The following is a 260,030-nucleotide window of genomic DNA, read 5'->3' as shown; positions in this document are numbered from 1 at the left end:
ATACCATTTTTATGTCTTTGGTATGATTCTGCCGGGGTTTAAATCAGCGACCTCCCACACCCGAGGTGGACGCTCTAACCACTAGGGCACCGGAGCGGACTTGTATATAATGAAATGAAATACCATACGACTATCTTGCATCGGCACTTTTGTAGTGATATAACCTTTTAAAAGAGGCAGCTAATTCAACTTTGGTGTAAAAATTTTTTTAAATGGTTTATTTTATTATGAAACACTAAAATCACTAACACTGACAAAAATCGTGAAATCAGGGTTCATTTACTAATTCTTTTTGTCTATACATATTGGTATGAGTACGGAAGTCCGTTAGCGTCAGGTGAGAAAAATAAAATGTACGTTTTTACGAAATAATATTGCACTATTACAAAATAGTATTGAAATATTACGAGATATAATTTAGTTATTACATTACGTTATTACTAGATAGTATTGCGTTTTTACGAAACAGCATTGCGTTATAAAACGATAGTATTGCGTTTTTACGAAACAGCATTGCGTATTAAAACGATAGTATTGCGTTTTACGGGATAGCATTGCTCTATTACGACATTACATTGCCTTACGATGTAATATTACGCTATTACGAGATAACATTGCGTTATTACATGATAATATTGCGTTATTACGAGATATTACGAGATAACATTGCGTTATTACATGATAATATTGCGTTATTACGAGATAACATTGCTTTATTCCCTGATAATATTGCGTTATTACGAGAAAGTATTGCGTTATCACTATATAGGGATAGCGTCATTGGTTTGGTACATAGGATTTACGTTTAGACTGATTAACAGAACATGGCGGATATACTGGACATGTACACTTTGATAAGATTCTATTGTAGCTTAAATTTTTACAAAAATATATGTTACAATTTTTAGCATGCAATTACGAAATCGTAATAAGCAGACGCTAGTTGCAAAGATAACTGAGGACTTTTCGACTCTACAGGAAGAAGACAGAGCTCATTCACGTGACCGTATTTCTTCAGAAGAAGCTAGAGTTACACAAAATATTTTATTGAGGGTTCCGTTGTTGATCGTGAAAGTGTCAGAGTTCTGTTGCAAATTCTTGATCCCGAGTGGGTAGAATTGCGGAAAACGAAACGGATTATTCATTAATGGATGCGTTAATGGATTTCGCGACATATAGTTTGAAAACAGGCTAGCGGTGGAGGAATGGCACGTAGTACTGCTATTATTTCATATAAACGGTTAGGTGTCTGAATAACACGCGGTTATGTGTCGGAATCCAATTATGTTTGCAAATTCGGTCTGTTTATTACGATTTTATGATTATATGCCAACAATTTAAATATATATTTTGTAAAACATTTAATCTAAAATAGAATTTTATCAAAGTATCTATGTCCAATATAGCTGTCATTTTGTATTAATCGGTCTAAACGTAAATTCTCTGTATCCGAACTGAGTCTCTATCCATATATAGTAAGAACGCAATGTTTTCTCGTAATAACACAATATTATCGCGTAATAACGCAATATAATCTCGTGATAACGCAATAATATCTAATAATATCGAAATACTATCTCGTTATAACGCAGTACTATTAAGTAATAACGCAATGTTTTCTCGTAAAAAGAATACTATCTCATTAGTCTCATTATAGCGCAATGTTATATGGTAGTAACGCAATAGTGTCTTAATTTTGTTGTTGTAGGGTTTAACGCCCTTTTTCAGCACAAGAACCCGGCAAAACCCCGGAAAGAACAACTGGCCCATGAGAAGCTACTGGCAAGCTTTCTCCCGTACCCACATTGGCCGAACCCGAGACTCGAACCCACGCAGACAGAGGTGAGATGGCAATGATCCGTAACGGTGAGCGCTTTAGACCACTCTGCCACTCGGGGTCCCAATATTATCTTGTAATAACGCAAAGTTCTCTGGTAATAACGCAATATGATCTCGTTATAACGCAATACTATCTAGTAATAACGCAATGTTATCCCGTAATAAAGCAATATTATCTCGAAATAATGCATTGTTTTCTCGTAAAAACGCACGTTTTATTTTTCTTACCTGGTGCTATGGGGCGCTCACCAGTTATCATGTAGTTTTAAGAGAGTGACGTATGTAAGGTGAAATTGTTTTGCACCATTCACAGTGCAGAGAATGTTGGCATACCTCTAAGCTACTTTGATATAATGTGGCTGACATTTCTTTGGATATTGTACTTTTTGGAAACTGTAAATGATCTAAGCAAAAAGCTATCTAAAATGACTGCACCCTTGTTCTAAATAAATCAGCCTGAATTAGTTTAAAGTACACAATGTACAGCAGTTATTACAATAGGGAAAATAAATTTTGCCAGACTAGACAATACCAGCTGTTGAAAGTGCAATGAATAAATCACCAAATATATAAAATGTAAACAAAAAAATTATCGGCTATCTTTTTTTAACAATTTACCTTTGATGTTCAGGAATGGGAAATGGCCAAGTGGAGCTAACAGTTTTATTTAAAAAGTAAGGCCAGGCTGTATACTCTTTAACCCGTAGGTCTATTACACCCATCAATCATACACCAAAAAATAAAGGGAATTAAAGGTTCTTTGAACAACGTCTGATATATGCAAGGTCTTTTTGAAATAGCCACTATAAGTAGTGAGGAAACCCCGGGGAAATTCTTTTTCTTTAAAATTCTAACCGATGCAAAATACTAAACTATAGAGCGCCACCTAACGGTTTGTTCAGTGCGTCCTAAATTAATTGAACTGCAAACACAAATAGTGGGATCGTCTGTCCGTGATACTGGCAAAACGCCGCTAAAATTAAAGCGCGTTTGATATAACTTTCCGATTTACAGAATTTAATACCGTTCAAGTAAACAAAATATAAAGCTGACTTGAAATAACTTATGTGATCACTGACTTGAAATAACTTATGTGATCACTGGCTACATGGAAGTTTTATCATATTATATATGTACTAATATAAAAAATATGTATTAAGAAATAAATATTTGATGGATTTAATATGTGCTTTAAATATCTTCAAATGTCTCAAGGTTTAAAAGGAAAATAAGTTGATTTACTGGTTCAAGATATTACTCAAAAGACGACTCAGTGATAACAGTAGATACAAATTTAATTACCAGAGCGATGTGCGTTATACTATCGTTTTCTTCATCAGTACTCTTTATACAGTCTTTTTTGGTAAACATTATGTGAAGAAAGCACGATTTGCATGAGAAATCAATAAATACATTGGGTCAATTTATATTCATTACTGTTTGATACTGTTGATACTGGCATGATTTATGAAAAGTTAACTTTGTATTTTCTTCATTGAAACACTGGAAAGTTAGTATGGTTACAAAATTATTAATGATATAACTTATACATTTGACTCTGTGTGTGTGTGTGTGTGTGTGTGTGATTTGGATTTTGAACGTATCTTTTTTTAAAATTCAGTCATATCGCTACGATGTCTGCAGTTTGACAGTTTGTAGTGATGTCTAGCGCTGGGACATCATGCCGCAGACATGTGGCATGATGTCCCACCCAGTCACATTATCCTGACACCGGGCCGACCAGTCCTAACACTAACCTCTTAATGGTGAGCGCCAAGCGAGGCAGCTGTTTAGTACCATTTTTGTGAGTCTTTGGTATGACTCGGCCGGGTTATCGAACCCACGACCTCTCGCATCTGAGGCGGACGCTCTAACCACTAAGCCACCGGAGCGGTTCATTTGATTCTGATTTCTGCTATAAATGTGCAAAAATATATCTGATGTAAATTAATAGCTACTAAAATTAATCAGGCATATGTGTGCCATTATTCGAATCATCCCGTAATTTGGACCGAATCTACCACGGTCTGAATCGGCCACGGTCTGAATCAGCCATGGCCGGAATCAGCCAGCATTCTATGTTATATAATGATTTCGCGGAGATTTAAAAAAAATAGTGCGTCAAGTTTCAAAGGTTTTACTTTGCTTTCGTTTTTTCTTTCTTTCTGTTAGATTCGATATGTCAAAAGTTGTTGAAAGTAAGCTTATGTTTGATCTAAAAAGCTGAAAATCACATTTGAAGACGATCAAATTTCGATGTACGATATACTTCGAGCTTGCCTTGTCTAAAATGGTCACGTGAAAGTGAGAATGATATTCTAAGACGCAAACGGCATGGGAGTGAATGTTTTACGCTTTCACATTAATTGTTCTGATAATAAAAGATTACATTCTGCTATCGCCGAAGAGGTAAGAAATTTTTAATACGTCATAAAGTATTCAACAGGACGTAAAATAGTTTTTATAAGTAGCTGTGGATCAGATCTCTCTCTCTCTCTCTCTCTCTCTCTCGTGGAATAAAATAATAAAAGGACGAGCCCTCTATCTGTTTATCTGTATGGTTAACACATACTAATTCTAAGTTCAATCACAATAAATGTTTAATAATAACAAGTCAAGCTGTATAGGAGTTTCAGCATGAACACGGAAGAAAGATGGACAAATCAAATAACCCACGTGGTACATAGATAGACAAAGCAAATAACACACATGGCACATAGATGGACAAAGCAAATAACCCACATGGCACATAGATGGACAAAAGCAAATAACCCACATGGCACATAGACGAAGCAAATAACCCGCGTGGCACATAGATGGACAAAAGCAAATAACCCACATGACACATAGATGGACAAAAGCAAATAACCCACATGGCACATAGATAGACAAAGCAAATAACCCGCGTGGCACATAGATGGACAAAGCAAATAACCCACATCGCACATAGAAAAAGCAAATAAAGCACATGGTACATAGATAGTCAAAGCAAATAACCCACATGGCACATAGACAAATCAAATAATCCACATGGCACATAGATAGACAAAGCAAATAACACACATGGCACATAGATGGACAAAGCAAATAACCCACGTTCCACATAGATGAACAAAGCAAATAACCCACATGGCACATAGATGGACAAAGCAAATAACCCACATGGCACATAGATGGGCAAAGCAAATAACTCACATTGCACATAGATGGACAAAGCAAATAACCCATGCACATAGATGGAAAAAGCAAATCCCATATAATGCCAGCTTACTGGTTTTGGAAGTATATAAGGAAATATTTTGAACATTTCGCAACTCTTGACTACTTTTCAAGAAATGAAATTACATTTATTAGGATTAATGAAACATACTTTAAAAGAAGCAAGTATGGCTTACTTGGCTAACATTGAAAGAATCAAGTATGGCTTACTCATTCAGATTTATGCCGTAACTGGCCCTGCACTGTACACATTCAGATTTATGCCGTAACTGGCCATGCACTGGTCTCATTTAGATTTATGCCGTAACTAGCCCTGCACTGTCCACATTCAGATGTATTCCTTAATTGGCCATGCACTGTACACATTCAGATTTACGCGGTAACTGTCTCTGTACTGTACACATTCATATTTATGCCGTAACTGGCCTTGCACTGTACTCATTCAGATTTATGCCGTAACTGTCCCTGCAATGTACACATTCATAGTTATGCCGTAACTGGCCCTGCACGGTACACATTCAGATTTATGCGGTAACTGTCTCTGCACTGTACACATTCATAGTATGCCGTAACTGTCCCTGCACTGTACACATTCAGATTTATGCCGTAACTGTCCCTGCACTGTACACATTCATAGTATGCCGTAACTGGCCCTGCACTGTACACATTCAGATTTATGCCGTAACTGGCCATGCACTGGTCTCATTCAGATTTAGTAATGAAACAAATGCGCATGGGAAGCGTACACTTTATTGGAAATGTCCGACAGGATGCTTGTTAGAGCTGTCTAGATAAATCTGGGTAGCAAATTACATGTTGTATCATCGCACTGTATTGTAGGCGGCGGGAAGTTTTAAGACAATGCTATCCTGGAACTGCCAGAAAATATTTAGATGTCTACAAAACCCTCAGTAAAGTACGCAAGAAGTTAATAATAGCCTGGTATGAGGGATGATATTCAAGAATATATTGTGCGACTTGATTCACCTGAGTTAAGCAAAAGAGCCCCAACTAGAAGCATTAACATGAGTGTGTGTGTGTGTGTGTGTGTGTGTGTGTGTGTGTGAGTGATTTGGATTTTTAACGTAACTTTAACAATTGTTCAGTCATATCGCTACAATGTCTGCAGTGTGTCAGTTTATAGTGATGTCTAGCACTGGGACATCATGCCACAGACATGTAGCATGATGTCCCACCCAGTCACATAACCCTGACACCAGGCCGACCAGTCCTGACACTAACCTCTTAATGCTGAGCGCCAAGCGAGGCAGCTGTCAGTACCATATATATAAATTCTTTGGTATGACTCGGCCGGGGATCGGACCCACGTCCTCCCGCATCCGAGGTGGACGCTCTAACCACTAGGTGACAGTAGTGGTCCCTAATATTTTGGGACTTCTTACTAAGGTAAAGGAGGGAAATGCGAATCTTATTGTCATTGGGGATCATTTCATTAAGTGGAACTGAGGTGGTGCCTTTGCCTAATAATACTGAGGTCACCACAGTTGTAAGAGCGTTGCGTTAAAATATTATTTTTAGCTTTTCTCTAATCAAGGCCAACAATTGAAAGCGCTGAATTTAGAGAACTTTGTCATGCTAGGAGTTTTCATTCTACGTGCAATGGGTTGATGGAACAAAACAGCCAAACTGTGCCAAGCAATTGGTTGGACGTCATTTTGTTTGTGGCTTTGAGCAAGATTATGTAAATTAGAATAGATATGTGCACTTAGAGAAGCTGTTCTAAATAATGTTATGGACGTTTTTTAAAGTATGATTTTGTGTAAAAAAATTACCTTTAGGTCAGTTGAAGAGCAAAATATTACTTTCTAAATTGTGATTTATGAGATGCTAGTGAACAGTTTTCTTACAATCTAGTACTTGTGTATTAGCTATTGATGTGAGGATGCAGTGTTGTAAAGCCTGGTCTGATGGCAACAATGGATTCGGCCTGGCGTAGTGAAGTGTGCTGCAGATCCTGAATTTGGCCTGCTTTTTGAGAAATTGATAATTGTTGGGTACCTGCAGAATCAGAATAGCACAGTCTACTAAGGTTTTCATCATGTGCAGATTAAAAGTAGTATAGTGGGATACCCTAGGGACAATGGGACTTTAATGTAAACTGGGGGTGGGTTGTACCCTGGGGACGATGGGAATTTAACATGGGTGGGACTATAGAGGAATAAAACAGTATTGGGACTGTCTAGGGACAATAGGAATGGAAAAGGTGAGTTGACGTCACGGTACTGACTATTAGAAACAATGTAGCAAAGGGAAAAAAACGTAGAATGCTTGGTGGTACATATACATATATAACAAACACAAAATATATCATACAAACACAAACAACTATACAACCAACTAAAACATTTTTTAGGCAAGAAAGCAAATCCTTTTGAAACTTTGAGGTAGCCTTCTCAAGGAGGTATTATTATTCAATTCATTCTAAAAGTGGGATCCTAATACCCCCAAATTCGTCCCAAAGAAAAAAGAAACTCCCAAAAAGCCAAAAGAGCCCCAAAGAAGAAAAAGAGCAAATGTGTCAAGAGTAGGTCACAGCCCCAGAAAAAGAAAAGCCCACAGAAAAAGAAAAACAAAAGAACCCAGAAAAGAACTCAGAAAATAGATACTACCCACAAGAGAGGTACTTCGACCAGGACGCAACCTTACATTCGCAAATCACGAACTGCACCGACGGTGACCGCGTCTCCAGTGACCTCAGGTTCTTCCACTTCACCGTTGATGGTGATGCCTGCGAAACCCAGTTTCACACCCGTTCTTCCTCAGTTGATGAACAAGGAAAGGACTACATCCTCGTATAGTCAAACATGGGGACATGTTGTCCGTCCTGTCCAAAGCTTCCCCACCCATGCGGAAAAAAACCTCATTCAAACAGCCTCCAAAGACGTCATCGATACAGTGTGCGAAGTGTTTGAATGTCTTGAAAGCCACGATACATTTGTCTAAACACCAGAAAACATCGTCACATTCTTTGTCAAGTGGTTCAAAAGAAAATCCCCATCCGTCAAAAGAAGAAGATGTTGGTACAAGGCGGAGGAATTTTGCCTCTGTTGTTTGGAACCTTGCTGAAAGACGTATTGGGAACAATGCTGGGAGGACTCATGGAAGCAAGATAAAAAGGGACCAAGCACATAAAAGGGACCTCTAGAGTCTAAAAATCTCAGATGTGACCATTGCAATCCGATGGAAGGACGAAAACTGGCTTTAGTACCTTACAAACGATGGATGAAATACCATCGTTGACAAGAACAACGGACCCCGCATTTGCCTCCCAATCCGAATTTGACCGAGATGTCCCATTTACAACATGAATTGCAGTCGTTGATGGATCGCAACGATTTGTCTGAAATAGAAAAATCGCTAAAGTACGGTCAACTCTTGCAACGACTGCAACTCTTTCACTGGAAAGCTTTTGACGAAACAGCTCTGCCCACTCTGAAAGATTTTAAGACCCTGATAAAGTCAATCAACAGCACCACCAACACCCCCTGCGGTCAAGACAAACGCAGCGCTACAAATGCCTGAGGAAGATGAGGTACAATAAGTCTTTCAAACACCTTCAGCAGCTTCCATTCCTAGTAAGATTGCAGCGTCCTTGTTGACCCCGTCCCCCACTCCCTTTGTTGACTCCTTCCCCCACTCCCCAACGAGACAAACTAAAAGCTTGGGTTAAAAAGATGATGTTCACTCTTCATTTGAGATGAATGAAAAAGAAAGAAGGTAAACCAGACGTGAAAAAGGAAAAAAAAAGGGAAACCAGAGGTGAAAAAAGAAACGAACACCATAGCCATTCCATTACCACCTCCACCGTCGCCACTACCTTCGACTTCTACACCCTTGGCACATCGGGCACGTAAAGCTGATTCCAAACCACCATCTGTCCCCGTCCAAAGTAGCATCAGCGAAGAGTGGGTGATTTATTAAAAAACGGAGAAAGTGTTGGCCAGCATTTACTACGATTCATCGCATCCTGCAGGTTACGGAGGAATTCAGAAATTGTATCGTGCTGCCATACCCTGTCTGAAAAGTCTCCGTTTACCCCAAGTGCAACGATGACTACAAGAACAAACCACGTAAACTTTACACAAACACATTCGACGAAACTTTTCCAGAAGTCGCACCCGAGTGGAGGGCATCAATCATCAATGGCAAGCCGATTTAGCCGATGTCTCTCATTTGGCCACCTGCAATCGTGGCTACAGATATTTGTTTTGTGTCATCGACGTTCTTTCTAAATTTGCCTGGGTCGTGCCATTGACGTCTAAATCGAGCTGTGAGTTAGTGCGACCCCTCAAACTGGTGTTGAAACAAAGCGGTCGTCACCCTCTTTGATGGCAAACTGACAAAAGCACCGAATATCTGAACCAAGCTTTCCAGAAGAAATTAAAGAAACGTGACATTCATATTTTCACCACCGAGAATCCCGAAACTAAAACCAGCATCGTGGAACGTTTTCAACGCACCTTGAAAAAACGCATATGGAAAAATTTGACGCATCACCGCACTCTCAAGTACATCGGCGTCTTACCGTACTTGGTTTAATCGTATAACCAATCTTACTATCGAAGCATCGGACGTGTCCCCCAAGAAGTGACTCCCGACAAGGAAGTAATCGTTTTTGAGCGCCTGTTTGGTACGTCTCCCACAGTGGCTGTCCCCAAGAAAGGTGAAGTGTTTTCAGCAGAAGATTGGGTGCGCATTGGCAAAACCAAAAGCACTTTCGACAAAGGTTACTTACCCAACTAGACCACCGAATTGTTTGGTGTAACTTGACGATTGCGTGGCTGTCATCCTACCGTCTATAAATTGGAAGACACGAACGGGAAAGTGTTAAAAGGAACGTTTTCCTTGCCCGAGTTACAACAGGCAAAGACATTTTGGGTCGGCGAGAAACTCCTATAAATGCCCTGGGCACTGCCGAGTCATGCATTCCCGCTTCCCGACGCCACAGCAAGGACAAGACAGAAATAGACGACGTAAACACAGCTTCAGAGGACTTCACACTCATAAAGCTAGAAAGACTAAGAAAAGAAGAACTGGTCGAGACTTAGAGGTTTTTGATAATTAAAAAATCACAGTGAGAAAGAAAGGAAATAATGCACCGAGAGACTTACGCAGGTTCCAAGTCGGAACTAGATCTGTTTGCCATGCCACCCACCATGATGACGATGCAAGAATCCCAATGGGACGAATTTAATCCAGTCTCCTCTGTCAAGGACTCGGGATCATCTCCCATCGAGTTTGAAATCAAATGGACAGCCCGAAGATTATACTGATCTGAAGAGCAGTTACTTGTACTTGAAAGTGAAAGTGATAGACACGTTGACGAACGGTCCCGATATAAAAGAAGAAGATAAAGTAGCCCCCGTGAACAATTTTATGCATTCTTTGTTCATTGGAGTGGATTTGTACTTGAATAACAAACTGGTCAATAGCAGCATGGACACTTACCCTTACCGAGCGTACCTGGCAAATCTCTTGACGTACGGAAAAGAAGCCAAGAACACCCGTCTGGATGCTTGCGTGATATGGAAATCTAACATGGCCGGCAAGTTTGACGATACCGATTTGATTACAGATAAAGAACCAGCCACAATATGGGATTCAACACCCGACGAAACAAAATCAAAGGCCCCAACAAAAAACTGATAGATTGTTTGCATTTAGACATGTGGTTGCAAGAGAAGTATTTGCTGAACTGAGTGCATGTCCGCCTGAGACTGAATCGTAGCAGTGCCGCTTTCCATTTGATAAGTGATGCTGTCTATTACATAAACCATCGTCCAAGAAGCTATGTTCTACGTGTGGAAGTGTTACATAAAGTGGGAAACGACATCAATCACACTTTGAGAAGAACAACCGCCAAGTATCTGATACGACGAGTGGAAGTGAAAACGTTTACCATTCCCGCTGGACATCAATCCATGATCGAAGATCAGCTGTTCCAAGGGCAGTTACCCAAATATTTGGTCATTAGTATCGTCAAAAATACAGCCTTCAATGGAGCCTGCGAGGAAAATCAGTTTGAGTTTCAGCACTACAATGCGTCCGAAATCGAAGTCAGTCGAGATGGAAAAACTTTGTTTACCAGACCTTTCGAGCCTGACTTTAGTGACAAGAAGATTTACTTGAGATCGTACTTGTCCCTGGTCGAAGCCACGGGACATTTAAGAACCAACACCAGTCACGGCATTACGTACGAGGATTATGCAGAAGGTTACACTTTGTGGGCCTTTGATTTCACCCCAGACCAAGGCAGCGACGTTGCACATTTCCACCCGTTAAAATCCGTCCAGATTCGTGTGGAACTTCAGTTTGCAAAGCCAATACCCGTAAACAACACGGTGAACGTCATCGTGTGTGCCGAATTCAATAATACCAGAGAAATCAACAGTTTGAGAGAAGTCATTCGAGACTATTAGAAACTACGGAAGTCGTAGTCATTCTTTGAATAGTGGAGAATCTATGGAAATTAAATTGGAGGATATCGTGGAAGAAGAACCCCAAGACAAAGAAGAGGACATAGTCATGAAGACCAGAACAAGAACAACATTTAGTCTCCTGTTCTGCCAAACGTTTGGCAGAATAAATTACGGAATTGATCAAGAAAGATTGCTATGGATGTCAAAACGATCGTCCCAGTAAACTTCAACACGATAAATGTCTGATACTGAGTCAAGAAGAAAAAGACTTGCGTGATCATTCCTCTCATCCACTGACGGAGAGCCATCACTTCGAAGCTTTCTTGGCTCAGGGTGGGGAGACGAGGTGAAGAAACGGTTACTTGACATACATTTTCAAACAAAAAGTCATGATTGAATTGATGACTTATCAATACATGTGAAGAAAAACAATTGGAAAAAACACACAAAACAACGCAAAAAATGGATACCTGGGAACTTTATTACCTTTTGAACCACAGTTCGTACACTGCTTCTTGGAATCCTTTCGTGTGTGGTAAAGATGAGCTGCCTCATTGCAGACCTCAAGACCATCAACTTATGTCACCAACACGGACGAGAATCATCTCCAGGAGCCCACTGGGTAGCCGTCTACTTTCCTAAAGAAGGTTGTGTGGTGTATTTTGATTCGTATGTTTAGCCACCTTTGGAAGAAGACATCATCAACTTTACGAGAAGAAATGCCCAGACGACACGATTCAATAATGTGAAATTACAAGGCACAGATTCCATGGTGTGTGGACAATATTGTGTGTATTTTCTACATCAACGCAGTCTTTGATATACTTTAGAACAGTTAGTAACTTATTTTGATCGTCACTCTTCTAGAAACGATGACAAAGTAGATTGATGGTTTTGTGAGAATTATGGTTATCTTTCGTCTTTAGCTAGGAAACGTAGTGTAAATCTATGGCCTCATGACCTACATCAGTGGAAGTCTAGCTTGACTTCAAAGCGTTGTTAACCTTGTCAAAAATAGTTTGTTATTTGAAGAAAAAAATGTTTCTTTTATTGTTGATTGTTAATTGTTAGTTATTTGAAGAGAAATGTTGTGTTTCGAAAAACTTGTGTCTGTCGTTTGTTTTCAATTTGTATGATGATACATGCTCTTTGACTTCTCTCTATCCCTCTCCCTCAAACTATCCTAGCGTTCCGACTCTAAACATTGTAGAGATGTTTTCTATCGCGTCCGAGTTTGAACCATATAAAGTTGGGTAGTCTCCAGTCTGCCATCCATTGTCAACTCATCCTCCTATGAAGATGTGCTCAAGACTTTGCCAAGCTGAACGGAGCTTACATGGATTTGCATCGTGTCAGGCAAAGCATGATACCCAAAGCTGAAGAGATAGAGAATGTTAATAGTGACCGAAGACTTGATAGAAGAGCTCTTCAGAGAGGAAATCAAGAAGAAGAAAGAAGAATGGACAGAGAAGCACAGACTTCAAAAGCAGAGCAGAGCAGAGAGAGAGAGAGAGAGAGAGAGAGAGAGAGAGAGAGAGAGAGAGAGAGAGAGAGAGAGAGCAACAGCAGCAACCAGACAGAGGTTTTGTCGACTGCCGTGTACACACAAAAGATTTCTCCTCTTTCCGAAGAATCAGACTCTATCCTGTGGGAAAGCAAACTGCCAGACGAGGACGCAATCTTAGACGATAAAAGATTGCTATAACTCCCTGTCCACAAAATAACAGCCCTTTTCAGGGCTACCCGATACTCTAGAAAAGAGATACTAATTCAATTGCCAATTATATGTTAGTAAGTGTCTATAAGCACTTAGTTTGACTTTGTTAGAAGTGTGTCTATAAGCACTTTGTTTGTTTGACTTTGTTAGAAGTGTGTCTTTAAGCACTTAGTTTCCGTAGCTTCTCAAATAGTGAGTTTTTGATAGTAGTTAGGGTTTATAAGAAAAAAAGTGTTTCGTTTAGGTCCGCGCGTTCCATGTTTCTTTGGGTAATGATATTAAATCTGGTTAATTGTACATGTGGCTTACACATTATTGGTAGTTTTATTGTCCATTAGAATAACTTGACTGAATTTAAATTAAGTACGAGCTGACGTTTTGGGGAGCACATGACGTCCATGGCCGCCTTGCCGAGTCCCTTGCTTCCTTGCCTCTCTCGGACAACGTACACAGACGGAGATGTGGAACCATTTCCACCGTCTAAAAGCTAGATGTCCTGATGTTACGTCGTCGCTGATACCAATCTCAGCGGGCGTTACATACTGATTAGGTTGACATCTAGTACAGTCGACAGCTGACTAAAATGCAACTCTTTGATACCATGAGTGTGTGTTGGATCCATTCCCACTCATGATAGCCCTTCATTCGGGTCGTTAGGGACACCTAGTCCCACAACCTGATGGCTCAATTAGCAGTGCTCCATGAGCACATAAATACCTGGGGGATGTGGCTCTAATCCCTTTCCCTAGGCAAAATTATCAGTCCGCCATGTGAACATAAACCAGAGGGACATGCACTCTTTAATCCAAGAAATCAATCAATCAGTGCAATGAAAGATTTGGTGGCGGGAACTTTTCCTTCACGTCCGTGCTGGACACATAAAGGGAAACACTCGTCAGTCTGGCTACCCATCATTGACGCATCAACTAAAGTAGATGCGCATCAGAATTGCTAAATTGCTTCAACTCCAAATGCACCTGGAGTATGCCACGTGCATCCGGGATGAACTGGCTATGGAGGCCATAGCCAAAGAGGCCAGGATAGAGAAGAAGGAGGAGGAGAGATAAAACAAAGAAAAGGAAAGGAAAAAACCTATCCTATCTCACCTAATGCTAAGACCTGTGTGTGAGGTGAAGCCAATGGCCAGTACACCTCCGCAGGCAATAGCAGCACCACAGTCACTACTATTACCTCAGCCTCTACCAGCACCACAGCCAGTACAAGTACAGCTGCATGTGCAGTATATAAAGAGGCCACAACATCTTAGAGTGTGGAATAGGAGAAGACAGAGGGAAGTCTTTACTATCCCTGAAAGTGAAGACCGGGAGATTGAAGCCAGTCAACCCCCCTCCGCACTCCTAACCACAATGGTGAATTGGGATAATGATTGGAGTCATGGTTGTATCTGTGGTGCCAGGCCTGGGAGATGTCACTATTAGCCAGGTGCATCTGCAGTTTAAAAAAAACAGCCCTTCTCAGGGCTAACCAAATCTCTTGAAGAGAGACTATTCAAGTTGCCAATTGGTGTAAATGTGTAGTGTGATTATAAACACTCATTCCTTTAGTGATGTGATATTGTGTGTGTATGTATGAGCTTGCATAAGTTTGTGTGGATAGTACTTTTTTCCCTTCCTTAAGTGTGGATAGTAGAGTGGTTTTATGCGTTTGCATACGTTTGTGTTTATAGTACATATTGTGGTTTGTTTTTCTCCTTCCCTTGTGTGGATAGCATATTTGTGGTTTGTTTTTTTCTGTCCCGTGTGTGGATAGTATATTTGTGGCTTGTTTTTCTCCTTCCCATGTGTGGATAGTATATTTGTGGTTTGTTTTTCTCCATCCTGTGTGTGGATCATATATTTGGGTTTGATTTTGCTCCTCACCTCTGTGTTGATAGTTTATTTGTGGTTTGTTTTTTACTCCCATGTGTGGATGGTATATGTGCGATTTGTTTTTGCTCCTCACCTGTGTGGATAGTATATTTGTGGTTTGTGTTTTCTTTTTCCCATGTGTGGATGGTATAAGTGCAATTTGTTTTTGCTTCTCACCTCTGTGTTGATAGTATATTTGTGGTTTGTTTTTTCTTCTTCATGTGTGTGGATGATATATTTGTGGTTTGCTTTTGCTCCTCACCTCTGTGTTGATAGTATATTTGTGGTTTGTTTTTCTTCTTCCCGTGTGTGGATAGTAGATAATATGTGAAGTGAGTGTAATCGATATTTTCCTTCACATCCGTGCTTGACACATATAAAGTCAAAGCTTTCATCATTCGCGCCATTCAACACTGAATAAATGAAAATGGCAATAGATTTGTTTAACAATTTGAAACACAGTTGGTACTGGGTGATGGATGTAGCCTATGTGGTAGAAAGGCTTGAGAAAGAATTGAAGTATCAAGGTAGTCTAGACTTTGTGACCAGTTTGAAATTGGTGAGATCTGGTAGACGGTATGATAGAGGAGTAAGTGAAGAAATTAAGATTAATTACACCAAAATATACGAGTGGGAAGCTTGAAGGAGGCACTTGATAATGTGATCAAAGTCAGGTGCTTTCTAGAAGACACATTGCATTGGACAGAGTGGTCATCTGTGAAGTGGTGGCTGGGCCAACTAAAGAAACGAGAAGAAATAATGAGAAAGGTGCTGGAAGAAGAGGTGAAGAAGATTAAAGATAACTGGGCTAAAGAAAGAAAGGACAAAGAAAACAGAAGAAGAAAAAAGAGGAGTTTGAAAAACTGAATGAAAAATGGATCAAGATACAGGAAAAATTTAGATTGATGGGACATCCCGACTGGATTCCAGAGACAGAAACGAAGAAAAGAGTTATTGAGAAAGTGAGGAGATGGTGGAAGAAGTGGAGAAAATAGAAGAACCCAAAGAAAATAGAAGAACCCAAAGGCCCTTTTTAGGGTCACTCATTTGCCTTTAAAAGATTTGCTTTCCTGACTAACATTTTTTTTAGTTGGTTGTATAGATGTTTGTGTTTGAATGATGTATGTTGTATGTGTTATATACGTCTATGTCCTGCCAAGCATTCTTGCTACATTGCTGTTAATAGTCAGTACTGTGATGTCACCTCACCTGTTCCATTCCTATTGTCCCTAGCCAGTCCCAATACTTTTTTGTCCCTCTATAGTCCCACCTATGTGAAAATTCCCCATGTAAAATTCCCGTCCCCAGGGTACAACCCTCCTAGTTTAACATTAAAGTCCCATTGTCCCAAGGGTATCCCACTATACTACTATAAAAGAATCAGAATTGCACAGTCTACTAAGGTTTTCATCCTGTGTAGATTAAAGAATCAGTGACACTCTACTAAGGTTTTCATCCTGTGTAGATTAAAGAATCAGTGAGTCTACTAAGGTTTCCATCCTGTGTAGATTAAAGAATCAGTGACAGTCTACCAAGGTTTTCATCCTGTGTAGATTAAAGAATCAGTGAGTCTACTAAGGTTTTCATCCTGTGTAGATTAAAGAATCAGAACAGCACAGTCATCTAAGGTTTTCATCCTGTGTAGATTAAAGAATCAGTGACACTCTACTAAGGTTTTCATCATGTGTAGATTAAAGAATCAGAACAGCACAGTCTACTAGGGTTTTCATCCTGTGTAGATTAAATAATCAGTGACACTCTACTAAGGTTTTCATCCTGTGTAGGTTAAAAATTCATTGACAGTCTACTGTTTTCATCCTGTGTAGATTAAAGAATCAGTGACAGTCTACTAAGTTTTTTCATCCTGTGTAGGTTAAAAAATCAGTGACAGTGTAGTAAGTTTTTCATCCTGTGTAGATTAAAGAATCAGTGACAATCTACTAAGGTTTTCATCATGTGTAGATTAAAGAATTAGAATAGCCAGATCAGTGTTCATTGGGGAAATTGCTGAAAGACTGCACTTAGTATCATCAAACTGGCTGTTGGTTCATTCTGGTAATTAATCGTGTTTCATGATCACAAGTATGATGGTTGTGATGTGTATTTGTGTCTGTGTGTGTGTGTCTGTGTGTGTGTGTGTCTGTGTGTGTGTGTCTGTGTGTGTGTGTCTGTGTGTGTGTGTGTCCTTACACATACCATGTGCTGTTGAATACTGTAAACTTGCGACAGACAATCAACATGAAAGTAAGTTATCATTAACAATACAGCATCCCAAAATAACTGAAAGAAAGCAACCAATGAATCTCAATAGTAATGTCACAATAAAAGTAGGTCACTGTGATCTCAGTTCTAATACTGTAATGACTATAGCATCATGGACCTTTCGGATATGATTGTTTGTAAAGTTATAAAATTTGCTAAGAATATGAAAATATGCTTAAGAAGAGTAGGTCACTTTGACCAATACTTTATGATTCAACAACCATGGCTATAGCTGAAATGCATTTGTAAAGAAATAATTATGATAAACACAAAGAAATCTAACTGAATGAGCACAGAGTGAAATTGATTGTTTCTAGGAGTTAAAAGAACTGACCTTGATTTTAATCTTGATGTTGGTAAAATACTAAATGGTGCCAGTTAAGAGTAAAGATCTAAAAATGTAGATGTAAAAATTTGCACACAAGAGTAAAGAAATCCCTAAAAAAAAGACGTAAAAAGGTATTAGTACAAGATTAAAGATTTTAAAAATTCACATTTAAAGAGGAAATGTCAACAAAAAGCTTCATTGGCTATCAAGAGAGTGAGAGTGGGTGAGTTGGAAAGGGAGATAATTTCAAGCACATAATTCTTGACAAACACTTTCCCTCACTGTATGACCAACTTCTTCACTTTTAAAGAATAGACATTAGAGGTACCTAACATTGAATCCACATTATTTTCAAAAGGATCAATAGATAAAAAAATAAATTAAAAGAACCCAAAAAAACAAATAATAGAATGATAAGATATTCATGGTTTATTGTAGACATGGTACAATGCCATCTTTCAAATGAAAATGACCGTCGGTTATCATAATAGGTATCATGTAATATATTACAAATGACAATGATTCGGATCTAAGTTCATCAATATGACAATGTAATTTATACAAATCAAAATGGCTAAACTATCACCTACTAGATTTCTGTGTTCATCTTGGGCACCACATCTGATCCCTATTTTTCAAGAAAGCTGCCTTATTTGTGCCCATAGGGACAAATGAAAAAGACCTCAGAAAATAAAAAGAGATTTTATGGCTGATTTAGACTGAATGAATTGTGCACATTTAAATAAGTGGACACCTTGATAATGAAACACAAGATGATCCATTTCTTTGGCTGACAAAAATAGTTTATTAATTTGGATTATCCTGGGTAGCTATCATAAGCACATTACTGATGATGATCATAGTTAGAAAACACAATGAAGAGAAGATGAAATCTTCAACTAGAAACCTGCTGCATGTTATCAGAGGGAGGAAAACGTGTAGATTCAAGTGTCAAAATAAAATTCATGAGTGGGGTCTTTAATTAAGCATGAGGAAATCTACAGAGAGGAAGGCTAACGTCAAGGGAGGTAATCCTGAATACATCTTTATAGCATCAACTGGAAAGAATATTTGACATCCCACCAAGATGCAACTTTTTCACTTTGTTGGGACCTTTCGGCTACATTCATTCCATTTATGGAATGATCACTGAGATCAAGAGCATAATATGAACATTAGTACAAACAAAACCTGGTAGCATAGAGTTTCCGACAGGTAAGGATTTCCATTACTTGTCAGAATCAGTAATCTGACAGATAAGGGCTTAGATTACTTGTTAAAATCAGCAATCTGACAGATAAGAGCTTAGATTACTTGTCAAAATCAGTAATCTGACAGATAAGAGCTTAAATTACTTGTCAGAATCAGTGATCTGATAGATAAGGGCTTAGATTACTTGTCAGAATCAGTAATGTGACAGAGAAGGGCTTAGATTGCTTGCCAAAATCAGTAATCTGACAGATAAGGGCTTAGATTACTTGTCAGAATCAGTAATCTGACAGATAAGGGCTTTGATTGCTTGTCAAAATCAGTAGTCTGACAGATAGGGGCTTATATTACTTGTCAGAATCAGTAATCTGACATATAAGGGCTTATATTACTTGTCAGAATCAGTAATCTGACAGATAATGGCTTGTATTACTTGTCAAAATCAGTAATCTGACAGATAAGGGCTTAGATTGCTTGTCAAAATCAGTAATCTGACAGATAAGGGCTTAGATTGCTTGTCAAAATCAGTAATCTGACAGATAAGGGCTTAGATTGCTTGTCAAAATCAGTAATCCAGATCAGGTCATAATATGAAGCAGGTTGGATAAAAATTAAAAAATTCCCATTACACATGATTAATATTAATATTTAAGTCTATCATCAATATGGTTCCAATCTTTTTCCTCTCTCTCTTATCTGGTTCATTTACAAAGACTACATTATTATACATTAGCAAATATTTCTTACATGTTAAACAAAGTATGAATGAACTGCCATACACAGATAGAATGGCAAAGATTTTTAAAAGAATTTCCCAGTTTTGAAAGAGGTCTTGAATCTACATTAGCAAAAATAAAAAAGTATGGGTTTATTTAGCCATGTAGGCCGCTCAAATCTGCATGTATAAATAGGAATATTAAATTTTTCTAGTAAAAAAATGTCAGTTTTTAGTTTTAATATGCACCGCCTCCCAATTTTAGACTTGAGATTCGACATAAGAATGCTAAAGTTAGCTTTGGGTTTCTGTAATGGTATATTTAAACTTCAGGTTTCTGTATGAAAATGCTCAATTTGAACTCCACTGTACTGTTAAAAAAAAAACCACAAATAAAAATAAAAAAACATATTTAGTTTACAAATCATAAAAATAAGTCTCTAACTGCTGTTAGAAAACTGTAATGCCAGTTGGCTGTACTTTCAGTGACTTTATGCCAGTAGGCTGTACTTTCAGTGACTTTATGCCAGTAGGCTATACTTTCAGTGACTTTATGCCAGTAGGCTGTACTTTCAGTGACTTTTACATATCATTAGCATGCAGGTAGGCATTGATCTAAATTTAAGTTTCACATTCATTTTAAATGATCAATCTTTGACATTAAGCACTACTGTGCAGGTTACTCTCAATAAACTATTAAATGTTTTAATACATCAGTTATCTCTCCCTAGATCAGTTATGTCCCCCAAGATCTTCACATTGGATAGTTCAGCATGACATCTTGTTTGGCTAACTCTAACAACATAGGGTCATCGAAGAATTTGTTGATGCTAACATCTTCACTCAAGCCCTGAAAACAAAATAAATAATAATAATAATAATAATAATAATAATAATAATAATAATATTAACAATAATAATAATTATATAATAATAATGTGTTTGTGGAACTCGTTTATCAACCACCTCGATTTTCTTGTCAGTATAATCCCATATCCAGCTTTCATACACTCACACAAGTCTTTACTGACCATAATGTCTAAGTGGTGAGACCTACAAGATAGGAACTCTGAACACGTCAGTCTATGAACTTCAGACCTGTAAGATAGAAACTCCGAACATGTCAGTCTATGAACTTCAGACCTATCCTTAGTTTTAGTTGAAGTGATGATAAATATATGTGACTTTTAAACTTGTAACACAAAACTTTAACACTGGGTTTTTGTCCCAGTTGAAATTCGCCTAAACATGTAAATATGTTTCAATAACCTACATAATGGCAGATATATTTCCTAAATAGGAAAAGAAAATAGTAAAACCTGTCTACATCAGCCAACCATGGAAAAGGCCAAAGTGGCCTTTGTAGACAGGTGACCTCTGTAGGCAGGTTCAGCTCTCAAACTTGATTCATGACGAATGCAGTGAAAAACATTAGCATTACTAGCATAAACAATATTATTATCATTATTTTGCATGCATTACTATCAGTAGTATTATTCTAGCAGGATACATGTATTTAGCGCAGGTATTTAGCAAAAACAAACAAATCAAAATAACAAAATATTTCACACAAAATTTCTGTATCCTCACTGTAATTCCTTCCATACATTACATCAGCACAGATTCTCCCTTCAGTGTCACATGTGCTGAAGTCTGATCAATTTTGTGCAAATACTTTAATTTGCACCCAAACTTTACCCAGGGTTAGGAAACACAGGGCTGACTTCTTGTAGGCCAGCTGGTGTAGTTAGGCATAAAAACAGGTGTTCACACTTGAAAGATTTGATGGATTAAGCAATTGCTCACACTCGGTGATCAAAAGGCAGTTAGCATTTATGAGAGACGTTTGAAGATTCCAGAATTCAAAGAAGCTTCCTGAGGTAAGTGATTCATGTAATATACCTTTATATATATATATACTATGCCTTGCTCATCAAACAAAAGAAGTTTAATCTGCATACTTGGAGTGGTCACTGCTGATATATTTCAGTGACTCCAGAGGGAAGTGTGAAACCCGTGCACGGTCGAGAAAATCATGGCTGCCAACTGCTGAAGACAGGGTGAAACCACTTCTCAGTTAATGCATGCATGCACATTGACTAGAGAAGGCAGGATGAAACTACTACTCAGTTAATAAACACATGCATGCTGACTACAGAAGCCTGTTCCCACCTTGTTCTTGGTTAAGAAATACATGGCCACTGACTGTAGAAGACAGGTGATAGATGATTACATGACATTTGTATAGGAAATTTGCCAGGAGGAAATTAGAATGGTCGTTCTGACCAGGCGACCGCTGAACTCATGTGGCCATTAGGACAGGTTTGACTATCGACAATGTGGCAATAAAAGTGGTACTGCTACTGAGATGATAATAATTTTCTTCCACTGATACATTTTAATATCACATTATGAAATATATCATGAAATGTATTTATACAAACCTTTCTTCTGCGTGTCTTAATCATAAACTCCCTTGCCAAATGAGTTGCTGGCTGGGGCTCAAGTGGTCGAATAATGATGCTTTTGTCGAGAGGATCTCCTGGTACGATCTGCCAGTGGTGGAATACCGAAAGACAAAATGCCTGGCCCTGCGTATGTGTCCTCAGATCTGTCTCAAAACCGAAGGAGTCGATAGTGGGGATAAAGGCCTTAATAGTGTACAGTGGTGAACCTGCAACCGGGGCATCCTGTGTCACGTGACCTCTGTAAAAAAGGAAGTAAAATATATATGCAAAATTCCTTCTTTAATTCTTCTCTGAATAACTAAATAAATAAATAAATAAAAGTTATAAGAATTCATTACAGCTAATATTTCAAGACCTGAAAAATACATGTTTCTAACTGATAAGATAGCCTTCTTACAATATTTTAAAGTCAAATAGATATTTTCATTTAGATCATGCTAAATTATCTGTGCAATTAAGTTGATTGTTCCAGAAAAGATAACTATTTGCAGAAAAGATTTTTTTTATCTCCATTCTCTCAATAAATGTAAAGAACATTTGGTAAAGATATTATGTATTAGCATTTGGTAAACCAACCCTGACCATGACAATTTTTATCTCTACCATCAATGGAAATCTTTCACATCTCAAAGTCAAACTTTTAACAAAGTTTGATGACATTAGTTCCACCATTGCAAATGAGATATTAGCCATCTCACACATCATGATTAAGTTCCATGACATTAGCCACCACTGCAAATGAGATATTAGCCATCTCACAGATCATGATTAATCATCTCACAGATCATGATTAGCCATCTCACAATTTTTTCTCTACCATCAATGGAAATCTTCCACATCTCAAAGTCAAACTTTTAACAAAGTTTGATGACATTAGTTCCACTATTGCAAATGAGATATTAGCCATCTCACAGATCATGATTAAGTTCCATGACATTAGCCACCATTGCAAATGAGATATTAGCCATCTCACAGATCATGATTAATCATCTCACAGATCATGATCAATCATCTCACAGATCATGATTAATCCCTGTGACTTTAGCTTTAGACCTTGTGCTATAGTGACTCCAAGAAGGGTTCCATGTACTCTTGTCTATTGGACTTTGTGGTATAGTGACTCCAAGATATGTATAATGACCCCTAGAAGTATTCCATGGACCTTGTAGTATAATGACCCCCAGAAGTATTCCACGGATTTTGTGGAATAATGACCCCTAGAAGTATTCCATGGACCTTGTAGTATAATGACCGCTAGAAGTATTCCACGGATTTTGTGGAATAATGACCCCTAGAAGTATTCCATGGACCTTGTAGTATAATGACCCCTAGAAGTATTCCATGGACCTTGTGGAATAATGACCCCTAGAAGTATTCCATGGACCTTGTGGAATAATGACCCCTAGAAGTATTCCATGGACCTTGTAGTATAAAGACCCCTAGAAGTGTTCCATGGACCTTATGGTATAATGACCTGTATAAGTGTTACATGCACCTTGTGATATAATGACCCCTAGATGTGTTACATGTACCTTGTAGTATAATGTCCACTAGAAGTGTTCCTTATACCTTGTAGTATAATGTCCACTAGAAGTATTCCATGGACCTTGTGGTATAATGACCCCTAGAAGTGTTCCTTATACCTTGTGGTATAATGACCCCTAGAAGTATTCCTTATACCTTGTGGTACAATGACCCCTAGAAGTGTTCCATGGACCTTGTGGTATAATGATTGTTTGATTTGGATTTTTTACATAGTTTAAAAAAAAAAAAAATTCAGTCATATCTTTACAATGTATGCAGTGTGGCAGTTTATAATGATGTTGAGCACTGTGGCATCATGCTGCAGACATGTAGCATCATGTCCCACCCAGTCACATTATCCTGACACCAGGTCAGCCAGTCTTAACACTAACCTCTTAATGCTGAGTGCCTAGCAAGGTAGCTGTTAGTACCATTTTTATGTCTTTGGAATGACTTGGCCAGGGTTTGAACTCACAACCTTCTGCATCCAAGGCAGACAATCTAACCACTTAGGCCATCAGAAGTGGTCTTCTATTTCTGTTAGTTTTCTATGTATAATGTACAACAAAGTGTAAATAGCACAGACTTATATTTACCATCAGATAATACACTGACAGATTAGAGTCTACTCTGTTGATTCTATTTATATTTTAAAAAAGAGAAGTGAAAACCCAGATCAGGGTCTACTCTGTCAATTATATTTGTATTTTAAATACAAAAGTGAAGACCCAGATTGGGGTCTACTCTGTTTGTATTTTAAATAGAAAAGTGAAAACCCAGATCAGGGTTTACTCTTTCCATTCTATTTGCATTTGAAATAGAAAAGTGAAGAATTCTATTTGTATTTTAAATAGAAAAGTGAAGACCCAAATCAGGGTCGACTGTGTCAATTTACCTTAAAAGGACAAAAATGAAGACCCAGATCAGGGTCTATTTGGTCAATTCTATTTATGTATTCAAAAGAAATGTGCAAGCCTAGATCCATCTTCACTAGCCAATGGTTACCAATTCATTTGTTTTGCATGGACTCTTGGCACATGTGGCTAGTCAAAATGTTTGGACAAATGCCCTCTTGTGGATGAAAGAACTGTTAAATCAACTAAGGACAAAGTTTACTACACATGCAGAATATTCAATATGACAACTTCCATGATGCTCACATGCATTGACTTGGAAGAAAAAAACCAGTGTGAACGGTCTGAATTGCAGACACTGGTATCTGACATGTCATTGTTTATGTAGGATGAGATTTATTTCCAACTGTGTTCCTAGGTAAACAGAACGTGCAATGGATCAATTTTTCTCAGCTGCATCCAATAGGACATGTGAGCATTTGATAAAGCTTCAAACAGCTACTGTTATGGGTTCATGCAGATTGATGGGGATCGATGACACTTGGCAAGCGAAGATGGCCAAGATCAGGGATGGCTCTATCGATTCTATTTTAGTATTTTAAAAAGAAAAGCGTACATAGATACTACTCTGTCTATTCTATTTGCATTTTAAAGAGAAAAGAATACACATATACTGCTGTCCATTCTATTTGTATTTTAAAGAGAAAAGCGTACATAGATACTACTCTGTCCATTCTATATGCATTTTAAAGAGAAAAGTGTACTCAGATACTGCTGTCCATCCTATTTGTATTTTAAAGAGAAAAGCATACACAGATACTGCTGTCCATCCTATTTGTATTTTAAAGAGAAAAGTATACACAGATACCACTCTTTTCATTCTATTTGTATTTTAAAGAGAAAAGCGTACACAGATACTGCTGTCCATTCTATTTATTTTAAAGAGAAAAGTATACAGATACTGCTGTCGATTCTATTTGTATGTTAAAGAGAAAAGCGTACACAGATACTGCTGTCCATCCTATTTGTATTTTAAAGAGAAAAGCGTACACAGATACTGCTGTCCATTCTACTTGTATTTTAAAGAGAAAAGTATACACATAAACCATTCTCTTCATTCTATTTGTATTTTAAAGAGAAAAGCGTACACAGATACTGCTGTCCATTCTATTTGTATTTTAAAGAGAAAAGCGTACACAGATACTGCTGTCCATTCTATTTGTATTTTAAAGAGAAAAGCGTACACAGATACTGCTGTCAATTCTATTTGTATTTTAAAGAGAAAAGCGTACACAGATACTGCTGTCCATTCTATTTGTATTTTAAAGAGAAATGCGTACACAGATACTGCTGTCCATTCTATTTGTATTTTAAAGAGAAAAGCATACACAGATACTGCTGTCAATTCTATTTGTATTTTAAAGAGAAAAGCGTACACAGATACTGCTGTCCATTCTATTTGTATTTTAAAGAGAAAAGCATACACAGATACTGCTGTCCATTCTTTTTGTATTTTAAAGAGAAAAGCGTACTCAGATACTGCTGTCCATCCTATTTGTATTTTAAAGAGAAAAGCATACACAGATACTGCTGTCCATTCTATTTGTATTTTAAAGAGAAAAGCATACACAGATACCACTCTCTTCATTCTATTTGTATTTTAAAGAGAAAAGCGTATACAGATACTGCTGTCCATTCTATTTGTATTTTAAAGAGAAGGGCATACACAGATACTGCTGTCCATTCTATTTGTATTTTAAAGAGAAAAGCGTACACATATACTGCTGTCCATTCTATTTTTATTTTAAAGAGAAAAGTGTACACAGATACTTCTCTCTCCATTCTAATTTTGTTTTAAAGAGAAAAGGGTACACACAACTGCTCTCTCCATTCTAATTGTATTTTAAAGAAAAAAGCATACACAGATACTTCTCTCTCGATTCTATTTGTATTTTAATGTGAAAAACGTACACAGATACTTCTCTCTCCCTTCTCTTTCCATTCTATTTGTATTTTAAAAGATCAGGTCAAAATACTCAGGGCCACTGTAGCTCAGTTGTTAGAAGGTTGGACTTATAATCCAACGTTTTCAGAAAGACACTTAACTCTCATTCCTTTGGCATAAAATAGCCAATATGTGTTAAAAGTGCAGTTAATACCAAGAAAGAAACAACAAGAGAATACTCTGTCCATTCTATTTATATTTTAGAAAGAAAATGACAACATAGCAGGGTCTACTCTACTCTATATTTTAAGAAGACAAGTGAGGCAGATTGGGATCTACTCTGACCGTTCTATTTAAATTTCAAGCAAAATTGTGCAGATAGATCAGGGTTTAATCTGTCCATTCTATTATATTTTAAGGAGAAACATGTAGACACAGATCTAGGTGGAAGCTGTCCATTATGTTTTTATTTTAAAGAGAAAGATGTAGCCAGATCAAGGCAGACTGTCCGCTCTATACATATTTTAAGGCAAAGAGTGTATACAGATCAGATTCAACTCTATTTTAGGAAGAAATGTATAGGCAGATCGGAGTCAACTATGCCCTCTTTATTTATATGTGTGTGTGCATGATTTGGATTTTTAATGTAGTTTTAACAATATTCCAGTCATATCACTACGATGTCTGCAGTGTGGCAGTTTATAGTGATGTCTAGCACTGGGGCATTATACCCCAGACATGTAGCATGATGTCCCACCATGTCACATTATCCTGACACCAGGCCAACATATCCTAACACTAACCTCTTAATGCTAAGGGCCTTTTATAAGTCTTTGGTATGTATCAGCCAAGGCAGACACTCTAAACACTAGACCACAGGGGTGGTTTACACTATTTACATTTTGAAAACAAAAGTGTAGACATATTAGAATCAACTCTATCCATCTATTTATGTTTCAAGATGAAATCGGGAAACAAAATCAGGCTTCAATCACGTCTCATCTATTGAAATTTTAAGAGAAATGTCTAGAAAGATTGGGCTTTACTCTGTCCAATCTATTTATATATTAAAAAGAAGTGAAGACAGATCAGTCCTTACTCTGTCCAATCTATTTATATATTAAAAAGAAGTGAAGACAGATCAGTCCTTACTCTGTCCAATCTATTTATATATTAAAAAGAAGTGAAGACAGATCAGTCCTTACTCTGTCCAATCTATTTATATATTAAAAAGAAGTGAAGACAGATCAGTCCTTACTCTGTCCAATCTATTTATATTGTACAAAGTGAAGAACTGGAGAAATATCATTTCTAAAAGCTGTAAAAAAATACAACCCAAAATAAAGTAATTTGACAGCATATATAAGACAGAATGATGACTTCCACATTGTAACGTTTGTGGCATGGATCACAAATGAAACTGGAATCATATTTGTGAACTTTCCTACACATAAACCAGTATAATAATAGCTATTCAATAAAGCATATACCTTCTCCTTGCCAGGACTGTATATACAGCTGAAACACAGTCTGCCGGTGCCATAACCTCCACAAAGTAGTATGGTTCCATCATACGTGGAGTAGCCTGAAACAGATTGGTCATTCCGATTGAAGTCTAACCATCAATTACAATAAATTTCATGGAATTATATCTCAAACTTGCTCTCCTGCCTGACAGATACATATTTGCTTTCACTTTAAAATGATCCTGACCTTGACGGAAGGTCAAAGGGACTGTAGGAAAGAATGAATAGCATGGTAATACTTACAGAATCTACAGTATAACTGTGATAGCGATCCCTTCCAGGCTGTGTTTTCATGATCATACAACAAAAAAACTTTAACCAAAAATGTAACTGAGAGGTTAAAAAAATGACCCTGACGTTGCCTGAATGTCAGAACAATATTTGGGGTATACTGATATATGAAAGAGCCAAACTCCATAAATTAACAGTACAAGATTCTAATCTCTCTGAGTTTGGGACCTTAGACCATACAGATAATCTTTAACTACAAATTTAACCCCGATTTTCAAATGACCCTGATTTTGCCTGGTGGTCAGAGAAGGTAGGGGTTATATGAATATGAAAGGGCAGAACTTCCTGAATATACAGTCCGAGTATGACAGTAAACCTTCCTGAATATACAGAGTATGACAGTAATCCTTCCTGAATCTACAGTCTGAGTATGACAGTAATCCTTCCTCAATATACCGAGTATGTATAAGTCTTGGGTCTAATTCAAAAGTATTTCAATTTGAATATTATTTCGTTTAATGGCTTCTTTTCAAGTATTTTTTTAATTTCTAACTCTTAATCCATAACAAAAAAGGCCAAGACAAGTCACAGTCAAGGCCAGTCTGCAAAGACACTTTAATTTTAAGTGTCTAAAATTTGCAATTATCTTTTGTCAAGCTAGATGAGCATGTGTATTGCAGAACACAATATATATATATATATATATATATATATATATATATATATATATATATATATATATATATATATATATATATAATTACTCCAAAGTAAAACTGTATAAATAAAACATTGTCACAGCAAAATGATATACAGTGCAGAGAGTATAAGCATAACAAGTTGAGGGAGACAACTCTTCTCACATTCTTGCAGCAATAATGACTGAAAAGGATCATTTAGAACTCATCTCATGCATGCGGATGAACACCCCAAAAATGAACTCCACAATGATGAATCCCTAATTAAGACCACAATTTGATAGCCAAGATGATTTTGCACTGATTTATATTTAATTAAAAATTCCATATTGGAATCAATCCCGAATTCAGAATTACAACTGTGACTTCGAGTCCTTAATGCCTGGAGCACTGCAATGTTTTGCAGACAGTGCATAATAAATAACAGGGATACAACAAGCCGTAATACTTTCTTAATTCCTAAATGTGTAGTCACTTTTTGAAAGGCATATACAATGTATATTTATGATAGGCCAAGTAAAGATATGGATTAATGCAATTGTCATTCAATATTTCCTTTCAAAAATCTATAGTCTCTTTTTCTATGTACTAATTAGTGATAGAAAAACAGTTTTAACTGGTAAACAGACAAGAGGCCAGTCATCTGAATTAAAATCATTCCTGAACAAAAACCACTTCTACTCAGCCTGATTGGTGAACATGATGGGAAAGTGTTATTACTAAAACAAAAAATATTGAAAAGGCTGCCATCATTAGATACCTTCAGTACACATCTATAGTACTTTCCTACTAGAGTGAAAAACATGTTACTTCAATACACATGTACAATACTTTTCTACTAGAGTAAACAGCATGTTACTTCAATACACATGTACAGCACTTTCCTACAAGAGTGTAAAACATGTCGCTTCAATACATATGTATAGCACTTTCCTACTGGAGTGAAAAACTGTTGCTTCAATAAACATGCATACATGCCAACCCCTAGTGAGGAAAAAGTGTAATCCAAGTGGACAAAAAAAGAGTAATCCGAGCTGAAAAAGAGTGATCCACATAAAACACAATAAAATTCAATGAACATATGTACAAAATGATTTATTTACCCCTTCTGGTCTTTTAACATCAATTACTACCTCTAAATTTCATATACAGCACTTCGAGCTTTAAAAAGCAATAGTCTCTTATACTGCATTTCAAAATACTTTGTACCAGCTGAGATTATGATGAATGTTTTGCACACCAGTAGAGAACCAAGTGCTGGGTTACAGAGCCTGGGTCTGAATTCAATTTTTTGGGGTTAACAGTACTGAACAATCTCTCACAGTCAGCATTAGAATGGTAAAGAACCAATATTCCTTTCATAACCTGACAAAGAAGAGGAAATATATATCTTCCAGTTATTGGATCTTTTACTGGGAAATAAGGTGCCATTGCACATCAATTCCGTCCACATGAAGTACACTGTCAGGTAGAATGCCAACTTAATACTTCTTATTTATCAGCAGCCTTTCTTGCAGCAAGTTGCCTCTTATGACAGGGAAAACCTGATATGTACACTGATGGGAGACATTTTTCAAAACAGAATGCAACTCCTTTATGAATTCAAGTCATCACTGATGCATTATCAGCTGAAAACCCCATGCACTTCTGCCAACTTATGTTTTATCAAAGCATTATCAGTTTGATGTGATTTGGATATTTAATGTAGCTTTAACAATTTTTCAGACATATCGTTACAATGTCTGCAATGTGGTAGTTTATAGTGATGTCTAGCACTGAGACATCATGCCGCAGACATGTAGCATGATGTCCCACCCAGTCACATTATCCTGACACCAGGCCAACCAGTCCTAACACTAACCTCTTAATGCTGAGCGCCAAGCGATGCAGCTGTTAGTACCATTTCTGTGAGTCTCTGGTATGACTCGGCAAAAGCATTATCAAGTAAATAAAAAATGTTTTCTCCAGTGGAATCTGCTGTTGATTCTGGTAATAAAAAGAAGAGCACTCTAACTTTGCCGTTTTCGTTGTCAAAGTTTGTCAAAGTTTCTTACACAGACTGGGTACAACTTTTTGTCATTATAATCCCTGCTCCTGTCTGTTGCAATACTAAACTGCCCAATTTGCATGGCTGCTGCAATTTCAAGCTAATTATCTTCTGCTAACACCTAACAACATTAGACGATTTTGTTCTTGCACATGCATATTTTCTGCTATTTCGGAATCAGGAAACATTTGTTTGAACAAAGGACCAATGTAGTCTTCTACTGCTAGGGGTAGTCCATGTTCTGTCAAGAACTCGGTAAATAACTCCTCTGCATGTATTAATTCTGGTATAAGAAAGAATTTACAAGTTACCTTAGTATTGGAGTTTGTAAAACAAGCTAATTCAAAGGTTTCTTTGTTTTACCATCATGACCAATATTAAAATCCTTTCCACACAGCCTGCAGTGGGCATAAAGCTGCCCTAGAATTGAATGCTGTATTGTGTAATTCATGTATTCATCTTTGAATTGTTTTTTTGTCTTTTTCTAATCGATCTGTGAAATTTTTTGAGAAACATTTTTGCTCTAACACACGCTTCTATTAGAATAAATCTGACTTGACTTTTAGCGCCAAATACCTACAGACTGGTTCTGTATCAGATACGAATTAAAACAAAGGATCTGCAAAGATTACAAATTAGAAAACCAGTCTGTTCTCTCCTAACTAAGCCATGTAGCTGCTATAAATAAAAACCGAGGTCAAAAGTTTGAAAGGAAAAACCAGCATGTTTCTTGGAAATAGGGCAGCTGCTATAAATAGAACATAATACTGTTAGGGAAGTGCATACAAGGCAACCAATAAGCGTACTCTAATGTCATAGTTACACAGAAGCCGTCTTTTCTAGAATATGGTCTGAAAGATTAATGGAATGTTAATAAAAATGAGACAACAAATTATTAATTTTTGGGGAGGGGGATATATCGAAAATGCGTAATCCAAATATGTTTACACATACTGCATAATTTAATTTTAGAAAAAGAATAATGATTATGACAAAAGATTAACAGTTGGCATGTATGAACATGTATAGCACTTTCATACTAAGAGTGAAAAACTGTTGCTTCAATAAACATGTATAGCACTTTCACACTGGGCTGAAAAACTGTTGCTTCAATAAAAATGTATAACACTTTCATACTGGTGTGAAAAACTGTTGCTTCAATAAACATATATAGCACTTTCATACTAAAGTGAAAAACTGTTGCTTCAATAAACATATATAGCACTTTCATACTAAGAGTGAAAAACTGTTGCTTCAATGAACATGTATAACACTTTTGTACTGGACTGAAAAACTGTTGCTTCAATAAACATGTATAACACTTTCATACTAAGAGTGAAAAACTGTTGCTTCAATAAACATGTATAGCACTTTCACACTGGACTGAAAAACTGTTGCTTCAATAAAAATGTATAACACTTTCATACTGGACTGAAAAACTGTTGCTTCAATAAATATGTATATAGCACTTTCATACTAAGAGTGAAAAACTGTTACTTCAATAAAAATGTATAACACTTTCATACTGGAGTGAAAAACTGTTGTTTCAATAAACATATATAGCACTTTCACACTGGACTGAAAAACTTACTTCAATAAAAATGTATAACACTATCATACTGGAGGTTAAAACTGTTGCTTCAATAAACATATATAGCACTTTCATACTAAGAGTGAAAAACTGTTGCTTCAATAAACATATATAGCACTTTCACACTGGACTGAAAAACTGTTACTTCAATAAAAATGTATAACACTTTCATACTGGAGTGAAAAACTGTTGCTTCAATAAACATATATAGCACTTTATACTAAGACTGAAAAACTGTTGCTTCAATAAACATGTATAACACTTTCATACTGGACTGAAAAACTGTTGCTTCAATAAACATGTATATAGCACTTTCATACTAAGAGTGAAAAACTGTTACTTCAATAAAAATGTATAACACTTTCATACTGGAGTGAAAAACTGTTGCTTCAATAAACATATATAGCACTTTCACACTGGACTGAAAAACTGTTACTTCAATAAAAATGTATAACACTATCATACTGGAGTGAAAAACTGTTGCTTCAATAAACATATATAGCACTTTCATACTAAGAGTGAAAAACTGTTGCTTCAATAAACATGTATAACACTTTCATACTGGACTGAAAAACTGTTGCTTCAATAAACATGTATAACACTTTCATACTAAGAGTGAAAAACTGTTGCTTCAATAAACATGTATAGCACTTTCACACTGGACTGAAAAACTGTTGCTTCAATAAACATGTATATAGCACTTTCATACTAAGAGTGAAAAACTGTTGCTTCAATAAACATGTATAACACTTTCATACTAAGAGTGAAAAACTTGCTTCAATAAACATGTATAGCACTTTCACCCTGGACTGAAAAACTGTTGCTTCAATAAAAATGTATAACACTTTCATACTGGAGTGAAAAACTGTTGCTTCAATAAACATGTATAACACTTTCATACTAAGAGTAAAAAACTGTTGCTTCAATAAACATGTATAACACTTTCATACTGGAGTGAAAAACTGTTGCTTCAATAAACATGTATAGGACTTTCATAATAGAGAGAAAAACAAGTTACTATAAAACAAATGGAAGGAAATATGAAACATTAATATAAAAACCCGATTTCACAACTACCAACTATGGCATCTTTAATTGTATCTGAAGTAGGGGGCAAAAAACTGAAGTTTGTGGAACCCGGAGTGTCAACTGCACACTGATTTTGTTTGAACCATATATCTGACTTGTAAACAGAATGTCGACAATACCATCCAAGCCAGAAAAATGATAATTACATCTCTACTTACCAGTGCTGGTGAGGAACAAAACAAGTCATGTTGTAACACAGCACTGCTAGGATATTTCAAACAGCTTCACATGCTTAAACCATTATTCTACCCTATCTGCAAACATACCATTATTTTACCCTATCTGCAAACATACCATTATTTTACCCTATCTGCAAACATACCATCAAGAAAGCTGAATAAGCAACTCTTCTGGCTGTTGGAATTATCTGACCACCTCCCCTGTGAATCGGCTCTTGGGCAATAACTGCATCCAGGATTTTGAATTTCACATTTCGAATTGCTGAAAGAAAAGTTTTACAATTCTGATTAACAAAAGTAAAGTTAACAAAGCTCACTTATTATGTGCCATTACTGTACACAGTAAAATACATCCAGTCCAGAAATGCATGGTAAAATGCCATTAAGTTACACAACACTTTCTAGGGTGTACAAGTCAATGTTATGATGCTGCAGTAAAGGAAGGGAGGAAGGAAGGTAGGTAAGAAGGAAAAAGAAGGACACAAGAAACACATGAGAATATATATCCTTCCCAGAAGACAATATCAATCAATCGATTGGGTAAATTTAAATCTTTTCTGATGTACTTTGGATAGCCTACACTGATCTAAAAGCAACATTCGACTCAACTGGGCAAGCAACCTCTAGATTCTACTCAAGAGCATAGGACTCCTGACAAGGTCGTAAATGTAATGAACGCCCTCTTATGACTCCTGACAAGGTCTTAAACGTAATAAACACCCTCTTATGACTCCTGACTAGGTCTTAAACATAATAAACACCCTCTTATGACTCCTGACAAGGTCGTAAACATAATGAACACTCTCTTACAACTCCTGACAAGGTCTTAAACGTAATAAACACCCTCTTATGACTCCTGACAAGGTCGTAAATGTAATGAATGCCCTTTTATGACTCCTGACAAGGTCCTAAACTGAATTAACACCTTCTTATGACTACTGACAAGGTCGTAAACCTAATGAATGCCCTCTTATGACTTCTGACAAGGTCGTAAATGTAATAAACACCCTCTTATGACTCCTGACAAGGTCGTAAACCTAATGAACACCCTCTTATAACCCCTGACAAGGTCGTAAACCTAATGAACGCCCTCTTATGACTCCTGACAAGGTCCTAAACCTAATGAACGCCCTCTTATGACTCCTGACAAGGTCCTAAACCTAATGAACGCCCTCTTATGACTCCTGACAAGGTCCTAAACCTAATGAATGCCCTCTTATGACTCCTGACAAGGTCCTAAACCTAATGAACGCCCTCTTATGACTCCTGACAAGGTCCTAAACCTAATGAACACCCTCTTATGACTCCCGACAAGGTCCTAAACCTAATGAATGCCCTCTTATGACTCCTCACAGGTCGTAAACCTAATAAATGCCCTCTTATGACTCCTGACAAGGTCAAAAACCGAATGAACGCCTTCTTATGACTACTGACAAGGTCATAAACCTAATGAAAGCCCTCTTATGACTCCTGACAAGGTCATAAACCTAATGAACACCCTCTTATGACTCCTGACAAGGTTGTAAACCTAATGAATGCCCTCTTATGACTCCTGACAAGGTCGTAAACCTAATGAATGCCCTCTTATGACTCCTGACAAGGTCCTAAACCTAATGAACACCCTCTTATGACTCCTGACAAGGTCATAAACCTAATGAACACCCTCTTATAACCCCTGACAAGGTCCTAAACCTAATGAATGCCCTCTTATGACTCCTGACAAAGTCGCAAACCTAATGAACCTATTCTTACGACTCCTGACAAGGTTGTAAACCTGATGAACCTCTTCTTATGACTCCTGACAATGCCAGCAACCTAATGAACATCCTCTTATGACTCCTGACAAGGTCCTAAACCTAATGAATGCCCTCTTATGACTCCTGACAAGGTCCTAAACTTAATGAATGCCCTCTTATGACTCCTGACAAGGTCGTAAACCTAATGAACACCCTCTTATGACTCCTGACAAAGTCATAAACCTAATGAACCTATTTTTACGACTCCTGACAAGGTTGTAAACCTAATGAACACCCTCTTATGACTCCTGACAAGGTTGTAAACCTAATGAACCTCCTCTTATGACTCCTGACAAGGTTGTAAACCTAATGAACACCCTCTTATGACTCCTGACAATGCCAGAAACCTAATGAAAGCCCTCTTATGACTCCTGACAAGGTCGTAAACCTAATGAACACCCTCTTATGACTCCTGACAAAGTCACAAACCTAATGAACCTATTCTTACGACTCCTGACAAGGTTGTAAACCTGATGAACCTCTTCTGTCTCTTGACAATGTCAGCAACCTAATGAAGGCCCTTTTATGACTCCTGACAAGGTCGTAAACTTAATGAACCCATTCTTATCACTCCTGACAAGGTCCTAAACCTAATGAACCTCCACTTATGACTCCTGACAAGGTTGTAAACCTAATGAAAGCCCTCTTATGACTCCTGACAAGGTCGTAAACCTAATGAAAGCCCTCTTATGACTCCTGACAAGGTTGTAAACCTAATGAAAGCCCTCTTATGACTCCTGACAAGGTCGCAAACCTAATGAAAGCCCTCTTATGACTCCTGACAAGGTCGTAAACCTAATGAAAGCCCTCTTATGACTCCTGACAAGGTTGTAAACCTAATGAAAGCCCTCTTATGACTCCTGACAAGGTTGTAAACCTAATGAAAGCCCTCTTATGTCTTTTGACAAGGTCGTAAACCTAATGAAAGCCCTCTTATGACTCCTGACAAGGTCGTAAACCTAATGAAAGCCCTGTTATGACTCCTGGCAAGGTCATAAATCTAATGAACGGACTCATGACTCCTGACAAGGTCATAAACCTAATGAAAGCCCTCTTATGTCCTCTGACAAGGTCGTAAACCTAATGAAAGCACTCTATACTAACAATGTATGAGGTGCAACTGCACATCAAGTGGAAGAGGGAAGTAGTCAGAACACTGTGCAATCTAATGTACATGTTTATATTTGGGGATTTAAAGTTTTTAATGCAAACACATACATCAGAAACTGCATTATGTATTCAGTACTTGGTACTTTTGCCTTTCATCAGCACTGCATCACACTGTAGCATGATGTAGCTAGACCACACATTGTTCATTTATATTTTATGGATCAGACAACTGCTTATGGTTTCTCCTTGCAAATTTGGCATAAATTTTGTTTTTATCCACATGCTGGATCAGAAAAGACTCAACCACAATTGTCTACAGCCATGTAACACTCATATCTGCAATGCCATCTGTTGCAGTCTGCAATGAGCATCACAAAGATGCTCGGGATCGACCACACAAGGCACTTCATCATTTTCTAATACTTTAATAACTGCACTGGTTTTTGTTCCGACAACTTTATTTCTTAGCAACAGCCGAAACTGGAAACATCATGTGAAACATAGACCTGGCTATGGCAGCAATGGCAATCAGCAGATTATTTCAGCAAGAAAATTTGTCAAAACTGTTTCTGCATTTATAACTGACAGATCATTTCCATCCCCTGCCAAACACTTTCAAGCAGCTATGATTCTTCTGAATATATAACTCTAGAGCTCTGAAGTCTCTCTAAATCTATTTATCCACCACAAGCTATCTTATAGCTGGTCCCACTATAAGTGCAAAATGCAAACTGATCCACAAGTCTTGAATTAGTGATGCCTGGAAATTCTTTGTTATACTTGTCACTAAATTTCTGCTTGTGCTTTCTCTTTTTTTTGGTTGCAGATCCAACTCAGGAGACCAGCAGATGATTACTCCACTCAATCAAAGAAGTGAACAATTTTTAAAAAAAAACCCAGACTAAAAGCAAGATTCAAATCTGACCAATGAAAATGCAGGAATTAATTAATATTCCACAAATAGAATTCAGCTCTTTCTGTTTGCTCTTTGACTGTGACGTTTTCCTAACTGACGAATACATTATGAAGAAAAGACATTTCATCATACAAAAAAAATCCAAACCATTTCACACATTTCTGAAATGCAGAAATATCAAATTGAAGCTCAGATTTTTCTCAGAAAGACAGCTTAATTCTCAGAGATGCTGTGACCAAGTTGGAGGAACTGTCTTCATTGCACATGAGTACAACCACTGGTGACCAAGTTTTTATTGCTAAAATAAGGCAAAAGACGTGTCTACAGTCATTTTATTCCTCAGCAGGTTTGATCAGGGAGGTAGTTGTTGTTCTCTAAATGTATTATGATCAGGTAAGGTATTTGAAAAGAAAAACTTTTTCATATTTTGAAATTATGTTGATAAAATCTGAATGGCGAAATCACTCCATTTAACACAAGAACAAAAATTATATTTGTCGATGTAAAAAAAAATATGACATACGTTCATCACAGAGCGGTCCTTCCCTTGTGGCCCACTGAAAGCCTTGCACAATACTGTCCTTGACAGCACCCAGGAGACTTTTGTCCACCTAAAAAACAAAAACACGGTAAAAAATTAGTTCCAGGATGACCCAACAGTGCCTGTCATGACCTAAATGTAAAAATTAACTAAGGTGGGATGGATGGATGGACAGGGAAAACACTATATGCCTCTACCAGTCATGAAAGGGTAGCAAGCTCTTTAAATCTGGAGCCTTGCCTCAAGGAATCAAGCTCTTTACATCTACAAACTTGCACCAACCAAAGTTGTGATGGAGGTATCAAGCTGCTTACACATTCATTTCACTAATGAATCATGTATTGCATTCTAAAAACAAAACAAATGTACATCTTAACAATTTTGTTTTTTACATGTATGCCCAAAAAAATTCAGTTACAATTCCAAAGATAGGACATTTCTATGGGCAATGTACTGAATAACATGTCAACTCTTCTTGGATATTTGCCCCATCAGGAACAGCTGTAGTCAATCTGAAATATCATCCAATACAAAATATTCCATCAACTTGCCTTAGAATTATAACTCCTACATGGGGCCCCGAGTGGCTGAGTGGTTTAAAGCGCTCTCCATTACGGATCACTGCCATCTCACCTCTGTCTGCGTGGGTTCGAGTCTCAGATTCGGCCAATAAACAATTCAACATTGTTGTGTTTTTGCTAAATGTACAATAAAACTGTTTCATCTTTTTCTGCCCTATAATTCTACTATTATTGATACTTACAACAAATTTATAATTGCAGGTAGAAAAGTTACGATAAAGTAAATCTCCCCTCCCTTTCAAGTATAGCCAGTTAAGTCCAATCTGTAAAATCAAGAGATGAAATACTAAAGCTTGTAACAAAAGGTTAAAACTCTAAAAGATTAGCTAAAAACACACACACACACACATGCACACATACACACACACATATACATACACACACACATGCACACACACACACACGTGTACATGCTGAAACAAATTAATCAATTACCTCAGATGGGAGAGTATCATCAACTAAGATGTTTGGTCCTGTGACGTCTGGCCCAAAAGCCCAGATGGACCTGGCAGCCAACAAATCCCAATCATATTTGGTCTGGAAGAACTCTCCAAGCCTTTTCCTGGGCCACGTGATCTGAACTACTTCATTCTCAATGTCCTCTGCCAGACCCTTCTCCAATGGTTCTGCAATCATTGTTAATTTGTTCCTGACAAATAAAAATGGGATATTTCTAAATGTTACAGAGGAGAAGCATATATGGGCAAATGTGGCATTGTGTTATAGTAAGAGATCAAAATCATTTGTACAGACTTTAAATCCACTTATATCAAGAGTTCTTACTCTCCAACTTGGTCAAATTCTGTTGAGCATTTCTGAGAAGAAACTGTCTGAAAGTGTTATACAGATAATAACAGTTGCCATGCTTGATGGCAGATTTGCTAGGATGATTTCTGTCATATCTGTTACGTAGTTTTTTTCAAATAAGTAATCGCTAAAGGGTTGTTTTGCTTTTAGGGAAGGCAGATTAGCATTATGCGTACAAAAATGAAGGGCCTTCACGGCAGAATGTTTTCTGTTAATCTGGTCAACTTCTATTTTAAGAAACCATTTACAAGTGTTTCTATTTTTAAAAATGCTGTAATTGATGCAGGAACAAGATCATTTGAAAGGTAGGATGCATTGTCTGATTTCCCATAAGAAGTTAATTTTAGTTGTATAAGCCATATTTGACAACTAATCAATATCATTTTTAAAAGGTCTTTTTGCCACCAAGTCATCTGCCAAACTTAGTAAAATTGGTGCTGTGTTTTTTAGAAGTTGAATGGATGGACACATAGCAGACAATTCAAGATGACAGATGGGTCATACCATAAGCTTACTTGGCCTTTTTGCTAAATTTTGTGATGCAGTATTTTTATAAAACATTTTGTAATAGCTTTTTCCCTCTATTTTTAATTGATGGTAGATCAACATCATTTAGACAAATGTGACATATCTTCATGCCAGAATGTCTGTCAAGTTTGGTCTAATAATATTTAGGAATATGTGAGAAAAATCACTGAATGGCTTTTTATTTTCAGTAATCTTAAGTCATATTTGATGGCAAATTAACATCATTTGTTGGAAACCCAAGTGGCCGAGTGGTCTAAAGTGCTCATCATTACGGATCACTGCCATCTCACCTCTGTCTGCGTGGGTTTAAGTCTTGGATTTGGCCAATGTGGGTATGTAAGAAAGCTTGCCAGTAGCTTCTCGTGGGTTGTTGGTTCTTTCCTGGGGTTCTTCTTCCACCATTTATACTGGCCGCCATGTATAGCCTATCTTGTGCTGAATAACGGCGTTAAACCCTACAGCAACAACATTTGTACAATCTTGAAAGAGCTTTATGCCACAATATTTTGTCAAATTTGATCTGCTGTTGTTGATGTTGTTTTGGGTTTGATGCCATTTTTCACTGCATGATACGCTAAACATGGCAGCCAGTATATTTGGTGGACAAAGAACCCAGAAAAACCATGTTAAGAACCACCGATCCATGGGAAGCTACTGGCAAGCTTTCTTAAATAAACACTTTGGCTGAGCTCACGACTTAAACTCACATGGACTGAGGTGAGATGGTATTAATCGGTAAAGGTGAGTGCTTGGACACCAAGAGACCCTAAATCTTTTCATTGTTTTTTTTTATACAGAAGAAGTCAATTTAAGTTCATCACATTTTTATTAACAGCAGCCATACTGGAAGGTGGATTGGCATCATTTATACAATGTGAAAAGGTTTTCAAGCCAGTATGCTTTCTGTCAAGTTGATCACATTTTGTGATGCAAGTTAGTTTTAAGATTTTTAAGGCACACTGGCATCACAGATTTGATCCTGAAAGGCCTTCATGCAAAGATGCTTTCAGTCCAATTCGGAAGAATTTTGAGAAAATTTTTAAACATATTTCAAGTTTTAGTTAATATTTTTATAAATCTGCATGTCCTACAAGCCACAATGCTCTCAGCCAAATTTGTATAAATCTTAAAAGGTCAACATGCCACAATGCTCTCTGCCAAATTTGTATAAATCTTAAAGGTCAACATGCCACAATGCACTCTGCCAAATTTGTATAAATCTTAAAGGTCAACATGCCACAATGCTCTCTGCCAAATTTGTATAAATCTTAAAAGGTCAACATGCCACAATGCTCTCTGCCAAATATGTATAAATCTTAAAGGTTAACATGCCACAATGCACTCTGCCAAATTTGTATAAATCTTAAAGGTCAACATGCCACAATGCACTCTGCCAAATTTGTATAAATCTTAAAGGTCAACATGCCACAATGCTCTGTGCCAAATATGTATAAATCTTAAAGGTTAACATGCCACAATGCTCTCTGCCAAATTTGTATAAATCTTAAAGGTCAACATGCCACAATGCTCTTTGCCAAATTTGTATAAATCTTAAAGGTTAACATGCCACAATGCACTCTGCCAAATTTGTATAAATCTTAAAGGTCAACATGCCACAATGCACTCAGCCAAATATGTATAAATCTTAAAGGTTAACATGCCACAATGCTCTCTGCCAAATTTGTATAAATCTTAAAGGTTAACATGCCACAATGCACTCTGCCAAATTTGTATAAATCTTAAAGGTCAACATGCCACAATGCACTCTGCCAAATATGTATAAATCTTAAAGGTCAACATGCCACAATGCTCTCTGCCAAATTTGTATAAATCTTAAAGGTCAACATGCCACAATGCTCTCTGCCAAATTTGTATAAATCTTAAAGGTCAACATGCCACAATGCTCTCTGCCAAATTTGTATAAATCTTAAAGGTTAACATGCCACAATGCACTCAGCCAAATTTGTATAAATCTTAAAGGTCAACATGCCACAATGCACTCTGCCAAATTTGTATAAATCTTAAAGGTCAACATGCCACAATGCTCTTTGCCAAATATGTATAAATCTTAAAGGTTAACATGCCACAATGCACTCTGCCAAATATGTATAAATCTTAAAGGTCAACATGCCACAATGCACTCAGCCAAATTTGTATAAATCTTAAAGGTCAACATGCCACAATGCTCTTTGCCAAATATGTATAAATCTTAAAGGTTAACATGCCACAATGCACTCTGCCAAATTTGTATAAATCTTAAAGGTCAACATGCCACAATGCACTCTGCCAAATTTGTATAAATCTTAAAGGTCAACATGCCACAATGCTCTTTGCCAAATATGTATAAATCTTAAAGGTCAACATGCCACAATGCTCTTTGCCAAATATGTATAAATCTTAAAGGTCAACATGCCACAATGCTCTTTGCCAAATATGTATAAATCTTAAAGGTTAACATGCCACAATGCACTCTGCCAAATATGTATAAATCTTAAAGGTCAACATGCCACAATGCACTCAGCCAAATTTGTATAAATCTTCAAGGTTAACATGCCACAATGCACTCTGCCAAATATGTATAAATCTTAAAGGTCAACATGCCACAATGCACTCTGCCAAATTTGTATAAATCTTAAAGGTCAACATGCCACAATGCACTCTGCCAAATTTGTATAAATCTTAAAGGTCAACATGCCACAATGCACTCTGCCAAATTTGTATAAATCTTAAAGGTCAACATGCCACAATGCTCTCTGCCAAATTTGTATAAATCTTAAAGGTCAACATGCCACAATGCTCTTTGCCAAATTTGTATAAATCTTAAAGGTCAACATGCCACAATGCTCTCTGCCAAATCTGTATAAATATTAAAGGTCAACATGCCACAATGCTCTCTGCCAAATATGTATAAATCTTAAAGGTCAACATGCCACAATGCACTCTGCCAAATTTGTATAAATCTTAAAGGTCAACATGCCACAATGCTCTTTGCCAAATATGTATAAATCTTAAAGGTTAACATGCCACAATGCACTCTGCCAAATTTGTATAAATCTTAAAGGTCAACATGCCACAATGCTCTCTGCCAAATATGTATAAATCTTAAAGGTTAACATGCCACAATGCACTCTGCCAAATTTGTATAAATCTTAAAGGTCAACATGCCACAATGCACTCTGCCAAATTTGTATAAATCTTAAAGGTCAACATGCCACAATGCTCTGTGCCAAATATGTATAAATCTTAAAGGTTAACATGCCACAATGCTCTCTGCCAAATTTGTATAAATCTTAAAGGTCAACATGCCACAATGCTCTTTGCCAAATTTGTATAAATCTTAAAGGTTAACATGCCACAATGCACTCTGCCAAATTTGTATAAATCTTAAAGGTCAACATGCCACAATGCACTCAGCCAAATATGTATAAATCTTAAAGGTTAACATGCCACAATGCTCTCTGCCAAATTTGTATAAATCTTAAAGGTCAACATGCCACAATGCTCTCTGCCAAATTTGTATAAATCTTAAAGGTCAACATGCCACAATGCTCTCTGCCAAATTTGTATAAATCTTAAAGGTTAACATGCCACAATGCACTCAGCCAAATTTGTATAAATCTTAAAGGTCAACATGCCACAATGCACTCTGCCAAATTTGTATAAATCTTAAAGGTCAACATGCCACAATGCTCTTTGCCAAATATGTATAAATTTTAAAGGTTAACATGCCACAATGCACTCTGCCAAATATGTATAAATCTTAAAGGTCAACATGCCACAATGCACTCAGCCAAATTTGTATAAATCTTAAAGGTCAACATGCCACAATGCTCTTTGCCAAATATGTATAAATCTTAAAGGTTAACATGCCACAATGCACTCTGCCAAATTTGTATAAATCTTAAAGGTCAACATGCCACAATGCACTCTGCCAAATTTGTATAAATCTTAAAGGTCAACATGCCACAATGCTCTTTGCCAAATATGTATAAATCTTAAAGGTCAACATGCCACAATGCTCTTTGCCAAATATGTATAAATCTTAAAGGTCAACATGCCACAATGCTCTTTGCCAAATATGTATAAATCTTAAAGGTTAACATGCCACAATGCACTCTGCCAAATATGTATAAATCTTAAAGGTCAACATGCCACAATGCACTCAGCCAAATTTGTATAAATCTTAAAGGTTAACATGCCACAATGCACTCTGCCAAATATGTATAAATCTTAAAGGTCAACATGCCACAATGCACTCTGCCAAATATGTATAAATCTTAAAGGTCAACATGCCACAATGCACTCTGCCAAATTTGTATAAATCTTAAAGGTCAACATGCCACAATGCACTCTGCCAAATTTGTATAAATCTTAAAGGTCAACATGCCACAATGCTCTCTGCCAAATTTGTATAAATCTTAAAGGTCAACATGCCACAATGCTCTTTGCCAAATTTGTATAAATCTTAAAGGTCAACATGCCACAATGCTCTCTGCCAAATCTGTATAAATATTAAAGGTCAACATGCCACAATGCTCTCTGCCAAATATGTATAAATCTTAAAGGTCAACATGATACAATGCACTCTGCCAAATTTGTATAAATCTTAAAGGTCAACATGCCACAATGCTCTTTGCCAAATATGTATAAATCTTAAAGGTTAACATGCCACAATGCACTCTGCCAAATTTGTATAAATCTTAAAGGTCAACATGCCACAATGCTCTCTGCCAAATATGTATAAATCTTAAAGGTTAACATGCCACAATGCACTCTGCCAAATTTGTATAAATCTTAAAGGTCAACATGCCACAATGCACTCTGCCAAATATGTATAAATCTTAAAGGTCAACATGCCACAATGCTCTTTGCCAAATATGTATAAATCTTAAAGGTTAACATGCCACAATGCACTCAGCCAAATTTGTATAAATCTTAAAGGTCAACATGCCACAATGCACTCTGCCAAATTTGTATAAATCTTAAAGGTCAACATGCCACAATGCTCTTTGCCAAATATGTATAAATCTTAAAGGTCAACATGCCACAATGCTCTTTGCCAAATATGTATAAATCTTAAAGGTTAACATGCCACAATGCTCTTTGCCAAATATGTATAAATCTTAAAGGTTAACATGCCACAATGCACTCTGCCAAATTTGTATAAATCTTAAAGGTCAACATGCCACAATGCTCTTTGCCAAATTTGTATAAATCTTAAAGGTCAACATGCCACAATGCTCTTTGCCAAATATGTATAAATCTTAAAGGTCAACATGCCACAATGCTCTTTGCCAAATATGTATAAATCTTAAAGGTTAACATGCCACAATGCACTCTGCCAAATTTGTATAAATCTTAAAGGTCAACATGCCACAATGCTCTCTGCCAAATTTGTATAAATCTTAAAGGTCAACATGCCACAATGCACTCTGCCAAATTTGTATAAATCTTAAAGGTCAACATGCCACAATGCTCTTTGCCAAATATGTATAAATCTTAAAGGTCAACATGCCACAATGCTCTTTGCCAAATATGTATAAATCTTAAAGGTCAACATGCCACAATGCTCTTTGCCAAATATGTATAAATCTTAAAGGTTAACATGCCACAATGCACTCTGCCAAATATGTATAAATCTTAAAGGTCAACATGCCACAATGCACTCAGCCAAATTTGTATAAATCTTAAAGGTTAACATGCCACAATGCACTCTGCCAAATATGTATAAATCTTAAAGGTCAACATGCCACAATGCACTCTGCCAAATATGTATAAATCTTAAAGGTCAACATGCCACAATGCTCTTTGCCAAATATGTATAAATCTTAAAGGTTAACATGCCACAATGCACTCAGCCAAATTTGTATAAATCTTAAAGGTCAACATGCCACAATGCACTCTGCCAAATTTGTATAAATCTTAAAGGTCAACATGCCACAATGCTCTTTGCCAAATATGTATAAATCTTAAAGGTCAACATGCCACAATGCTCTTTGCCAAATATGTATAAATCTTAAAGGTTAACATGCCACAATGCTCTTTGCCAAATATGTATAAATCTTAAAGGTTAACATGCCACAATGCACTCTGCCAAATTTGTATAAATCTTAAAGGTCAACATGCCACAATGCTCTTTGCCAAATTTGTATAAATCTTAAAGGTCAACATGCCACAATGCTCTTTGCCAAATATGTATAAATCTTAAAGGTTAACATGCCACAATGCACTCTGCCAAATTTGTATAAATCTTAAAGGTCAACATGCCACAATGCTCTCTGCCAAATTTGTATAAATCTTAAAGGTCAACATGCCACAATGCACTCTGCCAAATTTGTATAAATCTTAAAGGTCAACATGCCACAATGCTCTTTGCCAAATATGTATAAATCTTAAAGGTCAACATGCCACAATGCTCTTTGCCAAATATGTATAAATCTTAAAGGTCAACATGCCACAATGCTCTTTGCCAAATTTGTATAAATCTTAAAGGTTAACATGCCACAATGCACTCTGCCAAATATGTATAAATCTTAAAGGTCAACATGCCACAATGCACTCAGCCAAATTTGTATAAATCTTAAAGGTTAACATGCCACAATGCACTCTGCCAAATATGTATAAATCTTAAAGGTCAACATGCCACAATGCACTCTGCCAAATTTGTATAAATCTTAAAGGTCAACATGCCACAATGCACTCTGCCAAATTTGTATAAATCTTAAAGGTCAACATGCCACAATGCACTCTGCCAAATTTGTATAAATCTTAAAGGTCAACATGCCACAATGCTCTCTGCCAAATTTGTATAAATCTTAAAGGTCAACATGCCACAATGCTCTTTGCCAAATTTGTATAAATCTTAAAGGTCAACATGCCACAATGCTCTCTGCCAAATCTGTATAAATATTAAAGGTCAACATGCCACAATGCTCTCTGCCAAATATGTATAAATCTTAAAGGTCAACATGCCACAATGCACTCTGCCAAATTTGTATAAATCTTAAAGGTCAACATGCCACAATGCTCTTTGCCAAATATGTATAAATCTTAAAGGTTAACATGCCACAATGCACTCTGCCAAATTTGTATAAATCTTAAAGGTCAACATGCCACAATGCTCTCTGCCAAATATGTATAAATCTTAAAGGTTAACATGCCACAATGCACTCTGCCAAATTTGTATAAATCTTAAAGGTCAACATGCCACAATGCACTCTGCCAAATATGTATAAATCTTAAAGGTCAACATGCCACAATGCTCTTTGCCAAATATGTATAAATCTTAAAGGTTAACATGCCACAATGCACTCAGCCAAATTTGTATAAATCTTAAAGGTCAACATGCCACAATGCACTCTGCCAAATTTGTATAAATCTTAAAGGTCAACATGCCACAATGCTCTTTGCCAAATATGTATAAATCTTAAAGGTCAACATGCCACAATGCTCTTTGCCAAATATGTATAAATCTTAAAGGTTAACATGCCACAATGCTCTTTGCCAAATATGTATAAATCTTAAAGGTTAACATGCCACAATGCACTCTGCCAAATTTGTATAAATCTTAAAGGTCAACATGCCACAATGCTCTTTGCCAAATTTGTATAAATCTTAAAGGTCAACATGCCACAATGCTCTTTGCCAAATATGTATAAATCTTAAAGGTCAACATGCCACAATGCTCTTTGCCAAATATGTATAAATCTTAAAGGTTAACATGCCACAATGCACTCTGCCAAATTTGTATAAATCTTAAAGGTCAACATGCCACAATGCTCTCTGCCAAATTTGTATAAATCTTAAAGGTCAACATGCCACAATGCACTCTGCCAAATTTGTATAAATCTTAAAGGTCAACATGCCACAATGCTCTTTGCCAAATATGTATAAATCTTAAAGGTCAACATGCCACAATGCTCTTTGCCAAATATGTATAAATCTTAAAGGTCAACATGCCACAATGCTCTTTGCCAAATATGTATAAATCTTAAAGGTTAACATGCCACAATGCACTCTGCCAAATATGTATAAATCTTAAAGGTCAACATGCCACAATGCACTCAGCCAAATTTGTATAAATCTTAAAGGTTAACATGCCACAATGCACTCTGCCAAATATGTATAAATCTTAAAGGTCAACATGCCACAATGCACTCTGCCAAATTTGTATAAATCTTAAAGGTCAACATGCCACAATGCACTCTGCCAAATTTGTATAAATCTTAAAGGTCAACATGCCACAATGCACTCTGCCAAATTTGTATAAATCTTAAAGGTCAACATGCCACAATGCTCTCTGCCAAATTTGTATAAATCTTAAAGGTCAACATGCCACAATGCTCTTTGCCAAATTTGTATAAATCTTAAAGGTCAACATGCCACAATGCTCTCTGCCAAATCTGTATAAATATTAAAGGTCAACATGCCACAATGCTCTCTGCCAAATATGTATAAATCTTAAAGGTCAACATGCCACAATGCACTCTGCCAAATTTGTATAAATCTTAAAGGTCAACATGCCACAATGCTCTTTGCCAAATATGTATAAATCTTAAAGGTTAACATGCCACAATGCACTCTGCCAAATTTGTATAAATCTTAAAGGTCAACATGCCACAATGCACTCTGCCAAATATGTATAAATCTTAAAGGTTAACATGCCACAATGCACTCAGCCAAATTTGTATAAATCTTAAAGGTCAACATGCCACAATGCTCTTTGCCAAATATGTATAAATCTTAAAGGTTAACATGCCACAATGCTCTTTGCCAAATATGTATAAATCTTAAAGGTTAACATGCCACAATGCACTCTGCCAAATTTGTATAAATCTTAAAGGTCAACATGCCACAATGCTCTTTGCCAAATTTGTATAAATCTTAAAGGTCAACATGCCACAATGCTCTTTGCCAAATATGTATAAATCTTAAAGGTCAACATGCCACAATGCTCTTTGCCAAATATGTATAAATCTTAAAGGTTAACATGCCACAATGCACTCTGCCAAATTTGTATAAATCTTAAAGGTCAACATGCCACAATGCTCTCTGCCAAATTTGTATAAATCTTAAAGGTCAAGATGCCACAATGCTCTTTGCCAAATATGTATAAATCTTAAAGGTCAACTTGCCACAATGCACTCTGCCAAATATGTATAAATCTTAAAGGTTAACATGCCACAATGCACTCTGCCAAATATGTATAAATCTTAAAGGTCAACATGCCACAATGCACTCTGCCAAATTTGTATAAATCTTAAAGGTTAACATGCCACAATGCACTCTGCCAAATATGTATAAATCTTAAAGGTTAACATGCCACAATGCACTCTGCCAAATTTGTATAAATCTTAAAGGTCAACATGCCACAATGCACTCTGCCAAATATGTATAAATCTTAAAGGTTAACATGCCACAATGCACTCAGCCAAATTTGTATAAATCTTAAAGGTCAACATGCCACAATGCTCTCTGCCAAATATGTATAAATCTTAAAGGTCAACATGCCACAATGCTCTCTGCCAAATATGTATAAATCTTAAAGGTCAACATGCCACAATGCTCTCTGCCAAATTTGTATAAATCTTAAAGGTCAACATGCCACAATGCTCTCTGCCAAATATGTATAAATCTTAAAGGTTAACATGCCACAATGCTCTCTGCCAAATATGTATAAATCTTAAAGGTCAACATGCCACAATGCACTCTGCCAAATTTGTATAAATCTTAAAGGTCAACATGCCACAATGCTCTCTGCCAAATTTGTATAAATCTTAAAGGTCAACATGCCACAATGCTCTCTGCCAAATTTGTATAAATCTTAAAGGTCAACTTGCCACAATGCACTCTGCCAAATTTGTATAAATCTTAAAGGTCAACATGCCACAATGCTCTCTGCCAAATTTGTATAAATCTTAAAGGTCAACATGCCACAATGCTCTCTGCCAAATTTGTATAAATCTTAAAGGTCAACATGCCACAATGCACTCTGCCAAATATGTATAAATCTTAAAGGTCAACATGCCACAATGCTCTCTGCCAAATTTGTATAAATCTTAAAGGTCAACATGCCACAATGCTCTCTGCCAAATTTGCCTGCAGTTTTGGAGATGTGAAGACAAACAAATGTTGACAGACAGATGATGGTCACACAGTCATACCATAAGCACACTTGACCCTAATGCCAGGTGAACTAAAACTAACAGGTACCCTAAACAAGACTATTTACCTTTCTGATTCTATCCCATGTAGGATTTTATAATAACAGTGATCCGATATGGATTTTCATTTGAGATTACTTATCCTAAACATATTAAGAATAGCTAAATGGAATCTCTATAACAACAATACAAGTTTACAAACAATTCTTACCTCTTATTGGGTGTTTCAGCAAAACACTTTAGGGAAGAAGTCTCAACAACTGTTTCACAGAATGATACAACTGGATCAGCTACCTTGATATCTGAAATAAATTAAATTGATTTCCTCTGAAGATCAAATATTCATGAGCAAAAGTTTTACAAAGCTTTGTTATTGTGATGATTATTGAAATTGTGCGTGAAAGAGTGAATATAGAGTAAATGAGTTTCGGTGTCGGGTGTCAGTGTATTGTACATTTGGATCTTTCATGTTTAATTCAACTGTGCCTACATTGGAATGTGCATACATGCCAACCCCATACAAGGAAAAAGTGTAATCCAAGTGGACAAAAAGAGGAATCCACATATAACATGCTAAAAAATTCAATAAACAATCATTTATTTGCCCCTCTCGTCTTTTACCATTCTTTACCGCTTCAAGTTTTCATATGTAGCACTTTTAGCTTTAGAAAGCAACAGATTTTCATGCTGCATTTTAAAACAATTTGTACCAGCTGAGACCATGAATGTTTTGCACACCAGCAGAGCACTAGGTGCTGGGTTACTGAGCCTGGATCTGAATTCAGTTTTATTTTTGTTAACAATACTGAACAATCTCTCACAGTCAGCATTAGAATGGTAAAGAACCAATATTTCTTTCATAACCTGACAAAGAAGAGGAAATTTATATCTTCCAGTGATTGTGTCTTTTAGCTGGGAAATAAGGTGCCATTGTTGTTGTTGTTGTAGTGTTTAACGCCATTTTTCACGATAGGCTATACATGGCGGCCAATATTATTGGTGGAGGAACAAGCCGGGAAAACCCCGGAAAGAACCACCGACCCACAAGGAACTACTGGCAAGCTTTCTCACATACCCACATTAGCCAAATCTGAGACTTGAACCCACGCAGACAGAGGTGAGATGGCAGTGATCCGTAACAGAGACTGCTTTAGACCACTCGGCCACTCAAGGCCCCCAAGGTGCCATTGCATATCAACTCTATCTTCATTAAGTATACTGTCAGGTAGAATCCCAACTTTATACTTCAGGAATTCTCCTTCCAGACGAGGTTGGTGGTTCTTCCCTGGGTTTTCTAGGGTTCTTCCTCCACCAGTTATACTGGCCGCCATGTGTAGCCTATCTTGTGCTGAAAAATGGCATTAAACCCTAGAACAACAACAACAACCTTCCAGATGATCCAAGGTAGACAAGGATGGTAATAGAAAAGGATATCTCTTGACAAAGAATCTAACACTTCTGAAGTTTTTTGACTCTCTCATTTACATCAGCAAATGAAGCATTTTAAATCACTTCATCTCCATTGGGGAATTTCTGGAGCATGTAATCACAGGCTGTAGCATAATAATCTCTAACATTATCATAAAACACCTTCACAGCTAGAGTAGAATTGTGTTCAATGAATTCTCTTGCTTCTGCACCAATAGCAAGATCTTCATTATCTTTCTATTAAGAACTCAGTAAATAACACCTCTGCATTTATAACATTCATGTCTGCACTTTAGTTCTGCTGCAGTTAAGAAGTTACCTTAGTACTGGAGTTCGTAAGACGAGCTAATTTGATGTGTTTCTTTGTTTTCAAGTGTTTCTCCATATAAAATTTACCAACATGCCCAATATTAAAATCGTTTCCGTACAGACTGCAAAGAGCATGATGCTGCCCTAGAATACAGGGACTCGTATCGTTGCTTAAAAGTGACCGAACATACATGTACTATACAGTACATGAATGACAGGTCAATTTTAAGCAACGATATGAGCCCCTGTGCCCGAGAATGGAACGCTGTATTATGCCATTCATGTATTCATCTTTGAAGGATTCGTTTTTTTGTGGTCTTTTACTAATCCACCTGTGAAATTCTTTGAAAAAATATATGTGCTCTAACACAAACATCGACTAGAATACATCTGAAGACTTTTAGTGCCAAATAATAAAATTATTTCCCATCGGCCTGCAATATACATCACGTGATGCTGCTCTTGTGTCCTCATCTTTGGAAGATTGTTATTTTTTGTTTCGTTTATTTTTGGCCATTCTCTAATCCACCTGTGAAATTATTTGAAGGGAGATATTTTTGCTCTCATACACGCATCAACTAAAACAAATTATACCTTTTAGCACCAAATACCTACAGACTGGTTCTGTACTAAATATAAATTAGAAAAAAGAATCTGCGAGTAAAGATTAAAAATTAGAAAACCAGTCTGTTCTCTCCTCACTAAGCCAATACAGCTGCTATAAATAGAATAAGAGGTCAAAACTTTGAAAGTAGAACCAGCATGTTTCTGGATAATAGGATAGTTGCTATAAATAGAACATAATACTGTTAGGAAAGTGCACAGACTCTTATACTGAAGTTACTTAGATGCCATCTTTTCTAAAATACGGTCTGTGGGATTAATGGGATGTTAATAAAAACGAGAAAATAAACAATTTATTTTTTTGGAACGTGGATATACCGAAAAAGCGTAATCCATATATGTTTAAACGTAAGGCACAATTAAGTGAAAAAAAGCGTAATGATTATGCCAAAAGTGTAATGGTTGGCATGTATGGATGTGTGTGTGTGTGTTTAGGTGCAAATATAATATTTATCTTTTTGGACAAATATCCTACACAATATAGGGCCTTGAGACTGATTAGTCTTTAGAACCAAATGAGTAACCCTCTTAAAACAAACATGCTATTATTAGTATTATTAGTATTATGATTAAAACGATAATGCAAAACAGGAATCAAAAGCCTCACTTTACTGTACAAATGAAATCATGAACAATGGGTTACTGTAAACTGGAACAATTAATCAGGGGTTACCACAAACTTGGAATCATGAATTATGGGTTACTGCATACTGGAATCATGAGTTACTGCAAACACAGAATCATAAGTCATGAATCATGGGTTAATGCAAACTAGAATCACGAATTACTGCAAACTGGATTCATGATTCATGGGTTACTGCAAACTGGAATCATGAATTGTGGGTTACTGCAAACTGGAATCATGACTCGTGTGTTACTGCAAACTGGAATCATGACTCGTGGGTTACTGCAAACTGGAATCATGACTCATGGGTTACTGCAAACTGGAATCATGACTCATGGGTTAATGCAAATTGGAATCATGACTCGTGGGTTACTGAAACCTGGAATCATGATCAACTCCTTATCTGAGCAGTAGCTTCAATAATTTTATAGCGGGCTATGCAATACCTGCACAATGAATTATAAAATTATGCTGCATCAAGGATTAAGAAGTGCAAGCAACAGACACAGAACTGGACAAAAATTAAACAGAAAGAGACAGCAACATCAAGAGTCTATCCAGCTGTGTAATACTGAAATACAAACTGACAGTGTAACATGAATAAAAACTGACAGTGTAACATGAATACAAACTGACAGTGTAATATGAATACAAAATGACTGTAACATGATAGAAAATGACAGTGTAACATGAATACAAACTAACAGTGTAACATGAATACAAACTGACAGTGTAACATGAATATACAACTGTACAGAATACTTACCTATTTCTGAATACATTTTGCGCAGGTCATGCATCACACAGTCCAGGTAAAGCTCACCTGTTCCAAGGACCACGTGTTCACCTGACTCCTCTACCTGTAATGACATACCCCAAAGTCATATGCAGAAAATTTTAACTAAAGGGAGGCAAATCAATTCAGCAATAATACCAACAAGTGCTACCTCAATCATTACCCAAATAAAATCAAGAGTTATCTTGAATAACCATTTTGGCAAGCTGTACATCGTCATTCTCAACACTTTCCTAAGAGGAAACTTTGAACTCCTGAATCAATTTTGCAATACTGAAAGCAGTAAACAAGTTATTATCCAACTCTGTGGAGGAAGGCCATTTCTTATCTAGTTTCTGGTTTGTTGTTATTATCCAACTACATCTAGTTAATAACTTGCTATTTTCCAACAATGTGGAACGAGATAATTTCTTTTGTTGTTGTTGTTGTTGTTGTAGGGTTTAATGCCACCCCTCAGCACACAATAGGCTATACATGGTGGCCAGTATTAATGGTGGAGGAAGAACCCGGGAAAACCCCGGGAAGAACCATTGACCCACAAGAAGCTACTGGCAAGCTTTCTCACATACCCCCACTGGCTGAATCCGAGTTGCAAACCCATGCAGACAGAGGTGAGATGGCAGTAATGTGTAACAGATAGCGCTTTAGTCCACTCGGGGCCCCCTCTTTTCTTGCAAAAACTTGTTATTATCCAACTACATCAAAAAAAGGCATTTCTTATCTAGTTAATAGCTTGTGTTCTTATTCAACTATGCAGGACTTCATTTCTTATTTAGAAAACAGCTTGTTATTAACTAGAGCAAAAAATGGCATTTCTTATCTGACTGAATACACTTTAAACTTTCCAACTCACTCAAATCTCTAAAGACAAATGTACTCTTTAAACTGGTTACTTTATGAACACTGTTTAATACTGTAATAAGATCTGGAAGACCTATACAATCGATGCTAAACTGGTCTATGACTACCAGATATTTTTGGCAACCAACTACAGACAATGATAATTTATCATGTATTTTGATACCATGCACAGTGAAAAAGCTGATTCTCGATAAAAAATAATAAACATCTTCCAAGTTTCTAACAGAGGCAGTTTCTCAACAGATGACTGAAGAACTGTCCCTATTTCATAAATGTACCAATATAAATTTAACAAATTTGCATAAAACTCAAGTTAAGGAACTGTTACATAAAGAAGTCATTCTACCTTTGTTGTAATGAGGGGATAACTCTTGTTAACTTTTCTCAAGCCATCCAACATTTTGGGTAGTTCAGATGGATTAACAGGCTCTACCGCTATTTTGATGACTGAGCTGGTGTTGAACTTGAGTGGGCGGAAGATAAAAACCTGAAACGACAAGAGGGTGAGCTAAATACAGCAAAAACTAAACTAAAAACTATTCTTAGTAACAGGTCAAAAATCCTGCCAAGCTGGAAAAAAACGGTTATGTGAGGATTCGTTATTTGACAAGTTAATGTTGGTGTAAGTAGTGAACAGGAGCCAATAAAGGGTGGGCAAATTAATATAAATCTTTAGTCATTTTGTTAAGTGAAATCTTTTTGTTTACTATCTCATGATATTTGTGAAAACTCAATTATTTCTGGATTATCAAGGCAAGTTTTATAGTAAATGTACACTTTGGTCTCCAATTTTCATTTCTGGTCATGGAATGTGGAGTTTTGGATGAAGGAAGCAATTTAAAGTTTTGGAATTCCATTCCCCCTAAAATATGTCTGGATATCAAGGTTTCCGGAGGTTTATATATATATATATATATATATATATATATATATATATATATATATATATATATATTTTCAATTTGATTGGAAAATAGACCTACATAAAATATAACTTCCAAGGCATAAACTTAGGAGAAATATTTCTGACAATTTGTTTGGATTTCATGCCAAAACAAGGTTTCAATGAATGCAGCATCTTTTCAGTGAACAATGCAGTTGTGTACCTCACTGTATATGATTCACAAAAGCAATAAAACTTTAACATGAAACTCTGATACTCAATTTTATCATTACCTATGGTGCAGTTACCATCATAAAAGTGATTGGAGTCACATGATTTTTTTTACCTACAGTGATACAGTAAGTAAAATTTGGGATACAAGATCAACAATAACTATGTAAAAAAATGATTGTGCTCCCATTTTTTTCTTTACATTTTCAAGTACAGACATTACTTTGTTTACATTTTTGAACATCTGAGACCAATTAATCTGACTAATTTAGCATGCTGTGTAATATTTACACACACAGAAGGCTGCAAAAACAATGGGGAGAAAAGTGTCAAGAAAATGAAGGAATTTCGTAAGAATAATTCTTAATATCAATGCAATAATTGTACTGAAAATAAATATTTGTTTGAAGCATTACAAAATGGTAAATTTAGCACGATTTTATTTTTTTTGAAAACATACTATTCACAAAAAAGCCTTTACGGAAGATGTCATAAATAATCCAACTGTTACTTTGTATTTTGCCACATATATGAAAAATTGAAATTATTCTGTAATATTGGGATTGACTGTAAATATAGATAAGATTGTGTGTAAATAATGTACCGAATATACTCATGTACAAGTTATGTCCAACTGCATAAAACACATAACCTGATCTGCTGTTGCATAATGTGCCAGCAGGTCAGTGTCTATGTTGTTTGTTTTACTGATTAGTCCTAAAGTACTGCACAGACCCAGACCTGTCACACTGCATTATGTAAAGGCAGATTGGGGTGCATTCAATTTACATTTTGATCCGACTTGTAAGCAAGTATAAATAGCATATGTGCATGTATGCATTTGTGTGTAGTGGAATGCACACAACATACAGAGATATGATCACGTAAATGGAAGTATTTTTAAAATTTATTATTAACAGTGAATTGATGTTGTACTGACAAATATTATCCTACCTCCTCAGTATTGGATGCATCAGTGATGGTAGAGGTCTTGACAATAGACTGGTCGATGCCCTCCATTAGGATCCAGTTCCCAGCTGACACTCTATTCACCTCAACCTTGTATCTAATGACAGACAGAAAAAGTCTGAAAACTTTAGCATTTTATCAAATAACTATTCACTCATCCATTGAGTATTCTCAATATGATGTCTGTAATATCATGACGTGTGTAATATCATGATGTGTGAAAAATCATGTGTGTAGTATTGTGACATGTATATCAAGACGTGTGTAATATCATGACATGTATAATATCAAGACGTGTGTAATATCATGATGTGTAATGTCATGACATGTGTAATATCATGGCCTGTGTAATATCATGACATGTGTAATATCATGATGTGTGTAATATCATGACATGAGTAATATCATGACATGTGTAATATCATGATGTGTGTAATATCATGGTGTGTGCAATATCATGACATGTGTAATATCATGGTGTGTGTAATATCATGACGTGTGTAATATCAAGATGTGTGTAATATCATGACGTGTGTAATATCATGGCGTGTGTAATATTGTGCTCTTAAGTCACACTAAATACAAGAGATTTCCTGGCAAGTAACAATAACATTCTCATTCTACTCTCATAAAAACTGATGACAGTATATCTAGTCAAGTCAGACCTCAAAGCATAATAAATACAAATCTAGTCAAGTCAGACCTCAAAGCATAGTAAATACAAATCTAGTCAAGTCAGACCTCGAAGCATAGTAAATACAAATCTAGTCAAGTCAGTCCTCGAAGCATAGTAAATACAAATCTAGTCAAGTCAGACTTCAAAGCATAGTAAATACAAACTAGAAACACAGACAAAGCATAGTAAATATATAACTAGAAATATGGTCAAAGCATAGTAAATACAAATCTAGAAACACAAAGCATAGTAAATACAAAACTAGAAACACAGACAAAACATAGTAAATACAAAACTAGAAACACAGACAAAGCATAGTAAATACAAATCTAGAAACACCGACAAAGCATAGTAAATACAAACTAAAAACACAGACAAAGCATAGTAAATACAAATCTAGAAACACTGACAAAGCATGGTAAATACAAACTAGAAACACAGACAAAGCATAGTAAATACAAACTAGAAACACAAATAAAGCAAAGTAAATACAAAACTAGAGCAAAGTTCAAGCACAGCCTGCAGTAACAAACTTCAATATGGTTATGTATAGAATAAAAAGAACAATGGTATGGTCATATACTAAATTCAAGTAAATACAAATCTAGAAACACTGACAAAGCATGGTAAATACAAACTAGAAACACAGACAAAGCATAGTAAATACAAATCTAGAAACACTGACAAAGCATGGTAAATACAAACTAGAAACACAGACAAAGCATAGTAAATACAAACTAGAAACACAGACAAAGCATAGTAAATATAAAACTAGAAATACAGTCAAAGCATAGTAAATACAAATCTAGAAACACAAAGCATAGTAAATACAAAACTAGAAACACAGACAAAACATGGCAAATACAAAACTAGAAACACAGACAAAGCATAGTAAATACAAATCTAGAAACACAGACAAAGCATAGTAAATACAAACTAGAAACACAAATAAAGCAAAGTAAATACAAAACTAGAGCAAAGTTCAAGCACAGCCTGCAGTAACAAACTTCAATATGGTTATGTATAGAATAAAAAGAACAATGGTATGGTCATATACTAAATTCAAGAAAGTGAAAGAAAGAAAAAAGTTTCAAAAAAGAAAAAAAAAGAAAAATCACGCCAGAATTGCTATTAGAATAGTGCTGAACAATAAACTAATATTGACTTTGTCAGCACATGGCAGTTTTTCAGTCAAGCCTGACAAAAAAGTGGCCAACTGGTACTCTACAGGACTGACAAAAATTGATAAACCTTTGTGAACCTCACAAGAAAATGAAATCAAATTTACGTAGTCTATTTTACATGTTACTTGCATGAAAAATCAAATAAATAACCATCCTAACTTTAGGATTTTCATTTTTATGCCTCTGACCATACTCAACATCATGGGAAAAATCAAACTATCATTTTATGCACCTCTAATATTATAGTCATATCCTTGTGAAATTTCAGGATTCAGTTGATTTCTTGTGGATGTGACAATGTTTTTTTGTTGTATGTTCCGCCACTGTGGAATGCATTTCTTCATCAGAAGTTCAACTTTTTTTCAACTTCCCTCTCGTTTTTTTATGGTCTTCATCAGCTGGATCACTAGTCATCAGACTTCCCAACTAAGAAGACCTCAGGAAGACAATCAACTTTTTGTTCTGTTTTCAGAAAGGTGTAATAAAATATCATGTACTGCTACTGTCAAGTTGGAGAGGGCCACTCACAGCCCATCAAAATGAACTCTGGGGCCCAGAGTGGCAGAGTAGTCTAAAGTGCTCACTGTTATGGATCATTGCCATTTCACCTGTCTGAGTGGGCTCGAGTCTCGGGTTCAGCCAATGTGTGTATGTGAGAAAGCTTGCCAATAGCTTCTCGTGGGTTGGTGGTTCTTTCTGGGGTTTTACCAGGTTCTTCCTCCACCATTTATACTGGCCGCCATGTATAGCCTATCTTGGGCTGAAAAATGGCATTAAACCCTACAACAACAAAAACAACAAGTTGGAGAGCATGTGTTTATAAATTTTAGAAGTGTTTTTCAAGACTAGCAAAGCAATGGTAAACATTATGTTCAACTAAAAAGTCTGTTATGTGAAGATAAAACTTATCTCCAGTCAAGTTTGACAAGCTGCATTTCCAAATATTGTGGAGTTTAATGGCTTCTTGCTAATTCTGAACTTGATGTAATTCTTAGATTTATTTATATCACATGATGACAGCAATCATATCTTCTGCTAAGAGACATACTCAAGTCAGCACATGATATCCAACAAATGCAACTGTTACTCCCACCCCCGAATCTGAAAATTCTTTTTATACCTCTGTATTGATATTAAAACTTTTTAAGTTTTATTGTCCCTTTTAATTTGCATATGTATCAATCTATAAGCAGCAAGTTCATCTTGCACACTTTCTGCATGACAAAATATGTGCAGTTTAAAGTGTCTGAGGTACTTCAGTAAATGTAGCCTGGTTCCTGACCAACTCCACTGAATCTAACGTAAGACCTGGATCTGAATCAACCATGGACAAGCATGTATCTGGATTTTACTGCAACAATCATCTTTCCATAACATTTGCTTTTATTTTCCAGGTCTGTATTTTAAAGATCATTGCCATAAGACTTACAGTCAAATCGTAAAGGGTTGCAGGTATGCATCATATATGTTGTCAATTATTTGTATCCGTATCATAATTTGAGTGTGATACAGGGATAAAGAAATCAGTTATTCGTCATTCCAATGAATTTACAAATGATCACTGTTGCTATATCAAGGCCATATCATGTGACTACAATTTGGTTTGCTTAGTTAACAGTGTTAGCAAAATTGGAGTTTGAAGTTACCTCAATATGTTATGTGAATTTGTTTTGCATTTTTCATCTCAACTATTAAGATCTAATCACATAATGAGCTTACTTGTAACCTCTCAAACAAGAAATAGTATGGGATATACTTAGCATATGATTATTTCTGTACAATCCTGAGCTGTGCCATATATGGGATATACTTTGTATTTGATTATTTCTGTACAATCCTGAGCTGTGCTATATATGGGATATACTTAGCATTTGATTATTTCTGTACAATCCTGAGCTGTGCCATATATGGGATATACTTAGCATTTGATTATTTCTGTACAATCCTGAGCTGTGCCATATATGGGATATACTTTGCATTTGATTATTTCTGTACAATCCTGAGCTATGCCATATATGGGATATACTTAGCATTTGATTATTTCTGTATTTCTGTGCAATCCTGAGCTGTGCGATATATGGGATATACTTTGCATTTGATTATTTCTGTACAATCCTAAGCTGTGCCATATATGGGATATACTTAGCATTTGATTATTTCTGTACAATCCTGAGCTGTGCCATATATGGGATAAAGGAGGATGCAGTTAAATAGTTAGACCAAACATGGCAACCACTGCAACTTTAAAAACAACTTAGCAATTCATAAAAGAGCATGCCTTCTTCATTTATTTTGTGGTCACTTTTGGCACAATTAATCAAAGTTTTCTTTGCATGATATGGTGTCTATATGATAAAAATCTCACATAGTTAAGTCCTGGCTGAAAAAAAGAAATTGCTACAATTTAGTAAGAAATACAGCATATTTCAAGAAGACACAGATAAGATATAACCCAAACCTGCCAACCCTGATGAGCCTGTCTCAGTAAGGCAGTTGATTATTCTCCGTAAGATTGACCAGATTTCAGTAAGGTGTAACAAAATATCAATAACTGCTGTTTTACCACTGGAAAATGTAATTAAAAGTTCAACACAGAGATGATAAACTTCATGTTCAACTGAAAAGTTTGTAAAGTATGCACAGACTTTATTTACCACAAGTACAGTTGCACAAACTTTAGTTCCAAACCCTATACAACTTATGGCTTGTTGCTACCTCTCAAGTTGACATAATTCTTGGAAATTATTTATTCATTTCACATGATGATGGCAAACATATCTCCTGCTGGAAGACATACTCAAATTGACACGTGATGTCCAATAAACGTAATTGTGTCCTTTCCAGCTTTTATTCACAAGAATCTGAATACTTCTTTTTATTCTTCTGTGCTGATTATTAACACTTTTTTAGAAGCTTATTTTTCCTTTCATCTTAAACATGCTTTGCTTTCTGGACGCCATTAATTTTTTTATATATAATGAACAGTTTGATCATGCAGATGCTTTGCATGAACAAATAGGTGCAGTTTAAAGCATCTGGGGTGCTGCTGTAAAGTTAGTCTGGTTCCCTGACTTATTTCACTAATTCTAATAAGAAACCTGGATCCATATCAAACACGGATGAATCGTTTATCCAGATGTTTCGGCAACTATCATTTTTCTGTAGTTTCTGCTTGCATGCTGTAAGTCCATACTTTCAGGGTAATTTTCGCAAGACTTACATCAAAATCGTAAGAGTTGGCAGGTCTGTATGACCTATCGAGAATGAAGGCTTGTCCTGATAAACATCTGGTATTCAGGTAGTCATCTTGCATGGGAAGTAATTTTATTGCATGGGAAGTAATTTTACGGTACCCTAGAGGAGATTTTTGCACAGGTACTATTTATATCGTAAACAGACAGCAAAGACAATTTTTTACCTTTCTGGACGAACATGATTCAGGAGATACTGAAAGTTAATATCCCAAGGTAAATGTGATCATGTAACACATCAGACAGAGAACCTAGGTCTCAGATATCTGCATGTTGTCTGCACAGCAGACACTTTTATTCATACCTGGCCTCTGACACCCATAGTCGCCCCACTTGTCCAAATCTAGAGTCTTCCTCATCCTGTAGTGTGTAGTTTTCTCCAAGGATCCGAACTTCCTGATTTGCGTAAAGAGTGCCGCTCATCACACGGCCAAAAACATGGAAACATGTGGCATCCTCAGTTGGGTACAGCTTAGTTGTGTGAATCATCAGAGGGCCCTGGAGAAATATAATTAAAGATTCAATTGATCCATGTGGGGATTTTTCCTCATTTTTTTTATTCAACTGTGGCAACTTCATCATCATTTCAAAATTTAACCATGACTACAAAAATGTGTCAACATAACACAATCTCTCCACCAAACTGATGCAACTTAAGGCCAAAGTTTTAAGGAAAACAAATTGTTGGAAAATACTGAAAACTGAACCAGTACTATGTCATACCAAATATAGTTTCAGTTCATAATGTCAATGAAAAGTTACTGTATGGGACCAAAATATAATGCAATTAAAGCGCTTTGTCAAACAGGGGCCATAACTCCATTGAATTTATTGCAAATGAGTGAAAAATTTTCTTTGATTTGTAAAGCCTCATACCAAATTGTTTTGAATCAATGTAGTCTTCACAATGTATTAAACAAAAACAAAATTTAATGGGACAGACATGGATAAGACACAGTAATGGCCTCCACAGTAGAATGAAAAAATTCCTAAATTATTCCTTACAAAAATAATTCCATAATTAACAAACAGTGAAACGGCAACAATGCAACTTTTTCAAACTGCAAATGTGCAGGAATTGAACAATATGAAAACTTCTCAAGCTATGGTATTTTACTTGAATATAAGACTGGAAAGCATACATAAAGGCTATTTGACTCAAAAATAAAAGATTGGAATATCACATAGGAAAGCCTACATAAAGCCTTTTTGACTCTATAATAATAAATGATTGGAATATCACATAGCAAAGCCTACATGAAGGCTATTTCGACTCTATAATAAAAGATTGGAATATCACATTGGAAAGCCTACATTAAGGTTATTTCACTCTATAATAAATGATTGGAATATCACACTGGAAAGCCTACATAAAGCCTTTTTGACTCTATAATAATAAATGATTGGAATATCACAGTGGAAAGCCTACATAAAGCCTTTTTGACTCTATAATAATAAAAGATTGGAATATCACAGTGGAAAGCCTACATAAAGGCTATTTCGACTCTATAATAAATGATTGGAATGTCACACTGGAAAGCCTACATAAAGGTTATTTGATTCTATAATAATAAATGATTGGAATATCACACTGGAAAGCCTACATAAAGGCTATTAGACTCTATAATAAATGATTGGAATATCACACTGGAAAGCCTACATAAAGGCTATTAGACTCTATAATAAATGATTGGAATATCACACTGGAAAGCCTACATAAAGGCTATTTAACTCTATAATAATAAATGATTGGAATGTCACACTGGAAAGCCTACATAAAGGTTATTTGACTCTATAATAATAAATGATTGGAATATCACAGTGGAAAGCCTACATAAAGCCTTTTTGACTCTATAATAATAAATGATTGGAATATCACAGTGGAAAGCCTACATAAAGCCTTTTTGACTCTATAATAATAAAAGATTGGAATATCACAGTGGAAAGCCTACATAAAGGCTATTTCGACTCTATAATAAATGATTGGAATGTCACACTGGAAAGCCTACATAAAGGTTATTTGATTCTATAATAATAAATGATTGGAATATCACACTGGAAAGCCTACATAAAGGCTATTAGACTCTATAATAAATGATTGGAATATCACACTGGAAAGCCTACATAAAGGCTATTAGACTCTATAATAAATGATTGGAATATCACACTGGAAAGCCTACATAAAGGCTATTTGACTCTATAATAATAAATGATTGGAATATCACACTGGAAAGCCTACATAAAGGCTATTTAACTCTATAATAATAAATGATTGGAATATCACACTGGAAAGCCTACATAAAGGCTATTAGACTCTATAATAAATGATTGGAATGTCACACTGGAAAGCCTACATAAAGGTTATTTGACTCTATAATAATAAATGATTGGAATATCACAGTGGAAAGCCTACATAAAGCCTTTTTGACTCTATAATAATAAATGATTGGAATATCACACTGGAAAGCCTACATAAAGGTTATTTGACTCTATAATAATAAAAGATTGGAATATCACAGTGGAAAGCCTACATAAAGGCTATTTCGACTCTATAATAAATGATTGGAATGTCACACTGGAAAGCCTACATAAAGGTTATTTGACTCTATAATAAAAAATGATTGGAATATCACACTGGAAAGCCTACATAAAGGCTATTTGACTCTATAATAATAAATGATTGGAATATCACAGTTTGATTATATTTATCATACAGAGGTTTCTCTTAGTAGCAGATAAAGGTGGAGGGTTTGGGACTGATACATCAAGATGGCATATAATGCAGAGGTGATCTGATGCAAGGTCATGGGATACCAGAGAGGACCGTAGAATGTTATCATCAGGTCTATGAAGAATCCAGTTTAAAATGTGACCATGTTTATGGGTGGGTTGGTTAACTGACTGTTTGAGGTTGAAGACATTAATGGAATTTATGAGTTTTGATGTGTTTGAGTTTCCGGGACAGTCAAAGTGAAAGTTGAAATCTCCAAGAATAATCAGGTTGCCACCTATCCAATTTCCATAGTCCAGGAGATTCGGAAACTGCTCCAGAAAGAGAGATTCAGTCAGCTTGTTTTTTTTTCTAGGAGGAGGGTGGTATAGGTAGAAAAAATGGACTGATTGGAATATCACATAGGAAAGCCTACATAAAGGCTATTTCATTTGGCTCCATCTTAACAATTTGCGATACCATTAAAATATTTTTCCATCTGCAAGATAGTAAACCTACAGAACCCATTAAAAGGATAATATATCTTTGCAGTGGCAGTTGATACCCCATAATAAACTTGATGAATGGTGAGCAATTTGCACACATAAATACACCCCTGCTCAATTCTGCATCCTACCCCAACCGCATAAAGAATAAAAATGGGCAATAACTCTATAAAATTGCAAGAGCATAGTGGTTCACTGACATGTGCAACTTCAAGAGATGAAAATAATAACCAAGTTTATTGGTAATCCATCAACAATATTATCTTGAATGGCACATTATACACTTGCCCCATGCTGGAATGTGGATGTATGTGAAATTTGAATTTTTAATGTAGCTTTAACAATTTTCCAGTCATATTGCTACAATGTCTGCCGTGTGGCAGTTTATAGTGATGTCTAGTACTGGGGCATCATGCCGCAGACATGTAGCATAATGTCCCACCCCATCACATTATCCTGACACAATGCAGACAAGTCCTAACACTAACCTCTTAATGCTGAGCGTGAAGCAAGGCAGCTTGCAAATACCATTTTTAGAAGTCTCTGGTATGACTTGGCTGGGGTTCGAATGCGTGAACTCCCAAATCCAAGGCAGATGCTCTAACCACTTAGGCTGCTGGAGCAGTGTACCCAATGTTGGACAGTCCTCTGCACAGATAACTGAAATTTTGGTGCAGACATCATTTTGCTTTTTTGAGTCAATGTGATCTTGACACCTTTTTACCCCAAACTCAACAGGAATCTTGCTTACCCTAAGTACAAGCTATCCACAAAGTTTTGGGCCAGGTTCAACTAATGTTATTGTGCAGAACCATTTTCTGTCTTTCAATCAGTAACCGTAACCTATAACCTTTTGACTCCAAAATCAACAGCCTTTTTTCTTACCCCAAGAGCAAGCCATCCACAAAGTTTGGTTGCAATGTGTCATGTACAACTAATATTATTGTACACAAACCATTTTTAATTTTTCAGTCACAGTGATTTTGACCTTTAACGTTTTCAGTCCAAAATCATTATGTTCTCCTTGAACCAAGTGGAGACCTCGGATGGCTGAGTGGCAATCCATCCAAAACTAGAGTACTTGATGCACTAACGAGACTGGATGATACACAGCTATAAAACAAAGTGGGACATAACTCTGAAAAAAGATTTCAGCCTCAAAGTGATTTGCCAATGTGTGCATTGTCAGGTGATCACCATAATATTTCCTAAGTGTCATGACAATCCATCGAAAATTATAGAACATGTTGTGTTAATGAGTACTGGATGGAAGGATGGATGGCAGAAGGATTATTATATACCGCAGGCTGCGAGGCAGGATCATAGAAAGTTCTATTTTGCCATGGTGAATGAACAACAATAATCTAAAAGACATTCACTGAAATTTATACATCAAGTATTTAATAATTATAACTGTAAATGAGATCTTGGTTAATAGCATAATGGTAGCACTTGCTCAACACCTAACCGGTTCCAGGTTTAGTCCCAAATACATTCATAAAGAAAAGCTAATAGCTTCAACTGCTCCTTTTTTCCTTCCACCTTTTGGAAAATTTACTGCAAAATTTACTGGGTGTCCTTAAGTGTATTTTTCTGTGAATGCATTCTTTTCATGAACATAATATTTTGGAGAGAGAGAGAATCCAGTTTGAAATTTAATTAAGCCTGTCCAACCTACATCTGGGTCACACTGTGACATCATTTCCACCAATTCCGAGTCCTGCGGCCCAGTGTAGATATGTTCAATCTTCGTCTTGGTGTACGCAAGCGGAGATTTTATGTGCTCAACACACATGTCCACAAAACCTAGTTAAAATACAAGCAGAAAATATTTTTTATTGATTGTGTATTACGTATCATGCATCAGAAGATCTGGATTATGTATTAGGTAACATGCATTAGAATATCTAGATTATGTATTAGGTATCATGCATTATAAGATCTGGATTATGTATTAGGTATCATGTATTAGAAGATCTGGATTATGTATTAGGTATCATGCATTAGAAGATCTGGATTATGTGTTAGGTATCATGCATTAGAAGATCCGGATGATGTATTAGATATGATGCATTAGAAGATCTGGATTATATATTAGGTATCATGCATTAGAAGATCCAGATGATGTATTAGATATGATGCATTAGAAGATTCAGATTATGTATTAGGTATCATGTTTTAGAAGATCTGGATTATATATTAGGTATCATGCATTAGAAGATCTGGATTATGTATTAGGTATCATGCATTAGAAGATCCAGATGATGTATTAGATATGATGCATTAGAAGATCTAGATTATATATTAGGTATCATGTATTAGAAGATCTGGATTATGTATTAGGTATCATGCATTAGAAGATCTGGAGTATGTATTAGGTATCATGCATTAGAAGATCTGGAGTATGTATTAGGTATCATACATTAGAAGATCTGGAGTATGTATTAGGTATCATGCATTAGAAGATCCGGATTATGTATTAGGTATCATGTATTAGAAGATCCAGATGATGTATTAGATATCATGCATTAGAAGATCCAGATGACGTATTAGGTATCATGCATTACAAGCTCCAGATGATGTATTAGGTATCATGCATTAGAAGATCCAGATTATGTATTAGGTATCTTGCATTAGAAGATCCAGATGATGTATTAGGTATCATGCATTAGAAGATCCAGATTATGTATTTGGTATCAATGCATTAGAAGATTTAGATTATGTATTAGGTATCATGCATTAGAAGATCCAGATTATGTATTAGGTATCATGCCTTAGAAGATCCGGATTATGTTATATCAGCAGGGCCTCATTAAGTGACAGTGTATCTAACATGGGAAGGTATTTTAGATCTTGACATTGTATCTAACATGGGAAGGTATTTTAGATCTTGACATTGTATCTAACATGGGAAGGTATTTTAGATCTTGACATTGTATCTTACTGGGGAAGGTATTTTATATCTTGACAGTGTATCTAACATGGGAAGGTATTTTAGATCTTGACATTGTATCATATATGAGCAAATAGATGAGACCTTGATATGATATGATCATGTACCATACAACTGCAGGGTCTGATATGTGAGTGTGTATCACATAGGCAGATAATTTGGACCTTGATGATGTGATGTAACATACATCACCAGACTGGTTATGTAATAGTGCATCGCACATGGACACATTCTATTTCTGTGACAGAATATATACATGGGCAGACAGTGTAAACCCTGCTTATGTGATAATGTATCGCACATGCACAGATCCTGATTGTGTGACAGTACATTCTACACATGCAGAGTACAGATCCTGATTATGTGATCATGTATCATACATGTACATATCCTGATTATGTGATCATGTATCAATAATGTACAAATCCTGATTATGTGATCATGTATCAGACAGCTACAGATCCTGATTATGTGATCATGTATCAGACAGCTACAGATTCTGATTATGTGATCATGTATCATACATGCACACATCCTGATTATGTGATCATGTATCAGACATCAACTTGGCCTTAATATCTAACAGTGCATCATATATATCGCATGTAGTTTAAACCCTGATTATGTGACAGTGTATCATATATGGGCAGAGAGTTTAGACCCAGATTATGAGATTATGTATCATACAGGGGTAGACCCTGATTATGTGACAGTGTAACATATATGGGCAGATAGGTGAGACCCTGATTATGAGATTATGTATCATACAGGGGTAGACCCTGATTATGTGACAGTGTATCATATATGGGCAGATAGTTTAGACCCGGATTGTGAGATTATGTATCATACAGGGACAGAACCTGATTATGTGACAGTGTATCATATATGGGCAGATACGTTAGACCCTGATTATGAGATTATGTATCATACAGGGGTAGACCCTGATTATGTTACAGTGTATCATATATGGGCAGATAGTTTAGACCCGGATTGTGAGATTATGTATCATACAGGGACAGACCCTGATTATGTGACAGTGTATCATATATGGGCAGATAGGTTAGACCCTGATTATGAGATTATGTATCATACAGGGGTAGACCCTGATTATGTGACAGTGTATCATATATGGGCAGAGAGTTTAGACCCGGATTGTGAGATTATGTATCATACAGGGACAGACCCTGATTATGTGACAGTGTATCATATATGGGCAGATAGGTTAGACCCTGATTATGAGATTATGTATCATACAGGGGTAGACCCTGATTATGTGACAGTGTATCATATATGGGCAGATAGTTTAGACCCGGATTGTGAGATTATGTATCATACAGGGACAGACCCTGATTATGTGACAGTGTATCATATATGGGCAGATAGGTTAGACCCTGATTATGAGATTATGTATCATACAGGGGTAGACCCTGATTATGTGACAGTGTATCATATATGGGCAGATAGTTTAGACCCGGATTGTGAGATTATGTATCATACAGGGACAGACCCTGATTATGTGACAGTCTAGCATATATGCAGTGTTAAATTCAGAATTTAGTGTTATGGGGCTGTTGGTGCTTTGATTTTTTCATAATGGGGGTGGGGGACAGGTAACATTTTGATAGGGAATATCTTAGCTTTTAATATGCAATGGTATATTTCTTGTTCTTCATTAATTTCACACTATGCAAATTATGATATTGAATATAAATAAATTAACTTTAAAATTCTTTCTTTATCACATGTGCAGAGTCCTTAGATCCTTAGATTCAATAAATTGAACTATCCTCCTTTTACTAATAATTCACAGCAAACTGTATGTTAAGGATAAATTGCCTGTGAATGATAGTGTGGCCTAATATAGAGAAGTCGTAAGTTTCTTCAGTTTTTATACTGAACTAAATCCACAGTGGATGATTTACTATTGTGCCAGCCAGTAATCTGTGGTTATTACTCACTACTAATGTGTTCTGTTGCTATAACAAAGCGGTTTAAATAACAAAACGAATCCACATTACATGCAAATATCTGATGAAATCTAAAATAAGAATCACTTCAATTATATCAATCTATAGTGTGATAACTGTAAAATTCTCACAGACTGCTTCATTTTAATGTCTTTATGCAAGGTACTCAAACTTTCTCCGGTGTCAATAGTTGTAAATGGGTACCTGCATCTGCTGGGAGTTAACCTGTGATTGACTGGTGTTCCTTCAGGCAAAGTCTAATCACTTTCACTTACTTCCAGATTTCACCAACAAATCTTTTGGTCTGGACTTAAGTCTACAATTCCATGATCTGGCCTCAATTTCACCAAATTAATACAAATCTTAACTTGAAACTTTAAGACATCTGATTGGTCAATATGAAGCTGACTTTAATTTCAGCCAATCAGATCAATGGATTCAAAACTTAAATTTAACTCTAGACTTGAGTTCTATTTATGAAATTTAAGTTTGACTTAAAACTGACTAATAAAAGATCTTATGTCTAGAGTCTGGACCTAAGACTTCAGCCTTTTCAGTTCTAATACCTGTGAAGTCCCCAAAGAACCTGCGGCAGATAAGCTTCAACAGGGGTCTGATATTGAGTTTCTTCTCCTCCTTGGTCAGACTGATTCCCAGCTCGTCACACAATCGCGGCAAACATTCATCGACATCTCCAACAACCTGCATAAAAAAAATCTAAATATATGTTCTTTTGCAGTCGACTAAGAGGTGCACATTTTTTCTCTAAATAAAGAATTGAGGAATTATTCAAATGAAAATGCTCTTTTATTCAGAAAACCTATGAATAAAAAATAAAAAGTTTCTTCTGGTCCATATTTGCCCCTATTTTCCATGCAAACTTTCTGTCACTAAGACATAGAAAAATGTTGTTGTTGTTGTAGGGTTTAATGCCATTTTTCAGCACAAGATAGGCTATACATGGCGGCCAGTATTAATGGTGGAGGAAGAACCCAGAAAACCCGCGGAAAGAACCACCGACCCATGAGAAGCTACTAGCAAGCTTTCTCACATACCCGCATTAGCCGAATCCGAGACTCGAACCCACGCAGACAGAGGTGAGATGGCAGTGATCCGTAACGGAGAGTGCTTTAGACCACTCGGCCACTCGGGGCCCCCATAGAAAAATGAACAATCCTGAAAAAACAATGCTGACTTAGGAGAAAATCCTTAAATACCAGACTGCATGTCTGTAGGCCAATAAAATGCATCTTTAAATACCATCCTCTGTGTCCAGCTATGTCAATATAATGGGTCCTTTAGTACTATCCTGTAGGTCAAGTTATGCCAATAAAATGCATCTTTAAGTACCTGCCTGTATGTCAAGCTATGCCAATGAAATGGGTCCTTTGTAAAGTACTGCATGTATGTCAAGTTATGCCAATGAAATGGGTCCTTTGTAAAGTACTGCATGTATGTCAAGTTATGCCAATGAAATAGGTCCTTTGTAAAGTACCTGCCTGTATGTCAAGTTATGCCAATGAAATGGGTCCTTTGTAAAGTACCTGCCTGTATGTCAAGTTATGCCAATGAAATGGGTCCTTTGTAAAGTACCTGCATGTATGTCAAGTTATGCCAATGAAATGGGTCCTTTGTAAAGTACCTGCCTGTATGTCAAGTTATGCCAATGAAATGGGTCCTTTGTAAAGTACCTGCATGTATGTCAAGTTATGCCAATGAAATGGGTCATTTGTAAAGTACCTGCATGTATGTCAAGTTATGCCAATGAAATAGGTCCTTTGTAAAGTACCTGCCTGTATGTCAAGTTATGCCAATGAAATGGGTCCTTTGTAAAGTACCTGCCTGTATGTCAAGTTATGCCAATGAAATGGGTCCTTTGTAAAGTACCTGCATGTATGTCAAGTTATGCCAATGAAATGGGTCCTTTGTAAAGTACCTGCATGTATGTCAAGTTATGCCAATGAAATGGGTCCTTTGTAAAGTACCTGCATGTATGTCAAGTTATGCCAATGAAATGGGTCCTTTGTAAAGTACCTGCATGTATGTCAAGTTATGCCAATGAAATGGGTCCTTTGTAAAGTACCTGCATGTATGTCAAGTTATGCCAATGAAATGGGTCCTTTGTAAAGTACCTGCATGTATGTCCAGTTATGCCAATGAAATGGGTCCTTTGTAAAGTACCTGCATGTATGTCAAGTTATGCCAATGAAATGGGTCCTTTGTAAAGTACCTGCATGTATGTCAAGTTATGCCAATGAAATGGGTCCTTTGTAAAGTACCTGCCTGTATGTCAAGTTATGCCAATGAAATGGGTCCTTTGTAAAGTACCTGCATGTATGTCAAGTTACGCCAATGAAATGGGTCCTTTGTAAAGTACTGCATGTATGTCAAGTTACGCCAATGAAATGGGTCCTTTGTAAAGTACCTGCCTGTATGTCAAGTTATGCCAATGAAATGGGTCCTTTGTAAAGTACCTGCCTGTATGTCAAGTTATGCCAATGAAATGGGTCCTTTGTACAGTACTGCATGTATGTCAAGTTATGCCAATGAAATGGGTCCTTTGTAAAGTACTGCCTGTATGTCAAGTTATGCCAATGAAATGGGTCCTTTGTAAAGTACTGCCTGTATGTCAAGTTATGCCAGTGAAATAGGTCCTTTGTAAAGTACCTGCCTGCATGTCAAGTTATGCCAATAAAATGAGTCCTTAAGGACATGCATGTATGTCAAGTTATGCCAATAAAATGGGTCCTTAAGGAAAATGCATCCTTAAGTACCATCCTCCATGTCCAGCTAAAGTACCAGCCTCAATGTCCAGCAATGTCAATAATTTATCCTTAAATACAAGTCTGATAACAATAAAAATCCAATTAAAAAGAACAATGTCAAATTTCACATACGTTTTATTATGGTACAGTTTATCAGTTAAGCTGTTGTAAACAGTAGGTTCTACATTTTCATGTGTTTGGATTAATGAGGGTTTCCCTGTGCTAAAACTCTTACATGAGCAAATATTTTGTAGAGAGGTTCCAGGATGAACTCCACAAAGCTTCTTTGGGAGGAACTATGTGGTGGCTTCTTGGTAAATTTCCTCCTGCAAATGAAAAAGGAAGTTTGACTGCAAAGGTATTATCACCAGCATTTCAGTTACCTTCCAATAAATAATGCTTCAAACAAATGCATAGCTAAATGTTACTTATAAGCTAAAATATACAACAGGTTCTATATTGGCTGTGTCACTTTGCATTATAAATGTTGATGCGAAAGACAGAATAATGAGTAAACATTTGATACTGGCATCTGCAAAATAGTGAATCTTCATCTGGAACAGTGATACATTTAATTTTACTAGTAACATTGTCCCTTGTTAGTTTTTGGCAGCTATAACATACAAGGTGACAGGTTCAAATCCTGGCTGAGTCAGAGCAAAGACTTATAAAAATATGGTATTAGCAGTTGCCTTGCTTGGTGCTCAGCATCAAGAGGTCAGTGTTAGGACTGGTGTAAGGATGCTATATGTTTGCAGCATGATGTCTAAGTGCTAGACATCACTATAAAGTCCCACACTGCAGACATGACAACGATACGACTGAAAAACTGTAAATGCTACATGTCTGCAGCACGATGTCTAAGTGCCAGACATCACTATAAAGTCCCACACTGCAGATATGACAAGGATATGACTGAAAAACTAAATGCTACATGTCTGCAGCATGATGTCTAAGTGCTAGACATCACTATAGAGTCCCACACTGCAGACATGATGTCTAAGTGCTAGACATCACTATAAAGTCCCACACTGCGGCCAGTTACTATATTAAATGAAAGATACTTTTTGTAAAAACCAGCAATCTGGTCAGTCTGATTTATGAAGCAGAGAGCACATGTCAACATGGTAGTCCCGTGACACAAAAAAACTTCAGAAGTTGTTCTCGGAATATATAAATATGGATAATTTTGTTTTCTTTTGTTTTTGTATTTTGATTAGAACCAGTATACGACTTTCATTTAATGTATTTGTTTTCTCTACAACATTTGAAAATGTGGGTTGTTAGATTTGTGTACTCATGCAACTAGCTATGCAAATCGCAAGTACCAGGTCACATTTCATCAACAACATAGTTTTATCTTGTCTTTCAGCAAATTTGAGACATAAGGATTTTAATAGTCACAATTTCAGAGAAAATAAGTAATTTTCATATCGATTTCATGCATGCATCACTCGATCTAACATTTTAAGTTCACAGTCAACATAGGCAATACAAACCAGTAATTTAAATGTCATAAACTGAATATGTGTCAATAAAAAATAACACTTAATAGGATTATATAAAACATGAGTGTGGGACATATGGATTTAAATGTCCCAAATTGAATAGCTGTCAATGATAACACCTACTAGGATTATATAAAACATGAGTGTGGGACATATGGATTTAAATGTCCCAAATTGATTTTGTTGTTTTGGGGCTTAACGCCATTTTTCAGCACACGATAGGCTATACATGGCGGCCAGTATTAATGGTGGAGGAAGAACCCGGGAAAACCCCGGAAAGAACCACCGACCCACGAGAAGCTACTGGCAAGCTTTCTCACATACCCACATTGGCTGAATCCTAGACTCGAACCGCCGCAGACAGAGGTGAGATGGCAGTGATCCGTAACGGAGAGCGCTTTAGACCACTCGGCCACTCGGGGCCCCGTCCCAAATTGAATAGCTGTCAATGATAACACCTACTAGGAGTATATAAAACATGAGTGTGGGACACATGGATTTAAATGTCCCAAATTGAATAGCTGTCAATGATAACACCTACTAGGAGTATATAAAACATGAGTGTGGGACACATGGATCTAAATGCCCCAAATTTAACAGCTGTCAATGCTAACAGTGTGTGTGTAATTAGAATTTTTAATGTAGCTTTAACAATTTTTTAATTTCAATAATGTTTAAGTCATATCGATATGATGTCTGCAGTGTGGCAGTTCATAGTGATATCTAACACTCCAATATTATCTATGGATTATTTTCGTTTATTAGAACAGTACCGGAACTTACGTTGTACTGTTGAAGTAGATATCTCCCCACAAGCGCCTGACAAACTCTTTTTCATTAATTCCACCTGAAATATGTTCAATACAGGATCAACATGGAATATATTTGTAAATTACATTAAAAGCAACACATCATTCAGACTTGGCCAAAACTAAATATAAAAAAAATACTATTTAACACATCAAAGTTAATCAGGGTTTGAAATTAGAAGTAGTCCTCTAACCGAAGATTAGTAACGTTCCTGTCAAACTAATAGAATTCATAATTTCAACAGTCCAATGCCTCAGATGTCATCAGTCAGTGGTTGTTCATGCAATGAAGGTGTAAATTTGTTAAAATCTGAATGATATCAAAGTTTATATTGAGCTAACTGCATAAATACCAGAGATTTCATTGCACTCCACCCCCACCTCCATCACAATAATGCGATCTGACTTTTCATTTTTCATAACAAGTCTCTATTTCCAGCTTTTCTAAACGAAGCAGCATAACTATTTACCAGCTGGAAAAATATGGGACATTTTAGTTGTTAACCCGACTGAGAATGACATCAAATAAGAAAAAAGTTTGTAATAGGAAAAAATATAAATGACTTTTCATTAGATATGGACAAAAGATGGTGTAACTGTGTACCAAGTTTGCCAAAATGTATTATGATGGTGAAGTTTAAGTCTTGAAATGCATCTAACACTGGTGTGTGGAAAGTGAAATTTAAACGATACTACTAAATTTCCCAATCTACTTTTCCTATTGGCTACAAAGAAATTTATTGTAAATTTTAGACCAGTCAATATTCCCAAGTGTAATCTCTTTCATCATTATATTCAAGCTGATTCTGGTGCAGGTAGGAAAGAAAATAAATTGTTTTAGTAAATTATGTTTATCCAAGGACTATAAGATTCAGTAACTCTTGAAACCAGCAATTATAAAAGATGACAAAATGTTTTTATGTTTATATACCATACTGACAAAGAGAAGAAATCCATACACATTGCATCCCACTAAGTGACACTAATACCAGGAAGGTGTGGGAGGATTTACTAGTGAAATAATCGGGTATTCTCAATGAAAGCAAATTTATTTGAGCAAATTAAGATCCTTCAATAACATTTACCCAAACACATTACATTAGGATAACTTTCTCTGCTACCTATAATCCAGCTCTCTCGAAAAGACAAAAAATTGTCTTTCTGTGTGTGTGTATATATATATATATATATATATATATATATAGGGAAGCAACTCATACACATTAACTCTTCTTGCTACCCACTAAGAGGCCACCCAAATGTACCAGATTTTACCAGAGTGAAACCTTAAAGGATGCTCACATTGTGGGGAAGGGTAGGAGGGTAATTAATCAGGTAAGTATTATTGGAGAAACATAATTTGGCTCACTCTGCATAAGTATGTGTGTGATTTGGATTTTTAACATAGCTTCAACAATTTTTCAGTCATATCACTATGATGTCTGCAGTGGCAGTAGTTTATAGTGATGTCTAGCACTGGGGCATCATGCCGCAGACATGTAGCATGATGTCCCACCCATCCTGACACCACCTGACCAGTCTTCACACTAACCTCTTAATGCTGAGCGCCAAGCAAGGCAACTGTTAGTACCATTTTTGTAAGTCTTTGGTATGACTTGACCGGGGATTGAACCCACGACTTCCCACATCCGAGGCGGATGCTCTAACCACTAAGCCACTGGACCAATCTCACTTTGCATGAAGAGGTAAGCATTATCATTAAAAACATGCAAGTCATGTATGATTGTTGCTTAAGTGCAGGGGAGGGGGAAGTGTGGCTCAAAGTTACGTGAGTTTGGACATGTCAAACACATAAAAGATTCCATTTGGGAATAATGTAAGTCTGGACATGTCAGAATTTGACCACAAGTCAGTTATTACCTTGTTGTGGCCAAGATCATCTCTTCCATGAATGGAACAATATCCCTTCACTGTGATTGTTGTTGTTGTTGTTATAGGTTTAACACCATTTTTCAGCACAAGATAGACTATACATGGCGGCCAGTATTAATGGTGGAGGAAGAACATGAGAAAACTTCGGAAAGAACCACCTACCAATGACCCCTTCATTTTGAAAGGAACAAACTTCTTGTCTTCAAAAAAAGAGAAAGAAGTCTGGCATTAGGGTGCTGAGAGTGGTTTGATGTCATTGATGTGATACCAATAAGTAACAAAACAAGATCTTCCTTTATATCTCCTGAATGTGGAGGATCTTCGAGTGTTGCAATCCTCTCCACGATCGGAGCTCCAACCTCCTTTTCAATTAGGACATCCCTGAAGGAAGCGAGAAGTGAAGGAGTTTGTTTGGACATGGATGGATTAGTGGCAATATTGACTGCTTGAGTGGAGTTGCAATGACTTGTCTGGGTATATCTGTCACTAAATAGAGAATCATTGATCTAGGGTATTTCATCTTCGTGGGGCAATCAAAGCTAGTACAGTCTCATTTCTTAATTGTCTTTATATCAAAACTGATTAAAAGAGCACATACGGCCCATGCTTTTGGGGTCTGGGAAAATGGACAATAAATGTGAATTATATTTTGACCCCAAAGGACACAGACCTGATGTAAGGTTGCTGGTGAGACAACTCTGTATGAAGCAGATATCCTCCCTTGATAATGAGTCAGCCAGGAATGTGTAAAACTTGGATATTACCTGTTATTGGCAGTGCCCTGGAAGGTATTACCCCACAGTCATGAAAAGGTAAATGCATTGCAGAAGTATGTGACCACAAGAGAATTGTCGGACATTATCAGGACCATTGATTCAAATATATTTTCCACCTGTGTGGAAAGCATTGAGTAGGCAAAGTAGCTCCAAGAACTTCCTTTCCTAAACAATGTATCATTTGGCGCTCTCTCCGATGCATGAACTATAATTACGGTGCATTTGGGAGAAAGCCACCACTCCATCTCAACCATTATTGTGCTAGGAGTACCAACATATAAACTCCCAGTCCAGGATGTGCAAGTTTGGTGATTTGAACTCCCCCTTTGAGGAGAAAAGTGACCACTGCAGAATTGTCTGACATTATGACAACTGGCTTTTCCACACACGTTCACTATAGCCTTCATTTCCCAAAGGTTTATATGAAGAGATTTCTTTTGTGTGATCTAGTTGCCATGGCAAATTGAGGCAACAGGCGAGCCCAACAGTTGGATGAACTGGAATCATACAAACTGTGATGTCTGTTTCAGGCTTATCCAATGAAATTCCTGCTGTCATCCATTGCTCGTGTTGTCACTGGTGCAGGAACTGCTTTAACACAGCTGAGACTGAGATCTGCCTACATGGATGATCAGACAATGGATGTCACTGAGCAATCAATGCTGTCTGCACGGGGTGATACAGATGTTGAGGAAGGAAGACCATGTTTCATTGGACCTGCAAATGTTACATAGTGTTGTACAAGTACATATGTACATGTCAGGCAATACTCATGATAATCCATGCTGACCTCCTAACTCTGACACTTATTACACTTTATTACTTCTAGAAAGACATGAATAATACAAGGAAATAACATGAAAATATTAAAACTCAACAACACTATTACAAAATATTAAATTCAATAGTGCTTGCAATTCAAAATCACAGTATGCACAAATATGATGGTATTGCATGCGACTTACCAGGTTAGAAAAAATTAAATCCACAAGTGTAAAAATATATGAAAACTTTACACAAAAATATCTCAACAAAGGTTACCAATCCTTTGCCGACTCTTTAACCACACTAATAGCTGGATGGTTATAAATAAATAAAAATCTTGAAAGATTTGACAAGGCAATAATCATAGTACACTGAAAGCTTAAGTGCCACCAAGTGGGGATAAAGGGAGGTAATGACTTATAAGTTCTTACCTTTGTCTATATGATGTATAGACATGAAAGATGAAATTTTTGTCTTTTTGGAATTGCTGGATTCAAGAGGTAGTGAAGCTTTATTCCTAATGTTAATTTCAAATTTCATTAATGAATGTATTTAAAGGAGAACTGTGCTTTCAGATTTGTTGATTTTCAAACTTTGTAAGAAATGATGACACAGCAGAATCAAAACCATTCTTATGCCCCTGTGGAATCAAAACCATTCTTATGCCACTGTGGCACCATAAATACATTTATTAGAATTCATCGAAATGATTTTCCAAATGTATCTTAGTCTAATGGACTTAAAATATATGACATCTAAATAACAACTTTTCATATAATAGAGAATTATGAATGAATATATAGAAAAGGCTGAACTCTGTTAATTCAACGACAGTTCCATATATTTTACACTGACCATAATCATAAATGCCAAAGTGGTGGTAAAAATAGAAAACTGACAGAATGTCAGTATACCTTATTTCTAAGTATATCAGTGATAATGTTAATATTTATTTCTTAAGCATTTAAAATATATATTTCTTATCTCATACCATAGGTGTCTGCATAGATCCTTGCAAATGATCCCAGGGTAAAACAGAATCTGTAGAAAGAGCTGGCAAAACACACATTACCCAGAAGAGGGGAGATGTACTGGTCTGTGTCTTCCTCAGTATACAAACTACAATATACATATAGGACTCAGTTATGATTACTAAACACACACCAATCTACAAATACATGACTTTATTATGATAACTGTACTAACATTAATTCAATATATGTAGAGATGACTAAATCATGATAACTGTACCAACATGTTGTCAATATATACAAAGAAGACAAAGCTATGATTATTGTACCAACATGCAGTCAATATATAAAGAGATGACTCAGTTTTGATTACTAAACGAACATCTAGTCAATATATCCAGAGATGATGCAGTTATGATTACTGTATGAATGTCTAGTCAATATATCCAGCGATGATGCAGTTATGATTACTGTTATGTCTAGTCAATATATCCAGTGATGATGCAGTTATGATTACTGTATGAATGTCTAGTCAATACATCGAATGGATCCCTGAATAGCATATCTGTTCCTGAAGCTGTTTGGCAGAGGTGCAGGCTGAATCGAGTAAACTGTCTTGACCGGTATAAAGTTCCACTTCATTGTAGGACTCAGTAAGTCCTCAAAAGAGTATCGTTTACAAGAGATGACTTCCATAGTTTTTGGAAAATCCAGCACAGATTGATCTACTTGGATTATATCACAAATTGTATCTTTATCCACAATAACCATGGGGTCAATGAAGTTTTTTCTCATTATGCATTTTCTCAATTAATGGAGCCTAAAACTAGAACTATTAGCATGTGGGGGTCGATGAATTTTTTTAAAAGTTAAAAAGGGGTCCTCATACTTGGAACCACTGTTCTAAGATTTTTAATTTCCAAATAATTAAGGACATTTCATACACATTAACTGCCACTACTTTCCCATCTATTAGAAACTGTAAAGGATTTTAAAAAAATAGAATGTGGCATGCTCTCTGAATATTTTCTTGATGAAGATATTTCATCCATAAGGCAAATATTGTGACCTGAAGGTTCCACTGTTGCTTTTATGATCCCTGCCTGCAACCTAATGAACAGCGAAGAGAAGTACCACCAATTTGCAATGTTTTGACTCTAATAAGTGGTGAAGAGCAGTACCAAATATTTTTACTCTGACATGAGTAGGCCATCTCAAAGAAGAAGTCCAACTTCCACTTTTTTAAATGATTAAAAAAACTGAATATATTAGGCTGGCAGCTTGATTTTATCACCAGACATAGTAATGTCTTGTACTTTTTATATACTTTTATCTATCAGATTCAACATAATTTATATAATTTTTAACTAATAAATTTAAGACAGCCAACTAATTTTCATTTCACTCTGGATTATGGTCAATTATCTACGCATTCATTTGCTACCACGGTTACAGTCGTGGTGATTGGCCAAGTTTATTCTTGTGATGACCAAACAGTCTAGTTAGTTCATTAGATTTTTATACTGTCACTAAATGGCACAAGTTGCAATGCTAAAACAGGAAGACTGATTGGAGATTTCCACAACAAAAGAAAACAACAAAATATGAAGGTCAATTTAAATAAAGTTTTAAACTCGGTACCTGATTATGCCATTAATTTCATCCAGTATGTGTCGCAATTTGAAATATGCATCTGCTGGTGGTAGCTTCAGCTCCAGTATCAAACGATCGATCTTGTTGATACAAATGGTAATGGGCAGTCGTTCCTGTACTGCATGCTTTAGCAGCCGCTCAGTGTTCAACATCACCTATCACCCACAAAAAGAAACATTGTGTGAATTCATTTTTACACTTAACTTACTAGCTCCTGTATCCACAAACTCCTCAACTTGAGTATGCGTTCAAATTAAAATGTAGCTTATTTGGACTTCATTAAATCCACAGAATTTTCAAAAAATATTTAATTGTGGCTACCAACAGACTTAAACTAGATAATTTAAACTGTTAAATCTCAGTTCAATTAGTCTATTCATTATTAAAAAGAAAAATTCAGTTAGAGTGTGCAATCAAGTGGTGCAGTTTTGTGAATTCATGCCCTTATCTTCAAAGACTATGTGGCCGCTACAAATGAAAATTTAAAGACCTAAGGTAAAATGAGCCATTTGTGAATAAGAGGACTACATAATTTGAGCCAACGATTTTAATAATAATGGTGAAAATGTCATTTTTGGTCCAAACTACAAATATTTATACCCAGAAAAAAAAATGAATCCAGTCTTCATTGAAATTGTGCTGTCTCTGTTGCACTTTCATTTTAAAAAGATTTCTGATGCCATAGCAATTTTTCTCAAACTTCATTTCAATATCATGCTAAGCACTGGAGTATAACAAAGCACTGCAATATCACTAAACACTGCAATATCACTAAGTACTGCAATACCACTAAATCCCACCCCAAAGATATGTGTTTCCTATTGCACTGGTTTTAAAATATGGGTAGGTAGGTTGTTTTTATTTTTATGTGTGTTTTTGATTTTTTGTGTGTGCTTTGACAGTTTTGCAGCCATGTTGCTACGAGGACTGCAGTGTGGCAGTTTATAGTGATGTCTAGCACTGGGGCTTCATGCTACAGACATGTAGCATGACATTCCACCCAGTCACACTATCCCGACCAGTCCAACCACTAACCTCTTAATGCTGAGCGATTAGCATAGCAGCTGTTAGTACCATTTTTATAAGTCTTCGTTATGACTGAGCCAGGGTTTGAACCTGCGACTTCCAGCATCTGAGGCGGATGCTCTAACCACTAGGTCACTGAAGCGGTGTTATTTTTTTAATAAAAACTACATATACTTTATAATGTTATATATATATATATATATATATATATATATATATATATATATATATATATATATATATATATATATATATATATATATATATATATATATATATATATATGTATATTAGTATATATAATGTACTAAGCACTGGGCTAAACCAGCTCAATTAGATGCACAAATCAACTTCAGGATTTAAATAATTTTTTTACCTGCTTGAATAAAGTGCTAGGGTCAGCAACTACAAACAGGGACGTTCAGTTGACCAGAAACACACATTTTATTTTTGTCTTAGGCATTGCAATATCACTAAACACTGCAGTACATTGTAATACCTCATTATCATTAACAAAAACCAAAACTGAAGGTAATAAACCATGTTTGACTAATTAATGAAAGAATTATTTTGAATATCTGTGTTATGGAACTAGTAGCTTTTCAAGAGTAATGGTACAGGTACACATTATCTGAGGCTGAAACTTTAGAGAAAATGATACGCAAAATACAAAGACTACATAAATTTGTCTCTAATTCTTCAATTGTATATTTTGATTGACAAGAAACACCTAAGCATTATCAGTTTTATAAGACAAGTGATAAAATATAGTGATAAATTTAACCACCAACCCCTTCAGAAGCATCCACGAACACAACCACGCCATCACTAAGCCTGAAGGCAGCTGTTACCTCATCTGAGAAATTAACATGACCTGTAAAATAATTGAATAAAGTTCAGATTTTGTTATCATTTGATAAATTTTATTTCCTTTTCAATTTCAGAAACTGCAATAAGTCGGATTGTCTTGCCCTGAGACAATTTTAACTGCCCTTTTTGTCTTCCGCAAAAAAAAATCTTCAATAACGTTCACTGGATCACAATACATTAGAACACTATCTTCTACCTTGCAAATCTGGCCGCTACCCCCCGATCCCCCATAAAAAACTTTTTGTCTGCTTTTGAGATGATGTGAAAGACTAGTATCCCTTTGGATAGAGCGAATGGCAGCAAATCATTTATCTATAAATTATATTTGAAGAAAAATGCACATTCTTCCAGGAATGTAAATTAGGCCTGGAACGGAAAGGTATATTTTAAGCAGTAAGTATTATTGAGATGACAGTCACATGACAGATGTTGGGTCATACCATAAGCTCACTTGGCCTTTTTGTTAAATTTTGTGATGCAGTATTTTATAAAACACTTTTTCATGTTTTTTTTGCTATTTTTGTGATGGATGGTGGACATTAGTTTTATAATCTGACAGGCATATAAGCCACAATGCTTTCTGCCAAATTTGAATAAAGACCTACATTCCACATTAGTCTCTGCCAAATTTGTATAAGTCAAAAAGGTCTACATGCCACAATGCTCTCTGCCAAATTTGCTGCAATTGTTGAGAAGGTGAAAATAAAAAATTTTTACAGACAGATAATGGACACACAGTCATATTATCAGTCAAAACAACTTGAAATTGGCAGAAAGGTTAGAGAGTTCTTTTTTTCTAGCATATGTTCTTCTGTCTATGACAAAAAAAAGGTTTGGGATCATAGATGGGTAGCTTTTGATAGTAATTGGGGCTGACTTCTCTCTAAAAAGCAAAGGAGGAAGCTTAACTTGTGTTAAAAAGACTTTTAAAAGAGATGTTTCTCTCGGACATGATAGCAAGGAAGAATGAACAGAGCTGAAATGGGTGAGGGTCCAGGGGTGAAGCAGCTTTGCCTAATATGAACTTTTACCAATATTTAAGTACAAAATCCAATATTTCTTGAGATTTATTAAAGCATTTTTATAAATAAAAAAATGTTTGTCACATGAATTACTTACCAAAGATTGCTTTGACATTTTTCTTCAGGTACTCAGGAACTCATAGAAAATCAGTGAGATGGGCCCTTATACATGTTTGAGTCTTTTTACACAATTCTTTGCTCTAACCAGTCTCATGCAAACTTATTTTGACATTTTCTGTTTCATTCAAATTTAACATCATCATTGTGTATTTATGCATCACTAGTCAATCCACAATGGAGTCACAATCTAATCATCAGCACCATTTTAGCAAAGAATGTCATGTGTTGTTGTTGTGGGGTTTAACGCCATTTTGCAGCACACAATAGGCTATACATAGTGGCCAGTATTAATGACGGAGGAAGAACCTGGGAAACCACCCCGAAAGAACCAACTACCCACGAGAAGCTACTGGCAAGCTTTCTCACATACCAACATTGGCCAAATCAAAGACTCGAACCCAGGCAGACAGAGGTGAGACGGCAGTGATCCGTAACGGAGAGCGCTTTAGACCACTGTACTAATTGGGGCTCGAATGTCATGTGACCTTTCTATATATAACAGTAGATTTAATTGGCTGATTTAAGAATATTATCCAGTCAAATGAGTACATTCAGAAATTATTTCAGCAAAGCTATTATTAAGGCCAAGTAATTCAAGCAGTAAAAAATGTGTTACATTTTTCTCTGTGAACTTAGACAACATAGGTGTACATTTTACTTGTAAGCAACTTGTAATTTACAGTAGAACTCCATGATATCCTGCATCTTCCAAATTATCAGCTCATATTTACACCGTTCACATCTATTCAGTGCTGAAAAGTATAAAAATGTGCATGTCTCTTCTTCTTTCACACCACTGGAAGCACTTTATTAATTTTGGGCAGCACTAGGATATTACAGTGTGGCTCTGATGACAGTACCTGAGAAATTTCAAGCAAAAATACAAAGATCAGAGAATTTGTTTCCCTCTTGCTTTGGAGGTTCATGACATCAGAAGAAATGAGGGACCAGCAAGAAGGGTGCCTTTTTGACAGCTCATTTCCTAAACGCCTTTATGTTTTAGTGGAACAGGAGACTGGAAGACAAAGGCTGAGATCTAAGGGTTGCCTTGTGGTCTTTGAGCAGTGTGGACATACATTAAAATGCAACTACTTCAAGGAGCTGAAGGATGATGGAAACACAATTGGTAAGGTTTGAGATGCCTTGCTGGGTATGCAATACATATGTGAAATGGATTCCCAGGCATATCTGTCAGTAGGGTCACATTTGGGGATCCACGCTATGCACAGCTTGCTGGAAAATAGTCTTAGAGACAAGATCATGAATCAAACCAACAACTATGTCATTGCAAACCTTGTGTGTCAAAGGTTTCAGGTCCAAGTACTGAGGATGACCCAAACATTCCCAGACCTGCATTAGCCCTGTCACTAGTAGGCTTCAGTGTGTATTTTGCACAAAGAAGGACTGATGCTTGGGTCTTAAAGTTGCCTCTTGAAGCAGTGCAAGTTCCCAGTGACCTGACCAGACTTGGGCAACTGTTTAAAGAAAGGCTGTATTTTCTTAGCTAAAAGGTTGACATATGTCAAAGGAGACAGAACTCAAGAATTATAAGCTGGAATACTTTTCCATTGTGGCCGAGTGGTCTAAAGTGCTCTTCGTTACGGATCACTGCCATCTCACCTCTGTCTGCGGCGGTTCGAGTCTAAGATTCAGCCAATGTGGGCATGTGAGAAAGCCTGCCAGTAGCTTCTCGTGGGTCGGTGGTTCTTTCCAGGGTTTTCCGGGTTCTTCCTCCACCATTAATACTGGCCGCCATGTATAGCCTATCGTGCTGAAAAATGGCGTTAAACCCCACAACAACAACAACTTTTCCATTGGATGATTAGAAGGTTCAGTCATCCCTCGACGCTGTTAGATAAAGTAAACAAGTGGCTTGCAAAGTCAGAATTATAGGGCATTTTCTTTTTTTTCATTTTCTTGAAGCCTCCTCAAGTAGTAATGATGACTGCTAGCCAAGGGTTGTTGATCCACTTCATTTCGATTTATTAGCTGAAATAGTCCTATTGGTCCTTTATCTGATTGGATGCAAATGAAAAAGAAACTGATCCAATCAGATTCCCTGCTACATTTGAACTGGGAGATTGTTAGAATAATGTGTGGCTGCCATATACAACAACACATGTAAGTAAGTTTCTCCAATTTAAACATTTTAAGCAACTTTTCCTTAAGTCAATGCTGGTGGACATTATGGAAAATGCCTATACGGAACCATGGGTATTTAATTTTGCTGCTGTAGGCAGGGACTCATTTATCTTCAAAAAGGTACATGTTGTACACAGTTTTAATGGGTTAAATATGCCATCGGTTGATGTGGAATGAAGTGTATTGATGAATCTTGGTTAGTGAAAGGGGATAGAGTAGGCATGTATCTGGAGAAAAAGAATGAAGCTGAGAATCCATTAAATTCTGAAATAGTAATCTCCAGGCACTCCAAGTTAGACATGGGTATCTGGGATATAGAAATTGTCACAACCAGTATAATGGCAGGGCTTGGGCTTGAATCGAAAAGACTGGGTGCAAGACACTTTTTGAATCTTGGGTTTTGGACTGTATGTAGAGAAAACAGAATACTGTACCCAGTTCTGGTGGCACTAAAGTAGAGTGGATGAGATGTGAGGTCAGATGACAACTGGGTTTTAGGTCTGGTACTGGATGTCATGAGACAGATTACCTTAACCATAGTCCATGCAGCGATGAGTTTTCCAGGAATGGTCCAAGTGGGCCACTGTACCATGTTGATACCTGCTAGTTAGTTTGTTCAGTGCTGGTGCGACAGGAAGAACATGGTGCCAACTTAGAAACGATGTTGCAGCAGTCACATAGGGTGCACAAGGTGATGAAGAATGACAACTTGGCCTCAAGTAAATGCTATATACCAAAAAGGTAGTATGGTATGTCAATGTGTAGATGCATAATTGGGGATCGAAATGCATACAAACTAGCTGGAATGGGCAGAAGCAGGCAGGTCTGTATACAGTACACTCCAATATAGTGTCTTTACACAATACATACTTTTTATTGATCTGGCATATTAGTAACAAAAAACTGTACTAAATTTTTAATAAACAAAATTACATTTTCTGATGTAATGATTTACAGTTATTCTCACCTAAGAAGAAAATAGAGGCAAAAAGTGTCTCCCAGTTAAAAATGAATACTTTGACTGGATGAAAACTGACACTTGTTAGCACTGACAATATATATTACTAATATAATTTCACCACAAACATTTTTATAACCACTAATTACTATTATCCCTAAAAATGCTCAAATTTTATGCTTGCTAAAAGATTGTAATTTATAGAATTAGGAAATTAATGAAGATCCACCAAGTTAACTAAATCTTTACCAACCGTCACCAAGAAGCTAGTCATTGTTTTAAAAGAACTGATATTATCTGCAAATAAAATTTACACTTCTTTTTCTTAATACATGCTGTTGTTGTTGTTGTGGGGTTTAACGCCATTTTTCAGCACATGATAGGCTATGCATGGCGGCCAGTATTAATGGTGGAGGATGAACCCGGAAAAACCCCGGGAAGAACCACCAACCCACGAGAAGCTACTGGCAAGCTTTCTCACATACCCACATTGGCTGAATCCTAGACTCTAATCCATGCAGACAGAGGTGAGATGGCAGTGATCCATAACGGAGAGCGCTTTAGACCACTCGGCCACTCGGGGGCCCCCCTTAATACATGCTGTAAAAAGTTATAATTACCTGGAGTATCAAAGATGTTCAGAAGGTAAGACTTGTTCTTTGTATCTGGTAGTACAAGTGTCACAGGTGTTGCCTTGATGCTCACACCTCTCTGTAAAAATAGGGTACATTATTCTCAGAAAGAAAGTAGTTCTATAACTGCATATGCTATTGTTTTGCAAAGTCCCGAATCATAAATCCAAGCCAAAATTTATACAACGTTTCTATTAACACCATCAAATAATTTCATGGTGGTTAATTAAATTAAACCATATAAAAATCAAGCCATCAGTTTGACATTAGGGGTAGTCTAGCATTCTAAATGGAAACAGTTTCAAAGAATACAAATACAAGCACGAACAACCACAATGAATAGAACTTTGGCATGAACAACCACAATGAATAGAACTTTGGCATGAACAACCACAATGAATATAACTTTGGCATGAACAACCACAATGAACAGAACTTTGGCATGAACAACCACAATGAGTAGAACTTTGGAATGAACAACCCCAATGAATAGAACTTTGGCATGAACAACCACAATGAGTAGAACTTTGGCATGAACAACCATGACGAGTAGAACTTTGGCATGAACAACCACAATGACTAGAACTTTCGCAAAGCTAAAACAAGACTCCCTTGAAGGGTATGATGCTCTACTGGACAAAATTAATTTCCTGGAATTCAAGATAAGAACATTTTTTCCTTTTAACTGTCAAATGTTGAAACCATCTCTGGTATTCTTCAGTAATAGCAAAATTTTCAATCCAGCTGCTGTGGTGTACATACTTGATGTCAGCTTGGCATCATTTTCATAGGACAAGGCAGACTTTATTATAAGTCTTTTGGTGAAAACTTCATGTCATAATGACCATCCATTCTAAGTGACTAGTGACATGATTTTTTAACCCAACATTCAAGTGGAGTTGTGATAAGATTTTTAGATGACGGCCATGGTGGCATTATTAGATGTCAGATCGGTAAGGACCAACTAGACATAAGAAGTCTTTTAGTGCTGATATGATCATCCAAGTAGAAGGAATTTTAAAAAATTCCAGATGGCCACCATGCAGCCATATTGGATGTCCAAGTAACAGCATTTTCATTTAAGACCAACTGGACCATGGAATGAATGTGTGTGTAAACTTCATGGCAATCCTCCCAATAGTATAGGAGCACTGATAATTATCTTGTGCTAACAATGAATGATGTAGTTGTTGTTGTAGGGTTTAACACCATTTTCCAGCACAAGATAGGCTATACATGGCAGCCAGTGTATATGGTGGATGAAGAATCTGGGTAAACTCCAGAAAGAACCACTGACCCACAAGAAACTACTTGCAAGCTTTCTCACATACCCACATTGGTCAAATCAGAGACTCGAACCCACACAGACAGATGGATGAAAGACCTTCCATAAGCTCTTCTGGTCTGTGACAAGTAAAGCTACAGACAAACAGTAAACACACAAAACTAGATGATGACTGAGAGCAAGATATGTGTAGAAAGTATATCATTCTAAAATTCTGCAAATTGTATTATTTTCTATGTCACAAAATGGAGTGTATGTGGACAATTTCCTACCTAAACTGAATACCAACACTGAATGGCATAAAATCAAATGTATCATGCATTACCAAGCCTTTTTTAAGCCTTCTAAAATGCGTTATTCACATCAAGATCAAGACTCTGTCTGATGCTCCAAGTTTTGTTTTGCATTGTTCACAAAATATCCCATACAATTTTTTAAACATGCAATTAGATTCAAACCAGGAATTAAAATGCCCAATTTAACATATTGCTTTCTAAAGCTCGGCACATGTTAAAACATGGATTCCAAAGCATTATGAAGACTTCTGCTAGTCAAAGAATAAAAAAGTAAAAGACTATGTAATTTGTATTGTATTACTAACCTCTTGTTCTGTAAACAGAGTATCTGTATACCGTGTCTGTAAAGAAAGGATAACAAATACTGTAAAGACTCACTTTTAAGGTAGGTCTGTAAAGAAAGGATAACAAATACTGTACAGACTCACTTTTAAGGTAGGTCTGTAAAGAAAGGATAACAAATACTGTACAGACTCACTTTTAAGGTAGGTCTGTAAAGAAAGGATAACAAATACTGTACAGACTCACTTTTAAGGTAGGTCTGTAAAGAAAGGATAACAAATACTGTACAGACTCACTTTTAAGCTAGGTCTGTAAAGAAAGGATAACAAATACTGTACAGACTCACTTTTAAGCTAGGTCTGTAAAGAAAGGATAACAAATACTGTACAGACTCACTTTTAAGGTAGGTCTGTAAAGAAAGGATAACAAATACTGTACAGACTCACTTTTAAGCTAGGTTCATTGCAAGCTCGATATAAGCAGGTCTGTTGTCGCAAAATGTGCTGGCAGTAGACAGCAAACAACATTGACCTGACAGCACATTATACAATGGTGGATCAGGGTCTTTGTTGTTTGCAAATGGACAAATCTTACAAGCATGTACATATGGTACTGTATTAGTCAATATTCCAAAAAGCATGAAAATCAATACTGCAACCAGAACATGGGTAATCCAGCAGACTTAGGAAAATGGTGAAATATGCAAACGGATGACAAAAAAGATGAAATCTGGAGATTTAAAAAATTTGACCAGGAGGTTTTTACTTCAAACTGGACGGATTTTCATCTATCCATTTTTCAGCAAGTAAAAAGGACAAAAATATCATTAAATAAATTTTAATAATATGCAAATATGATTAAATAGAGTATAATTTAATAATATATAAATATGATAAGATAAAAGCTAGCAAAATATATTCACAATTCAATAGCATGATAAAATGATGCCAGTCTGTGCAACATAAAACATATAACATCCCTGCTTTCTTTCTAATACTTTGAAAATTAGCGTAATCTTGAGTTCCACTTCTATTTAAATCATTGAAACACAGCATTATAGTGCTGGGGTGCTTTCTGACTTTGGGATTTAACTGTCAAATAATAATCTGAAAACTGAACAAGAGTGAGAAGAAAAAAAGTCTTCTACAACCAGCAATTTGGGTTTTCTGATGCAGATTCTTGTACTTAAAACGAACTATGTTAGAAAGCTAATGGTGTCAAGTGCATACAGTTTTCCAGAATACACTGTTTAGGACCTAGGAAAGGATTCTCAGAAGGTGAACTAAAAAGCCACCCCCACCCCCAGATAGGAGTTGAAATCCTTGAAGGGGTTAATTTAAACTACCTCAGTAAGATTAAACAATCTGAAAAGCTGATGATTTTGTTTTAGTATCCACTACAAGTTGACTGAGTACACGAAAGTCAAAAGCCAGATTTGAAAGAAGACAAATAACGGCAGTGAATAAGAGACTGACAGAACTAAACCATTCCATCAATCAACTCGAGCTTCAAAAATTGATTTGCAAAAAAAATGCTGCAGGACACGTCAACAACCACTAAAGCATCCATAAATTTATATCAATTTGTCATTTGCCTAGTGTTTTACTGATTAAGACAAATCAATTACCACATTTTATTGCTACAAAAAGTCTGCACTCTAAGTTGTAAAAACACATCTTTACATGGTTTTCTTCTTCTTTCTTTTAGATGACACTGATTTGCAAATGATATAGCAAAATGCATGTCAGGACTGTATACAATCATGTACTGCACTCATCCAAAATATCTGGAAGAAAAGCAATATTGAACATCGATGTTTAGCATGTCCAAGTAAAACTTACATCCTTGCCATCCCGACTCTGCATTTCAGGATGAGTCTGTTCAAGCAAACAATCCACAAAAGAAGTCTGAAAATAATGACACAGAACATACAATTATCATTTGTCTACTTGCATACAATTACAATGATGAAATAATTTGTCTAATAGTGTATAGAGAGTAGTTATTTAACATGATGAAATAATTTATCTAATAGTGTATAGAGAGTAGTTATTTAGCATGATGAAATAATTTGTCTAATACTGTATAGAGAGTAGTAATTTAACATGATGAAATAATTTGTCTAACAGTGTATAGAGAGTAGTTATTTAGCATGATGAAATAATTTGTCTACTCAAGTATACAGTACGATTATGATGAAAAAATACTGGTGTATACAATTTAACTATTATTATGAAATCATTTGCCCACTGGCACAGAAATATGACGAAATCATCTGTCTACTGGTATAGAAATATGATGAAATCTGTCTACTGTTATAGAAATATGCTGAAATCATCTATCTACTGGAATATGAATATCGTGATGAAATCATCTGTCTACTGGTATATAAATATGTGAAATCATCTGTCTATTGGTATGGAAATATGCTGAAATCATGTCTACTGGTATATAAATATGATGAAATCTGTCTACTGGTATAGAAATACAATGAAATCATGTGTCTACTGGTATAGAAATATGATTAAATCATCTGTCCACTGATATATGAATATCATGATGAAATCATGTCTACTGGTATAGAAATATGGTGAAATCATGTCTACTGGTATAGAAATACAATGAAATCATCTGTCTACTGGTACAGAAATATGATGAAATCATCTTTCTACTGGTGTATGCAGTGTAATTAATTTCATGAAGAACTGATCTGTCTTCTGGCACATAAAGTATAATTATCACCATGATGAATTCTTCTGTCCACCGGCACAGTCTAATTAACTTCATAATGAAATCATGTATCTACTGGTACATACAGTCTAATTAACATCATAATGAAATCATGTGTCTACCGATACAGTCTAATTAACATCATAATGAAATCATGTGTCTACTGGTACACACAGTCTAATTAACATCATAACGAAATCATGTGTCTACTGGTACACACAGTCTAATTAACATCATAACAAAATCATGTATCTACTGGTACACACAGTCTAATTAACATCATAACGAAATCATGTGTCTACTGGTACACACAGTCTAATTAACATCATAACAAAATCATGTGTCTACTGGTACACACAGTCTAATTAACATCATAATCAAATCATGTGTCTACTGGTACACACAGTCTAATTAACATCATAATAAAATCATGTGTCTACTGGTACACATAGTCTAATTAACATCATAATCAAATCATGTATCTACTGGTACACAGTCTAATTAACATCATAATGAATTCATGTGTCTACTGGTACACACAGTCTAATTAACATCATAATGAAATCATGTGTCTACTGGTACACACAGTCTAATTAACATCATAATCAAATCATGTATCTACTGGTACACAGTCTAATTAACATCATAATGAATTCATGTGTCTACTGGTACACACAGTCTAATTAACATCATAATCAAATCATGTGTCTACTGGTACACACAGTCTAATTAACATCATAATCAAATCATGTGTCTACTGGTACACACAGTCTAATTAACATCATAATCAAATCATGTGTCTACTGGTACACACAGTCTAATTAACATCACAATCAAATCATGTGTCTACTGGTACACACAGTCTAATTAACATATGATGAATTCATTTGTTTACTGGTTTATGATGTAGTGTAACTCTGAAAACAGTCACAGTAATTAAACTGGATGGTCATGGTAAAAAAAGAACAACACTACTGTAAAGGGTATATTATACACCTGTCATATACTACTGAAAATTTTTATACTTATTTTATTGGTAAGACAGTAAGGTATTAAGTCATAATACAAATTTATCTTGTGTACTGTGCTACTGTTTGCTTGGTGTTGTTGTCTAGCAGGACTAAATGAAACAAGTTACAGTAAAGATTATTTATGATGTTGTTAGATACGTTTCTTTTGCTTTGGTGTCCAGGTTTAAATTCCTCAGCCAAATTCTTAACTACCTAATTTCATGTAAGTTTTCGTACATGAAAAAATAATTATTAATTTCAGTGTATGAAACGTTATCCGTAAAATTAAACAATTATGATTTTATGGTACTTACCATGTACGAAAAATAAAGGGATCGTACCTGAACAAATTCTATGGAACACATGTGACTCGACAACCTAACGGTACAAACGTATAAAGTAACCGTATATTTTCTGTCTCATTCTGCTCTCAACTCAATAATCTAATTACAACAAAAATAAAAGCATTCAGAAAGACTTGTATTGTTGTTAGTGAACGAGAGAGAGGATTATCTCTCATTGTGAAAGCTCATCTGCATTTAGATCATATGTAGCTGTTATGTTGTGTAATGTTGGCAAAATGATTAAGATGGTTTGAACATGTATTAGTTATGGGTATTATTTATTGGTAAATTGTACACAACGACACGAGCCCACATTGTCAAGAAATTAAGTGTAACTTGTATTTTTACAGCAGCAATAATCTCATTATCAAATTGCAATAAAAAATAAAGAACTTGAAATCATGTTTTGATTAATGCATGTGAGCGTGCTTGTACATGTGTGCTTGTGTGTGTGTGTGTGTGCCTGTGTGTGTGAGTGCAAGATAGAGATGAAATAAAATTGTGTCAGTGTACAAGACAGTATTTATTCAGGGCAGATTTGCAATAAAATGTTAATTATATCCAAGTCAAAACAGAACAAGCTCTTAAAAGATAGTATATGTATATAATGAATCAACTTAACGGAGTCCTTGAATTTCAAATTTATGATAGAAAATGACAAGGTTTTTATATTTTATGTTTGTATGACTATAATGAAACAATAAGACTAGTTGACCAACGGTCTGTGGTCTTCACTTCAGCATGTACTGAGATGCAATTTTTGTTGGATAAGAAAACATCAAACTCATTTAAAATGCATGTGGTGTTTTGTTACAGTGACAGACTTAATAAGGAGAACTAATTAACTATAATATTTAAAGGTATGGTCTGTGAAATCCTTTGTCCATTTGTTAATAAACACCAGTAGATGTTGTAATGACAATAAGAGAGCTTATGCATCAATCACTGTATTTTCTCAGCAACAATTAATTATCAAGTTTTGTAAAAACAAAATGGAAATATGTTATTTTCGATCTTTTTTTGCAAACATAAATCTTCTTAGTAGAAATTTTATGTCCAATAATTTTTTGGATTTTTCGAAAAATACAAAGTGATATCTCTGAAAAATTATGACACATTTAAATAATTATGATTTTGACAACTGGATTGCATACAAAAAATTAAAGAGTACGAAAATATACATGAAATACGGTAATATGTATTATAAAGGATTTGTTCTAATGTTCTTTCGTTACAATGTTTAATTGGTTATAGTGTCTGATATGTGTGATCTGCCTGAAAAGATTAGCTCAATTATAATATTTTTATCACCTAATGTTCTGAAGCCAGATAAACAAAGGTGGTCAGTTCTAAAAAAATCTGATAATCTGATGCCTGGGGCCTGCCTAATTTCAGAAAAAGCTCATCCTGTATTCTAAGTGAAGTGCCAATCAAGCAAAAAAAAAATTAGATCTAATTTGTCTGAAAAAACATGGATTGTACTGATGAAAAGAGGTGTAGTTACCTGACTTCTATCAAAAGCTGCAAACTTTCTGTACAAAGGAAGTATGTGGCCCATGAATGGGGAACAGATTGTCTGGGTTGCCTATAATAGTGTTCACTTAGCTTCAACATACATGTAATTCTACCAGCAGTAGGATAAAAGTAGTATTTTAAGGTCATCTATCATAGATATCATTGTATATTGAAATCAAATGCTTTTGAAAATCAACAGTTTTTGTTTTAAAATTGAAGAAAAAAACTTAGTATTTCTACATGTTCTATCCAAGCATTACAGAAGCCAGTCAGAACCAGTTTACTGGGTATCAGAATTGTTGTAATCAGTGCAGTGATGTGTTGATGAATAATGGGATTAAGGCAAACGTGTGTACACAATTAGTTGTTAATTAATTACCTTATTATTGTAATCTGGGGAGTTTAGGCCATATATGGGGTATTTTAGAAGTTTTGTAAGTAAGAAATGGTTCAATTTTGGTCAATGATGGCTTTTGGTTAAGAATCGTCCATCCTTTGGCTGAGATGAGCAAGGAAAGAATGATAAAAAGAAAATTAATTAGGCTGAAACAAGCTAGTATGAAGTTTTGTCTTGTTTTATTGCTATTGTGTTTTTAAGATATTTCAAGTTAAAGTTTAATGAATAATAATCGAGTTGTGTATTGCACATGCTTACATTTGTGTAATTTTTATAAATTCAACAGATGGCAAAATTTACCTTCGTTCCTTCATGATAACATGTATTTATAAAAATGTGTGTGTGTGTTGATTGGCATTTTTAATGTAGCTTAAAAAAAAATTAGTCATATCACTATGATGTTTGCATTGTGACAGTTTATAGTGATGTCTAGCACTGGGGCATCATGACGCAGACATTATTCTGACACCAGGCTGACCAGTCCTAACACTAACCTCTTAATGCTGAACGCCAAGTGAGGCAGATGTTAGTACCATTTTTATAAGTCTTTGGTATGACTCAGCTGGGGCTCGAATCCACAACCTCTCGCATCTGAGGTGGATGCTCTAACCACTTAGGCCACCGGAGCGGTTTATAAAAATGTAAGTTGTCTTTTAAAAATTTTATTACCATTACATGCGAATTTTGACAGTAACCATACCAGTATAAATTGTTTATTACATGTATGTCCAACATCATGAACATTTTGAATAATAAACAAATTTGGATGTAACGTTTCTGAGTTATAATGTACTAAATTCCCAGTCCCCTTTGAAACAAATCTTTACTGTCCTTCATTCATAAAGAGATAGAACTAAATTTATTTTACTGAGAAATACAATTCATCTGCTGAGTGTGGCATACGACCTGACTTATTTTGTAAAAATTGTTTTCCTTCTTGAAATCATCAGGACCTTGATCTTTAAGGCCCCAATTCAAAATGCTTCTTCCTTGTCTCATATATAAGACAGCTACAATGTTCAGTCAGGACATGTGGTATTGAACTTAGTTTTGTGGAAATTATTTCCTTCATTCAGTCTCTGTGGTTTTGACGTTTGACAATGCTGATTCCAAAATGTCTTCTTTAAGTGTTGCAAGCCATTCACATAGTTTCATCCAAGCAGGTGATACATAACTCTTCTAAGAGTCACTATGACCTTTGACCTTTTGATTCCAAAATCAATGTGTCTTTCTTATCTCAAACACAAGCCATATAAAAAGTTTGGTCAAGGAATGTGGTATACAGGTCAATATTTAATGGAAGTTTTCCTTCTTTCAGTCCTTGTGACTTTGACCTTTCCATCTCATGAGCCTGAAATCAATAGTTTCCTTCCTTGTCCAAAATGAAAGCTACTTAGATAATAATACATGGCACCATTGTATGGAACAAAATTGGCAACATATAGATGGATCATAATATTGTGTCTGGCAAATAAAACCTAAACAAACCATTACCAAAACCAAAAAGTATGATTTTAGCCTTGGTGATTTTGCTAAAGCAATTTCTGTTCACTAATTGCAGCACACACAGTACAGGTAAGGAGGGAGGCACACCTTCAACGGCCAATGGTTCCACCACATCCAGGATAGTTAAAGAGCTATTTTGCTTTATATCAGCCCAATGTATAAGGGACCTGTCCACTTTATGGGTTGTTGATGGATGTCCACTTTATGGGTTGTTGTTGGATGTCCACTTTATGAGTTGTTGTTGGATGTCCACTTCATGAGTTGTTGTTGGACGTCCACTTTATGGGTTGTTGTTGGATTCCACTTTATGGGTAGTTGTTGGATGTCCACTTTATGGGTTTTTGTTGGATGTCCACTTTATGGGTTGTTGTTGGATGTCCACTTTATGAGTTGTTGTTGGATGTCCACTTTATGAGTTGTTGTTGGATGTCCACTTCATGAGTTATTGTTGGACATCCACTTTATGGGTTGTTGTTGGATGTCCACTTTATGGGTAGTTGTTGGATGTCCACTTTATGGGTTTTTGTTGGATGTCCACTTTATGGGTTGTTGTTGGATGTCTACTTTATCGGTTGTTGTTGAATGTCATGAGATGACAGCATCATATTTGATAAACCGTATAATAGATTTTCGCCTAAAATTCTGTGTTAATATATGTATGACAATCAAAATCAACATCATACTTCTCAAAGAATAATACCTTAATCTGTTGGTTAGTCCATACATTGATCACATTTGTTGATAAATCCACAATTCAACTTATTTTGATAAAACACCAGTGATAACTGTTGATTAACCATGCACATCCATCAAGGAATCATTCTATTTGTTATATCTGTTGATGAACATAGTGTGCATGTGCAGGCTAGGTTATCAAATCATTAAGTTTAATCTGTGTGCATGTGCAGGCTAGGTTATCAAATCATCGAGTTTAATCTGTGTGCATGTGTAGGCTAAGTTATCAAATCATTGAGTTTAATCTGTGTGCATGTGCAAGTTAGGTTATAAACTCGTTCAGTTTAATCTGTGTACATGTGCAGGCTAGGTTATCAAATCATTAAGGTATAAGTTTAATCTGTGTGCATGTGCAGGCTAGGTTATCAAATCATTGAGTTTAATCTGTGTGCATGTGAGATTGATTAGGTTGTTAGTCCTGAGTGTCAGAAAATATGTATTTGTTACTCATAAATAAACATCTCTTTCACATGTTTGCATTATATGTCTTCACTAATTCAATCCCATCCAGCTTCATTCAATCCCATCCATTTCCATGCTGTTTCAAAATGCATACAGAATGCGAGCTGATCTGAAACTATACATGTGGGTAACAGAAACTTTACATTTCAATGTGAAATAAGACAGTACCTTTCCATGATGCAGATGTCCACAAAGTGTAACATTACGAATAAGTTCTGGGGCATCCATTAAGTCTGCTAAAAACCTGTAATAAATAGAAAATTGTCACATTAGAAATATCTAAACAAATTAATAACACCTTTTAAAAATTATGTTGTAAAAATCTGCAGCATCATGGACAAAACATAGCAATCTGCAACAATATCAGCAATAAATACAAGCTAAATGCTGTATTTATTTTCAATGATATCATTAATTTAAAGAAGCTAAATGATGTATTTTTTTCCAATGATATCAATAACTTAAACAAGCTAAATGCTGTATTTTTTCCCCAATGATATCAATAATTTAAAGAAGCTAAATGCTGTGTTTTTCCCCAAAGATATCAATAACTTAAACAAGCTAAATGCTGTATTTTTTCCCCAATGATATCAATAATTTAAACAAGCTAAATGCTGTGTTTTTTCCCAATGATATCAATAACTTAAACAAGCTAAATGCTGTATCTTTTTCCCAATGATATCAATAATTTAAATAAGCTAAATGCTGTGTTTTTTCCCCAATGATATCAATAACTTAAACAAGCTAAATGCTGTATTTTTCCCCAATGATATCAATAATTTAAACAAGCTAAATGCTGTGTTTTTTCCCAGTGATATCAATAACTTAAGCAAGCTAAATGCTGTATTTTTTTCCAATGATATCAATAATTTAAACAAGCTAAATGATGTATTTTTTTAATGATATCACTAATTTAAAGAAGCTAAATGCTCTGTTTTTCCCCAATGGTATAAATAAGTTAAAGAAGCTAAATGCTGTGTTTTCTCTAATGATATCAATAACTTAAACAAGCTAAATGCTTTGGCTTTTTCCCCAATGATATCGATAATTTAAACAAGCTAAATGCTGTATTTTTTCGAATGATATCGATAATTTAAACAAGCTAAATGATGTGTTTTTCCCCAATGATATAAATAACTTAAACTAAATGATGTGGTTTTTTCCCAATGATATCAATAATTTAAACAAGCTAAATACTCTATTTTTCCCAACAATATTAATAACTTAAACAAGCTAAATGCTGTATTTATTTCTAATGATATCAATAATTTATACAAGTTAAGTGCTGTATTTTCCCCAACGATATCAATAACTTAAACAAGCTAACTGCTGTATTTTTTTCCAATGATATCAATAATTTAAGCAGGGCTAAATGGTGTATTTTTTCCCAAAGATATCAATAACTTAAACAAGCTAAATGCTGTATTTTTCCCCAATGATATCAATAACTTAAACAAGCTAAATGCTGTATTTTTTTCCAATGATACCAATAATTTAAACAAGCTAAATGCTGTATTTTTTCCCAATGATATCAATAATTTAAACAAGCTAAATGCTTTATTTTTTCCCAATGATATCAATAACTTAAACAAGCTAACTGCTGTATTTTTTTCCAATGATATCAATAATTTAAGCAGGGCTAAATGGTGTATTTTTTCCCAAAGATATCAATAACTTAAACAAGCTAAATGCTGTATTTTTTTCCAATGATATCAATAATTTAAACAAGCTAAATGCTGTATATTTTCCCAATGATATCAATAACTTAAACAAGCTAAATACTGTATTTTTTCCCAATGATATCAATAACTTAAACAAGCTAAATGCTGTATTTTTTCCCAATGATATCAATAATTTAAACAAGCTAAATGCTGTATTTTTTCCCCAATGATATCAATAATTTAAACAAGCTAAATGCTGTATTTTTCCCCAATGATATCAATAACTTAAACAAGCTAAATGCTGTGTTTTTTCCCAATGATATCAATAATTTGAATAAGCTAAATGCTGTGTTTTTCCCCAATGATATAAAAAATTTAAACAAGCTCCAGGTGCAGATTTGAGTAAAGACATAGTGGTGAATTTACTATCTGTTGCTAATTCCAACTGAACATATGAGTCATGTGAGACAGACTCCCAAGGATTCTGTAAAGAATGGTATAAGCTGCATGTATACTGCTGGAAAACAAGCCACAAAAACTTTTAGTAACTGTTGATGATGGAGAACTCAAGTTATTGTTTAGAATCTTGCCATTTTCAGCTACAGCTACCTTGATCTTTGACCCCAAAATGGACAGTTTTTTCATCACCCCATGAGAAAGCCTTCTTCAAATTTTGGTAGCTGTAGATGTTTTATTCTCTCAGCCACAGGTACCTGATCTTTGAGCCCAAAATCGATAAGGGCTGTTCCAGTAAAACATATACCCCCCGGGGGGGGGGGGGGGGGGGGGGGGGGGGGAAGGCACATTCAAATTCAAACAACCCACAACAGAAGCAATTTTAAAAAATTATGATCCACCATCAGATATCTGCCCCCTACAGAAGCATATTATTTTTACATAATTTCTGGCTATGGGTTGGTGGGCGGCAGAAGTGATTTTAATATTGGTTGGGGACAGAAGGGATTTAAATGACAGCTGACTGGAGGTAATCTGCTGAATTTTTATAGATCATATAATCTACTGCATATTTTTATTTGTATTCATTTGTTATAATCAATCTTTTGTCCTTTTGTTTGTTTGTCTGTCAGCCATGTATGTCTCTGATACTGTGAAATCACGAATTTTCTTGGTGGCTTATTGTTTGTAGATGTCATTGATCAGACCCTTAATACCTACTAATTTATTGTAGATGTCATTGATCAGACCTTTGATACCTACTAATTTATTGTAGATGGCATTGATCAGACCCTTAATACCTACTAATTCATTGTAGATGTCATTAATCAGACCCTTAATACCTACTAATTTATTGTAGATGTCATTGATAAGACCTTTGATACCTACTAATTTATCGTAGATGTCATTGATCAGACCCTTAATACCTACTAATTTATTGTAGATGTCATTGATCAGACCCTTAATACCTACTAATTTATTGTAGATGTCATTGATCAGACCCTTAATACCTACTAATTTATTGTAGATGTCATTGATCAGACCCTTAATACCTACTAATTTATTGTAGATGTCATTGATCAGACCCTTAATACCTACTAATTTATTGTAGATGGCATTGATCAGACCCTTAATACCTACTAATTTATTGTAGATGTCATTGATCAGACCCTTAATACCTAATAATTTATTGTAGATGGCATTGATCAGACCCTTAATACCTACTAATTTATTGTAGATGTTATTGATCAGTCCCTTAATACCTGCTAATTTATTGTAGATGTCATTGATCAGACCCTTAATACCTACTAATTTATTGTAGATGTCATTGATCAGACCCTTAATACCTACTAATTTATTGTAGATGTTATTGATCAGACCCTTAATACCTACTAATTTATTGTAGATGTCATTGATCAGACCCTTAATACCTACTAATTTATTGTAGATGGCATTGATCAGACCCTTAATACCTGCTAATTTATTGTAGATGTTATTGATCAGTCCCTTAATACCTACTAATTTATTGTAGATGTCATTGATCAGACCCTTAATACCTACTAATTTATTGTAGATGGCATTGATATTATTCTGTGCTGAGAACTCCTTTTCACTGTCTAATGTCTGAAATGCATATGCATAACTAGCTTGAACAAGTTACTGTTCTTTATGGTTGTTCAGTTTCCAACATCTCACAGGTATGGCCCCATGACTCGCACTCAACATAAATTTCAGGCTCAAGATCACAAACTGGTATCTCCAGTGACATTTTCCCAATGTCCAACAGACTGATATACATGAAATTCATTGTCATCACAGCTATCACCAGCCAGTATTTGCCAACGGAAAACATTGTTTAAAGACAAACCCTGTCGTGATTCAGCCATTTTGGTTTCCTGTGTGGCCCTTATTTGAAACATGCAATTGTAAAACTTCCATGATGAAAGTAAGTTTAAAACTACTATAAAAAGCTTGTTCCAATGCTCAATGAACCAATCAAATTTAGTTTAACAGCCATTCATGTTGAAACGAAGTATCCAGCGAGGTTAATGTTTGCGTTCCTCAATATGGCTGTCGCATCAAGCACTGCGAGACCACTACTGGCAGTGTGAATTACGTCACAAAATAGACTTTTAAAGTTAGAAGTTGAATAAAACTTGCATATTGCGAAAAGCACGTTTTATATCCGCAGCGTTGATGTAATTTGCGGAAAGTGCATCACGGTTTTAAAAGTATGTGCATTCATACAAATTAGGTGTACTCACATATAAAGGATCATTTTCTGACCCAATATCTTATTCAAGTCAGACTAATATGAAGGGGTTGGATGCGATTTTAAATATATATTCGTTTTTTTCTCTGACAACCCCACCAGCAGTTTCTCATTTTGTCAACACAACCCACAACCGAAGTGATTTCCAACCTTCCACTGTCAGAATCAAAATAGTTTGAAGCACAACCTCCTACATAAGTTTTTTGAAATGCAGTCCTCAGGGGGCGGGGGATTTATATTTTACTGGAACAGCCCTAAGGTTCTTCCTTATCCCAAGTGCAAGCCATCCAAAATGTTTTAAACTGTAGCGGGATGTCAACTATTATGCAGAAACCAAACTGATAACAGACAGATGTATAGATGGACTGGTTTGATAACAGACAGATGTATAGATGGACTGGTTTGATAACAGACAGATGTAAAGATGGACTGGTTTGATAACAGACAGATATATAGATGGACTGGTTTGATAACAGACAGATGTATAGATGGACTGGTTTGATAACAGACAGATGTATAGATGGACTGGTTTGATAACAGACAGATGTATAGATGGACTGGTTTGATAACAGACAGATGTATAGATGGACTGGTTTGATAACAGACAGATGTATAGATGGACTGGTTTGATAACAGACAGAAATATAGATGGACTGGTTTGATAACAGACAGATGTATAGATGGACTATCTCATAACATAATATGCTCCACCTTATGACAAATAAATAAAATTCTACTTCTCTTAGTGTGAAGTCAGGCTCTGTGAACACAAAAAAGGATCATCTATTTTAGAATAATTTGAAAATAATTTATTTACAGTACTTACTCCATGTCATACACTGTCTCTGGAAGGTCCTGCTCAGCCATGGTAAACTTCTTCTTCTTTACCGGCTTTATAATTGGCTCTTGAAAAAATAATTAAAAAAACTGATAAACTATCACTCCTAGAATTCTTCACATCTGCTGCTCGTTCCAATGTTACTAAAACGTCAAGATTAAAATATTACATTTGAAGTTGAATATAGGTATGGAGAAACACTTTTAAAACACTTCAGCATAACAGTGGCTATATATTTGCCATTAATTACGTGTAATTACACCATGGCCAAGTATAAATACAGTACTCCCCTATTATAATTCTATTGATGGAAGCCACACAGTATACCACTGTATAACAAGGTACTGATACATAGTGTTCCGATTATTGATTATAGTCAATCATCAGTTTGCTGAGCAAAAATCGATTGTGAAACTGCATAATCAATTGTGTAATGGAAGACTACTTCTTCTTAGTTGCATGCAGAACACAAAGATTCGTAAAACTCCTGTGCAAATGGTAAGCTAAATAGGGCTTCCAATCCATTAAAGTTGATCAGAATTATTTATTCTCTTTACAACTTACAAATATAAAATCATACCGTAGATGCAAACTGTCATAATTAGGAACATACAGTCATGATTACATGATTAAGTTGTTATATTGCTGAGTAATAAATTTAACGAAATTTTGATGATTTGTTTCAGTTTAAATGTAAAATCCTTTGTAGGATTTGTAAATAATGATAAAAAAGAAAATCATATCCTTCTTTACTTTAAATTATAGACACATCACATATGAATAAAAGGATTTGGGGGATTGTAATTCAGTTACATAAGACTAATCAGCCATAAAACGTTGCTTTCATTTAACAAAGAAGTAGAACAAAAATAATATAAACTGATATAATAATATATTTTTATTAGGTTAAAGTATACATGTCATTAAAAGAGATTGCTCCTGTACATTTATAAATATTTTGAACTCTTGAGCAAAGATACAACTGTATAACAAACAAAAATTAAAATTTGTTCTTAGTAACTGATTATAATCAATTATCAGTTGTTTATTTGGAACCGCTTATCAATTATGAGATTCTGACAGATTGCCATCACTACTGATTTTACTTCAACTTAATTAAATCAGATCCATGATCATGCTTGCCTTATAACAAGAACTGTGTTATAATGAAGGGCCTTATAACAAGAACTGTGTTATAATGAAGGGCCTTATAACAAGATCTGTGTTATAATGAAGGACTTTACTATAAGGGAGTGCCGTATATGATACTGACTCATAAGAATGCAAAGATATGCCTGGCCTAGTTAAGAATATGACTGACTTACCAGTTAGGGGCTGTGCATCCTCCTCTTGTACAATAGTCTGAAATTAAGATGTAAAAAAAATGAATATCAGCCAACTTTGGCCGCATACTGTATCCAAATAAACTAAGTAATAAGGACCTGTAGTTTTATTCAATAATAAGCAAATACTGTCAAATACTAAAAAGCTGGTTTTCTATATGGAAAAAAATAAACCGTTTAAACAAAGAAAAATACAGTTTATCAAGAACTTCACATGGGGACAGGATTGTAACAATTGTCAAATAATTTAGAATGAATATTTCTTATGTAAATGTTGATGGGTACTTTCACAAAAACAATACATTCCAACTGTACTGAAGCCTGCATCCAACCAATGAGAGTTAAACTCCTGATTCTCAGGGATGCAAGGATAAGTGATCCCTAATCCACAAGTAATGGAATTCCTGATTCCCAGAGATGCAAGGATAAGTGATCCCTCACCCATGAGTAATGGAATTTCTGATTCCCAGAGATGCGAGGATAAGTGATCCCTCATCCATGATTAATGGTTTTCTCTCCACTTTCAAGACACCTAACACAAATGCCCGAGACATCAAGAGTTAATTATAAAAGCTGTTCTCTTATATACATTATTTGGATACTGTTTTAAAATAATAAAAAAAAAGATAAAATTTGACAACAGACTGATAAACACAAAGAACAAACTGGAGACCAAATTCCAAAATACTTACCTCCACCTCAGGTCCATACACCTCCTCAGCTGTGGGGTAGTATTTCTTGTCCTCGTGCAGTACGACCTGCATGTCGGCTGGACTGTCACCTTCATCTGCATCCATATCGTCATCCTCCTGCAACACACAAATTTATAGTGTTACTAATCGATTTGTGACAGTTTTGCTATGGAACAAGGACTTAATTTTACAGGATGCAAACAAAGTAGTATATTGTATTGAACAGTGGATGTACATATCCTATGTAAGTGCATCTGTCTTTATAATTTGAAATTATCATGGCCCAGAGAAGACCAATGAGTTTACAGCATAAAACAACCTGCATTTTCCAACAGTTTTTATAGTGGTCTCCCTTTAATAAGGCCACAACTTTTGCAGTTGAGTGGATTTAAAGGAGGAGTGGCCTTTCAAAAGGAGGATCACACACATGTGAGTAACACAAATTGAAGTAAGAATGGCAAAAACATATTTCAAATATTGAATATTTTCATTGTGTTATAAATTATTGTGATAAAACTGATATTAAAGTTATTTAAAAAAAGCTCTGAATAACCATCAGTCACATTACAAAAACATATACTTCGGAGTTTCCATATAAATATAACTTTAACTAAAGCGATGTTCTTTAAGAAACTTTTGTAAAAATTGTTGTCATTTGAGGGGCATTATAGTTTTATAATCAGAAAACTTATTAAGTGTTGCACATAGGATTCCAAGGGCTGGGGACACCATGTTTCATACCCTCCAATTTTGGGGGACATTTTAGAGGGACAAAGGAAAATAATAATACATAACACACTAATAGTGAAATAAAAATGAGAAAATCTTATCTGCTCCAACAGTTTTGCCACAAGAAATGTATAATCATATTTTCCTTAGACATTTACACTATTGCAATAAAAGTTGTTATCATGTGTTGAATAACTATGTTTGAATATCTCACCGACTTGAAAATGAAGTGCACCATCACTTTTCTTTAAAAACTAATAAAATCACAAAACCAAATAACAAATTGTGTATTTGCTTTAAATTTTTTGTTTCTTTTGTTGTTATTTCAACCTCACAATAAATTAAATCTTCCTTTCCATTGCAGTGACTTTAACCTTGAAAACAGGTTATAGTAACAGCCATCAAACACAGCCATTAATATTACAACTTGGCTGACTACCACAAACCTTAAATGTTTTTATTTCCAGATATTGTTTTAAAATAGATATTCACTGCCATTTTACAATTTTATCACCTTTCATAACTAAGGCCATTGCTAGCACCAACAGTGACATGAAATAACATCTAATAATAAAAAGTTGTAGGTGTATTATTAATTTTTTTAATACAAAAAAAAGAACATGGGGGAGCACAGAGGGTCAAGATCTGGTGGACATACAATGAAAAAAACCCATTTCCAATAAACTACGCTGCTTATTTTTTTACCTATGTATTTAATTTGGTTCAGGTATTCAACACAAACAGTTGTTTATGAGAAGCATATGCTAGTGGTTCAGAATGAAGTGTGTGTGTGTGATTTGGATTTTTAACGTAGCTTTAACAATTTTTCAGTCATATCGCTAAGATGTCTGCAGTGTGACAGTTTATAGCAATGTCTAGCACTGGGGCATCATGCCGTAGACATGTAGCATGATGTCCCACCCAGTCACATTATCCTGACACCAGGCTGACAAGTCCTAACACTAACCTCCTAATGCTAAGCGAGGCACCAGTTAGCACCATTTTTGTTTGTCTTCAGTATGACTTGGCCAGGGGATCAAACCCACGACTTCCCGCATCCGAGACAGATGCTCTAACCATTAGGCCGGCGGAGTGGTCACCACATTTAAAACTACAGGTACACCAATACATTCAATATTTGAATATTTTTGGAATACCACTGGAATTCAACTTGAACCTTATACATTTGGACCTGTGATAGAACTTTTAGGGCTATTTGGGATTTCACTCACAATAATGTAACATTTTTTATTTACATTTTCACTATGAATTCTAGGGAAATAAATTATTTGTTGAATTTTATAAAACTTGCTGGTTTTCACTTATTTTCTGTAACTTGGCATAAGACCACAGAGTTGTAAAAAATGAAAGGAGACATTTAAGGTTCTTCCTGATATAGAATGATTCTCTGAATCAATTTTGGCTTTACAATGCAGCATAATCAGGTGTCTCTTTGATTTCCTCTCTGCCACTGAATACACATGGTCAGGATTCTTTTTGTGCTGCACAAATACAAAAGCTTATAAATTTGTACTGCCTTTTGTAATGAAACAATTTGCTTTTCCTGAATATCAATGCAAAATAGCATTTATTTCCCTATTATAACCTTCCATTTTTTATAGCAAGTAAACTTTTCCTACATTCAATTTTTTCTTTTACCTTGAACCTTAGCATTATTCAAGTTCACTTTATCAGCCTACTCTAGATTTATCTCTTGTTTTTCAGTGACTCCAAAGCAGATTGTTTTGAAAAGAAACTTTGATTTTTTTAAAATATTTACTCATAGATCTTATTAGTATCACATCATGCAGCAAACAAATCTTGGAATAAAAATCACTTTCTAGAGTACTAGAGTTTTCTGTTTAATAACATCAGGGGACTGATGGGTTGTTTTACAAATAATCATGAATTGCAAAGAAAAACAGTAGCAATAACACACACATCTACAGTAGTGCTTTAATGATCTAAATAAAGGTGTAGGTGGATTCTGTAATTGTGATATTAATCAAGAACCACCTGCCCATCACTACAAGTAATGAAGATTAAATTTGAGGAAGCTCTCTTTGTTAACTTCATCTACGAAAGGATCATCACAATCGGAGGGCTAATTTGAATTAATTTGTCACTGATAAGCTGTTAAAAGTCTATGAATGATAAACAAAAAAAGGATCACACTGAAAAATCGATGCATCCCTTGGGCAAGAGGGGGTTAAAACATGTGCATACTAATCGCTATTGCTACCTATGAATGATGACAAACTAAGATTTAAAAAAACCTTATAAACATTTTATCCTGATTCAATTACTGCAATAATTCCATGATGGCCTTGATGGTAAGCCCATCCCACACTTTTAAAACTCTTTGTCCTAGGAAGTTTATATTACAAGTGCATTTCCAACTTTTAAGAACATTTACAACTTATGCTTCCATAGGGGAAACTTGAAAATAAATATCTCACCTCATTTCCTGCATACTCCTGACCCTGCTCGTCCCTATCATCTACATCATCATCATCATCCTGTTCTCCCTCATCATCACTGTCAAGTTCTGGACCAATATAATTCCCAAACTCATCATATAAATCTGTATCCATTGTGGGTGTTTATGCAACTGCAATGTTGGAACATACAAACTGTCAAGTCATTATCCACAATCTATAACTTTTACATTTTCTGACCTAACCAGTGAAGATCAGAAAAGACTTTATGCTGGGCTTAGAAAGGTGCTGGTCTACAATGTAAGACAGTAACGCTAATATTTATGTTGTTGGGGTTGATATCTTACTGCCTAAATATTGATGAATAGCGTGTTCCCTGGTCAACTGACAGGGGAAAGAGAAGCAAATTGTCAGGAATATCTCATACACTTGGCAGCAAAATTCACCATAAGCCTTTTACATAATCATGGATAGCTAACACATTGCTGAAATGAAGTTATCTTTATATATTATAGCAAATATATCCTAGTCAAAATATGAGAACATCTATTTCTGCGCTGACCATTTGCGGATATGTCATTATATGTCGACCCATTATATGTTGCTTTTTGTGAACAAAATGGATTGTTTAAATGGACATGGATTAGTTTAACAACGTAATGTTAACAACGTAAGAACTTATGTGATTATTTTGCACTGACTTACAGATCTACCTCGAGGTTTACCAAACATCAACCGGTGAAAATAACAGCGTGATATTGTCGTATTTAAGTCCAATACAATTGATAATTACTTTTTATTCTCATTTCAGTCCAAAATATCAGCCTCATTAATTTTGCATAAATATTTACTACTTAATATATATCAATTAAATCAATAATTAAAGAACTCAGAGGCTTAATGTGAGTTACAGATTGTTTCTTTTATGTATATATATTTTCGAGTTCTTTTCTCTTATAAGATGGCCGCAGCCATTGGCATCCATTTGAAGCCCCTCGGCTATTTCTGCTACTGGGGATTGACCGAGAAGTTGCAAATGAGTAGCGAAGATATAAGAGTGATGATGTTATGTATATATATTGATCATATCAAAGCTTAAATTCAGATTCCCGTCAACTCCTTCATACGGGTTCTATGACTTTTTGAATCAATTACTAAGAATAACCTCGTTTATAGGGTTATAGCCTGAATTAAACGTTGTAACCGGTGCAAGAATCAAGTTATTGACATAAAATATGTCCCAAATCGTGTTATGTTATTTGTTTAACGCCATTTCTTTTAGCACATGATAGGTTGTTAATGGCCAGTCATATCAGAAAATGATGCAATAACAAACCCATTAATCCTCAAGACAAAACATATATATGATGCACTAACAGATGCACATAAGCATACTCGGAATGCTCCAATGATAGCATAAGCATCTGTTCATACTCGGAGTGCTCCATTGATAACATAAGCATCTGTGCATACTCGGAGTGCTCCATTGATAACAAAAGCATCTGTGCATACTCGGAGTGCTCCATTGATAACATAAGCTGCATAATCATATTGACCGTTGGAGAAAATAACTTAGGAGATGGGTAATAGATGTCTCGTTGTAATGAATGACTTGCACTGACTATATATCTTTTCATGATTAAGTGCAAATTGTGAGTAAAAGATTTGAATTTCATCACAAACCCTTCCATTATGTGAAGTCTGTATAGCATGCTTACTGTCATAACATGATTTGTATGTAATTCATAAACTCATGTGAGAAAAATCGTATTTCACTGATAGGCTTTTACATTTTTTTCTTAATTCTGGTTTCAGTCCAGTTGTATGGCTCATTCTGTGATGAAGTTAAAGGAGTTAGAGTGCTATCTTCAGGATGTAGATGGTTTTGATGAACCCAAAATACTGCTGGAGCAATATCCCACCACTCCTCATATTGCTGGTAAAGAAATCAATCTGTTTAAAGTGTTACAACTCTACAGTTTTAAACAAAGTAACAGAATAAAGTGAAAACCAACAAGTTTTGTAAAATTCAATAACTAATTTATTTCCCTTTAATGCAAAGTGAAAATTTAAAAAGTATTTGGAAATAAATCCTAATAGTCCTATCACAAATGTATAGACTGAATATTCCGGATGAATTAACAATAATCCCAAAGTGGTGATTTAGCCACAAATCAAAGAGCACTCTGTAATTCTAGTTTAATAATTTAAATAATAATTGTGTATTAATTGAAATAAAAAATTCTCTCAAATTAAAACTGAACACAGCAATAAGATGGATTCCACATTAGATGTTAAAGTAGGAATGAGTGGTTGTAATATAATCAACTTTAATATAAAAACCTAAGACACAAATTGAGAACCAGAATGAGGTTCAACATTTCATTTCCCAAATATTCTAAGTTTATAGATCCCCAATGTCATCTTGATGAAAATTTTCATCTAACTGTAAACAAAACTGGTTCTAGAAAATTCTAACATCAGAATTAAGGCTCTATCCAGAACTCAAACTGAAGTCAACATGTTTACAGTTAATACTTATCTTATTACATGTACATAACCTACAATGATAGACAGATGTTAGATATGTATTGTGTTGTTTACAAAATAAATGTCACTAGTCAGTTAGACCCTTAAAATTTATAATCATGGACATATAAACATTAAACACATTTACAAATTTATTATATTAACTATACAGTTTACAATAAGCTGTGTAAGCTTTGATAAGAACAGTATCCTGTTATAGTTGTAAGACATTTAATGACTAACTGTCACATGTGTTACCTTTATATAGAGTATCTGGTATTTTTATACATGTAACACAGATATAGAGTTCATGTATCTGGGCTTTCTAAAAGTACCATTATAGTATGTACATGCAGGAACAAGTCATTTCAGTAAGTAGTTAAAATAAGATTAGATTGGTTATGCATTCAGCACTGACAGTCAGCAAAGTACAGTAAACTCTGAATACAGCACTGAGAGGTAACAAAGTATGGCATAGTCCACTGCATACAGCACAGTTAAAATGTTAGGTTGTTGTTGTTGTTGTTGTGGGGTTTAACGCCAAAATGTTAGGTAAACTTCACTGCATACAGCACAGAGAATTAACAAAGTATGGTAAACTCAACACAGTCATCAGTGTGGTAAAGACCATTGCATAAAACACAGTAATCAAAGTGTGGTAAAGACCATTGTATACAACACAGTAATCAAAGTGTGGTAAAGACCATTGCATACAACACAGTCATCAAAGTGTGGTAAAGACCATTGCATACAGCAAAGTTGTTGAGATTTATGATAAATAGCATCATTGGAACTTTAAATGAAGTTGCGTCTGTGTGTGTGTGTGTGTTTGCTGTTGTTATTGTGGTTGTTGTTGCATCACAGAAGTACAAAGTATCAATATTTGTCATAGCTTCTGTCTGTCGTTATTATTTAAATGTCATTTTATGTAAATTTAAATTACTTTCCAGCATGTATGTTACATACAATGCACACCCGTTACGATGATCTCCATGACAAACTCGTGGCAGATTTGGGTTGTGGCTGTGGTGTGCTGACTATAGGAGCAGCCATGATGGGATGCGGGTAGGTTGATGTTAGCTCAACTTGCTTTCTGAAAATTCTCATCTGTTTCAGACAAAAGACAAACTTTCTCAACTCTTAAAAAGAGACTTTGACAGGGGTAAAGCTAGACTTGAATTTTAGGGAGAAGTGACTTTTTCTTTTGGACAGAACAGGGAGAAGCGAGAGCTCAACAGGGAGAAGTGGGAGCAAAGCAAGACACGCAATATATATATATATATATATATATATATATATATATATATATATATATATATATATATATGCATATATGTGTGTGTGTGTTATTTTCATTCTCTTATACGAGTGTGTATGTGTTATTTTCATTCTCTTATATGAATTATGACATCTATTTCCCAGTATGCATATTTGCAGTTATCATTGGTTTTAAGCAATACTTTATTTTTCAAGTAGAAAATTTTCTCTGAGTTCTATCTATATTATAAACTCATTTGGTGCATGTTTAGAACTATCATATTCATATTCAATGTATTGTGGCAATATGAGTTAAAAAGAGAACAACAGAAGCTATACATTGTAATTAATTTTAACTGAGTAACTAGATTACAGTATTGTAATTGCAACTTAGTACAAATGCTTAATCAGCTACCCTTAATCAAGATTTTTTTTTTACTTTATGGAAGTTCATTATATAATGGCAATTGAAAAGATTTGTAAACTTGTTTGAAACAAGCCCTGTACCATGTACCTGAAAGAAAATGCACACGTCTTTCAGATCATATTGTTCGTCCTAATTTCTTTGTTGCCGATAAAACTTTACATAACTGTTCATAAACAACACACTAAAGAATTAAAGTCAGTATATGAATAATCTAAACCCTTTTTTTTTCAACCGAATCGACACAGCCAATGTGCAAGTGGTTCTATTTTTAGAAATAGGGGTTTTCTTAATGTAATCACTCACTTCATGGCTTCGTTACAACAGTCCATTGATAGGATTGCAAATTAAGATTTTATTATTGGTCTACATACGTGGTGTAACATTAGGCATTGGTTAAATAGTATTTGCTTTGCTGTTGTTTTTTTTTCCTTCATATTTTCACAAAAGTTAGTGAACTCAGAATACAGCCTTGACCTCACAGCGTCTCATCAAATTCCACAACACAGCATTGTCCTGTATATTTATGACCGACTTAATTGTATTTTAAAGCTAAATCTTTAATAACATAATATTTAGTCTCTGCTTTCTTTCAAATTGTTTATTTTCCTGAATATATTTGCCCAATGGGTTACGAAAAGAGACAATCTAATAAAATGGTACTTCCCAGAACAGCGATGTCTGCCATTACAGTTCCAAGGTGATTTTTTTATCAAGAAAATAATGTGCACACGGCATTTGAAATATTCGTGTAACCGATTATATTTTTAAAACTCAAATTGTTATTTACATAAATTTAAGTTTAGGTACAAAAGTTTATATGTTTTTATCATTAAAGGATAACTTGCAAGAATCGGTCGGTAATAGTTTCTAAATTACTTAGGAAATGGTTTATCAGCTATCAAAACACATTCCTGTGCATGTGCAAGAGTTTGTTTGTCACCGTAATTGATATCAACACCAATTATTTGATGGCTTTAAGCCTACATTTCGCCTTAAGCTATATATAACATAACACTGGAACTAACCTGGCCGAGGTGAGGGAGTATCTCACAAAGGACAGTCATTCAATGTTCCTCAAAAAATAATCACTGGGTGAAGTCTTTTTCAGTTTCCTAACAGAAGAAGGCAAAGTTTACACTTTTTAGGCAACTTTTAAAAAAAAAACGTCTTCAGAAAGAGTTAATTACAGTTGTTTCAATCAGTGTATCCTTTGCTATGGGTGACAGCACACTTTTTAGCTGTACTGGTCATAAACCAAAAGAGCTTATGGGATGGCTTTTCATTCATCATCTCTTAGCACAAGTCTCTATTTCTCATTCATTAGGTGTAACATTAGGCATTGGTAAAATTATAACATCATTATAGTTTTAAGTAAGAAGTTGTAATTTATACAAACTATCAGTAAAAAAAAAATGTAAAAAATTACACTGTCATTGGTTGTAAAAAATATACATAATTTTCAACACTTGATTTTATCTGCATAGAATTAATTTGCTTGGAGTGTAAATCGATCTTAAATTTAACAAGTAATTAAAGAGAATTATTTTCTTACATCAGATGCAAAATTTAGCTCCATTTGCACAATTTTGAATATTTACAGTACAGCTCCATGCAACACTGATTTTCCATGCATCTCCACGGGAATGAGATCACACAGGAATAAATACAAATAGAGAGTAGTAGCTGTGGAAATCTACTGTGATGATCTGGTCTCCTGCGTATAACCTCAATGGGCAATACCTTCCTCAGTATTACTCAGTGGGCAATGCCTCCCTCAGTATAACTCAGTAGGATAAACCTCTCTCTGTATTACTCATTGGGAAATGTCTCCCTTCAGTATCACTCAGTAGGAAATGCCTCCCTCAGTATTACTCAGAGGGCAATGCCTCCCTCAATATAACTAAGTGGGAAATGCCTCCCTCAGTATAACTCATTGGGCATTGTCTCCCTCAGTATTACTCATAGGAAATGCCTCTTTCACTATAACTCAGTGGGAAATGCATCCCTTGTCTGATACCTGTTGCTTTAATTACCCGTACAGTTAACTCTTTATCTTAGCAGTAAAACTCCTACCAGTGTGTTGAGCAGTAAAACTCCTACCAGTATGTTGAGCAGTAAAACTCCTACCAGTGTGTTCAGCAGTAAAACTCCTACCAGTGTGTTGAGCAGTAAAACTCCTACCAGTGTGTTGAGCAGTAAAACTCCTACCAGTGTGTTGAGCAGTAAAATATTAGTTACATGATGCATTTGTTGTGCTGAGTAACCCTTGAATAAACTTTATTCCTTTATGTTATTTATATTCGCAGGTTGAAATGAGGTGTGATTCCAGATATGACACATAATGTATTGAAATCTCTTTATGAATAAACTCTGTATTATTCTCTTTTCATGTTCATCATTGGGTGGATAAGGGCAAAGTAAGGACATCAGCAGTTCAAAATTTGTACTATATGAAGTCCTTAGACATTTTAAAGACAATCTTAACAGTTGGCTTAAGACATTTGACACAGAATAATTAGAATTTACACTCACATGTTAGCTGCATAGACCCAGGTTGCATAATGAGCCAACAGATCCTATCTATGCAGTTTGTTTTAGTGTGACGTCATTGTGGTCATGTAGGTGCATTTACTCATCTTAAATTCAATATTAATTTTTGTTCTGAAATTTAATCCAGATTATTAACTGCTCTGCACCATAAGAATGCTATGAATCCTACACTAAACGGATCAAGAAAACAGCGTGTCAGGTCTAATCATCACAAAATAGGATAGTATGAATTTTTTTCCTTCAAATTGAGTAGCTATAAATGTCACATCACAGCATGCAACATTCAGTCTAGCTTGTACTGGGATTCATTGCAGGGCTGGATGAGGGGGCTTTCTGGACCCCAGCCATGGGTAAAAAAAAATATCTGTACATACATACAAATGTAGTGTCACTTGTCACTTGAAATTTTTACCATTGTTTTATTCTTATGCATGTTTATTAGGTATTATGCACGCTTGAGTAAATAGACACATAGACTTTTGCTTTGGCGCCTTTTCAATGAAACCCAGGGCCCTTTTGATATTCTGGAAACACTGTCCCCAACACTTAACCTGTTCCAGCACCTATATGATGACCACATCCAAAAATGTCCACATACTTTAACATTGAAATATGAGCATCCAAAAAAAGGGAATAATCACCATTTAAAGGTATGTGTAATCAAATTCTAGAAAAAAGACACTAGTTACTGAAACAGTTCACATACTTGACCTATTTGGTTATATGAGTAATCTGTAATCTGCATAGATCCTGATTTGCCTGTGAGACAGCAGATTAGGGTCTATTCTGTTGACAGTTAGACCCAGCTTACAGGCAAGTGCCACAAATTTAAGATATCTTTTACATTACATAGTTGTTTTCTTGAAGTATTGTAAGTTCAATCTAAGTCATGTCAGAATTCAAACATGATGCATTTCTAATTTACTGTGATCATCCTCATCTTTTTCTTTTTCTTTCTCTCTCGTATCTTCATTGGTTACATAATCAAGTACTTCTGTACTGCTCAACAGCATACGAATCTGAGAAGAAAACATTACAGAATGCAATACGGTCTAGCAGTAGTGCAGATTAGATGCTTGTTTCAAAGGCTTATTTTTTTTAAACTGCATCAATTGATAAATACTCAGGAAAGAAGTACTTTGATTTCTGCCTTTTCCTTTCTTAAAACAATGAAACTTTTGAGCTAATTAATTTTTTGGGTAACAAAACACCTGCTTTAAAAAAGCTATTTTTATTATTGCCCTGTTAATATGATGAAATGAGTCCTTGTGCTAATAAGTCTCCTTGATGTTAATGAAGACTCGTTTGTGTTTTCTAGCATATTTTCATGCGGATGGAGGCATGTTTGTGCTTAAATTACCACAACTAATCAAATTTCCATAACTGGTCAATTTGCCAAAACTAATCAGATTACCACAACTATGGAAATATGCATGGGAGTCACTGTGGTAAAGTGAGAATTCACAGTCCCTCTTGGGGCCCTGAGTGGTCTAAAACACTCAACGTTATGGATCGCTGCCATCTCACCTCTGTCTGCATGGGTTTGAGTCTCGTGTTCAGCCTATGTGGGTATGTGAGAAAGCTTGCCAATAACTTCTCATGTGTCGGTGGTTCTTTCCGGGGTTTTCCCGGGTTCTTCCTTCACAATTAATACTGGCCGCCATGTATAGCCTATATTGTGCTGGAAAATGGCGTTAAACCCCACAACAACAACAACACAATCCCTCTTGAGTTATTCTGTATGACCAGTTTGCCCTGTTAGATGTAGTAACTTTTCCATTCTTTCCTAACCTCATTTCTTGACCCAATGGCTGTAGCCTGTTGGATCTTTCAACAATACTTTGTCACTGATATTGTAACTGTTTCCACAAAGCTAGACTTTCCCAGGATCTGATCTCCTCTCATCCCTGCCCAATTTCGCTTAGGAATGAAGTCAAAGAGAAAAATATATGAAGACAAATGAATTTCCATTCTTTTTAAGTAATGTTGCACAGTAGTTTATTGAATAATCATCAAAATATGTCAAAATATGGTTTGAATGTTTTTATGATCACCATTTTAAAAATAAAATATCCAATAAATAAATACATAAAATTTTACAAGCTTCATAAATGATTTTTCAGATATGTACTTGGAATTGATGTAGATGACACTGCCCTTGAGATCTGTGCAAGGAATTTGGAAGAGTTTGAAATTTCCAATGCTGATCTGCTACAACAAGATATCAACATCATTAGGTCTGGGGGCAGAATGCACAAAGTTGTGGACACTGTTGTCATGAATCCACCTTTTGGGACAAAACATAATCAAGGTTATTAGAAAGATGGTAGTGCTTTTGTATTTGATTTACAGGATTTCCAATTTACATGTATGACAATGTTAGTGGACTCTTGTAGTCCATCCTTGTCACCATCAGACTTTTCAATATAGGATTTGTTAGTTAGTGGACTCTTGTAGTTCATCCTTGTCACCATCAGACTTTTCAGGATAGGATTTGTTAGTGGACTCTTGTAGTCCATCCATGTCACCATCAGACTTTTCAGGATAGGATTTGTTAGTGGACTCTTGTAGTCCATCCTTGTCACCATCAGACTTTTCAGTATAGGATTTGTTAGTTAGTGGACTCTTGTAGTCCATCCTTGTCACTATCAGACTTTTCAGTATAGGATTTGTTAGTGGACTCTTATAGTCCATCCTTGTCACCATCAGACTTTTCAATATAGGATTTGTTAGTGGACTCTTGTAGTCCATCCTTGTCACCATCAGACTTTTCAATATAGGATTTGTTCATGGGCAGGGTTATGTATTCTGCATCTGGCTCTTCAGTCATTAAACTTTGCTCAATATTTTGAGTAATAATTGTTATTCCAGACTGGGATATCATATATTACTTTAAACGTACAAATGCAATATTTTCATTAGTCTGAGTACCAATTCAGTCTCTTGATTAGTCCAAATGCAAATACAGTATTTTGATTGGACAGAATATTTTCAAACTACATTTGCAGTCGAGTAAAGTTTGATGATGGAGGAGCTGGGAATTTTAACATGAAACAAATTTTTTAAAATTTCTTCAGATGAACACTCTCAATTTCATGGTTTTAATAAACATATTTTCATTTGTACAACATTTCCAGGAAACAAATGTAGTCCGATTATTGGTACTACATTTCCCAGATAAGGAAAGTGGTCTGGTTACTGGTACTGTATTTCAAGGATAGGGAAAGTGGTACAGGTATTGGTATTATGTTTCTGGGATAGGGAAGTGGTCCTGTTATTGATACTACATTTCCAGGATAAGGAGAGTAGACTCTATTGGTGCCACATTTTCATGATAGGAAAATTGATTCGGTTATTGGTACTCCATTTCCAGGATAGAGAAAGTGGTCCAATTATTGGTACTAAATTTCCAAGATTGTTAAAGTGGTCCAATTATTGGTACTACATTTACAGGATAGAGAAAGTGGTCCAATTATTGGTACTACATTTCCAGGATAGGACAGTGATCCAGTTATAGGTTCTAAATTTCCAGGATTGGGAAAGTGGTGCAATTATTGGTACTACATTTCCAGGATAGAGAAAGTGGTCCAATTATTGGTACTAAATTTCCAGGATAGAGAGAGTGGTCAAATTATTGGTACTAAATTTCCAGGATAGGGACAGTGATCCAGTTATCTCAGCAAACATTAAACTCATGCTTTGTAGCAACCACTCAATCACAAAAAAATAACTGAAAAATAGGGAATTCAGAATAAATGGATAGAAGTTTTATTCTTCTTAAAATACTCCTGATTATAATATGTTAAGAGTGCATACACTTTTTCATGATCATGTCCATCCAAGTTAAAGAACTATTCATCATGTATTTTGGCTTGTTTTAGCAATGAGACTAGAATGATCTCCCCTTAAGAAATTGGCACCAAAATCTATGAACCATTACTTATTATTTCAGATTTACTTTATGGTCTTTCATCAGCTGAGCAATTCTTTGGAGTTTTCTCACCTGAGTGAGAAGTATATTCATTCTGTTTTTCTATCTGATATTGATCTGTCTTCATTGTAGAAAATATTTTGAACTTTATTTGACTAACCTCATTGTACAATAAGTTAATTAGTGCCAACTGCTCTGGGGGCCTATGTGGTTAGAGCATCCGCGTCAGATGCAGAAGGTTGCAGGTTTTGAGTGCTGGTAGAGCCATACCAAAGACTTACAAAAATGGTGCTAACGGCTGCCTCAGTAGGCACTCAGTATTAAGAGGTTAGTGTTAGCACTAATCAACCTGGTGTCAAGATAATGTGACTGGATGGGACATGATGCTATGTTTCTGTGGCATGATGCCTCAGTGCTAGACATCACTATTAACTGCCAGACTGCAGACATCATAGCAGTGTGAATAAATTTTTAAAGCTACGCAAAAAATCCAAATCATACATACACACACACACTAATTTGTGCCCTCTTAATTGCCTCCATATGATATAGTCTATAGTACCTACAGTTCATCTCATTTCTTGACCCAGTATGTAAGATTTATCAAGTAAATGATGAATTGTTTCCTGTAACTAAGCTCATTTCTGCTTTTTTCTGTGGCATTTATCTATTCCAAATGTCCACTGCATGGTAACTTGAGCACCACACTTGACTGATTTTTTTATACCTGTAAATGCCATGAACTCATATACATGAAAAATAATCAGGTCTTGAGATTGGCTCAAAATTAGCTCAAATTACAAATTGGTGGGTGGACCAAGAAGATACGTTAGGAAGTGACCATTTCCCATCACAATCAATATTCAAACAAAAACTCAACACATTCCAAATGAAACCCCACCTAAATGGAGGTACCAACAGGCAGACTGGGACCAATTCCAATTATTACTAGCTAGAGTAAATCCAGATAACTTGGAAAGCCCAAGTATTGACATGTATTATGATAACATAACAGACACAATTATAGAGGCAGCTAACCGATGCATCCCAAAGACAAGTAATATCCAAAATAAAAACCCTGTACCATGGTGGACTAAACAGTGCACTATAGCACATAAAGACAAAGAAAGTGCCTTAAATAAATATAAACGCACCAAAAATTCTATCTACTTCCAGCAGTATAAAGATAAAGAAAAAGCACTAAAACAAACTATAAAAACTGCTAAAATTAATCTATGGCAAACCTTTTGCTCTAAACTGAGTCTAAAATCAAACTCAAAACAAATATGGGACAAGATAAAAGCCATAAAAGAGAAAGCAACTACCTCAGCCCCAAAAATTAAAAATGCCATAACAAATAAAGATAAGGTAGACCTCCTAGCGAAGCATTTTTCAAACATGAGTAGCAACAATAATCACACCAGAAACTTTCAAGAACACAAAAAACTAATGGAGGAAACCCAACCTCAAATGTTCAAAGACCAAGGAACAAAAGAATCTCACCTAAATAGCGACATCACAATACATGAATGGGAGATAGCCCTATGATCCAAAAACGAAACATCCCCTGGTAAGGATCAGTTAGGTTACATTATCTACAAAAAACTACCTATCAATATAACAATAGTCATAATCAAACTCTTTAATAGGATATGGGATAAAGGCCAACTACCCACCAAATGGAAACAGGCCATAGTAATACCAATCCCCAAGCTAGGTAAAAATCCCAACAACATAAATTCGTACCAACCCATCACTCTTACAAACAATATATGCAAAATAATGGAGACAGTAATTGGAAATAGATTAAAACACCACCTAGAAACCAATAACCTACTTTCCATAAATCAATGTGGCTTTCGGAACAAATGGTCCACCACTGACCAACTTCTTAGATTGGAAACAGACATCAAACTTGCTTTTAACACGCATAGGAAAACCGATCGCAATCTCATAGTGGTTTTTCTAGACCTAGAAAAAGTGTTCGGCCTAGTATGGACCAATGGACTAATGGCCAAATTAAACCAATTTGGAATAACTGGACACTTGTTCAACTGGATTGGCGATTTCCTCACAGGCCGGAAAATTACCACAAGAATAGGCAACACCCATTCGGAAGAATTTTCACTTGAAAATGGAACACCGCAAGGCAGTGTAATAAGTCCCCTGCTATTTAACCTAATGGTAAACGACCTTGATCTCAATGCAGCCTCTGCAAAAATAAACTTGTCACAATTTGCAGATGATAGTGGCATATGGAGGAATGGAAATCCTGCCAATAACACAGTAGTTAAAGAAATCCAGCAGAGCCTAGACAACATAGGGAGATGGGCGGACAAATGGGGTTTCAAAATATCTCATGAAAAAAACTGAGGCAATCATATTCACCCCCAAACGAAATAACAACCTAGTCTATCCAAACTTATATATACAAAATCAATTAATCAAATACGTAACAGTAGTAAAATTCCTAGGAATGTTCTTTGACAACCACCTCACATGGAAACAGCACATTGAACAACTCACCCAGAATTGTAACAAAGACCTCAATTTACTCGGGAACATCACAGGGACTGACTGGGGATCCAACCAGGAAACCCTCCACACGATATAAAAAACCCAAATTAGATCAAAACTGGATTACGGTTGCCAGGCATATAACTCCGCTAAGCAACATGTACTACAAAAACTTGACACTATCCAGAGAAAAACCTTACTATTATGCACAGGAAAACTCCCCTCAACATCATTAGAAGAACTACAAACACTAACAGGAGAACTACCCTTAAAATTACGTAGGCAAGAACTGATCCTCCGATACTCCATTCGATTAGATACCCACCCAGACAACCATCCCACCAAAATAGCTATAAATAAGTGTAAAGTTGTCTTCAAACCCAAAATCATACCCACCACACCAAGTGGCAAAGTAATCCTTGAACTAAGAGAAAAGATACCTCTACTAAAAAAACAGGTAAAAAACAATACAGACCAGAACAAATCACCATGGTTACAAAAACCACCAAGGATTAACATTGAAGCAACCAAATTAGGCAATAAAGAAGGACAAGAAAACTTAACTAAAACCTGTACTGGTAAACAAAATCAACCAAAAATACCCGGACTATGTTAAAATATATACCAATGGATCAAAAACAAACAACCCACCAAGAACAACTGCAGCAATAGTCATCCCTGAATTCAATATACAAACGGGATCCAGATTACCTGACTATTGCTCCATTTACACCACTGAATTCTGGGCTATACTTGAATCACTACAGTGGATCAAAGACAACCAAATACCTAAAGCAGTCATTATAAGCGATTCCCTAAGCGTTATCAAATTGATCCAAAATCGCAATACACACTCTAGGGAACAATTCCTCGACAGAGCATGCCAATTAATCGATGATATCACCACAGCACATCAATTAGTCGAGCTCATGTGGATAACGTCGCATATTGGAATCTCTGGCAACGAAACAGCAGACAAAGTTGCACAAACCAAACTAGGAGATCAAAACTTTTTCAAGCTTAACTATAGCTCTACAGAAGCACTAAGATTTGCACAAACAAATATAGACCAAACATGGCAAGATTTTTGGAACTCCTCCACAAAAGGTAAAAAGCACCATGAAACCCCCAAAAACGTAGATAGGAACATACAGCTACCTAAGGGTACCTATTTAGAACAGAAAACCATAAACAGGATAATAACTGGAAAAACTAAACTAGCAAGCAGTTTTGGAAGGTTTATAGGACCCAAACCAGCAACCATTAACTGCTTTAACTGCCACACCACCGAAGATCTACACCACATATTCAATATATGCCCAAAATATCAACCCGCTCGGAAAATATTTATCAAAAACCAAAAAGAGATTGGATCACCATACACATACCCAGAGTTACTTATGGACTCTAATAAAAAATAAACAATCAGCATATAAATATATAAATAAATTCATAGACTCAGCAGGACTTAGGAACAAAATATAATTACTATCCCCACAAAACCAAAAGACCCAGTAACTAGCTAAATAAATTTAGAAGCCACCACATAAAAACCCATAACATATCATTCAATTTTATAAAAGTATTTTTTATAAATAATTCACTTACGAAGCACCTATAAAAAGTAAGGAAACCGCAAAATCGGATGTCCTAGATGTCCTTAACGAACCGAGTAATCAGCTAGGACTCCGGTCCTAAATGTCCTTAACGAACCGTGTAATCAGCTAGGACTCCGGTTTCTTGCTAAATAAAGTATAAATAACATTCAATCTCTAAAAACATTAATAAATAAATAACTTAAAGAGGCAATATCTAAAACTTATAAATAACATAACGTAAGAAGCACACACTAAACACCTCGACTAGTAATACCATAATAACCTTGAAAATCTCTCTTCATACAGGATTTCTACTAAGAACCTCTATAAACAGCATAGAACATTCCCCCACCCTTTTTAGAACATTTTGAAGAAGAAAAAAGAAGAAAAAAAATGCAAGAAACACCAGGCAAATGCAACAAGAAGCCAGCAATGTAAAGCAAGCAGGACCGTTCCCGAGCTCTCCTTCCCACTAATCACAGCCAACCATTCAACTATAAGTGACCTTTATGGACCCACAGATTGAGGCCAAACTATCAGGGTTCCTTGAATCCATAAAAGCCTGGGGGAGGTGGCACCATTCCCTTCCCCAGGAACAACTAGGAGGCTGCGGTGCAGTCAGAAAAAAGTGGCACATGCACAATTGTGCGCACGCCACTATAATTAAACTCAGCAACAAAAAGGTCTTGAGATTCAGACGGATATCACTAACATTTTATTACAGTACAACTTCAGTCCAGCTGACATCATCTAAAGCATCTAAAGCTGTTACCTTGGCAACCTTTCATTCCAAAAGGTTAATTTTGACCTGGTGAGACCTCTATCACAGCAGTTTACCATCACAGGTTATTCAGCAATTTTGTAATACATGGGGGTGTGGGAGTGGTACTCTACTTCCACTGATTTGCAGGAGTGAAAACTTTCCCATTGAACCATTACCATGTGCTAACCCTAACCCGTATTCACTCTAAACCCAAAATTGCTTCATGTACATTTGGAGAACGAGAGAAAGAGATAGCCCAGGACTAAGGGGAGGTAATTCCCTCATTTGACCTGTTGTCATAATATATTAAGATCAGGTAATGTATTTGAAGATGCCAAGTTTTAGAGTTCAATACACTTCTTCAACAATACTTACTCAGTCATAATATTTTCACACCCACCCAATCCCTCCCTGCAGTTAAATCCTTGGGAGAACATGCACAGCCATTCCATTAGTAACTGACAGTTGACAGGCTCTACCACTGATCTTGCTTTCCAAGAAGGAGACCACTCTAGTTTGACCTCTGCAATGGCAAGCAGAAATCCTTTTAGCATGTTTGTTGCTAAAACAAGCCAAAAGAGAAAAGGAACATGTTTTTAGGTTGGGAGGGCCGAAATGTGAGTACTGGATGTATTCCTATTGCAGTTATGATGAGGCAAGAGACCAGAACATGTTTTTAGGTTGGAAGGGCTGAAATGTGAGTACTGGATGTACTCCTATTGCAATTATGATGAGGCAAGAGACCAGAAAACTTGATGGCAGGCCATTTGCACTAAAAATTGAAGATTTCTCAGTAACTTTATTATCGTCTGCCATTATGAAATGTCAGGAGATATATATCAAACAATAACAACTAAAGACTGCCTTTACTTCATCAATTCTTTATGTTTAGTCTCCTAGTAAAATTTAAGATTTCCTCAATTTATCAGCAAAATTAACCTCTTTAACAGTTGTAAGACCCCAGAAAGTTAAACTATGCAATTAAAGAGTTCAAAAGAGTGTCCACTTTATTTACCTTTTCTGTAATTCCAAGATTGCACAAAGTAGAAGATTCAGAATCGAGTAAAGTGCTATTTTAAAGGGACAATAGTAAGAATGACCTTGAAACAAGATTGCACAAAGTATAAGAGTCAGAATCGAGTGAAGTGCCATTTAAAGGGACAATGGTTAGAATTACCTTGAAACAAGATTGCACAAAGTAGAAGATTCAGAATCGAGTGAAGTGCCATTTTAAAGGGACAATGGTTAGAATTACCTTGAAACAAGATTGCACAAAGTAGAAGAGTCAGAATCGAGTGAAGTGCCATTTTAAAGGGACAATGGTTAGAATTACCTTGAAACAAGATTGCACAAAGTAGAAGATTCAGAATTGAGTGAAGTGCCATTTTAAAGGGACAGTAAGTAGAATTACCTTGAAACAAGATTGCACAAAGTAGAAGATTCAGAATTGAGTGAAGTGCCATTTTAAAGGGACAGTAAGTAGAATTACCTTGAAACAAGATTGCACAAAGTAGAAGATTCAGAATTGAGTGAAGTGCCATTTTAAAGGGACAGTAAGTAGAATTACCTTGAAACAAGATTGCACAAAGTAGAAGATTCAGAATCGAGTGAAGTGCCATTTTAAAGGGACAATAAGTAGAATTATGAAACAAGATTGCACAAAGTAGAAGATTCAGAATTGAGTACAGTGCCATTTTAAAGGGACTATAAGTAGAATTATGAAACAAGAGCCCAGCCATTTAATCATTTTGGAGTTTTCAGATTGGTAATTTAATTGAAGAAGTAGAAAAAGAAGTAGATTGTATATTTAAATTGTTGAGGGGAAATAGCTTGTTTATTTTTTGCCTTTGTCTAGCTATTTCATTTGTCTTAATAAAACTTTTGTGATTAACAAACTTTACAAAAGGATGTATATTGTATGACAGAAGAACAATTTTATTAAGATCTTGTTGGATGTGAATCTGTGTAGTTCTGGATGTATATGTAATTAGCTGAAAACTAAATTTTGTTTTTCCAATTTAGGTATTGACATAATATTTCTGCAAAGTGCTCTTGGCATGGCAAGAACAGCAGTTTATTCCTTGCACAAGACAGCTACTAGAGAGGTATGTAAACATGGCTTGGGCATTGCTTTAGGTTGAAACTTTGTGTTTTTATTTTCCATTTTGCAATGTGTTTCCTTATTCGTAGAAAGTATATAGCAACTCATGTTAATTCTCTTTTTGCAAAAAAATATCTCAGCTCTTCTTGTAGCAAGCTAGGGATCAGTATTTGGTTTTCAACTGGAATTTGCACTCAGCGGTGGCAGTTACCAGATTGTATGAAAGTCCATTGCAGGTGGTACAGTCAATATGACCATGGTGATACTAGTGTAGGTCAGGTCATTGCAGGTGGTACAATCAGTATGGCCATGGTGATACTAGAATGTAGGCCAGGTCATTGCAGGCAGTACAGTCAATATGGCCATGGTGATATTAGAGTGTAGGCCAGGTCTTTACAGGTGGTACAGTCAATATGTCTATGGTGATACTAGAGTGTAGGCCAGGTCATTGCAGGTGGTACAGTCAATATGGCTATGGTGATACTAGAATGTAAGCCAGGTCTTTACAGGTGGTACAGTCAATAGGGCTGTGGTGATACTAGAGTGTAGACCAGGTCATTGCAGGTGGTACAGTCAATATGGCTTTGGTGATACTAGAGTGTAGGCCAGGTCATTGCAGGTGGTACAGTCAATATGGGCATGGTGATACTAGAGTGTAGGCCAGGTCTTTGCAGGTGGTACAGTCAATATGGCTATGGTGATACTAGAATGTAGGCCAGGTCATTGCAGGTGGTACAGTCAATATGGGCATGGTGATACTAGAGAGTAGGCCAGGTCATTGCAGGTGGTACAATCAATATGGCCATAGTGATACCAGAGTGTAGGCCAGGTCTTTGCAGGTGGTACAGTTAATATGGCCATAGTGATACCAGAGTGTAGGCCAGGTCATTGCAGGTGGTACAGTCAATATGGCCATAGTGATACCAGAGAGTAGGCCAGGTCATTGCAGATGCTACAGTCAGTATGGTTATGGTGATAATATAATGTAGGCCAGGTCATTGCAGGTGGTACAGTCAATATGGGCATGGTGATACTAGAGCGTAGGCCAGGTCTTTGCAGATGGTACAGTAAATATGGCCATGGTGATACCAAAATGTAGGCCAGGTCATTGCAGGTGGTACAGTCAATATGACCATGGTAGTACTACGGTTTGGTCCAAAAATAATAAAGTTAAGTTTGTGTAAAGACAGATTATTGTGTTGTGTAACTTATTTAACAAATATACATCCTGTAACTTTGAGGAAAGGTTTGTTTTAATTTCTTTACGTTGATTCAGACTTCTGGGCACTAACAATTGTCTTTGATGCTATGCTGAACATTATCAAGGCTTCATTTACCAATTTTGATCACAATTTTATTCATATTTATCAAATAGGAATATTTTCTGTAAGTAAAAAGGGACATATACCTGCCCCTACATTTTAAGCTTGTTCACAAGTTAACCAGGCATGCAGAAACAAACAAGCAGTATACTAAGTCCAAAAATTATTTAACTGAAACTTGGTCCCCAAACTTAGTGCACTACAAAATTAATTTTAAAAATAATTAAGAGAGCCCCAACCTTTTGGTATGCTAACATATATGCAGAAAATACGGAACAGTGTATTCACAGTATTGCATCAATGTATAGTCTAAACAAGAAAGTGTATGTAGTCTTTGTAAATAAGCAGTGTATAGTCTAAACAAGAAAGTGTATGTAGTCTTTGTAAATAAGCAGTGTATAGTGTAAACAAGAAAGTGTATGTAGTCTTTGTAAATAAGCAGTGTATAGTGTAAACAAGAAAGTGTATGTAGTCTTTGTAAATAAGCAGTGTATAGTGTAAACAAGAAAGTGTATGTAGTCTTTGTAAATAAGCAGTGTATAGTCTAAACAAGAAAGTGTATGTAGTCTTTGTAAATAAGCAGTGTATAGTGTAAACAAGAAAGTGTATGTAGTCTTTGTAAATAAGCAGTGTATAGCTACTTATACTCATCCTCAGCCTTTTCTGTTGCATGCTGGGACAAGGCCTTGTCTATACAAAGTGGCTAGTTTTAATGGCATTCAAACATTATTAACTTCATTGACATTGCAGTGACTTGATTAAGTATTCAGTAGCAATGTAAGCAATTGAAACCAATTCATTTATTTCAATTTTTCATTAAATGTTGATGGAATAATATAAAGAAATTAATAGTGCTGGAATTTTATTGATCATTGAAATGTCCAGTACTTTAATCAGGATGACCTTTTTAAACCTTGTGTCCATTCACCAAAATCTTGCAAATGTTGGAAAGTATCATTATTATTACCTTTGAATCTCTTTCAGAGAGTTTAAGTCATTTTGGAAGAGATACAAATATTCTGATTGGTGCTTCACCGTATCTACCTTTATTAGTGTACAAAATATTGCTCTCTTACCTGAACTATCTTCCATCAAATCCACCTTTAAATCTATGATACATTTTCCTTCATTTTGCCTTTTACTTCTTTTACTAATATGCATAGATGTTCAGCTGTACACAATCTCTGAGAGGTTATTGCAGTACGAATAGATAGATATTGAGGGTCGGTAACAGTTGCCACATGGGATTGATTACTATGCAAGACACCATAAACTATTTTCTCATCATCTGCCAATGTTTTTATTTGAAAATATGCTTACCTCAGAAGTAAGCCATCCTTAAAAATGAGCTGAACAAAAGTTACTAGTGACAACTAAGAGCATATTTTAAAGTTTGTAGGATATGTTGTGTTTAGATTATTATTCCTCCTTGTTTTATGGTAGTTACATTGATACACGCAGTATGCTTGATAACATCAGTGTTTCAGATTTACAGATAGAGAGTACATGATCCATATAAAATAACATTACTGTACTGATTTCGAATTTACACGAGTGAGTAAATGATCCATATAGGATAACATTGGTTTACTGATTTCAAAATTAAAATAGTGAGTAAATGACTGGTATTAGATAACTTTAGTGTGCTGATTTCAAAATTATTAATAGTCAGTTAATTGACCCAAGTAGGATAACATTGGTGTGTTGATTTCAGTATTTACCAACAGTGAGTGCATGGTCCATGTAGGATCACATTGGTGTATTGATTTCAAATTTACCATATTGAGTATTGGATATTGGTTCATTATCTATTTCAGCACATACTGAAGAAGGCTGCAGACTGGGGAGTGGAGATAGAAGTTGTGGCAGAGCTCAGATTTGACCTGGCAAATACCTACAAATTTCATAAAAAGAAATCTGTTGATATTGAAGTGGACTTTATTCGATTTTCACACCCTAGAGGGAAATTAAAGAAAAGATGACAGTATACATTATTAGTTTGTTTGTCTTCTTGATGTTGAAAGAAATACACTGGATTGTCTTTTTAAGTCACCTGGCCACAGCTTCATGTGAGTTAAATGGCATGGTCTTATGTGTAGTGTGCACCACGTCATTTGTTATGCATCGTCTTTTGTCCCATCAACAGTGTGCTACTGGATTTTGTATAGAGGTTTTTTTCTCTTGTCTGTAAAGCATAGGTGAGACAAAGATATTGGTTTTCTGACAGTATTGTCATTATTATTGTAGGTGTTAATGTTCTTTTTCATTTAGCTCAGTTTCTCTAACACTGTTGTACACAGTCATTAGACTTGATTGTGGTCTTCATCTTAGAAGGCACTACTCATCATAGACAAAACAAGGTCACAGTAACCAACTTTTCATGCTCCTGCTATTACATGAAGTTTTTGGATTTAACTTTGTTCTGTGACACTGTTGTATGTATGGCCATGAAACTTGATGGTATATTCACCTTGTACTACACTCATCATAGGCAAAAGTATGTCACTTTGACCAGCTTTTTATGCTCCATCTATTACATAAAGTTATTGCATTGAGCATTGTTTGTCTGAAACTATCATATGTAAAGCCATGAAATTGGTGGGTATATTAATCTTTGAGAGTACTGCTCACCATAGACTAAGGAGTGTAACTGACATTTTTCATGCTTCAGTTATTTTGTTTAAGTTTATGAATTAAGCAGTATTTCTCTGACATCACTGAAACTTGATGGGTACATTGATCTTGCCGGGAACTACTCACCGTAGGATAGAGTAGATAACAATGACCTGATTTTCATGTTCCACTTACTATATAAAGATTTTATCCACCTGCCTAGGGGTGAAACTTATTATGATGCCAGTTTCATTTCCACACAGTAACTTGAGTTTTCCATGATCTACAGTTTCGATTCCACACAATAACTCAAGTTTTCCACCATCTACAGTTTCGTTTCCACACAATAACTCAAGTTTTCCACCATCTACAGTTTGTGCATGGTTGCAAGTGGGGTGAGGAAGAACACTTGATTTTTGTATCAAAAGGTAAACGATTAAGATAACTGACTGAAAGATAAATGGTTTGCACACAATAACATTAGTTATACATCACAGACATAGATGACTTGCACTAGAGAGGTCAGATTGCAAAGTCAGACGTCAAGGTCATTGTGACTGAAATGATGAAAACTGATTTTTGTGGAACAGTTTCAGTTACTGACCCAGTTTGTGGATGCACATTGGGTAACAAAGAGCATTTTTGGGTCAAAGATCAAAGGTCATGATGATTGTGGCTCATGAAAAATTTCGAGTTATGCAGAGTAACTTTTTGTTGTATAGTAAGTTCCTTGATTAAACTTTGTGGATGGCTTGTAGTTAGGGTAATAATGAAACTACAGATTCTGGGGTCAAGATAAACCTAATAAGAAAATAATGGTTTCTGCACATTAAGTTCAAATCGAGCAAAGGTCGGGGTCATTGAGATTTATTGGTCAATATCTCTAGAGTCAATCATATCCTACTAGTGCCTGGACTGACATAATGTGCCATTCATTGTAATCCATACATGCCAACTCCTGGCGAGGAAAAAGTGTATTCCAAGTGGACAAAAAAAGTAATCTGAGCAGAAAGGGTAATCCACATATAACATGATAAAAATTCAATGAGCATATGCAGAAAATGGACTTTTAACATCAATTACTGCTTCAAGTTTTTGTATATAACTCTTTGAGCTTTAAAAAGCAACAGATTCTCATATTGCATTTCAAAACACTTTGTACCAGCTGAGACTATGAATGTTTTGAACACCAGTAGAGCACAAAGTGCTGGGTTACAGAGCCTGGATCTGATTTCAGTTTTATTTTTGTTAACAATACTGAACAATCTCTCACCGTCAGCATTAGAATGGTAAAGAACCAATATTCCTTTCATATTCTGACAAAGAAGAGGAAATTTATATCTTCGTTATTGGGTCTTTTGCTGGGAAATAAGATGACAAAAATCAACTCTTTCTGCATGAAGTACATTGTCGGGTAGAGTGCCAACTTGATATTTCAGGTGTTCTTCTAATTTATCAGCAGCCTTTCCTGCAGCATGATGCATTATATGACAGAGACAACCTGATATGTACACTGATGGGAGACATTTTTCAAAACAGAATGCAATTTCTTTATGAATTTCAGTCATCACTGATGCATTATCAGCTGAAAACCCCATACAGTTCTGCCAACTTATATTTATTCAAAGCATTATCAAGCAAATAAAAAATGTTTTCTCAAGTGGAATCTACTGTTACTTCTGGTAATGAAAGAAGAGCACTCTCATTTTGCCCTTTTCATTGTCAAAGTTTCTTACACGGACTGGGTACAACATTTTATTGGGGCCCCAAGTGGCAGAGTGGTCTAAAGTGGTCTATCAAGCAAATAAAAAATGTTACGGATCACTGCCATCTCACCTCTGTCTGTGTTAGAGTCTCTGATTCTGCCAATGTGGGTATGTAAGAAAGCTTGCCAGTAGCTTCTCGTGGGTCGGTGGTTCTTTCCGGGGGTTTTCCTGGGTTCTTCCTCCACCATTAATACTGGCTACCATGTATAGCCTATCGTGTGCTGAAAAATGGTGTTAAACCCTACAACAACAACTTTTTATATCACAATTACTACTCCTGTTGCAAAAACGGCCCAATTTTCATGGTTTATGCAATTTTAAGTGAAGTATCTTCTGTTATACACCTAACAGTATTAGATGATTTTGTTCTTGCACATGCATATTTTCTGCAATTTCGGAATCAGGAATCATCCGTTTGAACAAAGGACCAATGTAGTCTTCTACTATTAGGGGTAGTCTGTGTTCTATTAAGAACTCAGTACATAATGCCTCTGCATTTATAAAATTCATGTCCACAATTTAGTTGTACTGTAAAAAAGAAGTTACTTTAGTACTGGAGTTAGTAAAATGAGCTAATCCATGGTTTCTTTGTTTTATCACCATGACCAATATTAAATTCCTTTCCACACAGCCTACAAGATGCGTGAAGCTGCCCTAAAATGGAACACTATTGTGTAATTCATTTTTCATTTCTGAATTGGTTTTTCTTCTTTTCCTAATCCATCTGTGAAATTATTTGAAAAATACTTTTGCTCTAACACATGCATGCACTAGAATAAATCTGCCTTTTTTAGAACCAAATCTTACAGACTGGTTCTGTACCAGATATGAATTAGAACAAAGAATCTATGAGCAAAGATTAAAAGTTATAAAACCAGTCTGTTCTCTCCTAACTTAGCCATACAGCTGCTATAAATAAATTCTGAGGTCAAAAGTTTGTAAGTAGAAACCAGTATGTTTCTTGGAAATAGGGCAGCTGCTATAAATAGAGCAGAATACTGTTAGGAAAGTGTATGCAAGTCTACATACAAGCATACTCTTATGTCGTAGTTACATTGAAGCAATCTTTTATAGAATACGGTCTGTAAGATTAATGGGATGTTAATAAAAATGAGAAGACAAATTATTTTTTTGGAAGGGGATATACCAAAAACATGTAATCCAAATACATTTATGCGTAAGGCGTAATTTAGTGAAAAAAAGTGTAATGATTATGCCAAAAGCATAATGGTTGGCATGTATGGTAATCTGCTTGTGTTTGGCTAGTTTCTTTTTCAAACACATTAATTTTTTCACTCTTGTGCATATAGTCATGACATTTGGTGAGTTTATTGATATTAGAGATGTCATCCACCGTAGTTATCTACTGTTGAGATCACACTGACCTACTTTTCTTAATATGTTACCTACCACTAAGGAGTGGGCTGCAGAATTCTTGTGTTTACATAACATCACCTGTACACTTTGAAACATGACATTGTGTTCTGTTAAAATTAGAGTTTGTCAGATCAGCACATATAGAATTAGCCCCATTTTTCTTTCAAATTATGTCTCATTCTGTCACACTGTCAGATGCCCATCTTCCAGCAAATATGGCCACCATTTCTATAAATGTAAAAACCCATGAACAATATTGTCTGGAAAACTGCGGAATAGAATTATGACCCAACTTGACAGAAAGTCTACTGGCCTTTGAAATATGTACAGATGTTTTCTATTTGCCATCAATTATGGCATTTTTCACTAATAATAGAAAAAAATTAAAATGACTTATAAAAAAGAATGCTAAACAGTATTTGAACCAATCTGACAAAAAGCATCCTGACACTAAGGACCTTTCAGATTATGTAAAGATGCAGATTCATCAACAAATATGAGCCATAACTGAAAATTAAAAAAATGAATGGACTTAATGAATATGACCTATTTCTGTCCGCATTTTTTATTTTAAAAAAATAAATTGATAAATGCAAAGGCTGCTTGTATTACTGTGTTGTTGAATATACAAATTAATTTTGTTCTACAAAAAAAAAAACCACCATTGAGCATGTTCTGGCATTTTTTAAAATTGCAGAATGAAAACTGAACCTGACCCATGAACTACTCTTATATTGACATAGTATACTACTCTTATACTGAAAAGTATACTACTCTTATGTTGACATAGTATACTACTCTTATATTGACATAGTATACTACTCTTATACTGAAAAGTATACTACTCTTATACTGACATAGTATACTATTAGGTTGACATAGTATACTACTCTTATATTGACATATACTATTATATTGACACAGTATATGACTCTTATATTGACATAGTATACTACTCTTATATTGACATAGTATACTTTCAACAAAAATTTAACAATAATAGTTTCATCAATAAACCTTTACTTCAGTGGGTGCTACCATTTGAATTCCAGTGGGTGCTACCATTTGAATTCCCTTTTATCTGTTTATCCAGGTAGGAAATTGAAGAAATTTTCTAACCAAATTTTATGTTTTGTGTTTTGAAAATTTAAAACGTTTTTCATTCATCCTTCATTTTATATTTACACTAAGCAAGAAAAGAAAAATTGTTTTATCTATAAACCTTAACTTAGTGGTCAGTATTTTGCCACTTTTATGATGATGTGTTTTTGAAAATAAAATTGGTGATACTGCTATGTGCTGTTAAAAATGTCACATGTAAGATCCATTTTTGTGACTCACTTAACCAGCAGAGTTAAATGGTAATAAGATACCATACATGCATTGAAAGAAATTCCAAGACAATGTTCCATGCAGGTTGTGACAACAGGCATTCCAAGGTTAACAATTTTCAGAATACTGTGCAATTTTTTATGAAAAAGATGGGTGGTATGGTTATTATTATTATTATTATTGGTTTGCACTTATTAAGGTATGAAAAGGTATTGTCAAATGTGATATAACAGAATGTCAGAAGAAAAAAAATTGGGGTTGGTGGGGGAGGAGTAATTGTATTTTCATAGACTAAAGTCAGGTTGAGAGTCAGGTTTGATTGATGAAGACGTATACTGAGATAACATAAACATGGAACTACCTGACTGCACATCAACAGATATGTTTGAAAGGGGAGGTAATTCATGAAAAGGCTTGATAGCCTACTAACAAAATCGTGGCATATATAATTAATGGAAGTTTTATTCAAATTTAATATTTTTACATTACAGTATGAACAAAACTGCACACATAAAACAACAAATTCAAAAAAAGGATACAACTGCAGAATTGAGGCAAATAGCTACATGTGGGTGGAATAGAAATTTCATAAAAACTTGAATTATACATCTTGTTATAGGATCTGATGCAATAAAATGACTGTACAACTTTTGACAAAATAAGCTGAATATATAATACTTTCAGTAGTAATGCAAATAATATTACAAATAGTAATGTATATATAAAAGTACATTTTATATGTATGTACATAGGACATGGATATAAAATGCTGAAGCAAATCTTAATTCCTTCTTACACTAATTGCCAAATGTAGAAACATGCAATCAAATTCAGTTAATTTTTGTCCACTGACTTTTGTGACAGAGCTGTAGAGTTACTGGACAGACAGTGAAAGGTAACTAAGTTTCATGACTCTCATAGGGGTCAAAGAATTATTATGTGCAAGGAAGTAAAAGTGTCAATCGGTACTTGGGTACCTGCCTGTTGATAATAACTCAGAAAATAAAATGGGCAACCAGATACCTTCAAGAAAAAAAATGTTTTCAAGTTCAGATCAAAGACATCAGGAGTAAGCAAGACACAGAATAACGATTACAGTTTGAGGCTCGTTTCTTGTTACTTTTTGCTACTGCACATTTATCTATCGTTAGACCTCTAATTTTTTTTATTTTCTATTTATAGTAACTGTATATGAAACAGTTGTAACAAATGTGTTTCTTGAATGTGAAACCACATGTCAACAGATTCATTATATTTTCATACACACAGACTTAGTGGACCAAATTAAATTGAAGAAAAAAAAGCCACATAATAACAGAAACGAGATTTATCAAAGTGACTTTTGAATGTTGTATGACTGAAAAATGTTAGAGGAGGGATTTTGTTAAATTTCAAAACATGCTGCCACAGGAAAAGGATAAATCAACAGCACTTGCAAATTTTGAAAGAAGAATTCAAAAGTGATGTAATACAGCATTCATTATTGGTGGACTTCATGACCAGTCAGTGAAAGTTATACACGTATTATAGTTAAAGTGAGTGTTATGCATAATACTTTATCAGGTTTTGATGTGATTTTGATTACTAACATAGCTTGAACAATTCTGTGGTCATATTGCTATGATGTCTGCAGTGTGGCAGTTTATAGTGATTCTAGTACTGGGGCATCATGCCACACACATGTGGCATGATGTCCCACCCAGTCACATTATCCTGACACCAGGCCGACCTAACACTAACCTCTTAATGCTGAACGCCAAGCAAGGCAGCTGTTAGTATCATTTTTATAAGTCTTTTGGTTATGACTGAGCCAGGGATCCACAAGTTGATCAATAACCTTGACCTTAAAGATACAACCCTGAATGCGTTATGTGACAGACCATTACAGTGAGAAAATAAGCATGCCAAAATTTATCCATTTACGCGAGTTAAAATGCAAAAAAACAAGAACTAGATCTTTATATGAAGAATGGATACTGAAAATGGTATCATATACCACACATCTACAAGTCAAACAAGTTTCATTCATGTATCTTGGATGGCTCTTAACTTATTGACAAAGGAGGAGAAAATGCTTTAGAAAACTCTAAAAAAATATTGACCTGTGGCCATGTATTTGATTGGTATGCAATATGCTGTATGTCACCTTTTTGTCATGATATATTTGTGTGCGAATTTAAATCCATTTATCTCTAATGGTTTTAAAGTTACAAGGTGGAAAGTAAAATACTGTCTCATGCAATTAGAAGAAACAATGTATAGTAAAACTATATATAATTGTGAACAGGGAAATAACCATGTTCACACAAAATTTTATGTGATAGTAGGTTGAATTTCTTAACATTCTGTTAATGGGCCATGATGAAATTTAGGCATCCAATACGGCATCATGCTTTTCATCATATGATCCTTGACCTCGGACGTACAGTCGTCTTGGCAATTCCCCAAGGATGCCATGGAAGGTGAAGGTCGCTTCATAATGCTCGGCATGCCTGGAAGAACAAGATTGTTTACATTGATGTCTGGAAAGTGCTTTGATCTTTATGTATGCTTTTACTCAAACAATTTAGGAATTTATGGCAAAGTACAATACTGTAGTATAATTTTGTTAATTTATAAAATATACTGAGGTCTTGCAATGCTGACACAGAAATATGAATTTACAATACAATCACTGATAACACAGCATGCTTGTATGGCATCCTTTTGTAGTATTACAGTGAGGAATCTGTGTACTATGAACAATGTATCTAGTACAAGGTGTCCTAACTTGTGACACAGTACACTTATATGGCTTCCTTGAACAGTGTTATATTGAAGAAAGGCAGCACTATGTATAATTTACCTGGTATAAGTTGTCCTCATTTATGACAGTACACTTGTATGGTTTCCTTGAACAGTGTTATAACGAGGAATCAGTATACATGTGTAATGTACCCAGTATAAGGTGACTTCATTACACAGTGCACTTGTATGACTTCCTTGCACAGGGCTACAAAAGGAATCACTCTGTACCAGGTATGAAGTACCTAGTATTGTGACCTCATAACATGATACCCTTCTATGGCTTCTTTGAGCAGCCATATACTGAAGAAAGGCAGTACCATCTATAAAATACTTGGTATAAGGTGACCTCACTTATAATACATTACACTTGGATGGCTTCCTTGAGCAGTATTATAACACAGCACACTATGTATGCCCTTCTTTAACAGTGCTACAAAATTTAAGGAATCACTCTGTACGATGTATGAAGTTATTACTATAAAGTGACTTCACTCATAACAAAGTACACTTGTATGGCTACCTGTGTACCTGTGTTGTAATAAGTAATATATATATATATATATATATATATATATATATATATATATATATATATATATATATATATATATATATATATCCAGTTTAAGCCATACTTGATTATAACATTGTAGTTTTATAGCTTCCTTGAGCATTGCTGTATTGAAGGATAGCTGTATCATTATAGAAGCGAACTCTAACATGCAGATTCTAAATGTATAATAGATATGCAGGATAACTCTATGATGCAGTTTTATCCTAAGGGACTTGACAAGCAATGAATATTTCCACTTCAAAAACCATTTGTTTCAACTCAATCAATATTCTGATACTGCCACAAGGCCCTGTATAAGTTTATAAAACCAATTAATGATGCAAAATTTATTTTGTGTTACTTACTTGGCAACAAAGAATACATGTAACAAACATTTGCTGTTGCTAACATAAGTAATGTGTGCCTCCAGAAGCCCACTGGAAGGGTCCACTCGAAACGTGTCCAAAGCACAGGTGTCTGATCTTGACTCTGTAATGAAATGTGCATGTACATTTTTAGTATACAGTAATTTGGCATTATGAAGTCAAATGTTGAGGTCATTTACAATTTATGATCAACAAGCAATGTATTATAAGATAAAAACATTGCAATACTAGCTGTTCTGCCACGATCCATTCATCCAGTGTTGGGGAAAGATAGTTCATTTCAAACTGTAATTGATTGCCAGTTTTAAAAGGACTCTAATTTCTGCTTTTGATGTTCTGTTTTATGTACTACCACATCCGTTCTTATAAATCTGAGTTAAAAGTGTCTTTTTACAGATGGTGAGTAAGTTACAGTTACATTTCAAACAGACAAAAGCTATTGTCAGTGTTAAGTTACAGTTACATTTCAAACAAACAAAAACTATTGTCAGTGTTAAGTTACAGTTACATTTCAAACAGACAAAAGCTACTGTCAGTGTTAAGTTACAGTTACATTATAAACAGACAAAAGCTATTGTCAGTGTTAAGTTGCAGTTACATTTTAAACTGACAAAAGCTATTGTCAGCGTTAAGTTACAGTTACATTTCAAACTGACGAAAGCTATTGTCAGTGTTAAGTTACAGTTACATTTCAAACAGACAAAAGCTACTGTCAGAGTTACAGAATAAGTTAAAGTTACATCTCAAATAGATGAAAGCTGTTTTCAGTCAGTAAGTTTCAGTACATTTCAAACAGATGAAAGCTACTGTCATGTGAAGAGTCAGTTATAGTTACATTGTAACAGATGAAAGCTATTGTCATGTGAAGAGTCAGTTATAGTTACATTATAACAGATGAAAGCTACTGTCATGTGAAGAGTCAGTTACAGTTACAATATAACAGATGAAAGCTATTGTTGTGTGAAGAGTCAGTTATACAGTTACATTATAACAGATGAAAGCTATTGTTGTGTGAAGAGTCAGCTATACAGTTACATTGTAACAGATGAAATCTTATAATTGTCATGTGAAGAGTCAGTTATAGTTACATTATAACAGATGAAAGCTATTGTCATGTGAAGAGTCAGTTATAGCTGCATTATAACAGATGAAAGCTACTGTCATGTGAAGAGTCAGTTATACAGTTATATTATAACAGATGAAAGTTATTGCTGTGATGTCAAGTCAGTTATAACTGCATTGCAACTGATGAAACCTATTGTCATGAGAAGAGTCAGTTATAGTTGCATTACAAAAGATGAAAGCTATTGTCTTGTGAAGAGCCGGTTATAGTTGCATTATAACAGATGAAAGCTATTGTCATGTGAAGATTCAGTTACAGTTACATTATAACAGATGAAAGCTATTGTCATGTGAAGAGTCAGTTATAGTTACATTTTAACAGATGAAAGCTATTGCTGTGATGTCAAGTCAGCTATAGTTACATTATAACAGATGAAAGCTATTGTTGTGTGAAGAGTCAGTTACAGTTACATTATAACAGATGAAGGCTATTGTCGTGTGAAGAGTCAGTTACAGTTACATTATAACAGATGAAAGCTATTGTCGAGTGAAGAGTCAGTTATAGTTACATTATAACAGATGAAAGCTACTGCTGTGATGTTGAGTCAGTTATAGTTACATTGTAACAATGAAAGCTATTGTCATGATGTCGAGTCAGTTATAGTTACATTATAACAGATGAAAGCTATTGTCATGTGAAGAGTCAGTTACAGTTACATTATAATAGATGAAAGCTATTGCTGTGATGTCGAGCCAGTTATAGTTACATTATAACAGTCAAAGCTATTGTCGCGTGAAGAGTCAGTTATAGTTACATTATAAGCGATGAAAGCTGTTGTCGTGTGAAGAGTCAGTTGTAGTTACATTATAACAGATGAAAGCTATTGTCGTGTGAAGAGTCAGTTATAGGTGTAAAATATTTCCCTAACATTCCTAATGACTTGTTTCAGACTTTTAATTTGGTGTGTTCCTATTAATCTGGTCTCTTGTCTCCATCCCATATTATTCACACAAAAAAGGCAAAATTCCAAAAGCCAAGGTGCTGCAGTCCAAATTTTGGGTTTAATTTTTCAGTAGTATTGAGTTTCCCATGTCAATGAATGTGTTACACCAGAACTGAGTAAGTCATTAATTGTTGCTGTTGTTGCTATAGGGTTTAACGCCATTTTTCAGCACATGATAGGCTATACATGGTGGCCAGTATTAATGGTGGAGGAAGAACCACCAACCCACGAGAGGCTACTGGCAAGCTTTCTCACATAACCACATGAGCCGAATCCGAGACTTGAACCCACGCAGACAGAGGTGAGATGGCAGTGATCCGTAATGGAGAGTGCTTTAGGCCACTCGGGGCCCCGAGTAAGTCATTAAAGTATGGTTGCAACATTTACATGTGTAAATGGCTTTTTTACTGCCTTAAACGTTTACAAAATTGGTAACCATCTGGTGTTGACCAATGCACATGCAAACAGTTGACCAGTGCACATGCAAACAGTTGACCAATGCACATGCAAACAGCTTAGTTTAGTTTACTGCTTGTAAATTTACAAAACTGGTAACCATGTAAATGAACATGTCCAGGCAGTATGTCCCAGTTGCATTATCGATTTATTCATGATGTATATATATGTAGCAGTAGGAAACAATATCACAGTGATCCTAGGGATGTTTCATGTGATTTTCCAATATGTTCACAAAAGACATGTCTTAAAAATGAATCCCATAATATTAATGGGTCATAGATATACGGCAAATAAGGCAATTACAAACCCCATGATGTATGGCATTGTCAAAGGTTTACTTATCAATAACTGTCAGCTGTAAATCTAACATGTTTCAAATTGGTCAGATTAAATAGCATCATTTTGGTTATTGTATACTGTGTACACATTTTAAAAAATGTTGGTAAATATTGCAGCCTAACATTTGAGTGATGCCAATTGTTCAAGTGAATTATGTCATCAAAGTGTTACTGTACTTGTGGATTAACATTATGAAAATGACTACCAAAATACTGACAAACTACCAAACCTGCTTACCCTTACAATTTTGCCATAAGTCTTAAGAAAATGATCCTTAAAATACAAACTCACAGAAAAAAATAAAAAAGTATGGAAAATGCTTGTTATAAAAAAATCCACATAACTGGTTCATCCATGTTTGATTTGGATCCGGGATTCATATAGATAGTTCCTGAATGATGTCATCAGCAGCCTTATTTGTGGTATGCAGGCCGATTTACCTTTGAGTTTATATGGTGTTTGGAAGTTGAAATAAAATTTTTGAATCTGACGATACTGTTACAAAACATACATGCATAAATAAAACGCAAATCAGATTTTCTGTTAGTATTGATATTAATTTATAGGCTTATTTTGCTTAAGTTTCGGCTTGTTCAATTTTTCAATTTTGGTGGTTCCACATATTAGAAACTGCCAGGCTGCCCATCTTCCAGGTAAAATGAGCAGAATATCATCTGCTAGTGACCTTATCAGGAAGCATCTATTAGAATAAGTGGAATTAAGCATGGAACCAGACTAACTTTACAGCAGTACCTCAGATGCTTTAAACTGCACATATGTTTTCATGTAAAGCATCTGCATGATCTAACTGTTGATTATAGTTTTTTTCCAAATGACGTCCAGCAAGTGATGCATGTTGAAGATGAAGCAGAAATTAAACCTCTTAAAAAGTGTTAATAATCAGTACAGAAGAATAAAAAAGAATATTCAGATTCTTCTGAATTAAAGTAGGAAGTGACACAATTAAGTTTATTGGACATCACGTGTCTATTTGATTATGGCTTGTGGCAGGAGGTTTGATTGCCGTCCTCATGTGAAATGTGAAATAAATCCAAGAACTGCGTCAAGTTCAGAGTTAGCAACAACCCATTGAACTGCATAGCCCGGTTTGGAACTAAAGTGTTGTACCACTGTACTAGTGGTAAATAAGGTCTACATGTACTTTACAAACTTTTCAGTTGAATGTAACGTTTACCATCATTGCATGTATCAAATACTGAACTTTGAAATATGTTTTACAGCTTTACAATAACAGTTTGATATTTTGTTACGACATTCTGAAAAATTGTCGAACTTACAGAAAAAATATCAACGGTCTCATCAGGTTTGGCCGGTTTGCATTACACAAAATGAACCAACTATGGTACAGTACAATCATGATTGTGAAGAGTGATGTGGAGTGCAGTTCAGTGACATATACTGCTGTATTTATACATGTATAAGGTGGCGCTCACCAGATAATATGTACTTTTGAGAGAGTGACATATGTAAGGTGAAGTAGTTCGCATTTAAAACATGCACAGTGGAGAGAATGTTGGCATATCTCTATGCTACATTAATGTAATGTGGATGATATTTCTTTTGGATATTGTACTTTTGGAAATTTTACATGATTTAAGTACACTGCTAACTAAAATGACTGCTCCCTTGTGTTAAAAAATCAGTCTGAATTAGTCTAAAGTGCACTATACACAGCAGCTATTAAAATAGGGAAAATGAATTTTGCCAGACTAGACAATACCAGCTTCTGGAAGTGCAATGAATGAATTACCAAATATATAAAATGTAAAAAAAGTTATCGGCTCTTTTTTATACAATTGACCTCTGAAGTTCAGGAAGTGAAAATGACCAAGTAGAGCTAGCACTTTTTTGAAAGGTGCACATTTGAAGTAAGGCCAAGCTGTATACTCTATAACCCATAGTACACCCATCAATCATACACCAAAATAAAGGGAATTAAAGGTTCTTTGCATTATACCTAAGATATACAATGTCTTTTTTAAATAGCCAGTATAACCAGTGAGGAGAGCCGGGGAAATTCTTTTTCTTTAAAATCCTAACCCTATGCAAAATGCGAAACTGTATAGCGCCACCTTAAAGAAAATATAAAAATGTTTGCAATTATTTTTTTTATTTTCATATAATTATGTATGATGTTCTGAATAAAATGGTACATTCATATTGATGTTAAGCATGAAAATAAGCTAATTATGATCATTTTTCTCTTGCTTACATAATGTGCCATGAGGTATGTTTGTGTGAGTAGTGACCTTAATTATGGGGAAATTAGAAGTCTTAGAATATAGGAATAGAGTCAACTTAAATTTAAAACTGTTGCAATAAGTGACAGAAATATATGGTGAAAATGTTTCTTTTCATTAATTTGCAATGAAATAAAAAATAAATGAAGAGAAAGTAAATTCGCTTCTTCCATATTAAACAATAGGCAAATATTTTACACTCTGACCTTTGACCTTTATGAACCTGATGAGTTACCTCCCTTTTCTAATTGTAAAATTCATTGTTGATCTCTCTGAAATAATTCTGGCTAGTTTCATGTCATTCAGCATAACACTGGTTGCTATGTTTACAAAATGTAATGTGCATTCTTAAAATAGCTCACTTTTATCATGGGGGGGGAGGCTGGACTTGTTCGAGACTCTGACACTCATAAATACTGTTCTGTGGGGGAAAAGGCAGGAGAATTATTCAGAAGGATTGTTTTGATGCTTGCGACTTAAATGTTTCAGCCATATAAACATAATTAAATCATACAAAAATAATACCTATATCTTCTTTATGTTGGCGCTCACCAGATAATATGTACTTTTGAGAGAGTGACATATGTAAGGTGAAGTAGTTCGCATTTAAAACATGCACAGTGGAGAGAATGTTTGCATACCTCTATGCTACATTAATGTAATGTGGATGATATTTCTTTTGGATATTGTACTTTTGGAAATTTTACATGATTTAAGTACACTGCTAACTAAAATGACTGCTCCCTTGTGTTAAAAAATCAGTCTGAATTAGTCTAAAGTGCACTATACATAGCAGCTATTAAAATAGGGAAAATGAATTTTGCCAGACTAGACAATACCAGCTTCTGAAAGTGTCTTTTTTAAATAGCCAGTATAACCAGTGAGGAAAGCCGGGGACATTCTTTTTCTTTAAATTCCTAACCCTATGCAAAATGCGAAACTGTATAGCGCCACCTTAAAGAAAATAAAAAAATGTTTGCAATTATTTTTTTTTATTTTCATATAATTATGTATGATGTTCTGAATAAAATGGTACATTCATATTGCATTTAAGCATGAAAATAAGCTAATTATGATCATTTTTCTCTTGCTTACATAATTTGCCATGAGGTATGTTTGTGTGAGTAGAGACCTTAATTATGGGGAAATTAGAAGACTTAGAATATAGGAATAGAATCAACTTAAATTTAAAACTGTTGCAATAAGTGACAGAAATATATGGTGAAAATGTTTCTTTTCATTTATTTGCAATGAAATAAAAAAATAAATGAAGAGAAAGTGAATTCGCTTCTTCCATATTAAACAATAGGCAAATATTTTACACTTTGACCTTTGACCTTTATGAAGCTGATGAGTTACCTCCCTTTTCTAATTGTAAAATTCATTGTTGATATCTCAGAAATAATTCTGGCTAGTTTCATGTTCCTGTCATTCAGCATAACATTGGTTGCTATGTTTACAAAATGTAATGTGCATTCTTAAAATAGCTCACTTTTATCATGGGGGGGGGTAGGCTGGACTTGTTAGAGACTCTGACACTCATAAATACTGTTCTGTGGGAAAAAAGGCAGGAGAATTATTCATAAGGATTGTTTTGATGCTTGCGACTTAAATGTTTCAGCCATATAAACATAATTAAATCATAAAAAAATAATACCTACATCTTCTTTATGGTGGCGCTCACCAGATAATATGTACTTTTGAGAGAGTGACGTATGTAAGGTGAAGTAGTTCGCATTTAAAACATGCACAGTGGAGAGAACGTTTGCATACCTCTATGCTACATTAATGTAATGTGGATGATATTTCTTTTGGATATTGTACTTTTGGAAATTTTACATGATTTAAGTACACTGCTAACTAAAATGACTGCTCCCTTGTGTTAAAAAATCAGTCTGAATTAGTCTAAAGTACACTATACATAGCAGCTATTAAAATAGGGAAAATGAATTTTGCCAGACTAGACAATACCAGCTTCTGAAAGTGCAATGAATGAATTACCAAATATATAAAATGTAAAAAAAGTTATCAGCTCTTTTTTATACAATTGACCTCTGAAGTTCAGGAAGTGAAAATGACCAAGTAGAGCTAGCACTTTTTTGAAAGGTGCACATTTGAAGTAAGGCCAAGCTGTATACTCTATAACCCATAGTACACCCATCAATCATACACCAAAATAAAGGGAATTAAAGGTTCTTTGCATTATACCTAAGATATACAAGGTCTTTTTTAAATAGCCAGTATAACCAGTGAGGAAAGCCGGGGACATTCTTTTTCTTTAAATTCCTAACCCTATGCAAAATGCAAAACTGTATAGCGCCACCATAGCGCCACCTAAGGTGGCGCTATACAGTTTCGCATTTTGCATAGGGTTAGGAATTTAAAGAAAAAGAATGTCCCCGGCTTTCCTCACTGGTTATACTGGCTATTTAAAAAAGACCTTGTATATCTTAGGTATAATGCAAAGAACCTTTAATTCCCTTTATTTTGGTGTATGATTGATGGGTGTACTATGGGTTATAGAGTATACAGCTTGGCCTTACTTCAAATGTGCACCTTTCAAAAAAGTGCTAGCTCTACTTGGTCATTTTCACTTCCTGAACTTCAGAGGTCATTTGTATAAAAAAGAGCCGATAACTTTTTTTACATTTTATATATTTGGTAATTCATTCATTGCACTTTCAGAAGCTGGTATTGTCTAGTCTGGCAAAATTCATTTTCCCTATTTTAATAGCTGCTATGTATAGTGTACTTTAGACTAATTCAGACTGATTTTTTAACACAAGGGAGCAGTCATTTTAGTTAGCAGTGTGCTTAAATCATGTAAAATTTCCAAAAGTACAATATCCAAAAGAAATATCATCCACATTACATTAATGTAGCATAGAGGTATGCAAACATTCTCTCCACTGTGCATGTTTTAAATGCGAACTACTTCACCTTACATACGTCACTCTCTCAAAAGTACTTATTATCTGGTGAGCGCCACCATAAAGAAGATGTAGGTATTATTTTTTTTGATTTAATTATGTTTATATGGCTGAAACATTTAAGTCGCAAGCATCAAAACAATCCTTATGAATAATTCTCGTGCTTTTTTCCCCACAGAACAGTATTTATGAGTGTCAGAGTCTCTAACAAGTCCAGCCTCCCCCCCCATGATAAAAGTGAGCGATTTTAAGAATGCACATTACATTTTGTAAACATAGCAACCAATGTTATGCTGAATGATAGGAACATGAAACTAGCCAGAATTATTTCTGAGATATCAACAATGAATTTTACAATTAGAAAAGGGAGGTAACTCATCAGCTTCATAAAGGTCAAAGGTCAAAGTGTAAAATATTTGCCTATTGTTTAATATGGAAGAAGCGAATTCACTTTCTCATCATTTATTTTTTTATTTCATTGCAAATAAATGAAAAGAAACATTTTCACCATATATTTCTGTCACTTATTGCAACAGTTTTAAATTTAAGTTGACTCTATTCCTATATTCTAAGTCTTCTAATTTCCCCATAATTAAGGTCACTACTCACACAAACATACCTCATGGCAAATTATGTAAGCAAGAGAAAAATGATCATAATTAGCTTATTTTCATGCTTAAACGCAATATGAATGTACCATTTTATTCAGAACATCATACATAATTATATGAAAATAAAAAAAAATAATTGCAAACATTTTTTTATTTTCTTTAAGGTGGCGCTATACAGTTTCGCATTTTGCATAGGGTTGGGAATTTAAAGAAAAAGAATGTCCCCGGCTTTCCTCACTGGTTATACTGGCTATTTAAAAAAGACCTTGTATATCTTAGGTATAATGCAAAGAACCTTTAATTCCCTTTATTTTGGTGTATGATTGATGGGTGTACTATGGGTTATAGAGTATACAGCTTGGCCTTACTTCAAATGTGCACCTTTCAAAAAAGTGCTAGCTCTACTTGGTCATTTTCACTTCCTGAATTTCAGAGGTCATTTGTATAAAAAAGAGCCGATAACTTTTTTTACATTTTATATATTTGGTAATTCATTCATTGCACTTTCAGAAGCTGGTATTGTCTAGTCTGGCAAAATTCATTTTCCCTATTTTAATAGCTGCTAAGTATAGTGTACTTTAGACTAATTCAGACTGATTTTTTAACACAAGGGAGCAGTCATTTTAGTTAGCAGTGTGCTTAAATCATGTAAAATTTCCAAAAGTACAATATCCAAAAGAAATATCATCCACATTACATTAATGTAGCATAGAGGTATGCAAACATTCTCTCCACTGTGCATGTTTTAAATGCGAACTACTTCACCTTACATACGTCACTCTCTCAAAAGTACTTATTATCTGGTGAGCGCCACCTAACACATGTTTACCTCCAAATAGAAGATTCTCATGTATAACACATGTTTACCTCCAAATAGAAGATTCTCATGTATAACACATGTTTACCTCCAAATAGAAGATTCTCAGATCTGTCTTCATGTAATGCAACAGCAGATATGTATTTTACACTTTTTTTCCTCACCCCCATGAATGATTTTAAAGGAATAGCTTGAAACATGCCCATACATAACGCGCACAAGATATGTAAGCAGTACCCTGGCTTACCGATGCCGACTGACCAGCTGGTGTGAGAGGAGGTGTTGTTGAAGATCATAAGTTGCAACTCCCGAACCTGACCTACCAGACATGTGCCAAAATCTAGCGACTCCTTTGACAACTCAAGCTGTGGCACAATCAGAGTTGCATGGAGAGGCACAACCTGGAATTAAATAATCAGATAATTCTAGTAACTGTCCATATCATCAGCATCAAACACTATATTTACCTCATATAACTGTCACACAATTTCAAACAGACCCAGATCTGCAATGACATTAACATAATAACATATCAGGGAATAGGCTGTTTACTTCATTTATAGAACCAGGCCTCAGTGTAAAACAGGCCTCAGAGTCATGAAACTGTTGTGCACAAAAACTGAACTATGACTCAGGACTCAAAAATTCTAAAACAGTGTCTTTAAATATCATCAAAATGTGAAGTATATGCACAGATACTCATGGTATGATAACATGATAACTTTGTTTCAGACCTTACTTGGAGTGCAGTTATTAAAAAATCAAACAATTCTGAAAGCTGGAGTTAAGTTTTAGTGCTCAGAATGTTTCATATCTGCAAGGCCAACTCTTTAGTTGCACAGTGTAGATTTGGCCTTGGTTTCACTTGATATCTAAAAATTTATTTATCAAAATTGAAATTTTTTAACATCTTTTTTTACTGATTGGTAATACTATTTTTAAACAGTACTCATCAGACAACAGGGATTAGATCTCATAAAGTCTTAAATTTCAATACATGATCATTGCCTTATCTCTGAGGAAATATTGAGGAATTCCTCAACTCTTTATTAAAAAAATATAATGACTTCCATATGTAAAATTTTACAAATTAATTTGAACCATTTTCCATTGTCTCTAGCTATGACAAAAATACCAATAGTAACTCAAGTATTAAGCAAGGTAATATAAAATCTTAATTTGAGGAGAAATTTTGAGAATTTTAATGGAACTGAGGCAAGGCTGAATATTCACAAAACATTTCAAACATAAAACTGAAGTTCATGGTCAAACCCCAGCATTTAGATATGATACCTATGGTACATGTACAACAAGAAAATTTAGATATGATACCAAGGTTACATGTACAAGAAAATTTAGATATGATACCAAGGTTACATGTACATCAAGGAAATTTAGATATGATACCTACGGTACATGTGCATCAACGACACAGAGGGTAAATATCAATGAAATTTAGATATGATACCAAGGTTACATGTACATCAGTGAAATTTAGATATGATATCTAAGGTACATGTACATCAACGATACATAGGGTACACATCAACGAAATTTAGATATGATACCTACGGTACATGTACATCAATTAAATTTAGATATGATACCAAGGTTACATGTACATCAATTAAATTTAGATATGATACCAAGGTTACATGTACATCAATGAAATTTAGATATGATACCAAGGTTACATGTACATCGATGAAATTTAGATATGATACCTAAGGTACATGTACATCAACGATACATAGGGTACACATCAACGAAATTTAGATATGATACCTACGGTACATGTGCATCAATTAAATTTAGATATGATACCAAGGTTACATGTACATCAATGAAATTTAGATATGATACCTAGGGTTAGGCTTATAACAAGAGTCCCAAAAATAGACTGATGCTCTAATAAAGAGCTAGGCTTATAACAAGAGTCCCAAAAATAGACTGATGCTCTAATAAAGAGCTAGGCTTATAACAAGAGTCCCAAAAATAGACTGATGCTCTAATAAAGAGCTAGGCTTATAACAAGAGTCCCAAAAATAGACTGGTGTTCTAATAAAGGGCTAGGCTTATAACAAGAGTCCCAAAAATAGACTGATGCTCTAATAAAGGGTTAGGCTTATAACAAGAGTCCCAAAAATAGACTGATGCTCTAATAAAGAGTTTGGCTTATAACAAGAGTCCCAAAAATAGACTGATGCTCTAATAAAGGACTAGGCTTATACAAATAGAAGAAGGAACTGTGCTATATACCTGTTGTGCAGTGTTATTGAATTCCACAATCAGATTGTCCTGGACCTCAACTCTTCCACCCATGTCCTTAGAGGTGTCACTTTCATCATTGCTTCCTTCCAAATATTTGTCAGAGATCTCAGATAAAAGGTCTGTTGTAGTGATGAAGGCAACCTTGGCCTAAACAAAATAGGAATTCATAAATGTGATACTACAAAGTGGTACAAAGCTAGAGCAGGCTTGTCATAAACTGAGGCATAATCAATACAGATTATCTGTACCATAACCTGATATGGAATACTTTATCATGTCAAGTCAGAGGCGTAGCTATGATATTTTGCGCCCGGGGACGAACTATAAAATTGGCGCCCCAGCCCCCTCCCCGTTTAATCACATTTTTGAATATTACCCTTGTTTACTTATTATAATGTAACGTTGTAAGCCTCTTTTTGGCGCCCCTGTACCTTGGCGCCCGGGGACATATGTACCCCCCTGCCCCCCCATCTACGCCTCTGTGTCAAGTTAACAGCTTCAGGAGCTGGATCAAACAAGACCATTCATTTGAGTATTGTTTCATCCAAACCTTTACACTGTCAACATAACAGCAATCCATATCTAGTAACTGACGACAATGTGTTAATTCCATACCCAATAATACAACGAAGGTAAGTATTTTTTCTTTTTCATGTCTTTTGTACTAAATGGTAAGACAAAGGCACAGAGTATAACTGCACAATCTATCCTTGCAAATCATACACCCATAGGCATGAAGTTGGTTGAGTAGAGGTTCTAATTTCAATCTGAAGGCTATATGCTCAACTCCAACTCATTGTTGTTACCAAGTGATATAATGCATGATGGTGTGGTTGTATGATTTCATATCAGATGTACATCTGATACAAGGCTACAGATTACATGACAGTAAATTCCACACTATTAGTGAGTTATCCTTCATGGGAATAAAACACTGCAACAGCAAATTCACATCGGTAGACAAAGTAGCATAGGACATATTTTTTCAAAAATAACCAATGATTGCTCTTATTTGGTTTTTTCAACAGATACCATAGAAAATATGAAATATAAATTTCAATAGCCATAAATGAATAGGAAAGGGGATTAAGCAGCAAAATTCTATGAAAAGAACATATCTGTATTCACTATAGCAGATGGCACTGTAGTAGTGTTTAATTAATGACTCTGTACTTACACTGATTATATGGTGCTGGAGATATCTGATTTTGATCATTTTATAATCATTTGCCTCCAATCTGTGACAAATACTAATTTTTCATGAAAATCTTTAATTTCAGAAAAAAAGTTAATACATATGCTAGTTAGACTAAACAAATCTACACCTGGAATTATATTTAATAAACAATACAACACACTGAATCATATTCTATAAATAATACAACACCTTTAATTATATTTAATACATAATACTCAAAACACCTTGAATTATATTTCATACATAATACAACACCTTGAATTACATTTCATACATAATACAATACCATGAATTATATTTCATATATAATACTCAAAACACCTTGAATATTATTTCATAAATAATACTCAGAACATCTTTTGTATTTCATACATAACACTCTGAATTATATTTCATGCATAATACAACACCTTGAATTATATTTCATACATAATACAACACCCTGAATTAAATTTGACACATAATACTCACAAAATCTTGACATATATTTCACACATAATACTCACAACATCTTGAAATATATTTCATACATAATACAACAGACTGAATTATATTTCACACATAATACAACACCCTGAATTATATTTCATATATAATACTCACAATTAGATTATGCCGAGGCTTCAGGGTGTTGAAATCTGTCCAGTGTGCCCTATTGGATTTCTCTGGATTAGAGGAAGGGTCTAATTCAACCAGACAAAATGGCCTCTTGGTCATAAGCCGAAATGTAAGCGGGGTCAAAGTCAAATTTGACAACATCACACTGCAGATTTTCAGAGACTCCAATTTCAGCTGAGAAAATAGAATGAAACTTTGTACTGTGTGTATTTACATTAACACAACAAGAGTTTTTACTGACCAGGAGTTTGAAAGATACCTGTTTCTGTTTAGTCAGGCTTCAAAGCAAGTTCTGAATAATTGTGTAAAGTGACTGAGTCTTTGTGACTGAGTGTTTATGCTAAGATGGATCTTCACTCCAAGTCAGGTTTCAGATGGTATATATATACATAAAAACTGTAGGCTGGACAAGAGGACAGATATTCAAATGCACGGACAAAGAAAAACATAAATATTTTTCAAAGTGGCAGTATAAAATGGTCAAATGTAACTTCGTGCAAATCTTTAAATATAAATCTCAATATTAATACTATATTTACAGATTTAAGCTCTAAATTACATAGAACTGCCAAAATGAAGAAAATTATGCTTGAAATATCCTTGGTTTTTATATTGTACATAGAAAACAACCTGGCTCAGTAGTGTACTAGCATTGCAATAAAACTAAATGGTTCTTATACACTGTCAAAACAATACAATATAATGATCATTGTACACTGTCAAAGCTGTACAGCACACTGATTCTCATACACTGTCAAAGCTGTACAGCACACTGATTCTTATATACTGTCAAAACTGTACAGTATAATGACAGCATAATGATTCTTACACTCTGTCAAAACTGTACAGTATAATGATTCTTGTAATGCTGTCAAAACTGTACAGTATACTGATTCTTATACAGTCAAAACTGTACACTATATTCTTACAAGATTGGATTCTGGTTATCCAGGTAAGTTTCAAACTCTTGAAGTCAGAACAAATTAAATACAGTGAAACTAATTTCACTATGAAAGACCGGTAAAAGAGTAATGTCATTTGTAACTGGATGAAGATTTTATAATCTCCACAGCAATACAATGAGCTTTGAAAGTAATGTCATTTGTAACTGGATGAAGATTTTATAATCTCCACAGCAATACAATGAGTTTTGAAAGTAATGTCATTTGTAACTGGATGAAGAGTTTATAATCTCCACAGCAATACAATGAGCTTTGAAAGTAATGTCATTTGTAACTGGATGAAGATTTTATAATCTCAACAGCAATACAATGAGTTTTGAAAGTAATGTCATTTGTAACTGGCTGAAGATTTTATAATCTCCACAGCAATACAATGAGCTTTGAAAGTAATGTCATTTGTAACTGGATGAAGATTTTATAATCTCCACAGCAATACAATGAGCTTTGAAAGTAATGTCATTTGTAACTGGCTGAAGATTTTATATTCTCCACAGCAATACAATGAGCTTTGAAAGTACTGTCATTTGTAACTGGCTGAAGATTTTATAATCTCCACAGCAATACAATGAGCTTTGAAAGTAATATCATTTGTAACTGGATGAAGATTTTATAATCTCCACAGCAATACAGTGAGCTTTGAAAGTAATGTCATTTGTAACTGGATGAAGATTTTATAATCTCCACAGCAATACAATGAGCTTTGAAAGTAATATCATTTGTAACTGGCTGAAGATTTTATAATCTCCACAGCAATACAATGAGTTTTGAAAGTATTGTTATTTGTAACTGGCTGAAGATTTCATAATCTCAACAGCAATACAAAGAGTTTTGAAAGTAATGTCATTTGTAACTGGATGAAGATTTCATAATCTCCACAGCAATACAATGAGTTTTGAAAGTAATGTCATTTGTAACTGGCTGAAGATTTTATAATCTCCACAGCAATACAATGAGCTTTGAAAGTAATGTCATTTGTAACTGGCTGAAGATTTCATAATCTCCACAGCAATACAATGAGTTTTGAAAGTAATGTCATTTGTAACTGGCTGAAGATTTTATAATCTCCACAGCAATACAATGAGTTTTGAAAGTAATGTCATTTGTAACTGGATGAAGATTTTATAATCTCCACAGCAATACAATGAGCTTTGAAAGTAATGTCATTTGTAACTGGCTGAAGATTTTATAAGCTCAACAGCAATACAATGAGTTTTGAAAGTAATGTCATTTGTAACTGGATGAAGATTTTATAATCTCCACAGCAATACAATGAGTTTTGAAAGTAATGTCATTTGTAACTGGCTGAAGATTTTATAATCTCCACAGCAATACAATGAGCTTTGAAAGTAATGTCATTTGTAGCTGGCTGAAGATTTTATAATCTCAACAGCAATACAATGAGTTTTGAAAGTAATGTCATTTGTAACTGGCTGAAGATTTTATAATCTCCACAGCAATACAATGAGCTTTGAAAGTACTGTCATTTGTAACTGGATGAAGATTTTATAATCTCCACAGCAATACAATGAGCTTTGAAAGTAATGTCATTTGTAACTGGATGAAGATTTTATATTCTCCACAGCAATACAATGAGCTTTGAAAGTAATATCATTTGTAACTGGCTGAAGATTTTATAATCTCCACAGCAAGACAATGAGCTTTGAAAGTAATATCATTTGTAACTGGCTGAAGATTTTATAATCTCCACAGCAATACAATGAGCTTTGAAAGTAATGTCATTTGTAACTGGCTGAAGATTTCATAATCTCCACAGCAATACAATGAGCTTTGAAAGTAATGTCATTTGTAACTGGCTGAAGATTTTATAATCTCCACAGCAATACAATGAGCTTTGAAAGTAATGTCATTTGTAGCTGGCTGAAGATTTTATAATCTCAACAGCAATACAATGAGTTTTGAAAGTAATGTCATTTGTAACTGGCTGAAGATTTTATAATCTCCACAGCAATACAATGAGCTTTGAAAGTACTGTCATTTGTAACTGGATGAAGATTTTATAATCTCCACAGCAATACAATGAGCTTTGAAAGTAATGTCATTTGTAACTGGATGAAGATTTTATATTCTCCACAGCAATACAATGAGCTTTGAAAGTAATATCATTTGTAACTGGCTGAAGATTTTATAATCTCCACAGCAATACAGTGAGCTTTGAAAGTAATGTCATTTGTAACTGGATGAAGATTTTATAATCTCCACAGCAAGACAATGAGCTTTGAAAGTAATATCATTTGTAACTGGCTTAAGATTTTATAATCTCCACAGCAATACAATGAGTTTTGAAAGTATTGTTATTTGTAACTGGCTGAAGATTTCATAATCTCAACAGCAATACAATGAGTTTTGAAAGTAATGTCATTTGTAACTGGATGAAGATTTTATGATCTCCACAGCAATACAATGAGTTTTGAAAGTAATGTCATTTGTAACTGGCTGAAGATTTTATAATCTCCACAGCAATACAATGAGCTTTGAAAGTAATGTCATTTGTAACTGGCTGAAGATTTTATAATCTCAACAGCAATACAATGAGTTTTGAAAGTAATGTCATTTGTAACTGGCTGAAGATTTTATAATCTCCACAGCAATACAATGAGCTTTGAAAGTAATGTCATTTGTAACTGGCTGAAGATTTTATAATCTCCACAGCAATACAATGAGTTTTGAAAGTAATGTCATTTGTAACTGGCTGAAGATTTTATAAGCTCAACAGCAATACAATGAGTTTTGAAAGTAATGTCATTTGTAACTGGATGAAGATTTTATAATCTCCACAGCAATACAATGAGCCTTGAAAGTAATATCATTTGTAACTGGCTGAAGATTTTATAATCTCCACAGCAATACAATGAGCTTTGAAAGTAATGTCATTTGTAACTGGCTGAAGATTTTATAATCTCCACAGCAATACAATGAGCTGTTTTTGATTAACAACTTTCTTATGAGCATGTAGCTGAACTTAGATTAGTAATACTTTGATGCAAGCATAAATTCACCTTATGTAGTTTTGCATGACCATTTCTACTGTACATGCATGACACAGTAAATTTCTTTGCAAAGAAATTACTTACATTCCCTCTAAATATTGCACACTTTAAATTATTCACTAACATTTTTGGTCAAATGTATGAGATTTGTATATTTATGGAAGGTTAGCTAATACTATTGAAGATGGGTTCATCACAAGTGCCCCTCAAACTACAATTTTCTTGGCAAGGCCTCAACAGAGGAAAACCTGTGTTGGAAAACAAGTTAGATGAATGGGAATTCAGAGGCCATAATTGCTCTAAGTGATAATGTACACTGTTAGAAATCCAAGTCATTCAAGGTCTCATTTACATAAAGCAGCAAGTCATATGTAGATGAAATTCAACAACCCTTACTGAAGCAATGCTAAACATAAACATAGTAAAATCAGAAGGGCAGGAAATCATGGTCTTAACTCGTATGATCATGTGGAATGCTGGAAATTAAATTCATTTCAAAGTCTCAGCATGCCAGATTTGGTTGAAATATAAAAATTCGTGGTAAAGTAATGCCATGGAAACTAAAGTCAAGATGACAGACAATTGGGGGTGGGGGTACCATAACTCCTGTATATATCATGGCATGCTACAAATCAAACTGGGGCCCCGAGTGGCCGAGTGGTCTAAAGCGCTCACCATTCCGGATCACTGCCATCTCACCTCTGTCTGCATGGGTTCGAGTCCAAGGCTTGGCTAGCATGGGTATGTGGGAAAGCCTGCCAGTAGCTTCTCGTGGGTCGGTGGTTCTTCCCTGGGTTTTCCAGGGTTCTTCCTCCACCAGTTATACTGGCCGCCGTGTATAGCCTATCTTGTGCTGAAAAATGGCGTTAAACCCTTGAACAACAACAACAACAAATCAAACTAATTCAAGGTCCTATCAATCATAAAGGTGCATTCTAACAAATTATTTCAAGGCTGCATCAGTTATAAAAGTGCATGCTAAATTAGGTTCAAATCAAATTCATTCAAGGTCTTCTCAATTAAATTTGTCTTAAATTTTAAAAAATCCTTAGTTAGGTTATGCTGCAGAAACCAAAGATAGGAGAATGGAAATAAGGGTCCATAACTATCCATTAAGGTCCATAACTCCTCCAAATGATGATGTGGAATGCTAAACGTCAAATTGATTCAAGGTCTTATTAATATAAACTATAAGTCAAAAATGGCTCAGATAATACAATCAATGGTGAAGTAATGCTCAAGAAAGCAAAATCAATGGGTGGGCAATTAGGGGGCATAACTCCTGTCAATAACGTAAAAGAATGCTGGAAATAGAAGTTTTGGAAGGTCCCATCAAATAAGTTGTCATACCTCCCCCTCTAAAAAAAATCCCTCAACAATCCCATGTAAAGTTATGCTGCAGAACAGAAAGGTAGGACCATCAGTGAAAATAACTCCTGAAAAAGATGATGTGAAACAATGAAAATCAAATCTGTTCAAAGTCTGATTATGTAAAATATTGGAAATCAAATTCCTTTAAGGTCTGGTCACAAAATTAAGTCAGAAACCAATTTTGGCTGAATTTCAGTTGTAGAAACCAAACTCAGGAGGCACAACTCCGGTAAATGGTCCTGTGGAATGCTGGAAATCAACACATTCAAGATCACATCAATATAAAGCCGCATGCCATAACTCCTATAAATACTTTTGTAGAATGTTGGAAAGTAAACTCATTCAAGCCTCACCAATATAAAGCCACATGCCATAACTCCTATAAATACTTTTGTAGAATGTTGGAAAGTAAACTCATTCAAGGCCTCACCAATATAAAGCCACATGCCATAACTCCTATAAATACTTTTGTAGAATGTTGGAATGTTGGAAAGTAAACTCATTCAAGGCCTCACCAATATAAAGCCACATGCCATAACTCCTATAAATACTTTTGTAGAATGTTGGAAAGTAAACTCATTCAAGGCCTCACCAATATAAAGCCACATGCCAAATTTGGTTGAAATCCAATAAATCATGGTAATGTTAAGCTGCTGAAATAAGTCAGTAGGAAAGGGAATCATGGGCCATAACTCATCAATATTGAACCATATATAAAATTCCTGGAAAAGTCAATTACGAGGACAAGCATTTATGATCTCATAAATATAAATCTGCATAACGAATGAAGTTAAAATCCAAAAATTCCTAATAAAGTCATCTTACAGAAATAATGCAGCTGATGGACAGCCAGGTGGACATCATAACTATAGGACTCTCTGATTTTGCTGAACAGGGCTCTAACTAGTGCAGTTCAGCCCCTATAATCTGACCACAGGGACATTCAATTATTTAGGCCAGATTAGGCAGTGAGCTGGAATACCCAGTATAATATTTAATTCATAGCAGGTAAGACAAACCTGTGTTTGTGATTAAAATAGAATGTGATCCAGAATATGTCAAGACCAGACTAGACAGGTCCACTTTTTATTAGACCTAAATTATCCACACATCGATTAGTCAAATTTTCAGTTCATATGAACTAGCACCAGTCCCCCAAATATGTCTAACTTGTGTGTACAACAGTTTCAAAATTAGTAGCCCCAAATGCAACCATGAAAAGAATCTGATAGTATCCAAAAAGGGACTTTAATACTACATTTTTCCTTAAAATAACTCCTTAATTATTATTATTGTTACAATAGTTTTGTTTTTAAAAAGGCAGAACAAGTCATGATATTATGTACTAGCCTGCTGGGCTACCTGAATTAAAAGTAACCCACATATCCATCATCCTGGTAACCCCTTGAATGCCAACAACAACATTTGTGAGACTTGGAATTTATAAAAACAAAGATTTGGGTGTTCAACCTTCCAATTATCTCAAGCATTCTCATTTTCTACTTTATAATATATTCCACATAGAAATTAACATACTGCTCCATTTTCCTGTAGAAGATCACTCATGGCGGATCGGTACCTCATACCCTCTTCATCTGCAGGTTCTATCGTTAATCTGCAAAAAAAATGTCACAATTACCATATTTATCAAGCACACACACACACACACATATATGTACAGATCTGACCATAATGTCTTATTGAAATGACCCTTAAATTACTGTTACAGAATACTACCAACAATTATGAAAATACAAACCAATGCAATCAAAATCAGATACTGGCTTGCTGTGTTTGATCCAAATCTGGGCTACACAGTCGATTCAGTGAAGTTAATCAAGGAACCAGTTGGACTTTACAGGAGTATATCAGTCACTTTCAATTGTTCATATTTTTGATGCAAAACACCAGCATTATGAAGATGTTGCTTTTTCTAGCAATGGCATCCAATGAACAAAAACACAATGAAGATGAAAAAGACAATGTGCCTCTTAAAATGTTAAACAATCAGCACATAACTATAAAAACGAAAATTCAGATTCTTGGTGAAAAAAGCAGGAAGGGCAACAGTTATGTTTATTGATGATGTGTTGATGTGAGTATGTCTTGTGGTGGGAGAGATAATATGCAAAAGAGAGGTGTTATGCAAAAGATTGTGTCAAGCCCAAAACATTTGAGTTCTTTAAGGTTTGGAACTGCAGTTTCTGAAACTGTACTTGCGATGATAAGGATATAAGCATACTTAATAAACTTACTTAATAAACTTTTGAGTTCAACATAATGTCTGCCTATGCTGCATCCACCTCAGTTCACACTGTTTAAATGCATGTTTTCCACAACAGCAGAACACGATATTGTGTTATACCTTAGTGAAAACTTATTAATAAATATCAACTGCCTGATTGAGAAAGGGTTGGCAGATCTTGAAGCATTATGTGTATTTGTCTGTGTGATTTAGATTTTTAACAATTGTATTCATATCAATATGATGACTGCAGTGTGGCAGTTTTTAGTGATGTCTAGCAGTGAGGTATCATGCTGCAGACACGTAGCATCATGTCCCATGCGGTCACATCAGCCTGACACCTGGCCGACAAGTCCTAACACTATCCTCTTAACACTTAGTCAAGAAAGGCAGCTGCTAGTACATTTTCATGTGTTTGGTGTAACTCAGCCAGGGTTCAAACCTGTGACCTCCAGCATCTGATGTGGACATTCTAACCACTTAGGCTGATGTTGCAGTCTGGCAGCATTATGTTTAAAAGACCTCAATGTAAGGCAAACTCACATATAAGGCAGTTCACTTTTATGGCTCACAATGATGAGTGTTATAGTGAGGGAATATTGTTTAACCAGAATAACATGATAGTGCAGGAATACTGTATAAGCAAAATAGTTGGTCGAGTGTATAAGCAGAAAAGTATGACAGTATAGGTGTATGCATATTAAGAATCATTTGATGGTCCAGGAATACTATATAAGCAGAACAGTGTGATATTCCAAGAGTAATGTACAAACACAACAGTATGATAATATGGGAGTATCATATGAACAGAAAACCATAATAGTGTGGGAGTATCATATGAACAGAAAGGTATGATAGTGTGGGAGTATCATATGTTTAGAACAGAAAGACAGTATGGGAGTATAATATAATTAGAACAGTATGATAGTGTGAGAGTATCATATGAACAGAAAGCATGATAGTGTGTGAGTATCATATGTTTAGAACAGTAAGATAGTGTAGGAGTATCATATGAACAGAAAAGCATGATAGCGCAGAATTTACTGTGTAAGCAAAACATCATAGTGAGGGAATACTGTGTAAGCAGAACACCATGGATGTGCAAGAGTGCCATATAAGCAACTGAGAGTGACAGTGGAGGAATACCATCTAAGAATAAAAGCAGGAGTATTGTATAAAAATAACAGCATAACAGTGTAAGAGTACTGTATAATCTGAACCATGTGATAGTATGCATGTTTAGGCAGAACAGCATGATATTGTGGGAGTTCTGTATAAGCAGAACAGTATTATAGTGAAGGAGTACTGTAGAAGCAGAACAGCATGATAGTGTGGGAATACCATATAAACATCTTGTAAGCAGAGGGGACATTTTAACTAGTAACAGGAAAGATGTGCTTGCTGTAAGCCATGGGGACACTTCAACTATTAACCAACAAGATGCTCTTGGTGCAAGCTGTGGGGACAATATTCCCTAACAAAGATTGAAAAATGCATCATTCAGAGCAGTGTAGGAATTATTAACTTAGTGTGCATCATTCACAGCAGTGTACGAATTATTAACTTCGCATAATTGACAGCAGTGTAGGAATTAATAACTTACAGAGCAGGCTTAACATGAGTTGTCATGTCTAGACGCAACTTGGATGCTTTATATGCTTGTAACCTTTTGACTTTCCCTGGAGTTTCTGCAACATTCTGCAATAAAAATATGCATTATAATATATTTTCATAAACTTGTTTTTAATGAGTAAATATTGTTTGGCACAAAAATTTTTACTAATTTATTATGCAGTAAAGATGTCACCTACATAACATACTGACACCTTTTAATTCTAGCAACATTTCATGTCCCTGCATTCATCATATTATATTATGACTCATTAAAAACCATATGCTAACTTTTCTGTGCATTATATTGTTATAACCTAATTGCTTTCATAAACTGCAAAATGTATGTCTTATTAAAATTGTGCACAATTTTCTATTCTTTTAAATAACAAGCATCTATCCATTGATCAATCATCAAACAATAGAGGGACAGGAAAATAGACAGATAGATTGACTGATTGGTTGACTGATCCACTGACAGATAGATAGGAAGACAAACAGAATGACATATAGATAGGAAGACAAACAGACTGACAGAAGAAATATCTAGTGAAAGCGAAGTGTTCACTCACTGGATCATCCAGACTCATGTATCCCAGGGCAAAGCCAAAACAGTTGATATCAGTCGTCACTTCCTCTGTAGGGAAAGGTGTAAAACTGACAGTGATATTGTCATTGCCTTTCGGTGGAATTACCTGTGGAATAAAAAGTATACACATCATATGTACATGACAATTTCTGCAAAGTGCAAAATGTCTCCGCTATGTATGTTTTACATTTATTACTCTCATTTCAACACCCTGATGCAAACCATAAAACAATGTCAGACACTTGCAAAACAAATCTGAGTGTCAGATAAACAAATTTTAAATAACCGTTGCTAAATTGTTTCCCATTCATTATACTGTATTGAAGCAATAGGCACAACAGACAAATATACTGTCTTTCATTTTTCATAAAGGACAGCTTTTAATTAAACGTTGACTTTGGACATCAATCTGATTCAGATGAAACGCTTACAGATGAAAGAGGTCCCTCACTTTTCCTTAAATAAGAATTTAATTCTTATGGACCAATTTTGATAAAGTGAATGGTATTCTCATCCATTATGATTATTAGATTAGATTACAGCCATTATGGATAATTAACCCCATTTAAACTGACAGCTAAAAAAATTATGTATCTGCAAACAAGAAACAAAATAGTTAACGATATTATGTATAAATATGTTTTTTGTTGTGTTTTGCTGCATTGTTTAAAAGATGTGTATATTTAAAATAAGCATAATTGATTGTCTCAGACTCCTGCTTTCATTTTGTGACTTCCCGACATCGATGAGAATAAATATCTGCAAACATAAACTGGCTTTATTTATCATGAATGAATACAAGGAATGTGCTGTTTAAAGATAGAAAACTGATCCAATACTAAGTGACACGTGTTTGGGGTCAGAACTTTTGAAGGTCGTTGGTAGTAGACAAGATCAGCAACTAACTGGTTTTATGCAAAGCAGAGTACATTATTCAATCCTGTCTACATACAGTTTGGTTCAAGTCAGATTTAGACAAGTGGAAAGTCTAATTATCGTAAAAATATTCATGTCAGAGAAGTGTTCGAGTTATAGGGATTATTCAAAAGAGGAGATGCAAACTGCAGCATACTAATGATGTAATGAGTACAAATTCTCTTGTATCATGCAGCAGCCAATTTTGATGGGTTTCTACTATTACTTTGACAGCTAACTTTTGTGAAGTTAATTAAAAGCAACTGTATGATATATTTTTCAAATGGTACATTTTCTAACTGAATTAGTCTTGTACCATGTACAAAAAACAATAAATTAAGTGACTTTTAACAAAAATTTAAAGCACCCTGTGCCCTCTTTTTGGGACTGAAACCCTGTTCTTTCACAAGAATTTCAAGCACTTTGTGCTCTTTTTGGGGGCCTGGCATCCTGCACTTTTCTGATTCCATCTTGAATTCTGACCAACCACAACATTTGTAGATGCATATAATTTTACTTTTGTATGTCTGTCTGTCTGTCATACCTTAGTTACGGTTTGCATTTAGGAGTATGTATCTATTTTCCATCAGCACAGTTCAAGTTCTGTAATTTGCATGGCTATTAAGTATCTTTGAATGGATGGCTAAACATGCAAAGATTATGACCTACACAAACAAGGATTAAATCAATCATTTATAGTACAGTAATGTGTGTTCATACCAGCTGCCTTGGAGATATGCTGAAAGGAGAAATGCAACTCTTTCCCTCATGGATTCTACAGAAAACAGATACAACATTCTTGTTCCCTGGTTCCTTGACAGACTCTGTTTCCTTGATTGTCTCAGTTCTGGAATCAGGAAAGGCCGATTGCTGTCTGCTGGTTATGGGGGTGGAATCTGCGGAGTTGGGAATGAAATCAGTTGGTTGTCTGACCAACTTGGGTGGAGCTAAATTTAAAAAGAAATAAAAAATAATGTGGCCATATTTTCAATTTAAAGATATACAACCTCCCACAGCCAATGATTCACAACCTGAGGTGTGTTGTGTGCATGTGTGATTTGGATTTTTAACATAGCTTTAACAATTTTTCAGTCATATCACTATGACATCTGCAGTTTGACAGTTTTATAGTGATGTCTAGCACTGGGGTATCATGCTGCAGACATGTAACATGATATCCCACCCAGTCACATTATCCTGACACCAGGCCGATCAGTCCTAACACTAACATCTTAATGCTGAGCGCCGAGTGAGTCATCTGTTAGTACCATTTTTATAAGTCTATAGTATGATTCGGCCAGGGTTCAAACCTATGGCCCCCCCCATCCAAGGTGGATGCTCTAACCACAGCCTGATGTACCAGAGAGTAAAAGGTGTTTTTCAAGATGCAACCCCTGCTGAGCTATGTAATATTAACTGCTGAATTTAGGCTAAGTGGCCCTGCTGTGATTAATATCAGAAGAGGGTGCGTCTTCCATTCTGTACTCCAGTAATGGTCCTTATAAGAGGAGATTATTTCATCTGCCCTTCTGGTAGAAAAGGTCCTCATACAATTTCAGAACAAAACTGCAAAACTATTTTAAAAAATGCAAAAATATTCAACTTTAAATATGTATAATATTAAAAAACCTAGGTATAAAATGTTTTATTCAGTGAATGGAGACACCACTAACTTGTGTGACATTTTTTTCTGCATTGCACTGGGCAATTAACCAGCATATGAACTTAATTTTGTGACATAATGTGATAAAATTAGGAAAATCAATCACATGAGGAGATATTTTGAGATTAGTCCTATTCAGACAACTCTTGTAAATATCGCTTTGGCATTTGTACAGGTTGTTGCCATCAGTAATCAAACCGAGTTCATCCATTATGCTGTCACATTTCATTGGACTAAGAGATCAAGACCAGTCAGGCGAGTTAGTAGGTGGCATTGTAAATCCAGTGACTGCTACATAATGGAGTGAGAAAAAGTTTCTAACATATGCATGCATTTGAACCTCACAATATGGTAATAAACACTATATAAACCTATGGTAATAAATGCCATCATTAATATAGAACTATTGTAATAAATGCTATATAGCCATAAGGTAATAAATATTTTATAGACCTAATGTAATAAATACTATATAGCCCTATGGTAATAAATATTTTAAGACCTTTTGTGATAAATATTTTAAGACCTATTGTAATAGATGCAATACAGACCTAAGGTAATAAATATTTTATAGATCTATTGTAATAAATGCTATATAGCCCTATGGTAATAAATATTTTATAGACATATTGTAATAAATGCTTTATAGCCCCATGGTAATAAATATTTTATAGACATATGGTAATAAATGCTATATAGCCCTATGGTAATAAATATTTTATAGACTTATCATAATAAACACAGCAGAAACCTTTGGTAATAAATTATATATAGCCCTATGGTAATAAATGTCATATAGACCTATTGTAATAAATGATATATAGCCCTGTGGTAATAAATGCTATATAGACCTATTGTAATAAATGTTAAATAGACCTATTGTAATAAATGTTAGGATATATTTTTAATTGTCTTCTATTAATCTAATTCTTTTTTAATGCTAGTTATCATATTTAAGCACAAAGGACATATCTTTACATCACACCAACAATTAGTTTATTAAATCAGCCTTGTTAAAATCCATAAGGTTGGATAGCTCATTAGAAATCTTCAGTTACCACTCATACTGCATCTTGGTAAGTATTTAACAAAGCATGTAAGCATAGTTAAATATTTTATGCCAGGTTGATGAATGAATCTTGATTCTTGAATGTAATAAACTTGTACACTGTTCCCTCCTTAACACAATATGAATGTAATAAACTTCTGGTGTTCCCTCCTTAACACAATATAACTGTAATACACTTGTACAGTGTCACCTCCTTAACACAATATGACTGTAATAAACTTGTATAGTGTTCCCTCCTTAAAATATGAATGTAATACACTTATGGTGTTCCCTCCATAACAAAATATGACTGTAAGAACCTTGTAAAGTGTTCTGTCCTTAACAAAATATGAATATAATAAACTTCCATCCTTAATAAAATATTTAATGATACATACAAGTGACATGTTCCATGTGAGGGCACAAGGTTGTGATATAATGATGCATAACAATGTCTACCAAAATGGATATTCCATAATAATGCATATGTTCTAACAAGGATATTCCATAATAATGCAACAAAGATATTCCATAATAATGCATATGTTCTAACAAGGATATTCCATAACAATACACATGATCAAACAAACTGTGTCATAACAATGCATAAAACACAAACAATAACTTTGTATTAATTGATGTGAAACAAAACAGTGTTTATCTCTCAACAAACAAAGAACTAAAATTAAGTTAAATACATTCAGTAGCAAAAATAGAAAATACATTTTTAACTAAAATAATGATATTCATAAGAGTCTTGTGGTGTACAAGAGGGTTGTCAGTGAAATGGGGACTTTCATAGTGGTGGTCTGATTTAGTTATTTAGAACGACTGTAACCTATTTCTATAAATCAAAATCTAATAACTTATGAGGAGCAGGTAACTATCTAATATTTATCCATGATTGATGAAATGAAAAGCAAAAGCTGCATATAGGATAAAACAAATGGACCAGGTTAAATTCAATTCTGGACACAGGAAATTATAATGATCATAGTACAGACTGACTTGTCAGTGTTAACATCATTACACCTACACAGCTAAGCATGATAAAAAATAATTAAGTATAATTACTGTCAGGTGTTGAAACTGGATGGATATGTAAATATGTTATATGTTAATACCTATCTTACATTTCAAACTATATACAATGTAAGAGATAATGAAATACCAGTTTGAGATACCCCTATATACAATGTAAGAGATAATGAAATACCAGTTTGAGATACCCATATTCATATGTAACAAGACAGGCTTGGAGAGACGCCTCAGAGAGTTCAGATGGTAAAGTACTTGTCTCCAGTTGGGGAGGACCCAGGTTTAAGTACCATTATATCCACAAATATTTGCCAATGATGTTTAACTCTGCTTATAATGCTAACTATAACTGGGTAAAATATTTGCAGCTTGACCAGAGACTTGAACCGAGACTCTCCCAAGCTCCAAAATGGAACATACATTGCCTACCACAGCTGAAACACAGAATTAGTTTCTGGCATACTTCTTTACACTTAACTGTAATTCAGTTATAAGTTATTATTTAGAATCATTTACAAATTTGGCCACCTTTAATTTTTTTGTCTTACAAAGGATAAAACATATACCACCACCTGAAAATTGATGATTTGTGCTCCAAAATACAGTTCTCACTCTAAAACTTAGTACTATCAGGAAAGAGGTGACTTTTGCTCTAAATCTTTGATAACTTTAAAGACATGAGTGCCATCCAAAATGTGTTGTCTGCAGTGCACAGTGACTTAAATAGATAATCCCAAAATTCCAATTAGGATCAATTATCTACATAAAACATAATATCCATGAAAGACTCTCAGCATAAAATTAATATTATTACTGTATGAACTTGCAAGTAAGTCAGATCTGACAAAGAACAATAGACACCCTGATCTACTATCACATAATGCATCAGTAAATCTGGGTCTACGATGTTTGTACTGATGGTCTGAATGGCACTGACCCAGCCCTGCTAGTGAATTATGCAATGGTAAATCTGGGTCTATGTTGATTGTACTGATCGTTCTAACTGCACTGACCCAGCCCGCTAGTGAATTATGCAATGGTAAATCTGGGTCTATGTTGTTTGTACTGATTGTTCTAACTGCACTGACCCAGCTCTGTTTGTGAATTATGCAATGGTAAATCTGGGTCTATGTTGTTTGGAGAGAGGTCTGACTTGTATATATAGTTTACTTTACCATACTCTACAAGAGGATACCACTGGACTAATTTGGAAAATTGTTTTGTGAAATTTTCATTTAATTTTTTTTTCAAACTGAGGTTCATAATATCTTACAAACTATATTCTTAAAATAGTCAAACTTGTTTATAAAAAAATATTATTGTGAGAAATTAAAAATTAGAGAGAAATAAACTACTGGGACAATTACTTTATACTGTTTTATTTGTTAAAATTCTTATTACAATCAAGCATATAGTACACTTAATCCAAAAATGCAAGTTCATTTCACAGTAACTATAAATTAATTGTAACTTAGTTTGTGTTGCATTTATCACTAAAAAGACAGAAACTTTATGAATAGTAAATCATGTATAATGTATGTGCTACATTCAAGATGTTTGTTGACTGTCAGTATAGTGAAATGGTCCATCAATTGGTGATACTGTTGTGATGAGTCATCAAAATCACACTTGACCCTGAATTCTCAAAACTTCTGAGCATGAAATGCTTTTGTGTAGTGACCCCTCACAATGTTACTCTTGAGGTATCCATATAGGCAATTATATTTAAATTAGGTCAACTTATCACTTGTCATATAAGGGTCTGTGTTATACTGAGTAACTTTGTAAGTATACTCCTTTAATATAAGGAACTGTGTTATACTGAGTCACTTCATAAGTATACATGTGTTATATAAGGAACTGTGTTATACAGAGTTTACTTCATAAGTATACACATGTTATATAAGGAACTGTGTTATACGGAGTTTACTTCATAAGTATACACATGTTATATAAGGAACTGTGTTATACTGAGTTTGCTTTATAACTATACATGTTATACATGTGCTATATAAGGGACTGTGTTATACTGAGTTACTTCATATCTATACACATGTTATATCAGAAAGTGTACTATAGAGTGCATCTGTATCACTGAAATTCAGCATACTAGATGAGGCACCATTTTAGTTATTATAATATTATTCTAGTTAAGGTTATAGGATGTTGAAATTGTTCAACTTTCTGCTTGAGCTTCTTGCTCAGAAGGTGTTGAGAACACAGGGTCTGGCCATGCATTAAAAATCTAGTAAATACTCACCTCTCTGGTATATGCTCAGATACTTATTTTTACGACCTGTATCATAATATAAGGTTAGTATTGATTTTCTAAGGAACATGACTGCTATATTACAAACTGAATATTTCTGTGCATTTTCTTACTCAGTTTTAATGTATACTGAAACATTTTGATTTAAATTAAGTTTAATTTTGTTAATTCAGTAAATACGACATATCACAGCCCTTTCAAAGGTTATTCAATGACAGGATACACAATTGGAAATCTTGCATTAAGCTAGGAAGTACTTTCCCTGACAAGGGATTGATGGGTAATGGATAAGAACTTTTTTTTTTAAATCAAAATTATTCAGCAAAGTCTCACTAGTTACAAACATACTTTTTTTAAACTTTTTTTCTTTGATGGTAACACATTTTGATCTTCAATACTTTAACATTTTATGGTACCTTTAAATCATCATCATCACTACCATCACTGTCACCACCACCATCATCACAATGACAAATCCATTTCAAGATATGGTTATATTCTTACCATGTCTCTGATCTATGCAGTAACATTGTCAATGGAGTCCATTGCAATAACACTACAGCTTTGCCTCACAATAACATGGTAAATGGAGTCCATTGTAATAACAAATACAGCTCTGCCTCACAGCAACATTGTAAATGGAGTCCATTGTAATAACAATAGTTTTGCCTCACAATAACATGGTAAATGGAGTCCACTGCAATAACATTACAGCTTTGCTTCACAATAACATGGTAAATAGAGTCCATGGTATTAACACTACAGCTTTGTCTCACAATAACATGGTAACTGGAGTCCATTGTAATAACAATACAACTTTGCCTCACAATAACATGTTAAATGGAGTCCATTGTAATAACAATACAGCTCTGCCTCACAATAACATGGTAACTGGAGTCCATTGTAATAACAATACAACTTTGCCTCACAATAACATGGTAAATGGAGTCCATTGTAATAACAATACAGCTTTGCCTCACAATAACATGGTAAATGGAGTCCATTGTAATAACAATACAGCTTTGCCTCACAATAACATGGTAACTGGAGTCCACTGTAATAACAATACAGCTGTGCCTCACAATAACATGGTAACTGGAGTCCATTGTAATAACAATACAACTTTGCCTCACAATAACATGGTAAATGGAGTCCATTGTAATAACAATACAGCTCTGCCTCACAATAACATGGTAAATGGAGTCCATTGTAATGACAATACAGCTTTTCCTCACAAAAACATGGTAATTGGAATCCACTGTAATATCAATACAGTTTTGCTTCACAATAACATGGTAAATGGAGTCCATTGTAATAACAACACAGCTTTGCCTCAAAATAACATGGTAAATGGAGTCCATTGTAATAACAACACAGCTTTGCCTCAAAATAACATGGTAAATGGAGTCCATTGTAATAACAATACAGCTTTGCCTCACAATAACATGGTAACTGGAATCCATTGTAATAACAATACAACTTTGCCTCACAATAACATGGTAAATGGAGTCCATTGTAATAACAATACAGCTCTGCCTCACAATAACATGGTAACTGGAGTCCATTGTAATAACAATACAACTTTGCCTCACAATAACATGGTAAATGGAGTCCATTGTAATAACAATACAGCTTTGCCTCACAATAACATGGTAACTGGAGTCCACTGTAATAACAACACAGCTGTGCCTCACAATAACATGGTAAATGGAGTCCATTGTAATAACAATACAGCTGTGCCTCACAATAACATGGTAAATGTAGTCCATAATGTAAATACAGATATGAATCTAAATGTAAGACTTCTGATATGAATTTAAGTGTAAGACTTCTCATATGTATCAAAGTGTAAGACTTCTAATATGTATCAAAGTGTATGACTTCTGATATGAATCTAAATGTAAGACTTCTCAGATGTATCTAAGTGTAAGACTTCTGATATGAATTTATGTGTAAGACTTCTGATTTGAATCTAAGTGTAAGACTTCTGACAAGAATCTAAGTGTAAGACTTCTGATATGAATCTAAGTGTAAGACTTCTAATACGAATCTAAGTATAAGACTTCTCAGATGCAAATAAGTGTAAGACTTCTGATATGAATCTAAATGTGAGACTTCTCAGATGCATCTAAGTGTAAGACTTCTGATATGAATCTAAATGTGAGACTTCTCAGATGCATCTAAGTGTATGACTTCTAATAAGAATCTAAGTGTAAGACTTCGGAAAAAGAATCTAAATGTAAGACTTCTCAGATGCCTCTAAGTGTAAGACTTCTGATATGAATCTAAATGTAAGACTTCTCAGATGCATATCTCAATGTAAGACTTCTCATATTATCTAAGTGTAAGACTTCTCAGATGCATTTTAATGTATTAATGCATTTGTATCATACTGCCTGCTTGCTACCATACTAAAAATGTGCTTTGTTTATGAGATGTATGAGTTCTGTCAATGAAGAACTGTGCCTAAGTGTAAGTATTATTTAAGACCATAGAGTTGTAACAACTATGCCTAAGTGTAAGTATTATTTAAGACCACTGAGTTGTAACAACTGTACCTATGAGTAAGTATTATTTAAGACCACAGAGTTGTAACAACTGTGCTGAAGCATAAGTATTATGTAAGACCATAGAGTTGTAACAACTGTGCCTAAGTGTAAGTATTATTTAAGACCATAGAGTTGTAACAACTATGCCTAAGTGTAAGTATTATTTAAGACCATGGAGTTGTAACAACTCTGCCTAAGTGTAAGTATTTTTTAAGACCATAGAGCTGTAACAACTATGCCTAAGTTTAAGTATTATTTAAGACCATAGAGTCAAAACAACTGTGCTGAAGCATAAGTATTATGTAAGACCATAGAGTTGTAACAACTGTGCCTAAGAGTAAGTATTATTTAAGACCACAGAGTCAAAACAACTGTGCTGAAGCATAAGTATTATGTAAGACCATAGAGTTGTAACAACTGTGCCTAAGAGTAAGTATTATTTAAGACCATAGAGTCAAAACAACTGTGCTGAAGCGTATTATTTAAGACCATAGAGTTGTAACAACTGTGCTGAAGTGTACGTATTATGTAAGACCATAGAGTTGTAACAATTGTGCCTAAGAGTAAGTATTATTTAAGACCATAGAGTCAAAACAACTGTGCTGAAGCGTAAGTATTATGTAAGACCATAGAGTTGTAACAACTATGCATAAGTGTAAGTATTATTTAAGACCATTCAGTTGCAACAACTGTGCCTAAGAGTAAGTATTATTTAAGACCATAGAGTTGTAACAACTGTGCTGTAGCATAAGTATTATGTAAGACCATAGAGTTGTAACAACTATGCATAAGTGTAAGTATTATTTAAGACCATTCAGTTGCAACAACTGTGCCTAAGAGTAAGTATTATTTAAGACCAGAGAGTTGTAACAACTGTGCTGTAGCATAGGTATTATTTAAGACCATAGAGTTGTAACATCTGTGCTTAAGCATAAGTATTATTTAAGACCACAGAGCTGTAACATCTGTGCCGAAGTGTAAGTATTAATTAAAAAATATGGCAATCTTTATGTTTCATGAGAATTACGAATGAATTATAGTCAATAAAGAAATGTCTAATACATGATTTCTTTGCACTGGATAGATTTGTACCAGGCAAAAGTATGTCAAAAGTGTCTGTACCTCTGGCAAAAATGTGTTACCTCTGGTAAAAGTGTAAAAAGTGTCTTTACCTCCAGTAAAGTGTTAAAATTTTCTTTACACCTGATAAAAGTGTCTTAAAAGTTTCTCTACAGCTGGTAATGGTGTCAAAAGTGTTGTTATCTCCTGTAAAGGCATATCAAAAGTGTCTTTACCTTCCTCTTGAGGCACGATCTCATTTCCCTGATCATCACGCAGTGGGAATGATTGGCCATAGGTCACCACCATATCTATCAGCTTTTCGTCATCCTCTTCCACCCGGAACATCTCCCAGTCTACGCGGATTGCTACAATAATATTCCAATGTCCATAAATTCCAATACATCAATGAATATAAAGCCTTATCTAATTGTTCCAAACATTACAATATAAAGCCTTATCTAATTGTTCCAAACATTACAAATTAAAGCCTTATCTAATTGTTACAATTTGCAGAATAAAATCCAGAACAAACTGTCCAAAGATTTTGATGCTTTTCTGACATCATGAAACACCTTGAGAAATATATGCTACAGAAAATCACATATTTTCAACAGTTTTAAAAAAGTACAATCCAACCTGCCTTAAAAGGTCACCTTTATTAAGCAATTGCCTGTCTTAAATAGCAACTTTTTCAGAGAATATGGGCCAAATATTCCTGATGGGTTTTCATGTCAAAAATATCCAGTGATTATTGGTGTGCACATACAATGATATAAAATCATAAACTATAACTGTTGGTGATGGTTGCAATCACAAAGAGCCCCATTTACTACAATGATATAAAATCATAAACTATAGCTGTTGGTGATGGTTGCAATCACAAAGAGCCCCATTTACTACAATGATATAAAATCATAAACTATACCTGTTGGTGATGGTTGCAATCACAAAGAGCCCCATTTACTACATTGATATAAAATCATAAACTATACCTGTTGGTGATGGTTGCAATCACAAAGAGCCCCATTTACTACAATGATATAAAATCATAAATTATAGCTATTGGTGATGGTTGCAATCACAAAGAGCCCCATTTACTACAATGATATAAAATCATAAACTATAGCTGTTGGTGATGGTTGCAATCACAAAGAGCCCCATTTACTACGATTTCCTTGGCAGGTCTTAAGCGGAGGAATTTGTGTTATGAAACCAACGACTATAACTTTTCTAAATGATGACATGGAACAACAGAAATCCAAAGCGTTAAAGGATTCATCATTATAAAGGTGTATGATAAATTTGGTTGAAATCTAACATTCCTTAGTAAAGTTATACTGCAAGAAACCAATAGAGAAAAGGTAATCAGGGTATATAACTCTTCAAAATGATCATGGAGAATTCTAGAAACTAAACCTATAAGCAAATCTGCATCACAAGTGAGGGTTCTGCTAACTATGATCTGCCTGGTGGATCTATAAACAGAGGAATTCCTTATTCGATAAACCAAAATTAGTGAACAGTCCTTCAGGGGCCATAAAGCCTCAAAATACTGAAACTTGAAATCCAAGACATTCAAGGTTCATCAGTATAACGATAACAATATTTAGTCACACCAACAGACCCATATTTGGTTGCAATCTAACAAACCTTAGTAAAGTTATGCTGTGAAAACTAAAGTCAGGAGAAGACACTATCAGGGGCCATAACTCCATAAAAGATATCATGCAACACTGAAAATAGAATTCTTCTGAGGTCTCATTAAATAAAAAGCTGCATGCTAATCTTGGTTGAAATCCAAATTCCCAGGAAAGCTATCTTGTAGAAACCAAACTTATTGGACAATCAACATGACTACTATTAGGTTCCCCTGACATCTTTAAACAGGGCCCTAATATTATTTATTTGGATATACACTGCTCCCAGAATAGTATGGTCAAAAGGATTGATGGTCAAAAGGACTGACCAAAATTATGGATATTATAAGTAATTTAGCAAAAGACCCCCCCCCCATAAATGGTCACATGCTAATATATGTCATGTATTAACTTCTTTTCGTAATTTCATGCAATATTCAACCAATATACAAAAAAGACCTGTCCGTACAGGACAACATTCTGTGGTCCATCAAGTGTCATCTATAGGTAGATTTTACTGTACATGAATACAATACATTTCCTGTGAAATGTATACATTTCCTGTACAATTTATACATTTCCTGTAAAATGTATAAATTTCCTGTGCATGTACAAAATGTTTAGTTTACATGCATACAATAAGTTTACTGAACTGTTTACTGCACTGGTATACAACATATTTACTGTACATGTAGACAGTATATTTACTGCACTGGTATACAACATATTTACTGCACAAGTAAACAGTATATTTACTGCACTGGTATACAACATATTTACTGTACATGCAAACAGTATATTTACTGCACTGGTATACAACATATTTACTGTACATGCAAACATTATATTTACTGCACTGGTATACAACATATTTACTGTACATGCAAACAGTATATTTACTGCACTGGTATACAACATATTTACTGTACATGCAAACAGTATATTTACTGCACTGGTATACAACATATTTACCGTACATGCATCAGGAGAATATATCAGGTTATTCAAACAAAACAGAGACAGTGTATTGTTAGTACTAGCATTGTTTTATACCAACAGGATGTAAATGTTTTACAAACCAGTATTATTAGTACTAGCATTGTTTTATACCAACAGGATGTAAATGTTTTACAAACCAGTATTATTAGTACTAACATCGTTTTATACCAACAGGATGTAAATGTTTTACAAACCAGTATTATTAGTACTAGCATCGTTTTATACCAACTGGATGTAAATGTTTTACAAACCAGTATCATTAGTACTAGCATCGTTTTATATCAACAGGATGTAAATGTTTTACAAACCAGTATTATTAGTACTAGCATCGTTTTATACCAACAGGATGTAAATGTTTTACAAACCAGTATTATTAGTACTAGCATCGTTTTATACCAACAGGATGTAAATGTTTTACAAACCAGTATTATTAGTACTAGCATCGTTTTATACCAACAGGACGTAAATGTTTTACAAACCAGTATTATTAGTACTAGCATCGTTTTATACCAACAGGATGTAAATGTTTTATCTACCAGTATTATTAGTACTAGCATAGTTTTATACTTACAGGATGTAAACATTTCAGCCAACCAGTATTATCAGTACTGGCATCATTTTATACATACAGTATGTAAATGCATTAGCCAACCACCTGGTCTTTTTCAAGTAAGCTGTTGTGGTTTTGACCAAGCCATAATGTGAGGTACATTTGATAAAGATTAATGTGAGATAAATGTGATACATAATAATGTGAAGTAGATTTAATACCAAATATTGTGAGATACATTCAATACAGAATAATGTGCGATACATTTGATGCAGAATAATGTGAGATATATTTGATACAGAATGTGAGATACATTTGATACAGAATAATATGAGACAGGGCAACATTCTTGGAGCTAATCAACTGAATGACATTATCCTAATTACAAGATGAATGCTATTTCTTGCTTTCTACATGCCAAATAGACCCTGACCACAACCTTTATCACAGTCATTAACCTTACCTAGAGTAGGTGTTGCGAAATAATGATACGGCTTGGCTAGACCACCATAGATTCCAGTATTATTAAGGTGACGTGTTTGGCACACCATAGTATTTTTGTAAGTGTTCTTTTTCCTTGCATCGTGTGATGCCTACATTGCTTGTTTGGCACATGTGTAATGTTACCCTGCATCACTATATATATATATATATATATATATATATATATATATATATATATATATATTACTTATGGATCTTGATTTGGACTGCCATTAGAGGGAAATTGAATGTACATTTAGCTGTCGGGGTGGGATTGCCATTATGTTTTGCCTAGTTTGAGCCAACAAGTTGGGTGAGTTACATTCTTTTTAGTTCAAATTAATGTTCAGTTTCGCAAAATACATTCAATGTTATATTATATGCTTGCATTGTTTTATCATACTTTTAGTTTAATTCACAAAAAGTGTATGGCTTATGTAATTTGGTAGTGAGAGATGGTATGGTTCAGATTATTGACAGGGATATGAGCATATATCCAATACTCCTGTTTGTAGTTTATTTTGTCACTATTATAACTAATACTGAAAATGTTTGCATATATATTAGTGTTTTAGGATATAATATTTTTATTTAGCCAATCAATGATATGTCATTAGTACATTACAGAAAGTTGTACATAAGGAAATATTTCAGGTGTGTTGATACTGATTCATTTTAAATGCTCAAATGTTATTAACCCGAATGATAACCAGAAAACAGATGATTTGTTAAGATGTTTTCTCATATTCAGATAGCCAGGTGTGCATAACTAGGTGTGGATAACTGGGTGCGGGCTAACTAAATGTAGCTAGAGACCACTGTAATGAGGAGAGATGAAAGACTGACAGGAGAAGTGCCAATGTGTGTGAGCATGGAAGGCCTGTGTGGTTAAAGTTACTGAGCCAGGAAAGTGGGTCACGAGCATCATACGAATTAAACGTTGGTCATATGTATGAGAAACGTCATTATAGTGTTTGACTGTAAGAGAAATGTCATTATAGTGTTTGACTATGGGAAGAAATGTCATTATAGTGTTTGACTATAGAGAGAAATGTCATTATAGTGTTTGACTATAGAGAGAAATGTCATTATAGTGTTTGACTATAAGAGAAACGTCATTATAGTGTTTGACTATGGGGAGAAATATCATTATAGTGTTTGACTATAAGAGGAATGTCATTATAGTGTTTGACTATAGGTAGAAATGTCATTATAGTGTTTGACTATAGAGAGAAATGTCATTATAGTGTTTGACTATAGATAGAAATGTCATTATAGTGTTTGACTATAGAGAGATATGTCATTATAGTGTTTGACTATAAGAGGAATGTCATTATAGTGTTTGACTATAGGTAGAAATGTCATTATAGTGTTTGACTATAGATAGAAATGTCATTATAGTGTTTGACTATAGAGAGAAATGTCATTATAGTGTTTGACTATAGATAGAAATGTCATTATAGTGTTTGACTATAGAGAGATATGTCATTATAGTGTTTGACTATAAGAGGAATGTCATTATAGTGTTTGACTATAGAGAGAAATGTCATTATAGTGTTTGACTATAGATAGAAATGTCATTATAGTGTTTGACTATAGAGAGATATGTCATTATAGTGTTTGACTATAAGAGGAATGTCATTATAGTGTTTGACTATAGGTAGAAATGTCATTATAGTGTTTGACTATAGAGAGAAATGTCATTATAGTGTTTGACTATAGGTAGAAATGTCATTATAGTGTTTGACTATAGAGAGAAATGTCATTATAGTGTTTGACTATAGAGAGAAATGTCATTATAGTGTTTGACTATAGAGAGATATGTCATTATAGTGTTTGACTATAAGAGTAATGTCAGTATAGTGGTTGACTATAAAGAGTAATGACAGTATAGAGGTTGACTATAGAGTCTAGAGGCATGATAGTGTTTGACTATATGAGATAATATCATAGTGTTATTAAATATTCAAAATAATTATCGGTTCTTTGTCATTATTTTCCATTGGGTCTATGTACTATGTACTCTTGTATTTATTTCGGTGTCATGTTTCTTTATATTACAATCATTAGTGCAAGACGATAATACATCTTTTTTCATTGTCACTCACATAGGTGTTTAGTTATTTCTTAAACCCCATTCAGTCTTGAAGGGTGATAACTCGATTACGTTACAGAAGGCATGGGCAACTTGATCCAGGGCAATAACAAGATATGTGGTTTTTAAAAACACAACCTATGATGTCAATAAATTGATAAAACCAAGTCATGGGCAAAATCTGGCCATGGGCGATAGACCACATTTTGCCCACCGATGTTCTAGACCAAACCTAAAAAGTAAGCCACTGCAAGTTATATTATTCCAGCAATGTGTTGCAACAGTTCTCAAGATCAAAGCAACCATTAAGTTTCATGACTACATAAGGAAGATGTAAGAAATGGGGTTATCATTAATGCCCAAGCAGATGACACTGACAAGTAAACAATAATGCCAAAGGAAAAGTGATAACCTTGTCTTATCTATGATCTAAGGTGAGATAGAAAAGTGATAGCCATGTCTCATCTATGATCTAAGGTGAGATAGAAAAGTGATAGCCATGTCTCATCTATGATCTAAGGTGAGATAGAAAAGTGATAGCCAAGTCTCATCTATGATCTAAGGTGAGATAGAAAAGTGATAGCCATGTCTCATCTATGATCTAAGGTGAGATAGAAAAGTGATAGCCATGTCTCATCTATGATCTAAGGTGAGATAGAAAAGTGATAGCCATGTCTCATCTATGATCTAAGGTGAGATAGAAAAGTGATAGCCATGTCTCATCTATGATCTAAGGTGAGACAGAAAAGTGGTAGCTATGTTTCACCTATGATCTAAGGTGAGACACAAAATACCTAACTGATGAAAGCAAAATCTAACAGAATAGAGTTTCAAAAGACTGGAAATTGAAACACAAAATTATATATGAAGACCAAATCCAGCACGCAAAATGAAAACATGACACTCTTCAGTAAATAAACTGATAAAAGCTATAACTGGTAGGCCAAGTTCTTTTGTCTTATGTTACAAAATATGTAACTACTCAAGTATTGTCTCATAGGATATGTAACTACTCAAGTATTGTCTCATAGGATATGTAACTACTCAAGTATTGTCTCATAGGATATGTAACTACTCAAGTATTGTCTCATAGGATATGTAACTACTCAAGTATTATCTCATAGGATATGTAACTACTCAAGTATTGTCTCATAGGATATGTAACTACTCAAGTATTGTCTCATAGGATATGTAACTACTCAAGTATTGTCTCATAGGATATGTAACTACTCAAGTATTGTCCCATAGGATATGTAACTACTCAAGTATTGTCCCATAGGATATGTAACTACTCAAGTACTGTCTCATAGGATATGTAACTACTCAAGTATTGTCTCACAGGATATGGATTTCAGACTAAAACTAAAATGTGTCATTATGAATGTTATTCTCCACTGGCTTACCATAGTGACTGTTATTGTTAACTCGAACTGATCGATTGCAGACAGCTGTTCCTGCAATATGTGATCCAAATCTGTGGAGAGACAAAAGAAAATACTTTTAGAAAAAGCAATTTGTTTTCCTTATATTTGCATATTAATGTTTAACAAATATATGTATGAAATAGGCAAGCAATGATTATATACAGACAAATCCATTGGGTTTGTACATATAGCTGAGCGTTAAATTCCACTTGCCAAGCAAATGATATTTCATTCAACTCAAGCCTTTTTTTGGACAGAATGCATGCCCATGTTGTTTAGGACACTGGTACAAGGTAGCTAGGCAACAGGTCTAGTGGCATGAGCTCAATTTCTTTTTGGAATGAATTATAACTCTGTTGTATTTATTACATTAGTGTGTTAGTCTATAATTATAACACTGTTTTATTTATTATATTAGTGTGTCAGTCTCTAATTATAACTCAGTTGGAATATTTACATTATTTTGTCAGTCTATATGCCATATATCCCAGCCTATAGATTTAGTCCAACTGCAAACTGCACAAACCCAGATCTGCCACTGCTTAATGTACCAGCAGATCTGGGTCAATGCATTCATCAGAAGTAATCAATAAAAAAGACCTTGATCTACTGGAACATTATGTGATGGCAGATCAGGGTCAATGTCATTTTGCAGTTAGATTCATTTTATATCCTAAACATATATGGTATAATTATTTTATTTGAGTCATAATGTCACATTGTGTTATTGAGTATTAATGCCACACTGTATCACTGTCATAATGCCACATTGTATCAGTGTGTCATAATGCCACATTGTATCAGTGTGTCATAATGCCACATTATATCACTGTGTCATAATGCCACATGGTATGACTGACTCATGATGCCACATTGTATCACTGTGTCATAATGTCACACTGTATCACTGAGTCTTAATGCCACATTGTATCAATGAATCATAATGCCACATATTGTAATATTGAGTCATGTCATATTGTATCAATGAGAAAAAATGCCACATATTTTATCAATGAGTCATAATGCCACATACTTCTTCAAAGAGTAAAAATGCCATATATTTTATCAACACAACATATTGTATCAATGAATAAAAATAATGTATATTGTATCACAACCACATACTGTATTAATGAGTCATAATGTCATATATAACCAATACACATTGCATCGATGAGTAATAATGCCATATCTTGTATCATCAAGTTATAATGCCACATACTGCATCAGTCATAATGTCGCATATTATATCATTGAATCAAAATGCCAAATATTGTGTCATTGAGTCATTATGCCACATAGTGTAACACTGAGTCCCTATGCCACATATTGCATTGCTGAGTCATACTGCTGCACATTGTATCATTGAGTCATGATGCCACATATTGTATCACTGGGTACAAATGGCATGCTGTATTGCAACCACATACTGTATCAGTGAGTTATATTGCCACATACTGTATCACTGAGTCATAATGCCAGATAGTATCAATTAGTAATTATGCCACATACTGTATAAGTCATAATGCCACATATTGTATCACTGAGTCATAATGCCACATATTGCATTAATGAGTCATAATGCCACAACTTGTATCAATGAGTCATATTGTCATATATTGTATCACCACCACATACTTTATTGAGCCATAATGCCACATATTGTATCAAAGAGTCATAATGTCATAAATTATATCACCACATTTTATATCAATGATTAATAATGCCACATACTGTATCACTAATTCATATATCTTTTCCCTGGTTCACAAAATCAGAACATCAAACACCAGAACATCAATTTTTAAACACTAACCACAAGAACATAATTTTTAGACAATAACAAGAAGAACATCTTATTTAAACAATAACCACCAGAACATCATTTTTAAAGAGTAAGCACCAGAACACCATTCTTAGACAATAACCACTAGAACATCATTTTCAAAAAGTAAGCACCACAACACCATTCTTAGACAATAACCACCAGAACATCATTTTTAAACAGTAAGCACCAGAACACCATTCTTAGACAATAACCACCAGAACATCATTTTTAAACAGTAAGCACCAGAACATCATTCTTAGACAATAACCACCAGAACATCATTTTTAAACAGTAAGCACCAGAACACCATTCTTAGACAATAACCACCAGAACATCATTTTTAAACAGTAAGCACCAGAACACCATTCTTAGACAATAACCACCAGAACATCATTTTTAAACAGTAAGCACCAGAACACCATTCTTAGACAATAACCACCAGAATGTCATTTTAAACAGTAACCACAGAATTTATTATTTAGACTAACCACCAGAACATCATATTTAGACTAACAGCCAAAAGATCATATTTAGACAAACCTCTGGAACATCATTTATAGACATAACCACCAGAAATTCATTTATAGACATAACCACCAGAAATTCATCTATAGACATAACCACCAGAAATTCATCTATAGACATAACCACCAGAAATTCATTTATAGACATAACCACCAGAAATTCATTTATAGACATAACCACCAGATCATCATTTATAGACATATTCACCAGAAAATCATTTACAGATATAACCACCAGAAAATCATTAATAGACATAACCACCACATCATCATTTATAGACATACCCACCAGAATATCATTTATATACATAACCACCAGATCATCATTTATAGACATATCCACTTGAACATCATTCATAGACATTATCATCATAACATCATTTATAAACCACCAGAACATCATTTTGAAACAGTAACCACCAGAACATCATATTTAGACTAACAACCAGAACATCATTTATAGACATAACCACCAGAACATCATTTATAGACATAACCACCAGAATACCATTCTTAGACAATAACCACCAGAGCATCATTTGTAAACAGTAAACACCAGAACATCATATTTAAACAAACCACCAGAACATCATTTATAGACATTATCATCATAACATCATTTATAGACATAACCACCAGAACATCATTTTGAAACAGTAACCACCAGAACATCATATTTAGACTAACAACCAGAACATCATTTATAGACATAACCACCAGAACATCATTTATAGACATAACCACCAGAATACCATTCTTAGACAATAACCACCAGAGCATCATTTGTAAACAGTAAACACCAGAACATCATATTTAAACAAACCACCAGAACATCATTTATAGACATAACCACCAGATCATCATTTATAGACATAACCACCAGAACATCATATTTAGACAAGACACCAGAACATCATTTATAGACATAACCACCAGAACACCATTTATAGACATAACCATCAGAACACCATTTATAGACATAACCACCAGAACGTCATCATTTTTAAAGCATTTCCTTAACTGTCAATGTCTGCTGGTTGGTTTTTAACTGCACATTTCCAAATTTTCTTTATTGGAAAAATATGTAACAATATTTGGTAAGAAAATCTCATTGAACTTCCACCAGTTGGGTAAATTGTACTGATTAAATCTTTAAATAGTCATACCTTTAGTATCATATAATAATGTAATGTGTAGTCATTCTTTTATTATCATATGCTGACAAATCTGTAAATAGGAATAGATGTATCATCGTATACTGATGAAATCTGTCAATCATTCAAAATAAGTGTTCCATGGAACCCAGTGGCTCACCTGCATTGATATGTTTGTCAGCATATCCCCTGTCTCTGACTTTCATAAATTCACACAAAACTATATCATTATTAACCAAAATATTTCAGCAGGCAAGACATGTGAGATGGGAATATTTTAACTCGGCTAGTTCCAATGACAAAGGGTACTAGTAGTCATGCAACTTCGAGAGAACAGAGAAAGACCTTAAATTTCATAAGTTCTGATCTTCCATAAATTAACTATGAGGCAATAATCACAACAATGTGGGGTTATATAATTGTTTTTGTTCATAAACATGCCAAATCTTAAAAATCTTAATGAGACTGAGTGACCCCATGAAAGATTATTTTAATTGTGAACTTTTTTTTCTCAGTCAGAGTTCATTATTTGTACTTAGTTTCATGACTATGTAATCTGGTCTTATTCTCTGACAATTTTGAGACCATGGGACCTGGACTTGTGCTCTGACAGTTTTGAGACCATGGGACCCCGTCTTGTGCTCTGACAGTTTTGAGACCATGGGACCTGGTCTTGTGCTCTGACAGTTTTGAGACCATGGGACCTGGTCTTGTGCTCTGACAGCTTCATTATGTGCTTAATTTAGTGCTCTGATGGTTTAATGAACGTGGGGTCTGGTCTTGTGCTCAGGCAGTTTCACAATTTCATGACTATGGGAACTGGTCTTATACTCAAAAAGCTTGGTCCTATGCCCAGACAATTTCATGACTATGGGAACTGGTCCTATCTTCACAAAGCTTTGCAACTAAAGGAGCCTGGTCCTATGCCCAGACAATTTCATGACTACAGGACCTGGTTCATTACTAAGATAGTTTCATGATGGAGGGACCTGGACTTGTGCTTTGACAGTTTATTGTCTAAGAGACCTGTTCTTGTGCTTAGACTGTTTAATGTCTGAGACCTGTTCTTGTGCTTAGACTGTTTAATGTCTAAGGGACCTGTTCTTGTGCTTAGACTGTTTAATGTCTAAGAGACCTGGTCTTGTGTTTAGACAGTTTAATGTCTAAGGGACCTGTTCTTGTGCTTAGACTGTTTAATGTCTGAGACCTGTTCTTGTGCTTAGACAGTTTAATGCCTAAGGGACATGGTCTTGTGCTTAGACAGTTTAATGTCTAAGAGACCTGGTCTTGTGTTTAGACAGTTTAATGTTTAAGGGACCTGTTCTTGTACTTAGACAGTTTAATGTCTAAGGGACATGTTCTTGTGCTTAGACAGTTTAATGTCTAAGGGACATGGTCTTGTTCTTAGACAGTTTAATGTCTAAGAGACCTGGTCTTGTGCTTAGACAGTTTAATGTCTAAGGGACATGATCTTGTGTTTAGTCAGTTTAATGTCTAAGGGACATGGTCTTGTGTTTAGGCAGTTTAATGTCTAAGGGACATGGTCTTGTGTTTAGGCAGTTTAATGTTTAAGGGACCTGGTCTTGTGCTTAGACAGTTTAATGTCTAGGGGACATGGTCTTGTGTTTAGACAGTTTAATGTCTATGGAACATGGTCTTGTGTTTAGACAGTTTAAGGTCTATGGAACCTGGTCTTGTGTTTAGACAGTTTAATGTCTAAGGAACCTAGTCTTGTATTTTGACAGTTTAATGTCTAAGGGACATGGTCTTGTGTTTAGATAGTTTGATGTCTATGGGATCTAGTCTTGTGTTTAGACAGTTTAATGTCTAAGGGACCTGTTCTTGTGCTTAGACAGTTTAATGTCTAAGGGATCTGGTCTTGTGTTTAGACAGTTTAATGTCTATGCAACCTGGTCTTGTGTTTAGACAGTTTAATGTCTAAGAGACCTGGTCTTGTGTTTAGACAGTTTAATGTTTAAGGGACCTGTTCTTGTACTTAGACAGTTTAATGTCTAAGGGACATGTTCTTGTGCTTAGACAGTTTAATGTCTAAGGGACATGGTCTTGTTCTTAGACAGTTTAATGTCTAAGAGACCTGGTCTTGTGCTTAGACAGTTTAATGTCTAAGGGACATGATCTTGTGTTTAGTCAGTTTAATGTCTAAGGGACATGGTCTTGTGTTTAGGCAGTTTAATGTCTAAGGGACATGGTCTTGTGTTTAGGCAGTTTAATGTTTAAGGGACCTGGTCTTGTGCTTAGACAGTTTAATGTCATGGGGACATGGTCTTGTGTTTAGACAGTTTAATGTCTATGGAACATGGTCTTGTGTTTAGACAGTTTAAGGTCTATGGAACCTGGTCTTGTGTTTAGACAGTTTAATGTCTAAGGAACCTAGTCTTGTATTTTGACAGTTTAATGTCTAAGGGACATGGTCTTGTGTTTAGATAGTTTGATGTCTATGGGATCTAGTCTTGTGTTTAGACAGTTCAATGTCTAAGGGACCTGTTCTTGTGCTTAGACAGTTTAATGTCTAAGGGATCTGGTCTTGTGTTTAGACAGTTTAATGTCTATGCAACCTGGTCTTGTGTTTAGACAGTTTAATGTCTAAGGGACCTGTTCTTGTGTTTAGACAGTTTAATGTCTATGCAACCTGGTCTTGTGTTTAGACAGTTTAATGTCTAAGGGATCTGGTCTTGTGCTTAGACAGTTTAATGTCTAAGGGACCTGGTCTTGTGCTTAGACAGTTTAATGTCTAAAGGACCTATTCTTGTGCTTAGACAGTTTAATGTCTAAGGGACCTATTCTTGTGTTTAGACAGTTTAATGTCTAAAGGATCTGGTCTTGGGTTTAGACAGTTCAATGTCTAAGGGAATTGGTCTTGTGTTTAGACAGTTTAATGTCTAAAGGACCTGTTCTTGTGCTTAGACAGTTTAATGTCTAAGGAACCTAGAATTGTATTTAGACAGTTTAATGTCTAAGGGACATGGTCTTGTGTTTATATAGTTTAATGTCTAAAGGACCTATTCTTGTGCTTAGACAGTTTAATGTCTAAGGGACCTATTCTTGTGTTTAGACAGTTTAATGTCTATGGAACCTGGTCTTATGTTTAGACAGTTTAATGTCTAAGGGACATGTTCTTGTGCTTAGACAGTTTAATGTCTAAGGGACCTGTTCTTGTGTTTAGACAGTTTAATGTCTATGCAACCTGGTCTTGTGTTTAGACAGTTTAATGTCTAAAGGATCTGGTCTTGGGTTTAGACAGTTCAATGTCTAAGGGAATTGGTCTTGTAGTTTAGACAGTTTAATGTCTAAAGGACCTGTTCTTGTGCTTAGACAGTTTAATGTCTAAGGAACCTAGAATTGTATTTAGACAGTTTAATGTCTAAGGGACATGGTCTTGTGTTTATATAGTTTAATGTCTAAGGGACATGGTCTTGTGCTTAGACAGTTTAATGTCTAAGGAATCTGGTCTTGTGTTTAGACAGTTTAATGTCTAAGGGACATGGTCCTGTGCTTAGACAATTTAATGTCTAAGGGAACTGGTCTTGTGTTTAGACAGTTTAATGTCTAAGGGATCTGGTCTTGTGTTTAGACAGTTTAATGTCTAAGGGACATGGTCTTGTGTTTAGACAGTTTAATGTCTAAGGGACATGGTCTTGTGCTTAGACAGTTTAATGTCTAAGGGGCCTTGTGTTGTGTTTAGACAGTTTAATGTCTGTGGGACATGGTCTTGTGCTTAGACAGTTTAATGTCTAAGGAATCTGGTCTTGTGTTTAGACAGTTTAATGTCTAAGGGACCTGGTCTTGTGCTTAGACAGTTTAATGTCTAAGGAATCTGGTCTTGTGTTTAGACAGTTCAATGTCTAAGGGAGATGGTCTTGTGCTTAGACAGTTTAATGTCTAAGGAATCTGGTCTTGTGTTTAGACAGTTTAATGTCTAAGGGACCTGGTCTTGTGCTTAGACAGTTTAATGTCTAAGGAATCTGGTCTTGTGTTTAGACAGTTCAATGTCTAAGGGAGATGGTCTTGTGCTTAGACAGTTTAATGTCTAAGGAATCTGGTCTTGTGTTTAGACAGTTTAATGTCTAAGGGACATGGTCTTGTGCTTAGACATTTTAATGTCTATGGAACCTGGTCTTGTGTTTAGACAGTTTAATGTCTATGGGATCTGGTCTTGTGTTTAGACAGTTTAATGTCTAAGGGACATGGTCTTGTGCTTAAACAGTTTAATGTCTAAGGAATCTGGTCTTGTGTTTAGACAGTTTAATGTCTAAGGGACATGGTCTTGTGCTTAGACATTTTAATGTCTATGGAACCTGGTCTTGTGTTTAGACAGTTTAATGTCTATGGGATCTGGTCTTGTGTTTAGACAGTTTAATGTCTAAGGGACATGGTCTTGTGCTTAGACAGTTTAATGTCTAAGGAATCTGGTCTTGTGTTTAGACAGTTTAATGTCTAAGGGACATGGTCTTGTGCTTAGACATTTTAATGTCTATGGAACCTGGTCTTGTGTTTAGACAGTTTAATGTCTAAGAGACCTGGTCTTGTGTTTAGATTTCCTGACTATGGGACCAGGTCTTATATTCAGTCAATTTCCTGACTATGGGACCAGGTCTTATATTCAGTCAATTTCCTGACTGTGAGACCTGGTCTTATATTCAGTCAATTTCCTGACTATGGGACCTGGTCTTATATTCAGTCAATTTCCTCTACTATGAGACCTGGTCTTATATTCAGTCAATTTCCTGACTATGGGACCTGGTCTTATATTCAGTCAATTTCCTGACTATGGGACCTGGTCTTATATTCAGTCAATTTCCTGACTATGAGACCTGGTACTATGATTAGACAATGTCCAGACTATGGTCTTACGTTCACAATTTCAAGGCTACAGAACCTGATTTGGTACTCAGACAGTTTCATATCCATGCGACCTAGCCTGGAGGTAAAAAAACTTCTAACCTTAAGACTGACCTTGAGATTTTGTGCTAGTCAAATCAAAAGGAAATGACTATTATAATGCCACTGTTTAATTGACTGGCACGTCTTGCAACTCTGCATCAAAGCTTTTTGCAGCTGAGTGTGTTTTATAAACAAGCAGATACTGTTCCTTTACCATAATTAAGAGAGTCTTAACACTCCAGTTGTTAAGCTAATCACTTTGCATCTCTACATTACCAGATTCAAAGGTCTGTAGGTATACAGAAACCCCAATTTTTATAAAGTTACAAATTTTCATCATTATTGCAACAGGCAATGGTTTGTAGGTATGCAGAAACCCCAATTGTTATAAAGTGTCAAATTCTCATCATTATTACAACAGGCAATGGTCTGTAGGTATGCAGAAACCCCAGTTGTTATGAAGTTGCAAATTCTCATCATTATTACAACAGGCAATGGTTTGTAGGTATGCAGAAACCCCAATTTTTATAAAGCGTCAAATTATCATCATCATTACAATAGGCAATGGTTTGTAGGTATGCAGAAACCCCAATTTTTATAAAGTGTCAAATTCTCATCATTATTACAATATGCAATGGTTTGTAGGTATGCAGAAACCCCCAACTGTTATAAAGTTGCAAATTCTCATCACTATTACAACACTCAATGGTTTGTAGGTATGCAGAAACCCCAATTTTTATAAAGTGTCAAATTCTCATTATTGTTACAATAGGCAATGGTTTGTAGGTATGCAGAAACCCTAATTGTTATAAAGTTGCAAATTCTCATCATTACTACAACAGGCAATGGTCTGTAGGTATGCAGAAACCCCAATTTTTATAAAGTGTCAAATTCTCATAATTATTACAATAGGAGTTATAACTGCATTTAATATTGTAATAGTGTGTGCTTTGTTATAACATTCAATCACATCACTTATTGATATCACTGTAATAAGAAAGGAGACTTAACTATAATATGTTTTGCGACTGCACAAAGTTATAACTGTAATAATTATTATAATTTACAACCTTAATAAATATTATATCTTCATTATTACTGCTATATATTCTAACACTGTATATATAAAAATCATCTTCAAGATACTCTGGCTCTCTTCAACTCATTTGGAACTCTCTAAATGACAATGTATCAGTTCATAATGCCAACCTTATTAAGTGTTGACATCACAAGGTCAAAGGTCAGTTAAGGTGTCCTCCACAAGTGCCATTGAACACCAACAATTTTGGCCAGTATTGTATGCAAGTCATATTTTATGGTGCTTTTTATATTTTGAAAGTCATCCATCTAGAACATTATCAAATGAATGCAAATTGCCATTACATGTTAGCAACCACTCAGCTTAAACAAACACTTTCTCTAGATTCTTTAAAACTAAATAAGTACTCATTCATTATAATGCTGTACACACAGAAGTCATTGAATATAATGCCTTATAATGAGACTGCCCTGTAGTATGACCTTAAAATGAGACTACCTTATAGTGAAGTATCACCTTAAAATGAAACCACCTTATAGTGAAGTACATAATACATGTAATTTACTACCACTTAATGAAATGGGATCTATAACAATATCTACCTTGTAACAGAAACTGTGTTATAATGAACAGACTTATAGTAATATAGTAAGGGAGTGTTGTAACAACAGAAATGAATAAGGCAAACACCTACCTATGATGCTCACCTGGTTGAGTCAGGTTTAACTAACATTATGCTTGTACTGTACAAATTTCTTGACTTCAGCATGAAGAATAAACCTGCTTAAAGTTATAAAGGATACAATTACTCTGTAAGAATTTATTACATGATGAACAAAAATTATGTTAATTTTTTAAAATTAATTGTAGTGCAAATTCTACCTGAGAACTGGTGTCCCAGCTTTCTGACTGGACATCATTTGGAAGGATAGTGGACTCCCATGGATATTTATGCTCACTGGAATGTGGGTTGCCTCTAGTTCTCCTATCTGTCAGGGCAAACAACAAAATTAATAAAGAAATTTTAAAAATTTAAAATGTTTTACGCTGAAGATTTTATACAGACAATATAACTGTCATAAGACAACAGCACTGCCATACTGACAACAGAACTGTCATATAGACAACAGCAGTGTCATATAGACAACAGCATTGCCATAAAGTATGTGCATGACAAATATATAAGAATCAAGATCAACTAATTGACATGAATTTCTCTCATTGCACAGTTTTTGTAACTCTCTTATTAATCTGACTGGAATATTTTAATAATGACTGCTGAAAAATGTCATGTATGGCAACAACTATTTATAAATGATTTACCAGTAAATCTATGAGTTCGAATACTCAAGTTGTAACTGCAACTCTTTATCAAATCAGCATTATGCATATCCAATTTGTATTGTGTGTTGACTTTGGTTCATGGTTATATCTTAAATATATTTAATAAGTATTGTGTGGCTGGCCTTTATCCAAAAGTAATGGTAGGAGTTGAGCCTACATGTCTAAAGTCATGTTGGATAAACATGTTTACTAGGTCTGAGTGTGAAATACAGCCTTGATTCTGGCCTTAAAATGTTCCAGAAACAAATTTTGTTTTTTTGCAGTCTGATGGAAATTTCCATTAAGATGACCCTCCTCCTGGTCCTTAGATTGTGTCTTGCATTTTTATCTTAAGGTCTGATTACATCAGAATTATTCATTCCACATCTTAATATCAGTCTTAGTGGAATCAATTTTATTTGAGTTCATTTGAAAGGATTGTATTTATTTAAATTATTCATTAGGATTACAAGTGCTCATTAATATTTTTTGGACTTTTTCAATTCAAGCACATTTCGGATTATATCATTGTGATACACCAAGATTGTTAGCACATCAACACTACTACAGGCTACTGGCATATCAACACATTCAAAATTGGAAATCTCAGAACATCATTGAAATTCATTTGGAATACTCCATACTTTTGGACTGTAACAGAGCTGTTACTGTAAGTTCTTTTTAAATTTTCACTCTGTATTCCAGGGAAGTAAATTATTTGTTGAATTTTACAAAACTTTTTGGTTTTCACTCTTTTCTATGATACAATTTAAGATCATACAATTGTAACATCTGGTGTGTGTGTGTGATTTGGATTTTTAACGTAGCTATAACAATTTTTCAGTCATATTGCTACGATGTCTGCAGTGTGACAGTTTATAGTGATGTATAGCACTGGGGCATCACGCCGCAGACATGTAGCTTGATGTCCCAGCCAGTCACATTATCCTGACACCAGGCCGACCAGTCCTAACACTAAACTCTTAATGCTGAGTGCCAAGCAAGGCAGCTGTTAGTACCATTTTTGTAAGTCTTTGGTATGACTTGGCCGGGGATCGAACCCGTGACCTCCTGCATCCAAGGCAGACACTCTAACCACTAGGCCACTGGAGTGATTGTAACATCAGGTACATTGGTTATTATCAAATCAATCACAAAGGATATTATGAAATCAAGCACAATGAATATTATCAAATTAGTCACAATGGATATTATCAAATCAGTCAAAAAGGATATCAGATCAGGCCAAAATGGAAATCATCAAATCAAGTACAATGAATATCATTAAATCAAGTACAATGGATATTATCAAATCAGGTACAATGGATATTATCAAATCAATTACAAAGGATATTATCAAATCAGTCACAAAGGATATTATCAAATCAGGCCAAAATGGATATCATCAAATCAAGTACAATGAATATCATTAAATCAAGTACAATGGATATTATCAAATCAGGTACAATGGATATCATCAGATCAGGTACAATGGATATCAACATATTAGGTATGATAGATATTATCAAATCAGGTACAATGGATATAATCAAATCAGGTACAATGGATATCATCAAACTGAGTACAATGCTTATTATCAAATTGGATTAGGTATAATAGATATCATCAAATCTGGTACAATGGATATCATCATATCAGGTATAATAGATATTATCAAATCAGGTACAATGAATTTCATCAAATCAGGTGCAGTGAATATTATCAGATCAGTCATAATGGATATTTGTAATAGTTAAATCACCAATAGCATCCTCAAAGTCTAATACAAGACAATTAGTGTCATTCTAACAGACATCCAAAATTGTGCCGGAAGACAATCAATGTACCATAATTGTCAGTGGTGAGCTGCATAGCCGGTCCTGATATCATAAAAGTTTAAACATTTCTGACAGTATAAACTTATGATTAATGTGCCATAATTGCAGCTCTCAAGTCACAAGGAGGGCCTTGACAAACCGATGACTTTTAGAATCAAATGATCATTGTTCCGCAACTGTTAGTGGCAGGTCAAAAGGAGGGCCTTGACATACCAATGGCTTATAGCATAAAATGATGAATGTGTCATAACTGTTATGTGGCAAGTCACAAGAAGGGCCTTGACATACCAATGGCTTATCATATAAAATGATCAATGTGTCATAACTGTTATGTGGCAAGTGACAAGGAGGGCCTTGACATATGAATGACTTATAGTATAAAATGATCAATGTGCCATAACTGTTATGTGGCAAGTCACAAGGACGGCCTTGACATACCAATGGCTTATAGCATAAAATGATGAATGTGTCATAACTGTTATGAGGCAAGTCACAAGGAGGTCCTTGACATACCAATGACTTATAGTATAAAATGATGAATGTGTCATAACTGTTTGTGGCAAGTCACAAGGAGGGCCTTGACATACCAAAGACTTATAGTATATAATGATCAATGTGTCATAACTGTTATGTGGCAAGTCAAAAGGACAGCATTGACATACCAATGACTTAAAGTATAAAATGATCAATGTGTCATAACTGTTATGTGGCAAGTCAAAAGGAGGGCCTTGATGTACCAAAGACTTATAGTATAAAATGATCAATGTGTCATAACTGTTATGTGGCAAGTCACAAGGATGGCCTTGACATACCAATGACTTATAGTATAAAATGATCAATGTGTCATAACTGTTTGTGGCAGGTCACAAGGAGGGCCTTGACATACCAATGACTTATAGTATAAAATGATCAATCTGTCATAACTGTTACGTGGCAAGTCACAAGGAGGGCCTTGACATACCAATGACTTATAGTATAAAATGGTCAATGTGTCATAACTGTTTGTGGCAAGTCAAAAGGAGAGCATTGACATACCAATGGCTTATAGTATAAAATGTTGAATGTGTCATAACTGTTACATGGCAAGTCACAAGGAGGGCCTTGATATACCAAGGACTTATAGTATAAAATGATCAATCTGTCATAGCTGTTATGTGGTACGTCAAAAGGAGGCCTTGACATACCAAGGTGTAATAATAATGAGCTCCATCATCATACACATTCTATTACAGGAGTTAAGATGATGGTGACACATTATTATCATTTCTGCACTTTTGTAAGAAATGGTGGCATTGTACAGTTCATCCTGTGTCTTCATGTGCAATGTCATACATCTCCGCTCCTACACTGTTTATGATAGAGATTTTAAACCTTTGGATATGGCTGGGTGTGGTCTGAAGATATGATTAATGTTTATAAAAATTCACCTGGGGTACAGCTTAGGGAACTGAGATACTTTCAAAGTGACTGACCGAAATGTAACTAAGAAATGCATGACATGTAGCTACATGTTTAATCATCATCATCATCATCATCATCATCATCATCATCATCATCATCATCATCATCATCTTTAAGATGACAGTTATCATCATCATTACATAAAACTCCTACCTTGCATATGACCTCATCAAAATACTCTCCCCACATATCACTGTAGGCAGTTATTTCAATGACCTCCTCCCCAAAGGGGGTCAGAATCCCACTGGCTGGCACTGGAACAAAGGCAAGCCCCTGCCCCTGTGTTAACATGGCCTGACACAAGTCTGGAAATATAGTATCTTATGTGACTGCCCACTGTATATGAAATTTACACAATTTAGGAAATACAGCATCTTACATGAGTGCCCATTTCATAAGTAATTTACATAATTTAGGAAATACATCAAACATGAGTGCCCATTACATATGAAATTACAAAATTTAGAAGTTGTATAATATCTCTAGGTTCTGTGAACTTTAGCTGTAAAAAATATGACCCAAAAAACAACCCAAAAATATTTTGCTTCTTTATAACTGAAAAGTGGCAATCTGGCAGCAAATAATATTGTAAAATATCAATTACAAAGAGAGAAACAGGGTCAGAGACAGTGAGAGAAAAAAAGGGAAATGGGATCTTTAAAATTATTAATGATGCTAAAATGGCAAAAACATCAAAATGTTGATCTATTATTATAATAAATACATACTGAGAAGTGTAATGTACAGGGGACTTGCCTATAACAGGACCATTTTATAATGAAGTGACTTATAGTGAGGCAATATATACAAGGGACTCTGTTCTGAGAAAATCCTTCCTTGTGTCATTTATTAAATAAAACTTTCAAAATAGTCATGTGTGTACTAAAATACTGATTATATTGGAATGCATATTTATAATGTGTACATATATATTTTGTAGATACAGTATATGTATGATGCTTAACATAATTATGATCAAAGAAATCTTTTGAGAAGATTAAAAACAGCATATTGATTTACCTGCATATGCCTTTGTTGCTGTTTTAGCCAGGGGATCAGCTAGATTGGGGGTCTTCCCCAATATAGTTCTTCTTAAACTGTAAATCATACAATGTATACAGGGGTCATAAGTGAAAAATTCTCCATCTATATAAAAATATTTCCACTACAGGTGAAACATAGGGGTCAATTATAGATGTTACTAACGAGTGCATTGCAAATGGCCAGGCTTACTAAAATTTGCTTTACAGAGGAACTTGAATTAGGAAACCAAAGGTAGGAAAAAGGCCATTCAGGAGCCATAACTCCTCTAAATGATGATGTGGAATCCTGGAAATTTGACTCACTCAAGATCTCAACAATGTTAAGGTGCAAGCTAAATTTGGTTTTCTAAATAAAATTATGATGAGCATCCAAACTCTACATGATGGACAAAAGGAGCCATAGCTCTTGTAAATGAGACAAAATCCAATAAAGGCATATCTGTGTTTAAAAGACAATTCTTGTGTCAATTTCCATCAAAATACATTGAACAGTTCTTGAGTTGTGCTGATTGTAAACAACATTCCAGGGTTCTGTCTGAAAAGAAGAAGTTGCTTAACAAGGGCCATAATTCTGTCCAAATGGAGTAGAAGAGTCTAAACTCATGAAAGGTATATGTATTAATATGAGACAATCTTGATACCAAAGTGTGTTGGAATATGTTGTATAGCTGAACATGAGTTAGACCAGTCATAAGCAGCATCCCAAGTAAAGAGATGAAGTTAATTGCCAAGGGCCACAACTCTATCCAAAATGGAACCGATGAGACAAAAACGCATAAAAGGCACAAATAGGTAAATCAGACAATTTACACATCAAACTGCATTAGAAAATGTTCAGTGGTTCCTTGATTCCTGGCTTCAAGGATATTGATGTTGCCATGGAGATTTAAAACTAATTGCAATAACTAGGTCAACATGCAACCTGAAAAGGCAAACTCACGTGCCAAATGGCATCCATTTACGTGCAGGGGTTGCATAGCAATGATGGTTACAAGAAGTGTGAATGGACAGACAGACAGGTAGACAGACAGAAAGGGTGATTACTGATGTAAGGTCCTGATGATACAAAGCTGATTCCCAAAATGCAACTGTACAATTCTGCTGTATAAATTGTATTAAACCAATGACCTTGGCCTTACTCCAGATGTGCACCTTTCAAAATATTGCAAGCTCCACTTGGTCATTTTCACTTCCTGAACTTCAGAGGTAAATTGTATAAAAAAGAGCTGATAACTTTTTTTTTACATTTTATATATTTGGTAATTCATTCATTGCACTTTCAGTAGCTGGTATTGTCTAGTCTGGCAAAGTTAATTTTCCCTATTTTAATAGCTACTATGGATAGTGTACTTTAGACTAATTCAGGATGATTTTTTTAGCACAAGGGAGCAGTCATTTTAGTTAGCAGTGTGCTTAGATCATGTACAATTTCCAAAAGTACAATACCCAAAGAAATATCATCCACATTACATTAATGTAGCATAGAGGTATGCCAACATTCTCTCCACTGTGCATGTTTTAAATGCAAACAACTTCACCTTACATACGTCACTCTCTCAAAAGTACATAATAACTGGTGAGTGCCCCCATTATATCATATATATGATTAACAGACTGGTACATGGATAATATCCCATATATGATAAACAGACTGGTACATGGATACTATCATATATATGATTAACAGACTGGTACACAGATAAGATCATATATAGGATTAACAGACTGGTATATGAATAATGTCACATATATGATTAATAGCCACTGCTTTTTGTTGATATTGCAAATAATTACATTTACCTTGTTATATCTCTCTGATTGGCATCTTTTGAAGGGGGTGTGGGTGGTTTTGTGAAGAAATTCTTCAAAGTCACAGAGAATGGAGCAGAAATGGCAGACTCATTCCTGATGTGAAGATACAGTCTAGATATAACACCAATATCCACATCTCCATAGTAAAGTTTTACTTGCATTTCCCCTGATGTACCTTTGCTGAAATTAAATCCATGTAATATGAAAGTTTATGGCAAAACTCTTTAGTTTACATGACTCTAATTAGCTTTAATGTAACTTTACTTCAAAGCGGCACATGCAACCATGATCACATAAACATAATGCACTGATGAATTATGTTCAACCAGGTATTTACAGATCTGACACTGATTTGAAAAATTAGGAAAATGCTAAGAATACACAAAATAATGCAAACATTATAATCACAGCAAGGTAAACATAAACCTGTACATACCAATTTAATCTGAATGGCCAAAATTCCTCCTTAATGGAGACATTTTATCCTAAATGACCTTTGCCCTTGGCACTTTAATTTAGAAGTCAAAGTATGAATAGGTTCACAAACCTTTCCTGGCTTCCATCTCGTGACACTGAGTAGGTAACTCCAAGACCCTTGACATCACAAAATAAGGCCAAATACAGGGGTTTGTCGAGCCCTTCAATATAGCATGGGATTCGCAGCTCTGAAAATTCACCCTAAAAGTAATTAAGAAAGAGGCTGTAATGGGCTTGATATTGCTCACTTAGCTTGTATAACTTAACAGTTGACAATTTCACTTAACAGGTTTATGTAGTACTGTAAGAACATTACTTGATGTAAATTATCTTTCACCCTTGTGTGTTGAGTAGGTTTTACCTGTTTGACTATTGCCTGAAAAGAATATTTCCAAAGATAATTAATATGCATAGCAAACTCTTCCATGATCTTGATGATGTAAACTAATTTACAAATCAAGTTAATCAGACGATTGATCATATCATAATAATGCATGGACCTCACTCATTGTCAAACCTATCTGAGCTGTTGATGATATAAACTTATATTCCCTGTCAGACCAAAATCAGATCTGAAATATGGCCTCCAAAGACTTTTCATGAAGTTTGGGAGGACTTCTAAAAGTTTTCAATGAACTTTCTCCATAAATTATCCTTGCATAAATGTGCACAAAAGCGGAAAAGAAACAATAATTAGCATGCCCTTATGGCAAAAGGGTGCAACTACAGTGTGAACCCGCTCTAGCACGTTTCATTATATCAAGAATTTGGATATGACATAATCATTATTTGGCTCCCTAAATTTATATTAATACATGTATTTGATTTGAACAAGAATTTTTGCCAATGTCACAAATTGCAATTTTGTTTCCTTATTGGTGACAAAATATGCCATCTGACGATTTAAAAAAAACAAACTTGTATATACAATCTTGAGTTTGTAGTAGAGAAATTCAGAGACACCATGAAAGGAAGCTGCAAACTTGATATAAAATACACTGGAATCTATTTATATACAAACAAATTGTTTGTTCATACTGACAAACCATCTAAATAGTGTACTATTATATCATAATCCACTTATGCTGACATCAGGCCTGAGTACTGTATACTGTAATACACTTCAAAAGTCATGCTACTGGGACTAGCTACCATAGATCCACCTCTGAAGGCAGTAACAGTAACTACTACAATTGACCAATGGATGGCTAATTCTGTTTTTTTTTTTAAATTTACTCAGAAAAAATTAGTTTTGCTGAAACTTCAAAGAAAACATTACCTGTGAAGCAGTGATATCATTCTTTATAAATACTAAGCAAGTATTAAAAAGATCAGTCTCAAACAACGCTCTACAATTTGTTTATGTTGCTGCTGCAATAAGAAATGGGCGTTATTGATCTGCTAAAGAAAGCTGACTACGATCTTCAATAAAAATAAAGAACCTTTCTTCAAAGGACATCAGCACCAAACTTAAATGAAAGCAATGGAATCTGATGGATTGTTGCATTTTCCAAAGCAACTGGAACACTTTTATTGTGCTGTGAACACTTCCTGTTTGCAGGAAAAAGTTTTTGCTTGTGATCACTACCTATGGCTGCATAAAATGCAAAATTAAATTTCCAATCTTTTGAACCCATATACATCTGACCATCAAGTCACCTGAAGATGGGGTATCTTGCAAATATGTTTTTTAAACTTTTTAGTTTGTTCATATTTTCATTTCCCCATGAATAGCCTCATGCCTTGGGTAACCTTGGCAAGAAGATAGCTATCTCCAGTCGACCAAAATATAGGCCAGTTTAAGTACATGTATATGTAAACAAATATAGCGATGTACTACTGGCAACAATGTCATAGTGAATTGTTTAGTGATATTCCGATAAAGATTCAATGAAGGCTACCATTTTTATACCAGTCTATTTATATACGTGTTATTTTTTTCTAATGGGATGTGACTGATACGTGAATTTAAAACATGTCATCTATTCTCGAATTCATGGATTATTCATATACATGTACAGAATTTAAATGATTATGAATTGTACATTACAAATGTAAGTTGTCAATATATAAGTTATTTCAGACTAGTTTGTCTTCATTTAATCTAAAGTACATATTGTTTGCACCCACTTTTATTACCCCACTGCCCTTGACCATTTTTTAGGTACATACATCATTTTCTTCAGCTAACTGTCTTGGTTGGTTATAACACAACTCAATCTATAACACAGTCAGGTTTATGAATCCCAGCCATGTTACAGTGGGGTCACACTGGTAACTGTGGTAACTAATCATGATGTGTGTCATTTCAACCATCAATTTTTATCTAATTTTATATATTTATCTGATGAATATTTTGGGAAAATATGTTTACAACAAAATTTCTTATTAAAAACATGGTATCTTTTTATTAAGTTTTAACAATTCCTTTTCCATTCAAATAACTTCACTCTTTTTGTCTTCAACAAATGCAGAGAGTAAAACATACTCTTTCAGATTCAAGGAGTTTTCAAGACAACGCTTCAAATTCAATGATTTTTCAAGGTTGTATGAACCATGCAAGATCAGCCAATCAGATGCAAGAACAGTCAACATTGAGTGGATCTCACTCATTACTGAGCTCATCCATGGGCTTGATGACATAAGCCTACATTCCAAGTTTGATCAAATCAAGATCAGAACTATGGCCTTCAGTGCAATAACGAGCAGTTGTTTACAGACGGATGGATGGACAGACAACAGTTGTATAAATCAGCAGCAAAATAAACCAAATACATGCAGATACACTCTATAACTATTATCTTATTTCAACTTGATGATAATGTAATCCAACCAAATTAAAGTCCATCACATAAAAGTATAGAAATATTACAAAGACTGAGTAGGAATGAAGGCAAGATTCAAAATTAGCAACTATCAAACACACCAATCCAAGTTTCTGTTTGATACCAAAAGTCACGGACAAGATGAAAAGACTGTAGATAAGAACAAGAAACTTGTAAAACTTACTGATATGTGGGTGTCATGTAATCTACTTACTGTTGTGTGGATGTCATGTAATCTACTTCCTATATTCTGGCCATGGTTCCAAAATCTACTAGTTGCAAAAGCAGGTTAATTTGAACTGCAAGGGAACTGTTTGCTATGTACCAATCTATATTCCTATATTCTGGCCCTAGTACCAAAATCTACTTGACAGTTGCAAAAGCAGGTTACTTTGAACTGCATGGGAACTGTTTGCTACGTACCACTCTTTTGCTTGTAAAGTTAATGGCTATCTGTCTCTCCTCATGGGGGTTGAGAGTCCCTTTCTTCTGGGCAATATCAATGTAGCAATCTTTGGCATCATCTCCCTCAACCTATATCAAAACAATACTTAATTTCTTAAAATGTTTGCCTCAAGATTTTGATTTAGAAAATCATAAACAATTTCTATGGTCCACTTAAAAGATACAATATAATTCAAATAGTCACCATTTAAAATCTTTAACTTTTGGAGCTCCTCTACTTCATCATCATCTTTTTCTTCTTCTTCATTATTACTACCACAATCATCATCATTCATCATTATCATTACTATTTTCATCTGTCATCATCACTGCTGTTGTAATCAGCAGCAGCAGCAGCAACAGCATCACACCACCAATATCACTACTGTTTTCAATGTTATCATCATCATCATCATCGTTGTCTTTGTTTTTGTTGTCGTCGTCATCATCATCATCATCATCATCATCATCATCATCATCATCATCATCATCAGCCCTACCTGTCCAAGCTCATCATCACCATCATCATCATCATCAGTCCTACCTGTCCACACTCATCATCATCATCATCATCATCATCATCATCAGACTTACCTGTCCAAACTCATATCTAGTAAGCAGCAGTGTCTGATTAAGCAGCTTCGCTATTGTGACTCTAGGAACATCCTTGTAGACTTCTGCCATATTCAGCTCACACATCATGAAACAAACTTGAGGCATTTGAACCTCTCCATATACTCCTATATGGCTGAAAATGAGAGAAATATCAAAAGTTTATGGTTTTACAGAGTCCTCCATATTACTAATATTCAATCTAAAATCCAAAGAAAAATATGAGAATAGTTAGTAAATTTTTTTACATATAACCTGTAATACCTATCTCATAGATTCAAACCTGCTAATTCTTCATTATCTCATGATAAAAAACACATTTCTGACTTTCTGCCCAACCCCACTAACCACCTCAATGACAAAATTTGTAATACATGAATTCTCTAAACAATGCCTCACAAAGAACTGGGGGCATGGGACAGGGACATAAGTAGTGAATTTTTCAATCACTTCCATGATAGTCGCCATGGAACAAATATCCTAATTTGGGAAGGTTTCAGAGCTTGTTACTGCCATCCGGAAGATATTAACAAGTTGTAAACAGTTTTAATTGCACAATTTATCTAGTAGAATGTACAACTGCTGAAATGATATCCTGCTGACAAGCAAGGAAAAATGTCCAGGTTAAGTAAGTTTTATTGTAGTTAACAGCACCTATCTAGAACACTGAACTGAAAAAAGATTAATTGTATCTGTACTAGATTGTGGGCATTGCAGAAACAGAAAGTCTAATACAAAACAGCATTAACAGAGCTATGGTTACAAAAGCACCTGGCATGCTGTAATAGTTTTGATCATCATTTATTGTGTAAAGGCCTGAACAGTGTTTTTTTGTTATTTTAATTAATAAATAATATCTCAATTTTTCCCTTAAATTAAAAAATCTCAACAAAAAAGAGCTATTAGATCTGATTATGGATATTAACTCACACTTTTTATTATATATTTTTATTGATTTGGGGCCCCAGGCACAGATCCCCAATTTGACTACAAAATGCCCCATGTGACAGGCTTCCCACCCCCAAATGGTTTTAAAAGTTGACAGATATGTGAATATCATAAGCTTCACAAGCATAAGACTTAGAAATAAATTATTAAAACCCATACCACATCTGAATATTGACACACGCCTCAATAAACACTCAACCTTCATTTATTCAAAAATCATGTCTGTGAGAGGAAAGCAATTGCTCAAATCTGCTTGAAACATTCATATTTTCTTGGAATCTAACCCAACCCGTTTTATTGGGCACAACCAAATTAGGAGAGACTGTACCTCCGCAGTGAAAAACACGGATGACGGTTGCTAACTCTTTTACAGTAAGTGATTTGACAGATATATGGCATGTTTCAGCACTTTGACAGATATATAGCATGTTTCAGTACTTTGACAGATATATGGCATATTTCAGTACTTTGACAGATATATGGCATATTTCAGCACTTGGACAAATATATGACATGTTTCAGTACTTTGACAGATATATGGCATATTTCAGTACTCTGACAGATACATGGCATATTTCAGCACTTTAAAGAAATAAATCTAGACAATAAGACAAAAATATGACTAACCTTTATGATCTCTGTTGCCTTATATTATCACTCTGTATTTTGACTAAGATTACTGTCCTCTATTATCAATTTGTATTTTGATTAAAATCACTACCCTCACTTATCACTCTTTATTTTGATTAAGATCACTACCTTCTATTATCACTCTTTCTTTTGATTAAAATCACTCCCTCTATCATCACTGTATTTGGATTAAGATCACTGTCCTCTATTATCACTCTGTGTTTTGATCAAGGTTAATGTCCTCTATTATCACTCTGTATTTTGATTAAGATTACTGTCTTCTATTATCACTCTGTATTTTGATGAAGATCACTACCCTCTATTATCACTCTGTATGTTGATCAAGGTTACTGCCCTCCATTATCACTCTGTATTTTGATGATCACTACCCTCTATTATCACTCTGTATTTTGATGATCACTACCTTCTATTATCATTCTGTATTTTGATTAAGATCACTACCCTCTATTATCACTCTTGTATTTTGATTAAGATTACTGTCCTCTATTATCGCTCTGTATTTTGATGAAGATCACTACCCTCTATTATCACTCTGTATTTTGATCAAGGTTAATGTTCTCTATTATCACTCTGTATTTTGATGAAGATCACTACCCTCTATTATCACTCTGTATTTTGATCAAGGTTACTGCCCTCTATTATCACTCTTGTAATTTGATTAAGATTACTGTCCTCTATTTTCACTCTGTATTTTGATCAAGATTACTGCCCTCTATTACCACTCTGTATTTCGATCAAGGTTACTGTCCTCTATTATCACTATGTATTTCGATCAAGATTACTGCCCTCTATTTTCAATGTATTATGATTACGGTTACTGTCCTCTATTTTCACTCTGTATTTCGATCAAGATTACTGCCCTCTATTTTCAATGTATTATGATTAAGGTTACTGTCCTCTATTTTCACTCTGTATTTCGATCAAGATTACTGCCCTCTATTTTCAATGTATTATGATTAAGATTACTGTCTTCTATTATCACTCTGTATTTTGATTAAGATCACTACCCTCTATTATCACTCTGTAGTTTGATGAAGATTACCATCCTCTATTATCACTCTGTATTTTGATTAAAATTACTACCCTCTATTATCACTCTGTATTTTGATTAAGATCACTACCCTCTATTATCACTCTGTATTTTGATTAAAATCACTCCTTCTATCATCACTGTATTTGGATTAAGATCACAGTCCTCTATTATCACTCTGTATTTTGATTAAAATTACTACCCTCTATTATCACTCTGTATTTTGATTAAGATCACTACCCTCTATTATCACTCTGTATTTTGATTAAAATCACTCCTTCTATCATCACTGTATTTGGATTAAGATCACCGTCCTCTATTATCACTCTGTATTTTGATCAAGATTACTGCCCTCTATTTTCAAAGTATTATGATTAAGATCACTACCCTCTATTATCACTCTGTATTTTGATTAAGATCACTACCCTCTATTATCATTGTATTTTGATTAACATTACTGCCTTCTGTTGTCACTCTGTATTTTGATTAAGATCACTACCCTCTATTATCACTCTGTATTTTGATTAAGATCACTCCCTCTATTATCACTCTGTATTTTGATTAAGATCACTCCCTCTATTATCACTCTGTATTTTGATTAAGATCACTACCCTCTATTATCACTCTGTATTTTGATTAGGATTGCTCCCTCCATTATCACTATATTTTAATTCAGATTATCTTAGCAGCTAAGAAGGTTTTAAATGCAAGCTATAGTGGTGAAATAGCAAGGAAGACAACTGAAGTTTACTTTTGATACATCATTACCTATTGATTTACACTCTCATATATCTAAAAAAAAACAGTCTATATTATGTCATTTCAAAGTCAATTCAACACTGAAACTGCATTAAAATCAAATTCCTCAAGTTCATGTCATGATTATTTCTTGCCCTATATTTCTTTAAATCCTAAAATATGCTGAATCAGCAAAACCTATAGTATGTACATACATGGAAAATATTTAAGATATTGTTGTTGACATATACTTCTAATGTTGATCTTTAACTAAATAAAAGTTACCCAAATTATAAGTTTCTAAGTGCACAGTGCCAGTATCACCGTGAATATAGTAATTCCATTCAAAATTAATAGTTCCTTGGAGCAAATAACTACACTATATAAAGAGTGCAAATAGATTATGAATATTTTGTGTTTCTTAGAACTGGTTGTGAAGAGAGGGACTAGTGAACTTAAATTCACAAACTGAAGAAAACAAACTAGCCCTGGCTTGTTTATGATTCCCTACTGCTATAACCTACCATTCATTTCCATCCTCCACACTGACTTCTACGACAGTTTTCACAGACTTGACTGAAGTGGGCTTGAACGTCATCTTGATCTTCTTCCTCTCTAAAGGCTTCAGCTCCCCTTCAGCAGGCTCAAATTTAAAGTCGCTTTCAGCCTGTCGATAAGATTTAACTGGTAAACCCTTTTTAAGGCAATTAAATTTATACATTGTTGAATCTTTGAAAATTTCAGTTCTGAACTAATTAAAATGTTTTATTTCTGTCATTATAAAATTTACTTATAGTCTTCTTTGTGTGACATCCATTTAAACCAATGACTGAATTTATATCTTGCCATCAAAAGGAAATGTTTACTAATAATATAAAGGGTAAGCAAGGATGATATATGAATGGAACTTGGGATGTAAAAGATCCATCTTGCTTGACTCATCTATGGTTTTAAAGTGAAGATATGGATGAAGTGGCAGACTGAAGTGGTAATCCTTTAGCTACCTTCCTTCTAACTTCCTGAACTGTTTTCCACAAACAGCAATAGTAAGTCAAATGGAGTCATCCTTAAGGACTCACGGTACTAATTCAACTCCAATAGTAAACATATGGAAACACTGTCACATTCAAAATTCAATAACTTAAAATTTCTGGGTGCTGATGATGAGACCTATAATTCTCCATGCACATATAACCTTGGTGCAAACTTAAGTGTGGAGAACACCACATGAGCCGCAGCATTTTGTTTATCTACATGTGCATGAAACACATGATATTGATTCTGCACCAAATGAATCAGGTGCTACTTTCATTATTGAGTGCTCCTAAGTCAAGCCTGTAAAAATACTAAAATTGCATCAATAGAATTTGTTCCATATTTTTTTAAAATTACATATAGGATAAACTCTCAAAAGATATTTTTACCAAAATTTTAATTTTCATTATTAACCAATTATGGACCACCAAACCTGTATATACTCTATTATTTGTTCACCCATTTCTAGACTGGTTCACAGTTCTTCCGTATAATTAGTACCATGTGTCCTTAAAGTGTGTTGTGGCAAAATATTAAGATAAAGATTGGCAGAGGCAGTCAATGCATTTACAACTGAATGATAGGCTGCCCATTTCATGACCTAAGCAAATCAGGCCATCACCTTCTAGGTATGTTGGTTGACCAATTTTTCCGCCAATCAGGAATTGGCCAAGGAGGCCAAATTCAAGATCAAAGACAAGGCAACAATGTTCCAAACCTGCTTCAATATGGCAAGAAACACATTTGTATCCATTATATAAAAAAAGTGGAACAGACATGTTGACTGCCACTAAATTTATATATAATGCCAGGAGTTCAGTAGGATAGGCAATGGAATGTGTCTTGCACTAGCGCAATCAAAATGTCACTTGTGCTTGAATCTCAGAAAAGAAAGCCTTATCATTCCCCAAGTCATGGATATATCCAGACAGCCTACTGTTAAACTCCCTTACTCTTTTTTACTGGGGAAGCAGCCGAAAGGATGGAGACTTCTTCATCATCTATGTCAACCAATCCTTTGACTTTATAACCACGTGTGGTGGTAAGGAGTGGAGGGCATTTCAAAGCTGTTACTACCTGGTACATCTCCTTGATAACTAAACTCCATCCTTTTAGTAAGATCCCCCTGACTGAAATGGTTGGACTGGCAACTGGTTGGATGATCACAGACAGATCCAGATGGCAATATGATAGTAAAATATTAATTTGTCAGATCTGTTAAAAAAACCTGGACTTATATGTCTGAAGGCCATGCTGACAGATGCAGGGTAACTTATGCTACTGGAGCTGCCTAAAAATGGGTATACACTCCCAGATCATATCATAATTACTTGTAGGAATTTAAAATATGCATTGCTGTCACCTTATTTCTATGCCTTGGTAAACTTTTGAAAATCCATAGTCCATACACTCTTTGACCATATGGCACACACTGCATGGTACTCATGGAGTACTCTTTGTACATGCAAGACAAAACTCATTGGTCTCTTCCTTGGCCTTTAACTTGTTGCATTTATTATATTTTGCCAATAGGTGGAAACAACAAAATAAAGCAAACACAACACAAATTTATAAATTAATGATGCACCTGTCACAAAGGGCAAGCAAGCAATAGGCATGAGACCATGAATAACAACATACATGAAACACAGTGTGTTGCACAATGTTGTCTAAAACTGAAAAATGTCAAAGAAGTGAAAAATATCACAAATATTTGTAAAATTATGAAAAGCCATCTTTACCACCTGATTAGGAATGAATATTAATCCAATAAAATCCACAATCCTGCATGGATACTTGAATTTAACACAAAATAACTTGGACTGACAGGAGGTGTCTCATACATTAATATTGTATTGAAACCCTACTTAAAAAGAAGTGACACAGAGAGGTAAGGGGAGGTAATGTGCAAGAGTTTTTGCCCTTTCCCCATATGAAAAAGACAAAAAATATATATTTTGACCTTCAGTAGTGCTTGATTCAGGAGGTAGCCGGCTTATATCCCCAATGTTAATGTGTTCAGGGAATGGATTCAAAGGATAAATAAACCTTCACCAAAAATACAAACCATGGGATCCTCTGAGGTTGACAGCTCTGGACTTTCCCGGACAATCCATTTAGATATCATCTGAGCCATGTTACACAAAGTTATTTCCCTTGAAACTTGGTCCCCAAACCGAATCAAACCCAGATTTATGTCTGGTTCCTCAATGCTCACTTCAGGACCCTACAAAAGTTAAAAAGTATTTTGTTGATACCCAAGACAAGACACAAAATATTTTATTATTTCTGCATCCATACCCAATACAATTCTATGAAAATTAGATGAAATGAATAACAAAGTAACTAATCTTATCCTAGTTTGAAAGTATATGTATATCCAATTACTGCAGTTCCCACACTAAATACAGTGGTGTACCTAGGATGATCTACCAAACAACTCTTTCTGTATCTCTTATAACTATGAAGATATTGGGATCTGTCAAATGAAGAGGAACATAGCTGGTTTTTGGTGGGTACATGTCACATATATTTTTAAAGAATTTGCACAAGTTTTGAGTTTAAAACTGATGTTTAATCAAGTCTGTATATTTCAGGGGACATTTTAACTGAGTTCTCTTTAAGAAATAAAGGCATTAGTGGGATGATGAAAGCACTTAGTACAGTAGTCTCTCATTATAATGCCGTTCTAGGAAGGTATATAATATACATTATAGTGAGAACTCCTTATAATGGAATAGAGTATATCACCTTATGGCAAGAACACCTTGTTTATATGATACAGTAATCCCCTATTACAATGCTATCCGTGGGAGCCATAGAGTATACCATAACCTTATAATGAGACCACCTTATAATGCAGTACATGATATAGTACTCCCTCATTATAACACTGACCACTGGAGTCATATAATATACTGCCTTACAGTGAGACCAACTTATAATGAAGTACAACCCAAAATATATATAATTTCACTGTTACATTATAAAACTGGATTCATGACCATCCTGGACAACCAATCCTGGGTTTCTGGGCCATCTATTTTGAAAATGGCTACAATTGCATTAGATAATAATACTAATAATAATAAAGAGGATTTTGTATAGTGCCTAATGTTTAGAAGCTCTAAGTGCTTTACAACATTAGACAACACCTATAAGATAAAAAACATATAATTATATGATTACAAAAACAAACAACATGAAATTAGGAAACATTAAAAAAAAATTAAAAAATTAAAAAATAAATAAAAAGTTTGTTCTTGCAGATACCTATTCCATTATTGACAGAATAGAAAACTGCCTTACTGTTGCCTGCATTTGTAGGCAATTCAAATACACTCACACAGAAGAAGCCAAGAATGTTATATCAGAGTTGATTTGATGATACAGTTTGGTACAAAATGTGGGTGGGATGAATTCCATCAAGAAATATAACCCATGACTCAAACTCAACCCTGGATTGTGTTTTTCAGGAATGTAAAAAGATCAGTTTCTAAAATTGGCAAACTGTAAATTCTGTTCCTCCTGTTTTAGAATGAAGTTAATATACAATCTGTAATAAAATCACATTGACAAATTCAGACAAATCTTGATGACACGTTCAATGAAAACTTTATTTCTCTGTTTGTGTCAGCACATAATGAACTGAAATATCTTCATTGATATTACCTTGAATTCACACTCCACATGCAAATGAAGTGGTTCATCCATATTCATGACATAACAGTAGAGGGTGTGGTCAATTTTTCCAGGCTCCACCCCAGTGACACTCAGCTCCATATCCATAGCCATTCCAGGATCTGCATAATGATTTGATTGGTGGCTTTCTTTTTACATATTTAATGTTGAAATACTTTCAACTACTGACAGCAGAATGATATACAAAGTGAAACAAATAATTTAAAATAATTTGAATTATCATATGCTCTGATGTGAAATACTCAAATCCCACTGGTGTGGGATAAGAAAATTTGCAGCCAAAGGTAAAATTTTGTAAGCAAGAATGAAACTTTTCCATGAGTTGACCATATGTATATTCACAGACTATGGTTAATGATTTTGATAATATTACATAGCTACAAGTAATTATATGAAATAGTAACATATATATTGACCCGATATAAAAAAAGATATATTACTATACACCAATTAACTGTGAATAGATAAGTACATTCATAATTAATGATTCTATTTTAAGAAAGAAAAATAATTTTGAAATGGATTTTTAGTGAACAAGTCCCATCCGACAGTAGGCTGTCTTTTTGTCACATGATGTCTGGCTTATTATTATTTCCTTTATAGATCATATTTTAAAAAAAAATAAAATTACTTTATAATTATATACCAAGCATATACATGTCAACTCACCTAGCTCTCCAAATGGTGGCTCCACCTCCAATATATATTTGTCAGTAAATGGTTCCCACTGGAAGGTGATTGTTGACCTGCTATGGTTAGCCATCTGAGAAAGTATGAAAATCAGTTTAGAAATCTAAATAAATCTAAATCTAGACAATTTACCACGATTTATATAATTCTCCTTTCATATGATTCTTACATGTGGTACATTAATAAATGCTACTTTTCATCCTATAACTAAATACAATATGTAGAAAAACATGCGTATTCTTGAAAGTAGGTCACAATGACATACTTTAAAGGCAATGAATGACCATTTTCAGCATGTTGGGTGCATTTTTATGTCTCCAAGATAAAGCTATTACAAAAATTGAATGAGAAGCAGTTCAATGTGATCTACTTATATTGTAGGACTGCACAGAAAAATGCCTTCATCTAGTTTAACTGACTTGTGTGACAACCTTATAAATGGAGCTAAAACTTATACAATCACCTGTATACAAAAATGTGAGTCATTCAGACCTACTTGTGCAGTAATGAATTGTGCTTTGAGGATAAAAGCAGCAATTAAGTTTCATAACTTCTCATTTGAGACTGTCCATTGACTACATATTTTATATTTAACATTCACAGCAAGATTTATGATCTTGAAACTAGTTATATTTACATTTCTATCTCATGGTTTTTATTGTTATATGTGTTTGACTCCAAAACTGAGCTCATATGATTTTTCACAACATATTCAATTAGTAATCAAACAAATCATTAAGTCAAGTTACTGAACAGTGGAAAATAATTGACAGGTATTTTTGGATCAAATTTAGCCACTCATACTTGAAGAAAGAACAATGAAAAGCGCAAAGTTTTCACATCTTTTGTGAAGAAAATGATGAACAAGCTAGTCTTTTACTGGTGAAAACCTTCAATTAACTTTGACTTTCTTTGATGATGAATTCATCTTTTAAGTTAAAATCTTAGTAAAATTTCACACATTTATTATCATAATGTTAACTTAGAATGTTTTGACCTTTTTCAGTCTATCTGAGAATTCAGAACTTTCAATGGAATGCCATAAACTGAAGCATATATTACTATTGTCGATAGTGTAGTGAATATATGGGTAATTTGGTCAATCATGGAAGGATCTCAATGAACAATCACATGAATATATTAGCAATCTGGCCAATCAGGGAAGGATCTCAATGAACAATCACATGAATATATCAGCAATTTGGCCAATCAGGGAAGGATCTCAATGACCAATCACATGAATATATTAGCAATTTGGCCAATCAGGGATGGATCACAATGACCAATCACATGAATATATTAGCAATTTGGCCAATCATGGAAGGATCTCAATGACTAATCACATGAATATATTAGCAATTTGGCCAATCATTACTCCTAGTCTGCTAAATGATTATTTTCAAAAGAAGTGAGGTCTTGGCTTAATGCCTTCACTGACTGTTCAAGGGCTGAGTTTTGTTTACTGGTTTTTAAATAAGAAGAAAGAATGCAAACAAAGTGACAAATAAAAGGATAAATAACATTTGTAACTAATATTTTTCATATTAAAGATTTCAATATGGGTTTGTCATAAAAAATGTGTCTATATTCAAGTAGGAATAAACTGTACCAGACCCATAATTTTAGAGCTCACAAATCTAAACTGGTGTGCCCAACAAAGTTAAATTGAGTTTTTCATATTTAGCCAATGTTTGTTCCTTACAAACCCATTTCAATGAATGCAGTGAATGGATCAGCCATTTCAAAAAAGAAAAAAAAAAAACAACTATGAAATAAATTCAACTCACTATTTCTAAATAATCTATATAAGGGCATTAAATTGTGCAATTAGAAAACCGGGAACCTGCTGTTGATTAACCCTAACACGGAAATAGTATCTTAGCACATAGTATATCAGCACTACAAAATAAGGTATGGATGAATAATGATGAAGTCTTCAACACAGTAATCACAGACAGCCCTGCTTTGTAAATGTCCCAATATTTTACCTTCGATTGTGCTATACCTACATTTTGTAAGGAACATATTTTAATTCACAAAACATACATGAGTGTATACCAACACAATCATTTTTATATTTAGATAGAAATTTTCATTGGAAAGTAAATAAAGGTTGGGGGAGGGGAGTGGGCTAACATAGTGAACAGTTAGTAACAAATTGTATTCTGCCCATCCACACAAATGAATGACATGATGAAATTCCAATCCCAAAGTCTTATGTATGTTATTACTTATATGTATTATTTATACACCAATATAATGTCAAGGATAACTGAACTGTTGCAATTCTGCATATTGCCGACAACTCCTGCGTCTGAATCAAATGTGAGATATCACGGGTTCAAAACCCTGGAAAAGTCATACCAAAGACTTATAAAAATGGTACTAACAACTGCCTTTTGGGCGCTCAGCATGGAACATCAAGCTACATGTCTGTGGTACAATGCCCCAGTGCTTGACATCACTATAAACTGCTACACTGTAGACATTATAGCGATATGACTGAAACAATAGTTAAAACTATGTTAAAAATTCAAATCACACAAACACAAACTTGGAGCACTATAAGGGTTCAATCAAACTAATGAAATCCCCAGAAGATAGGCAATGCTTTATCAAGTATTGGCTATTTTTTGTATATTGTGTATTTAATTTCTGAAGCAAACTAACCGTAATCATTTTCTTGAGAGAGGATCCAACGAGATTGGGGCCTGTTATATACACAGCATAAGGGTGTATAACCACATTTAAAGGAACACTATGACCTTTGACTTCTACCTCAAGGGCTGTGAAATCCTTCAACTGGAAAACTGAAGAAAAAAGCATGAAAATGTATTCAAAGACCATAACAAACAGTATTGTACTAAATGAAAAATGTATCTTCTACATGACAGTTTAATGTAATTATAAGTTTTGCAAATTTGAAAATGTGACAAACTTACAACATAATCTTTATCCAAATTAATACTGGACTTTTGTCATATTCTATCATGCATCAAGTCTTAACAGGAGACAATGTTTAGCAAATTTGTAAAATCGTTTATATGTAATGGTGTTTAACAGTACCTCAGCATAAATATCATTTGAATTCTAATCTTTAGCAACATAAACCCTTCCAAACAAAAGGAAACATTAAGTATTACAATATTAACACATTAACCCCTTGGAGTTTTTTGTCGTTTTTGCCTGAAAATCGAGTAGGAAACACATTTTGAAAGGTATTTCTGAATGCATCCGAAAACACTAAATCCCAGGTGATCTTTCAATAATATACTGCCTGGTTGTGTTAGAAACATCATTTTCCATTGGCTATTTGGCTTGTGCATGATCAAAAGGGTAAAATTTGGATTATTTTTTTTTATTTTTTGCTAAACGGAGCCATTATTTTTGTACCGAGACCACTCTTTATTCCAAATGTCCATCTTATCCTATTTTTTGCAAAGGTTCATCTGTCTGTTTGCAGTTCATGCCAGTTTGCCTTAGATCTGAGACCAAAAAGTCTAAAATCCGGACACAAAATTGGATCCCAGCCATGGGCCAATTTTGGATAGAAAAAAATTGATTTTTCCATCTGTAATTTGTAGTGTAACTAGAAATTCCAGATTATTTGGTATCATTGTAGAGCTACATCATCTATTTTTCTATAATACCACCCACTTTAGTGTAACATGCATGACCATGACACTACAGAGCTCAGCAGTAGGCTACTACCTCCTGCCACGTTAACTCGTTGCTAGGGGTTAATGTGTTAAAGATAAAAGGTAAAGATGTTAAAATTATGTACAATGTCTCCACACACAAAAAATTTTAAAGGCAAAAAATATAAAAATGTTCAAATATATGGTTAATTTTTTATATATAACCAACATAATTGATTAAATTGCAAACTTTGACCTGTGCAATTTTCAGACTTGTGTAAGAAAGAATAAATTCAAACTTTAAACATTTATTATATTTATCAGGTTTTATATTTCAAAGTAAACAAAATTAAATTACCACAAAGTATCTTAACGAGTGACTGATTTCATTAAAAATAGTAATCATCGGCATAAATCTGTAAATGACTTTGGAAGAAAAAGTTGCAAATTCTTCATGGCCATTATAGGCTAATATTATCAGTGCTTCTTTCTTTCATTCATAAAATAACTTAAATTATGTTTATAAATTTGGCAAATTTAAACATAAATAAAATTCAAAGTTTTCTGTCAATGCCAGTATTACCTGTATAATGTCCCCTCCCTCTATGAATCCTAGTAATCTATACAAACCCTTATACCATATATCCTTGCTTATAAAGTCAAGACCAAATGCAAGCTGCACAAACCCAGATCTGCAATTGAATAATATACCAGAAGATCTGGGTCAATGCCTTTTGTAATTTGTCAAACAAATAACATATATCCTGATCTATCAGCATATTATGCAGCTGCAGATAAGGGGCTATGCTGGTTTTACTTGGACTTGACTTATAAGCAAGTACATATGGTATTTTGATTTTGTCTTCATTATGAAGCCATATTAATATGAGTAATAATCCCATAAAAGCCCGCCAATTCCGTTTTTCTTCATTTCAGAGTGATTGGAAAAACCCGTAAGCTTTGGAGACTTTATGAAGTTTATATCCTGCTAAACAAAGCCATTTGGAAAATGCCTTTAACTTTTGCATGACATTTACAGAGGTTATCACAACCTAGGGCATCATTCCACCAGAAACGTTGGCTGGTTGCTAAGGAACATGCTGAGGAAATAGAAGTTACCATATATACAAGCATATAAGCCAAATAATTCAGGAAAAAATAAAGGCCTGGAAGAAGGGGGTCAGCATATATGCGGGTCAATGACTGTAAGCTTGACAGTTTTTAGGTCTTTTTGTTGACTGCTGTAATGGTTGTAAATCTTGGGACACAAAACAACAGTTTTTTCTGTGTCCTAAGACATAGGCATGTGAAAAAAAAGTAACTTTTGGTGACCCACAATTATTACTATGATTGACTTTGTTATTATTTTACATGTGCATATTTTCTGATTTTTCCAACACGAAGTTAAAAAAAGTAAATACAGACTTCATAATTTGTGGGCCGGTTGAGTTTACCAGTGAGACCATGCCGAACTATAATGTACAGTACTTACACAGTGCAAAGCATGCACAGAGTCACTTAAATCCTTACTCATTCCCAAATATATTAGATGCAGAATTTGCTTTATTCATTGTTTCAACCAAATTGCAATCTTCCAGATAACATTTCAGCTAGTCCTTAATAGCTGTTTCATTTACATTGAATTAAGCGTTCACGAGTTACTCATTTTCAGTGATATAAGCAATCCTACAAATTGAGGTAATATTTTTAAAAAGGTACACAGGTTTAATTGTACAAGGCACATAACCATCATAATTTACATGTTCATGAAGACTGGTAATAATAAAGGCTAAAATTCTCATAGGGATCAATTAAGATCCACATCAATCAATTTTAATTTTGTGTTTTAGCTGAACAAACATAACATTCCAGACATGGATATATTGATAGTCAGCAAATTTGTCTTTCATTTTGTGACAACAGTATAGGCCATTAATTATTAAAACCCTGAAACTGGTTTGTGATAAGAGTGAATTCTGACTGGTAACTACACCAGTTTAACATTGGTATATACAGTAAAAAAATGCCAGGTGTTCACTCGTGTAAGTTTCTTTCATGGGAATGGAGCTATAACATATGGAGTTACAGCATTCGTGGTGATCATTCTTGGGATTGAGATTAATTGTGGATGATTTTACTGTTTTGGTTTATTTTTTGTTCTGGTTTATTTTTTCAATATCTGTATTATTGTAGAGGTTAAAAAAAAGCATTAATTTACATGAATAATGTTTAAATTTAACATTCTATTTAGTGAAGAAGCGAATTCTTTATATTAAAATAATTATTTCATCACAATAATAATTTACAGGTGATACAACAGAATATGTAGGACTTTTCTTGTTTAGAAGAATTGAAAATTAAAGACATAATGTAATAATCAGGAAGATATTATGAAATTGGGAGGTAAGCATGGAGCGACCCCAAAAATCAGGAGTTTTTTCCTCCTCGTGTAAAAGTTGACAGGTTTGGTGTAAGGTCGCTTACATCAAAGCAAACTACAACTCAACTTTTATGATATTAGCATAATTTTCAAAGCAATATTTCCAAAACTTTATTACTGTATTTTGGAGATATCATAAAAGTTGAGCGCAATGGTGCCCATGATTTGACTCCAAGGGATATACTTAATTCAGCATGTAATCAAACCTACAATATACATGTGGTGGTGCCATTATGTAAATACGTTCAGTAGTCTAATTGTGAGCGTTGAATAGAACCATATTGTTTATTTGTTGTGTTGTCATACTGGGATTACATTTTAATGAGTTTAGGTATTTACAATTTCAAAGTAAAGTAAAAATGTAATTACTGGTGCACTGGTATAAAATGTACAATGCAATAATGTATAAACAAACAATAATGAGTCAAAAGGAGAGGTAGTGTTACAGGAACTCACGATTGCTAAATTCTTGTCATCATTTGATCAAATTATACACAAATCTAAATTAGGCAGAAACAATAAGAAAAGAGAAGATTAAATAAATTACTTTTCAAACAAGTCTATACCATTTCTTTTTAATAATCATGCATGCCAACCTCGAAATAAGTATACATGTAATTTTCTTAAATACAAGTTTTTCTAAATAAATGCATTTAGAACTTACCTCGTGTATCTTGAGATGCCTCGGAGCTGTAAGTCGGCTTATACGCGGGTCATGACCTATGTTATTACCACAATCGCTAATTTTATCACCCAATCAGATAGTCTTATTTCTTCATATTTTGGAGAATAGCTGAAGAGCATCAGTGTGTGGCTATCTATTTAATTCACTTTCAAATTTCTGAAAGCAGCATTTCCACTGGCTAACTCAAAGGTCACCATAACACGACCAATAAGCAGTCGCTGTCAGATCTACACCAAGGCAGGTAAAGATCTTATTTTAATCAGATTGCAGCTGATATGGACTTGTCTGGGGATGTCTGGAATTGTCTGAGCTGATTTGGACTTGTCTGGGTGTCTCCAAAACATAACCCTTGGATTAAAATTCTTATGTTCTTCCCACTGAGCAAATGTGGCTGCACAGAAAGTTTGAAACATTCAACTTAAATGTAAATATTTCACATATTCTACATCCAGTTTCCAACCAAGAGAAAGGAACACAGATAAAACAAGTTGAAAGCAAAGCTATTTTAATCCAAACATTATTGTTTTATTTTAAAATTTCCTAATTGTAATAAAGATGTTATTAATTTAAATTTCAATTTACTGTATCCATGGTAATTATGTTTAGCAAAAATGGCATCATAGCATCATCAACTTTTGTAAAATAGTTTCAGACCTAAACTAATGGCCATTCATGTGGAACAATATGGTACTTACACTCATAGCCATTCATGTAGAACAATATGTTAATTACACTCGTGGCCATTCATGTGGAACAATATGGTACTTACACTCATGCTTAGGGGCCCCCGAGTGGCCAAGTGGTCTAAAGCGCTCTCCGTTACAGATCACTGCCATCTCACCTCTGTCTGTGTGGGTTCAAGTCTCGGAATCGGCTAATGTGGGCATGTGAAAAAGCTTGCCAGTAACTTCTCGTGAGTCGGTGGTTCTTTCTGGGGTTTTCCTGGGTTCGTCCTCCACCATAAATACTGGCCGCCATGTATAGCCTATCGTGTGCTGAAAAATGGTGTTAACAACAACAACAACAACACTGATGCTTGTTCATGTGGAACAATATGGAACTTACACTTGTGGCCATTCATGTGGAACATATTTGTACTTACACTCATGCTTGTTCATGTGGAACAGCATTTTACTTGCACTCGTGGCCATTCATGTGGAACAGCATTTTACTTACACTCATGGCATTTCATGTGGAACAATATGGTACTTACACTCATGCTTGTTCATGTGGAACAATATGGTACTTACACTCATGTCCATTTATGTGGAACAATATGGTACTTACACTCGTGGCCATTCATGTGGAACAATATGGTACTTACACTCATGGCCATTCATGTGGAACAATTTTGTACTTACGCTCGTGGCCATTCATGTGGAACAGCATTTTACTTACACTCGTGGCCATTCATGTGGAACAGCATTTTACTTACACTCGTGGCCATTCATGTGGAACAGCATTTTACTTACACTCGTGGCCATTCATGTGGAACAGCATTTTACTTACACTCGTGGCTGTTCAAGAGGATCTCAGACAAATTATCCTCATCTTCTTTCCTCTTCTCATCTCCACTGGATGAGGGTTTGGAAACATTCTGTCGGGACATCTCACTACTATTTGGTGGTACCATGTTCAGCAACAAGTGAAGCACACTGTGAAAACTGCTGATCTACAAGAAAAGAAAGTCAAGCCTGCCTTAAAGGTCAACTCACTGCACATTCTCCTAAACAGCCAATTTCTCAAGGTCAATATAAGATAAAACAGAAGCCTTTACTCAAGTTATATTGTGATTGCTATGCTTTAACTATTATAGGAAATAAACAAAATTATATTGAAATGACTTGTACATTTATTCAGATCTGAAAATATTTTGTATAAAGCAATATTTTCCTCCAGGTCTAATGTCAATCATTGTCAAACTGTTCTATGAAAGTCCTCCTTACTCACTGGACCTGCAGTGTTCATGTCCATGAGTATTTTAAGCATGGTTTGCTCCCTTTACACTTTTGAAGTTTTTCATGGGTGCCGCTTAGTATGTTTAACCACTGTTGCATTACTTACTCAAGTGTTTCTGCCTAAATCATATTTTGGTATGCCACTCCTTTTTATCTCACAGCCACCAAAGGATATACGATTTTGAATCAAAGACTCAAAAGCCGTAATGGCCACCTTTGATACCTTTATTACTTATAACACCTAAATAAAATCCCACATTTGGCCTAGGCACTCCAGATCATAACAGTAAGGTACTCAGTTAACAGCTTGTTGTCTACACATGCCAACCTTAATCCTATTACTCAGTCATGCTTAAATGCATTGGTTGCAAAATAAAATGTATAAAGATACCATATTTTTTATCCTTCAGTTATATTTTAACAAATCATAATTTTGAAAAGCAGTAGAATTCAGCTTTAAAACAGTATGTGTAGTACATGGCTTCATAAATGGTATTTTTGTCTTACCACTGGTAGAATCACATGTATGTAAATGTCAGTAAGCACTAATTATAGGTAATCCCGGCAATATGCTCCCAAATCATACGTCACATGCTTAGCTTTGTACCAAAAGTTTACAGCTTTTGATTGAAGTATGGTAAGTAGACAATCTTCACAAAGGTATGGGGCATATATGAGGATAAATATTAATATTAACTAGTCTTTCAACAACTTGAAATGAAATTATGAATTCATCAGTACAATCAAAGTACTTTCATATAAATTTGATTTTTTGGATAAATCTAATGGGAACTTTACTAAGAACTCAGGAGGGATCTGATCTGAAATTTGATGGGCCATGGACATCAGATTCTTTTAGCACTAGTATATATGACCCATATAATGAAAAGAAAATAATGACTTACCATCTTATAAGACTATACAACCAAATTACCATGTCATTGTTAATATACAATATTCTGGGTTGAAACAGTACCTTAGAGAAGAATTCTTAGTAGTGAGAGTGGACATCAGATTAAATTCTTAGTAGTGAGAGTGGACATCAGATTAAATTATTAGTAGTGAGAGTGGACATCAGATTAAGAATCACAGATAAGAGGAATTGAACTATTATTGATGAAAAGTTACAATTCTAGATTTATTTCAATGCCCTGGATATTGTAATATTGAGGTTTCCTATTTAAACTTATATCTAATCACCCATACCTGAAAACCCTACATTCACTACTGTTTAAACTTATTTTTAATCTTCCGTAACTAAAAATCCACATTCATTGCTGTTTCAACTTATTTTTCATATTCCATACCCGAAAAGCCCACATTCATTGCTATTATACATTTCCCTTGCAATGTTTACAACCAACTGCATTTAAAAGTGTGACCATCACAAAAGCTGATGCAAGTATTACCTTTCCCAGATATTTATGTGGAAATGATGTCTCACTATAACAAAGAACTCACTATAGTGATGTCTCACTATAACAATTCATTAATGTGATGTCTCACTATTACAACTTGCTAATGTGATGTCTCAGTAAAACAAAGAACTCGCTAATGTGATGTCTCACTATAACAAAGATCTTGCTAATATTAAGGTTTTAATATAAGGAAGTGGGGTTATAGTGTACAGAATAAAGGTTGTAGTATAATTGTAACCAAGATATGAAATTAACAGTGATCGGGTGGAATTTTAAGAAATTTAACAAGTGAATGCAACAGCGTTAGATATTATGGCATGTGATAGATTAAAGCACACAAAACAACAATAAAATTTTTCAGAAAGGATTATGAAAATACGCTGTCTTCAAATGCTGAATGTGGTATGTGTTCAAGCATATGTTCAAATTTCATATTATATGAGCCACACAGAGAAAGCAAATATTTCAAATCACTATTTTGGTCAAAATTATCAAAAATAACTCTTCAAAATTAAAATGCAGTTCCTTAAAATGAGAAAGGATGCCTTTATTTTCAATATCCTTTTCGTTTTCTGATTCTATCATATTTTCCCCCATATGAATGGCAAAACAGATATTTCTCAATCCTTATTTTTTTTTAAATGTGATGATCTGATTGCTTGTTTGGAAAATTATTTGTTACAATGAGTAGCAAAGCCTTGTAAGGAAGTTCTTCATCAGACTTCCTAGTTGGACACAGTATAATTGGTAAATCCCTATTTTCTATGCAATTCTTCATTTAGAAATCTAATAGAAAATATATTGCCCGTTTTTCTTTTGCTCATAAACTGTGGTCAAATACTGCACAAAAGATGTAATATTTACTTGATTTGACCATACAATCAATACATTTTTATTAGTGTACAGTCATCTCATTTTGGAATGACATCACACATAACAAAAATGGCCTTAGTCAAAGAAGTTAATGCAGCTGGTAATTTTGGATTAAAATTCATTCATTTTGACAGTAAATTTCAGAAATTTAGTAAAATTTACTGGAAAACATTTTGAACCTATATCTAATGTTGTAAAAAAAAGCATGAAATATTTACTTTTTGAAGACTTTCTCCATATTTTACCAGTAAAATGTCAGAACTTGTCATACAATCAACATAAAATGAAGTTTGTATACAAAATTCTTATGGATTAAACAGTGTCTCACATGGCTAGTAATATTTCACTGTTATATTAGGGTGTCTCCCACAGGTAATTATAGTACACTGTCATTATATATTAGGCTGTCTCCCACTGCAAGTTATAATACACTGTCATTATATATTAGGCTGTCTCCAATGGCGAGTATAGTACACTGTCACTATATATTAGGGTGTATTCCACATGTAGTTATAGTACACTGTCATTATATATTAGGCTGTCTCCAATGACTAGTACAGTACACTGTCATTAAATATTGGGTTGTCTCCCATGGATAGTGATACTACACTGTTATTATATATTAGGTTGTCTCCCATGGCTAGTTAAAATACATTATACTCACAGCTGGGGGAGCAAAGGTAATCTTAAACTCCATCTTTTCAGCTGCTGTTAAATAACCTGAGGGAGGGTGGACACTGAAAACAGAGTCTACATCAGGCACCCTGTCATACTTTCTCTGGGCCGACTCTGAGCCAGGGCTGTCAAACTGTGGCTTGTAGATCATCCATTGGAAGGGCAGGTTCACATTCCTATTAATGATTAAAGGTTTTAAAATAAGTTTGGTCTTGTACTCTGCATCTTTTCATGTATTTTGAAATGAGGTTCTCAGCCAACTTACTTGAACACAGTCAAAAAGGAAAGTCTTTTCTCATTATGAAAAAATTGTTTTGCTATGAGCATATCCAATTATAAGATGAACTGGTCTTGTTTTAATGAAACCTTCTCAATATAAAGTTTCCACTCATGACATATAAAGTGATAAAAACAGGAATAATAATATAATGTATAAATGAAATAATTATAATGTAATTATTTATAATATAACTTTCATAAATACAAAAGGACTGTAAGTTTTTCAGAATTAAAAACAGTTTTATTTTGAAACTGAATGTGATATGATCAGTAACGCAAGTAAGTTGAACTGATCTAAGCATATCCATAAAACATATGACAAGTAGGTTGAACTGATTTAAGCATATCCATAAAACATGTGACAAGTAGGTTGAACTGATTTGAGCATATCCATAAAACATGTGACAAGTATCAGCTTCTGGATGATTCATCCAATGTATAAATAAAATCTATTAAGGAAATAGAAGCTAATTAAAATACTTTAACCAAAACATAAACAAACTGTTGATTCCAAGTTTTCCCTATTTTGATACCAATTGTTCCCTATGTTGATACTAAGTGTAGCCTATGTTGATACCAAGTGTTCTCTATATTGATACCAAGTATTGCCCATGTTGATACAAAGTATTGCCTATAGTGATACCAAGTGTTCCCTATATTGATACCTAGTATTGCCTATGTTGATACAAAGTATTGCTTATATTGATACCAAGTGTTCCATATACTGATACCAAGTATTGCCTATGTGGATACAAAAGTATTGCCTATGTTGATACAAAGTATTGCCTATATTGATACCAAGTGTTCCCTATATTGATACCAAGTATTGCCTATGTGGATACAAAGTATTGCCTATATTGATACCAAGTGTTCCCTATATTGATACCAAGTATTGCCTATGTTGATACAAAGTATTGCCTATATTGATACCAAGTGTTCCCTATATTGATACCAAGTGTCCCCTATGTTGATACCAAGTACTGCCTATATTGATACCAAGTGTTCCCTATATTGATACCAAGTGTCCCCTATATTGATACCAAGTACTGCCTATGTTGATACAAAGTATTGCCTATATTGATACCAAGTGTTCCATATGTGTCGCTTTCTGACTAATGTGGGCTCAGCTACAGCCTAACCTCCTTTATCAAACACAAATTATTGGCAATAAAAATAACAGATAATGATGACTGACACATAAACAGACACAATTTATGAATTATGGCTAAGAAATTCTTCTCATTTGTGGCGTTGTATGATAAAGGCATGTCAGCTAAATAAGACTATATTGCAACTTTACATCTGAACCATGTTACAAATTCAAAGACAAATTTGACTCCAAACAGTTCCAAAAGAAAACCTGTACAACTTTTATGTTTGACAACGTACGTTAAATTCTTGACAACAATGGTCCTGTCGGTGTAAGTGAAGGGATTAAGATCGTCAAACTTGATGTGATTTTGAGCTGTTGCATCTATGAGTTCCCCCGGCTTAGGTTCACTTGTTCCTCTTTCTACATGGGTTAACTCCACTCCAGCCCGCTGTGCTTCACCTAAATACATTAAAAAAAACAGAGGGAGTACTGTGCCAATAAAAAGCTGTATACTCTATGGCTCCCACAGACAGAGGGAGTACTGTTCACATACAAAATCTGAATAAGTAAGAAAAGAGAAACTCAGTGTCTTAATCTGAAAAGCATCAGAATGCACATTAGTCCTTTGATATTTTTACATTATTTACCTGGTGACCATCATTAAGGACACATTAGTCCTTTGATATTTTTACATTATTTACCTGGTGACCATCATTAAGGACATGTTAGTCCTTTGATATTTTTACATTATTTACCTGGTGACCATCATTAAGGACACATTAGTCCTTTGATATTTTTACATTATTTACCTGGTGACCATCATTAAGGACACGTTAGTCCTTTTATACTTTTACATTATTTACCTGGTGACTGTCAGTAAGGACACTACATCCCTTTGTTACTTTCACATTTTTCATCTACATTTATCTACTTGCTGACTGTCAGTAAAGACACTACAGTCCTTTGTTACTTTCACATTTATCTATTTCGTGACCGTCAGTAACTAACCCTTCCTTTCAGATTTCACATTTAACTACCTGGTAAACCTCAGTAAGCATAGTACATTCCTTTGCTACTTTCAAAGTTATTTACACATTATCTACTTGGTGACAGTCATCTGTACACTATATTTCTCTGCTATTTTCACACTTATCTACATGGTGGCTACCAACGAGTACACTATATTATCATCTACCTGGTGACTATCATTAACTACACTATATTATCAACCTGGTGACTATCAATAATTATACTACATTATCTACCAGGTAACTATCAGTAAGTACACTACATTATCTACTTGGTGACTATCATAAGTATAATACATCATCTACCAGGTGAATATTATTATAGAGATATATGCGTAGTTTACTAAGTCCAAAAGCTTGGAAGAGCATGTTGGATTGTGTGATTTACAAAGTTCAAAATTTGTACATGAGCATGATGGGATACAAAGATTATTAAGTTCAAAATGTTTCGCAGAATATTTTGCAATATGTGGTTAACTGAGTTTGAATGTTTGAGCATATTAGAATAAATGGTTTAACAAGTTTAAATGTTTGAGATTATACTAACTTAAAATGACAGAGAATAGTGGAATACATGGCAAACTAAGTTCAAATATCTGAAAGCATGTTAGAATATACAGATTATGTTTGACAGTGTATGTTAGAATACTTGATTAAACTAAGTTAAATTCTTAAAATATACTGAAATACACAGTTTACCAAGTTCAAATGTTTGACAGTGCATGTTAGAATACTTGATTAAACTAAGTTCAATTCTTAAAATATACTGAAATACACAGTTTACCAAGTTCAAATATTTGACAGTGCATGTTAGAATACTTGATTAAACTAAGTTCAATTCTTAGAATATACTGAAATACACAGTTGACCAAGTTCAATTGTTTGATTATATAATGGTTTACCAAGTGAAACTGTCTAAAAGAAAATGTTAGAAAAGATGGCTTGCCAAATTAAAATGTTTGACAAAGCATGTTGAAATGCATGGTTTACTAAGTTCAAATGATGGAGCATATAGTAGCCTGGTTCAGCTTACTGGAATACAAAGTTTATTAAACTCAGATGATTGATAATGCCATATTGGAACACATTGTTTAACTAAGTCAAAATGATTGACAGAGTGAGAACATGCTAGAGTACAAGATGTACTAAGTTCAACTGACAAAATATAATGTGGAAAACATAAGCAACTACATTCAAATGTTTGACAGGGAATATTAGAATACATGGTTAATTAAGTTCAATGTTTGACAGACCATACCGAAATACATGGTTTACTAGGTTGAACTATTTGACTGACCATATTGGAATATTGAGTTCATTAAGTCAAAATTTTGACAGGGAATATTAGAATACATGGTTTACTAGTTCCAATGTGTGACAGACCATAATAGAATACAATGTTTACTAGTTCAAATGTTTGACAGACCGTATTGGAATATATGGTTTATTAAGTTCAAATGTTTGACAGGGAATACTGAAATAAATACGTGGTTTATTAACTTCAAAATGTTTGACAGGTAATATTGCAATAGCTTGAACCTATGTCTAATGGTTCAAAGTACATTTTTCCCAAATGCCCGGACAAACATTTAAACTGAAAAATATCACACATGACTTTTAAATTGTCAGTACACAATTCAATACTTGAGTACAGCTAACATCATGAAAATATGTCATACCAGCTGGAAGTGGCCTGGACCCATATTCAAAATCGACTTGGCTAATAAATAACTTGACTGAATAATAATACTGAATTTGTGCATTTTGTAAAAGAAAAAAAATTCATCATTCAGTTTTTCTTGAAACAAATCACCCAAACAGAAGAATACTTTTAATTTAGATAAATTTCAATCCTTCAAACATTTAATAATTGTTTTTATGATCAACTATCAGAAATGGAGTTGGGTGTGTACTTAAGTTGAGGACCTTTGTGACTATGGGGCCTGATCACATACATATGAAACTCCCACTTAAGTTGAGGACCTTTGTGACTATGGGGCCTGATCACGTACATATGAAACTCCCACACAAGTTGAGGACCTTTGTGAATATGGGGCCTAATCACATGCATATGAAACTCCCACTCAAGTTGAGGACTTTTATGAATATGGGACCTAATCACATGCATATGAAACTCCCACTTAAGTTGAGGACCTTTGTGAATATGGGGCCTAATCACATGCATATGAAACTCCCACTCAAGTTGAGGACCTTTGCGAATATGGAGCCTAATCACATGCATATGAAACTCCCACTCAAAATGAGGACTTTTGTGAATATGGGGACTGATGACACACACACACAAAACTCCTCAACTTGACAACACTTTCAAACATTGTAATGTTCAACAGTGAAAAAGCACTTTAGACAGAAAATAGGTTGAGATTTATTTTAAATAAGGAGATTAATTATATGAAGAGGGAATACATTTTGCAGTAATCTAAAGAACTGGAGTTGGAGCATAGACTCAGGTTGAGGTTGTAATTGGTCTTTGAGTCTCACAATGGAATCAAAGGGTTTCCTCCTGAGTATATTAGGTCTCATAATGGGGTCACAGGGTTTTCACCTATGCACAAAAGATCTTATAATGGGGTCACAGGGTTTTCACCTGTGCATAATATATCTTATAATAGGAACACATGGCTTTCTCCTGAGCACGATAGGTCTCATAATGTGGTGATAGGGTTTCTCCTTAGCACAATTGGCCATATAATGGGGTAACTTTGTTTTTTCCTGAGCACGATAGGTCTCATAATGTGGTGATAGGGTTTCTCCTTAGCACAATTGGCCATATAATGGGGTAACTTTGTTTTTTCCTGAGCACGATAGGTCTCATAATGTGGTGATAGGGTTTCTCCTTAGCACAATTGGCCATATAATGGGGTAACTTTGTTTTTTCCTGAGCACAATAGGTCTCACAATGGAATCACAGGGCTTCCTTCTGAGCACATTAGTTCTTATAATGGAGCCAAAATGTTTCCTCTTGAGCACAATAGGTATCAAAATGGGGTAACTGGGTTTCTCCTGAGCAAAACAGGACTTATAATGGGGTCATTGGGTTATATCTTGAGCACAATAGATCTCATAACAGGGACAGAAAATATAAAATTTGCCCAAATTAAAATCATGATTAAAACAAAAATACAAAAAAAGATAATCTAGTGCCATTTCTCAAGTGTCAATATATACTTTAAGGTTTCTGAGTAAGATTTAGATTATGTTTTTGCTCAAGATGCCTTTTCTGAATTTGTTAAAATTGATTTCACAGATGCTGCAGAGGTCAGTGATGTGTAGAATATTAAATGATGGGGTTTTAATATGACTTCCCATGCATATTTGCCAATATCATATAAAAAAGAAATGGAATCTGACTGCCTTTCCCCACCAACATATATATATATATATATATATATATATATATATATATATATATATATATATATATATAGTTTTTGATTTGCATACGCACACAAGATGTATTTGATGGACAAACAGTCCATAATTATCCAAATGACTAATCTGAAGAAAAGAATCATCTACAGAACATTAACAGGTAACACAATCCCCAAAGTAAAAATTATGACTGTAATTAAGTTGGTTATTTCAAACAGAAGAATGAATAAATTACCTTTCAAAGTGAAATGTTTGACATGACAGTTGTCACAGACCATGACAAATTCCTGTGTATATGTCTTGACAGCTGGCGGACAGAAGACTACTTCAATAACCCCCGTTTCTCCCTTTAATAATTCTAAGACTGAGGGACGGATTTCAAATGGAGGCAGATGCACACTACCATTGTTCACTGAGGACTGAAAATATACAAACGGATGTGATAATTTACATGAACAATAGATGTATTCTTCTTCTACTTATTATTGTCATCACCATCACCATCATCAATATTTCCAATCTAATTATTATAGAAAAAATATTATTTGTTGAAACTGTAAAAGTCTGAACACAATTTAAATTAAAAATCATAATACGAGTTGATGCTGTATTTCATATCATCAACTGGCTTAATATTATCTATGTCCAAAATCAAGACTTGCTGCTATGTTCAAAGTCATCATCAGACTTGCTACTATGTTCAAAGTTATCATGAGACTTGCTTTTATTTTCAGTAATCATTAGACATGCTAATATGTTCAAAGTCATTATGAGACTTGCTATTATGATCAGTCATCATCAGACTTGCTAGTATATTCAGTCATCATAAGATTTGCTAATATGTTCAAAGTCATCATCAGACTTGTTATTATGCTCAAAGTCATCATCAAACTTTCTAGTATGTTCAAAGTCATCATGAGACTTGCTATTATGTTCAGTCATCATCAGACTTGCTACTATGTTCAAAGTCATTATGAGACTTGCTATTATGATCAGTCATCATCAGACTTGCTACTATTTGTGTATCTTTTTATGTTAAAAATATAAACCAGGGCTTACAAATTCTGTGTGTGTGTGTGTGTGTGGTTTAGATTTTAACCTAACTTTAACAATTTTTCAGTCATATTGCTATGATGTCTGTAGTGTGACAGTTTATAGTGATATCCAGCACTGGGGCATCATGCCGTAGACATGTGGCTTGATGTCCCGCCCAGTCACATTATCCTGACACCAGGCTGACCAGTCCTAACACTAACCTTCTTAATGCTGAGCACCAAGTGAGGCAGATTGTACCATTTTTAAAAGTCTTTGGTTTGACTTGGCCAGGGTTCAAACCTGTGACATCCCGCATCCAAGATGGATGTTCTACCACTAGGCCATCAGAGGGATACTTATGAATTCTACTTTTAATAAATAGATATTGATCTACACTTAGACTTTAATTTTTAACAAACTAAGAGAAAATGATTTTACTTTATACCACAAAAGAACCCATCCCAAAACATTTAAGTACAAACAAAGAAAATAAAAACAATATTGTTGAATTTAAAAAAATCTGGACAATATTGAAATAATTTGGGTAGTTGCATAAATTTCACAACAGAAATAAAACTTATGATCCTATTTACTGCATTATTATGTTACTTAACTTAATAATGTTAATATACAATAAACAACAAGACAACTTCAGTGTTATATGTTGACTGTGTTTCCTCCATCTTGGAGATGAATATAAAATGGCTACAATGTCCATTTCCATGACAAAGCATGAGGCATACAAACTTAATCATGTTTGGCGAAAATTAGAAATTTGCCAGAATTTTTCATGGCCAGTATAATTAAGGTCTTACCTCTTTGCAGAAAGCAAAATATCAAATACTTAATTAGCATGAAAATTCATCTTCACTTTCAGACAAACATCATTCCAGTATAGCACATTTTCTTATTACACTTACCATGACTATGTCCTTTGACAAATATGATCCCAAATCTATATTTTTCTTTATTATGCTAAGTGCAAGCCATCATGAAAGTCTGGATCAAGGAACTAACTAAGACAACAGTAACAGTGCCAAAGACCATTTCCTATTAGTCATAATGACCTTTACCTTTGACCTTTTGTACCTGCAAATCAGCATGCCTCTTCCATACCTATGTGCAAGCCATCTGAAACATTGACCAAGGTACATGGTCTAGAACAAACTTTATTATGCAAAAGCCAAATTTTCTTGTCATACTCAAACTGACCTATGACCTTTGGATCCCAAATCAATAGAGTTCTTTCTTACCCAGTCTGGAAGTCATACGAACTTTGACGAAGGTACACTTTTGACTGCTAAAACTAAATTGCTGGTTTTAAGTCTTAGGTTTAAGTCCAGCCATAAGTTTTGTTAATGAACTCCAAACCAGGTAAATATAAGATATGGTTGTACAGGTGTCATCAATGGAGTGAGTGACATGCTGTAAGTTGATGAAATTGGTTTAAAAACGGGGGTGGGGTGGGATGGGGTGGGGTGGGGGTGCCAGGGGCCAGTGGGCATAAGAAACTGACCAAAAATGGTAATTTGGTTACAAATGCACACTGTCATGGAATGAAAGCTAAGTTGGATGGTCAAGCAACCTACAGAAAACAATTAATTTAATATTTAGCCTTTAAAAAGACCTTAAAAACATATTTAAATAAAACAATGAAAGATGTTACTTATATCTAGACTTGATTTTATCTCTCTCATGCTGTCTTCAAAATAGACAGTTGTAGCCAAATAATAAAACAAAAGTGATATCACAGTGATATTACATGTGTATTTCATTTAGACTGTCTTATAATCTGTATATCACAGTGATATTACATGTGTATTTCATTTAGACTGTCTTATAATCTGTATATCACAGTGATATTACATGTGTATTTCATTTAGACTGTCTTATAATCTGTACATCACAGTGATATTGCATGCATATTTCATTTAGACTGTCTTATAATCTGTATGTTATCACAGTGATATTGCATGTGTATTTCATTTAGACTGTCTTATAATCTGTATATCACAATGATATTACATGTGTATTTCATTTATACTGTCTTATAATCTGTATGTTATCACAGTGATATTACATGTGTATTTCATTAGGCTGTCTTATAATCTGTACATCACAGTGATATTGCATGCATATTTCATTTAGACTGTCTTATAATCTGTATGTTATCACAGTGATATTATACTTTCAATCAGCAAGGGCTACATGTGTATTTTATTCAGACACCTTGAACTACTGTTACAACTTTATGGTCTTAAACTATGTTACAGAAAGAATGTGAAAGCAACAAATTTAGTAAAATTCAAAAAATTTCCCCATAGCACAAAGTGAAAATGTTAGAGGAAGTTACAGTATTGTGAATTAAATATCAAATAATGCCAAATTTCCTTTCACAAGTCCAAAAGTATAGAATGTTCCAAATGAAATAAAAATGTTGTGAATGTGCTGATATAACAATAGTCTTTAAGTATCACCATGATACAATCCAGACTGTCTCTGAATGAGTCCTCAATAATCCCAAAGTTTTAGTCCAAAATATCAATAAGTACTTTATAATTTCAATGAATAATTAAAAAATATTTCCTCTCAAATTATATCTGAACACATCAGTAAATGATTCCACATACCGACATTAAAAACAGAAATGAATAATATTTTTACCAGTCTTTATATACATACTGCCATCTGACCTATGACACAACAAAATGCTCTGGATGTGGGTCACTTCCTATGGAAATTTCTATCAAATTCATGAACAAGGTTAGGTTTTGAACTTAAATTATTGTAAACAACATGAAGAAAAAAAACACAAGAGAATAGTCTGGTAGGCCAAAACTCTACCCTCAATCAAAGACAAAGGTCAAGCACACAATAAAAAAATCAACTATACATAACACTGTACACCGTCTTACACTCTGTATGATACTCCAATGATATCACATTTCCTTCAGAAACATTGGGCTGTACATTATCTTATGTTCTGTAAGACACTGTAGTGGTATTACACACATATTTCACACACACAAAGGGATGTACACTGTCTTACACTCTGTATGATACTGCAATGACACCACATTTCCTTCAGACACATTGGTCTGTACATTATCTTATGTTCTGTAAGATACTGCAGTGGTATTACACACATATTTCACTCAGACACAAAGAGATGTACACTGTCATACACTTGTCATGTTATTGCAGTTATATTATCAACAATATTAAAAGATTAAAAAAAACATCATAATAAGCAATATTTCATTTGATGAAGTTAAAAAAACTGAGGACACAGTTTTACCTTGAAGCTTGTGGTAGGCCAGGATGATTTGGGCAAGATACAGAACCTGCCACTCCCTCCCTCATTCTTGAGAATAAACTGGGCCAATTGACAACCTCCAACCAAGCTATAACCTATATCCAATATAGCAGGCACTGCAAAAAGCAAATGACATTGAGATTCGAACATTCTGCTGATAAAAAGATGTGTACATACTGGGCAGCAACAAGTAATCTCCTTCAAAACAATTTTTAAAAAAAATATATGAGTTCTTTCTCTTTGTGGTGCTTATTATCTTACTGAATTTTTGTACTTAACAATTTGCAAAATTTTTTTATGTATTTTAAACACCTCTGTTTTGCCATACAGTGGGAAAGAGACTGTGTCCATGAGCAAAACATACATGTGAGTCGTGGGCTGGCCCTCCTGCCTTGAAGAGGGACAATGATTGGAGTCGAGGATTGGGTCTGGATCTGGATCTCATCATCAAAATCCTTCAGTGAATCCGGGGCAAATCGTATTGCATACTTGCAGCTCATGCCTGGGGCTATCAATCCATGTTCACCTGGAAACTGACCTGTAGAGTAGAGAATACACATTCTGTCAGTCTATTAGTAGAGTAGAGAATACACATTTTGTCAGTCTATTAGTAGTGTCGATGAGGAATCTTCCTTCAGTATTCATCTGGTATAAAATGTATGAAATGGGTGAAATAACACAAACAACAAGTAGCATATTGTATTATTCAGCAGATTTCACGTATGTATGAAATGAATGGAATAACACAAACAGCATGTATCATATTGTATTATTCTACTGATTTCATGTAGGAAATGAGTGGAATAACACAAGCAGCAAGCGGCATATTGTATTATTCAGCAGATTTAATGTAGGAAATGAGTGGAATAACACAAGCAGCAAGTAGCATATTGTATTATTCAGCAGATTTAATGTAGGAAATAAGTGAAATAACACATGCAGCAAGTAGCATATTGTATTATCCAACAGATTTCATTAATCTCATGTCATATGACCATGTAATTGATAAGTTTTGTTGTTTTTAGTTTTTTCAAAGTATGACATACCAGTTTTATGACATGGTGTAATACTGCTGCTATATATTAATTTATTTTCATAGTGTGACATACCAGTTTTATGACATGATGTAATACTGCTGCTATATATTAATTTATTTTCATAGTGTGACATGCCAGTTTTATGACATGGTATAATACTGCTACTCTTGTTGTTGTTGAGTTTAATTATAGTAGCGTTCGCACAATTGTGCATGTGCCACTTTTTTCTGACTGCACCACAGCCTGCTAGTTGTTCCTGGGGGAAGGGGATGGTGCCACCTCCCCCAGGCCTTTATGGATTCAAGGAACCCTGATAGTTTTGGCCTCAATCTGTGGGTCCATAAAGGTCCCTACAGTTGAATGGTTGGTCTGCTACTCTTTATTAATTTATTTGTATAGTGTAACATACCAGTTTTATGACATGATATAATACTGCTGCTATATATTAATTTATTTTCATAGTGTGACATACCAGTTTTCAGACATGATGTAATACTGCTGCTATATATTCATTTATTTTCATAGTGTGACATACCAGTTTTATGACATGGTGTAATACTGCTGCTATATATTTATTTTCATAGTGTGACATACCAGTTTTCAGACATGATGTAATACTGCTGCTATATATTAATTTATTTTCATAGTGTGACATACCAGTTTTATGACATGATGTAATATGTTAAGTTTTGGAGATTATTACAAATTTTTATTTATCAAACATAACAAATTTTAATACCTCATGCAGAGGTTGAACATATATAGTAATATGACTGCCTCCATATTAAAAGTACCATTGTCTAAATGAAGTACCAACTACAATTCTAGTCTCATTGGTGTTTAAGTAGAAATCACACTTGCATTGACATCGAGATCAAATTGGCAATTAAGCTGAGATCACACTCACACAGCAAAAACAGAGACAAATATTAAAGTCAAATACACGTATATCTGCTTTCTGCACATGAGTACATAAAAATATGTGAATTTTAATTTTAAAAAAATTCCTTGCTATACCTACCATATTAATTCCTGAAAGTATTTGAATTGTACAATACTTGCATGGTTGCCAAGCAAAATAGCATATGTGTACTCTCTCTCTCTTGGCATCCATTATCTTGATAATTGCTCAGTCGATGCTTTTCAAGCTAAGTCAAGCTGCTGACACCTACCTAGTCCAACATAGAAGTACACAGTGCTTGTGGGCAAGGCCTGACATTGTCGAATAACCGCTGACACATTCTTCACCTCCAGTATTTGCTGAGAAAATAGAGTGATAATTTTGAGCAAAACAGAGTTAATTTGTCCTACTGTAACAAAGAAATATTTCAAAACATTTATCTTCATTTGCTAAAATAATAATTTTTTAATGTACATTTTTCTTTGCAAGTTTTCTAATAAATAATATAACATGGGATAAAATAAGGAAGAATCAGAACAAATTTTAAAGTTTTTTTGAAGGATAAAACTTGGCTTATCAACCAATTTTAAGCATGAAAGCGGGAATAAGGAATAAAAACAGAATTTCAGTTGAGTCCCATTAATCCAAAATAATTTGTGTCTATAATTAGATATGTGTCCTTACAACATGGATGACCCTACCAATATGACACAACTGAAGGTAAATCTGTCTCTATACAACATGGATGACCCTACCAACATGACACAATTAAAGGGAAATGTGTCTATACAACATGGATGACCCTACCAACATGACATAATTGAAGGGAAATGTGTCTATACAACATAGATGACCCTACCAATATGACACAATTGAAGGGAAAAGTGTCTATACAACATGGATGACCCTACCAGGATGAAACAGCTGAAGGGAAATGTGTCTATACAACATGGATGACCCTACCAGGATGACACAGTTGAAGGGAAATGTGTCTGCGATTTTCAATAGTATTAAAACCTATACTGAACAAAATCAAAGACATTTCTCATGTAAGGTGATAACAATTTTATCTCAGTTATTGCTTTAGTGAAGAGGAAAGTAGAGCACAATTTGATCATACACCCACAAAATCAGACTGTACTAAAAGTTTAAGCAAAATCAGCCTGAGGAGAAAACGGGCAGCCAGTCATGTATAATGTAGAACACAACTCAATCAAAAACTAAATTTTTCTGTGCTAGAATTCTCCAATTGTTGTCATATTGTTGTTGTTGTCATAGGGTTTAATGCCATTTTCAGCACAAGATAGGCTATACATGGCAGCCAGTATTAATGATGGAGGAAGAACCCAGGAAAACCCCCAGAAAGAACCACCGACCCACGAGAAGCTACCGGCAAGCTTTCTCACATATCCACATTGGCCAAGCCCAAGACTCGAACCCACGCAGACAGAGGTGAGATGGCAGTGATCCATGATGGATAGTGCTTTAGACCACTCGGCCACTCGGGGCCCCTTTTTCCAATTGTAGGTAGACCATTAAATCATGCATTCTTGATTCAACTGTAAGTAATGAAGGAGAAATACAGGGATAAAGTATGGATGCCGCTTCAAACAAAAATCTCTACATGAAAAATCTCACAAAACTGTTTAATACTATCGTGAATTCCTCTAAAGTGGAAAGTAGAAAGGTTGTTTTGTGTTACCCTTGTGATCTTCAAAAATGGAAATAAAGGGGTAAAGTTCTAAGTAAACTAATTTTGCCAGAAAAAAGAAATTGAAATTGAATCTGACTTAAGTCTTCTTAATGTGATGTCTCAAAACATATTTAATTTCAATCCAAGCGGTCCTTCAAAAGTTATCGGCAAAGTTCGAAGCCAAACGGGGCACATAACTCTGTAAATTTTGCAGCACACAACCAAAGTTCTTATAATGTAAAGCTTCATGCCAAATTTGATTTCAGTCCATGAAGTATTTCAAAAACCATTAAGTAGAAATTGGGTATTATGGGACATTATGGGATGGATGGACATAGGTAACATTAGGTACTCATCCTTCTGAAATATGATGTTGGGGGGAGGCATAGAAACAAATTAACCTGAATTTTGGATACAACAGTTTAAGTTTATATAACCATCAGTAAATGGATGTTAACTGAGGTTAAACTTTACTATACTGACTCAACCAGACATCATGAAACTCACCTGATCTTAATACAGATAAATAATTTAACTAAATTTGTTTAAAGAATTAGTACTATCATAATAAATGGCTAATTATCATAAACAGTCTCACCTCATACACTTGACCCATTTTGTAGTCTCTGAAGACAAGGACAGGTGGAGATACAAGGAAAATTGTGGATGGCTCCTTGGACCTGAAATCATATAATGTATGTCAGGTATGTTCTGAGTTTGTAGTAAAGGAACAACCAAAACTACACAACAAAGTGATAAATTTGGTGAACGGTTGATGCAGTAAGAAATTCCTGACTTGTCATTGTTTATGCAGTTATCTGTTATACCATGTGAAAGAGTTTCTGATCTCACCTTAAATTGTTATTTGTGGGGTTTAATGCCATTTTTCAGCACATTATAGGCTTTACATGGCGGCCAGTATATTTTGGTGGAGGAAGAACCTGGGAAAACACCAGGAAAAACCACTGACCATCTGGAAGCTCCTGACAAGCTTTCTCACATACAAACATTGGCTGAGCTGAGACTTGAACTCATATGGACAGAAGTGCATCTTACCTTAAATTACTGCTGCGAATTGTGACCTAGGTATGGACTGAACTTAAACAACAATCACTGCTGGTCACATAAGTACCAGCTTGAATTTATATACAAAGGAGTCAACTGAAGCTCTGGCAATATGTGCTTACATCATCCTTGAAGTGTATCTAATTTGAATCCTTAAGGGAACAATAAACCTTTGTAAACACTGAAGAATTCAACTTATTCAAGTCTATATGAAATCAGTATTTTGAAATGAAAAGTTATAACACCTATTTCACCGAGTTTTTAGCAGTGCATGTAAAGAAAGTACACATATTAGTGGCAGAAAACAAGCATCAATGTAGGATTTGGATCCAAATTCCAACACAGTTATGCAAATTTTATACAGCTGTTTTTGAAAATTAAATATTATGTATCTCATTGTCAAAAAGGTCATCTGGGCATTCAAAATGAATCAAAATTAAAGATTGCAATGGTTAGTTTTACTGACACATTTTGTCATGTTACCAGTCCTATGGTCTTACTGACACAAGTTAAAACAATTTATATCAAGTCCTAATATACAATATTTTTATCATTTACAATAAATCAGTAGAAGCCTTGAGGAAAAAACTCAAATGAAAACAAACAAATCTGAAATTAATGACTCACCTAGTTAGCTCTGGTTTGGTCTGAATGCCGATCTCTTTTGGTGGAAGTTTATATGGTTTGATAAGGCTACGTCCCCCAGGTGGAGCAGATGGGGGAATGAAACGAGGATTTCTCAGATAGTTGACTCTGGCATCTAACAAGGCCAGCTGGGCTCGTTCTAGCTCTCTTTCTTCTGAGCTAAGCTGTTCTTTCCATGCCTCATGGCGAAATCTTGGCTCCTGAGGTACATCATAGAGAAAAATAAAATACATACCAGTGTGAAACATAATTTGAAATCAGTACTGTTCAGGGGGTATCAATGTTTTTTAATTATGTGACTGTTAAAGATACCAAATTTAAGAAACCAAAAAAACAATGATCCTGCTGTAGAGAGAATAAGACTACATGCAAAATCCACTCATTTAAAGACAGAGAACAGTCCAGATGTGGACAGACAAGGACCGCTTGCAAAATCCACAAATTTAAAGACAGAGCAATACAGCTGTGGATAGAGAGGACCCCTTGCAAAATCCACAAATTTAAAGACAGAGCAATACAGCTGTGGATAGACAGGACCCCTTGCAAAATCCACAAATTTAAAGACATAGAGAACAATCCAGCTGTGGATAGAATGTTATGTATATTTAATTTAATTGTTTGTTTGTTAATTTTTTTTATTTTTATATTTCATTACATGTTATTGCAATGTAACATTTTTTGCTGGACTTGACCTTTCCAAAACTGAGTTCATTTCTGCTTTACCTGATTGACTTTTTTAATTTTTTTATTTCATTTATGTAAACAACTAACAATAGCTTCATTATTCTCTATGTGTATGAGCTTATTATCAGGATTATTATTCAGGCAAACAAAGAAGGAGTAAATATGTTGATCAGGGTCAGGGTTTTGGAGATTCCTAAGTGAATTTGTAGGCTATTGTGTTCTAAATAAACAAGGCTCATTAGATCATTCTACAAGGTTATTTTCCATTAGGTAATGGTTGGTTTTAGAAAATGCTAATTGTGACCTAAGGTCAAGAGGTCAAGTAGAGAACTATATTATCATGTGACTGTGAGGATTCTGCCAGTCTTGCTTTAATATCTAGCACTTCAAGTTGTATTATGTTGTGACCAGTTTGGGATGAGATTTATTTTCTTCAAATTACTGAATTCAAGTCATTATTTTCTCTGGAAATGCAAAAAGTGCTCTGATAAAATTCTTGGATAAAGACATCCACTGGAGGATATACTGAATTCAAAAATGGAGTAATATTTCTGTGATTCAACAAGAGACTGTTGACACATCAACACTTTGCTGGCCATAACAAACCCGCCATCACCTTTATTTTTGGATCTCTTTGGGACTTGAACTGAGTTTCATTCAGGACATTTTATTAATAGGACTTGTGTCTTAATTTCTTGGATTATTTTTGGATTCAATTTGCAATATGATAAGTTCTTTTTTCTCACTTTTCACTTTGTATTCTAGGAAAATAAATTATTTGTTTACAAAGCTTGTTGTCTTCACTCTTTTCTGTTACTTATTTTAAGAGCACAGACTTGCAACATGACTAGGACCCCTTGCAAAATACACAAATTTAAGTACCAATAAAAATGTAAATTTTTGCAAAACCACAGAAATTTATATCCATTAAAATAGTCCAATCCACAATAAATTCCTCAATAATGTGTACAGTGTGATCATGAAAACTCTTAAGAATAGTCAATTCTAAAAACTACTGAGGAAAGTCCATCCAGCACATTCTTCAGAACCAGCTGTTTGGCTCATTGATGCAGTCTATTGAAAACACTCCTGTAAATAGATATTCTGAACACTCTTAAAAACACCCTATCCTAAACAATCTTGAGAAAAGACTTTTCTTAATATGCTCAAGAAATGTCTAGTATGAACTCCCCTGAGAACATCATATTCAAAACACTCTTGATAATCTATTCTGAGCACTCTTGAACATACACTATCCTGAACACTCTTGAGAAACAGTCTATTCTGAGCACTACTGATAACACTAATGAGAAGTCTAACAAGAACAGTCCATTCTGAACACTAACAGATATGCTCAACAATCTTGAAAACTGTTTATCCTGAATGTTCAATAGTCCCTTCGGAACATTCTTGAGAAGTCTATTCCTAGTACACTTAAGAACAGTCTATTCTAAGTACTCATAAGAACAGCCTATTGTGAGCACTCTTAAGAACAGTCTATTCTAAGTACTCATGAGAACAGCCTATTGTGAGCACTCTTGAGAACAGTTTATTCTGAACACTCTTGAAAATGGTGTATTCTGAATACTCATGAGCAGTCTATTTTGAATACTCACGAAAAATTGTTGTTGTTGTTGTAGGGTTTAATGGCATTTTGAGCACAGGATAGGCTATACATGACGGCCAGTGCAAATGGTGGAGGAAGAACACAGGAAAACCCCAGAAAGAACCACCAACCCATGAAAAGCTACCGGCTCATGAGAAAAGAAACATGTTCAAAATAAAATAGTACAAACAGTCCTCTAATGTAAGTTTTAATCTGTGTTCATTATTTGTCTTTATATAAATTTTAATCAGTCCAGATTGATTTGAAAAAAGGGTTTTTTATTTATTTTTCTTTTAATGACATTTTTTGCTTGTCTGGCCAAGAAGAAAACTTGACATGTACTAAACAAGATACTTTCTATTACAAATATTTGAGTAAAATGAGGAACATAATCCTGTATTTAAAAAAATGATCGAAAAAAAAAAGAAAATGGAAATACCTCTAGAAATTTTTCAAATGAAAGTATGTGTCGGTTTTACCTTACTGGATCCAGATTTCTGTTTCATTTCTAGTTTTGACTTGAAAAGGTTTGATTGAACCTTCAAGAATAAAAAAGTATTAGAAAAATATTTTTATATGTGAATTACATTACAATATCATCAATATGATACAATATAAAAAAATAACAGTTTTTTTAAAATTCCCCTTACTTACTTTTAATGCTTCCTCCTGGTGCTTTGGTTCATCATCTACAGGAATCTCTTCTGATACTATACTCTGCATGGCTGGCTCAGACCGTGATGTAATAGGAGCATCTAACATATCGAGTTTATCTCCCTCCCGTGTGTGTTGCCTGGAGGTCATCGTTTCCCTTGCATAGCTGGGAACTTTAGGGACTGATTGAAGTAGGAAAAATAAATTAAATCTTGGTGGGAACAAATTCACAAATGACACTGATCATTAGCATTTTGATATTAAAGGTACAGGCAGAATAAAGGTACATGTAATTGGAAAACCCCAAAATAATATTACCATTCTCTATCATTTGATTTCATGGTACAAAACTTGGTTATGACTTATGTGATAGACTGAAAACATTTTGTAATAAAGTTGTGTAGTTGTAGATACCACAACAGCAGCACTACACCGCATTGTAAGATCAAAACTGATATTATCTTTTGAGGTTGTCCCCTTTTAAAAATAAATGTGTACTTCACATTATGAAATGATGTAATTATTACATTATGATATCACTGATGAGATGTGTTTATTACATCATTGGTACAATGTGATTATTACATTACAACATCACTGATATAATGTGATTATTACATTATGACATCAGTAATATAATGTAATTATTACATAACTGCTCTGGACTAAGTGGTTAGAGTATCTGCCTCAGAATCAGGCGGACACATGTTCAAACCCCCGCTGATTCACACCAAAGACTAGTGCTAATCATTAAAATGTTAGGTTTATGACTGGTTGGCCTGGTGTTAGGATAATGTGACTGGGTGAGACATGGTGCTACATGTCTGAAGCAATATTCTCCAGTGTTATACATCACAATAAACTAAAACATTGCAGACATGGTAGCGATATGACTGAAATATTGTTAAAGCTACATAAAAAATCCAAATCAGACAAACACACTGATTATTACATTACATCATTGATATGATGTGATTATTACATTACAACATTACTGATATGATGTGATTATTACATTTAAATATCACTGATATGATGTGATTATTACATTAAAACATCATCAATATGATGTGACTATTACATTACATCATTGATATGATGTGATTATCACATTATGACTTCACTGATATGATCTGATTATTACATTACAACATCACTGATATGATCTGATTATTACATTACAACATCACTGATATGATGTGATTATTACATTACAACATTACTGATATGATGTGATTATTACATTACAACATCACTGATATGATGTGATTATTACATTACAACATCATCAATATAATGTGATTATTACATTACATCATTAATATGATGTGATATTACATCACAGATATGATATGATTATTACATTACAACATCATCAATATGTGTATTATATTACATCATCATTTTTACCAAGATGCTTCACAGCACTTTGAAGTTTAGGATAAACTGGACATAGAATGGTTGTGACTTACAATAATGAAAAATAAACATTCTGATACAATTTTAATTATCATAATAACAGTCCAGTGAAAATGATAAAGTCAACTAAAAGAATACAAGACTTTGAAGAATCATTAGCGATTTACAATCTACTGTAAATCAGTTACAATGGTATTCTGTTGCAAAAAACCAATGTGATTTGAATAATCACATCAAACAAACAAAACCAATGTGAACCCAATGTGACTTGATTAAACGTGTCATACAGTAAACTAATGTGATCTGAATAATTGTGTGATACTTAAACCTAATGTGATCTGAATAACTGTCATACAGACAAAAATGCATTCATCAACATAATGAGGAAATCTTAGTACACAAAAATTCCCATGGTATAGGAGGACATCTAAGTACACAGAAATTCCCATGGTATATGAGGAAATCTTAGTACACAGAATTTCCCATGGTATGTGAGGAAATCTTAGTACACAGAATTTCCCATGGTATGTGAGGAAATCTTAGTACACAGAAATTCCCATGGTATGTGAGAAAATCTTAGTACACAGAAATTCCCATGGTATATGAGGAAATCTTAGTACACAGAAATTCCCATGGTATATGAGGACATCTAAGTACACAGAAATTCCCATGGTATATGAGGAAATCTAAGTACACAGAAATTCCCATGGTATATGAGGAAATCTTAGTACACAGAAATTCCCATGGTATATGAGGAAATCTTAGTACACAGAAATTCCCATTGTATATGAGGACATCTAAGTACACAGAAATTCCCATGGTATATGAGGAAATCTTAGTACACAGAAATTCCCATGGTATATGAGGAAATCTTAGTACACAGAAACTCATAGATAAATAAGGCTACTAAATTAATATATTGTTTAACAAAATAACAAAGAAATGATGCACAGAAACTTCACTTGCATACAAGACATAAAAATAAATGGACATCAACAAGGCTTCTCTCATTCATAATGCAAAAATAATTATATAAAACATTCTAGGTACTGCGTGTGTATGTGTGTGTGATTTGGATTTGTAATGTAGCTTTAAAAAAAAAAATCAGTCATATCACTACAATGTCTGCAGTGTGGCAGTTTATTGTGTTGTCTTGAACTTGGGTATCACCCAGTCACATTATTCTCATGCCAGGCAGACCAGTCCTAACACTAACCTCTTAATGCTGAGCACCTAGTGAGGCAGCTGTTGGTACCATATTTACAAGTCTTTGGTATGACTCAACCAGTGTATAAACCCATGACCTCCCACATCCGAGGAAGACACTCTAACCACTAGGCCACTGTAGCAGTCTAGGTACTGCAATATGTTCAATAAGATATGGGGGTATAAAATGACTGTCATTTAAAAACTGTATGTGACAATTACATTATGAGTCCTTGGCATTTTGTGTCTTTGCAAATGTGAAATTATGACTTAAAGCAATGTACTACATCAAAAGTCAACCCTCCAGATGCATATCCTGAAAAATTACAAATATAAAATTGCATGCAAAGAGGAAAACCAATCATTAAATGATAATTTTGATCATTTGCAAAGAAACAGTAAACAACAACAGCAAAAAATGTTAATTCTGCTTCATTTCTAAAGTTTCAACTTCAACAAGAGCCCTAAGATGGGTCTAACATTTGCTCATCTGGCATGTATCATCAAATAGTGGAATGTTTAGTATTCACATAAATCAGTCATCAATATGACAACATTTCAATATGACAATACTTCAACATGACAATGACAATATTAAAATACAACAAGATTTTAATATGACAGTGTCTAAGATGGGCCATCTATGGGTCTTGGAAGAGATTTAGGTCAGGGTCTAGGATGGGTTATCTATGGGTCTTGGAACAGATTTAAGTCAGGGTCTAGAATGGGTCATCTATGGGTCTTACAGATATCAAATGTATACATTTTCATTTTCAAAACTGGATAGAGAAACTGAATCTGTAAAAACAAAAACCAATTGGCATGGCAAAGAACTGGTACTGCAAAGGACTGGCATGGCAAAGAACAGGCATGGCAAATGATTGGCATGGTAAAGAACTGGCATGGCAAAGGATTGGCATGAGAAAGGACTGGTATGGCAAATGATGGGCATGGCAAAGGATTGGCATGGGAAAGTTGACCCTTGTATAATTATCCTCTTTTGAGTCACAACAACTCACCTCCCATAACCCACAATTTTCCATGCAGCAAAGAATGTCCACTGAACAAAATTTGTAATATGTCATGTTTACAATAGCAGCTATTGTGTCCCAGATAGTTTTATAATAAAGGAACAAAAGAATATTAAAGGTCTGAATGCTACAAAATCACTCCCTCTGAAACTTTCCTAAAACAAATACTAAAAAGAAATCTTAGTCTAGAAATGGGCAGCAGCTGATGCATATCACATATCAAAATTTAAGATCAAACTCAGCATGTGTGTTTCTATACTTGAATTGTCCTCTAGTGCTATCTGTATAATTTATTGGACCAGAAATAATGCCTCTATAGTGGCAATATGTTCTGCCAATCAGATTCAAAGATAATCTCATCAATATTAAAGATCTCTTTCCTGAACCCATCCGAGGTCTTAATGATATAAGCCCACATTCAAAGTTTGATTAAAATAAATGTAATTTGGCATCATATATAATGTCACCAAGTTGGCTGTTATCACACTTTGGAACAATATTATACATGTAATTTTCTACCAAATTTATGTCAAATCAAATTAAAATAAAATCAGAGGTATGGCTTTCAGAGAGAAACAAAGCTCAGCCAATCACATGCAATTTCACCTCATTAATATACACGAATCTCAGTAATCATTGAACCCATCAAAGATTTGATGATACAAAATCATAGTCCAAGTCTGATCAAAACCAGATCAGATCTGACAGGTGGTCTTCAGAGTGGTACCAAGCTGAGACAATCAGATACAACAGCATCTCATTAATATGCAGAACTCTCATTCATTGTCAAAGTTTTTAAAGATCTTAAAGATATAATTAATCTTCAAAGTAGTACCAACCTATGCCAATCAGAAATACAATTATCAGATTAATATGCAGAACCCTCACTCATTGTCAATGTTTTTAAAGATCTAAAGATATAATTAGTCTTCAAAGTACAATAGTACCAACCTATACCAATCAGATATACAATTAATATGAATGGTTACCACTCATTAACATGCATGGTTCTCAGTCATGAATATTCATGGTTCTCACTCATGAATATGAATGTTTCTCACTTATAAATATTCATGGTTACCTCTCATTAATATGCATGTTTCTTACTCATTAATATGCATGGTTCTTACTCATTAATATGCATTTTTTTTACTCATTAATATGTATGGTTCTTACTCATGAACATGCATGGTTCTTACTCATTAATATGCATGGTTCTGACTCATTAATATGCATGTTTCTTACTCATTAATATGCATGGTTCTTACTCATGAATATGCATGGTACTTACTCACTGTTAAGTATGTCAGAGATCATCATGCTATAAAATTGTATTCCAAGTCTGACTAAGACTGGATATAAATTATGCAGCCAAGAGAACTCAGTACATATTTTCCTTACACACTAGGTTGTTCCTGAAAGGAAGGAGAGGATGAAGAAATGCACAATTTCTGTACTAACTGTGACAAGGAACCTTCCTGAAGTGTTTAATCAGTTTTTATTCTGATGATATTAAAATATACTTTATACCTCTTTCATTAGGACACTAAATGGTTGCTTGGGTTACAATCAAATAAATAAATCTGATGGAAACTTACATGCATAATACTGCTCGCAAGTTTGATAACCTTGGTGATCGTAGATAAGCTACCAAACTTCATATCTGGTTGCAATGGAAACCAAATAATCCCACAGACTACCAGCCATACAACTTTGACCAAATTTTTCAAAATAAATAATCAAAAGTTTCATCATAACTGGCTTCTTGTCATGAAAACCATATCAATACAGGTATAAAAACATGATGTAAATGTAGTATGAATTTGTAATCAATACAGGTATAACAACATCATGTAATTGTAGTATGAGTGGGTAATCAATATAGGTATAACAACAGCTTGTAATTGTAGTATGAGTCGGTAATCAATATAGGTATAACAACAGTGTGTAATTGTAGTATGAGTCGGTAGTCAATACAGGTATAACAACATCATGTAATTGTGGTGTGAGTGGGTAATCAATATAGGTATAACAACATCATGTAATTGTGGTATGAGTGGGTAATCAATACAGATATAATAACGGTGTGTCATTGACATATGAGTGGTTAATCAATACAGGTATAACAACAGCTTGTACTTTTTTATGAGTGGGTAATCAATATAGGTATAACAACAGTGTGTAATTTTAGCATGAGTGGTAATCAATATAGGTATAACAACAGCTTGTAATTGTAGCATGGATGGGTAATCAATATAGGTATAACAACAGCTTATAATTGTAGCATGGATGGGTAATCAATATAGGTATAACAACAGCTTGTAATTGTAGCATGGATGGGTAATCAATATAGGTATAACAACAGCTTGTAATTGTAGCATGGATGGGTAATCAATATAGGTATAACAACAGCTTGTAATTGTAGCATGGATGGGTAATCAATATAGGTATAACAACAGCTTGTAATTGTAGCATGGATGGGTAATCAATATAGGTATAACAACAGCATGTAATTGTAGCATGGATGGGTAATCAATATAGGTATAACAACAGCTTGTAATTGTAGCATGGATGGGTAATCAATATAGGTATAACAACAGCTTGTAATTGTAGCATGGATGGGTAATCAATATAGGTATAACAACAGCTTGTAATTGTAGCATGGATGGGTAATCAATATAGGTATAACAACAGTGTGTAATTTTAGCATGAGTGGTAATCAATATAGGTATAACAACAGCTTGTAATTGTAGCATGGATGGGTAATCAATATAGGTATAACAACAGCTTGTAATTGTAGCATGGATGGGTAATCAATATAGGTATAACAACAGCTTGTAATTGTAGCATGGATGGGTAATCAATATAGGTATAACAACAGCTTGTAATTGTAGCATGGATGGGTAATCAATATAGGTATAACAACAGCATGTAATTGTAGTATGGATGGGTAATCAATATAGGTATAACAACAGCATGTAATTGTAGTATGGATGGGTAATCAATATAGGTATAACAACAGCTTGTAATTGTAGCATGGATGGGTAATCAATATAGGTATAACAACAGCTTGTAATTGTAGCATGGATGGGTAATCAATATAGGTATAACAACAGTGTGTAATTTTAGCATGAGTGGTAATCAATATAGGTATAACAACAGCTTGTAATTGTAGCATGGGTGGGTAATCAATATAGGTATAACAAGAGTGTGTAATTTTAGCATGAGTGGTAATCAATATAGGTATAACAACAGCTTGTAATTGTAGCATGGATGGGTAATCAATATAGGTATAACAACAGCTTGTAATTGTAGCATGGATGGGTAATCAATATAGGTATAACAACAGCTTGTAATTGTAGCATGGATGGGTAATCAATATAGGTATAACAACAGCTTGTAATTGTAGCATGGATGGGTAATCAATATAGGTATAACAACAGCATGTAATTGTAGCATGGATGGGTAATCAATATAGGTATAACAACAGCTTGTAATTGTAGCATGGATGGGTAATCAATATAGGTATAACAACAGCTTGTAATTGTAGCATGGATGGGTAATCAATATAGGTATAACAACAGCATGTAATTGTAGCATGGATGGGTAATCAATATAGGTATAACAACAGCTTGTAATTGTAGCATGGATGGGTAATCAATATAGGTATAACAACAGCTTGTAATTGTAGCATGGATGGGTAATCAATATAGGTATAACAACAGCTTGTAATTGTAGCATGGATAGGTAATCAATATAGGTATAACAACAGTGTGTAATTTTAGCATGAGTGGTAATCAATATAGGTATAACAACAGCTTGTAATTGTAGCATGGATGGGTAATCAATATAGGTATAACAACAGCTTGTAATTGTAGCATGGATGGGTAATCAATATAGGTATAACAACAGCTTGTAATTGTAGCATGGATGGGTAATCAATATAGGTATAACAACAGCTTGTAATTGTAGCATGGATGGGTAATCAATATAGGTATAACAACAGCATGTAATTGTAGTATGGATGGGTAATCAATATAGGTATAACAACAGCATGTAATTGTAGTATGGATGGGTAATCAATATAGGTATAACAACAGCTTGTAATTGTAGCATGGATGGGTAATCAATATAGGTATAACAACAGCTTGTAATTGTAGCATGGATGGGTAATCAATATAGGTATAACAACAGTGTGTAATTTTAGCATGAGTGGTAATCAATATAGGTATAACAACAGCTTGTAATTGTAGCATGGGTGGGTAATCAATATAGGTATAACAAGAGTGTGTAATTTTAGCATGAGTGGTAATCAATATAGGTATAACAACAGCTTGTAATTGTAGCATGGATGGGTAATCAATATAGGTATAACAACAGCTTGTAATTGTAGCATGGATGGGTAATCAATATAGGTATAACAACAGCTTGTAATTGTAGCATGGATGGGTAATCAATATAGGTATAACAACAGCTTGTAATTGTAGCATGGATGGGTAATCAATATAGGTATAACAACAGCATGTAATTGTAGTATGGATGGGTAATCAATATAGGTATAACAACAGCTTGTAATTGTAGCATGGATGGGTAATCAATATAGGTATAACAACAGCTTGTAATTGTAGCATGGATGGGTAATCAATATAGGTATAACAACAGCTTGTAATTGTAGCATGGATGGGTAATCAATATAGGTATAACAACAGCTTGTAATTGTAGCATGGATGGGTAATCAATATAGGTATAACAACAGCTTGTAATTGTAGCATGGATGGGTAATCAATATAGGTATAACAACAGCTTGTAATTGTAGCATGGATGGGTAATCAATATAGGTATAACAACAGCTTGTAATTGTAGCATGGATGGGTAATCAATATAGGTATAACAACAGCTTGTAATTGTAGCATGGATGGGTAATCAATATAGGTATAAAAACAGTGTGCAATTGTACTATGAGTGGGTAATCAAGTTAGATATAACAACAGCTTGTAATTGTAGTAATGGGTGGGTAAATAATATAGATATAATAATAGTGTGTAATTGTAGCATGTGAGGGAATGGCCCAATAAAAATGTAGCATCTAAAATTACCACCATGAAAATCAAAATAGACAAGAGAATCTGGAATATGCAAACATAGCAAATGAAGCACAACAAATGTCAGGCCAGATGAACCAAGAAATTTTACAAATGTCAGATGAGTAAAAACAAAATATAAATGATGTATGGTAGACCAGATGATTAAAACAAAAGTATAAATGATGTATGGCAGGCCAGATGAGTAAATAAAATGTGCAAATGATGTATGGCAGGCCAAATTGATAAAAAAAAAATCCAAATGATGTATGACAGGCCCAATTGATTTTTAAAAAATCCAAATGATGTATGACAGGCCAGATTGATTTTTAAAAAAATCCAAATGATGTATGACAGGCCAAATAGATAAAAAAAAAAGGAACCCAAATGATGTATGACAGGCTGGATTAATAAAAAAAATTCCAAATGATGTATGACAGGCCAAATTAATAATAACAAAAATCCAAATGATGTATGACAGGCCAGATTTTAAAAAACTTCCAAATGACGTATGACAGGCCGGATGATTAAAGAACATGTACAAATGATGTATGGCAGGCCAGATGAGTAAAAAACATAAAAGAGGTTGCAACTGGATAATATGAAGCAAAACCTGTAAAATTAATACCTCCTGTAAACCTCTGAATGGAAAATTAATAAGAGTTAACTTTTTTCTGCTATATTAGTTCAAACCTCTGTCTTTATATTTTAATTAATATTGCAGTGAAACTAATTTCTATAATTACTGTTTATCCATTAAATACTTCTTTTAAACAGATAATTTTTAAATAAATTGAATAACTTGCACACTAAATTCTTGGATTATAGAAATTACAAGAACTTCGGACATAATAAGAAGACAATTAGTATTTAAGTATTTGAATTTTTACAGGTTTTACTGTAAAATTGAAATCTTATTTCTGCTGACTCCACAATATACTGAAACAGAACCAATCAAAAGATTGTGCTCGCCATCTCAACATATTACCATAAAATATATTTTTTCCTTGTATGCTACATACAGCAAAGAAGAAAGTAATATATTTTTCCAATTTCATGAATGTTCTTGAAAAACATGACATTTGCTTCATCTTGCATATGTGTCACAGCTCTGTAAGATCCTTTTTTCATAAATAAAGTGTAAACTAATTAATTAATTAATTAATTATGAGTCTACATGATGCATAGCAAGCTAATTGAAAGATTTACAAAAGAGTCTTAATGTCAGCATTAAAAAATGTGACCTATAGAAGTGAATTCTTTAAACTTTATTTTGAAACTTCCCATAGGTGTTAACAAAACTGGGAAGGCATGAAGACCAACATGCTAACATAAATCCAGTTTCCTGGTAATATAAACAAATAAACAAATCAATGACTGGATTGTTTAAAGCACAAAATAAATATTGTTAAGAGTTTGAGGCAATGAGCTTTAATAAACTGATTATCAATAAATAAAACAAAGAAAATATTCAGAAATAAAATATTACTGCCATACTACATAATGCTAAGTTACTTCATTTTTCACACCTCTCTTTCTCCATAGATTCTGTTTGAGTCAAGAGCAATCTGGAGCATTTCATTATTCACTTATTTATTTATTTATTTATTTGTTTATTTATATATTCTCTGGAATTACAAGGAGCTCAATAATATTCTTGGACAGAAACATCAATTTGGAATTATAGTAAATTCATACAAGGACATCTTGGATTATATTATTGTGATTAATTGGATGACTATTAATACATTGTCACACTTCAGGCCACTGGTACACTAGTACAATCAAGACTACCATCAATGCCTTCACTGCTGGATCTTATTTTGCACACCGCTGGAATTTAATCAGAACCTTATACATTAGGACCTATAAATAAAACTTTTTGGGATAATCTGGGATTTAATTTGCAATAATGCAAGTTCTTTTTAAATTTTCACTTTGTATTCTAGGGAAATAAATTATTTGTTGAATGTTAAAAATGTTGTTGGCTTTTGCTCTTTTCCATTACTTAACAACCATAGAGTTGTAATAACAGTACCTTGACAAATCAGTAATATCCAAACAAAAACAGTCCCTTGACAAATCATTTATATCCAATCAAAAATAGTCCCTCAACAAAACACTAATATCCATTCAAAAACAGTCCCTCTACAATTAATCAAAATCCAATAAAAATAGCCCCTCTACAAATCATTAATATCCAATAAAAATAGTCCTTGACAAATCATTAATATCCAATCCAAAATAGTCCCTGACAAATCATTAATATCCAATCCAAAACAGTCCCTCAACAAATCACTAATACCCATTCAAAAATAGTCCCTCTATAAATCATTGATATCCAATCAAAAACAGTCATTGACAAATCATTAATATCCAATCAGAATAGTCCCTTGACAACTCATTAATAGCCAATCAATAATAGCCACTTAACAAATCATTAATATCCAAGCAATAAAAGTCCTTGACAACTCATTAATATCCAATTATTAAAGTCTCTTGACAAATCGTTGATACCCAATCAATAATAGTCCCTTGACAACTCATTAATATCCAATCAATAATAGTCCCTTGACAACTCATTAATATTCAATCAATAATAGTCCCTTGACAACTCATTAATATTCAATCAATAATAGTCCCTTGACAACTCATTAATATCCAATCAATAATAGTCCCTTGACAACTCATTAATATCCAATCAATAATAGTCCCTTGACAACTCATTAATATCCAATCATTAAAGTCCCTTGACCAATCATTAATATCTAATCAATAATAGTCCTTGACAACTCATTAATATCCAATCATTAAAGTCCCTTCACAAATCATTAATATCCAATCAATAATAGTCCTCTGACAAATCATTAATATTCAATCATTAATATCCAATCAATAACAGTCCTTGACAACTCATTAATATGCAATCAATAATAGTCCCTTGACAACTCATTAATACGCAATCAATAATAGTCCCTTGACAACTCATTATTACTCAAGGTGCATGCTCATACATCAGACATATTCTGGTTGTAGTTACATTTAAACAATTTAAAATGCATCAATTTATATGACTAAAAGATAAACCGATTGTATCATCACCATTTGCCTATTATAGTTCCAGTACATTTCTACATACACCACCTAGGTTGTCAACACAAAAAACTCAGCAGGAATTTTGACCCAAAATAGACAATACATAGATTTTGGTTGGCACTGACATAAAATAATTGAAAGGACAACTCAAACCACACTTACTGCCTAAGCAATACAAAATTTGTATGTATTTGAAACATTTAATATGTTTTAAAATCTCTTGAATTCACAAGGGGTATTTTACAAAATTAAAACATTAATTCACAAGGGATATATTACATTATTAAAACATGTTTGTTGGAGGATTCTAATCATGTTCATTAGCTTCAAACTCAGGTTTGTATACCAGTCAACATTCAAAACTTACATATATATGGGTAAGAAATTTTTGGCTGTAAAAGATAATATTAAATTCACAGGACGAGACTCTGTGACTGACTAAAATTCTGCAAAATTTCTCCATTTTTAGTGAAGGATCACACTTAGGTGTAAGAGTTGGTGGTCAAGAACTTCTACAAGAAGAGTCAGCTGAGCAAAAATTTATTGATACCTGATGGAGGGGACACACTGATTGGTTCCCCTGTGGCATAGTCCTCAGGGGTCAGGAGCTTGTGTTTCCTCAGTAAGCCTGCATCCAAACAGGAGCGAAAATGGGAAAGGCCTGAATGGTTGAAAAGAAAGTGATTTTTCATGTACACTGAAACAATATTCTGAATAATAAATTATTTACAAATATAGCAAGATGACAGAGGCTTCTATCTCCCTAATCCAGCCAAAATGTTTGTTACCAGACAGAAAGATCTACTAAAAATATAATAATATATAGGAAACAATAAGGCTTAGTTTGATACCTTCATCTATTTGCCTGTGAATTAATGCCAACTGATGAAACAGTTAATATTTGAGAAGATACGTGACTTACATCCTTTCTCATTAGGTCTAGGGTCATTCAATATTTAATATTTGTCTGTAAAGGCAGGTAAAATCTTGGTTCATGGGTCACAAAAATAATCATATATGGCTTCTTTGCATTCTCCATTCATCACAGGCCTCTCATGTAAGCCGAAGAATTTTTGATCTCATGTAAGCCGACTAATTTTTGATCTCAGTGAGATAAGCAACTGGTTAATCCAAATATTGTTTACAAAACATGAACAACTGTTTCCAAGACTAATTTATACAACCTACCAACCAAAGAGTATGATGTATTCAGTATGTACCATATGATGCAGATATCATCTAGTACAGACTGAATACATCATTCTCAGCTAAATATCAACATCATCTGGTACAGACGGAATACATCATTCTCAGCTAAATATCAACGTCATCTGGTACAGATGAAATACTAAATTCTCAGCTAAATATCAACATCATCTGGTACAGACTGAATACATTATTCTAACCTAAATATCAACATCATCTGGTATAGACTGAATACATCATTCTCAGCTAAATATCAACATCATCTAGTACAGACCAAATACATCATTCTCAGCTTAATATCAACATCATCTAGTACAGACCGAATACATCATTCTCAGCTAAATTTCAACATCATCTGGTACAGACTGAAAACATCAATAAAACTAACTCACATCAGCATTCTTCAATTCTCCTTTGCATTGCAAAATATTGAGCTTCACTTAATATTTGTATGTTTAAAGTTGAATGCAGCCACCAAAAACTATCCTAATATGGAATTATCAATAAGAGTACTCCAAAGTCTCTTTCTGAGAATTTTTATTAAAAAAAAGTGTTCCAAATTGAACTAACATAGCTGTGCATGTCTTTACCTGGAGGTAGTCCCAGCTCATGGTAGTTATTGCAACTCTGGGCATCTCTGTTCAATGCTCTCTCATCGGCTGACATTGCCCTGGCTTGCGCCTGCATGATATGGCGCTCCAACATGGCTGCCTCGTCTAGTCTTCTCTGATGCTCATCAAATACCTAAATCGCATCAAGTAAAATTGTAACTTAAATCCAATCAGCTAAGTCTGCCTAATGCATTCTGTGGCATGTTTTCAGAGCAAATCATCATGTATTGTTAAATACCGCTTAAAATGTTTTTAACTGCATCAAGGCCATTATTCTTGAACTGATTTAATCTACAGCATACATGGAGAAAAATTTGTAAAATCTTCAGATAATGGAATAAAATCTAATTTGTAAAATAGGGGAATAAAACATTATAGTGACTATGTATATGAAACAAGAATAATAGCTGGAAATTGCCTTAGCTTACATATAAATTATTTTGTTAGTTCAGTAGGAAATGAACCCCTTTCTCTCCGATGGAGGGCACACCTTTAAAAATTATGTTTGATCATTCTTTGTTAGGTTGCACACAGAATCATGCAATACCTTATCTCAATTTACATTACATGGGAATGCAGCTGTAAAATGAATGGCTAAAATCCAAATCTCTTGAATTTACAGTCAACAAATAGTAACAAAATATGTGCACATTTTTTTTTTCTTGACAAAGGATAATTACAGTCAAATATTCTGGATAAAGAGATGGATAAATCAATGAATGGATGAAGGTTAAAGAGAAACTGATGCTAGAAAGACAATCACAAAATTACATCACAACCTTCCTGCAGGGCCCTAGATATGTGCAAGAAAAATGCACATAAAGAATTTACCTTCTGCAAAGCCTCTACATATTTTTCATGATATGGATCATCCCCTCCTTTTGACACAGAGAGGTTTTTCACTGTGTCTGGTCCAATGGCATCTCGAGTGAACAGCTCACGGAATGTCTTAGCAAGGATATGACGTACATCCTGTGACTTTTCCACTGAGGGTCTGTGGAGGAACATCGAAGGTTCCTCTCCCCTTACTGCAGACTGTGTTAATGGTAGCATGATTCACCTCCAATGAAAAGAAAAGCAGCAAACATGTCAATAAGTGTGCATTAAAACATTACATACTGCAGAATCTACAACCAAAGCAGTTTACCAAATGTTTTAAATGTTTTACTTTCTTTCCAAGTGCAAGAACCCATTCTTAAACAAAAAATTTACATACGGCAGTTTGAAATCAAGGCTCAGATCTCAGCCCATAGAATCACCATAATAAAATGTCTACTAATCCACGAAAATTTATCTAATCCATGGGTTTTGTAATTTATGCAAATATAGTACACAGCCATGCAAAAAAGCAGCATGAATTTAGACAAAATTAAATGATAACAGAAAACAGTGCAATCAAAAGTAAGAAAAAAACATAAGTAAAGAAGTATGAGAAATGCTAGGAGTACAGTAAGACACAAAGGATCTTAATGTTACATTGTACTCATTTCATGTACTCCTACACCATCTTAATGTTATATTGTACTCATTTCATTGACTCTACACCATCTTAATGTTATACTGTACTCATTTCATGTACTCCTACACCATCTTAATGTTATATTGTACTCATTTCATGTACTCCTACACCATCTTCTCTTGATTACACTTACAATCACACCTCATCATCATCTTTCCATTCCAAAAACAAAACAAAATTCTTTAAAAAAAGTTTTCAATACTTGTGGTCACCAATTTGGAACCAAGTCAGAGAAAGTGCGAACATAAAAACTTTGCTAATTTAGTGGATGAAAAGTGGAAATGGTTTGATATGGCAATAAACTACAACTTTATGTATCAATTCTGAAAACTTCCACTTTGTGATCTTATTATTTTTGCACTGTATATACACAATGTACCTAGTTTAAGCAAGTTCTTACAAAATTTTCTGTCAATTAAGTCCACATATAAATTTAGATTGATACTGATGATATCTTTTTTCTTTTTCTATAGAAATAATTAGGAGTTGTGTGTGCCTTTCCTATTGTATATGCAACTATGTACTATATATGTAAATATGAATATAACAGAGGCCACAAAGACGATTAATTCCATGCAACTAATAATGCCTTTATTATTATTATTATTATTATTATCATTATTTAATTTTTTATGTGTGGTGATGTCTGTGTACCTTGCAAACACTTCCACTTATGATTAACAAAATTGGCAATATTTATAAACAATGAGTAAAGTCTTTACCAATTGCTGCACAGAACCAGTTACCCCATGACTGTTACTTCTTCCTGAATCTGTGTAGTATATTTTAATCTGGAGAAGGAAACATTTAACATGTAGTATAAGGTACCATTTTCTTCAGCAACTAACACAAATACTGCATAGAATAATAAATAAGTAATAATCATGTGATAACTGGTTTCATGCAAATGTTTATTATGAACACTCCTGAATGACACTAGTTACGGTTAATATTCAGTTCTGTTCTGGGGGTTTACTCGTGGGTCTCTTATAAGGACTGCTTCAATCAATGTAGTAACTACTTTGGGAGGAGTTTGGGGGTATTTCCTGCAGGGAGCAAGACATTTCAACCCCAAGAAAATTCCTAAGACATTTAGTCCACAAGACATTCTGACCCCAGCCATGGGACAATTCGACCCCAAATCATGAATTCATGAAAAACAATGTCAACAGTGAATTATAATTAAAGTATCTTTTATTAAGTTAATGAATGCATGCTAATTTGAATGAAAAGAAGTATAATTTACCATATACTGAAAATTTTTATAACTGAGCCAAATTTATTGTAAAACAATAATTAGCACATTGCTAATTGTGAATCCCACTAATGACTCAGTGATTCACTGATGCCTGCAATTAAAGAAAGAAACAAAACAGTGCTAAGTGGCTTTTATTAAGTTAATGAATACATGCTAATTTGAATGGAAAGAAATCAAAAGAGCCAAATAAATTTTAAAACAATAATAAGCACATTTTTAATGGCCAATCACACTAATCAAACCATGATTCATTGATGCATGCAATTAAAGAAGATGCTGACAGCACTGAGGTTTTTAATCCTTGGTTATTACTTTTGATAATCGAATTGTGACATTTTGATCGGATGTATTTTGATATAATACTAAGTGAATTGTATGAATCATACATTAAAGTATGAATTACTCAAGCCATTAAATACCCTTTGTTTCTTACACCATATATGTATACAGTTATATTTATTTGTTAAAAAGATTGATAGTCTACCAGGTACTAGAATTGCAGCGTATCTTTTTCTTTTAATTATATATAACAAACGAACACACTTGTTTTTTCAACCATTAAGTTTGTTGCTGTTTGGCTCCAGTTTAAATTCTCTTAATATTCATACAGCAAAACATGCTTATGTTGTGCAGAAAACTTGAACAGCTGTCTCAGTCGTCTTCGGTATATCTGACTGATGTGTATCCCGTTTATAGTCAGTTTGTCGCTAGTATATGACCCACACGTAAACACGGGACACGTTCAATTAAGTTGGGGTCGAATTGTCTTGGAGTCGAAATGTCCAGGCCGAATTGTCTTTGGAGTTAAAATGTCTTGGGGGTTGAAATTTGTTTAGGGACTTTTCCGCAAATGTACCGTACAGTACTGTAGGCGCAACATAATTTTAAAATAACATTTAAGTCACTATATTCAATAATCTGCATGTACGTGCTCCAATCATTTAAAGATAACATCTTCAAAACATTAAAGATTGGAACAATGCTTTTTCGCCTTGCATTTAATATTACCTTTACTACGTTCGACTGTGAGAAACTATCAACTTTTTCATCACTGTTGTGAAGTTGTCAAGCGTTTCTATGCATAATTTACCTCCGAACAGATCAAGCTACTTGGTTGTACTTTATTAAGAGGGACTGTTATACGCTTAAATCTCTTGCTTCTTCCGGAAAACAACACACGGACTACTAAATCATGAGAACAATAAAGTTTTTACAGGTAATCATCGAGAATATATCATTTAGAAGATCGTTTACTAACTAAATAAGAGCAAAAAAATTTTCTTTTTTGATAGGCAAATATAAATTTAGGATCAGGAATACTGCTCTGTGCTGATTATATTTTTGGCATTATAAATCAAGCACACATAGTCCTACACCGTAAGACATCACCCTATATTTTTGTTCTGTGGGTGATAGCACTAAAACAAAAACAATATGTCTTACGGTGTAGGACTACAGGCACATCCATCTTTTGTATACATCTTGCCAAATAAAAGACATTGAATATTGTGTTCTGTAGGCGGTTAAAATATTTATGACAGTACTGTATATGCATTTTAGGTGATAATATAACCAAAAACAAAATAATTACATACTTGAAATCTATACCTACAGATCTGCCAAAATTCAGTTATTTATCTAGATCTGCTAATATGTCGATAATCAGTTCATTATCGTCTGCCTTTTCAGCTCAGAGTGTGTGTGTGGGGGGGGGGGTCTCTATCGCGCTTTTATTTGAGATGTAGTTGCTGATGGATTGATGGGACGTTAATATTTCAAAATCTATGTAAGCTTAACCAGTTAATATGATAGCGCTGATTATGACGATGATACTTATCATTATTATTATTATCATTATTCACATAGCCATCTCACTAGTAATGGCTCTACCCTTCCGAAAATAATGAATGACCTCTCTGTTTTGACTTCTCTGCGGCATTTGACACAATAGACCACGATCTATTACTTCACCGTCTCACCGCCTCCAGTATGTATTTAGTATTCATGATACAGCCTCACTACGGTTTAAGTCCTACCTAGTTAAAATGACACAAATTGTATTTTTTAAAATGAAAACAGTCCAGCCCATTTGATCTATGTTTTGGTGTTCCACAAGGTTCTGGTCGAGGCCCAGTTCTCTTTCTTCTATTTATTCAACTGCTCTCGGATGTCGTAGATCAACATCCGCTGTCTCTCCTTTTGTACACCGATGGCACTAATATACACAAATCTAGCTACCCAGCTGAAGCTGAGACTACCATCCAAGACGCATTTCCAATGTGATGTTTTAGATGACATATAACAAACTGCAGATGAATGATGATCAAACTGATGCCATCGTGATCATTACGCAAAGATGTTCTCATTCACATCCCTTAACTCAAACAATACGTATCAACAACTTCAACATCAAATGTACACAGTCAGTGGGCAACATATGTGTCACTATTGACAGTACGCGCTCATTACACCAACATGTAAAGAACATATGCAAGGCTGAATGTATGGAGCTGCGACCCATCAGCTCCATTGGCAATTTCCTTTCCGTTGATGCCACTAAAACACTTGTGTATTCGTTTGTACTTTCAAGATTGGGCAATTGCAATACAATTTTTCTGGTTCGTCTCAGTATCTACTACAGAAAATTCAAAAAGTTCAAAACACGGCTGCTCAGATCATCCTTAGAGTACGAACAACTGATCATTCCCTGCCGCCTGCTCTGTAACCTTCACTAGCTAAACGTACTTTCCAGAATCAAACACAAAATGTGTTCACTATGTTACATTTCGTTGACTTACTCCATTACAATATATCTATCTGAACTCACCATGTGTACACTCCATCTAGAAAATTACGCTCCTATTTCGACACTAGCATTCACGTTGTTCCCACTGTTAAACATAGTGATATGGACAACGTTCTTTTGCTTACCAAGGCCTAGATTAAGTGGAACGAAATGCTTAGAGATGTTAGACCCCTGGTACTGTGTCCTCATTCAAGAGTATTCTTCAAACTCACCTATTTCGAGTACACGAACCAATTTATGGACTTAATAATGTTTACTTCCATAAGTATTGTCAGCATGTCTGCGTTTTGGAATTTCATCCCGTTTGTGTTTGTAATGTTATTGTCTTTATGCGTTATCTAATATTATAAAGCGCATAGAGCTACTAAAGCACTAAGTCCACTGTATTATTATTTATTTATTGTCTTTTTTATATTTATTAAATATACACCCATACGGTACACAGCCAACAAATCATACAGAGGAATAGTCAAATATGATTGCCTGTATTTGTGCCTCTCCCAGCCTCTTATCTATTAAAACACGGTGCACGATATAATTTATCGGAAAAGCTAAATGTACTTGTGAAACCTTATGTCCTGCGAGGCTCAATGCCCTCTATTTGTATATAAGCCATTCCTATGCCTAGCATCGTAGTCCAAGT

At 34.7% G+C, this 260,030-nt stretch overlaps 3 protein-coding genes across 7 annotated transcripts; 1 reads left to right on the top strand and 2 right to left on the bottom strand.

Moving 5' to 3' along the window:
• Nucleotides 1–18,087: 18,087 nt before the first annotated feature.
• On the bottom strand, nucleotides 18,088–109,869 carry LOC149781003 (116 kDa U5 small nuclear ribonucleoprotein component-like). 2 transcript variants are annotated; one of them, XM_089938117.1, is made up of 27 exons: nucleotides 109,771–109,869; nucleotides 109,087–109,238; nucleotides 105,899–106,015; nucleotides 105,189–105,225; nucleotides 103,852–103,930; nucleotides 98,805–98,880; nucleotides 91,779–91,844; nucleotides 89,961–89,996; nucleotides 88,063–88,153; nucleotides 83,122–83,204; nucleotides 81,293–81,459; nucleotides 79,672–79,799; nucleotides 75,221–75,284; nucleotides 73,165–73,255; nucleotides 70,731–70,866; nucleotides 66,923–67,050; nucleotides 62,333–62,526; nucleotides 56,903–57,014; nucleotides 55,181–55,321; nucleotides 53,944–54,037; nucleotides 50,403–50,493; nucleotides 39,129–39,342; nucleotides 38,095–38,182; nucleotides 33,893–34,011; nucleotides 27,879–27,973; nucleotides 22,042–22,303; nucleotides 18,088–20,447 (listed from the first exon to the last, which is right to left on the bottom strand). In XM_089938117.1, exons 2-27 carry the CDS (start codon nucleotides 109,219–109,221, stop codon nucleotides 20,352–20,354), a joined length of 2,940 nt encoding a protein of 979 aa, XP_089794243.1. In that variant the 5' UTR covers nucleotides 109,222–109,238; nucleotides 109,771–109,869; the 3' UTR covers nucleotides 18,088–20,351. The 2 variants fall into 2 exon arrangements, with proteins under 2 accessions (XP_089794243.1, XP_089794244.1); XM_089938118.1 differs by having other exon boundaries at nucleotides 109,779–109,848.
• Nucleotides 109,870–110,020: 151 nt separating this feature from the next.
• Nucleotides 110,021–132,333, top strand: LOC149781002 (rRNA N(6)-adenosine-methyltransferase METTL5-like). Of its 2 annotated transcripts, none has more exons than XM_089938120.1 (6): nucleotides 110,021–110,135; nucleotides 110,881–111,004; nucleotides 112,545–112,659; nucleotides 117,952–118,139; nucleotides 126,660–126,742; nucleotides 129,878–132,333. In XM_089938120.1, exons 2-6 carry the CDS (start codon nucleotides 110,890–110,892, stop codon nucleotides 130,040–130,042), a joined length of 666 nt encoding a protein of 221 aa, XP_089794246.1. In that variant the 5' UTR covers nucleotides 110,021–110,135; nucleotides 110,881–110,889; the 3' UTR covers nucleotides 130,043–132,333. The 2 variants fall into 2 exon arrangements, with proteins under 2 accessions (XP_089794246.1, XP_089794245.1); XM_089938119.1 differs by having other exon boundaries at nucleotides 110,067–110,194.
• Nucleotides 132,334–135,592: 3,259 nt separating this feature from the next.
• Nucleotides 135,593–257,678, bottom strand: LOC149781001 (deleted in lung and esophageal cancer protein 1-like). 3 transcript variants are annotated; one of them, XM_089938115.1, is made up of 39 exons: nucleotides 257,590–257,646; nucleotides 256,046–256,114; nucleotides 254,636–254,864; nucleotides 253,784–253,937; nucleotides 252,538–252,648; nucleotides 240,155–240,336; nucleotides 237,193–237,410; nucleotides 236,099–236,180; nucleotides 234,079–234,166; nucleotides 232,234–232,407; nucleotides 231,852–231,985; nucleotides 227,754–227,937; nucleotides 223,394–223,556; nucleotides 221,715–221,901; nucleotides 218,311–218,473; nucleotides 212,709–212,848; nucleotides 210,018–210,111; nucleotides 209,319–209,449; nucleotides 207,715–207,873; nucleotides 205,136–205,278; nucleotides 201,227–201,380; nucleotides 200,612–200,722; nucleotides 197,434–197,564; nucleotides 196,875–197,066; nucleotides 195,052–195,128; nucleotides 194,185–194,336; nucleotides 190,292–190,398; nucleotides 179,942–180,012; nucleotides 173,008–173,139; nucleotides 169,155–169,190; nucleotides 163,866–164,092; nucleotides 162,214–162,336; nucleotides 161,634–161,728; nucleotides 159,322–159,400; nucleotides 152,430–152,618; nucleotides 150,617–150,775; nucleotides 148,605–148,758; nucleotides 138,854–138,977; nucleotides 135,593–137,640 (listed from the first exon to the last, which is right to left on the bottom strand). In XM_089938115.1, the coding sequence occupies exons 3-39, from the start codon at nucleotides 254,855–254,857 to the stop codon at nucleotides 137,517–137,519; spliced, it is 5,166 nt and encodes a 1,721-aa protein (XP_089794241.1). In that variant the 5' UTR covers nucleotides 254,858–254,864; nucleotides 256,046–256,114; nucleotides 257,590–257,646; the 3' UTR covers nucleotides 135,593–137,516. The 3 variants fall into 3 exon arrangements, with proteins under 3 accessions (XP_089794241.1, XP_089794240.1, XP_089794242.1); XM_089938114.1 differs by lacking the exon at nucleotides 256,046–256,114 and having other exon boundaries at nucleotides 257,590–257,678; XM_089938116.1 differs by lacking the exons at nucleotides 169,155–169,190; nucleotides 256,046–256,114 and having other exon boundaries at nucleotides 257,590–257,678.
• Nucleotides 257,679–260,030: the final 2,352 nt, after the last annotated feature.

This window comes from Sinohyriopsis cumingii, chromosome 16, assembly GCF_028554795.1.
Source record: "Sinohyriopsis cumingii isolate HCF-2022 chromosome 16, ASM2855479v2, whole genome shotgun sequence".
Taxonomy (NCBI): domain Eukaryota; kingdom Metazoa; phylum Mollusca; class Bivalvia; order Unionida; family Unionidae; genus Sinohyriopsis; species Sinohyriopsis cumingii.
This window is presented reverse-complemented; position numbering and strand designations above follow the sequence as displayed.

What these genes read in the sequence shown, in the direction of transcription:
- LOC149781003 (XM_089938117.1), bottom strand. Translation starts at nt 109,221, where the DNA reads ATGGATACAGATTTATATGATGAGTTTGGGAATTATATTGGTCCAGAA. An exon ending in AGGAGTATGCAGGAAATGAG is followed by an intron (nt 106,016 to 109,086) that starts GTGAGATATTTA and finishes TGTGTGTTGCAG; the next exon opens with GAGGATGACGATATGGATGC. An exon ending in TCGTGGATGCTTCTGAAGGG is followed by an intron (nt 81,460 to 83,121) that starts GTTGGTGGTTAA and finishes TGTGGGTGATAG; the next exon opens with GTGATGTTGAACACTGAGCG.
- LOC149781002 (XM_089938120.1), top strand. Translation starts at nt 110,890, where the DNA reads ATGGCTCATTCTGTGATGAAGTTAAAGGAGTTAGAGTGCTATCTTCAG. An exon ending in CACCACTCCTCATATTGCTG is followed by an intron (nt 111,005 to 112,544) that starts GTAAAGAAATCA and finishes ATTACTTTCCAG; the next exon opens with CATGTATGTTACATACAATG. An exon ending in ACAAGACAGCTACTAGAGAG is followed by an intron (nt 126,743 to 129,877) that starts GTATGTAAACAT and finishes TATCTATTTCAG; the next exon opens with CACATACTGAAGAAGGCTGC.
- LOC149781001 (XM_089938114.1), bottom strand. Translation starts at nt 254,857, where the DNA reads ATGCTACCATTAACACAGTCTGCAGTAAGGGGAGAGGAACCTTCGATG. An exon ending in ATGTAGAGGCTTTGCAGAAG is followed by an intron (nt 253,938 to 254,635) that starts GTAAATTCTTTA and finishes GATGCGATTTAG; the next exon opens with GTATTTGATGAGCATCAGAG. An exon ending in TGAGCTGGGACTACCTCCAG is followed by an intron (nt 252,649 to 253,783) that starts GTAAAGACATGC and finishes TCAACCATTCAG; the next exon opens with GCCTTTCCCATTTTCGCTCC.